This window comes from Budorcas taxicolor, chromosome 4, assembly GCF_023091745.1.
Source record: "Budorcas taxicolor isolate Tak-1 chromosome 4, Takin1.1, whole genome shotgun sequence".
In the NCBI taxonomy this organism is placed as follows: Eukaryota; Metazoa; Chordata; class Mammalia; order Artiodactyla; family Bovidae; genus Budorcas; species Budorcas taxicolor.
In genome coordinates, this window is record NC_068913.1 from 64,016,154 (window position 1) to 64,304,511 (window position 288,358).

The 288,358-nt window shown below is 41.3% G+C and overlaps 1 protein-coding gene and 1 non-coding gene across 2 annotated transcripts; both read right to left on the reverse strand.

Annotated features, from left to right (window-relative positions):
* Window positions 1-46,727: 46,727 nt before the first annotated feature.
* NPSR1 (neuropeptide S receptor 1) lies at window positions 46,728-204,574 on the reverse strand. Its single transcript, XM_052639135.1, has 9 exons — window positions 204,431-204,574; window positions 176,310-176,442; window positions 89,951-90,054; window positions 81,979-82,072; window positions 76,784-76,985; window positions 65,056-65,132; window positions 52,721-52,807; window positions 47,881-48,061; window positions 46,728-46,818 (listed from the first exon to the last, which is right to left on the reverse strand). Exons 1-9 carry the CDS (start codon window positions 204,572-204,574, stop codon window positions 46,728-46,730), a joined length of 1,113 nt encoding a protein of 370 aa, XP_052495095.1.
* On the reverse strand, window positions 68,078-68,188 carry LOC128047129 (U6 spliceosomal RNA). Its single transcript, XR_008199316.1, has one exon. It is a non-coding gene; the product is annotated as a U6 spliceosomal RNA (small nuclear RNA).
* Window positions 204,575-288,358: the final 83,784 nt, after the last annotated feature.

The window sequence follows — 288,358 nt, forward strand, 5'->3', positions numbered from 1 at the left end:
AGTTCATATAGAGAAAAGTTCAATAAAATGTAAAGTTAAACACATTTTTAAGGGACTAAAATGTAAAATATGAAGAAAAACAAGTAAATTTTAAGTAAAATTAGTAACTGTCTTTCAGAGGATGGGAGACACACAAGGGTCTTCACAGTTGAAGGTTATGTGTTCTTTCAAATTGGGTAGTGGGTATAAAGGTGTGACTTAACTATAACTATTTATACTTTATGCATATATTATAATTATTCTCCATTCAATATTGAAAAAACAAATAGACACTTTCAGATACTAAGACACATGTAAAGAAAGACCCACCATAGATGTGGCAGGTGGTTGAGAGAAAATCCTCAATTTCTCCAGTTATCATGATTTGTAAGTGGCACTTCCCTTGGTGCCTGGCACATGATGGGCCCTCAGTTCAGTGTGAAGGGAACAGAGGGAGCAGGGAGACAGGTGTCTCATTTCCAAGGCAGCAGCAGCCACTTAGGTTGATAAAATCCGTTACCGATCCCAGGTCTAGATGCTCACCACTCAGAACTCAATATCCCAGAGGCAGTTGTTGGAGGAAAGGAAAGCTGCTTTTAATCAGAGAGTCAGTGATCTTGGGCGAAGGCGGACTTACGTTCCCCTAAAACCAACTTTGAAGACTTTACTTGGTCATGAACCTTTTAAGGGGAAAGGAAGAAGTCATCTCAGTTAGTCTTTGAGAAAGGTGGCTAGGATCATTCCCGCCACCAACCCAATGCATGCACGGTCCTCAGCTTTTGTGATCTTCCTCTAGACATTATGTTGTTCACACAGTTTGTTCACAAGATTACTGAAGGGAAAGCTAGGGAAGAGATCTGGTCATCTGTTAATTACTTAGTCTTCATTTCTGTTTCTTTGATCTACAGAAAGAACCAACAGGTTAGGCAAAGTATTGTGTGATCAAAAGATTTGGAAAGCGTACTGGGGCAGAGATGAGCAGAGCGCGGGAGTGTCTGAAACCACGTTTAGTTACAGTGAAGCTTTGCTAAAGTGACAAGCCAAAAGGGGTTCTGTGCGGGGGACTGCCCGTAAAGGGTTAAGTCTTGGGAGCTGCTCGGCAGATATGCAGAGCCTTAGGCACGTTCCTAAGCTCCCTGTCCCGCCACCCTCAAGAATTTTTATAGCCCTTAAAGCCCCAAGATGTCTTGTTTCTGCAACATGTAAGATAGATAATCTTATAGTGCTCTGTACACAATGGTAAGGGTCTGGTGATTGTATCCTGAGGTTAAAAAAATAATCCTGTGCATGTCTTAAGTCACGTATTTTATCCTATAAATATTGTAGCCTAATAAAGAAAGGCATCAGCCATTTGTGGTCTGATCCTCTCAACCCCATCTTTTGTCTCTATCTCTTATTTTTCTTAGCGGGGACACTCCGTTCTCTCCCTGTGCAGGTGCAACTCTTGCTTGTGCTGGCCGCGGCAGGTGGTGCCCAACGTGGGGCAGATCGACAGTTTTCCTCGCCACTACTCTTATTAAGCTGAAAAGAGTGAGTATATAAGTATACAAGTGATTTAAATTAAGGAGGAGTAGTAAGGTATATAGTTGAGAGTATAAATATGGGACAGACGCATAGTCGTCAATTGTTTGCACATATGTTATCTGTAATGTTAAAACACCGGGGAATTACTATTTCCAAACCTAAATTAATCAATTTTCTTTCATTTATTGAAGAAGTCTGCCCTTGGTTCCCCAGAAAAGGCACAGTAAGTTTAGAGACGTGGAAAAAGGTAGGGGAACAAATTCGGACTCATTATACTTTACATGGCCCTGAAAAGGTTCCTGTAGAAACTTTATCTTTTTGGACACTAATTCGTGATTGCTTGGACTTTGATAATGATGAATTAAAACGTTTAGGAAATTTTTTAAAACAGGAAGAAAATCCTCTTCATGTTCCTGATTCGGAGCCCAAGTATGCTGTTCCCGAGGGAATTGAAGGTGACCCTCCATTTTGTAACTTATCGCGTCCTTCGGATAATGATGATTCACTTTCCTCCACAGATGAGGTGGAATTAGACGAAGGGGCTGCTAAATACCATCAAGAAGACTGGGGTTTTTTAGCACAAGAAAAGGGGGCGTTAACATCTAAAGATGAATTGGTTGAATGTTTAAAAAATCTCACTGTTGCTTTACAGAACTCAGGAATTAAGTTTCCTAATAACAATTTAAAATTCGCTTCTGCTCCGCCTCTTCCCCCTGCCTATGCTCCTTCTGTTGTTTCGGGTCTCGATCCCCCTCCGGGGCCTCCTCCTCCTCCGCCATCTGAAATTGTGTCTCCGCTACAAAAGGCATTAAGACAAGCACAACGACTTGGTGAGGTTGTCTCCGATTTTTCTCTTGCTTTTCCTGTCTTTGAACATAACAACCAGCGTTTCTATGAAGCGCTGCCTTTCAAACAATTAAAAGAGTTAAAGATTGCTTGCTCACAATACGGTCCTACCGCTCCATTCACTGTTGCTATGATAGAAAATTTGGGTACTCAGAATCTACCCCCAAATGATTAAAAACAAATAGCTAGAGCTTGTCTTTCGGGGGGAAATTATTTATTATAGAAATCTAAAAATGTTAAACAGTGTGCTCATATAGCCGATGTTAATCGGCAGCAAGGTATACAAACCTCCAGTGACACCTACAAATATATTGATCATGTTATTATTATTGTTACAGCGGATACAAAACGGAGAGGCTACGGCTTTTTGGGCATACATTCCTGACCCGCCTATGATTCAATCATTAGGATGGGATAAAAAAATAGTACCTGTCTATGTCAACGACACAAGTCTTTTAGGAGGAAAATCAGACACTCATATTTCCCCTCAGCAAGCCAATATCTCCTTTTATGGTCTTACTACGCAATATCCTATGTGCTTTTCTTATCAATTACAACATCCTCACTGTATACAGGTGTCAGCTAATATATCCTATCCTCGAGTGACTATTTCTGGCATTGATGAAAAAACCGGAAAAAGATCGCACCGTGACGGAACTGGACCTCTCGACATTCCGTTTTGTGACAAACATCTAAGCATCCGCATAGGAATAGACACTCCTTGGACTTTATGTCGAGCCCGGGTTGCATCGGTGTACAACATCAACAATGCAAATACCACCTTTTTGTGGGATTGGACACCTGGGGGAAAACCTGATTTTCCTAAAAATCGAGGACAGCATCCACCCATTCTCTCTGTAAACACTGCTAATGTATATCAAACAGAACTGTGGAAACTTTTGGCTGCCTTTGGTCATGGTAATAGTCTATATTTGCAACCCAATATCAGTGAGAGTAAATATGGTAATGTAGGAGTTACGGGGTATTTATATCCCCGAGCTTGTGTCCCTTACCCATTCATGTTGATACAAGGCCATATAAAAATAACATTGTCATTGAATATTTATCATTTAAATTGTTCTAATTGCATACTTACCAATTGCATAAGAGGTGTTAAAAAAGGAGAACAAGTTATAATAGTAAAACAACCTGCTTTTGTAATGTTACCAGTTAAAATAACTGAAGCTTGGTATGACGAGACTGCTTTAGAATTGCTACAACGCATTAACACGGCTCTTAGCCGCACTAAAAAAAGTGTAAGCCTGATTGTTCTGGGTATAGTATCTTTAATCACCCTTATAGCAACTGCTGTTACCGCTTCTGTATCTCTAGCACAATCCATTCAAGCTGCTCATACTGTAGATTCCTTGTCATATAACGTTACTAAAGTAATGAAAACACAAAAAGATATAGATAAAAAAAATAGAAGATAGATTATCAGCTTTATATGATGTGGTTAGAGTTCTAGGGGAACAAGTTCAGAGCATTAACTTTCGTATGAAAATTCAATGTCATGCTAATTATAAATGGATTTGTGTTACTAAAAAGGCCTATAATGCATCTGACTTTCCGTGAGATAAGGTAAAGAAACATCTACAAAAAATTTGGTTTAATACTAATGTTTCTCTAGATCTATTGCAATTACATAATAAAATCCTTAATATTAAAAATTCTCCTAAGGCTACTTTAAATATAGCTGATACTGTCAACAATTTTTTACAAAATTTATTTTCTAACTTCCCTAGCCTGCATTCACTGTGACAAGGCATAATTGCTGTGGGCGTGGTTTTGACTGTTGTACTTATCGTGATTTGTTTGGCTCCTTGTTTTATTCGTAGTATTGTTAAAGAATTTTTACATGTAAAAATTCTGATACATAAAAACATGTTGCAACACCGACATCTTATGGAACTTTTAAATAATAAAGAGAGGGGAGCTGCGGGGGACTGCCCGTAAAGGGTTAAGTCTTGGGAGCTGCTCGGCAGATATGCAGAGCCTTAGGCACGTTCCTAAGCTCCCTGTCCCGCCACCCTCAAGAATTTTTATAGCCCTTAAAGCCCCAAGATGTCTTGTTTCTGCAACATGTAAGATAGATAATCTTATAGTGCTCTGTACACAATGGTAAGGGTCTGGTGATTGTATCCTGAGGTTAAAAAATAATCCTATGCATGTCTTAAGTCACGTATTTTATCCTATAAATATTGTAGCCTAATAAAGAAAGGCATCAGCCATTTGTGGTCTGATCCTCTCAACCCCATCTTTTGTCTCTATCTCTTATTTTTCTTAGCGGGGACACTCCGTTCTCTCCCTGTGCAGGTGCAACTCTTGCTTGTGCTGGCCGCGGCAGTTCTGCTGAAGGCAGTTATAGTATCTGTAAAACAACTGCATCAGACAGTGAGTCTGTGACTCTATTGTCCTAATCCTTAACTGCTTAAGGCTGTTCTATTTTGACTCAAGGAGGCCTGGGAGATTGCAGCTTTTCTACAAACAAGAGGCAGGAAACATAGAGGGGTCTTTGCACTTACTTGCAGAGGGTTGGAGCACAGGGTTCTGCTGGGTTCCAAAACCACAGGCTATTAGAAGAAAGGGTTTGCTAACAAGGCTGAAATCAACATTTTTTTTTTAATATATAAATGGAGAAACAGGCTTTGAAAGGGGAAGTAACTTGCCCAAGTTCATGCTAGTACTCCAGGTATGCGTGTGCATGCAAAGTCGCTTCAGTCCTGTCCAACTGTTAGTGACCCTATGGACTGTAGCCTGCCAGGCTCCTCTGTCCATGGGAGTCTCAGGCGAGAATATTGGAGTGGGTTGCCATGCCTTCCTCCAGGGGATCTTCCCGACCCAGGGATCGAAGTCCAGTGTCTGATGTCTCCTGCATTGGTAGGCAGGTTCTTTATCACTAGTGCCACCTAGGAAGCCCAGTACTCAGTAGTAAAGCTGAAATTAGAAAGTTGCTCTCCAGGTCCTAGCCCTAGCCACCCCATTCACCTTGTGATGGAAAGAACACGGCCTCGGGAACAGTTAATCAGTTTGGAAGCCAGACTCGGACACCCAGCTCCTACAAGCACAAGCCAGTTACATCTGGAAAGCCCAGTTTCCCCTGGGTAAAATGGGATAAAAGACAGTGCCAGCCTCACAGGGCTCCTATGTAGATGACATGAGGTATTGTACGTAAAGGTTTTCAGCCTCCAGTGTCCTTGGCCCTGCTCGCTCCAGGCCTCGGCCCTGCTCTCCCTCACTCTCCTCCTCCTCCGGTCAACCGCCTCCAGCTCGCAACCACTAGTGACCCTAGATTTGACCCTGTGGTCAAATCCTAAATTCCCTTTCATTATGCAGAACAGTTTATCTCCTCATTGTCTTACCACCTCCCCCCCTTTTTTAAAATAAAAGAAAACTTGTGGTAAGAACCTGTGATCTACCTTCCTATCAGATTTTAAGAGAACAATCAATATATTGTTAGTTGTAGCACAATGTTATACAGCAGTTCTCTAGAACTTTTCATCTTGTTTAACTGAAACTTTGTTCCTCTTGGTTAGTAATTCCCCACCTCCCCCTTCCACAAGCCCATTGCAACCACCATTCTATTCTTTGTTTTTTTTCAATTCAACAATTTTTTTAAATTCAACTATTTGGATACCTTACGTTAAGTGGAGTCTTGCGATATTCAGCCTATGACGGGCTTGTTTCACTCAGTGTAATGTCTTCAAGGTTCATGCGTTTGTCACGTATAGCAGGATTTCCCTCTTTGAAAAAGAGGCAAATAATTTTCTGTTGTATGTATATACCACCTTTCCTAAAACCTCTCATTTGTTGGTAGACATTTAGTTTGTTTTCCCAAGTTGGTTATTATGAATGCAGTGAACACGGCAGTGCTAGGATCTCTTTGAAAAAAACCTGATTTCAGTTCTTTTCTGTAACCTTCTTATCTAGGTTATCTATTCCCAGGGGGCTTCACATTCATAATCAAAATTTCTGTTATTTTTCCCATCCAGAGGATCAGGAATCTCTTTGAAATGAATTCTGTATCAAGATATCTTTAAAAAAATAATAATAATAATAACGTCTCCCTTCCTTTCTCTTCCCGTAATCATACCACCAGGCACAGACAAGCAAATCAGGGTGGACCTATCCCTAACCATTGTTAATACTGAAAATCTCTGAGGTTTTCTTTCTGTGCTTTTCCTCCCAGGTGTCTCCCCAACCCTTCCAGAATAATTTTCTTGCTGTTCCTCTTTGCTTTTCGTTGAAAGTAGAAATAATCCATAAAGAAAGAGAAAAAGCTTGGGGGTGGGGGCAGGGCAGAGAGGAGAAAATCAATCTCCTGTCAAAATAGTCTGGCTCCACATCTGCCCCTTTCACTCAGCCGTTGCTGAAGTGGGCCTGGCTGTTGAGATGGGCTGGGCTGGGCGCTCTGCTCAGCATAGCATCTGTCACTCCTAGCGGAGCCAGGGCTGCCTTCTGAGCTGAACAGGAAAATGACTTAAGTGATGACAGAAAAATGGCTGCCAATTCCAAGCAGAACTGCCACCTCAGAATACACAGCACTGTCTTTCACCTGACAGTTCATAGTGAGCTTGCAGAGGCTTATGATCTGAAGATTTTTGTTTCTGTTGTTTTGTCTCATTCCCGTCCAAATGCCCAGGCATTCACTGACTCTTAGAGTTGTAGAGTTTGTGCTGAAAGAAAACCTTGAGTGTGAAAGGCAATGTTATAGACTGTGAAATTGGTTTTGGAAGTGTTACCAAACCAAACCTGGGTCTGCTTGCCCTTGCAGTACAGCCAATCTACTGACATCAGGTTGTGGTGAAGGAAAGTGTGGCATTTATTGAAAGGTGTCAGACAAGGAGTCCAGGACAGCTAATGCTTAAAAAACCTGAACTCCTTGATGGGTTTCAGGGAAGCATTTTTAAAGGGAAGGGAAGGGAGGGGAATTGCAGGGCATGTGTTCAGCTCATGCACAGTTGTCTGATTGGTTGATGGTGAGGGAAGAGGGTGGTGTCCCAGGGGGTTACATTATCCGTCCTCAGGCACCAGCAGGTCTGGGGTTTGGGTACTCTATGATCATCAAGTGGGTACTTGATCATCATTAGCTTCCTCCATTTGGTAGAGGTTATAGCATCTGTAAAATAACTCAGAAAATGTGCATCAGATACTGTTATCTGGGTATTTCAGAGGAGAACTAAATCAGAGGATATGGGCAGAGGGGCCTGTCCCTGAAAGGCCCCATAGGTTCCTGCTCAGTTATAGAAAGCTAGCACGTTCCTAAGAAGGTTTCAAGAATGACAAGTTTTCTGGCTGAATGTTGAGGAAAAAACAGTGGACTTTGATGCTAACATTCTGTATGTTACTGGGCAAATTACTTCTCTGAAATTTAGTTTCCTTATCTATACAATGAGGACATTGAATGGGAACAGTAATTTTTAAATGATGTTCCTAGGACTCTATTGGAGAAGGCAATGGCACCCCACTCCAGTACTCTTGCCTGGAAAATCCCATGGGTAGAGGAGCCTCGTGGGCTGCAGTCCATGGGGTTGCAAAGAGTTGGACACAACTGAGCGACTTCACTTTCACTTTTCACTTTCATGCAATGGAGAAGGAAATGGCAACCCACTCCAGTGTTGTTGCCTGGAGAATCCCAGGGACGGGGGAGCCTGGTAGGCTGCCATCAATGGGGTCGCACAGAGTCGGACATGACTGAAGCGACTTAGCAGCAGCAGCAGCAGGACTCTATGGTCAATAAATTTAGCAGTTTGACTGGGATGGGTTGTGATATAGTTTTCATGTTTCTTAGCCTTGGGCTTCCTTGAGCTTTTTTTGATCCATGAGTTTATTCAGTTCAGTTCAGTTGCTCAGTCATGTCTGACTCTTACAACCCCATGAACTGCAGCATGCCAGGCCTCCCTGTCCATCACCAACTCCCAGAGTCCACCCAAACCCATGTCCATTGTGTCAGTGATACCATCCAGCCATCTCATCCTCTGTCATCCCCTTCTCCTCCTGCCCTCAATCTTTCCCAGCATCAGGGTCTTTTTAAATGAGTCAGATCTTCCCATCAGGTGGCCAAAGTATTGGAGTTTTAGCTTCAACATCAGTCCCTCCAATGAACATCCAAGACTGATCTCCTTTAGGATGGACTGGTCGGATCTCCTTGCAGTCCAAGGGACTCTGAAGAGTCTTCTCCAACACCGCCGTTCAAAAGCATCAATTCTTTGGCGCTCAGCTTTCTTTACCATGAGTTTATATATATATATACCTGCATATATATATGCAGGTAAGGAAGTAACAGTTAGACCTGGACATGGAACAACAGACTGGTTCCAAATAGGAAAAGGAGTACGTCAAGGCTGTATATTGTCACCCTGCTTATTTAACTTCTATGCAGAGTACATCATGAGAAACGCTGGGCTGGAAGAAGCACAAACTGGAATCAAGATAGCCAGGAGAAATATCAATAACTTCAGATATGCAGATGACACCACCCTTATGGCAGAAAGTGAAGAGGAACTAAAAAGCCTCTTGAGGAAAGTGAAAGAGGAGAGTAAAAAAGTTGGCTTAAAGCTCAACATTCAGAAAACGAAGATCATGGCATCTGGTCCCATCACTTCATGGCAAATACATGGAGAAACAGTGTAAGACTTTATTTTTGGGGGCTCCAAAATCACTGCAGATGGTGACTGCAGCCATGAAATTAAAAGACGCTTACTCCTTGGAAGGAAAGTTATGGCCAACCTAGATAGCATATTAAAAAGCAGAGACATTACTTTGCCAGCAAAGTTCTGTTTAGTCAAGGCTATGGTTTTTCCAATAGTCATGTAAGGATGTGAGAGTTGGACTAAAAAGAAAGCTGAGCACTGAGAATTGATGCTTTTGAACTGTGGTGTTGGAGAAGACTCTTGAGAGTCCTTTGGACTGCAAGGAGATCCAACCAGTCCATTCTGAAGGAAATCAGTCCTAGGTGTTCATTGGAGGGACTGATGCTAAAGCTGCAATTCCAATACTTTGGCCATCTCATGTGAAAAGTTGATTCATTGGAGAAGACTCTGATGGTGTGAGGTAGTGGGGGCAGGAGGAGAAGGGGACGACAGAGGATGAGATGGCTGGATGGCATCACCAACTCGATGGACATGAGTTTGAGTGAACTCTGGGAGTTGGTGATTGACAGGGAGGCCTGGCGTACTGCGATTCATGGGGTCTCAAAGGGTTGGACACGACTGAGCGACTGAACTGAATATATATATATATATAAAATAAACCGTGAGTTTATAATAGTTGTCAAATTTGGAAAATTTTAAGCCATTATTTCTTCAAATATATTTTCTGTCCATATCCATTTATCTGTTGTCTCTTTTAGAGACCCCAACTGCATACATTTTAGGCTCCCTGTAATTGACCTGCAACTCACTGTTTTTGGTGTAGGTTGGGCAAGAGAAAGGGATTCTTTTTACTCTCTGGTTTTCATTTTGTGTGTGTGTGCTAAGTCACTTCAGTCATGTCCTACTCTTTGTGACCCTATGGACTGTAGCCCTCCAGGGTCTTCAGTCCATGGGATTCTCCAGACAAGAATACTGGAGTGGGTTGCCATGCCCTCCTCCAGGGGATCTTCCTGACTGAAGGATTAAACCCACATCTCCTGTGTCTCCTGTACTGGCAGGTGGATTCTTTACCACTTAGTGCCACATGGGATATTGGATAATTTCTGTTGCTGTGCCTTTAAGTTCACTGATCTTACCCCCTGAAATATCTAATCTCCTCTGAATGCCATCCAGTGTATTTTATATCTTAGACATGATAGTTTTCATGCCCTGAAGTTCTAAGTGAAGTGAAGTCACTCAGTCGTGTCTGACTCTGCGACCCGTGGACTGTAGCCCACCAAGCTCCTCTGTCCATGGGATTCTCCAGGCAAGAATACTGGAGTGGGTTGCCATTTCAAATTTCTGTGTCTCCATAATTTTTGGACATACTGGATAAAAAAACAGTTCTAACAAATGATTTAATGTCCTCTCTGCTTATTCTATGGAGAAGACAATGGCACCCCACTCCAGTACTCTTGCCTGGAGAATCCCATGGACGGAGGAGCCTGGTGGGCTGCAGTCCATGGGGTCACGAAGAGTCGGACACCACTGAGCGACTTCACTTTCACTTTTCACTTTCATGCATTGGAGAAGGAAATGGCAACCCACTCCAGTGTTCTTGCCTGGAGAATCCCAGGGACGGGGGAGCCTGGTAGGCTGCCGTCTATGGGGTCGCACAGAGTCAGACATGACTGAAGTGACTTAGCAGCTGCCGCTTATTCTACTATCTGTGTTAGTTTGGGATCAGTTTCTATTAATAGATTCATCTTCTCATTATGGGTCATGATTTCTTTCTTCTTTGCATATCTGATAGTCTTTGATTATGCCAAATGTGAATTTTATCCTTTTGGGTGCTGAGCATTTTTATATTCCTATAAATATCCTTGAACTTTGTTCTGGGATGGAATTAAGTTACTTTGAAACAGATCTTAATATGTTTGCTTTTATGATATTTTTTAGGTGGGTTCAGAACTGTGCTCGGCTGAGACCACTTATTCTCTACTATATAATTTTACTGGGCACTACCCAATGTGTATGAACTATGTGTTTTTCTCTCTGACTGGCAGAAACAGGCACGATTCACTACCCTGTGTGAGCACTGGACACTGTTCTCTAATCCTTCAAGGTAGTTTGCACCCAGAATTGGGTAGTTTCCTTAAGTGCATATGCTGATCAGTACTATGCTGAGTACCCAAGGAACCTCTTCAGATCACCCTCTGAGAAGTTGTCTCCTTGTTGGTACTCAGCCTTGCAAACTCAAGCTCCTTTCATCTCCCTAGACTCTCAATTCAGGGAGTCCATCAGGGTCTATCTGGTTCCCCCTGTATAGGCTGCAGACTATAAATGCTCTCAAGGCAATCATCAGAGGCAGTGCTAGGGGTCACCTAGTTAGTTAGCTCGCTCCAGGATCACTACCCTTCATTGCCTAATATCCAGTAACTTGAAAATCTTTTTTCACGTTTTTTTTGTTGTTATTTCAATAGGAAAGTAAATTCAGTTCTTGTTATTCTATCTCCAGTAGAAGCAAAAGTCTCTAACTGAAAATTATAGCAGAAAGTTTAACTTGAACATAAATAGTTATCTTTTTCTATTACTACTAGAAAAAAAAATCATAGAGATAGGAGACTCAGGGATATCTTGGAGTCCTCATCTTTGAGACCTTAACAAAGAAGACAGCATGTGAGGGCTATCTGACCGCAGCGAGGGTGATCTGACTGTGACATCTGTCACCCCACTGATCACTAGGGTTGATCTCACTGATCTGGCTGGCTAGGCAGGTGTCCCTTTCCTCCCTCACTGCTCCTATGCGCATCCCTCCCAAAGCTACACACTTGGTTGAAGAGGACAGCTTTCACTTGTAGAGTAGAACCAGCCTTTAGTCAAGCCTACATGAGTAGCTGCACCCCCTGCCATGATCTTCAGTCAATCTCTTCAGGTCCATTTGCAGGACAGTGTAGGGTAGTCAGGCTTACAGAATTGCAGACACACTCAAATGAGGTGCTGCATATGGCAGTCTGCCTTTCTTTTAAAAACTAAACAAAAGGGACAAATGGCATTAGTAATGGGTGGTTATTTATTAAGATTTCTCTCTGATGTATGTGACAGAAAATAAATTCCAACCTTCAGCAAAAGAAAAAATTTATTGGCTTAATACGTTTCCGGGAAATCCAAGGAGTTGGGCCAAGCACATGTCATTCAAGGTTTGAATGCCATTCCAGGCCCACATCTTTCCTTAACTTGAGGGCCAACCACAAGAAGAATAAACCTCTCCCCAGCGGAAATAATCAGGGTGGCCATCTGAGTCATGTGAACACTGCCGGATTATTTATTGTTTCTAGAGAAATTATTTAAATTACTCTCTGGTGGTTTAGTTTGGATCTTGTTTCTTAGCCTCTCCACATTCCCCCCACCCTACTCATCCTCATGATTGATAGTTTTATTAGAATTACATGCAATGGAAAAAGGATACTGGGTAGTCAAATTTTACCTGTGAAATATGAGAAAGTTATATGAGATGATCTTATAAGATTTCCACCTACTCTAAAAATTCATGATTGTGAGGATCAAAACAGGTATAGAAAGGATTTGAAAAATATCAATTATAGGGCTTCAGACAACACACAATAAACTGATTCCCTTCTTAGAAAGCATTTCTTAAGGTTTTGTTGCCTTTCTGAAATTTTTTATTGAAATATAGTTGATTTACAATTTTGTGTTGATTTCTGCTGTATAGCAAAGTGATTCAGTTATACATATTTATGCATTCTCTTTCATATTCCTTTCCATTGTGGTTTATCAGAGGATATTGAGTATTGCTCTGCTATACAGTAGGACCTTGTTGTTTATCCTGTTTTTTTAATTTCTAAAGTAATACATATTTATTACTGAAAATATAGAAAACTGAGAAAATCTAACTGCCCAAAGAAGACCTCTGATAATGTTTCAGTGAATATCCAAATTTTTAAAGAATTTGATCAATTTGAATTAAAAGAAGGCACACCTGACTAAAGTCTGTTGCAAATTCTCTTTGTCTTTCATGTTTATAGACCAAGTTGAATACCAAATCTTGGCATTTATGCTCCTAGTAACAGTGAGCAGACTTTTCAGTTAATTATGGTATGTATGCACTTTTGAAGGTCTTATTCCTCTAATCACTTACTACTGGCTGCTCTGCATTGTGCTTTAGTCAATAAAAATGCATGTCATTAACATCCAGTCACTGCTGCTCTATCCTTCATTACAAAACTTCATCAAAATGCACAGCTTGTCCTGACATAGTTCTGAAAGGTCTTTATATAAACGAGAATGGTGAGGTGTGGGTTGAATGGAACCCATGGTTAATTTTGTGTTCATTCTACTCATTCATTCCTGCATGCATCATTCATTTACTCATTTATTCAACAACTTTTAATTGAATTCCTATGATATGCCAGACACTTACAGGGTAGTAGAGAAATAAATGTGAACAAAACATATATGGTTTCTTTCCTTTCATAGTCTTGAGTTAAATGGGAAATTTGGAAAAAGTAAACAAGTCAGTGAAATAATTACAAACTATAATACGTGCTATGAATGAAGCAAACAACATTGAAAAGTAGAAAATTTAGACCAGAGTTTCATCTCTGCTTCAAACCATCCATAGCTCTGCACCGCTTATGTAATGGAGCCAACTCCTCAGCATGGCATTCAAGGTTCTTTATAATATGGCCCCTACCTGATAGTTCCAGCTTCCCATTGTGCCAAGCACTCAGACTCATGCAAATATTCAGTGCTGTCTGGACATGTATGTAATGCCAAGGAGCTCAGGTTTTGACTTGCCAATAGTGGTGTAAAATCATTGAGTGGTTCCAAAGTGAAGTAATGACCCAAGCTCGTAAGATGTATGCTTTGGATGGGTACTTTTCAGAGTGAAGTGTGCAGGAGGACCTGCTCAGGTGGATGCATGAGGACCTGTTAGGAAGCATCAGCAGGGTTTCACAATAGGATAGCACCGCCTGAAGTGTCAGTGGGTATAGCAGGTCTATGAAATACTGAGTTCAGTTCAGTCACTCAGTCATGCCCGACTCTTTGTGACCCCATGGACTGCAGCTCTCCAGGCCTTCCTGTCCATCACCAACTCCCAGAGTTTACCCAAACTCATGTCCATGGAGTCGGTGGTGCCATCCAACCATCTCATCCTCATCCCCACAGGAGACTGACCCAGACTTGCCTGTGAGTGTCCAGGAGTCTCCAGTGGAGGCGTGGGTTGGTGGTGGCCTGCTGCAGGGTTGGGGGCACTGAGTGTAGCAGTGCATGCATGGGACCTTTTGAACGAGGTGCCAGTATCTTCATTACCTCTGCCATAGTTTGCCCCAGGTAAATAGCAGGGAAAGAACACAGCTCCACCCATCAACAGAAAATTGGATTAAAGATTTACTGAGCATGGCCCCGCCCATCAGAACAAGACCCAGTTTCCCCCTCAGTCAGTCTCTCCCATCAGGAAGCTTCCATAAGCCTCTTATCCTTCTCCATCAGAGGGCAGACAGACTGAAAACCACAGTCACAGAAAACTAACCAATCTGATCACATGGACCACAGCCTTGTCTAACTCAATGAAACTATGAGCCGTGCCATGTAGGGCCACCCAAGACAGACGGGTCATGGTGGAGAGTTCTGACAGAATGTGGTCCACTGGAGAAGGGAGTGGCAAACCACTTCAGTATTCTTGCCTTGAGAACCCCATGAAAGTATGAGATACTGAAGAGATCCATTTTATAGGACCTGGCTGTGGGGGCCAGGAGACAGAGATAGCAAATGATTCCTACCCTCCTGACCTTGAAGAGCTTGGTAAGCTGCCAGCTCAGGCAGTAAAAGTAGCAATAAAGCGGTGTTAAGGTAATAACACTACTTTAATCAATATATAGATTCTTCCAGAGAAACTTGGAAATAATTTCTTCCTCTGGGGCTCATCAGAATCTTTCAAGAAAAGTACCCAGACTTCTTGCTGATGGTGTTCTCACATCAAAAGACACGGCAGAAAAGGTTATTTTATAAGCCTCTAACCTGGTGTCTCACAAGGTTGGTCTGTAGGCTGAATCTGCTTACAGACCAATGAGCTGTCTTCTTAAAACATGGGAAGTTCCCCATGACATTTCTGATTTCCAGCTTCTCATTTAAAAATGAGATCTGCTAACATTTTCATGACAACTATTGACTGGAAATAAGGGGTGACCCTCTCATTCCAAAGACTCCAGTTCACCAGGGGCCTCACCACTGCCTAATGTCCATCTGGAAAGTTGGAAAGTTCTCAGTGACTGCTCTGCACATGGCCTCTTGTGCAGTACGTGCAGGGATTTCTCAGTCTGAGACCCCGGGGCACGTGTGTGAGGCTGTAAACACAGTCATCCTTCTCTGTTCTAGGAAGCTTGGACTTTCTCCCCACACCCCCTTCTCTGCTCCTCTGCTGGCCCTGGAGTGTCCCATGCCATGGCTGCTTTCCCCACTCCTAGGTCTCTCCCCCAGAATCGTGTGCCAGTGCCTTCATGGGGTCAAACCCAACACTCCGCCCTGTAGCAAGGAGTCCTACAGATGAACTGTAGTCCATCCATTATTTAAGCTCTGTTGGCAATAACACTTCTAGTGATTTTCATAGGAACGATTATAAAGCACTTAGTCTGGATACACGACTCCTTCAGTGACCCTCAGGGTAGACATTATTATTTCCATGTTACACGTGTGGAAACAGAGGTTCAGAGAAGCGCCTTGCACAAGGTTGCACCATGGGTGATTAGGAAGACAGAAGAATCTAGGTTAAATCCTTAGCATGTACTCTTCAAGAATTTCTTGACTGATAATATATTTTTAAATAAAGATCATTCCTATGTCATCTAATTTTTAAAAACTTGAGTATGATGCATATTTGGAATTACCTTTAAGAAGCCACATCTATTTGGAGTTGCTGATTGACTCTAGATATGTGCCATATGCTTTCCTGTCCTGCCTCTTTGTGCATGGATTTCTCCTGTGTGGGTTGTGGGTCATTCCTCCTTCTTTTTTGCCCACGTGAATCCATGCTCTGGAAGCTTCCAGTTGCAATCTGCATATACTTCTTTTAAATATTTTAAAATTTAATTTAATTTTTAAAGTTGAAGTATAGTTGATTTAGAATGTTGCATTACTTTCAGGTCTAAAGCAAAGTGATTCAGATATATATTTATACATATATATTGTTGTTCTGTCACCAAGTCATGTCTGACTCTGCAACCCAGATGGACTGCAGTACACCAGGCCTCTCTGTCCCTCACCATCTCCTAGAGTTTGCCCAAGTCCATATTTTGTCAGAACTCTGCACTATGACCCATCTATCTTGGGTGGCCTTGCATGGCATGGCTCATAGTTTCATTGAGTTATGCAAGCCCCTTTGCCATGACAAGGCAGTGATCCATGAAGGGGATACACGTATACGTATATGTCTATATATATATGTTCTTTTCACATTATTTTCCTTTGTAGGTTATTATAAAATATTGAGTATTGTTCCCTTTGCTATATCAGTTCAGTTCAGTTCAGTCGCTCAGTCATGTCCGACTCTTTACAACCACGTGAATCGCAGCACGCGAGGCCTCGCTGTCCATCACCAACTCCCAGAGTTTACCCAAACTCATGTCCATAGAGTCGGAGATGCCATCCAGCCATCTCATCCTCTGTCATCCCCTTCTCCTCCTGCCCCCAATCCCTCCCAGGGACTGGTCTTTTCCAATGAGTCTGCTCTTCGCATGTGGTGGCCAAAGTATTGGAGCTTCAGCTTTAGCATCAGTCCTAAGGAACACCCAGGACTGATCTCCTTTAGGATGACTGGTTGGATCTCCTTGCAGTCCAAAGGACTCTCAAGGGTCTTCTCCAACACCACAGTTCAAAAACATCAATTCTTCGGCACTCAGCTTTCTTTATAGTACAACTCTTGCATCCATACATGACCACTGGAAAAACCATAGCCTTGACTAGATGGAGCATTGTTGACAAAGTAATGTCTCTGCTTTTTAATATGCTATCTAGGTTGGTCATAAATTTTCTTCCAAAGAATAAGTGTCTTTTTAATTTCATGGCTGCAATCACCATCTGCAGTGATTTTGGAGCCCAAAAATATAAAGTCTGACACTGTTTCCACTGTTTCCTCATCTATTTCCCATCAAGTGATGGGACCAGATGCCATGATCTTATTTTCTGAACGTTGAGCTTTAAGCCAACTTTTTCACTCTCCTCTTTCACTCTCATCAAGAAGCTTTTTAGTTTCTCTTCACTTTCTGCCATAAGGGTGGTGTCATCTGCATATCTGAGGTGATTGATATTTCTTCTGGCAATCTTGATTCCAGTTTGTGCTTCTTCCAGCCCAGCGTTTCTCATGATGTACTCTGCATATAAGTTAAATAAGCAGGGTGACAACATACAGCCTTGACGTACTCCTTTTCCTGTTTGGAACCAGTCTGTTGTTCTATGTCCAGTTCTAACTGTTGCTTCCTGACGTGCATACAGGTTTCTCAAGAGGCATGTCAGGTGGTCTGGTATTCCCATCTCCTTCAGAATTTTCCACAGTTGATTGTGATCCCCACAGTCAAAGGCTTTGGCATAGTCAAGAAAGCAGAAATAGATGTTTTTCTGGAACTCTCTTGCTTTTACGATGATCCAATGGATGTTGGCAATTTGATCTCTGGTTCCTCTGCCTTTTCTAAAACCAGCTTGAACATTTGGAAGTTCATGGCTCATGTATTGCTGAAGCCTGGCTTGGAGAATTTTGAGCATTACTTTACTAGCATGTGAGATGAGTGCAATTGTGTGGTAGTTTGAGCATTCTTTGGCATTGCCTTTCTTTGGGATTGGAATGAAAACTGCCCTTTTCCAGTCCTGTGGCCACTGCTGAGTTTTCCAAATTTGCTGGCATATTGAGTGCAGCACTTTCACAGCATCATCTTTCAGGATTTGAAATAGCTCAACTGAAATTCTATCACGTCCTTTAGCTTTGTTCATAGTGATGGTTTCTAAGGCCCACTTGACTTCACATTCCAGGATGTCTGGCTCTATGTGAGTGATCACACCATCGTGATTATCTGGGTCGTGAAGATCTTTTTTGTACAGTTCTTCTGTGTATTCTTCGCAATATAGTAGGTCCTTATTGGTTACCTGTTTTAGTAGTGTGTATATATTAATCCTGATCTCCTAATTTATCCCTCTCCTTTTCTTTCCCCTTCGGTTACCAAAAGTTTATTTTCTATGTCTGGGTCTATTTCTGTTTTGCATTTAAGTCATTTGTATCATTTTTTTAGATTCCACATGTGAGCAATATTGTATGATGTTTGTCTTTTTCTTTCTAACTTATTTCACTTAGTATGATATTTTCTAGGTCCATACACGTTGCTGAATATACCTCTTATGGGTGAAATGGACATACTTTCTGAGACAGTCTTGATTTAAATATTTGTTTCTATTGTTATACTTTCTCAGAGCTTGTGTCCAGGCCATAGACTCTTAATTCAAAATATATGACCATGGTGTGTATACAGTCCTTCTAATCTCTACTGAAAGTTTTTTTTTAATTGCCTGTGAGTCTCCCTTATGAGACAGTGAGATCCTAAGGGTAGAAATCACGTCTTACTCATGTGCATGCTCCAGTCTGGCTTAATTGATAAAGAGCATTGCATGGAATGAGAAGACTTTGCCTTGTATCCATCTAGATATCAGTTTTTATGTCCTTTTATTTTACTTAATAGTGTGTTCAGATTCCTTTTTCTCTCTCCTTATCAAACCAGCTTGTTTGGAGAAGGAAATGGCAACCCACTCCAGTATTCTTGCCTGGGAAATCCCATGAGCAGAGGAGCCTGGCAGGCTACAGTCCATAGAGCTGCAAAAGAGTCAGACACGACTTATCGACTAAACAACAAAGTCATTAGCTACTCCAAACCAGCTTGGTCGAAATGATAGAAACTCACTCTGAGACATCAGAGACTAATACTAGTTTTGTGTGGTAGTTCGTTTTCAGTTGGCATCAAAGACTTTGTCCAGAAGCATCCACAAAGAAAAGGTCAGTGACCAAAATCCCATGTGTGTGAGGGCAAGTACATATTGAAATGGACAGGATGGTAGGTTTAGAGCAGAGGTTCTGAACCAGGGATGATTTTCCCCTTCTTCTCCCCACTCAAAGAAATGTCTGGAGACATTCTTGGTTGTCTTAACCTGGGGAGGGAGGCTCAACTGGCATCTAATGGGTAGAAGTGAGGGATCCTACAGTTCACAAGATAGCCCCCAGAACAAAGAATTTTCCAGCCCTATATGTCAATAGTACTAAAGATGAAAAATTCAGATTGAGAGGGTTTCCTATTGCAGCTGTAACAAATTTTCCTGAACACAGTGGCTTAAAACAGCACAAATTTATTACAGTTCTGGAGGCCAGAAGTCTGAATGGGTCTCACTGGGCTAAAACTCAAGGTGTCAGCAGGGCTATGTTCCTTCTGGAGTTTCTAAGGGAGAATACATGTCCTTGCTTTTTCCAGCTTCTAGAGGCCACTCAGATTTGTTGACTTGCTCCTCCTGCGCTTCTTCAAAGCCAACTATGTCAGGCCAAGTTCTCTGGGGCCATACCTTGACCCTTTTCCACTTTCACTTAAGACCCCTGATTATGCTGGGTCTATCCATATAAGCCGGGATAATTTCCCTGTTTTCGAGTCATGTGATCAGCAATCCTAATTGCATCTGCGACCTTAATTCCCCTTTGCTCTATAATCTAACACACTCCTAAATTTGGAGGTTAGGATGTGGGCATTCTTGGAGGCCATTATTCTGCCTACCACAGAGGTCTGTCCTTGTCCTACAAGTGTTGGTACAACACAATCCTAAATCAAATTCATTTACTGCCTTTATCAGAACTAGTTTGCAAGTCATTTAAGTAATGCCCAAATACGATGATATGGTTTTAAAATAATGAAGTGTCAACTGATCAAGATATATAATTGATCTCATTCCCCTTCAATTATAGTTACTTACTGACCAAGGCCTGCAAAATGACCTCCTATGGCTTTGTTTCCTGAACTATAGGACTTGTTACGGGCTCTGGACTCAACCACACTGGCCTCCCAGTGTCATTACCTGATAAGAGGTTGATACACGAGGATCAATAGCCAAATGGAAATCAATATGCCTTTTCATTAAGTGCCAGAGGCAACAACTCCTAGTATAAAGAGAGGAATCCAAGCAACTTCACTCCCCTTCCCTGAAAATGTAAGATATCAGCCTAAATCTCCTACCCAGTTATAGGCAGAGTGCAGGTGGATAAGAAAGAGCCCAAGGTGGGCCTGCCCAGAGGTGGAGGTCCTGCTGAAGGGAGCAAGACAGTGTGCATGAGGACCAATCATCGTCTGCTCCCACAAGCCAACCTGAAAAGTGAGGTTAAAGAAAAAGCTAACATGAGTTTAGGTGGACTATTGGAGAGTTGCACTACCCTTAGGAGGCATATTGGAATTCAGAGGGCTTCAGCAAAAAGATTGGGGTTACCAATAGTGAACAGAATGGGCAGTGGAAAGAGTACTGGTATTGGAATCAGAAGTTTCAGTGTGTTGATACTGACTCAACTCTGCCTGGAAAGTCTGCCTTGCATAGCCTTCCAGGGCTTAGGCCACTGCCTGCTGCTGTCCTACATCCTGGTGTTCCAGCCCCCTTCAGGCAGGGCTGCTGCTGCTGCTGCTAAATCGCTTCAGTCGTGTCCGACTCTGTGCGACCCCAGAGACGGCAGCCCACCAGGCTCCCCCGTCCCTGGGATTCTCCAGGCAAGAACACTGGAGTGGGTTCAGGCAGGGCAGGTGCATGCAAATTGTTACTATTCTATTATTACTGTTACTTTCTCTACAGAAAAAGCACCAGTAGATCAGTGGTCATTACTTTAAGAACACAGTAGGAACATAGCTCTAATTTCAGGCACTCTCTAGCTTTTGATAGTCAGACCTGAATGCCTGGCATGTCACAGAGACTGTGGTCCTGTTGTTTCCTGAGTTGCACATGAGCCCAGAGGAACATTCTATTTTGGAGCCAGCAATATGATTTATTTGAAAGTCTATAATGAACACGTGCTTCAAATGAAAGAACCAGGATGGTACTGCCAGGGCTCAGCCTATTACGCTAATGCTTTGCAGGGAGGTAGCTTGAAATTGCTTGTATGAAGAGAATGGAACACAGAGTGGAGAAAGGGAGCCTGCAGGCAGCCAGAGGTCCCCTGTTTCTTCACCTTCAATTTGCAAGCGTCTGGGATGCCAGCTGCAGTTGGCAGAGTGGTGATGCTGGTGCTGGCCTGGCAGGCTGGCTGGGCTGGAGAAGTGCCTTCCTTGCATCCCACAGTCTTCCAAAACTCACTTTTGCTGGCTCCCTTTCCTCTCTTTGGGTGAGAATCAGGAAAGAACAGAACCCAGTGTCCCCACAGTGCCAGGGTGAAGCAGGTCACAGTTCTGGTGACAGATGGAATGGCTGTGCCCCGCTGGCACTAGCACATACATGCCGTCAACCTGGAGAAGGATCCAGGGGCTCTGGGTGGACACTGGCCTCACCAGCTAGATGGATGACCTTTTGGGCAACATAAAAAGCTTTCTTTCAAGTGAGTGAATGACCCGGAGATGATGGCATTGTATATGCTAGTGCCAGCGGGGCACAGCCATTCCATCTGTCACCAGAAGTGTGCCTTGCTTCACTCTGGCACTGGGGGATGCTGGGTTCTGTTCTTCTTTCCTAACTCTCAACTGGGGACCTCAGACGGTGCTGATCCTGCCATTTGCAGCAGATCTTGCTCCTTGAGGTCTCAGCAAAAATCCAAAGCCTCATGTGCGCCCATCAGCCCTCCCTGGACTATATGGGGGTATATTCATCTCTTACAGCCACTGTGACAAATTACTACAAACCTAGTGACTGAAAACTACACAGTTCTAGAAGTCAGAAATCTAAAACCAAGATGTCAGCAGGCCTGTGTTCCTTCTGGAGGCTTCAGGAAGAGTCTATTACCTTCCTTTTTTCAAAATCTAGAAGCCACCTCTACTCCACTCCATTCCACTTCTGCTTCTGTCATCACACCTCCTGCTACAGACTCTGAGTCTCCTGCGTCTCTCTTGTCAGAATCTTGTGATTACATTGGGCATAATCTCCCCATCCTGAGACCCTTAACTTAACCATGTCTGCAAAGTTCCCTCCACTGTCAGGTAAACGATTCTGAGACTGAGAGCTGAACGTCTTTTGGGAGGGGGGCTGGCTATTTCTCAACCTACTAGTATAGGAGCACCACAGTTGGCTGTGTGGGATAGGGAGACCACATCCAACCTTTGCCCCGTCCAGCCTGGCAATGCCTCTTTCAGTGTGGTGGCACCAGACCCCAGGTCAAAGGGCAGCTCTGGACTCCACCTGCCAGGATAGGCGTGCCCCAGCCACTGCCCATAACCTCGCTCCTGATGCCACTCATCTTCCCGCCACCTGCAAGTGACCTTGCAACTCCTTCCCTCCTTGCTCACTTTTTCTTCATCACTAGAGCAATCAGGTTGTGCCATTTCCCTCGTTCTGTCCTTGGATTCTCTTATTCATGTCCTTGCTTTTGCACCTTGTGACCCTACTCAATTGACCATTTTCCCCAGAAAGCTTGCCACGGCCTAACACGTCCTGTGAAGTCTGAGCACATTAGTGTTACAGCGGAAGTGCAGAGGTATGCTCTCTCTTGAAGCCAAAGACAAGAGTCTGAGGGTAGCATATGGGAACAGGGATGAGGTCTCAGTGCTTCCTTGTCTCTTGTGAGCAGAACACCAGGCATGATGAGCAGGGGCAGAGAAGAAGTAGAACCAGTGGGACAACTTGGGGGCAGGAAGCGGAGAGATTTGTCATAGATGAGGGCGCCTCACGAGGAGACCTGCTTAGAGGACACAGTCACTGCCGAGGGTAGCTGTGGCGGGGGCTGGGGCAGTTGTTCCCAAGAGGACAGACTAAGAACCCAAGACAAGACCTAGACCAACAAGAGAAAATCAGGAACTTCAGAGGGTGTGTTTTCTCACTTACTAGTGGAATGCATATTTTTCCATAGGTATTAGTTTCCTGCATTTCAGACTCTATTGTTGACTGTGAGGTCTATTCCATTTCTTCTAAGGGATTCTTGCCCACAGTAGTAGATAGAGCAGTCATCTGAATTAAATTTGCCCATTCATGTCCATTTTAGTTCACTGATTCCTCAAGATGTCGATATTCACTTTTGCCATCTCCTGCTTGACCACATCCAATTTACCTTGATTCATGGACCTAACATTCCAATTTCCTATGCCATATTGTTCTTTACAACATTGGACTTTACTTTCACCACCAGACACACCCACAACTGAGAGTCATTTCCGCTTTGGCCCAGCCGCTGCTATAACAAATTCCCCAAAATTTGGTATCTTAAAATAGAAGAAATTTATTCTTCCACTGTTCTGGAGATCTGAAATCAGTATCAGTGGGCTGAAATCAAGGTGTAGGATGGCACTCCTTTTGGGTGCTCTGGGGAAAATCTGTTCCTTGCCTCTTTCAGCTTCTGATGGCAGCTGGCTTTCCTTGACTTGTGGCTACTTCAGTCTCTGCTTCTGCAGTCACATTACCTTTCTTCCCTGTGTGAATTGTCACTGTGCTCTTTTATAAGGGCCCTTGTAATCACATTATAGACCATCCTGATATTCCAGGATAATCTCCCCATGTCAAGATCCTTAATTTAGTCATACCTACAATGATTCTTCTTTATAACATTTACAAGATTCAGTAGTTCCAACCTGTTATATTTGAGTGACCGGTTTTCAACCCATGACACCATCTTTACACCAGCCTTGTCTATGGCCATGGATGAAGGAGGGAGATGAGTGACCGCAGTGACATTTCAGGTCTCCTATCATAGCTCTGACCTTTGTAAAATCAATCACACGGTGAGCGCCAATGACGATGGGCCTGACATTCTTGGAGAAAAGTGCGCCTGCAAGATGCTCCAGCCTCAACTTGTATTTCCTGCCCCAGCAGTGGAGTCAGCTCTAGAGAAACCATGACGTCTTGCATTAGAGAATGGTAATAGAATCACTAAGTGCTCATTGCTCCTGCAGGGTCACTGCTTTTAGTCCCTCTCAGCTGAAAGAGCAAGAAAATAGATGTGTGTTTACTAACCTATGTTCTTCTAAGTGGCTGTTCACCTTAGATTGGTTATTTCTTGGATTCTTCCCCTTTATATTCCTAATAGGAATAGAACTGTTGGGTCCCAACAACAAGGTCCATCAGCAGGACAAGTCTATTAAAATTCACATAATGAATGAGTCTGAATGGACTTTCTTTATCCTAATGATCCATATTTGTCAAGCTGTATCCTCATAGTCTCCCTTCTATACTTCATAAGGTCTTATCCTGGGACTTAGACTCATGTTTTTTCCTTTTACATACCATGCCTGGCTGGTTCTTTAACTTCTACTTATCCAAATTTCTCCAGTTTTTTCTGGGTCCAACCTGGATGATTGCATGCATGTGTTTCCATTATCATAGTTCATCAAACTGTGTATCTAGGATTTGTACAAATTTTTAAATCCCTGTAGTTCAGTGGCCCAGTCCTGTCCAACTGTTTGCGACCCTGTGGACTGCAGCACAAGCTTCCCTGTCCTTCCCAGAGTTTACTCAAACTCATGTCCATAGAGTTGATGATGCCATCCAGCCATCTCATCCTTTGTCATCCCCTTCTCCTCCAACCCTCAATCTTTCCCAGCATCCCAGTGAGTCAGCTTTTTGTATCAGGTAGCTATATTTCAATAAAACATTTACTTAAAAAGATACCTTTGATCTAGGTAGAAGACATCAATGACTTTGCTCCCATGAAGTTGAAAGTAAACTTCATGACACTAAAAATAAAACAGTTTTAATGCATCAGTTAAAATATATTTGTCTTGAAGAAACTCCATCTCAAATTGGTTTAAACAAGGATTTTATTATCTTGGGTTTTAGGAAGTTCTGAGGTAGGAGGACTTCAGGCACAGCTGCTTTGGTGGCCCAGTGATGGCACCGAGGACCAAGATCTGACAGTCTGCTCAGGCCCCCTGGGCACTGTGTCCTCGGTGTCAGCAGCCACATTGAAGCATCTCTGTCAGACCTCTCAGTACTCAGAGTGTCTCTTCCTGTGGCTCCCCCTAAAGAGCAGGGGAACCTTCCCAACAGCTTCTCCCTCTCAAAAAAATCTTCCCTTCAACACACCCTGAGTCAGAATTCTAAAAGAAAAGGGAGGAGTCTTGGTATCTTTATGTAGGTAACAAATGCTTCTGAAGAAGAAAGCTCTTTCAGGCAGACTCACATTTCTGGGATTTTTCCTAACCACCCTTAAAAACGTATTTCTTGGCTTTCTCTACCTTGTCTTCTGATACTGTTGAAATCTGCTTTGACTGGCCATCACTCTCCTGACCTGCTAGAGGAAAAAATGGGCAGTGAAGGGTCAGGCAGTACCTGTTATGTAGGAGATGCCTTGGCAGTTATCATGGACCAGGAAAGAGCTACAGTGCCCTGAGCAGGGCTGCTGCTGGTAAGCTGCTAGGTCACTTCAGTCATGTCCGACTCTGTGTGACCCCAGAGATGGCAGCCCACCAGGCTCCCCCATCCCTGGGATTCTCCAGGCAAGAACGCTGGAGTGGGTTGCCATGTCCTTCTCCAATGCATGAAAGTGAAGAGTGAAAGTGAAGTCGCTCAGTCGTGTCCGACTCTTAGCGACCCCATGGACTGCAGCCTACCAGGCTCCTCCATCCATGGGATTTTCCAGGCAAGAGGACTGGAGTGGGGTGCCATGAGCTGCAGGGTTGGTAAAACAGGTCCTAGACCCAGCTCCTGGGCCAGGATTTTGGAGGTGGGCTCAGTGCTTCACAAGTGTTCCTTCAAATTTTTAAGCACCATTCTCATTTTATATTTGGATGATAAATTTATTAATATCTTTCTCTCTACTCTTCTGTAAACTGCTCAAGACTAGGGAGTGTGCCATCTATTTTGCTCAGCTTTGTATATCCAGCTTTGTACGACATCCAGAAAAGCATCTGGGACATATGGGGGTTTGCCACTACTGCTTGAATCAGTGAATATAGTGGAAAGGGTATTGGTTTTGAGAACAAGCCAATGTGGGTTCATTGCCTAACCCAGGGAGACATTTCAGCTTCTGGCTTTCACCTAGGGTCACTTAACTTCTCTGAACCTATGGAGAACACTACCTTTCAGTCATGTCCGACTCCTTGGGACTCCATGGACTGTAGCTCACTAGACTCCTCTGTCCACGGAATTCTCCAGGCAAGAATACTGAAATAGGTAGCCATTCCCTTCTCCAGGGAATATTCCCAACTCAGGAAACAAAGAGATCTCCCACACTGCAGGCAGATTCTTTACCATCTGAGCCACCAGGGAATCCTTTAGGAGAGCTTAATATGTGTTAGTGTGTCCCCTTAGGAGAACTTAATACATGCTAATGTGTCCCTTGTTTTTCACTCCCCTGACCCCAAACCCTACCAGACTGCTTCTTTATGAATCAAATAGGAACCAAATGCTCATCTCTTAGAGTGGTTATGGAAATTAAATAAAGTAAAATGTGTGAAAGAAAGTGCTTTGTAAAAGCTGATGCTAAAATTCTGAGGATCATCATTTAAACAGGAGAGTGGAAGAGCCTTGAAGTCTGTGTCCAGCTCACAAGATTCTAAAAAGTACACAAAACTTCTTACCCTGCAATTGATTTAGCACTGTGTCATTTAAAGACCTCAGTGACATTTTTGAAGGTTGATTATGCAGAGCAAAATGGACTATATTTTTAAACATTTTTGTATTATTGATACTCTGACATTTACAGCCCTGATCCTGGAGAGACTGCCCCTCCCAGGGCCAGCTAATTTCTAAAGGTAGTGAATGACTTTCCCAAGAGTGCTCCTGTGATATACAAACCAACCAACCCAGAGCCCACACCTACATCATCTCCTTTATTAAACTCACACAGAACAAGCCAGTATTCCTCCTCCCCTCAATGAGCCCAGAGCCAGGTCTCAAACACCCAGAGACCACCCGCACAGCCCAGAGCCTGTTGAAATCCTTCAAACTTTCCTACCCTAAGTTTATGATTATACCTAGTTTGTCTGGCCCATCCTTTCTGGGGAAAACCCCCAAAAAGCTCTGGGGGTGAAGTGAAGAAGGACTGGGGTCTTCCTGTGTGTGACTTCATTTTGGAAATTCCTCACATCACATATCGTCCAACCCCGACCCTGTATCTCATCTTCCAATAAGACCACCACGGATATCTATCCCCCACTTTTTTTTTCTGTGAGCGTCTCTGATCATTACTTTCATGTTCAACTCTTCCCTGAGGGCTGGTCCCTGCTGCTGCGTCTGGGTGTCTGCTCAGGGGCCGATGGCATCACAGCTGACTCCAGCTGAGCAGCTGCCTCACAGCCTCACAGACACCGCTCAGATCTCAGCTCTAGTCCCACCCTGGGGCTGAGAGAGCCTCTAAGCCCTTGTGAGTGAAAACATAGTCCCAGAGCATAGTCCCAGAGATTACTGTTGGGGGCAACAGTAATCTCACCTGGAAGCTTGTTAGAAACACAGAATCTCAGGCTGAATCCAAACCTGCATTTCCCCCAGATCCCAGGGGATTCCCATACACATGGAAGCCCTGCTCTAAGGGGTAACACCTTCCAAAGAGCACAGCTGCTTCCAGTGCCCTACCTCAAGGACCTGGTTCAAGGGATGACATCAGAGGATGCATGTTCAGGCAAGCCACCAAGAGGCTCAGGAAGGAACCTGGCTCTGCAGCTTCGTCACTGGATTGGCCAGAAGCTCCCCAAGTTTAAGGTGAGGATTCAAGCCATTCTCCAAGAGGGTGTCAAGCCCCGGCACTTTATGGAGACCTGCAGCTGTGCTGGTTCGTGATCCTGGTGACACCTGGCTGCTATTGTTCGGGGAGAATAAAGACCAGCAGGGACAGAATCGCTGCAAAAACTGACTAAAGAGACCAGGCTCCTTTCTGTGTCTGGAGTGACAGGCCCAATTCTGTTTGGGAAAAAACACAATGGCTCTTTATTCACTGGATGTTGCAGGATTTCAATGTCAGACACCAGCCAGATAGACCAGGGGATGATTAAGAGACAAAACACAAGGCACTGTGTGCATGTCACCCTGAAAGCACTATTGTAACAGCCTTTGTCCACAAGCCCCTGCCTGGGCCCCTCCACCTTCCTCAGAAATACTGTAGACCTTGCACCTGCTCAGGTCTGTTCAGCTCTTCTCAGGAAAATGAGAGTGAAGCTACAGCAAATTCTGATGGAGTCTTCCAAGGGTGAGTGGGGAGGGGGAGACGCAGGGGTGAAGGACAGGTGGACAGAAGGTGACAGTGAGGCTTGGTTAAGTCAGACCGCTGTGGCTCAAGGAAGAGATGTTGGTAGGCAGACCAATAAATGTCGTACTGGGCTCTGAGGAGAAGAAAGATGAGGACAGAGAAAGGTTACCAGTGGTTCACACTATGAGACATAATGTCAGGAAGCCCAAGTTCAAGTCCCACACCCCATTTAGGGCTACGTGGCTTGGGCATTTTGCGTGTCCTTTCTGAGTCTCATTTTCCTCATCTGCGAAGTGCAGATACTGACATTTGCCTCGCGAGGGGGTGCGACAATGAAATGGAATGGAGCGTGAAAAAGTAGCTAGCCTACTTGGCACAAAAATCATAAATTCTAGTTCAGAAAATGTCACTTTCTGTTGCCTGTCACCTAATACAGACCACCGCCCCTAGCCCTGCCAGTTCCACACCCTAAGAAAGAGTCAAGGCCTGATCCTCAAAAGCAGTGTGGGGGGAGGGGACGAGGCAAGTCGGTGGCAGTGAGAACTGTGACAAGTGTCCCGGGGATCATTCATGATGGTCTGAGCTAAGGTGAGGCGTGTGGGAATGGCGAAAAGGCAGCAATTTAAACAGGATCTGATGTCATCACATTTGCATGTTAGAATAATCACGTTCAGGCCCTCTGAGTGACCCGGCCTGCGTTGTTACCCTTGGAATTATTTGACTGTCACACGAATTGCCCTATTGTCCAATCCCTGTTCCACTCATTCTTGTCCTCACCTGGTAATGAAGGCCCACTCCTTGCTCTCAGTTTCCAGAGGTTGCTGCTTAGGAACAGTCCTGCCCGCTACCATACTGTGGCAGCCCGGTCTAGGAGGCCGGTCTTCTTTCTTTGGTCTTTATGGGATTCTCTTCCTCAGAACCCTGGCCCTAATGCTACATCAAGTGAGCTTCCCTGTGAAGTCATCCCAATTCCTCGGGAGAGGTTGGTCCGCACTCCCCCTGGTGCCACTGCTTCTTTCAAGCAGGCGTGGTGTTGCAGCCAGGGCCCCTCCTCGTCCTGGCCACCTTACCCAGCCCTTTGGCAGGCTGAGGGCTGACAGCGCCTCTCTCCCCGTGCATATTCTACTTTAACACAGGGGCACAAAGCAGCCCTGATGTGTCTAAGCTGGAGTTGCCAAGGTGGCCAACACAGTGACGGATACCACAGGACACCAAGTTGCCCTCTCCTCTGAAGAACCAGGCCTGTCTTCCTGGGCTGTGCTGGGCACCCAGCTCTTCCCTTTAGGGCAAGTTCACTCTGTCTCATGCCAAGAGCAGGCTCACCCCCACCCATCCTCTGGACAAGTGCAAGTGCTGCTGTGTACCAGAGGTGGGTTCTGCTGGGGTTTACACTGGATGTCGAGTGCAGCTGTATGTTCATATTTCATTCCCTTCCTTTGACTTGGGGGATTACTCTCTGCTAAGGGACCTTCAGCTCTCATTGGTCAGGATGCTAAAATTCCCGGTCTTGACGTTCTCCCCAGCTAGATCAGAGCTACCTGGAGATGGGTAGGCTGGACAGGCATAAGGGCATGCTGGGGGTGCTGGCCAGGGAGCATTAAAGGGTGCTGCAGGAAGATAAGGGGGTCTAGACTCCTCCTCACTTTTACTTCTGGCAGGTCGAGAAACTTCCTTTCTGAGGACTCCTTGCTCTTTAATAAAGGCAATTCACCAGGGGCTTATTTAATAGCATTTTAACATACCCCAGATATTATGGCTATTTGGCCTATTTGAACTGTCAGTCTTAGATTCATCTCACTTGGTTTCCTTAATAACTTCTGTGTTTGGGGGCAGAGGATTGAGATAATTCAATATATTACCAGCTTCTCATGTTATAAATTTTAAGGGCTGGAAAATTTTAATAAAACTGATAGGCTTTCTCCATCTGGGGTAGATGTGCCTCATTAGTTTACTCATTCTGCCAATTTCAGAACACCTCCTTTTCCTAACTGAGCTCCCTACTGAATGCAAGGCTATGCACACACACAATGCCCAGCACCACAATGTCCTTGAAGAAACCACCTTTATTTCCTCCTATGGCCTGGAGAATTCTTCAGTTTGGCATGAGTTTTGCTGTGGATATCTTCTCCTTTACCTTAACCTCTGAACCTCATACTAACCTAAAAAATAAAGCAAAGATTTACTCTCTTACTCTCCTTTCTTCCCAAAGTGCCAATCTTGCCAAACTCTCTCTTATTTATTCACACCTTATTCCCAAACTTAGTTGCTCAAGCCATCTGACAGGTAGGCAAGAAGAAGCTCACATGTTTGTGGTTTTCTAGGGAATGACATTCTGATAACAATTATGGAAATGAGTTGTTCTAGTCACACAAGGCACAGTGAAAACTGGGGCTAGAAGGAATTGAACAACATGACTGAAGTGACTTAGCAGCAGCAGCAGGGTCCAAGATACCTCCGTGGATGAGTTCCTCTGAACTGTCTGTCTCTCTCTGGTCTCTCTCCCACCTCCTCTCTCCACTTCTGTTTCTCTGTACAGATGCACCATTGTCCTTTCTCTATCAGTTAATTTTCTCTGCATACTCATGGGTCCTACTATCTTACAAGCTTGAAATGGTCCATTGTGACCTCTCCCATTTGATCGTATAAAATTTGGGTTTCAGTTCCCACTAAATGACTCATTCTCTTGGCCACGGTCTGCTGACGAGTCTGTGGATGAACCCCCAGGGGTTGGTGGTCTACCTTGGTCTAATCTGCTTTAGCCAGAAGGTACTAGGCCACATCAGACTGAGCACTGGCCTGAGTATTAAAGGCAGGACAGTGTCCTTCAGAAAAGACTGTGGGTGTGAAAAGCACACTAAAGGGAGCCCATGCCAGCATTATTCCTGCTGTGCTGAGAATCTGAGCTCATCTCTCTATTTCAAGAAAAGGAAGGTGGTCTCCATGGCAGGTGAACTCTGAGGCAGGGAGTTGCTGAGGGTATCAACTTCCTTCAGAAAGAGCCTGGTAATTTGTAAGTAAATACCACGAATCTTCAAAGAACAATAAAAGAATGTGCTAAGGATCCCCTGTTATGTCTACTAAGAATGAACTTTTCTGGACTCTGCAGTCAGGAGTAGGTGGAGAGGGAGGTCAAGAAGGGCTGTTTCTCCTCTTTCACTCAACTTTGTCAAGGGACTTTCCTGGTGGCTCAGCTGGTAAAGAATCCACCTGCAATGTGGGAGGCATGGATTTGATCCCTGGGTTGGGGAAAATCCCTTGGAGAAGGGAACAGGTACTCCCTCCAGTATTCTGGCCTGGAGAATTCCATGGACTGTATAGCCCGTGGGGTCTCAAGGAGTTGGACGTGACTGAGAAACTTTCACTTTGTCCAGGGAAGCCTATTTGTCTGGCCTTCCACAGACTAGTCACAAGAGAGAAGCAAAGGTGATTTTCCTCTGTTTTATACCACGGAAATTAGGAGTGGGTATGTCTTGAGAAAGAGCTAATACAATCTGGATGAAAAAAAGGAAAGATTGTTAAAAGTCAAAACAGGGGGTGCACAAAAAAGAAAACATTCTTTTGATGGGGAGAAATTTTCCCTGGGGAGGTGTGATCATCTTTCTCTAGAAAGAGGCTCCCTCAGTCCTACCTGGTGAGGTTTAATCTGAGTGATTTGAAGGCAGGAGGATGATACTGAGCATGCTCAGCTCAGCTCCACTCACTTTCTCTTGGGCTTGAGCTGTCCACTGGGTATAGAAGTTTTCTTCTGTTCCTTGATGTCTCCCCTGAGTTGCTAACTCACTGCTGTAGGAGAACCTGTCCTGGGTCAGTTCCAGGAAATTGGAGGGTAGAGAAGGCAGGGTGGCCTGAGGGCTTCAAGAAACAACTTCCAGAAATTCTTTAGATTCACCCTTTTCTAAGTCCTCAGAGTTTTTCCCATTCAGCTTGCAGATGAGGTTGAGGGTAGCATGAGAAATACTCAAGGGAAGTTTTTATGGATTATGCTATAAAAGAGAACACACGACTTTTCTTATGATCCATTGCCTAAAATTCATATGGCCAAAGTTACCTGTAAGAGAGGCTGAGAAATGCATAATGCAGCTGTGCCCAAGAGAAAGGGTAAATGCAGATATTAGTGAGCAGTAGCTCTATGTGCCACAGTGCTTGCATGCATGCTTAGTCGCTCGGTCATGTCTGACTCTTTGCGACCCCATGGACTGCAACCTGCCAGGCTCCCCTGTCCATGGGGATTCTCCAGGCAAGATTACTGGAGTGGGTTGCCATGCCCTCCTCCAGGGGATCCTCCCAACCCAGGGATTGAACCCAGGTTCTCCTGCATTGCAGGTGAACTTTTTACCATCTGAGCCACCAGGTAATTCCAAAAAACTGGAATAGGTAGCCTATCCCTTCTCCAGGGGATCTTCCCAATCCAGGAATCGAACTGGGGTCTCCTGCATTATAGGCAGGTTCTTTACCAGCTGAGCTACCAGGGAAGCCTGTTTACCACAGTGGGGAAGCCTAATTCTAGAGTTCATTGTTAGCAGGCTCTCTTGACTGCAGGTGGAGAAGGCAATGGCACCCCACTCCAGTACTCTTGTCTGGAAAATCCCATGGATGGAGGAGCCTGGTAGGCTGCAGTCCATGGGGTGGCTAAGAGTCGGACATGACTGAGCGATTTCACTTTCACTTTTCACTTTCATGCATTGGAGAAGGGAATGGCAACCCACTCCAGTGTTCTTGCCTGGAGAATTCCAGGGACGGTGGAGCCTGGTGGGCTGCCATCTATGGGGTCGCAAAGAGTCAGACATGACCGAGTGACTAAGCATGCATGCTTAGTCGGACATGACTGAAGCAACTTAGCAGCAGCAGCAGCTTGACTGCAAGTACAAGGCACATTTGTTAGTAATAACGGTGTTGTTCTAATCTCTCTCCTGTCACCCTTTGTTTGATTTTATAATCTATTCAAAGCTCTCATGGGGAACAGAGGCTATTTTTGGACCCCTCAACTACAACATTTGGTGCATTGAGAAATAAAACACAGGAGTTGAATAACAAATTGGAGGGAATTGGACTCTAATTTTCTTCAAACCAGATGCGTAAAGAATATGATTTTGGACCTTAAATCCTTTAGACTTTAATATATTTGAACTTTGACTTAATCATTGACTTCAATCATTGAAATTTAATTTCTTCCTAGAAAATTCATGATGAGAAAGGGTTGATATTCAAACTTGGAACATCTTGTAATTGGTATTTTATTGCTGGAATATCTTAACATGATTTAATTTATTTGTAGAGAATATAATGATTAGAGTGACAATATAATTTATCACCCAAACTAGGATAGTTCTGAAAGAAAAAGGAGGCTCTATTAATAATTATGCTGGGACAACAGTCATAAACCTATACTGTTTGGGTTGAGCTGGACTGTATGATCACTCTAGCTATATCGGATAGCATGGAAGGACAATGTTAAGAAAGAGAAATGGAATAGGGAATTAATTAACAGCAATATAGAGATTTAATTGAGATTTTCTGACTCACATAAGAGCCCTATGGGGATCAATTCTAACGTGGTGCCAGGAGGGTCCACATGGGAGCTGTACCAGTCAGGGGCCATACAAGGGAAAGAGGAACCGTGGTAGATATTTCAGAAAGAAGGGGCTTAGTGCAGAATTGGGAGCACGGGTGCTGCTGCTAAATCGCTTCAGTCATGTCCGACTCTGTGCTACCCCATAGGTGGCAGCCCACCAGTGCTAGAGAGCTGAATAGCAAAGAAGAATGGTAGCCTAGGGATTAATAACTGCAGACAGCAGCTACCACCCCTAAGACTGGAGAACAAAAGGAAGGAGGCATTACCCTAGGAGTTCAGAGGAGGGCCCCCAGGACAGGTGCTGAGGTCTCTGGGGCAAGCTCCAGGCCCCTGAGGAGAGGTGTGGTCTGAATCCTGCTAGTAACCCTGAGGAGATGATGGGGAAGCTGATGATTGAAATACAGAAAGGAAGCCCTCTATATTCCCCAAATTGTGTTTTTTTCCATATCCTGCCCATCTCCCTTTGGCAGACCTTACCTAACAAAAAACAACTAACAAAGGAATTGGGAAATGTGGTTTGCAGAGTCCCAGCCCCAGCTTCAGCATCAAATGGAGTGGAAGGTGGGCTTGGAGCAAAGAAACAGTAGGGGCATAAAGGGTCCAAATGAAGTGGGTGGCATTGGGGGAGTACCTGATGAAAGAGGAATAGAAAGGTCTTGATAGAATTTATGATCTCCTCTTCGGAGGATCACCACACCCCTGGCTGACCATAGGCTTAATATTTAATCACAGAGAGTTAAGAACAAATAATTGTGGAAAGTCAGCGGTTGATGATGCTTCTTTATTTCTGATGTGTCCTTTCATGGAGAGATGTCACATTTTCAACTTTTATTTGCTCTTTAGTTGTTTGAAGAGAAAGGAATGGCCTTATCTGTGTCATGAATTTAGAGAGAATAAACTGGGCATGCTCAGCTCAGCCTTCCTCCTCTCCTGGGTGCAAACTGCTTACAGGATGCTAGTGTTCTCCTCTTCCCCTTTATCCATAAACTTATTAGTTCACTAACATTCATCAACATGTACTCTATCCCGGGCACTGTTCTGGTCCAGGGGATACAGCAGTGAACAAAATAGGCAAAGATCCTTGTCTCATGGGAGATGTGGGCAATAAGCTGTAAACATAATTGTAATCACATTATACAGGGCATTGGAAGATGATAGATGCTGGTGCAAAAACACAAAACAGTGCAGGAGATCAGGATTGCTGGGTTGGCAGCCACAGTGTTAAAGAAAGTGGTCTGGGTAGGCTGACTTAGCAAGTCCATTTGAGCATATGAGGAGAGTCGTTTGTCTGCTCTCATTCAGAACCCTGTAAACGCCATAGTTTTAGAGATGAATATTGACCATTCTTGGAGAAGGAAATGGCAACCCACTCCAGTTTCTTGCCTGGAGAATTCCATGGAAAGAGGGGCCTGGTAGGCTGCAGTCCATGGGGTTGCAAAGTCAGACTTGACTGAGCAACTAAGCCTACATACATGCATTGATTACTCTCTTTCTCAGTCCAACCACCACTTGCCCCCAATCCTGGACATGCCCTGAGTGTCTTGTTTGAGTAGGACTGTGGGCTATGGCCCACAGCAGAGATAGGTTTAATCACTAGGTTTACCTGTTGAGGTGTCATCTTGGAGCAAAGTGTAAATCATAATTGCCTATAATTAGTGCTTTACCCTGCTTTGCAAACAGATACACATGGTCAGTTAGCCTACCCACCTCATCCTGCCTCCACTTTGCAGTCAGGACAGCAGTATTAAAGCAATAGCTATTGCTGTAGGCAAACAAATGTGCACACTGTTTTTCTTTAAGGCAGCAATCCTTAAAGTGTGGTCCAGATCCTGGTGAGTGGAGAGGACCTTTCAGGGAGGGTCTGTGAGATCAAAACTATTTTCATAGTAGAACTAGAATATTTCTGGGGCCTTTTTCATTTTCTTTTTCTCTTGTGTACAGGGGAATTTTCCAGAGGTCACATGGCATGGAATAGTACAACAGATTGAGTGCAGAAGCAGATTAAAATACTCCTTTTTTCCCCTAACTACATATTTGTGTGAAGCCTGATTTTCTTTACATATTTCTATCAAAACAACATATTGCCACAGATTGAATGCAGAAGATCTGAAAATCCAGCTGTCTTCTATTAAGCCAAACTTAAAGAGATTTACAAAAAGTTAAAACAAGTTGATCTTCCTGCAAATTTTTTTTGAAGAGGGAAATAGTTACTTTCCGTATAGAAGATATTTATGTTACTAAGTACTGAGTTTATTATTGTGATTTATAAAGGAATTCATAGGTAAATATTAAACAGTTTCTCACATTTAATTTTTAATGCAGTAAATATCTATGGGTATAATCCACATAAACAAGCATGTGAAAGTCAGTCAGTTGTGTCTGACTCTTTGTGACCTCATGGACTATAAACTGCTAGGCTCCTCTGTCCATGGAATTCTCCAGGCAAGAATACTGGAATGGGTTGCCATTTCCTACTCCAGGGGAATCTTCTCAACCCAGAGACTGAACCCAAGTCTCCTTTGCAAGTGGATTCTTTACCATCTAAGCCTCCAGGGAACTCTATAAACAAGCATAAAGGGGTCCCGAGTCTGAAAAGGTTAAGAAAGATTGCTCTCAAGGGCTTCAGTGTAATACCCTATCTGCATGTTTTTACAGCCCGCAGACATCCCTTCAGAGGCATCCTTCCTTGTTCTCAGACATCACATAAACTCATGGCCATGCTTCCCCACTTGATTTCATTTGGGTACCTATCTGCATGTAGAACACTGTATAGTAGGGTCTATCTTCTTGTGGTGAAAGAGCATTTAGTCCAGAGTGGAGAGAAGAAACAACATTTAGTCCTGGGTTTACCTAACCATTATCTGGAGAGTTGCAAGGTGATGAAGTTGGACTCTTAGAAGAACATTTGTCCTCAGGTTGGACCTAGGGCAACTGGACAGAGGTAAGTCAAGATGGCCCACACCCTTCCTGGCCATGAGAAACTTGGCCTTTAAAGACCTGGCATGCTGTTAAGCACTGGTTCCTAAGTACTGGCGCCTCAAAGAGCTGCAGGAACCCCTGCACAAGAATCACCTGAGTTGCTTGCTGTATGTACAGACTTCCAGGCTGTACTCAGAGACCAATGAATCAGAATGCAGTCGGAGATCTCAAGATCTGTACTTCTTTCCTAAGCCTGTGAGTGATTCTGTGATGCAGCAAGATTTGGGACCCTTTGATCAGCCTGCTTAAACCCTGTCAAATCATCATGGAGATGAGTCAACATGCTTTTGACCCAAATATTTCTCCTGGCCACCTCCTGCAGGCTCAAAGTATCTACTGTTTTTGGCAGTTAGTTCTTTGGCAATAGGGCAGCAATGCCTCAAATGTTCCCTCTTTACATGAAATCCTCTCTGGAGGAATGCTGATGTTGCTGTACTTGGGAAGTAACACAGCAGGTGTGTTATCTACCTGCTACACATGAGGGATGAGAAAGGGCAGAAAGGAGGAGGAGACTCTTTGGAAGGACATGGAGATTGGAGTTATGAGTAGGAACTTCAGGACTCCAGGATCCCTCAGTAGGCAACAAGAGAACAGAAGCTAGATATTGATTTCCACTGGACTGACACTCAAGACTCTATGGAGGAGCCAAGATATTTCTGCAGATTTTGAAAAATGTTGGCATCAATATTCCTGTTACTGGATGTGAATGATACATTGCTGGCTCAGAATGCAGAGAAGGAACCCAGAAGCATCTTTGGGCCATCTCATCTCAGCTGTTTCTTGTGTGTAATCGAGACCCAATTGATCACCTTCCTGTTTCCAATCTGGCTGCCTTCTCTGCAATACTTCCAGAATAATGGTTCTAAAAGGCTTTGGAAAGCTACAGTTTTAGAAACTTTTTATTGTGAAATATAACACACATTCATAAAAGCACACCAAATGTAAATATATAGTTTAATGAGTAATTAGAAAGTGAACACCTGGAGCAAGAAATAGAACCTTACCAGCCCCTCTTCTGCAGGCTCCCTCCCAAACACAGCTCTTTCCCATCCCACAGAGGAGCCCCACTCTTGGCTTTTATAAATTACTTTATAAAAGTAATTTCCTTGCCTTGCTTTCAATTTTATCGACTGTGCATGCATCCTTAAATACAATAGTAAAAATTGGGTGGTTGTGAATTTTACATAATTGAAATCATATAGTACTTTTAGTATTAATCTTCTTTACTTTTATGTTTTTAAAGATTTTTTTTATGATGTGACAAGCAGCTGGGGTGGGGTTTTTTTTCGGTTATTTTTGGTGCTATAAAGTACTTTATTGTATGAATATATCATAATTTTTTAAATCTGTTGTCCTGGTGGGCATTTGTTTCACCTCCAATTATGGTTCTTATAAATCAGTATTATCATGATTGTTGTTAAGTTGCTGAGTTGTGTCTGACTCTTTTGCGACCCCATGAACTGTAGCCCACGTGTCTCCTCTTGTCCTTGAGATTTTCTAGGGAAGAATACTGGAGTGGGTTGCCATTCCCTTCTCTAATTATTATGAATATTCTTTCACATATATTAAGACTCACATAATTATACTCTTCTGTAGTATCTTTACTCAGGAACAGAACTGCAAAGTCACAGGGTATATACATCCTTAATTTTATTAGTTAAAGGCTAGAATAGTCATAGGAGCTTTCCTGGTGGCTGAGATGATAAAGAATCTGCCTGCAATGTGAGAGACTCTGGTTTGATCCTTAGGTTGTACTAAATATTTACCACCAGAAAACAATGAAAATTTCTGATGCTTCACATCCTTACCAACACTTGATATTGTCAAAGTTTAAAATTTTTGCCAATCTGGTGGGTGCATATTAGTATCTCATTGTGATTTAATTTACTTTTCCCTGACTTCAGTGAGATTTAACATCTTTTCATGTGGTGTTTAATTGGCCTTTTGGAAAATTTCTTTTCTGAAATCAAGTCCTGATCACTTTCTATCTGTTTTAAATTGTCTTTTCTTAGTGATTTATGTGAGTTTTACATATTCTAAATTCTAGATCTTGGTCATCTGCAAATATTTCCCATTCTGTCACTTGCTTTTTCACCCTTTTTTATGATGTCTTTTGATTTTCTAATTTTTTGGTAATCAAATTTATTAATCTTTTCCTTTAAAAGCAGCAGTTTTTGTGTTTTGTTTAAAGAGCTCTTGTCCTATTCAGCGATCTTAAAGATATTCTCTTACATTATTTCTTCAAGGTATTTTATTTCATGCAGTTAATTTATTTACTCTGACACAATACTATAACTTTCATTATTATGGCTTTGTGATAAGATCAAGTATCAAGCTGATCAAATATTCCCACTATTTTTTCTTGATCTAAAATGTCTTGGCTAATTTTGGCCTTCTGCATTTCTCTATAAATTTTTAGAGGCCACTTGTAAAGTTCCACAGAATTCCAGCTGGAGCTTTGATTGGTACTATATTAATCTTACTGATTGATTGGAGAAGAATGGATGATTTTATGATAAATCATGGTGTATTTATTTCTACATTGAATTAGTTCCTCTTTAATACCTTTCAATAGTACTATGATTCCTCCATAGAGATTTATACACCATTTATGAATTTATTCCTAGGAATTTGATCTTTGAAGGCTATTGTAAATTGCAATTGAAAAATAATTTTCTATTTGTTGCTCTTGTGTGGAAATGATATTGACTTTTGTATATTGATTTTGTATCCTGCAACCATACTAAACTTTATGATTACTTTTAATTATTTGCAATTATAATTATTAATTCTAATAATTATATCTTATTTTGATATTCTATTCATTTATATCAATAATAAATTGATTTTTATTATACATTGCCCATCCTTTTACCTTTATCTTTTTGTTTTTGTTGCTTTACTTTTGTTGCTAGGATCTTAGTACAATGTTGAATAAAGTGATGATAATAGCATTTTTTTACTCATTCATTCTTTATTTCAAAGGGACTATCCCCAAGTTTTATCATTAGGATTTTTGTTACATAATCTTTAGAGTTAGGGATTTCTTTTTAACTCAAATTTGTGAAAATCTTTTATTGTGCCTTAATGCCCAATAATTTTATTGAACATTTCCCCTGTATCTGTTACACTGATAATGTGTTATTTTTTAACTCTTGTAATCTATTAGTATAATGAGTTATTTGAGTAATTTTCTAATATTAAGCCAACTTTGCATTCCTGAAATGAATACAACTTGGTCACGTGTTTTAGTCTTTTTATATTTTGCTGGATTTGGTTTGCTAAAATTTAATTTGGAACTTTTGTTTTTATTTTCATGACGAAATTTCACTTGTAATTTTCCATTTGGTAATATCTTTGTAGGTATTTGACATTATGGCATTTTTAGTCTAATAAATAGTTTCAAGTCTCCTGAATAGCATAAGTATATAGAATTGGAGTTGCTTTTTATTTAAATTGTGATAGAACTCTCCAATGAAGGCATATTTTTTCTTTAGTAGTTATGATATTTACTACGCAACTTTTCTGTTTATTCTTATGTCAGTTATAGTAAGGTGGCTGTTCATCTATATTTTCAGTTTGCTTTAGTATAAACTTGATCATCCATTCAGTTCAGTTCAGTCGCTCAGTCGTGTCTGACTCTTTGCGACCCCATGAATCGCAGCATGCCAGGCCTCCCTGTCCATCACCAACTCCCGGAGTTCACTCAGACTCGCGTCCATCGAGTCAGTGATGCCATCCAGCCACCTCATCTTCGGTCGTCCCCTTTTCCTCCTGCCCCCAACCCCTCCCAGCATCAAAGTCTTTTCCAATGAGTCATAATATCCCTTTATTATCTCTTTATTGACTTCAAGACCTGCAGAGATATCCTTAAAATAAATAATACTGCTTATTTGAGCCTTCTCTCTCTTTTCCCTTTGACCAGTCTCACAAGAGGTTTATTGCTTTTATTATTTTTTCAAAAAACAGAATTTTGTCTTGAGCTTCTAAAATTACATGTTTGTTTTCTATTTTATTAAATTTACTCCTGCTCACTATTTTCTTGCTTGTATTTCCTGTGGCTTTGTTTTGGTGAATTTCCCTAACTTCATGAACTAGATGATTTATTCATTAACTTCAAGGAAAAGAAAAATTCTTCTTTTTAGTCCCTTGTTTGTATCCCACACTTTTGGTATAATTTCATTATCATTCAATATGATTGTTTTCTACTTTCCATGTACTTTTTACTTTGATTATAAGTACTAAGAAGTATAGTTTCTGATTTCTAAACCTGGTAATCTTCTAGTTAAGCTCCTGCTCTTGAGTTCTAGCATAATTGCATTGTGATCAGAGAAACCAGTCTGTTTGAACTCAATCTTTTGAATGTTTTCAAGCTTATTTTATTTATGGCTGACATATGGTCAAGTTTTGTAACTACTTCACATGTGCCTGAAAACCATTTATTTTGGAGTGATAGGATAATGTGCTCTACCTGTGTTATTCATGTTGTTCCAGTTATGCAGATCATTCCTAGTTTTTGTCTCCTTCAATTACTGAAATTAAGTGTGACAAAATTCCCCACTATGGCTGCGGACTTGTCTATTTGTTTGATAGTTCTGAAAACTTCTGAAAATACATATTTTGAGGCCATCTTGCAAATGCTTAGAAATTTAGAGTTATATCATCTTACTGAACTAAAACATTTATCACTTGAAATGTCCCTGTTTACTGCCACTAATGCTTTTTTTCCCCTTAAAATGTACTTAGTCTTTATTAATAGAGTCTCACCAGCTTTTAGTACTGTTTCCAAGGAATACCTTTGTCCATTCTTTTATTTCCAAACTTTCTATGTCCTTGTGTTTTAGGCATGTCTCTTGCAAATAACATATAGTTGTTTAAAAGTCTAATCTAACAAAAACTGGAGTATATAATCTGCTTACATTATTACAGTTACTAATATATTTGAAAAATCCACCATTTTTCTGTGTGCTTTCTATTTGTCCCAGCTATTCATATTTCTACTTCTTTCTTTTCTTGCCTTTTTTAGACTGCTTGAGTCCTTTTATCATGTTTTTCTTCTCTTTAGCTTCAAAGTTATATAGTTCTTTATTTCTGTTATTTTAGTGATTACAAACTACATTCTTGAAATGAAAACATGCATCTTGGTGTATCAATGTCTAATCTATATTCTACCCACATTCCAGGTAATGCAAGGACTGTAAGAAATTTAGCTATCTTAATTTTGTCTAGACTTTATATATACACTATTGTTGTATATGTGAGTATGAATACTGAGTCACTTCTTTGGGACCTCTTAGGGGGTCCCCAAATAGTCAGAAAACCATGAGACTACATGACTCAAGCCTCTGTCCATCTTAACATTCTCTATGCATTATTGCACTTTAAAAATGTTAATCAAACCAGCCCTGCTGAGGATAATGCAGTCTTAAAATGAAGCTGCAGAGAAATGAGGCATGTGTTTTTCAGGTTTCCAAAAGTGAGGAGATTGGCCCCTCAACAGGACCATCTACTTTCAATCAAATGGAACTGAAAAAATGCAAGAAACACTGTTCATTTCAGTTCAGTAGCTCAGTTGTGTCCAACTCTTTGTGACCCCATGAATTGCAGCACTCCAGGCCTCCCTGTCCATCACCAACAGAGTTTTACCCAAACTCAGGTCGATCGAGTCAGGGATGCCATCCAGCCATCTCATCCTCTGTCGTCCCCTTCTCCTCCTGCCCCCAATCCCTCCCAGCATCAGAGCCTTTTCCAATGAGTCAACTCTTCGCATGAGGTGGCCAAAGTACTGAAGTTTCAGCTTTAGCATCAGTCCTTCCAAAGAATACCCAGGACTGATCTCCTTTAGGATGGACTGGTTGGATCTCCTTACAGTCCAAGGGACTCTCAAGAGTCTTCTCCAACACCACAGTTCAAAAGCATCAATTCTTCGGTGCTCAGCTTTCTTCATAGTCCAACTCTCACATCCATACATGACCAATGGAAAAACCATAGCCTTGACTAGATAGACCTTTGTTGGCAAAGTAATGTCTCTGCTTTTTAATATGCTGTCTAGGTTGGTCATAACTTTCCTTCCAAGGAGTAAGCGTCTTTTAATATCATGGCTGCAGTCACCATCTGCAGTGATTTTGGAGGCCCCCAAAATAAAGTCTGACACTGTTTCCACTGTTTCCCCATCTATTTCCCATGAAGTGATGGGACCAGATGCCATGATCTTCGTTTTCTGAATGTTGAGCTTTAAGCCAACTTTTTTACTCTCCTCTTTCACTTTCCTCAAGAGGCTTTTTAGTTCCTCTTCACTTTCTGCCATAAGGGTGGTGTCATCTGCATATCTGAGGTTATTGATATTTCTCCTGGCAATCTTGATTCCAGCTTGTGCTTCTTCCAGCCCAGTGTTTCTCATGATGTACTCTGCATATAAGTTAAATAAGCAGGGTGACAATATACAGCTTTGATGTACTCCTTTTCCTATTTGGAACCAGTCTGTTGTTCCATGTCCAGTTCTAACTGTTGCTTCCTGACCTGCATATAGGTTTCTCAAGAGGCAGGTCAGGTGGTCTGGTATTCCCATCTCTTTCAGAATTTTCCACAGTTTATTGTGATCCACACAGTCAAAGGCTATGGCGTAGTCAATAAGGCAGAAATTGATGTTTTTCTGGAACTCTCTTGCTTTTTCCATGATCCAGCAGATGTTGGCATTTGATCTCTGGTTCCTCTGCCTTTTCTAAAACCAGCTTGAACATCTGGAAGTTCATGGTTCACATACTGCTGAAGCCTGGCTTGGAGAATTTTGAGCATTAATTTACTAGCGTGTGAGGTGAGTGCAATTGTGTCGTAGTTTGAGCATTCTTTGGCATTGCCTTTCTTTGGGATTGGAATGAAAACTGACCTTTTCCAGTCCTGTAGCCACTACTGAGTTTTCCAAATTTGCTGGCTGTAGTGAGCTATATTCATATGACCGTAAAAAAAGTATAGTTGCCAGAAGGCCTGTAGCTCACTTAAGATGACTCTAGAAGAGCAGAACTACTTTATTTCCTGCTAAACATAATTTTGTTTTCCTGTTTCCCCACCAGATGCAGGCTTGTGGTCCCTTCTGACACTGTGGATGCAGAAGGAAGAGGCAAAGTCCTTTCTGTATATGGATGTCTAGAGTTGTCATAGTGATGTGGGGAAGCAAGTTGAAGCTGTGTGTTTGGTTGAGAACAGATACTTTTTTCTCATCATTAATCACAAATTAAAGCCATTGAAAAGGTATGGGAAATGTTGCTTGGCAAAATTAAACTTCCGTTAAATTATGCTCAACACAATCCCTGGAAGCAAAGTTTTTACCATTCATATTTAATTTAGTTCAGTGAAGCAGAGACACTTATTTTCTCTAGCATGGCTAAATATATTAAATACATCTATCCTTATTATCCTAAATTTTTGCCTATGCCTGAAACTAAGTGATAATGTAATCATAGGTGTCTGTGACATCTTGGTGTAGGAAGTAAGCATCTTAATTTTATATATCAGTCTGCTGGCTTCTCTGGCCCCACTTGGGCTGCTCCAAGGCTATAAACATGACATCACAACACTAAGCTGCTCATTTTCTCCAAGAGTTCAAACTGTATTTCCTGATTGGGAAATGATGTTTCTCTGACTTCATGGTGATAGATGGAGAAATTACACCTTCTAAAGAGCAAATAACTCGGCTATGAGTCATATAGTCATTGCTCCCCTGGGGAAGAAATTCCAGAAGCTATGACTCTATGGATTTAATTTAAGCCGTTATAATCTCAGAACCTGTATCTGTAAAGAACCCACAAGACTCTCTGCTCCATCCTTATTTTGTTCCCATCTTACAGATGAGACAGTTGATGCTCAGAAACATTAAATAATTTGTTCCAAGGTCATAAGACTATGGAACTATTACCAGCATTCCTTAGTGTTTAAATCATGTTTCCTCAAGCTCAGAAAATACATGAAAATGAGGATCCCAAAGTCCTCACCAATATGAAGCAAGTTTTATTGCACTGGCAGCTTCTCCTGCAGCAGCCTGCACCATTATCTTACTGATTTCCAGTCTTCACTGGGAATAGGAGTCTCAGCACTACAATAACTACAAAGTCACATTCACAGTTTTTAAAGCCCACAAAGACCCTCACTTGACTATCTCCTTAACTTTCAGGGTCTATTGATAGATGAGGTAGGCATGTAATGCCTTTCTCAAACCAGAGCTTGACAGAGGTTGAAAGCATCTGTCAAAAGAACCCAGGCTTCCCATTTTGCCATGTAGGAAGGGCAGCCACCAGATTTTGCACTGTTAATTGGCTCCCATGCAGACAGTTATTTTAGCAATGATTATGTGGGTCTTCTGTAGCACATCTTGATTTAAAGTGAAATGTCAAAAAGCACTTCTCAACCACTCAAAGCTTCCAGGTTTACTCACATTTATCTGGTTGGACAGGAAGGCAGCCTTCAATACTGTTCTGTAGATGTACAACTAGATTATTCAGTCATCTCCTCAAATTCAGAAAGTAATTCTAAGAGAGATGGTAACTGAGGAGTCTGATTTCTACCTAAGAGATACTTTTCTTAAGGTCAGATGGAATTGAAAAGAGAGTTTATGGGAAAAATGCCACTGTGACCTTAAGCATGAAGTCTTTGTGTTGACACTGTAATGAGGAATGGAGTGCTATTAAAATAATAACTCCACTAGCAGTAGACGAAAAAAGACTTAAGCTCAGGATAATTTTGGGAAGGAGGATTTTGCCAAGGAGATTTTAATGTCAAGAATGTATGTGAGGCTAAAAATAAGGAGCTCACGCACATCCTAGAGCTGTGGGTGGGGATGTATATATAATCAAATTAAATTATTCCACTTCCACTTATGGAAAAATCTGATGGCAAAAATTGATTAGAAAACATTTAGTCATATTTCACTTGGATTATGCTTATATATATCAAACTCCAGACTTGTCAAAATAAGGCCCACAAGCGCTTCCCAGCCAAGGTGTTAGATAGACAATGGCTAAAATGTGCAAAAATGATAAAGATATTACAGAAACATCATGCCTGGAAAAGCCACAGGCATTCAGCTCCCAGCTATAGAGAGAGAAGTGTACCTGAGGAATGAGACATGGAACCCAGAGTGGCCTAAATGTGGAATGCAAAGGGAGGAGCCTTCAGAGAGCTGGAAAGACATGTGTGAGCCCCAGGTGCCAACTCAGAGCCTGGAGGTCAGAGCCCCATGACTTTTTGCGCTGTTTCTTTTCCTACCAGATAAAGTACCCCTCAATTTCGATTTTGCTCTGGAGGGCCAGCACTTATGTTCTTTCTGCAAATCATCTGTCGATACAATGGGACTGTGAGGTTGGCTGCTGCCAACACATCCATCTGCCAACCATGGCCATCTGCAGAGGAGACACAAAGCCTCAATGCCTGGAAATGAATTTATTATTTGTTGACATTTCAAGGACAAACATCTCTTTGGCCACAGCTACTGAAACTTGAATCCAAAAATGGGAGGAAAATCTAGGCCCAGGTAAGCCTTTTATTTACTTCTTAAATTGTAATTATAAGAATATGTACAAACATGCTTTGTTAGTCAATCCTCTCTGCTTGCCCAAGCCTGGGCCCTGGGCCAGCAATGTCTCTATCCATTGATTCTGGTGCTGACCAGTGAGAAGGGCAGCTAGGAGTGGTAGGGAAAGAAGGGGTATCTTTCCTGGCTGGTGGAAATAGTTTGTAACTTCCTACTGGCCACTACTTGCTGAGGCAGGTGACACACACTCTTTAGGATGTTTGCCTTGTGCATCCCCCAGGTGATAAAGGTACAGGGCAGAGAAGTTGGCTCAGGCTTTATACGCAGGCCCAAGGTGCTAATGGGAACCCAGGAGAGCTGATAGGGCTCAGCTCAGTGCTACCACTGCCCCATGATCTACATGAATTCCGGCTTGGACAGAACCTGCATCTCATGCTTCTCAGTTCTCTCCCGACATGTCATTCTGGAATCCCGTGATCTCTGCTCCCTAAAGAAAGAACAAAGAGGAAAAATCATTTGTCCTGAATAATTTAACTGTTAGGAGCTAACACTTGGTGGAAAACTTATTAAGGATCAGGCATTGTGCTAAGCACTTTTAATGTACTAGCCCCCACCGTACTTCCCCACCACACACAGCCCTCCTTCCTACTGATCAGCGCCAGAGCCCAGTGACAGAGACAGCACTGGCTAAGATGTAGGCACTGCTACTGCTATTAGCCCCTTTTTACATGTGAGGAAATGGAGGTTTATGGAAGTTAAATCACTTTCCCTAGGTCACATGTAGCTATGAATCAACAATGGCAGCATCAAACCCAAGCCTGTAACCATTCTTGCAGTTCTATCATGGAGACAAGAGGAAAGGGGAGGGCAGGGAGAGGCTGATGGGTGAGAGGCCAGAGGCAAAGCAGGTGAGGCATGGCAGCCATTCTAACATATCAATGATGTTTAGGATCACTGAGAAATGCTACCATCCATCCATAATTCTAGAAGGACTTGAAAGATCTTGTCAACTGATGGAAGAGAGATTCAATGGAGGGCATCAAACCCAAGCCTGAAACAATTCTACTACGAGTCCATCCCCTGCGGATTTTTCCACCTGCCCCCTGTAGATTGTGCAGTAAAACAGCTGAAAACCAGCAGGCTGAGTCATTGTGGGAGGGATCTCATTTCAGCTCTGTAACTAGTTATTCACATAATCTCAATAATGTCCCTTAACCTGTGAGCCTTAATTTGTTTATCTGTAAAATGATCATTCCTTGTGTCCGGCTATCTCCATGGCATTGTATTGAGCCAACGCATGGGGAGAAGCTTTGAACTAAAATAAGGATCGTCTATATGTGACTCGATTAGGATGATTGCTATAGGAGGTGATGTGGTATAGGAGAAAGCATGAGCCATGGCTGGGGGGCCTGGATTTGAATCTGTCACACTAGCGGAAACTTTTTGACTCTCAGTTTCTCATCTATAACCCACCAGGGAGCTCTAGCATGAGGAAGACACAGGTTGGAGGTGAGTGCAGTGGGCTTCCCCATGTCTGAATGCCTCTTACCTGCAGGGGAAGCATATGGAGTTGCTGAAAACACAGTAGATAAGGGGGTTGATGGCACTGTTCAAGGCAGGCAGGTTCTGAATGATCACAGAGGCGTAGAAACGCTCCTTAGTATTTGGAAGGAGGCTGAAATTGTCTAAAATGTTGAAGAGGAAGTAGGGACTCCAACAGCAGATGAAGGCTGGGGAGAAGAGAACCATTAGCACTGTAGCAGCCCACAGCCCAGAGGGCCCTCTGTGTTGGGCCCTGAGTGGAGCTTCAGTGAGGAGGTTCCTTAGCACCTGGGATCTCAGAAATATTTAAAACAGTTGTGTGTGTTCATATTAATGTCATGTTTACTTAAACACACACACATACACACTCACATCTACACATACATACATTACATCCCACAGACGCATTTCTAAAGTTGAGTAAATTTGCTGGAGCTTCTCTATCTGTAAAGGGAAGGTCTGATTTAACTACTGCAGTGATCCTTGAAAGGCTGGGAGCTGTTCAGCATGGCCTTAGCCTCTCATTCTACACTGTGCGAAAGAAAATTCAGCAGATCCCTTTGGAGACTCTATGGTAAAAGACAGCAAGGAACACTTCACAGTGACTCCTGTTTTGGGGTAGGCGAGGGAAAGGGGTGGTAGCTAATGTTTCAAAACAGCCTGGCTAAGTCACAAGATTCTCAATTTTATTTTCCATTTCCAAGTCAGCCTCTCCAGGCAACACCCACACTATATACCCCTTACCGAGTCCATTAGTGTGCATGAGACCCTGATTCTGCTTGGATCCAAATCCTCAGAGGAAGGAGATGAGAAATGGAGACCCAGAGTGCAACGGGCCAATTTTATGTGCCACCTTGACTAGGTCATAGGATGCCCAGATTTTTTTGTTAATCATTACTTCTGATTATTTCTGTGTTCTCAGAGTATTTCTGAATGAGATTAACATTTGAATTTGTAGATTAAGAAAAGTAAACTGTCCTCCCTAGTGCGGGTGGGCAGTGATCTATCCATAGGTTTGAATACAATAAGAAGGGTGAGTGAGAGAGGAGTCACTCTGTTTGCTTGACTGTCTTCTGGCTAAGACTTGGATCCTCTTTGGCCTTCATACTTTGACTCAGACTGAGACGACACCATTAGCTCTCCTGGATCTGGAGATCTGGGGACTTTTCAGCTTCACAGTCAAATGAGCCAATTGTTTACAATAAATATCTATATCTATATGTATCTATCTATCTATCTATCTATCTATATATATATATATATATATAATTTCTCTGGAGAATGCAAATTAATACCATAGAGATAAACCTTCTTGGGATTGACTGGAACCCACATGTGCTCTCTCTTACTTTCTTGCCCCATCCTGTCCACTCTCTTTCTTCCCTTTCTCAGTCATAGCATTTTTCCTCAGGGAAGTCAGGCTTCCTTTGCCATCTGACTGTAGGAATCAGCTTGTCACCATAACTCTTTGACTGACACATGTATTTTTTCCCTCCTTGACCTTGACAATCTGTTAAAAGGGAACAGTTCTAACACAAAGACCACTGAACATTCTAGGCTCTGGAGGTAAAGCCTGGCATTGGCGCAGATAGTAGTTCTGGTGCATGGAGGGGCAAAGCTTCTGTTTGGGGGAATTTTGAAAATGCGTGTGTGTATATTTGTGTGTGTTGTGTGGGTCCTGGTTTTCCTGGGGATACCTGTCCTGCATCATGCAGCCAGTCCCATCCATGTCTCATACATCCTTCAAATGCCCATTTGGACATTTATGGAGCAGAGAATCTGTTTATAATGACCCCAGTCTAAAAACCTGATTCTCTTTTATATATGACCACAAGATTTTAAATAAATACTGAGTTTTCCAGAAGTCCAATTCCCTTGCAAATAGAGGAAAGATTACTTTGTTTAATTTGGAACTTTAGCAGGATTTGTTCACCTATTGGGAAAATAAAGTCACTGACAGCAATACTGCTTTATTTTTTATGTCTCCATGAAAACACACCTGCATTGGTTTGCATTTGTAATTATTATTACTTCATTATTCTACTAAGGACTGTATCCAAGTATTTATATATTGAAATCTGTATTATTTTATTATCAATTATTTTCTTCCTAGTCTCCCTTTATGTTATACACTGATCTTTTAAGAATTATGTTAGCTACATAGGTTTTTGTATACATTTCATTTCAGAATGGTAAAGGGGCATTACAAAATATTTGTTATAGGAAGGGGCATTTTGGTCTGATTGCATTGTTGACATGGCTGACCTCCTGTGGACTTTCTTGTTCTCTGACTAAAGGGAATCCAATGCCTATGTATGTGGCTCCTGATTATAAAAGGTTGTACTGGCTCTGAAACACATATATAAGGTATGCTTCGTGCCTCAACATCCAGGGAATGTGTGTCATGTTTCTGATTGTCTGGGAAAGCAAGATAATCTCCGATCTACTGCAGAAGCTTCTGGAAAGGGCTTTGAGCCCCAGTGGGTGGTATATGCTCTATCCCTGGGTCTGCCTGCAATGTTGTCTTGTGATTGTATTCTCCTGGCTGAGTCACACGGCATGCGGTCTGTTTGGCATTTTGCAGATGCACTTTAGAAAGGTGAGAGGGACAGTTCTGGTGACAATGTACTCGCAGAGCTAACATGAGAGCTATGCTCCCAGAGGTCTTAAGAACCACAAGATGGGTAGGGAGGGGTAGTATTTTGAGCTAAGTAAAAAAAGGAAATGACACAAATCTTTTCCTTCATGCATATCCCCATTTGTTCTTTCAACAGATATTAATTAAGCACAGTGTGCAAGGACCCTATGAGCCCTTGGTGATAATGTAAGGAAAACAAAAGCGAAAGTCATTGCTTGTGGGGATTTTGCCCCACAAATAGACAATAAACAGATCAACATAAATCCTATACTGTCAAGTGGAAGTAGAAATATGAAGAAAAAATAAAGTAGGGTAAAGACTATAGGAGAGACTTGCCAAGGAGGCCTTTCTGAAGAGGTGGTGTTGTTGGAAAGCAAGATGATGTTAAGCCATGGCATGGATAAGCCGTGCCACCATCTGAAGGCAGGGCATTTCAGGTGGGAAATATTGCAAGGTATGAACAAGTTGACATTTGAAGAAACAGCAAGAAAACCAGTGTGACTTATATATAGAATGGGCAAGGAAGAGAACTGGGGCATGGGGATGGATACTTGGCTGGAGGACAGATCACACACACTGTAAGACATGGGAAAAAGTACGATTTTATTCCAGTGTAATGGGAATCCATAGGTGAGTTTGCAGGCTAGTGATAGTGTTTGATTAACATTTTTGAAAAGATAACATTATCTGTTTTACAGAGAAGGATTAAAAGAAGATCAGTTGCAGTTCCAGTGTTCCAAGGAGAAGTTGGTAGGAGCTTAGATCAAGGAAGTAATTGTACAGATGCTGAGAAATGGTTGAATTTGAGAACTCTTTTGCAGGTAAAGCTTCTGTGCCTTACTGATAGACTACATATGTGGCGTGGAAGAGAAATAGTATAATGACAGACAGATGACCGACCCTTAGGTTTTTGGTATGGATGAAAGATCAAGTCATTTACTAAACTCGGGAACACAGGAGGACGAGTAAACTTGCAGGAGATAAGAAAGCATGCTGAGACTTCTGGTTTTTCATGTTGAGTATGCTAAGCTTATCATAAATAAAAATTTCAAGTAGAATTATAAAAAAATTTCAAGTAGAAATCATAGATATAATTTCTAAGCAAAGGAAGTGTTCCAAAGAAGAACTGAGCAAATGTTGTTTAGAAATCTGGCATTTTGTTGGCTGTGGTTACCTTGATAAGTATGCCTGTACTAGGGTAATAGGAAAGAAAGCTAATAGAAATAGGCTCCAGAGAATGAGAGATGCTAGAAAGGAGAGTGTTAAAGGAGAGGGTCTGTTACTGGGGAGTTTGTAGAGGGAGATGTTACAGTATGTGTATGTGCATATGATCCAGTCTAGGGGGATATCTGTGGGGGAGAGGAGATGATTGCAGGAAGAGAATTCTTGAGTTAGCAGGGAGGAATGGGATAGCTCAAGTGCGTTTTGGATTAAGGAGCAGAGACAGTTTATCCATAGTAATAGGAGAAAAGGCAGAGATGCAGGTAGGTCCATGGATATGAAGGCAGGTGAATGAGGAAGTTCTATTCTGACAGGAGTGTTTTCCTTGTGAAATAAGAATCAGGGCCATTAACTGAGGGGACGAAAGGGGGAGGAAGTTTTGAAGGTTTGAAAATGACGAAGAATATAACACCAATCTGGCATATATTAGGTGCTCTAGAAATACCTTTTTTTCTTGGATGAGGTGACTTCGTGGGTCTTAAGAGTAGAGAGACCAAAAAAACAAAAGGAAAGGGAAAACAACAGGAGCGAGCAGGGAAGATAAGGCATCCATTAGGGAAGAATTTATGGTGACCTTGAAATTAAATATCCAGAAGAAATGGAATGCTGCTTCTGTCTTCCTTGGTTGTTGAACTTCAGCTCTGGGGAGTGTATGCCTTCAGAAAAGCAACTGGGTCAACTAGATGGTGGTGAGCATCAGCTTCAGCTAGTAATGTCTTAATTGGATTTTTTTCCACATTATCCATCCCATGGCTGTGTTGGACAACAATATTCATAAAGATAGATGTAGGAAACCAAATGTTGGCCCGTGAGGGAGCTACAGTGACAATGATAAGCTCCACACACACATTCATTTCTAATTGGGAAAAGGCAGAAGTTCCCATAGACAAATTTTTTCCTTGTGTGCACTTTGTGTCACCGGGTCCCAGGTACAAATTTGTTTTTGGAATGTCAACAGTTTTACAACACGAGGAGGGATGTTGCTTACCGAGAATGATGACAATACTATACTTGATGGCCTTGATCTTTGCCTTTGAGATGAGCCCTCGGTTGTAACTGGTGCACAGCTTTCCATCTGCAGATGCAAAAAGCGAACCATAAAGTGAAGTGCTGCTTCTGCCAATAGGAACATTGTAGGTTAGACCCACAGTTGTCATGGGACCACTTACATCCTCCTCACCTATGCCCAGGAGGATCCCCCCTCCCCCGCCCTGCCCTTTGACATATCCAGAGTAAATGGGCTGGATGCTAGAAACTGCTCAGTTTGCAGCTTAATGTAAAATGCAAATGCGTTGGGACATCCAGATACTCAAGAGACTTGGCTGGATGCCCTGAATCAACTGAATCTGGAATGGGCCAGGTGACCACAGGGGGCGATGCTGAGACATTGGTCTTGTCCCTGCAGCAACCTAGGACAAAGCAGTTTTCCTAGAAATCTTACCCCAGATGAACTTACTCATCTAACTCAGAAATTCCACTCTCAACAAAAGCTCAAGCCAGAGATATAATAAAACCTGTTCCAAATAAGAACCTCGTTATAACTTTAATCTTATGTGGGTTGTTTGATACTAAACATGTGAGGATTAAATTTAGGAATCCACTAGAATGTAAGCTTGATGGAGACAGAGACTTTGTTTTCCTCACTCCTGTATCCTTTAAACTAGTGAATGATTAATTAATATTTATTGAATGAATTAATATAAACCCGTCTCTGAAGCTGTGAGAGATTATTTTTGCTATCATGGCTTCTACCGGCCCTCATGGTGCCTTTGTGAAAACTGGGAAAAGATGCCCTCCCTCTGGACAAAAGCAGACCCTCAGTGAGGGAGAGGCATGGACAGAAGGCCAGCCCCACACACCCTCAGCTGAGTGCCACTGATTAAGGCTCAAGGGACACAAGCCTAGTGGTGGCCAAGGTCAGAGGCCCACCCACGGCACACCTGAGTCATACGACTACCCTACAGCCCAGCTCCCATGCTCACTGGTCCTCACTACACCTTCAGATGTCACGTTTGAAATGTATTTAAATCCTCATGGAAACTGGTGTGAAATTTACCTTTGCGCTATTTATTCTACCTTGTCTGCAATCCAATCCAGCCCAACCCATCAAGAGATAAGGACTGAACAAAATAGGCTAAAATAGAGTTCCTCTTCTCTGGGAACTTTCACTCCAGCAGGAAAGATCACTCAGCATGAGGCTGGGTGAGATGAGAGAGACTAAAACCAAAAACCAAGTATGAACGAAGAAGGAAGCCATTCCCCCACTGTAATGCAGAGGTGGCCACAAGGCAGAGGCGGAAATCCCCATGGCCAAGCTGGGGGTGGGGGCGTAGGATTGGGAAAGATGCCTGAAGCAGAGGGGAAGTCCTCAGCCAAGACGGGGAAATGAGAAAATGTAGGAAGTGTTAGAATCTTGGTGAGTCATCTCGCTTGGCTGGAGCCTGAAAGGACGCTGGTTTGAGGGTGGGGAGAAGGACTGAGGCCAAAGTGGGAAGACCTTGAATGTCTCCCTGAGGAGTTTGGGCTGAATTTCTGAGGCAGCTGCAAGTCATCGAAGCTTCTGTCTGTTTTCACAGTTTGAACGCTTACTCATTGGAGAAGACAAGCTGTTAGCAGGAATAATAGAAATAAGGGGTTTTTCTGTGCAGTGAACTGAAATACTATATTTAATTATATAATTGATTTTTATTCCTTGATGTCTACCCTGAAAGGCCACTCTTAGGCACTATTATGGCCTTCAGATTGTTCCGTGCATTTCACAGAAGCACAAAATTTCAGTGGTATAAGGGAGAAAATGTTTCAAGAGTATTTACAGCAGTAGTTTTTAGGTGGGGAAATATTGCCCCCGGGGTTATGACTGGACACATTTTTGATTGTCACAGTGGTTGGGGTGGGTGTTCCAGGCATCTAGTGGGCAAAGACAAGGAGTGCTGCTAAATATCCTTCAATGCACAGGACAGTTCCCCACAAAAGAAGAATTACCTAGTTCAAACTACTGACAGTGCCAAGGTTGAAGCCCTGATTTCCAAAGTAGTAACTTGGAAAGGATACAGACTTCAAGATCAAACCTGAATACACACTCCAGCTCCACAACTTACTAGTGGTGTCATCTCATGCAAATTGCCTACTATTCCCAGCCTGAGTTTCCCATTTTCAAAAATGAAGCATGAAACACCTAATTCACAGAGTTGTCTTGAAGACTAAAATAAAATAATATATTCAAGGTGCCAATCCCCATAGCAGGAATGTCAGTTTCCTTATGAGTTGGGATGAATGAGATTTTAACAGTATTTCAGAAGGATGAGTTGCCTTTATGGAAGTGAACAGAAAATATTACTACATTTGTTGCTGTTGTTGTTTGGTCACTCTGTCATATCCAACTCTTCTGTGACCCCATGGATTGTAGCCCACCAGTCTCCTCTGTCCATGGGATTCTCCAGGCAAGAATACTGGAGAGGGTTGCCAACTCCTCCAGGGGATCTTCCCAAGCCTCCTGCTTGACAGGGAGATTCTTTACCTCTGAATCACCTGGGAAGACTCATTACTATATTTAGATAGGCTACTATTCAATATTATCTGTATTAGAATTTATATACATCAGATAATTATCAGGATGGGACTATAGCCATGGGGGCAAGTGAAAAAGACAGCAGATCAAATCATATCTTTTCAAAGTATCTCCATTTGCTGGTATAACAGCTGGCTCCTAAACAGCATGGCTCTGAAGACTTACTTTTTCAGAAAACTTTTTGAGAATGACATTTGTGCTCTGAAATCTGTTTAAAATGGAAACTTGCAGTACTTTCCACAGGGCAACTGGGTGACAATATAATCAACTCCTACCATTCCATCTCCCAATGAGATCAGTAAAAACATCTTTAATCTGACCACTCTAGGAAATGCAAAACCTCCAGCTCCTGAAGATGGCTCTTCAAAGTGAGCTGAACTGCAAAATCCCAGTAATTCTCCTTTATTGGGAGATAAAAGGATTATTTCCCCTCAGGCCTTGGGGCTGAGCAGGAGTGAAAAGCAGTTAAATTCAGCTGTCACTGTGCATTAATAGGGGGTAGCCTAGAGGCAGGGGGTGGACTAGATTTTGGACTGGAAGCAGGATGCTGCCTTGGGCTGTTTTAGTTCAAGGATGAATCCTAAGTGGCCAGTTGCTGCTCCTTTCCTTCCCCATGCTTCATGCCCCTTGCAGAGCCACTGGGAACCTTTTATTTTTTTTTTTTTTGTGGGCTGAGCCTCTGAGGGGGGAGCTACTGATGTCCCGAGATTTTAAATGAAGCAGAATTTACTCCTGTCTGGTTGGGGCCGGGGGTAGGCATACGCGGATCTACAAGAGTCCGGGTGATTTGTTTGTTAACAAGGAAGTCTACCTGATAATATTTTACATTCATTATTTTTTCATATGTTGGTAACTTCATGTATTTCAGATCAATTAAAAAAATTGAACATTTTAACAATTATGCCTGTTTTCTAAAAATTTTGAATTTAAAATTTATTTTTAATTTCTGATAATTGATGACCTCTTTATGAATATAACCTTAATGTGGACTATTTTTGACGCATTATGTCTCATCTACTTAGTTCAGGACTTTGGCCACCTCCACTTCCTTTCCTTGTGTGTGTACAGAAGGTCATAGATACAAGGAAGTATGACCTCACTCACCTAACTCACAGCCTTGTCTATTCCTCAGCTCCTCAGTTCAGGTGGAACCAGGAACCCCGGCAGACCCAAAATAATTGTGACAGACAGGTTAGCTATCCACCAAATTCTTTCCTTTGCCCCCAGGGCCCACAGAGAAATGACATTTTCCAGCCTCCTTTTCGGCAGGGGTTGTTCATTTCAGTTCACTCACTTAGTCGTGTCCAACTCTTTGCAACCCCATGAACTGCATGTTCATCAAACTCATGTCCATCAAGCTGGTGATGCCATCCAACCGTCTCATCCTCTGTGGGCCCCTTCTCTTCCTGCCTTCAGTCTTTCCCAGCATCAGGGTCTTTTCTAATGAGTCAGGTCTTTGCATCAGGTGGCCAAAGTATTGAAGCTTCAGCTCAGCATCAGTCTTTCCAATGAACTTCTTCAGGACTGATTTCCTTTAGGATTAACTGGTTTGATCTCCTTGCAGTCCAAGGGACTCTCAAAGAGCCTTCTCCAACACCACAGTTCAAAAGCATCAATTCCTTGGTGCTCAGTTTTCTTTATGATCCAGCTCTCACATCCATACATGACTACTGGAAAAACTATGGCTTTGACTAGATGGACCTTTGTCGGCAAAGTAATGTCTCTGCTTTTTAATATCAATAACCTCATATATGCAGATGACACCACCCTTATGGCAGAAAGTGAAGAGAAGCTAAAAAGCCTCTTGATGAAAGTGAAAGAGGAGAGTGAAAAAGTTGGCTTAAAGCTCAACATTCAGAAAACTAAGATCATGGCATCCGGTCCCATCACTTCATGGCAAATACACGGGGAAACAGTGGAAAAAACAGTGTTAGACCTTATTTTTTTGGGCTCCAAAATCACTGCAGATGGTGACTGCAGCCATGAAATTAAAAGACGCTTACTCCTTGGAAGAAAAGTTATGACCAGCCTAGACAGTATATTCAAAAGCAGAGACATTACTTAGCCGACTAAGGTCCATCTAGTCAAGGCTATGGTTTTTCCTGTGGTCATGTATGGATGTGAGAGTTGGACTGTGAAGAAAGCTGAGCACCGAAGAATTGATGCTTTTGAACTGTGGTGTTGGAGAAGACTCTTGAGAGTCCCTTGGACTGCAAGGAGATCCAACCAGTCCATTCTGAAGGAGATCAGCCCTGGGATTTCTTTGGAAGGAATGATACTAAAGCTGAAACTCCAGTACTTTGGCCACCTCATGCGAAGAGTTGACTCATTGGAAAAGACTCTGATGCTGGGAGGGATTGGGGGCAGGAGAAGAAGGGGACAACAGAGGATGAGATGGCTGCATGGCATCACGGACTTGATGGATCTGAGTCTGAGTGAACTCTGGGAGTTGGTGATGGACAGGGAGGCCTGGCGTGCTGCGATTCATGGGGTCGCAAAGAGTCGGACACGACCGAGCGACTGAACTGAACTGAATTGAGGTTGGTCATAGCTTTTCTTCCAAGGAGCAAGTGTCTTTTAATTTCATGGCTGCAGTCACCATCCACAGTGATTTTGGAGCCCAAGAAAATAAAATCTATCACTGTTTCCATTGTTTCCCCATCTATTTGCCATGAAGTGATGGGACCGGATGCCATGATCTTAGTTTTCTTTTCAGCTGGGGGTAGTCACGTGATTAAGTTCTGCCTATAGGAACATGGAGAGAACTCAGGCCTGGCTCAGATACACTCCCTGAGTAATCCTTCATGCTGTCTTCCCTCATCCTCAGTCTGCTGGATACTGATGCTAAGCCATACCTTAGTAGCCATTTGTTAAAGAGTGGCAGCATCGTCATCTACTTGAGTTTCTGAATGACAGTGTGTCTTTCTCTTTGACCTTTACTGTCAATTCAACTTTAACTGAAGAAGAAACAAATTTCTGTTTTGTTAAGGTTACTATATTTGCGGGTTTCTCTGATATAGCTGCTAGTGCTTCCTTGACTAAAGCAGAGATTGAAGCTTCACATGCAGTGCTGTCATAATGCAAAGCTACAGCAAGCAGCATTGGCCTATAGGCAGGGAGCACGTAGTGAGGAGACTGATAGGGAAAGCTGGGACAGTAGAGATGCACCGGATAGAACTGTTATCAAGGGAAGGCAGGTTGTGTGCTTACTGAGACTGGACCCCCAGGGAGAGTACAAAGGTGGTATAGAGTTAGGATTCTCCAGAGAAAGAGAACATACATGTCTGTATCGGTAGCTATATCCATGTATATATGGAAATTTATTATAGAAATTGACTCATGCAGTTATGGAGGCTAAATTCCTTAATCTGCTGTCTGTAGAACCAAGAGGTCTGATGGTCTAATTCAGCCCAAATCCAAAAACATGAAAACCAGGAGAGACGATGATGTACATCTAAGTCAAAACGCTGGAGAATCAGGCAACCAGTAGTGTAAATCTTTGTCCTAGTCTTAGGTCCCAAGAAGCGAGTAGGACAAGATGGATGTCCCAGCTCGAGCAAATGTGCCCTTCTTTTGCTTTTAGTTCTATTCTGGCCTTCAGCGGATTGGATGATTCTCACTGTCATTGGTGAGGCCTGTCTTCTTTACTTAGTGTGCAGATTCACACGCTTCCAGGAATGCCCTCTAGACACACTTAGAAATAATGTTTTACCAGCTATCTGGCTAGCACAATCAAGTTGACATAGGAAATTAACTATCTCAGTTGGTAAACAGAATGTTAATAGTGTGTGTTGATTGCCACCAGCTGTGTTTAGCAAAGGATTAGGAAAAAAGAGATGAACTCAGACAAGAGTTGGTTGGAGTATGAACAAAAATGAAAGAAATTAGGGAAAGTCCTAAAATTTGGAAACCTTTAAAAATTTTTATTTCTTTTTTTCGCTAAACTGGGTCTTCATCGCTGGACTTGGGCTTTTTCTAGTGGCGTGGAGTAAAGGATACTCTGCAGTTGTGGCGCCTGGGCTTTGCATTGCAGTCGCTTCTCTTATAGCAGAGCATGGTCTCTGGGGCACTGGGCTTCAGTAGTTGCAGCATGTGGGCGCAATAGTTGTGGCCTCTGCACTTTAGAGCAGGGGCTCAATAGTTGGGGCACACAGGGTTAGCCGCCACATGGCATGTGGGATCTTCCTGGACCAGAGATCAAACCCATTTCATGGATTCTTTACCACTGAGCCACCAAGGAAGCCCCTTAAAATTTGGAATCTTACAGAGTTGCATGGCTTGATTGTTCCTTGTCTTCATAGCACCAAGTACATACTTTGTATGGCCCAATGCAAATTGAAAATGCAAACGGACTGCTAAAGCAAATGTGCATACCTTTTGACTGTGCACATTTTATGCCAATGAAGCCAGTATCCAAATTCAATTGTAACAGAAGTGTACACCAGCAATGACCCATTCAGAATCATTCCTGAGAAGAAAGGCAGACTAAGGATGTGGCCTCCCACCTATTGTTTCAGATGACCTCAAGCTAGCTTCTATTCTAGGGGATTAAATGAGAAAGCAAAGAAACTAGTCAGACCTGAGAATTATTTTCAGAAAGACTGTTTGGATATGGTTGCTGGTGAAGCTGACTGGAAGCAAATAAGTCAGAAGTCTACTAAGATTTTTAGGAATGATATTAGATAAACATGATAGATTAGATAAATTAGATGTTAGATAAACATGAGGTTTATATCTTTGTTAATACTTAGAAATACCAGATTTAAAACTTTACCAATCCTGTGACTGACAAATTTTACCTAGTTGAAGTTTAAATGTATACTTTCCTTGTGTATCAGTGAGGTTGAGAATCTTGTTTTTGGCTATTTCTCTTTCCCCTCTTATGAAATGTGTTTGTGTCTTCCTCATTTTTCTTCTATTTATCTTTTTAAAAAATATTTTTATTGATTCTGAAGAATTCTTCATACATTCTAGATACTAATCTTTTCCTAGATAATGTATTGCAAATAGCTTCTCCCACTTTTTGGCTTGACTTTTAAATATAAATAGAGTCAAATTTATTTATCACTTTTTTGGTTTAATGCATCTTGTCTATCTTTTAAGAAATCCTTTCTTATTCCAGTGTCATAAAGATAACATCCTTCATTGTCTTTAAAAAAATTTTAAAGTCTTACATTTCACATCTAAGTTTCAAATTTCCCTGGAATTTAATTATGCCTATGAATTGAGGTGGAGATCCAATTAATTGCTTACCCTATAATCTTCTGACGTATATCAAGTGCTTATATTATATGTGTGGGTCTCTTTGGGAGCTGTTTTTTTTTTTTTCTTATTGAAGTGTCTATACCACACTCTATTAGTCACTCTAACTTTGTGATAAATCACTGTTTATACATTAAACCTTTACTACCTTGGGCTTCCCTTGTAGCTCAGTCGGTAAAGAATCTGCCTGCAGTGCAGGAGACCTGGGTTTGATCCTTGGGTTGGGAAAATCCCCTGGAGAAGGAAATGGCAACCCACTCCAGTGTCCTTGCCTGGAAAATCTCATGGACAGAGGAGCTTTGTGGGCTGCAGTCCATGGGGTCGCAAAGTGTCGGGCATGACTGAGCTACTAACACTTTTACTACCTTGTTGTAATTCTCCAGAACTGTCTTCCTGGCTTTTCTTGACTCTTGAAATTTCCATGTATGTTTTTAAATTGGCTTATCAAGCTTAAGAAAACATCCCATTTGAATTTTGATTTTAACTCTATCAATCTGTGAATCATTTGAGGAGAATTGACATCTTTATAGTACTGAATCTTGCTATCCACAAACAGGCTATATATATATGTTTCATTTATTTTATATTTGTTTTTTTTTTTTCACATGGAAAAGGAAATGGCAACCCACTCCAGTATTCTTGCTTGGGAAATCCCATGGGCAGAGGAGCCTGGCAGGCTCCAGTACATACATAGGAGTTAGTGACTAAACAACTTTTTTTTTCATAAAGTTCCTTATGCCTTTTGTTGAAGGTAGTTGTTTGCAGAAAAGCCATTTCACTTTCGTGTACTGATAAAGAAAAGTACTTAATGAGCTTATTTTAAGTTTATTTAGCTGGAAGTGATTAGGACTTTAACCCAACTGCTCCTAATCAGAAACTTTTTTCTTCAGCTTGTTCTGCCCCATTTAATTGGAAACACGTACTTTGGCTATAGCATGGGTCACATCATATCTTCCAAGTCATATTGGCCAGATGCAGTTAGATCCAGATATGTTACACTTTGTCCATTTCATGGGTACACCTCTTCCATCTCCTGCCCACAGGCAGTAAATGTCCTGTTTTATAGGAGTAAACATCCCTGGGCATCAAAAGCAAGCTCATTTATAAAGGATAACCTACAGGATTGGAAACCTCATATTCTCTACCTTTCGCCTGCCAAGCACTTGTTTTGGGGAAAGTCTGTAGATCATTTATTAGTTATTTCTTTTCCTTTCTGTCAGACTTGAGGGGGAGAAAATAGACATACTTGCCAGGAAGAAGAATGATTCTGAAACTTGAATTTTGCAGCCGTGTTTACAAAGTTAGCTTCTGTTCACACTAATCATTGCTTATTTCCCCTTGTTGATGGGCAGTAATCTTGGAATACTAAAACCAGTGGAAACCTTTTTCCCAGCCAACTCTAGAGTTACTTGGCTGTAATGAGATTGAAAATCGAGCTGCTTATGAATAAGATACAGAAAGTACACAGGCTTTTTGGAACTACTCTCTGCTCCTCATTCCAGAAAAGGGTCAGTGACACTGATACAAAGATATAGACAAATAAAAAATTGGTATGATGGACATATAAACATGTGCTAGAGATTAAAAACTGATTGTAGCCATTTCCACCTTTGGAAAGGAGAGGCATACTGTATATCAGTGGAAAATGGATCTCTTTGCAGCTTTATAAAATCTCAGGGACTGGAGGATGGGGGAATCCAAGAGTGCAGGAACTAGAAAATTGAGTAGCAGGGAGATTTGGGGGACTCTGGAGAGAGACAGGGTAATCACAGATGTAAAAGGCCTGCTGAGATAAAAGTGGGAGATCCCCAAGGCGGCGGGGTAGCTGACAGAATGTGGAAACTCTTTTTATCACTTCAAGCCTAAGGAAATGAGATGGATTCCATGATTCACTGGATCAAGAGCAGAGGGAACAGACAAGCTGTTGGAGGTGAGACCGTGGGGTGAGAGCTCAGAGGGACAGTGAGAGAGGACACACCAGTCTCCTGGAACTGGCAGAAATCACAGACAAGGGTTTAAACCAATCTGATTTAAATCTGAAAGTGCAGGAAGACCTCAGTCTACTTAAGCAAAATTAGGTCACCTTTTAGATTTTTAAATACATCAAAACACTTCGGGAGATGATTCTGGAAGAGTGCATTGAAGGCAGAGCTCAGCAAAGAGGCTGGTGGGTGACAGCCATGCCAACAATCCTGAGCTTGAGCTTTATAATTTTTTAAAAAAAAAATTAAAAATTGAGCTTTTTTCAGTCATTCACCACCTTCTTTTCTGTAATGTTCTTTCTTCTGAGAGGCAGCCTGATGTGGAAGAGAAGATATAGGCTTTCTAGCCAGTCATATGTGCATTTGAATCCTGCTATATCATGACCTATGAAAACAAGCAAATTGCTTAACCTTCGAGCCTGTCTTCCATTTGTAAGAGAGAGATGATGATACCACCGTACAGAGTTGTGTAAGGATTCAGGGAGGTAAAGTATGGAAAGGATCCAGAAGTGGCTGACAGCAGATGCACTGTGTCATCTCTGTCTTGTCAGTCTGTGTTGACAGACTCAGCAAACAAATGGACAGTAGCCAGATCATATTTAAGATGGAACTTTGACCCACACTCTGCAGCAACCAACCCAGGAAACCAACCCATTATCTACGGTAACCAGTCAAGGAAACCAACCTACTCTATGCGAGTCAGACTTGCAGAAAGTCAGACCACTGTTTCTAACCCAGAGTCCATAAACTGAATAATACCTCCTGGAACAGTCTACCACAAAATACCCAAGACTTGACTACTGACTGATAGCTCATTAATTTTTGCCCCTATTGTCCACTTAAAACCAACCAGAGAAAGCCAAATATGCATGCCTAACCCATCACACAGGATGCTGTGCTTTTAATCAGCACACTTACAGCTTCCCCATGGCAACAGCCCCCAGTCAGGGCACGTCTGAGGCTTTACCATTCCTCTGACTGCTTTTGTGTTTCTGTCCAAAGACAAGTGATGGTGGCTGATTCCCTTGCTATAGCAAGCTTTGAATAAATAGCCTTTGTCTATTCTTGTTTGGTTGGTGTATATTTATTTCCACTCTCTCTCTCCTCACTTTTTTCCCCTGACTCTTCCCCTGTTATGCACTGTATATTTGTGTCATGACAAAATTCATAAGTTGAAGACTTAATCCCCTCAATGTGATGGCATTAATATTTGCAGATGGGGCCTTTGGGAAATAGATTTAGATGAGAACAAGAATCTTATGATGGAATTAGTGCCCTTATAAGAAGAGACAGTAGAAGGATTTCTGTCTCTCCTCTCTGCTTTGTGAGTAGATAGCAAGAAGCCAGCAAGGCCATCTGCAATCCAAGAAGAGAGCTCTTACCAGGAACAGAATTGACTGGTTCCTCGATCTTGGGTTTCCAGTCTCTAGAACTGTGATAAAATTAATTTATTGTTTAAGCCACTTGCTGTGGTATATTGTTACAGCAGTCTGAGCACACTAAAACACCCTCCTTTTCCCCGTGTTTCCCCTCCAACCTAGAGCTCTGGGCTTTCCAAAGCCCTCTGGTCCTACCTCACTTGAGCTGTCAAACTAGGATCATGAACACTGTTAAGTGACAACTCAATCAAAAACCTACCCAGGCAATGCAATGATATATCTATATAGATAGGTATAATTTAAAATTAATACGATTTCCATTTGTAAAAGATGGATGATAATTTTTGCAAAATGAATATATATGTATGGTCTTGGCCCATGGAAACTCCACGGTCTCCTTTTTCAGATCTAGCCGTTTTATAGTAACTAGACACCCAGGAGACCTTCTCTTCTCTCTCGGGCATGTTTGTGTGCTGTGTTCTCTCCAGCTCGTTCTCAGAGGCCCAGCGGTGTCTGCCTGGGAAGCAGATGGGCCTCCAAGTCTCAGCACCTATTGTGTAGGTGGTGCTCAGCAGTAAGGTTGCTGAAATGGGATTTGGGGAAGGGCTGTAGCAGGCAGTCTTGGGCTTGTTCTGCTGTGTGGGGTATGCCCAAGCCATGGGGAGGGCATGTATTCTGCCTTGACTGTCCTAGGGTCCAGGACTGTTCTGTGGTTAGATGACAGTTTTTCTGTAAGTTTGAGCGAAGCAGAAATGTCTGTCCTCATGTTTTGCTGAATGTGTGGCCTCCTCCCTACACGGTCCTCTCTTTTCATACCAGAGTCCTCTTGGGTGCCTCTCTGCAAACCCACCAGGATAGGGTTACCCTCAGACCCTGGCTTAGAGCTGTTTCAAGGGGCTCTGCTGGCACAGCTCAGCCAGACCCAAAGTCCTCCTTCCTCAGATTTTGGGAGAGCCATGTGGAGAAGGCAAAGCCTGCCTGAAACAGCTTTTGGGGGTCTGACCTGCTAGCTGGGCCCTGATATAACAGCAGGCTTGTTATAACTGTAAAACCCCAGCTCATGTTTGCTAGAGAAAAACCTGTGCAGAAGCAAAATTAGCTAAGGATTTGGTAATGCAGATGAAAGACTTACCTGAGCAGTTGGAAATCACTGTCTCATAGGCTTTGCTTTTGACCCAAATAGTTTTGATCACAATGGCATAGATGACACTGTGGAAAGGACCAAAGATAGTATTAAAGTGGCTGGTGGGTCCCCACTCTGAGGACCACTCCAGTTCCCCAAGTGTGAGATATGGAGGCAAGGGTCTCTCAACCATGGTCTGCCCCCCATCCTTCCTGATTACAGAGTCACAATAGATGGCAGCCGCTTCTTTTTTTAAGTCAGGAGGCTTGGACTGGGTGAAATTAAGTGATTTCTCCAAGATAATTCAGATGGTCAGAAGTACAACTGAGACTGGAATCCAAACACAGGGTTTGGGGTCAGAAAAATTTAGATTTGTAACTAGCCCTATTATTTGCTGGTTGTATGGCCTTGACAGCCTTTCCTTGGCTCCATAATTCCTGCCTCAGGTGTTCACATCACTGTGTCATCCTCTCCCCTTGAGTATGGCCAGACCTGTGACTTGCTTATCAGTGCATTGGGGTGAAAGTGATGGGATGTCTATGATTACATAAGTGTGTGGGATCTGTCTTGCTAGTGTCTCTAATGCATTGCTAGCTCTGAAGAAGCAAGCTTTTGTGAGTCCTTTAGCCCCAAGAAATCAATTCTGCCAGAAGTCCAGGGAAACTTGGAGGAAAATCCTTCCTTACTTGAGCCTCTGATAACACCCCAGCCCTGGTAGACACCGAAGCAGAGGACCCAGTTAAACCATGTCCAGACTCTGACCCCCAGAAACTGTGAGATAATAAGTTATAGCAACCCGAACCCATTAAGAGATTATCATGAACCTGGTGACTTAATAATGTTACCCAAAAATAGACAACTGAAACACTGAGTGAAACAGGAAGAATGTTGTGTCCCTCCTCCCCAAATTTACATGTTGAAATCCTCCTGTCCAATGTGGTGTTATAAGGATATGGGACTTTGGGGAGGTGCTTAGGTCATATGGAGGGTTGCATCTTCATGAGTGGGATTAATGCCCTTGTAAGAGGATATTCCCGCAGAAGTCTTGTGACATTTTGTCGTGTGAGGCTACAGGGAGAAGTCTGCAACCTGGAAGAGAGCCCTCACCCAACCGTGCTCCTGCTCGTGCTCAGCTGCTAATTCATGTCCTACTCCTTTGTGACCCCATGGACTGTAGCCCGTCAAGTCCTCTGTCCATGGGCTTTCCCAGGCAAGAATACTGGAGTGGATTGCCATTTCCTTCTCCAGGGGATCTTCCCAACCTAGGGGTCAAACCCACATCTCTTGCATTGCAGGTGGATTCTTTACCACTGAGCCACCAGGGAGCCCCACCCAACTGAACTGGCAACCTAATTTCAGACTTTTAGCCTCCAGTACTATGAGAAATATATTTCTGTTGTTTGCAAGTCACCTGCTCTGTGGTGTTCTATCATAGCAGCCAGAACCCACTAAAAGACTGGGTCTTAGTTTAGACCATCAAATCAAGTTAATAATGCAAACTTCAGAGTTTTTTAGGGATCAAATGTGACAACCTCTAAGTGCTATACACAGTGTTTTAAAATGATCAGAGGCTAAATGAATGTCATTTTCTTTCCCTTCCTTCTTCATTTTTCACATGATATCACACCTAATATTACATGGTGTAATCTGCACCTAGGGGCTCCCTTGGTGACCCAGTAGTAAAGAATCCGCCTGCAATAAAGGAGACGTGGGTTTGATTCCTGGGTTAGGAAGATCCCCTGGAGGAGGAAATGGCAACCCAGTCCAGTATTCTTGCCTGGGAAATTCCATGGACAGAGGAGCCTGGTGGGCTACAGTCCATGGGTTCGCGAAGAGTCAAACATGACTGAGCGACTCAACAACAACAACAGCAAAATATGCACCTAACAGGAAAAAAGGACTAATGACTCAAAAGCATTAGCAAATTTTGTATCCTTTATCCCCTTTGATAAACATAAACATACCCTTCTTTAATTAGTTATTTGACATTTCTAATATACTGAGAACCTTGACTAAAAACTTTGAGACAAAGCACTGCTTCATTTTAAAACTGCACTAACATCCCTCTTGAGAATCACTTGGTTAAAAAAAAAATCAGAGTTCTAGTTCACAGTAGCTGACAAAGCACTAATTGCTTTTAATGATCTCTGTAATATAACTCAATTAATGACTGTGGGGTAAAACCCTCCTTATTGCTTTTCCCTGCTCAGAGAACCTCCTCTGAGTCTGCCAGGAAAGCTCAGCGTCTTTGAGGAGCATCCTCACCCTTCCTATACCTACCCAGGGACTTTTCTGGAAATTGTTTGTCTACATGAAAGAAAAAATGAGAATACAAATTGCTAGTGAGACTATTCTTTTCCCTAAGTTGAATACTTGTTAGATCAGGAAAACTTTTTCGCAGATAAATGAAATACAAGGAAAGGTTACAATATCATTAAGTGTAATTGATTACCACAGTTGCAACCCCGCTGCTTAATTGAACAATAATTCAAGTATTTGTTGACTATCAACCATATACGCAGTGGAAAATTAAAAATTTCATGTGTTAGGGGTTTGAGCCTTAGTCACTCCCACCTTGTCTCGCTAGGATCAGTCAGGCAAGTAGAAAGCCAGGAGCAGCTTTACTGTTAGCCAGGAAAACTAATAAGTAGGATGCCCCTTTATTTCCCAAATCCGGCCACTTCTCAGGATGTAACAGTCATACATCAGAGAGAACTGTGAATGCATTTATTTCCTTCTTGCTGCTTCCTTTCATCTAATTAATCAGCAAAATTCTGTGAACTGTCCCTTCAAAATGTCTCCATCATCTGTACCTTCCTCTCCACTTCTGCTCTTCAGCATCACTTCATACCCTTACAGTCTCTTCTTGTTTACTATCTGGAACCTTCTGTATTGTGATGAAATAAATATAACATAAAATTTACCATTTTATCCATTTTTAAGTGTACAGTTTGGCAGCATTAAGTACACTGACATTGCTGTACTACTATTACTGTCATCCATCTCCAAAACTTTCTCATCTTTCCCAGCTGAAACTTTGTATCTGTTAAACACAGAAATAATGTGTCATCCTTAGGCAGGGGCCATGAAAATTTTCTTTGTATCCTTCTAATTTTAATATATGTGCTGCCAGAACAAACACTCCTTATCATCTCTTGCCTGATTTGTTGCCATAGTCTTATAAACATCTCCACTTTGCTACCATCTGGAATGTCCATACTGCTTGCCATCAGAATTGGAGCTTTGGGACAGAGAATCATTCTTTGGCTTAACAACCCTCCAGTGCCTCCACTTTCCTACATGATGCTATCTAGTCTCTTGAGCAGGGCATCCAAAGCCTCCCACAATCTATCTCTGCCTTCTTCACCTCTATCGTCATCATCCTGCCTCCCTCTACTCCACTGTCTCTCAATATACCTTCTTCCATGTCAGCAAGAGGAGTAGCCAACTAAGCTAACCCCAATTCCATGCTTAATATGTAGGTGACTTTGGGTGAACATAAGGTCCAATGTCTTCCATTTCTCTGTGTCTCCTTTGCTTCCTAAAGATACATTTTTTAAGCCCATTCTCCACGCATCACATTGATATGAAGCCTTTCTCTTCCTCGGTGGCAGCTGGCTCCCTCCTCCTTGGGGCCTCTGGGTTGGTATAACACTTGGTATGTTGAGTCTTGTCTGTGCCGTGCATGTGTGCACAGTCACTGTCACGGCCAACTTTTTGTGACCCATGGACTGTATCCCACCAGGTTCCTCTGCCCATAGGACTTTACAGGCAAGAATACTGGAGTGGGTTGCCCTTTCCTGCTGCAGGGGATCTTCCTGACCCAGAGACTGAATCCATGTCTGCTATATCCTCTATGTTTGGTAGGTGGTTCTTTACCATTGAGCCACCTGGGACGTCCCTTGTCTATGGCAGTCATATCTTAAAGATCAAGCAGATCCAGAAATGGCCTGTTCTCAGAAACAGCTGAGGAATAGCATCTCCATCCTTTCGGGTCAACTTCTTCCATGTCTTTTATTTATCTCCATTCTCTCAGCAGGCATAGCTTGACCTCAAGCTTCTTAGAAACCTGAGAACCTAAGGGGCACCAAGATTGAGTAAAGTATCGCTTTCCTGGCTGGTTTATTTCTTGATTTTATGGAAGGTGATCCAAACACAGACCCATTTTCTTCCGTTGCCTTCCGAAGGCAGCTCCTGGCCATGGAAGAGTGTGAGAGTGCAAACCAGAGGAAGACTTTTCAAGTGGCATTAAGTACTTAAGAGGATGCCTGAGGCTACTTCCTGAGTCTTGCTTCTAGATCGTGTACGAGTGTCAGGAAATGGAATGAAAAGTTCCCTCTGTCCTCAAGATACAGGGAGAACATTCCACTCAGACCAAAAGTGCCCCTTTCATGACTCCTACTCAGCACAGGTCAGGGACTTGATGGACGCCCATCACAGTCTACAGCCACGGGTTCCATCTCTGTCTCCACCTTTGCCTCATTTTGGGGCCTGAGTATGAGGTCCAGTTGTGCTCTGTAGATCTAACTAGAAGCTAAGCGTGAGTGGGAGTAGAAGCGGGAGTAGGGGGGAGCTGATGCTTCACTCAGCATGCTTCACGTGGTCCTTTTCACTCTTCTGCTACTAGTGGCTTAAGGACGCTCCCTGATCAAAAGTGTCTCTCTCCTCATTAATTAGTTTCACTAACACTAATGCCATGAAGATAAGATAGAGGGGATATAAGAGTATGTAACAGAGGCTTGGCTTGAAAGGCTTCAGGGAAGCCTTTCCAGAAGGGGTGTAGTTTCAGCTAAGATCTGAAGAATAAAATGGTTTTTTTAAATGCAAGAAAGTGAGGTGGTCACTCAAGCAGAGGGAATAGCATGTGCAAAGTCTCTGAGACAGGAGGGATCAGGCCCATTTGGAGAACTTAGAGAAGGCCAGTGTGGTTGGAGCATGGTGAGTAAGGCAGCTTGTGTGGCCTAAGGAAAGGGTGGAGAGTGAGGCATGGACCAGGTCACACATGGCCTTGAGTACAGGGTTTGAGGTCTTGGACTTTTTGTCCCGAAACAATAGAAATCCACTGAATGGCTCTAAACAGGAAAGTGAAGTGATTGATCAACTTTTTTTTTTTCTTTTTCAAAGATCAGCTGTCCTTCAGTATGTTTGTTTCTGTACATATGTATATCCTGGTATGTGAATTGAACAGTCCTGGAAGGGTGTATAACAAGATCTTAACACTGCTGCTTCTGAGGAGGGAAGCAGGGGAAGGAAGAATTTTATTTTTCATTTCATACTGTTTTGTTTGCTTAAAATGGGGAAATCTTTCCAAAAGCTCTTGAAAAGACACTGCCTCACATTTCATTGCCTAGAATTAGATCTGAAGCATTCACATGCTGAGGGGAGGGGTTGCCATGAGTAGCTTAGAGTGGAATGGATATGGGGAACTCAAATATAAGCATCTACCATAACCTAGCAGGCTAGTAATGATGGCTTTTTCAAAAGACCTAACTCTTGCCATCCCTCAGACAATATACTTTGGCCTTGGACATCTTGTACCATGGACAGTGCTGGCTAGGACCTTGGGCCCTTTTATCTACCATGACCTTGTAGTCCACAGACCTGTCCTGACCTCTGTATGGGGCTTTCCCCACAGCATGACCCCCTTTCCCCAAACAAAATAAATGGATTTTTTTTCTGCATAATATAAATCAGTGCTCCATGACCAATGTGCATTTTTCCACTTATTGCTTTGCAGTTGCCAACTATGGATCTTTTATGCCTCTACCTTCATCTCCTAGAGTAAAAATGATAGGAGAATGAGAAATCAATTAGGTAGCAAGAAGATAACCATAGCTAGAGTAAATCAATTACAGTAGGGCTAAAAACCTTTCCCAGCCACAGTCAGACAAGTCAAATAAATTTTGAAGCAACAGGAATTCTGGTGACCCAGAAAAACAATGCATTGCCTTTATTGTCAGTCACTGTGGTTTCAGGTCCTGGGAGTCTGATTTAATTAGTCATGGAACAGCTAAATCTTTATCCACACACAGCTCTCAGGAGAGTTTGCCGCTGACAATATGACTCCTTCCTTCCTCTTTCCCTTCCTCTCTGCCTTTCTTCCTCTCTCTCTTCTTTCCTTTCACATATATTTATGGAGTATCTGCCATATGCCAGAAACTGATCTAGGCATTAAATAACCAGAAATTTCCATACTAGATGTGTGCGCACGCTTGCACGTGTGTGTGTGTGTGACAGAGAGAGAGAGATGGAGTGACATAATACTTCTGTCTAATTGATGAAGTTCAGCAGTCAGGTCTGCATTGTTTATTTAATCTAACATTTACAAAGTGTTCATTATGTGCTGAGTTTGGAGTCTAGAGATTGAGATAAGAGTCACATGCTCAAGAGATACAGTTGCAGAAGCAGGCAATGACACTCCCATGAAGCCTTAATGGCAGCTTGGACAAGTTGAGGTCGGATGTGGCCTAGGATTGGCAGAGACAGCTCCGTCAGTCTTTGAAATAAGACAGAAAGAATGTGAATCATTTTGCCAGAAGTGAGGCAGAATGAGTCTGGAGGAGTGCCCAGACATAAGGAATGATGTGCACAAAGGCCCAGGGATGAGAGGAGTGTGGGGTGTTCAGATGGCGTGTTCTGGCTGGAGTAGTGGGTGCAAGGAGAGTATGTGAGCAGTTTCCCCAGGAATAGCCTTAGAATCTAAAAAAGGCATAGATCTTGTCTTAGCAGATATTAAATGTATATAAAACTACAGTCATTAAAACAATATAATATTAGTAGCAGAAAGTGAAATCACTCAGTTGTGTTCGACTCTTTGTGACCCCATGGACTGTAGCCTACCAGGCTCCTTCGTCCATGGGATTTTCCAGGCAAGGATACTGGAGTGGGTTGCCATTTCCTTCTCCCAGGGGATCTTCCCAACCCAGGGATTGAACCCAGGTCTCCCGCATTCCAGGCAGAAGCTTTAACCTCTAAGCCACTACTTAATTATTTGTGTGGTCTCTTCTTTTCTTAATTGTGTCAGTCTCTACTAACTGGAAACAAAATGAAAGCATATTCAACCACGTTGTGGAATATTATGCATGCATTCTATTTCATATTCCCAGAGACTTTTTAATGAGAAGGGGATACCTTCAGAAGGTAGTACTTTTTAATCAGGACCATGTAATTTCCTCTTCTGCTTGGACATTTTTGATTGATTTCTTTTCTATTTAAAAAATTTTTACTTTTTAAAAATTTTGTTGAAGTGTGTTGATTTATAGTGTTATGTTGATTTCTGCTGTACAGAAAAGTAATTCAGTTATACATATATACTCTTTTTCATATTATTTTCCATTACGGTTTATTACAGGATACTGACTATAGTTCCCTGTGCTATACAGTAGGACCTTGTTGTTTATCCGTATGTGTAATAATTTGCATCTGCTAATCTGAAATTCTCCATTGATTTTTTTTGCTGTATAAACTTTTGAAGGATTCTCATTGTATTTTATTAAATTGTTTTTTAAGAAAGTTTGTTAAAAATTTCACTCTCTGCCTCCCGCTGTGTCCCTCACTCCCAAGTCTTTTTAAAAATGTTGCCAGTTTGATATGAGAAAAATGCTATTAAGCATATTTTCATATGAGAAAAAGGAAATCATATTCAAAATGAAGAAACAAATGAAAAACTGGGGAAATATTTACAACATATTAAAGAAGAAAAAAATTATTGTACAACGGTTTCTCTAAAGATAAAGAATAGAGAAAACAAAAACAAAATAAAGTGAAGAGATTAGAAAGCTCCTAAACACTAAGAACATTTATAATATAAATATGCCTATGATGGAATTACCATTTCACACCATAGAGAAAAGGTAAATTATTCAGTAAGTAATGTTGGAGTGAATGACCAACATTCACTCCAAAAAAAAAAAAAAAAATAAATAAATTTAACTTACATTTTAAATTTATATTACATAAAAATCAAGTAAAACCTCCAAATCAGACATCACAATAAAATAAAACAATTTTAAAGTGATATTTTTAACATGCTCCCATTATTTTCAAATAAGTAAAATAATAAATCATTTACAAGTTAAATTAAAATAAGGTAAGTTTGTGAAATGAACTTATTCTTTCCTAAGAGAGAATAGAAATAAAAAATGTAAAGTTTGAGTGGATGTGAGTACACTTAAATATAAAATATTTATATATTACAAAAAAGCCATTTACATTTCATTCATTTTTTCATATGAATTTATATAAACTTTTGCCAAGTACTTTCCTATAATTTGATTCATTTGACTTTCTAATTTTAGTTATTCATAATTTCTCTCTGTCTCTTGATTATGTCAGTCTTATTAACTGAAAGCAAAATAAAATCATATTCAAAATGAAAAGGCAAACTAGGGACAAACTAGGGAAATATCCTAATCATATAAAAATAGGTAAAGTTTTTATATAAAAATATCTCTAAAGAGAGAGAATAAGATAAATGGAGAAAAAGAATATGAATAGGTAAGTTACTTAAAAAACAGAAATAGGCCTTCCCTGGTGGCTCAGTGGTAAAGAATCTGCCTGCCAATGCAGGAGACATGGGTTTAGTCCTTGACCTGGGAAGACCCCACGTGCTGCTGAGCAACTAAGCCCATGTGCTGCAACCAAGGAGCCTGTGCTCTAGCCCAGGAGTCACAGCTACTGAGCCCGCACGCAACAACTACAGCAGGGCCCTGTGCCCAGAGGCCGTGCTCCACAAGAGAAGCCCCCGCAGTGAGAAGCCCACAAACCGCAACTAGAGAGTGGTTTCTGCTGTATGGCAACTGGAGGAAGCCTGCACTCAGCAACGGAGACCCAACACAGCCAGAAGTAAATGAATAAATAAAAAGCAAAGAAAACAAAAATAATAATGAACATATAAAATGTGTTCCCCTTTATGTGTAACAGCCTTGTCATGGCAAAGGGGCTTGCATAACTCAATGAAGTGGTATTCAATATGTTCAACCTCATTTGTGATGAAAGAAATGCAAATTAAAACAGCAACAAGATATATATATTTGCCAAAATTTCTTACCAAAATGATTGGCAAGAATATACACTTATATGTGTGTATATATATATCTGTATATAAATGTATCATGCATGAGGGACAATAAAGCATGAGACATGGTTAATAAAACTAGTGAACACTTGAGTTGTTTCTTCTACTCACTCTTGGAATTAAGAGTTTAAACTTATCTGAACGAATCACTAGCAACAGAATCAAGCTCAGGGTGCCAAAGCATGGTTAAGAAAAAAAGAAAACAATAAAAAAGAGTTGCTCTTTACCTCTGAGACAGATGAAATTATAGCAACTTATCCCTCAAACTAGAAAAAAATGCCTCAGAAAACTTTGTTCATGCCTGGTCCTCGTTCAAGAACAGGTGATTTGCTCTGGTGCATCCTCCCAGAGAGAAGCTCTTTCTCCCTCACAAGGCTGACCACAGGAGGCAGAAGAGGGAAGATAATGACTGAGTAGGTAGGAAATGCTTCAGGGGAGCTAAAGTACAGAACAAGGTCACTCTGCATTTTCATGGTTCTGCCCTGGCTGGAAGCAAGCATCAAGGAGCAGGATTTACTGATACCTTAAGTCTGACAAGGGCTGAGTGAAAAGGACTTTTGAAATCACCCCCTTTAATCATTAAGTTAGACTTTGCGTTTTCCAAGGACACTACAAAAATGCACAAGCTGGACTGTAAGTAAGTTGGAGAAGAGGCAGCTAGAATGAATGGGGAAAATTTCAGACCGTGAAAGCCCTGAGTGAGAGATCTGGCCAGACAGCATGTTGTGAGCCTGTATTTCAGGGTTGCATCTACCCTGTGGAACAGAGGTTTGAACTGATTTCAGGAGCTGATGGGAAATCAATCAGGAGAGAAGCAGGGATATTCGCTGCTGCTGAAATCAATGTGTCAGCTGCCTGTGATGACATGATTCGCTTCCTTCCAAATACTTTCTTACCATTGCAGCTGGCCTCTTTCTGTGCTTCTTTTAACGTGGCTGTTACCTAGTTTTGATCGACTGTCTAAATAACTTTCATCTTCCCTTCCAGCTTCCTTCCATATTCAGCTTGGTGAAGAGGAGAGCAGAAAGTTGAAATACATTATAGATATTAACTTGTGGATTCAGCAGAGATGACTGGACAATATCCAGTCTCAGAAAGGCTGAGAGGCTGACCATGGGAATCACTCTGCTCTTGTCTACCTTTGTTGGAAAGCAAGTCATTTCACTTCTTTTAGCTCTAGGTCTACTTGTGAAAAGTTTAGAGGCTGGACCATGTGATGGGTAACATTTTTCCAGCTTTAGCATCTTATGAGACAAAGATGAACAAAGAGCAAGAAAAAGTAATTCCTATAACATCAGAAAACACTTGAAAATATCCAATCACTTAATCCAAGAAATGCATATGGAAACAATGAGATACTTTTTGAAACCTTTGTGATCAGGAAAGATTTAATAAAGAAACGATATCACCTTTCTCTGGGTCAGGGGAAGAAAAATCAGAGCTCTTGTTTGCTGTTGGCAGGAATACACATTTTTATTAATAGGGCAGGTTATGAATATGCATCAAAAGTCTTAAAATGAACATCATCTATGATCTAGCAATTCCATTAGAATGAGTTCTGAGGAAATAATCAGGGACTCATGAATAATTTTAAGTACCAAGATTTTGATCACAGCATTATTTATATTATTAATATTGAAACACAAAGGCTGATCTTCATTTGCCCAGGACAACTTATGCGGCACTTGATAGTAGACTTAGGAACACTCAAGAGGTGCAGAATCAGCAAGTTCCACGTTCGTACTTAACAAGCCAGTTGTTTCCCTGCTGTTCCCAATCCCACCAACCTGTGCTGAGCCACCCTTTCAGAGAGGATCCTGTGATGTGACTAAGGGAGACCCTGCCTTGTCCAGGAGGTTGTGATCTTCTCTACTTAAAGACCATCTTTGGTCCACCATTGGCTGCAGGGCAAAGGGAACATCCTATGGCTTGTTTCCTAAGGCCCTTCACAATGAGCCTCACCTTATCCAGAAAGAGCTTATTGCCAACTTCTCTTCCATTGGCACTGCCTGCCTGTCCTTTCCAGTCACCATATACACTCTTATCCCCAGTCACCAGGTAGCCTGTTCTCCCTACCTTCCCCTTCTCCTATCTGAAGGCTTCCCTCATTTAAAGGATGCTTCCAAGGAGTGCTCCCTGCCATTGTTTGACTTCATGGAATACACATGCTAGCATATTTTTGTGTGTACTGTGTTTTCATTTTTGTTTCAAGTTTGTCTGTCTTTTCAGTTATAAGGTTTCTGAAACTGGTACTAGGTCTTATATTTGAAAAGTTGCATGATATAGGAGAGAGAACAGGATATGAAATCAGACAAACCTGGGGTTAAATCCCATGTTATATTGAGTAAGTTACTTGACTTCTTTGTGCTTGAGTTTTGTCATTTATAAAATGGGGATAAGAGTAGTTATTTCATAGAGTTGTGTTGGATGGGATAATTGTTAGCCACTTTTCACAAGGCCTGCCCCATAACACATAATCAGAAAATGTTAGTTCCCTCCTTCTTGGAGTTGAGCTTAGCATATGGTAGCTTTACATAAGATCTTGTCTCCTAGCCAGTTCCCCAAAGGACACTAGGAGCAATGAGTGCCTTGGAAGGAAAGAGAACAGCAGTTGGTGAACTGGGAAAGCCCCTGTGTGTGTCTGGCCTGCTGGCCTCTTACCTGATGATTGTCAGGGGGATGAAGTACACCAGGAAGGCCACGATGGTCATGTACGGGGTCCAGTAGGAGTCGTCGGGCCACAGGGCCCAGCACTGCACTTCACCATTGGAGAGTTTCCTTTTCCCAAATATGATAAGGGTAGGAATGGAGAACAGGAAAGAGAGGCTCCAGGCAATCATGATGAGGACCTTGGCCTGCTTTTCTGCTCAAAGAAAAGAGAGGGATGCCTGGGCATCTGGAAGCAGCCTCTGGGAGCACACTTGGTATCTGGTGTGGAAAAAGATCGTGGTGGGAGAGGAATTCTAGAACTCTCAGAGCCTCAGTTTCCTTATGCATAAAATGGGGATAATAGGACCTGCATCTAGGGCTGATGCAAGGATTAAAGGGAGAATTTAATCACAGAAGCTAGAGCACTGCTTGGCCCAATCTCTCCTCTTCGTCTTCCCTGATTTACCTGTTTGACTTGAGATGCTGACACATTCCTACAGTACTATGGAGCTCAGTTTGTATCACGTACATTTGATAGGTTGATGTGCAAATGCTTGTCTCTGGTGCCTTGCTCATCCTGAAAGGCAGAGATGGGGCCTTTGATCTGGTTATTATTCTCCTCACATACCTAGCAATATGAAGCACTGTGACAGTGTTTGAAAGCTGTTTGGCAAACATTCAATAGCCTTCTTTTGTTTGAAGGAACAAGGGAGGAGTGGTATGGCAGAGAAAGAGCAGTGGGCTTGGTTCTGGAGAGCAGAGTTCTTTTAACCAAGCTCTGAAGTCTGGTAGCTCTGACCCCACACACTAGATTTGGGTTCTTTCAGGTGTGATGTCTTGACCTTGGGCAAACCACTCAGTCTCAAACTTAGTTCTTGAAAGTGGAATTTAAAAAAATATACACTCTGCTCATCTAACCATGATGGTATCAGATGGAGACAATTAATACACATGAGAGTGTTCTTTTGAAACAGTTCTTATGATGCTTTCTTTTAAGCTGGTGTTGAAGCTCTTCATCTTCATCTCCACTGTAGCTGTGCTGTCTGTGTTGACTGACCCTGGTGGGCCCCTTCATCCAGGGACAGGACACCTCCCTCCACCTCCCAACTTTCAAATTGGAAAGCCAGTTCATGTCTTGGGGTGAGGGAGGGAAATGTAGAATCAAGAGGTATTGTAGAGAGGTGAGTAGGGTGTGATCAGGAAGACTATAAGAAGTGAGAACAATTCTAGAAGAAACTAGGGACTCTATTAGAATCTTGAATCCCAAGTATTTGGGACAATAATATCTGGGATTCTGTTCTTGTTGAACTGTCACTCTGAAAAGAGCTATTGGAAAGATTTAGAAAACAGATATAACTGGCACAGTGAACAAGCAGGAACCTTGGGGTAGAATTATAATACGGTCTTTTTAGGTCTTCCCATCATTCCTTTCTCCCTTGCGTTTTGCTTTTCTTCCTTCCTCAGCTATTTGTAAAGCCTCCTCAGATAACCCCTTTGCCTCTTGCATTTCTTTTTCTTGATATGGTTTTGTTCGCTGCCTCCTGTGCAATGTTATGAACCTCTGACCATAGTTCTTCAGGCACTCTGTTTACTAGATCTAATCCCTTGAATCTATTTGTCAACTCCACTGTATATTCATAGGGGGTTTGATTTAAGTCATGCTTGACTGGCCTAGTGGTTTTCCCCACTTTCTTTAGTTTAAAGCCCGAATTTTGCTATCAGGAGCTGATGATCTGAGCCACAGTCAGCTCCAGGTCTTGCTTTTACTAACTGTACACAGCTTCTCCATCTTCACCTACAAAGAAGGTACATGTATCCAGAGACCCAGTAGGGGTGGGGACTCTCCACCTGCTTGAAAACTCAGGAAAGCTCTTTGATATCAGTGACTTAAAGTAGTAAACAGTTATAATTAACAGAGTTGTATATTTTAATATCTGGCACTATCTCTCTCTCTTCATTATTGGTTGATGCTTTCCTAAATATTCTCACATTTAATTTTACTGAAGAGCTTTAAAACCGATGACTCCTCTGGAGTTGCTGGCTAGGGAAACTACCACGTAAGTAAAAAGCAGTAAAGCATCAGTAAAATGTGTGCACTCCCCCATTGCTGCTCTCTTTCCCTTGGTTGTGTTGCCATTGCCATGTGCTTACTCAGGCACACGAGAGTCCCTGCCGGCCTCCACTGGCCCCATTCTCTGTACTGCTCTGTGGGGAATCTCCTGCCTGCCTTCTCAATCCTGCCCCTCGCCCCTTATATTCCAACGAGCTGGAGCACCAAGAAGGCTCTAGCACATGGTTCCCTCCACCCTGTGCCACCGACTACCTCATCCTATAACCCTGAGGACCTGTTCATCTTCCTGCCAGGCCATGCAGCTTTCCTAGGGGGCTTGGCATCCATGTTATGTTTAATCTGATCCCCATGTGCTGGGAATTCATTGAAGTTTCTGGTCTTTGGATGGCGTCTTTCCTCGGCTTCCTTCCCGGCTGCAGGTGTCCTCCTATCTGTATGCATCTTGCAGGACTTCAGTTGGAATTGGGCGGAGGAAGGGAAAATGGCTAATTTCTGTTTCCAAACTTGCATCTTTCCCTGGAGTTATTAGAGGTGATTATTTTCCAAGTGCCCTACATGAAGCCTCTATTAATTTTATAGTAAGGAAATAAATTGCTTTCCATATTTTAAAGAACACTATAATATTCATTGCTGTCTTTCCTGTAATTTAGAGACCAATCCATAATATTGGGCAGTATCTCCCAGAACCAGTCGTATTTTCCATAACCTAAATAGTTGATTTGTTTTTTAGCTAATGAATATGGTTAGACATGTAACTCACCATGTTGCCCCCTTGGCTATGCATCCCAAAACCTCTACCTCTAGCAAATGTCCTGGGACACCCCCTCACACATTTTCTTATACTTATGTTTTCTTTTCCAATTTCTTCACCTTGAAATACTCTGGTATAGATGTCTTTTTGTACATTGTCTGCAATCCTCCCCAGAGCTTGCTGGGTGTTTATAAGTAGATGGATGAGTAAATGTATCATACTTCTGCATACACATATAGTAAAATGTCTCTCCCATTTATGCCATTTCCTCCCCTACTTCTTTCTCTGCCATAATCACTAGACCATAACAGTGTCCAGAAAGCTTAGTACAGATTGCACATCTTCACATACACACTTACATGCAACCTACAAAAAGCCTTAGAAATAGATATCAATTTTATCTTAAAATTAGTTTCACATCACACTGATGTGTTGCTGGTGTAAAAATTACCTAATGGCATGTAAGTTCCTGTGGTCACTATGGAGATTCCAACTCTTACCCCCAGAGGTAAGTACTAGTTGGTGTGCATTTTTGTGGGCAATTGTTTATTATTCTGAAACCTCCCTATTTCTTGCATTCTTTCCTGCTCTTCTCTCTCTCTCCACACAATATCTAGTGTTGTTTTGAGTTTTTCTTTGTATTAATATTATACTTTAAACATACTGCATGTATATTGTTTTTATTACTCAAAATATGATGCAGACATTTTCATGGTGATGCATATCTTTCTCCGTGGCTGTCCTACCTCTTCATTGAGAGACAGGATATATAGTACTTGAGTGCACCTGAGCTGAACCCAGACCACCTGGGTTCAAATCCTGCCCCTGCAACTACTAACTGTGATCTTGGGCAAACTTCTTTAACCCTTTGAATTGCAATTGCCCAGACTAAGATGCAAATAGTAATAGAACCTATATCATAGAGCTGTTGTGAGGATTAAAGTATTTAACATATACAAAGAATTTAGAATCATGACTAGTACATAGTATGCAATCAATGAACCTAAGCTATTAAAACTTCTACCTAGGGTGCTATCCATTCCTCCATGGAGGGACACTAAGGTGAGCATTGAATTCCTGATATTCTGAGTAATCCTACAATACACAACACATGTGTATATATGCACACATGTCAGCATTTGTCCAGAGAAAATACCAAGAAGTAGAACTTCTATATCAAAGGGCTGCACATTTTACATTTTAATTAGGTATTGCTACGTTGCCATCCAAAGTATCTGTGTCAGTACTGCCTGATATATTTAATAGTATCTAATGACATTATTGCTACTTATTCTAAAATTCTGCTTGCTCTGTTAATTTTGTTTCCTTAGGTGTAAATTCTGCAGAACGGTATTTTAAACATATTATCTATTTTGTACAGTTTGGCTTTTGTCATACTTTTTCATGATATTTGATTGCACCTCATTTTTGTAGACAAGATTTCATGTTAGGTTCTTCATTTTAACAGTTTCACAGCCTGCTTGGAAAAGTGAAGTACTTTGGACTCTTATTTGCTTTTGGAGGTCAGAGATGTAAGTGGCCTCTGCCTGTGGGCAGAGCAATGGACAATTAGTCCTGTGACTAGGTATCCACCATCCCTCCAAGGTGTCATTGCTCCCCAGGGCCCCACCCTGTCTCTTGAAATCCAGTGTCCCCACTACTTGGAAGCAGAGATGTTCATCCTTGCTGCAAATCTGGGAAGGGGAAGGACAGCAGGAAGGGAGATGTGCTGTGATAAAAGGTCCTCATTGTACTCCAAGAATCACCCTGCCAGTTTCCCTGAGTCCATCTTGCTCCAGGCATTTCCACGATCTATTTAGGAAGACCTCTGCCTCATTGCTGTAGCATCATCTGTGTGTACTGTGGGTTCTGTGCCTTCAGCCTTCCCGCTGACCCATCTGCTTCCTTCTTTCAGGGATTTTTCACTGTCTCTGGATCAAAGAGGGTTTTCCTTGTTTCCATTATAATTATCAATTTGAAACATTTTTCCAATTATTTCCATGGTTTTGGGGTAAGGAAGGCAAATGCTTCTTTCTGGAAAATAAGCAAGTTGAAGCGGGAGTGTTCCTTGGTTTGGATAGTTATGTGTGTCACCACTACTCTAAAAAAAAAAAAGAAAAGCTGGAAGCATCAGTGTCAAGGGAAATGGTCACAGAGTGGGCTCAGCAAAGCATCTTTCCTCACAGTTCTTGGCCGTCCAGGCCAACTGTCAGCATTTTCCCAGGAAGCCAAGTTTCTTTTCTACGTCTTTTTCGACAATCAGACTCAAGAAGTGGGGAAGGAAGGGAAAGAAGAGGAGAAAGGGGGAGGAAAAGAGCCATTACTAAGAGGATAATATTAGCAAAACCCCTCACCCAAGGATAGTACTTGGTTGAGCCTTCTCACCTCCTTGCGGGAACTTCATGGGGTAGACGATGGCATGGTATCTGCCTGTGCCGAGGGGCACCAGGACATAGGTAGACGCATAGAGCAGCACAACCTGAAGACAGAAACGAGAGGAGGTGAGTGGTTTCACAAAGGTGAGGAAATGCACATCATGGGAAGAAGAGCATGTTGTGGTATTTAGAAACCTAGGCACCAAACCAAGGGCTGGATGAGGTTTGGAGTATGGACAGGAATGCCTGACTCCCGCCCAGGCAGAAGATGGCTCTTCTTGGTGCTGGACTTTGCACTGCTGGCTGTGACAGGTGAGAGTGCCTCCAGTTCTCACTTGCTCACTCTTTTGCTTGGCTTCTTGGAGACTCCACATTTCTCCAAGGATCAGTCCCCCTTGACATTTGCGCGGTACATTTGTTTGTAATTGACTTTTAAAGCTAAACTAATTTTCTCTGCTACAGTTGACATTCCAGAATAATTAGAAACAAACGTTCATTTGCCTTTTATCAACATGAGTTGTTGAAAGATGATAGGAGAGAATCTGGCTTCAAGGAGCCTGGGTGCTGTTTTGAATCATTTATCACCATCTGGGCTGACACTCTTAGAGCTCCCCTTCTTCATCCACTTCTGCAGCAGAGCTGCCCACTAGGGTCAGCCCTTGGGTCCCCTCTTCTGCCTTCCCACCCTCTTTTATTAAGCTTACCCATGTCCTTTAATTATCCCATATACAGTGGTATTTGCTTACTTTGCAGAGAAGAATATTTTGATTTAAGAGGTTAATATCTCTTCTGTGAAGAGCATACTCAAAAGGTAATTAAATGAAATATATCTGAAAGGATTATCAAGATGGAAAATTTTCAAATAACTTTGAGCCTCATTTCTACCAGGAGTCTAGCCATATCACTACTTTGTAAACTTTTGGTCAAATTCATAGTGAATAGAAAGTAGAAATTAACTCAAAGACTGAAGTCTAAGTGTGAGTGTCTGAATTTCTTCTAAGATGAAATAGGGATAACATGAATTTGTTAAGAACCTTTGTCTGAATTTGTACCATTTTGTTAATTCCCTGCCTCAGAAAAATAATCAGCTACATCAATATTCTTTATTATTTTTATTTCTGTAATGCTGCCATATATACATCCCAGAACCTGTGTTGCAGAAGGTGCCATGGAGAGGGTGTTCTGAAAACTGACCAGAGACTGAAGCCTTCCCTGCGGGATATAGGAAGAAATTCTCATCTTGCTGAGAATCTGATGAGTGATCAGAGAGAAAAACGGCATTCAGGTTTTACAACAGCAACAAAAATAAGACGGCTGTCTCCTTAGAGAAAACTGGGATTTCTTTGTGGGATCCATGGATTAAGAATTGTTAATGCTGGCCGCACTGAGTTGAGGAGAAGGATGGGAAAGAGAACTCTCACTGGGAGAACTGCATGGGTTAGAATATTGTGATGAGACAGTCATGGGAATCGTGGCATCTGCAACTGTGCTGAGTGAGATGACTGGCTCACACAAATTCAGGACCTGGGGCAAGAGAAAAGCTCACAACAGACTGGCCAGAGAAGCAGGAAGAGTTAATAAAAAGATACCTACTTTTGAGACATGGTCAAAAAGAATATTTAACTTCAGGAATCTTCAAACATCTAGACAGGGTTTTGTTTTTTTTTTAAATGTTAAGGATTATCTGAAAGAAATACACCTCAAATTGTCATGCCTCCTCCCCACAAAAATAAATGCCAGAAAACAGAACAAAAAGATTAATGAGTATTGAAAGAAAAATTGTGATTCAAAAATTTGGTAAATATTTTTGTACCAAGGCACAGAATAATTTTCTTACATATAAGTAGAAGGAAAACATCACCTACTTTTGGAAAAAAATCTTTATTGAAGAAACATTTCTGCTGACTGAGAATTGTTTAGAAATTAAGTACTCAAGAAGAGGAACGGGGATAGACTACGAAAGCCATAGTAAGCAATGAGTCAGAAATGTTTAAAATAGCTATGAATATCATTACATAATATTTCAGAGAAAATTTGGTGAGTTGGATGAGGGCAGAAAGGAGAAGGAAAGCAATCGCATCAAATTTCTCTTTAGATATTTTAGACATCTTTTTTGTTGTTTTTATTTTGATAGAGATGTATTGCACTTTAAAGATAAGCTATGATAGAGTAAAATAGAAATAGAGAAAAAAGATCTATTAGAGTCCTATGGCCACCATAACAAATTGCCACAAACACTGTGGCTTAAACCAACATAAATATATTCTTTTATATTTTTGGAGACCAGAAGTCAGAATCAGTTGTACGGGGTCAAAATCAAGGTGTTGGTAGGGCCACTCTCCCTCTCGAGGCTCTGGGGGAGAATTCTTTCCTAGTCTTTTCCAGCTTTAGGCGACTACCAGAGAACTCTGAATTGTGGTCACACCAATACCATCTTTGAGCCCATGGTTATTTCTGTCTGCATGTCAGATCTTCCTCTGCTTCCCTCTTACAAGGATGTGTATGTTTGCCTTTGGACTCAATAGTAATAATTATTGAGAGAATTCAGAATAGTCTTCTCATTTCAAAATCATTAAATTAATCACATTTGCAAAGTCTTTTTTGCTGTATAAGGTAACATACATAGGTTTCATGTATTAGGATTTAGAAATGTTTGGGGGGCCATTTTTCAGCCTACCACAGTTATAACCAAATATATAGAAAGGGAAAAAAATGAGTGAATAAAAAATTAACACAGAAAGATTAAAATGGTATGATTGAAATAGTACCAAACACTATTTGTCAAAATTAAAATGAATGGCTTGAGCTCCTCCACTGAAACAAAGATTGTTTACACAACTCTTGCCCAAATCCAACTGTATACTACTTAGAAGGGAAACTTCTAAAACCAAAAGATTATCAAAGTTTAAAAATAGAGTGATGGCCAATGGTATAATGAGCAACTGAAAACTAAAAGAAAGCATTCATTGCAAAGCAATTAGTACTACATGGATTGAAGGGATCATTTATATTATAATAGATACAATACCACAATGGCAACAGAATGTCAATAAACCTAAATGTAACATCGAACCCGGGTCTCCCACATTGCAGGCAGACACTTTATGGTCTGAGCCACCATGGAAGCCCAAATGTAACAATAGCATAACACTAAATATAGAGATACACTGGGTTGGAGGAAGCACAAGCTGGAATCAAGATTGCCAGGAGAAATATCAATAACCTCAGATATGCAGATATTACCATCCTTATGGCAGAAAGTGAAGAGGAACTAAAAAGCCTCTTGAAGAAAGAGAAAGAGGAGAGTGAAAAAGTTGGCTTAAAGCTCAACATTCAGAAAACGAAGATCATGGCATCTGGTCCCATCACTTCATGGCAAATAGATGGGGAAACAGTGGAAACAGTGTCAGACTTATTTTGGGGGGCTCCAAAATCACTGCAGATGGTGATTGCAGCCATGAAATTAAAAGACGCTTACTCCTTGGAAGGAAAGTTATGACCAACCTAGATAACATATTCAAAAGCAGAGATGTTACTTTGCCAACAAAGGTCTGTCTAGTCAAGGCTATAGTTTGTCTAGTAGTCATGTATAGATGTGAGAGTTGGACTGTGAAGAAGGCTGAGCGCCGAAGAATTGATGCTTTTGAATTGCGGTGTTGGAGAAGACTCTTGAGAGTCCCTTGGACTGCAGGGAGATCCAACCAGTCCATTCTAAAGGAAATCAGTCCTGGGTGTTCTTTGGAAGGAATGATGCTAAAGCTGAAACTCCAGTACTTTGGCCACCTCATGCAAAGAGTTGACTCATTGGAAAAGACTCTGATGCTGGGAGGGATTGGGGGCAGGAGGAGAAGGGGACGACAGAGGATGAGATGGCTGGATGGCATCACTGACTCGATGGACGTGAGTTTGAATGAACTCTGGGAGTTGTTGTTGGACAGGGAGGCCTGGTGAGCTGCAATTCATGGGGTCGCAAAGAGTCGGACATGACTGAGAGATGAACTGAACTGAAATATATGTAACTAAAATGTTCAAAGTTCTACAGAGAAAACAAGTACAACAATACATAGGTAGAAATAATTAAACAAACTCTAAGAATGATACACATTATTATAAAATATCTAAGCAGTATTTCAAAAATTAATCATAAACTAAGCTATCAAGGAAAAAAAACCCTCAATATATTCCAAAAAGTGAAATTTATACAATTCACAAATTTAAAACAACAAGCAATGAAAGCTGAAATTAGTATCATGAATTTTTTTTAAAATACCGCTTGGAAATTTAAACACCCTTATAATTAACTTGAGTCAAGAAGGAAATTAAAGTACAATTATAGTCAATTCATAAATGTCAACAATAAAATTTCTACACGTCAACAACATATGGGATACCATTTGGAGAACAGATGGAAGCTTGAGGACATATGTCTAAATTCTCACCATCCCACCCTCAATTCTGACAAAAATGACCTAGGAAACATGAAACCCCCAAAAAAAAAAATTCTTGTAGAAAAATGAGACTTAAATGCAGAAAACTTTAATTTTTTTATTTAGAAAAATGCCAGATTGGATTCATTTACAGTAGAATCTCTGGACTGACTTTAAAAAATCAATATACTTTATCTTTTAGAACAGTTTTAGTTTTACAGAAAAAATTGAGCAGATAAGACAAAGAGTACCCATATTAGCCATCCCGTGCCCCAACCCCCACCACCCCCCACCCCCCCGCCCCGGCCACACACATACTTTCTCTTCTTATTAAACCTTACATTAGTGTGGTCAATTTTTTAAAATTAACAGACTGATATTGATACATTATGATTAACTGAAGTCCATGGCTTGTATTGAGAATCACTATTTGTGTTGTACAGTTCCATGGGTTTTGATAAATGCATAAGGCCATGTATCCTTTATTACAGTGTTATACAGAAGAGATTTACTGTCCTAAAAATCCCTTGTGCCTTTATCTATTTAATCCCTGCCAATCCCTGGCAACCACTGATCTTTTTACTGTCTGCATGGTTTTTCCTTTTCCAATGTCATGTAGTTATAATCACACAAACATAGTCTTTTTAGACTTGCTTCTTTCAGTTAGCAATGTGCTTTTAAGATTCCTCCCCGAATTTTCATGGCTTGATAGCTCATTTAGTTTATTTATCCATTCAGCTTCTGGGAGTATCTTGCTTTCAATTTCTTGCAATTGTGAATAAAACTGCTATAAACATTCTTGTGCAGACTTTCATGTGGATATAAGTTGTCAACTCAACTGAGTAAATACCTAGGAGCACAATTGCTAGATCTTATGGTAAGAGTATGTTCAAGTTTATAAGAAATTGCCGAACTGTCTTCTAAAGTATACCATTTTGCATTTCCACAAAAGATGAATGAGACTTCCTATAGCTACATATTCTTAGTCCCATTTGGTATCGTCAGTTTAAAAAATATTGTTTTAGCCATTCTAATAGGTGTGTAGTGGTATCTCATTGTTTTAATTTGGAATTTCCTAATGCCTAAGTAATGAATGTTGAAATTCTTTCTATATGCTTGCTTGCCATCTGTAGATCTTCTTTGGTGAAGTATCTGTTCAGGTCTTTTGACCACTTTGATGAGGGTTGTTTATTTTCTTATTGTTATTTGAGGATTTCTTTGTTTCTTTGACTTCCCTGGTGGCTCAGATGGTAAAGCGTCTGCCTACAATGTGGGACACCTGGGTTCAATCCCTGGGTCAGGAAGATCTCCTGGAGAAGGAAATGGCAACCCACTCCAATATTCTTGCCTGGAAAATCCCATGGACAGAGGAACCTGGTAGGCTACAGTCCATGGGGTTGCAAAGAGTTGGACACGACTGAGCAACTTCATTTTCTTTCTTTCACTTTTGTTTCTTTATCAAATATATGTTTTTTATATTTTTCCCAATTCTGTGCCCTATTTTTCCAGTTTCTTGACAGTGTCTTTTGCAGAAAATAAATTTTAAATTTTCATAAAACCCCAACTTTCAATTGTTTCTTTCATGGATTGTGCTTTTGATGTTATATCTAAAAAAATCACAGAAATATCCAAAGTCCCCTGATTTTCTCCTATGTTATTTTCTAGTAGTTTTATAGTACTTCATATTTTTCATTCCAATCTGTGATCCATGTTGAGTTAGTTCTTGTGAAAGGGGCAAAGTCTGTGATTGGATTCTTACTAATTTTTTTTGCAAATGGATATCTAGTGACTCCAGCAGCATTTCTTGAGCAGGCTATCCTTTCTCCATTGAACTGCCTTTGATCCTTTGTTAAAGATCCATTAGACTTTTTGTGTGTATCTCTTTCTGCACTGTCTATTCTGCTCCATTGATCTATTTGTTGATTCTTTTCCAGTATCATGCTGTTTTGATTTTTGGAGCATTTTGTAATTCTTGAAATCAGATAGGGTCAATCTTCCTTCCATATTCTTCTTTTTCCATATTGTATTGACTGTTCTGTGTTTTTTACTTAAACTTTAGAGTTTGTCCATATATATAAAATAACCTGGTGGGATTTTGATTGGAATCACATTGAATTTATAAGTTGTATTGGCAGAATTATCATCTTGACAATAGTGAGTCTTCCTATCTATGAACATGGAATATCTATACATTTCAAGATATTGTTTGATTTTTTTTCAGAGTTTTTCCAGTTTTCTTCATATTGATCTTGCACATATTTTGTTATATTTATACCTAAATATTTCATATTTTGGGTGCTAACATAAATGGTACTGTGTTTTAAATTTTAGCTTCAAATTGTTGATTGCTGGTATATGAAAAAACATCTGAACTTTTGTATGTTCAGTTCAGTTCAGTTGCTCAGTCATGTCCTACTCTTTGCAACCCCATGGACTGTAGCATGCCAGGCTTCCCTGTCCATCACCAACTCCTGGAGCCTACTCAAACTCATATCTATTGAGTTGATGATGCCATCCAGCCAGCTCATCCTCTGTCATCCCCTAACCTTGTATTCTGCGACCTTGCTGGTTTTCACTTTATTGTCTATATAGACAAAGTTATTTGTAAACACAGATGTTTTTAATTTCATCTTTCTGTACCAATCTGTGTAACCTTTTATTTTTTTTTCTTGTCATTTTGAATTAGTTGGAACTTCCAGCACGATGCTGAATGTAAGTGTGAAAGGAGACATCTTTGTGCTATTTCCAGTCTCAAGAGGAAAGCTTCTAGCTTCTCACCATTAAGCCTGAGGTAGTTGTAGGTTTTTTTTAATAGATTTTTGTTATCAAGGTGAGGAAGTTTCTCTCTGAGAAACTTTGCTGAGAGTTTTTATCATGAGTGGGTATAGGATTTTCTCAAATGCTTTTTCTGTATTTACTGATAGGATCATATAATCTTCTCTTACCTTTTTATGTTATGAATTACATCAATTGAGTTTTGAATGTTGAACCAGCCTTGCATACCTGGAATAAATCCCATTTGGTCATGGTGTGTGAGGAAATAATGAGATGTCTGCAGTCGGGAGGAAGGCCGTCACCTGACCAGGCTGGTACACTAATTTTCGACTTCCAGCCTCCAGAACTGTGAGAAATAAATTGTTGTTTATAAGCCACCTACTCTGTGAAAGTTGCTCAGTCGTGTCTGACTCTTTGTGACCCCCATGGACTATATAGTCCATGGAATTCTCCAGGTCAGAACAGTATTTTTATATCAGCATCCTTGGGCTAAGACAGCCAGAATATGTCAAAAAGAATAATAACCCAGAAATTTTACCTAATGCTTAAACTAGGAATGCTTATGTTCTTATTATTGCTTACTTGTGTTTTCTTTATACATTATTATTTTTAACAAACAAAAAACATGAAAAATATAAATTTTTCTTGTCCTTTCAACTATGAAGAAGTAAGCAATTTGTTGCAGCAAAGTATAGGGTTTTATACTATTTTCCTTATGAAGAATCCAAGAGGTAATTTTGGTGTCAGTTTGCCTCATCATATTTGGAAGGTGCTACATACCTGCAAATAGCGGACCACGCGGCAAACCAGGTCAGATGCCATGAAGTCTCCAGTGAATCTCCAAATGATATCTGTCAAGATGTTAACCAGTCCTGTGAAAGAATCTAACAAAACACATAAAAGTGGTTGATTTCAGTCTCTTTCAAATTTGCAGCTATGCTACAGTAGAAAATGAATTTCTGGAGCCTTTTTGTTTTTTTTCTGATTTATTAGGTGGCAAATGGCTTCCCTGATAGCTCAGCTGGTAAAGAATCTGCCTGCATGGGGGAGACCTGGGTTCTATCCCTAGGTCAGGAAGATACCCTGGAGAAGGGAAAGGCTACCCACTCCAGTATTCTGGCCTGGAGAATTCCATGGACTGTAGTCCATGGGGACGCAAAGAGTCAGACATGACTGAGTGACTTTCACTTTCACTTTCAATAGAGAAAATGTAAGGCAAAGTAAGAGTTAAATTTTATTATTAGAGTCTGTCGCCACTCAGACGCAGCCACTTAGGAAGGATTTATGTAATGACTGATAAGAAATATTATCATAGAGTTGACCTTTTAAGTCATAGAAGAGGAGTTTTAAAGATGTTTGCTGCTGCTGTTGCTAAGTCGCTTCAGTCATGTCCGACTCTGTGCAACCCCATAGATGGCAGCCCACTAGGCTCCTCTGAAAAAGTTGGCTTAAAGCTCAACATTCAGAAAACGAAGATCATGGCATCCAGTCCCATCATTTCATGGGAAATAGATGGGGAAACAGTAGAAACAGTGTCAGACTTTATTTTGAGGGGCTCCAAAATTACTGCAGATGGTGACTGCAGCCATGAAATTAAAAGACGCTTACTCCTTGGAAGAAAAGTTATGACCAACCTAGACAGTATATTCAAAAGCAGAGACATTACTTTGCCGACTAAGGTCCGTCTAGTCAAGGCTATGGTTTTTCCTGTGGTCATGTATGGATGTGAGAGTTGGACTGTGAAGAAGGGTGAGCGCCAAAGAATTCATGCGTTTGAACTGTGGTGTTGGAGAAGGCTCTTGAGGGTCCCTTGGACTGCAAGGAGTTCCAACCAGTCCATTCTGAAGGAGATCAACCCTGGAATTTCATTGGAAGGAATGATGCTAAAGCTGAAGCTCCAGTACTTTGGACATCTCATGCGAAGAGTTGACTCATTGGAGAAGACTTTGATGCTGGGAGAGATTGGGGGCAGGAGGAGAAGGGGACGACAGAGGATGAGATGGCTGGATGGCATCACGGACTTGATGGACGTGAGTCTGAGTGAAATCCAGGAGATGGTGATGGACAAGGAGGCCTGGCGTGCTGCGATTCATGGGGTCGCAGAGTCGGACACGACTGAGCAACTGAACTGAACTGAACTGAACTGAGGCTCCTCTGTCCCTGGGATTCTCCAGGCAAGAATACTGGAGTGGGTCGCCAGTTCCTTCTCCAACGCATGAAAGTGAAAAGTGAAAGTGAAATCGCTCAGTCGAGCCGGACCCTTAGCAACCCCATGGACTGCAGCCTACCAAGCTCCTCCGTCCATGGGATTTTCCAGGCAAGAGTACTGGAGTGGGTTGCCATTGCCCAGGGACAGTGTGAGGACCAATATAAGGCAAAACTGAGAAAAGGCAAATATTTATTCCCATGAAGCCTTTCAAAATTTTCCTTTCTGCACCCATCATTTTACAACTTGGACTTCTTGTTACCGCCCTACATGAACTGTGGTCCTCTTCCTCTACTTTCTTCTTCTTTCCTCTTTGGAAAAAATCAAGTGCATGATCAATTGACTTAGTTTTTTAAACTACTGAGGAACTGAGGCCAAAATCTGAGACCAACGTTAGAGACTTTGTGCTCAGTTCTAAAATTGCAGACTATGTAAGTTGTATAGATGTCCAGAGCTATGGCATAATATGCTGTGTGTAGAGAAGTTCCTTCTCCCCGTACCTCTATACAGATATTTCTCATTAATTATGTGATCCAGAATCATTCTCAAATCAGTGCTTCAGGGATTTTCTGCTGATCAATAGGTAGGACTAGAACTTAAGATGGATTCATTGACTTAGGGCCACTTTCTTGAGACATGGGATATAACACTCTGTCAAGGACCTGAAAACCTTCTTTATCTGAATCTTCACCATTAATAAAGTCTGAGCCCTGAGTTTAGCATCAAAGCCTTCCACAATCTGGTCTTGCCTGCCCCTTGCCAAGTCCCCAGCTGGCATTTTTCTATTGAACATCAGTGTTCGGCCTGTTTCTTCCCTTTTGTTTCCCTATAGGTAACAACAATTAGAAGCATTGGCAAGCACATAGAAACTACCACACAACTGTCTAAAAAGTTGGAGAAGAGAAATCTCACAGCAATTCTGTGTAGTCAGAGATGTTCTAGCTGAGAAGGTCAGATGAGAGCAGGGTCTTCAGAGTTGTGGGGTTGTGATTTGATCAGATAGGAATTTCATGAAGCTTTTACTGGCAGGAATAGATTTGAATGAGTGGAATGGACTCTGGAGTTACTTAGATATGCTCTTTTGGTTTATTCATTACTTAATTCTGTAAAAAATTAAGGGAAAAAAACCCCAATCTCTAGATCTAAGTGGTTATGTGAACAATTATAATGTACTCCAGTAAAAAAAAAAAAAAAAAGCAATTTCCCTCTGGAGCGCAAACTTAAATAAGGCCATCTCTGGAAGGAGACTATCAATGGACTGTGCCACTGCATTTGTTATTTGCTATTAAGCAAATGCTGCTCTTTCTGATCGGTAAATGCTATTTAGTTGCCTAAGTAATTGAGGACATTGCAAATAAGCCTTCCCTAAATGGCAATTAATGGAACCTTGGGAACAAAGGGCATATTTGAAAGGCTTAATCACTTCTATGTATTACTCTTGCTTTTTAAAATCTCTTCTGTGAACAATTCTAGGAAACTGTCATACTCAGAAAAGCCAAAACCAGGCTCACAGCAGTCTTTAGTGCTCCTTTGACAGATTCTTACAAACATGAAAGTGGGTTCCCAGTTAGAGCAGGAGAATGGGTATTTTAGGGAGAAGTCAAAATGAGGTGACCCCTGAACTGAACCCTAAAGGTTTGGACAGGTCAGTGGAAGAGGGAGGGAAGGATGTTAACTCTGGCACAGATGACAGCATGAATGAAGTCACGGAGGCGAGACAGAGTGAGATGAGAAACTCAGTTGCTTTTGCATATTAAACAACATCTATTTGTTGTTGCTGAAGCCTAAAATAGGTGCTTGAAAGTGGCAAGAAATGGACCTGGAGAGTCAAGAACCAAGGATTTTTAAGATCTTATGTGCCAATTAAAGGAGCTTTCTTCCCCCTCCCCCCACCCCACCATATACTGGGGGGAAAATTAAATGTTTATGTATCCAAACATGTGTTTTACATGGGTGAGGGGAGGGGGTAGATCCATTTGGTAGGTCTAATACTGAATTTGGGCTTTCCTGATAGCTCAGATGGTAAAGAATTGGCCTGCAATGCAGGCGAGCCGATTTCAATCTCTGGGTCAGGAAGATCTCCTGGAGGAGGGAATTGGTACCCACTCCAGTATTCTTGCCTAGAGAATTCCATGGACAGAGAAGCCTGGCAGGCTACAGTCCGTGGGATTGCAAAGACTCAGACATGACTGAGTGACTAACACACAATACTGGAATTGCCATTTATATTTGTTAGGGAACTGTGCAGAAGTTCAAGAAAGAGATCGTTGGTACCTAGCATATGTCAAATAGGAGCAAAAATAGAGAAGAAAATGAAGATATGACATATATTTTGAAGGTAAAATAAGGAGGACTTTGGTGTTTTAAAAGTGAGGTAGAGGGAGGAGTCAACACTATATTAGGGTCCTGGAATGGGTAGATGGTGGTGCTTCCTGCAAATACAGGAAGATCAGCTCATTCTGTTTGGGTTGCTTCCAGGTTTCAGCTGTCCCAAATAAAACTGCTATGAACATTCCTATATAAGATTTTATGTGAACATAAGTTTTCATTTTCTTAGGGTAACTACCCAGGAGTAGACTGTTGGGCCCTAGGGTAAGTATAGCTTTTCATAAGAAACTGCTCAACTGTTTTCCAGAGTTGCTGCACCAGAGTGCTCCTTACCAATAGAGTATGAGAAACACTTCTGCATCCTTGGTGCCACTTGATATTCTCAATGTGTTTTATTTACTCAGCCGTGAGTGTACCATGCTGTGCTCAGTTGCTCAGTCATGTCCGACTCTTTGCAACGCGTTGGACTGTAGCCCGCCAGGCTCCTCTGTCCATGGGATTTTCCAGGTAAGAATACTGGAATGGGTTGCCATTTCCTACTCCAGAGATCGAACCTGCATCTCCTGTGTCTCCTGCATTGCAGGCAGAGTCTTTACCCGCTGAGCCACTGGGGAAGCCCAGCCTGTGGCCTTTCATTATGACTTCAGTGTGCATTTCCCTAATGGTTAATGATGTTGCTGTGGACATCCTCAGTCCCTAGAGGCTTCAGATTCCTTTTGGATGCTCTATTAGCACGGGAGTTGGGGTATTGGAGGGTTTTAATACTCCACTCTTGGCTTTCAGATGCATTTGTAGTCCTGTAGCATTGTTACTATTTGCTGCTCAGTGCTTACTAAGCAGGTAGTTGTAATGCTCTATTTTTTCCTGGCCAAGCCTCAGTCTCACATAGACCTGTACACCTGGGCCCTGGGGCTGGGACATTCTCAGTGTTCCAGTTCCTCCCTGGAAATCAAAGTGGTGGGTCTTGTGTGGGAGAGATTTTCAATGTCTTTCCCTAGTGGTAGGAGACTTCTAATTAGTATTAGTTTAATATCCTGGACCAGCCATTTTATACCTCCATCCCCAAGAGTTGAGGGATTTTTATTTCTGTGCCTTTCCTTGTTCTCTAGGGCATTTGGTCCTGCAGTGGCCGAGGGCTTTTGTTGAAAGAAGTGACTGGCAAGAAGGAAGTATTTCATGCTTTTCCTGTAGGCATAGCCTAAACCTTCTTGTATACCTGCACACCATCTCTATAACAACTCTTCAGCTCTGCCATTCTAGTGTGAAGGCAGCCATAGGTACTCCTCTAACTGAATGGACATGGCTATGTCCCAAGAAAACTTTATTTATAAAAATGGATTTGGGCTGAGATTGACCTGTGAGCTATAGTTTGCCACTCCCTGATCTATAGAATAAAGTCCAAATGCCCTATTGTGACTTTTGGAGCCTTCCTGCCTCTTTCTTCTGTTTGATCTTTTCTCATCCTCTCCTAAATTCATGGTACAAGAGAAACTCTTTCAACCAGTACATTAATAGTAACACCAGTTTGATGGTCAAAACATTGGTTAAAGAAAGAAAGCACACCCAAAAAACCACCTTAAAATATCTTAACATAAAACTTGAGTGTACATTTGTCTTATCTTTCACATAGGGGCAAGACTTTGATTTTATGAATCATCTTTTTTAGTGCATAAAATGCCTCCATAATGCATCTTTCATGATTTCCAGGCCTGGTTTCTTTAGAGTGAGAACTTGAGATATCAGCAAAGCAATTTGAGGCAGAATCTCATCATAGGGAATTTTATAATCCTCCTTTATTCTTTTATAGTTCCATTTCCTGGGCTTGCTTCTATTGTAGCTTCTCTTAGTGACTCAGTAAAAATAAAAGTCAAGTTTTTTCAAAATATCCAACTTAATTTTCACAGAAACAACAACTCTCCAGTGTTGTTAATGTTAATTATATAATTTCAGTAATGAGTACAACTGCCACAAACTCATTGAGAACAATCAGTTCCCAAACTCCTGTGACTCACATAATACAGGAAGTGGAAGCAGAAAGGGGACAGGCTCATTAGTGTCCATCCGACTTGCCACAGATGCTGGTAGGGTATTTTCTGCTAGTTTGCAGAAAGAGTGGAAGTGCTGCTTAATCAAGTGAGGCACTTAAGATGTAGTTAAGAGAGAAGACCTTACTGTTCCTTGACCATCCCCAGCGTTTTCATCTGCCAGCCCTTTTCTTTATGTCAGTCCCTTGACTTGGCAAGTTCTTTATGTACCTCTACCTGAAGGATATCTCTTAACTTTTTAAAGTTTAGTTCAAGATTAGCTCCTTTATGATGCATGTTCTTCTTCCTGAAGACCACTGAGATTGGCTGATTCCCACTTCTGGGCTTCTCCCTACCCTACTATCGAAGTACCTGTAACACATTAACGTTTTTAATATTTCTTTTCAATTACACTATAGTTTGGGAAGATAGAGATTTTTTAAAAATTCACCTTTATGTCTCTGGACCCTGACATTGTTTTATTATGTGGTAAAAGCTTGGTAACGTCCTACTAAATAAATGACTACATTATTACTGCTGTTGCTTATTTGGCTGGCTGCAGACCCCTGCAGAGGTTGCTAGAGAGGTGATGCCTCAGAGCAGATGGAGCCACATTAACCATCTTCTTCAATGTAGATTACTTCTTTCCTGGTTGCTCAGACAGTAAAGCGTCTGTCTACAATGTGGGAGACCCGGGTTCGATCCCTGGGTCGGGAAGATCCCCTGGAGAAGGAAGGGCAATCCAATCCAGTACTATTGCCTGGAAAATCCCATGGACAGAGGAGCCTGGTAGGCTACAGCCCATGGGGTCGCAAAGAGTCGGACATGACTGAGCGACTTCACTCAATGTAGATTAAGATAATGGATTAGAAATCCAGATGCTGGAAGGACGAATATGATTGGAAGTTTTGCTCCCTCAACAGGTTTCCAAAAGAGCTCTCTCTACAAATGACCCAATTTCACTCCTTTTAATGGCTGAGTAATATTCCATGTGTATATGTAAAATAGATAGCTAGTGGGAACCTGCTGTATAGCATAGGGAACTCAGCTTGGTGCTCTGTGATGACCTTGATTGTGGGGTTGGGATGGGGGGTGTTGGGGGTGGTGGTGGGAGGGAGGTCCAAGACAGAGGGGATATATATATATGTATAGCTGATTCACTTCGTTGTACACAATATTGTAAAGCAACTATACCCCAATTTTTCTTTTTAAAAGAGCTCTCTTGATTCTAAGGTCTCTGCTAGGTTGCAGTACCATGGTGGCTGTGCCTTATTCCTGTTTTTATTCTCATCCCTTTTTATATTGTCTTGCAAAATATTCAGTGTTTGCTAGAGAAAGAAGGAAATGTTGGCTTACAAAATATATTTGCAAATACCTTGAAAATGCAAGGCCACCAGTGTAGGATTCACTCTGCATAGAGAGAAAGTTGAAGCACCATTTCTACTTGCTTTAAGTTGATGTTTGAACTTTCTCATGCGGAGCAGAATTATAGGCATAGTGAACACCTAGAAAGCTGAGTGGAGAAGGAGATGGCACCTCACTCCAGTACTCTTGCCTGGAAAATCCCATGGACGGAGGAGCCTGGTAGGCTGCAGTCCATGGGGTCGTGAAGAGTCGGACACGACTGAGCGACTTCACTTTCACTTTTCACTTTCATGTATCAGAGAAGGAAATGGCAACCCACTCCAGTGTTCTTGCCTGGAGAATCCCAGGGACAGGGGAGCCTGATGGGCTGCCGTCCATGGGGTCGCACAGAGTTTAACACAACTGAAGCGACTTAGCAGCAGTAGCAGAGAGCTGAGTAACTCTTTTTCTTGGCAAATGAGTAGTACATGAACATTTGTTGCACTGGATAGGGGGCTATTGAATACAAACACAATTTCTATAAGATTGAGATTTCTGATAATGTAAGATATGTTTAGTGCCAACTAGGGATTATGGAGTAGTGTTGCTTGGTTTTACTGTAGGAACACTCTGAGTAACAGTTTCAACCATGAATCTCCAGAGTTTGTGATGCTTCTAGTTCAACTCAGTGTCATTGTGTTGTTTGTTTTGTTTTAAAAGCAAGGGAGGTGATAATGGCTTGTTTGCTTGCAGTTGTGCAGGAAACTATTTTTGATATTACTAACGATCCCACTCTCTCCCACTTTGCTTTTATAACAACCATATGCTTGAGAACACTCTAAATGGAATAAGATTTCAAGACCTTATGTGAAAGTTAGTTTAATGAGAGAACTTGCATTGCCCAAACTGATGTCAGATGATTAACTGCCAAGTAAAATTATTTCTCAGAAAAGTAAGTTCTCGTGTCTCTAAGTTTTGGGCTCATTTTACAATACTAATATAATTCTGGCACCATGCCCTTCACCAAGATTGAGTACTAGCTGAGCTTAATGGCCTAAACTGTCAACTCCCGGGTTCTTTATTAATCCCGGGAAAAGTGGCCTGCACCTCCGTCATTATTGCTCAATTAGGTAAATAATCATCACATCCATTCCCATTAGGGCACTCTCTTCACGGAAAGCTTCATTCCTCAGATTTTTCAATTAGTCTTAACAAGTCATAAAATGCCACTAATGTCTCTCTTTCTCCATTGGTCCACCAAACAAATAAAAATCATATGTCCAATTAAAGAAACCCAAGTCCTCCTAAAACATATTCCGTTTGCTTCTGTGGTACTCAAAAGCCAAGAATCTCATTTAATGAGGCCAACTGGTCAGCCTGGGTCATTGGTCATTGCTGAGTGGTGAAGAATTCTTACACTCATATGTACAAACATCAAGTTCAGCAAGAGCAAACGTTTCCTTAAGATAAGGGAAAATAAGGCACTGAGTCACTACTACTTCTCCTCCATTTTACGTGGAAATGTCTTGAGGCAGGGTCATGCACAATCATCACTGCACAACATGGGACTCAAACTGACTCAGTATAAATGTAAGAAATGGACAATTTAATTCCTCTTGTAATGAGATTGTGTTTTCGTTTTAAAAAGAACTGACATCAGTGCATCAATTTATTATAGGATGTTTAGAAATCTAAGTGTGGGGGTGGGCAAATTCATTTGTAGTTATCCAAGAGACAAGTTCTTTGAATATCTTTTTTTCCCTTTGTCCTCTTGCCCAAGGACAAATGAGTTGTAGCAGGTTGGGATGGATGTGGTAGATTGTATCAAGAAATATTTGGACCATCATTGTCTTGGATGGTCTTTATGGCTGCCCTTTAGTATAATTTATGATCTCAGTAACTATCTTATTTCACTGACACTGCCCAGGACTGTACTGTGCACCTCTCTGTCATCAAGGGTTTTGTAGTTAACATATGTTGTTTAATAGACATAGAGATCAAATTACCAACATCCATTGGATCATAGAAAAGACAAGAGAATTCCAGAAAAACATTTATTTCTGCTTCATTGACTATGCTAAAGCCTTTGCCTGTGTGGATCATAACAAACTGTGGAAAATTCTTAAAAGAGATGGGACTACCAGACAACCTTACCTACCTCCTGCAAAACCTGCATGCAAGTCAAGAAGCAACAATTAGAACTGGACATGGAACAATGGACTGGTTCCAAATCAGGAAAGGGGTACATCGAGGCTGTATATTGTCATCCTGCTGATTCAACTTAAATACAGAGTACGTCATGCAAAATGCTGGGCCTATCTGGTCTCATCAGTTCAGCTCAGTTCAGTCACTCAGTTGTGTCCAGCTCTTTGTGACCCCATGAACCAGGGCATGCTAGTCCTCCCTGTCCATCACAAACTCCTGGAGTTTACACAAACTCATGTCCATTGCGTCAGTGATGCCATCCAATCATCTCATCCTCTGTCATCTTCTCCTTCTGCCCTCAATCTTTCCAGGTATCAGGGTCTTTCAAATAAGTCAGCTCTTTACATCAGGTGGCCAAAGTATTGGAGTTTCAGCTTCAACATCAGTCCTTCCAGTGAGCACCCAGGACTGATCTCCTTTAGGATGGACTGGTTGGATCTCCTTGCAGTCCAAGGGACTCTCAAGAGTCTTCTCCAACACCACAGAACAAAAGCATCAATTCTTCTGTGCTCAGCTTTCTTTATAGTCCAACTCTCACATCCATACATAACTACTGGAAAAACTATAGCCTTGACTAGATGGACCTTTGTTGGCAAAGTAATGTCTCTGCTTTTGAATATGCTGTCTAAGTTGGTCATAACTTTCCTTCCAAGGAGTGAGCGTTTTTTAATTTCATGGCTGCAATCACCATCTGCAGTGATTTTGGAGACCAGAAAAATAAAGTCAGCCACTGTTTCCACTGTTTCCCCATCTATTTGCCATGAAGTGATGGGACCAGATGCCATGATCTTCGTTTTCTGAATGTTGAGCTTTAAGCCAACTATTTCACTCTCCTCTTTCACTTTCTTCAAGAGGCTTTTTAGTTCCTCTTCACTTTCTGCCATAAGGGTGGTGTCATCTGCATATCTGAGATTATTGATATTTCTCCCAACAATCTTGATTCCAGCTTGTTCTTCCTCCAGCCCAGCATTTCTCATGATGTACTCTGCATATAAGTTAAATGAGCAGGGTGACAATATACAGCCTTGATGTACGCCTTTTCCTATTTGGAACCAGTCTGTTGTTCCATGTCCAGTTCTAACTGTTGCTTCCTGACCTGGATATAGGTTTCTCAAGAGGCAGGTCAGGTGGTCTGGTATTCCCATCTCTTTCAGAATTTTCCACAGTTTATTGTGATCCACACAGTCAAAGGCTTTGGCATAGTTAATAGAGCAGAAATAGATGTTTTTCTGGAACTCCCTTGCTTTTTTGATGATCCAGCAGATGTTAGCAATTTGATCTCTGGTTCCTCTGCCTTTCCTAAAACCAGCTTGAACACCTGGAAGTCCATGGTTCATGTATTGCTCCAAGGCTGGCTTGGAGAATTTTGAGCATTACTTTACTAGCGTGTGAGATGAGTGCACTTGTGTGGTAGTTTGAGCATTCTTTGGCATTGCCTTTTTTGGGATTGGAATGAAAACTGACCTTTTCCATTCCTGTGGCCACTGCTGACTTTTCCAAATTTGCTGACACACTGAGTGCAGCACTTTCACAGCATCATCTTTCAGGATTTGAAATAGCTCCACTGGAATTCCATCACCTCCACTAGCTTTGTAGTGATGCTTTCTAAAGGCCACTTGACTTCACATTCCAGGATGTCTGGCTCAAGATGAGTGATCACACCATCGTGATTAACTGGGTCGTGAAAATCCTTTTTGTATAGTTCTTTTGTGTATTCTTGCCTGTCTCATCACTTCATGGCAAATAGATGTGCAAACAATGTATAAACAGTGACAAACTTTATTTTCTTGGGATCCACAATCACTGCGGACAGTGACTGCAGCCATGAAATTAAAAGATGCTCCTTGGAAAAAAAGCTATAATAAACCTGGACAGCATATTTTAAAAAAAGCAGAAACATTACTTGGCCAACAAAGGACCGAATAGTCAAAGCTATGGGTTTTCCAGTAGTCATGTACAGATGTGAGAGTGGACTATCAAAAAGGCTAAGCACCAAAGAATTGATGCTTTTAAACTGTGGTGTTGGAGAAGATTTTTGAGAGTCCCTTGGACTGCAAGGAGATCCAACCAGTCCATCCTAAAGGAAATCAGTCCTGAATATTCATTGGAAGGACTGATGCTGAAGCTGAATATCCAACACTTTGGCCATCTGATGCGAAGAGCTGACTCATTAGAAAAGACCTTGATGCTGGGAAAGATTGAAGGCAGGAGGAGAAGTGGATAGCAGAGGATGGGATGGTTGGATGGCATCACTGACTCAATGGACATGAGTTTGAGCAAGTTCCAGGAGATGGTGAAGGACAGGGAAGCCTGGCATGCTGTAGTCCATGGGGTCACAGAGAGTCAGATATGACTGAGCTACCAAACAACAACAACAACAAATAGTCATAGAGAACTAGGTAGCCTCTGCTGCTGCTAAGTCGCTTCAGTCGTGTCTGACTCTGTGCAACCCCACAGACAGCAGCCCACCAGGCTCCGCCGTCCCTGAGATTTTCCAGGCAAGAATAGTGGAGTGGGTTGCCATTTCCTTCTCCAATGCATGAAAGTGAAAAGTGAAAGTGAAGTCGCTCAGTTGTGTCCGACTCTTCGCGACCCCATGAACTGCAGCCCACCAGGCTCCTCCATCCATGGGATTTTCCAGGCAAGAGTACTGGAGTGGGGTGCCATTGCCTTCTCCATGGTAGCCTCTATGCTCTATTAATCCTCAAACAATGAAAACCTTCACTGATATATTCCTGACACCCATGAGATAAGTTACCCATTCATAAATCTTAGGTTAGGAGCATACATCCTGTTTCCTAGTACCTACCTCCATACCCTAGGTTAACTATAAAATTGTCCCAGTGGCTCCTCACCAATGTGGGTGCAGCTGTGAATGCTTCCAGATCATTGTTTGCCCCCAACCTAATCCAACCCTGTAAGTAAGTGACCCTGTGATAAACTGACTCACTGAGTATATGAAGCTACCTGCCTTGTTTTATGGTCTCAAGATGCCTTCTCAGTTCAATGAATACTTTTCATTCCCTCTGTCCTGAAACAGTCTTCATGCACTCGTCTCCTATTGAAGGTCTATGAGAATCACTTACGCAAGGATGTTTTTGGGCTTCCCCAGTGGCTCAGCAGTAAAGAATCTGCTTGCAATTCATGGAATTCAGGAGATGTGGGTTTGATCCCTGGGTCAGGAAGATCCCTTGGAGGAGGGCATGGCAACTCACTCCAGTATTTTGGCCTGCAGAATCTCATGGACAGAGGAGCCTGTCTGGTTACAGGTTACCTGTAACCTGGCAGGTTATAGTCCATAGGGATGTGAAGAGTCAGACATGACTGAAGCAACTGTGCATGCACACACACACACAAGGACGTTGGAGGGAATGTTTTACTGAAGTCTTATCAAAGTCCTGCATACAAGACTCCACAGGATCAATGTTCATGATCCAGAACTTCTTGAGATGCATTTCCCTCAAGGCAGGAAGGAATCATATCTGAGGAGTTTTGCCCTTAGTTTTGGCTACTAGGAAACACAGAGTGAAATACAGTCAGCCACAATAACTTTGTAGTACCTCGAAACTTAAATTTGTTTTTGATTTTGTTGTCCCCATAGTCTAACATTTTCCATGGCTCTTGTATTTTATTTTGTATTTTCTATTTTATTGGGTGTGTCTTACATGTTACAGGCAATGCATGCAGCATGGCTCCTGAGGTCTGACTGCAGGGTTTGGAATGTTGGTTCTGCCACATAATAGCTGCACCATCTTGGGTATATTACTAACCATGCTGAGTATCAGATTCTTTGTAAAAAATGATAATAAGAGTACATGATTTATAGGGATATTGTGAAGGTTAAATAGCTTGTAAAATGCTTGGTAAAATGCATGGTGTAAGTCCTGGATACCTCTAATTGGTGTTGATGCAACAAACAGGGCTGAATGACTAGATGGAGCACTTGCATAGACTAGAAATGAATGGGACTTCACCATAAGTTCTGAGTTCATAACCAATAATCTGGAAGATAGTTTTCTAAAAAGAAATGATAAGTAAGAGGTTGAGGCTCTGTTTAAATCAGATCAACAGTCAAGGCTTGCTGTTTTATCTACTATAAGGCATGGTAGTTAATTCAATACATTTGGCACCTACTAAGGAAAGGGTGGTGATTAAGTTAACTGAGTGCCTGCCAACTGAGCCAATACTTGAGGAAACAGAACTCAAGAAAGACAAGCTGTGATGACTGATTCAGGGATCGGATAGCTATTTGTTAGCAGGGATGCTATTTGTTAGCAGGGATGCTGTTTGTGGGGCTATTCTTTATCAGTCTAGTCTGCTCTATGCATTATAGGAAATTTCACATCCCTGGACACTCTGATGACTTCAAATACCCCTAAATTGCTTCCATTTGAGAATCACTGAAATATGAAAGGATATTGAGGCTTGGACCGAGAAAATAAACTGGTGTGCAGTTCCTATAGCCCTTTCACTCAAATATATCCTGGTCTCCATGATTCCTTGAAGATGGTTGTTTCCAGGCCTGGGGCTGGGAAGAGTACAAGGTGAGTATGGAAGTAAGGTGTCATCTTGGCTTTATCTCTCCAGGTGACACTTTTTCCAAGAAAAAGCTCTCTGAGTCTGACCCTTGTCTTTAAGCAGGATGGGGACAACTATTGTCAGACTACCCTTGTGCCAGGCATTGTACTAGACAATTCACAGACATTCTCTTATTTAATGCAGTGTTTTATATGAGCGTATCTGAGCCAGACTCTGTGCACATAAATAGAAATAGTGACCATTCATTCAGAATGTGCATTCAACTTTGCTTCAGTGATATTTGGAGTATAAATTGGACTTTTATATACTCCTAACTGAATAGAATAATTAGATGAAACAATTCACTCTAAAGAGCAGTACAACAACAGATACTAAAAAAAAAATCACAGAATCTTAGAAGAAGCAAGAAAACTATCATTGAACCAATATAGAAACTTCTGCATATAATAAGGATTGACCTCAATAAACAAAGAAGGCCAAGTCAGGCAAAATTATATACAAAAACTCTTCCCAACACTATAACTGTTCAAAAAGAGGCAATAGTATAATTTCTGCTCCTTTTGGTCATTATGAGGGTTAAGTTCAGTAAAGCACAGACTTAGTGCCAGTCACAAAAGAGGACCTGCATGCATGGAGCCTCCTCTGCTCATTTCTCCAAGAGAGAAAGGAAGCTGGGAGAATTCAAGTAATGCTTCTAAAGCCATGTAAATAATAAATGATGAGTCAGGATGAAACCCAGATTTCCAGACCCTGTTATGCCCAGTGTCTGAGTCCCCAAAACTGAGAGAATAAGACATCCACAGCAATGCAAAAGCATAAAGGGGTTTATTGCTAGCTCGAGCTAGGGCTCAAGTCTCATCCAGCACAGTGGAGTCTTGACGAGAGCCCCGAGCTCTGAATCACATCTACTTTTATACAGACGATTCTTTGTTCCTGTAACAGCATAGCTGATTGGTTAAACCGTACGTGCACACTGGACTTTTAAACCTCACATCCCTATCCGGATTGGCTCAGGTCTGGCGCGGGCGGGGGGCTACGGGGATTTTTTCTGATTGGTTGAGCTACACTGCCTGCAGGAGTTCCCAGTGCCTCAGCTTTCCTAGAGACTAAACCTCAGGCCTAGCCTGCCTCTTAGAGCCTGTTCTGGCTTCAGTTTGGTCCTAACATTCCTCCCTGTCTTCAGCTGCATAGAGGAATCTTCCTCTTTATTTTGGGGCAGGGCCTGATACTGTTGCCTCAGTACCATCAGCTGGACGGTATTGACGTGATCTTTTACAAAGGCAATAAGCTTAGTTATTATGCATGGACCAAAAGTAAGTATTAATAGTAGCATTATTAGAGGGCCCACCAGGGTGGAAATTAGCGTTGTTAACCACAGGGACTGTTGGAACCAGGACTCAAATAAATTTTGAGACATTTTTCTTTTTTTCTTTTTCTTTCTTTTTTTCTGATTTAGCCCTTCTCTTATCTTGGCCAGGGACTCCCTGATTACCCCTGAGTGATTCACATAAAAACAACGTTCTTTTCCTAACACAGCACATAGGCCCCCTGAGAGACTTCATACTCAAGATACTTTTTGGGAATTGGGGCGGAGGTCTCTTTCTTCTGTAACTTCTTCCTGCTGTGCATGGGCGTAGGCCTGCCTAGCAGAGCAGAAGTCTCTCTACCTGATCTAAGTTGGGGTTTTCCACATCTGAAGCCAGCTTCTACCCTTGTAGTTGCAGCAATTTAGTTGGCCCCTCTCAGAGATGAAATAGACAAGGGCCAAACAAGAGACCTAACAGGATGGTCATCTCTGGTCCCTGGAAACAGAAGGCAACATTTGGGGTGAGGGTTACAGGGTTTGTGACCCCTTCTGATTGGTTGGTGATGAGGCAACAGAGCAGTGCTCCAAGAATCTTGTGTTCAGTCTGAAGTTACCATCTTCCACCCGGGTTGGGGCTCAAAGACATTGTTATGCATATTTCTTTGAGTAGGAACCAGAACTCTGTCTGGAGGCTGTACCAACCTTTGATTGTTTCTGTTTTTGTATCCCCTCTCTTCCCTGATTAGCAATTGTTTGAATCCATGTTTTGGAATTCAGGGAAGGCCAAGGAGGCTGAACAAAGTCTATATCCTACAGATAAGAAATGGAGAACACAGAGCAGATCTGTACTCCAGAGCCCCACAGAGTCCCACTCAGTTTTAATTTTAGGGAACTAGGCAACAATGACTATGATAACTTCCTGTCAAAATGGGGCATAGGACTGCCCCAGCTTGGAGCAATACAAGCTCTAATCTGAAAGTACACCCATAGCATCACCTAGTTATTTTCCAGGATATCTGAACCATAGCTACTCTATTTTGACTTTTAATTGTAAACTATTTCTTAATAGCCAAAGCAGATTTCACTGTTAATGACGTCAGTGTTTCTCTAGATATGAGAAGATGCAAGAATTGGGACTCATAAAATCTTCTGAAAAGATCTAATTTTGAAGGCCTGTTCTGCCAGTTTTTCCCAGAGCACAGAGTGCCTCATTCCTGATTTTCACCCTGAACTCCTTTCAGGGGCGTTGAAAGTCAGCAGTTGCAGCGGCCATGATTTAATCTTTGTAGATGCAGATGGCGAGTGTCAGTCTTCAGTTGGCAGAGCCCCTTTTTGCTCATAAACTTGACCAGGATTATGAGGGGGGCCACTTCATGACCATTTTATCCCATGGTGCTGAGAATGTCCATTCTCAGGTTTGGCAAAGATTCTGTTGACAGGCCACTCAATGTGCTGTTACTGGATTAGGCCATAAAACAATATCCAAAATTCTTTGGACCACCTGTCTTATTAGCTTCTTGGTCCAGGAAAATATTCCCTCTTGTTGCTTCTTGCCATATCTAGAGTTACACTGTTACCATCATTGATCTCATATGGGACTATATATTATTCTATTAGAGGCCTCATATACACATTTGACAGTGTAAGAAACAGCAATTTTGTAAGACAGGGGAAATACAAATAACATAGCCAGCAGTATTAGTAAAGTCACAAGTAAGACTTATGTTAAGAACTTCCATTAGATGTAGCCCAGTATATCTTCAGGTCATCTGACTTAGTCTGTCCTGTAGAATCTTTATCTTCCAGGGAAATTATATATTGGCACCATCTATAAGGCACATAGCCCAGTTTTCTAGTGTTACTAGACTGATTATCTTTAGTATGATTTACTTATTTATTTATTTTTTCCAACAGAGGAGACTTTAAACCTAAATTATTGTAGCCTGGTATTATCTATATAAATCCATCCCATAATTGTGGGAGATTTTTCCCTTCTTTGTGGAAACTTTTCTTGTTCTGATTGAGCTTGGGTAGTAGAAAAAAGCTCGAATTTATAGCCAGAGTCAGAGCAGGCATTATCAATTGGCCTGGTGAGGGGATCCTATCTAGTAATACCATAGTGACCTGAATATGACTATAATTTTTAAGTAAATTTTCTCAGGGCCAACCAGTTAGAGTCTGGTAGTAGAGAAATTTACCAAGGTAACCCAGAACTAGACACAGGTAATTGGCCACAAACCCAACAATCGGATTGATTTTTAAAACTAGTATAGGATCAGGCCTATGATAGAAAAGCATTTGACTTATATGCAAAGGTCTAAGAAGCCAAGAAAACATAAATGATCATACGAATCAGGTCCAGCATCTTGGGGAAGCTGTCTCCCTCTGATGTCGTCGTCTTCTCATCCTGGTGTAGTGTAGTTTCTCCTGATAAAAAAGTCCTTCCATCCATGTTGGAGACAGTCCCTTAAATTATGTCTTTTTCCAGTCCTGGTTGCAGGTCATGAGGCATCTGATCTTCATCCAAAGATAGATTACTGAGATAAGCTTCAGAAACAAACTTAGGGTGTTTTTCAAGAATTCAATTAAATTTTTCATCAACATCACATAACAGCAAAGAACTATCTAAGAGATGAGTCTTACTAGATGCAAACCTCCATTAACAAACTGGGATTTAGCGTTTTGAAATATCTTTTTTTCCTTATAGTTACCCTTATTTTTATTAAATATAACCAAATTAAAGCTAGTTTATTTGCAAACTAGGTCTGTTCTCACTGATTTTGGTCTGATGATTTTTATAACCATAATCAATTATAGGCTTTTTATTTTGTTGAAACATTTATAGAGTCTCAGACTGAATTTTTAAGATAAAACAGGGCTGGGAAACTCACACCAAAGGCTTATCACAGATTCTGCCTAACAAATCTAGGTGAATTTTTTCCTTTTTAAGGTCTCAAAAATTTCTTGAGATTTTTGTATCCGTGAGATAACCTTCTTAACTCATTTGATGAACTTACTGGAAACCTAAGAACTCCCAATTTCTAGAAGAGTCAGAAAATATAATTGTTTTGTTTATAACGTTTAATTTTACCAAAGTATTATCATAATTAGGTTGAGAGGAAGATTTTCCCTACTCCCTGAAAACATAAGATTCAAACCCATAATTTTTCAGATAGAAACCATAAAAGTTATAAGCATATTCGCTGGTTCATTCAGTCCTTTTGTTAACTTTTGTGAAGTCATCAGGTTTTCCATTAAAATACCAGGACATTTCAGAATGCTAAAAACTCCATATAATTTCTAGGATATCTGTATTAGTTAATTTACCAGACATTATAACATGAGTGGATTTATTACTCATTTGATAATCTTTTCCATGTAATTTAACCAACCAAATAAACACAGTTTAATATCTCTCCTTGGCATGTTCCAGGGGACCTCTGAAGCACCCCAAATTAGCTAGAGATATAAAACCTCATATCTCATTTACATTTTTAGAAGTTTCTTCACTTGAGGTAATTTCTTTGTTGACAAACTTATAACAGATATAATACTTAACTTATATTAATCCTAGGTAAAATGAAAATATTTTACTTAACATTAATTATTTTAAGACATGTCTATATTAGATAGGTCAACAAACAAACATTAATATCAGGTATTTGACATTGAATATTTCCCAGTTCACATGAACCTGGAATTTATTGTTTAATTTAGAATTACTTGATTTGTAAGCGCTTACCCCCCCTTTTTTTAAGCCAAATAAATAGAGCTCATATACATATTAACCAAAAAAATATTACCAAGACATATCTAGACAGACACAGTGCAAGATCTAGCTTTAAGCCTTTTTCTTTTTTCCCTCAGTGTCAGGAGTTAGAGATGGTCTAGATAAGTGTTCCTGAGAGCCCTGGTCTCAAGGCACAGGGAAAGAAAATCAAGTTCCAACAAAATGGCGGCAGGTCTAAACCACATGGTGGCCAGACAAAGCAAAATTTCTTTCTCCAGGGGATCTTCTTGACCCAGGGATCGAACCCAGGTCTCCCATATCGCAGGCAGATGCTTTAACCTCGGCTCCACTATGGAAGCCCTTAAATACAAAAATATAGTCTCTCAGGAAACCTCCTATAGAGACACAGAACTTCAAATCTAAGTACTAACATCAAAGATTTCGAGGGAGGAAAGGAAGCCAGGTTGAAAGAAGAAGGGGGAGGAGGCAGGAGAGGGGGGCAAAAGGGGTGGCCTTACAGACGTCTCCTGCCACCTACAGATACCCAGGTGTTACGGGACTTTTCCCTGGGCCTCCAGAGAAGGGAGGACTGGAACTTGGCCCTACCAGAAATCAGAACCAGAATTCGAGTTCTCTGCCAAGAGGAGGTGATCAATCTCCAATCCTCAGCTCAGGCTGAGGGCCCTTCGACTAGATTCCTGCGTCCAGGACCGGGGGAGGGACTAGAAAAACAGGGAAGGATAGGAACGGTTAAGGAGAGGAAAGAGAGAGGGAAGGGGAGAGAGGTCAATAAAGTCTCTTGTTCCTTACCAGTCGGGGCACTCTGGCCAGTTGTCCACGTCAGGAGGAGACCAGGGACAAAAGGGTCCCGATTGCGGCCACTGGGTCAGGTCCATTGGCAGGCAAGCTGGCCCCTGAGTACCCCGAATGGTCAGGATGTCAGTCTCGGCTTTTTCACCAATAACAATACAATTTGCACCCTATATTTGAAATCATAAAAATGATCAGTCATAAGGGACAAAGGAGTAGAAGTCACTTGCCCCATGATTACAGAGAAGAACACAGGAGACAAAATGAACACACAAAGAGCGGAGACAATGCCAGCACTCACACAGACACGACAAACAGATAACAGATACACATCGGCCAAGAACACAGCACTTGGTCTTCCTGGGCCCCCTTTTTAACACTTTTCCCCCTTGAGAGTATCTTACCGGCAGGACGTCCACAGAGCCAGCCGCCTCCCCGGCACGATGCCAGGCCTCGGCCTTACGCTGGACTTAACCAGAAAACAGAGCCAGCCGCCTCCCCAGCATGATGCTGGGCCTCGGCCTTACGCTGGACTTTACCAGAATTAACACCGGTGTTCAGAGATCTCTCCTCCTAGTGAGAAAACTCCTTCTGCCGGGAGAGTGTTGTTCTTCCCAGTTGAAGGGATCCCGGACGAGCCCCCAGATGTTATGCCCAGTGTCCAAGTCCCCAAAACTGAGGGAATAAGACATCCACAGCAATGCAAAAGCATAAAGGGGTTTATTGCTAGCTCGAGCTAGGGCTCAATTCTCATCCAGTGCAGTGGAGTCTTGACGAGAGCCCCGAGCTCTGAATCACATCTACTTTTATACAGACGGTTCTTTGTTCCTGTAACAGCATAGCTGATTGGTTAAACCGTATGTGCACGCTGGACTTTTAAACCTCGCATCCCTATCCAGATTGGCTCAGGTCTGGCGCAGGCGGGGGGCTATGGGGATTTTTTCTGATTGATCGAGCTACACTGCCTGCGGGAGTTCCCAGTGCCTCAGCTTTCCTAGAGACTAAACCTCAGGCCTAGCCTGCCCCTTAGAGCCTGTCCTGGCTTCAGTTTGGTCCTAACAGACCCCACCACTTAATTTTGTACAGTTGTCAAACTAAGAATCTTTTTTATCTTCAAGAATTTTAAAAACATTTTTCTCTACTCAGTAATTTCTCTAATAAACTAAAAAGACCTATCTCAGACTAAGAATATTTAAAAACATGTTTTAATTTTTGAAAAAATCAAGAGAAGAAAAATATTTTTGTGGTACATGAAAATAATGTGAAATTCAAATTTCAGCATCCATTGGTAAAGTTCTGTTGGAACACAGCCACTCCCATTCCGTTACATACTTTCCATGCCTGCTTTCGTGCCACAACGGCAGAGTTGGGTGGTTGTGACAGAGATAATATGGCCTTCAAAACCTAAAATGTTTATTGTCTGGCTCTTAATAGAAAAAGCTGGCTGATTTCTGCTCTAGAGCTTAAGATGCCTGCTCTTTCCATTATGCCCAAGTGCTGGTGGATCCAGATTGCTTGTGACTTTGCCAAATCTTCTTGTATTCTTGGGGAATTATTAAATTGCCACTTCATTGCACTGAAGTGCTTTCTGCTAGCTTACACTGGAAAGCTTTGAAGATACCAGGTGGGGCCAGATTCCTTTCTTTCATCTTAGCAAAAATCCAATCTCACTCTTTTTCGTGTTCAAAATGATTTGATTCATTAGGACGTAAAGGGGGCAAAGAGCAAACCATGCTGTAGGGCTAGGCTGAGCGGGTGTTTGGGTCTGCTGTATCTGAGCTCCTCCTTCTCCATTCTGACTGGCTCCCTGGATGCCCAGCCCTGTCTAATGGAGACTGTGCACAGAGGTCAAAGCACAGCTTTAGAGTTGGGGACCTGTGTTTGAACTGTGTTTGAACTCCATTTGCTAACTATGACTCTGGGGAAATTATTTAAACTCCCCAGTTTCAGTTTCCGCAAGTCAAACATGAGAGTAACAAGAGTATCTATAGCTCAGGTAACATGGAGCAATAAATGAGAAAATGAAAAGGTTTTCTGTTTGTTTTGCAAACAATTGATTCAGTAAGCATCAGGCCAGAATACTGGAGTGGGTAGACTTTCCCTTCTCCAGGGGATCTTCCCAACCCGGGGATTGAACCCAGGTCTTCCACATTGAAGGCAGATTTTTTATCAGTTGAGCCACAAGGGAAGCCCAAGAATACTGGAGTGGGTAGCTTATCCCTTCTCCTGCGGATATTCCTGACCCAGGAATCGAACCAGGGTCTCCTGCACTGCAGGCAGATTCTTTACCAACTGAGCTATCAGGGAAGTCCCATTAAATATTAGCTATTGTTATTAAGTTTTCTGCTTACTTATAGGCAGGGAAGGAGAGAAATCTCTGATCCAAATTAAAATACCCTAGAAGGTGCTTTTAAATATGGTTTCTGTGTTCTTTATAAATAATGCAAGCATATAATACAAAATTCAAGTAGTACAAATAATAAAAAATAACTGCCTCACAAAACAATGTGTCTGAAATGTTCAAGGTAGTAATAGTCATAATAGCTGTAAACTGGAAATTACCTAAATGCCCATCACCAGTAAAACAGAGAAATCGATTGTGGTATATTTATACAATGAAATGCCATTCAATAGAGTGAATGGTCTGTAACTACCGGCTACAATGATGATGAATCTCTTGAACAAATGCTAAGCAAAAGAAGCCAGACAGAAAAGCACACATCTAGATTCCATCTAGATAAGGTAGAGAATCAGGCGAAATTTCACCTTTGCCTCAGGGAATTACCCTGAGTGGAGGTGGTGATGGGAGACTGGAGGGAGGCGGCTTAGCAGGCAGCTAATAATGCTGTGTTTCTTGATTTGGGTGCTGGTTACTCAGCTGTGTTCAGTTTGTGGAACGACATCAACAGATTCTTACAAATACTTCATGGGATTCAATTTCATATTTCAATAAAAATAATAAAATCTAAAAATAAAAATATAATTTCCTCCTATTTTTGACTCCTAGTCACTTAGTCCCCCACTCAGAAGCAGCCACTGTTACCAGCAAAGAGAATATACAGTCATTGAGTATATAATAACATGTCTACCTGTATATAAGGTGTGCATTCTTCTTCTTCTTCTTTCTTGAAAGCAAGTTTTTACCTTATTTTATGAGGACTTTATTTTTTAGGGCAGTTTTAGGATTACAGAAAAATCAAGTAAAAGTACAGAGCTCTCGTATACTCCCTGCCCCAACAGCCTCCCTCGCTACCCACCCTGCAGAAGAGGGTTGCATTTGTTACGAGAGATGAGCTACTGTGAGATTTCCCAGGTGGCTCAGTGGGTGAAGAATCCATGAGACATTGGTTTGGTCACTGGTTTGGGAAGGCCCCCTGAAGGAGAGCATGACAACCCACTCCAGTATTCTTGCCTGGAGAATTCCCAGAGACAAAGGAGCCTGGCGGGTTACAGTCTGTAGGACTGCCAAGAGGCAGACACGACTGAAGCTACTGAGCAAGCATTCAAGCATGTATGAACTACGGTGATACATTATAATCATCCTAAGTTTGTAGCTTGCATTAGGGTTCACTCCTGGGGTGGTACATCCTGGAGGATGGACAAAAGTATAATAACATGTATCTATCATTATAGCATCCTTCGCTGCCCTGAAAACCCTCTGTCTGAGAGCAAGTTTTGATGTAGCTGGCCTTTTGACGAGTCAACCGTCTGCTGCAAAGAGGACAGTAGATCTCAGGAGGTCAGGTAGAGAAGAGGAGATGAGAAAGGGTCCTGATGCTGGGTGACCCTCTTGGAGCTGGCAGTTTCGTTGACAACAGTCAAAGAGAATTTAGGGGCTTCAAGATGGCTGGACCTTCTTCTTGGTGTTGGATTGGGCCCCATATAAGGTCATCCTATGTCTTTGTGTTTAAAACTCTAGGTGTCCTGTTGGGCAGTTCTGCTCCTCAGGTCTTCTGTTCATGATGAACATTCAACATGATATGTGGTTTAGAGTAACACCCATTCTTCTCTGTGGAACAATATTTCTCATTCTGAACCTGACAACATGTAACAATAGGGTGGGATATGTGAAAGCAGAGCTACCGTGAAACACCTGGGAAGATATTCTTTTATTCTATCTTATCCTTCTAGCTGATAACTTTCTCCTACACTATTTGCAGCATCAACAACTCCAGATATTACTCATCGTCTAAGACACAATGCAAACTCAACCCCCATCCATCAAGATCCCACCATGTTTCCCTGGAGGTCCTCAATTTGTATAACTTCATTTAGCACTTGATCACCAGCCTATAATTGTTGATTTCTGTTTACTAGGCTTCAGATACCATGCCATATGCTGGGAATTCAAGAAAGAAAACATTATTTCTGTCCTCAGCTTCCTCACATTCCAGTGTCAAAGGGAGGCATGTAAAATATCAGACAGTATTGCATGGTATCTGTATAAAAGATGTGGTAATTGATCAAATCTGGTAAAGTACGAACCAGGAAGACAAGGCATTCTTCACAGAGGTATCCCTTGAGTTTTGAATGAGCCAGGCTTTGCTAGACAGACCCAAGCGAGAGAAGGGCACTCAGGTAGCAAGAGCAGCATCTGTGAAGGTGTCGAACTATGAAGCATATACTGTCATTCACCATTTAATAAGTTTATGTCATTTAATTTACTAGGCTTTCCCCCTGGACTATGAGAGACTCCTGGATAAGACTCATAACTTAGGCTTCTCTATCCCCGACTCTTTCAAATACCTAGTAAAATTCTGGATACTAAAATTAGATAGACACAAGAGTAAGGGCAAACACAGTAAGAGTCTTCTTAAAAGATTTAATTGAAGACCTGAATTTTAAATATTCAACGGATCTCCATTTTTAGAATGTGAACTTCTCATCAGATTTGAAATATAAAAGAAACTGAAAGTAATAAAATTGAACTTTAATTGGAGTACTTGTTATAATCATGGCCAAACTGTGATGCCTTTTCATACTGTTCATAGGGTTCTCAAGGCAAGAATACTGAAGTGGTTTGCCATTCCCTTCTCCAGGTTTTATATTCCAGGAGAAATACCAATAATCTCAGATATGCAGATGACACCACCCTTATGGCAGAAAGTGAAGAGGAACTAAAAAGCCTCTTGAGGAAAGTGAAAGAGGAGAGTGAAAAAGTTGGCTTAAGTCTCAACATTCAGATAACGAAGATCATGGCATCTGGTCCCATCACTTCATGGCAAATAGATGGGGAAACAGTGGAAACAGTGGCTGACTTTATTTTTCTGGGCTCCAAAATCACTGTAGATGGTGATTGCAGCCATGAAATTAAAAGACGCTTACTCCTTGGAAGGAAAGTTATGACCAATCTAGTCAGCATATTCAAAACCAGAGACATTACTTGTCAACAAAGGTCCGTCTAGTCAAGGCTATGGTTTTTCCAGTAGTCATGTATGGATGTGAGAGTTGGACTATAAAGAAAGCTGAGCACCAAAGAATTGATGCTTTTGAACTGTGGTGTTGGAGAAGACTCTTGAGAGTCCCTTGGACTGCAAGGAGATCCAACCAGTCCATCCTAAAGGAGATCAGTCCTGGGTGTTCATTGGAAAGACTGATGTTGAAGCTGAAACTCCAATACTTTGGCCAGCTGATGCAAAGAGCTGACTCATTTGAAAAGACCCTGATGCTGGGGAAGATTGAGGGCAGGAAGAGAAAGGGATGACAGAGGATAAGATGGTTGGATGACATCGCTGACTCAATGGACATGGGTTTAGGTGGACTCTAGGAGTTGGTGATGGACAGGAGGCCTAGCGTGCTGCGGTTCATGGGGCTGCAAAGAGTTGGACATGACTGAATGACTGAATTGAAGTGAAACTGTGATGAGCAGCTGATATCCTCCTCACTTTCTGCCCGATTCAATCCCCACCCTGGGATCCCTGGGGCTTGGCTCTCAGGTTCTCAGGAGGATAGGAATTATTTTGGGTATAATTGGGCCTGGCCTTTGACACAGGCATTATTTGAATCCATCGTTTGCCACTTAATTGCTCTGTGACCTTGGGCAACTTACTTAGACATCTTACAAAACTGAAGAAAGTATACTTACTTTGTCAAGATTAAATGTCAAAGTGTTCGGAACTAGTAGGCTCTCAATAATGTGAGTTTCCCTTCCTTCCTTCTCTTTCCCCTTTCTACCCTCTTCCCCTTTTCCTTGGAATGTTTAGGAAGAAATCTTGGAGAAGACAGCGCCTAGGAGGCAGAGAAAGAAGCGATTCTGAGCAGCTGATGGAGACTTTGAAGGTAAATGAATGGACCCAGAGGAAATTTAAGATACTTTACCATGTTTCATGTGATTTACCACCAGAGATAAATACCATTGCCTCTGAGAGGTTTCTTTTAGACTGAAGTTGGAGATTTCTTCAGGAACATCAAGCTGAGAGTGGCTTCAAGGGGGCTCAGTTCTGTTGGGGTTGTACAGATTGCAGAGAGGGAATAGGGTATCATTTATCTGGAAGAAGAGGAGATTCAGGGTCACATGCTTGACTTCAGTGTGTGCCTGTTACACCTTCTCTTAAGGATTGCCACCTGGGAGGAGCATTAGGCCTCAGGCTTGTATAAGGCTAGGCTCAGGGTCTTTTCTCAGCATTACCTTGGAGCTTCCAAGTAGCTTACTTAGGAGGAGGGGATTACTCCAGATCCTCAGTCCCCTAGTCAGGGATTCAGGCACTGTGAGGAGATGGATGCACTTGCATCTCTGAGCCTTTCATGACTCACCAGGATACTTCCCCATGTCACCCACCTGACTCCCAGGCAGGAGATTCCCAACACTCCACTTAGCCTTCTCCCACCTGCTCCTGCCTCATGTCAGTCCACCAAAACTGAAAGCTCTCAGATGTAAACAAATGAATCTGACAAACTAATTCTTGGGAGCCAATGGCTAAAGAGGCTAAAGAAAGTTTATTTTCCTGAGCTGCAAAATCACTGCAGATGGTGACTGCAGCCATGAAATTAAAAGACGCTTACTCCTTGGAAGAAAAGCTATGACCATCCTAGACAGTATATTAAAAAGCAGAGACCTAACTTTGCTGACAAAAATCCATCTAGTCAAAGCTATGGTTTTCCAGTACTCATGTATGGATGTGAGAGTTGGAGAAAAGTGAGCACCAAGGAACTGGTGCTTTTGAACTGGGGTGCTGGAGAAGACTCTTGAGAGTCCCTTGGACTGCAAGGAGATCCAACCAGTCCATCCTAAAGGAAATCAGTCCTGAATATTCATTGGAAGGACTGATGCTGAAGCTGAAGATCCAATACTTTGGCCACCTGATACAAAGAACTGACTCATTTGAAAAGACCCTGATGCTGGGAAAGATTAAAGGCAGGAGGAGAAAGGGATGACAGAGGATGAGATGGTTGGATGGCCTCACCGACTCAATGGACATGAGGTTGAGCAAACTCTGGGAGTTGGTGATAGACAGGGAAGCCTGGTGTGCTGCAGGTCATGGGTCGCAGAGAGTTGGACATGACTGAATGACTGAACTGAACTGAATGGCTGAAGGCATTTAATTCTCTCAACATTTTCATTTTAATAGGGGTGTCAAACCTTGGCCCAGGAGGGATCTCTAATGGAGGGATTCCAGGCAGTGTGGAATGCAGAGAGGAACAGAATGGACTGGCAGCTTGCCCAGGGTCACACAACTAGGTGGTCGCCAGAGCTGTGAATAAAACCCGACTATGTCGACTTCCTGTCTCATACTGATGAAGTCTGCCTCTGGTTTGGACACTGGGGACTCTCTGCCCCATTCTTGAGCCATGTCGGGGACTGTGGTCCACCCTGAGTGTGCAGAGGCTGTGATGTGAGCCTAAGCCATCCACCCACACTGCCAGACCTCACAGGAAGAATAGTAGCATTGAGGAGGCTTGATCAATAGATATTATGCAAATGCCTAGAGCAATAACATTCCCTTCCATTACCAAGCTAACAGTCCCCGTCAAGAGCCTGCCTGCATTCTGACAGTTTTATTTTTCCTGGTTTGTCAGCCTGAAATCAGGGTCTGACTGATGCCCACGTGAAGCATAAAACGTATATGACTGGCAGAGGCCCAACTCCTTTTCCTCTGAATTAGAGGCCCTTTCTCTATGAGCTGGCAAGAGTTCTGTGTACATCAATTATATTTTCTGACTGAGAGCCTTGCTGAGCAGAACCAGGCAGTAAGCGTTCCTGGAGCCACGATGAGCCTCATTTGTGATGCAGTTCCCATCGAAAGCAAACTGCGAGGCAGGGGTACCCAGATCCCTACCCACTATCCCCTCTTCATCTCCTCCCAGCTGTCACCTAGCTAAGGAATTCTGGAATCTGAGCATTCATTACACTTCTGATTGTAGTTGTACAAGAAAGATAACATTCTTCATCTTCTAAACCTGAAATTAATTTCATCTCTGAACTCTACTGGATGTCAAAATTTAATTGCAGTCATTTAAGTGTTTACCCTTCTCTTGTCTCTGTAGTCCTTTTAAAGTTCTAGAAAGCTTATTCAGTATCAAGTCGTGTGTGTGTGTTGTGTCTGGTCCTTGGCATCATTCCTTATCCTCGCTGACATCTACTGAAATGATGTCCCCAGCCCCATCTTGCATTTTGTTGTCAGTAGATTAAAGTGGTCTGTCCCTTTTTTCCAACTGCAGGACTTCTTTAAGACACGGACTCTTTCTGCTCTGGGTTCCTTAGAAAGCGTTCTCTGTCCCCACAACAGAATTCAGGAGCAGAGACCATATAAAGTCGTTTCAAGCTCTCTGCCTGGGTACCCACATACCCATTTCTCCTCACTGTCAGTGCTACATGGGAGGCGGAGCCCAGTGCCTCACTCATTCCCTGGACTGTCTCTTGAGAAAGTGGGTAGAGTGAGTTACATGTCTTCTTGCTCTCGAATTTCTCCAACTTGTTATCGCCCCTTCCATATCCTCCTCAATATTTGTCCTTTTGTGGCTCAGGGCTCAGGGTCTGCTTCCCAGCAAGGCCCTGATGTTGAAGCGCTTGTCTCCCGCACATGCTCTTCTCATCCTTTCCCATTGTTAGATCCACATAACCAGGCATTTCATTTTTCCTCCCAAATCATTTGAAACTCAAAGTCGAGAAGTAGACTATTTTGTTTTCATATTCCTTTTATAAACCTTCATTGTAGCAGAAAAAACTTCTAAGTGGAGGATTATTAGCGCTAGAAATTCTGAAGAGGAGGTGGAAAGAACACAATGCTTAAGAAGCAAAAACATTATACAGTTACATTAGATACAATTTTCAATAACTTCTAATAACTCCTAAAACTGAAATTAATTTCATCTCTGAACTCTTACTCTACTGGATGTCAAAACTCAGTCTTTCTTGACCAAGTTCCAGAGAAAATGACTGGTGCTTTCATTTTCTCAATGTTCCCAGTGTTCACACCTTCCTAAAAGTGCCCAGGACAATTCCCAAGGGTATTCTCCATCCACAGGAGAGAAGGAATTCATTTAAGTTAATGGATGCTGTGGGGAGGTGATTTTCAAGTGATCTGAGGACCCCTAAGTGTTCCTGAGACCCTCAATCTATCAGGTCAAAATTGTTTTCATAATAATACTAAGACTTTGCCTTTTTTCCTTTCATCCCTCATGAGTGTACTATGACCTTTGAAAAGCTCCACTGTGCAAACATCAACATCTGTGTACACACAGAAACCAAGTGTTCAGAGATTTCATATAGTGAAAACATCAGAAAAACAATATTATGTAGCATCTAAAAATATATTAAAAGAAATAAAGCAGGGGATTATAAATTTGATAATATTTAAAAAGTGACTCTCTAATTGACCAGGTATACTAAAAGAAGAGCAAAATAAAACTTTTAGAAATGACAAAAAGTTATGTAAGAATTAAAATTGGTATCTTAATAAGCATGATAAGTAGAAGATTGGAAACAGATGAAAAGAGAATCAGTAAGCTTAAAGAGAGATCTGAAGAAATCACATTGAAGGCAATAGATAGAGACAAAGAAGGAAATCAAATTTAAGAGATACAGTGAATAGAATGAGAATGTGTAATAAAAATCTCATTGGAGTACCAGGAGATGATAAAGAAAATGGAAGAGAGGCATTATTCAAAAAGATAGTGCCTAGGAGCTTTATATACTTAATGAAGGATGTCAGTCTCAGGTACAGCAAACCTGAGAAAGTCCCAGTTTTAAATATCTTATACTATTTTCAGACACTGTCACAGCTTTTGGAAGAGGAAATGGTTTCACAGAGATAATGACTGTTGTTTTCAATGACAAACTAAATAGAATATTTATCATAAACACAACACCTGCGGATCATGGTACACCTAGAGTTTCAAACACAAAGAGCTCATAGGGATAATTTATCTGAGTCCAAGGCCAACACTAGGGAGAAGGCCTGGCAATTTAATTCACTTTGATGCCAGATGAAAGATCAGAGCTTCTTCCCATATCCTCTGATTTCCCTGTTCCTCTTACCCTGAGGTGTGCCTCCCACCCCTTGGGAGCAGATGGTTAAACTGGACACAGGACTAGACATATGAGTACTTGTTCTCAGGAAGGCAGAAGAAGGAAGGAAGCATCTAAAACATAAAAACCACATGCTATTAAAATAAAAAATGATATAGACAAATGCTGACTAAAAGAAAGATGCTATAGCTAAACCAATATAAGGTCAAATCCTTAAAAACATTACTAGAGATGATGAGAGTCACTGAACAGTGGTTGAAAACGTTCAGTTCACCAGTAAGATGTATCCATTCTAAACCTGTCAGAATAAATCAGGTAAAAACTTAATAAACTACAGGGAGAGACAGACAAATTCCCCACCATAACTGCAGATTTTAGCAACTTATTTTAATTATTTATACATCAAGTAGATTTTAAAAATCACCAAGGACAGAGGAAATTTGAATCACACAGGAAACAACCTTGACCTGATGTAAATAATTAATAATACTTCTCAAATCTGGAGAACACTGTTTTTAAAGGCACATGGCACATTATAAAAATGTTGGGCATTACACCATATGTCAGGTTTCATTCAATTTCAAAAAGTCTAAAAGCAGATATTAAGCTAGGAAATAATCACAAAGACAAGTCCAGTACTTTTGAAAATTAAAGTTATAAATAACAATTTGTGAAAATTGTTGAGAAAGAAATAATAGAAATTAAAGATTAATTAATCATAATGAGATAGAAATGAAAATAATATCTATCAGAACTTGTGAGATGAGATTAAAGCACTTTTGACAAATACTTATAGTGCCTAAATGCCTATAACAGAAAAGAAAAAAACATGAAGACAAATGATCTAAGAATCTAACTTAAGAACTTAAAAAAGCTAGAGGTGACGTTGTTGAAAATGACCGAGTGGGGAGCTCCAGTGCTCCATCATTCTAGCAGCTAATGCACTAGTGAAAACTGTCAGGATCAACTTGCAGAGAACTCTGGGATACAGTCAGCAACTTACAACAACCAGGAGAAAGCCTAGTGAAGAAAGTTAATGCGCTATGGTAAGAGAGTGCTATGAAATTTTAAATTGCTCGCTTGCCATCCTCCACCCCCAGGTCAACAGGGGGCACAAAGATACTGCACATCTGGTGCAGGTTGCTAGTGCCACAGGGAATAACACAAACCTTACTCTCAAAGTGCTGTAATTGTGTGTTTTCAGCTGTCTGTCTACTTCTAGGGGACTCCTCTCCATGGAAGAGAAGAATCTAGGAACCACATGTTCTAGATTCTCCTTCCCCATGTGGTTCCAGGTTAGAGTTTTTCAATGAGAAATTTTAAAGGAAAAGTGAAGAGAGGCCATTACTGTTAGCAGCCATAGAAGGCAGATTTATGAGCAACCGCAAGGCATATAGCTTCTCAGAATTCTGAAAGAGCCTGCTTTGCTGCTGCAGTTGAGGCAATTGAGAGCTTTGCCACAGATCTTGAGAAAAGCTGCAGTTCCCCAAAGAACATTTAAGACCCATAAACTTTGGGGATGTTTCTGTGATCTTCTGGCTTCAGCCTTCTTGATCCTCCCTTTTCAAACTCTGCTCACACTTAGGAAAGCACCAGTTTATCTCCTCAGTCCCCTGTTGTTGTTTAGTCACTCAGTTGTGTCTGACTCTTTTGTGACCCCATGGATTATAGTCCACAGAGATCCTCTGCCCATGGGATTTTCCAGGCAAGAATACTGGAGTGGGTTGCCATTTCCTCCTCCAGGGCATCTTCCCAACCCAAGGATCAAACCAGCGTCTCCTGCATCTCCTGTTTGGCAGGCAGATTCTTTACTGCTAAGCCACAGGGAAAGCCCCTTCAGTCCCTTGATTCATATAATAATTAGAGTAACTCTGATTTCCAGACCAAATCCTGACTGATACAGATGGGAAAGAATCCAAATGGAATAGATTTGGGAAGTGAAGATCAAGATTTAGTTTTGGACATGAATTGTTTGAGATATCATTTTGCACTGATGTATAGTAGAGTTGCATATTCTTATTTAGAGGTCAGGAGCAAGGTCTAGCGTGAAGATATAAATGGGAGAGTTGTTGGCACATGGATAATATATACAGGTATGCCTCTGTGTGACGTCATTAGGGAAGTTGATGTGGACAGAGAAGAGTAAAGTTCTGTGGACCAACTTCTGGGACACCCAACACTAAAAGATCAGGTCAAAGATGAGGAACAAGAAAAGGAGACAAGGAAAGATAGACCAAGGGGTGAGTGATAAACCAGGAGAGTATGGTGTTTTAGAAGGCAAGTTTGGAAACTGTTTTTTGGGAGGAGGGAGCGAATAACTATGTCAAATTCTGCTGACAGGTCAATCGAGATGATTGAGAGATGAACATCAGTTATGCTTACCAAAAGTATGGAAACTGAAGAAAAGTATAAAGTTGGGAGAGAAGGAGGATCATACTTTCTATCATCACCAAAATCAACAGTTATTTATGTTCATTTTTCTATGTAAGTCTTTAATTTTTATATAGCTGGAATTTATGTAGCTATATAATTTTCTATCTTGCTTTTCATTTACTTGGAAGATTTTTCATTGTTATTACAAATTTATTGCTAAAATTATTTTAATGGTACATTATATTCTTTGAGGAATGTAACATATGTTAACTGTTTTTTCAGTGTTGGACATTTAATTTGTTTACAATTTTCTATTTTATAAATAGCTCTGCAAAATTTCTTTGCAAAAAGCTTTATCAGCAGTTTTATATGACTTCCTCAGGGTAGATTATGAAAATCTTAGCTACTATTTCAAATAAATGAATATTTTTAGAGCTCTGTTTTGGGCTTTTGGAAATTAACTCATTAAGCATTACTTTTCACAGGACCCATGCCCTTTTCCCTGGATCTGAAGTTGAGAGCTTTCCCTTTTCCTGCTATTCAGTTCAGTTCAGTTCAGTCACACAGTCATGTCTGACTCTTTGCAACCCCATGGATTGCAGCAGGCCAGGCTTCCCTGTCCATCACCAGCTCCCAGAGCTTGCACAAACTTATGTCCATTGAGTCGGTGATGCCTTCCAACCATCTCATCCTCTGTTGTCCCCTTCTCCTCCAGCCTTCAATCTTTCCCGGCATCAAGGTCTTTTCCAATGAGTCAGTTCTTCGCATCAGGTGGCCAAAGTTTCAGCTTCAGCATCAGTCCTTCCAATGAATATTCAGGACTGATCTCCTTTAGAATGGACTGGTTGGATGTCCTTGCAGTCCAAGGGACTCTCAAGCGTCTTCCCCAACACCACAGTTCAAAAGCATCAATTCTTCTGTGCTCAGCTTTCTTCACAGTCCAACTTCACATCCATACATGACTATGGGAAAAACCAGAGCCTCGACTAGATGGACCTTTGTTGGCAAAGTAATGTGTCTGCTTTTTAATATGCTGTTTAGGTTGGTCATAGCTTTTCTTCCAAGGAGCAAATATCTTATAAATTTATGGCTGCAGATTTTGGAGCCCAAGAAAATAAAGTCTGTCACTGCTTCCATTGTTTCCCTATCTATTTGCCATAAAGTGATGCCATGATCTTAGTTTTCTGGATATTGAGTTTTAAGCCAACTTTTTTTTTTCCATTTCCTGCTATTAAATTCTAATAGTTGCTCAGTTTATTTTTCAAAAGAAAGAAAGGTTGGCATGGATTTTATAGGGATCATAGGTATGGGATCCAAATATACATTCATTTATTTACCAAAACAATGAAAAAGAGGAAAGGGACAGGGTCGTGGGCTAAGAAACAAGAGGAATGACCTGCCATGAATGGCACAACAAGTTGGGGTTGATTTTAGCTTTGATCTCCAGAGTAGTCTTTTTTCTGAAACCTCCAGGGCCTCCCCATGAAGCATGGCCATCTCTGCCTCCAGACATGGCTATGAGTGGAGACTTGGGAGGGAACCCATGGATTATTCCTGTGAATCATCGAACCATGGTGAGGCTCATTCGCTGAGGTTTTACTGTTGATTTTGAGGTCATCTGTTGGTTTTGCTTACCCTACATATATTAATATTTCTTCTCATGATAATAGTATCTCAATTATCTTTTCCTGAACCAGTTTTAATCCACATGATTTACGTGGTGTTGACTCCCTGCCCCCCAGCCTGTTAGGGACTCATGACCCCATGAGGGTTATCTACCCCATGGTCACAGTGATTGTTTCGTAGTGTTGGGAAGCCCAGTGTTGAGGATAATGCAAGCCTAAAGCTTCAAGCCTTTGACTGTGTGGATCACAATAAACTGTGGAAAATTCTGAAAGAGATGGGAATACCAGACCACCTGACCTGCCTCTTGAGCAACCTATACGCATGTCAGGAAGCAACAGTTAGAACTGGACGTGGAACAACAGACTAGTTCCAAATAGGAAAAGGAGTACATCAAGGCTGTATATTGTCACCCTGCTTATTTAACTTCTATGCAGAGTACATCATGAGAAATGCTGGGCTGGAAGAAGCCCAAGCTGAAATGAAGATTGCTGGGAGAAATATCAAGAACCTCATATATGCAGATGACACCACCCTTATGGCAGAAAGTGAAGAGGAACTAAAAAGCCTCTTGATGAAAGTGAAAGAGGAGAGTGAAAAAGTTGGCTTAAAGCTCAACATTCAGAAAACGAAGATCATGGCATCCAGTCCCATCACTTCATGGGAAATAGATGGGGAAACACTGGAAACAATGTCAGACTTAATTTTTTGGGGCTCCAAAATCACTGCAGATGGTGACTGCAGCCATGAAATTAAAAGACGCTTACTCCTTGGAAGAAAAGTTATGACCAACCTAGATAGTATATTCAAAAGCAGAGACACTACTTTGTCAACAAAGGTCCATCTAGTCAAGGCTAATGTTTTTTCAGTAGTCATGTATGGATGTGAGAGTTGGACTGTGAAGAAAGCTGAGCGCTGAAGAATTGATGCTTTTGAACTGTGGTGTTGGAGAAGACTCTTGAGAGTCCCTTGGACTGCAGGGAGATCCAATCAGTCCATTCTGAAGGAGATCAGCCCTGGGTGTTCTTTGGAAGGAATGATGCTAAAGCTGAAACTCCAGTACTTTTGCCACCTCATGCGAAGGGTTGACTCATTGGAGAAGACTTTGATGCTGGGCGGGATTGGGGGCAGGAGGAGAAGGGGACGACAGAGGATGAGATGGCTGGATGGCATCACGGACTCGATGGACGTGAGTCTGAGTGAACTCTGGGAGTTGGTGATGGACAGGGAGGCCTGGCGTGCTGCAATTCATGGGTTCGCAAAGAGTCAGACATGATTGAGTGAGTGAACTGAATGCTTCTGGGGTTCCTTGTGGAGAGATCTTGCCTGGAAGAAACATCTTCTCAGAGAAAAATACAGAGAAGCACCTTCTCAGAGAAAAATAACAACCATTAAATGAGAGAACAAGCAAGAGAAAAACAGATAAGGCCAAAAGGAGATGACAGATAAGACATTTGCAGGTGGACATGAGTTTTCAAGACTGAAATCTAAGAACTTCATAGCCATATAGACCAGTTTGCTGAGAAACAGTGTCCTCTGGTGAACTATTCCATCTCAGTCTTAAAAAAAGGAAATGATAAATCTAATCGCAGGTAGGAGCAAAATTTTCATACTGAGATGTTGCTATTTCAATATCTAGATTCCCCTTGAGAACAGGCACCTATAGTCAGGTTTTCTTGTAACTTTTGAAAGAATATAATTTCCCTGAAACTACCAAAGAATTATTTTTCAAATTATATAAGCTTTCATTGCTAATTGCCACCCCAAGTTTGTGGATTTGTAGGACATGTTAGGTTTTGAAGAGACTACATGTTGCAGTGTGTTCAAAGTTTGAAATGTGTTCAAGAAGTTCTCTATATTTTCTGTCTTAACAAGTGCCACCCAACCCTCCAAGCTGTCCATGTATAACCACAAGTTTAGACGTTTCCTATTCTTCCATTTTCATCTGTCAGCCATCATGGAGGTCTATCTCCTAAATGTTTTTTTAGTATTTCCATGTCAGTTGCCACTGTGTAGTTCAGAGCAGCATTCTCAGTTCTCATCTTACATCAGAACCACCTGGGGAACTTAAAAGTATAGTAATGCCCAGAGACCACCCGCAGATATTCTCAACATATTTTCAGCATCTACTATTTAAAGCCTCAGTGTTACATTTGTTGTGCATGTGTTCCTGTACAAATACCTACTAACACTCTTAAGTTAACCACCATTTTATCATCTATTTATTTTATCTTTACCAAGATGAGCAGTTTTTGAATGGGGCAATCATTAAAACATGAATCTGTAGTTTCCAAAGCTCTCCAGCTGACCCTGTGATTCGACTAGAGTTGAGGACCCCTGGGTTTGGGATCCTTATCATCTTTTTAGGCTATGAAAATAGTCTCCTAAGTTGCCACCTTGACTCTTCCAGTCTGGTTTCTTACCGATCTGTCCTCCACCAATCTGTCTGTCCATTTCCATAGGGATCATCCAGTGAAATTGGTGTCAGGAGAACCAATCTGATTTCATCGCTCCTATGATTGTGAGCCTTCTGGCTCTAACCCCCAGGCATGGCTTGAAACTCAACCTCATGGTCGGCTTCCCATCTCCCATCTCCTCAGTATCATCTCCTGTGACTTTGCCCTCCCAGTTTGCTCTATAGCAGTACCAAACTACTGCTATTTGATACTCCAAAGGAGAAATATCTCAACTCAGTTGTGAAACTCCATTTTCTTGAATGTCAGATGATTTCGTTCTATAACTGAAAAATTTGTGACTTCCATGACTCTATAAATGCAGGACTAAGGTAATTTAAATAGCAATTATATAGTATATTTTGTCATGAAAATAATCTCCACACAATATTGTATTACATCTCTACAGTAACACTAACCAAGAATGATGAATGATGTTAATTATTCCCATAGAAACCACATTTTTACAGAGGTGTGTGATTAAGGAGCCCTCTCCTCACAAAGGCCTATTATCCACAGTCTTCAAATAAAAAATATATATTTTAAAATTTCCAACCAACTTCTATTTTTCAGCATATACTCTTTAAAGCCTTAAGAATACTTTTGCTGTGCGTGGGTTCCTGTATAGTCAAACACCTTCTAACACTGTTAAGTTAACCGCAATTTTATCTTCCATTTATTTTATCTCTAGCCGGATGAGCGGTTTTTAAATTGGGTGATCATTAAAAGTATTATGAATCATCTTACCTCTTTCTAAATGTTGTACTTATTATCATTCATACTTTAACAAATACATGAGTTAATATTTCTCTTCTTTGTCATTTATCCAAGAACTGTTAATCCCTCACTCTTTATTGTCACCTTTATTAGCAGTTAGTACAAAAAAAGTAGTTTGTAGCTACTTTTCACAAAACAACAGCCTCATATTATAAGCGTGCATGTGTACGTACTGACAGACAAAAAAATGTCTAACAGAGATGTGACTGCTGGGCTTGTAGCTAACCTCAGGCCACGGGTTTAGTGATGTTTCAGTACACTACCCTTACAGGAGGGGTGAGCCCAGTCCAGCCTCAGTGAAATTAAAGTCCATAAAATGCCATAGATCTCTGGCATGGACACCAGAATGGCCCAGAAGTGACCCTAAGATTCTGTTACAGATAAACTGGATAGAGTCACCTGGGGACTCTCACTGAGCTGCCTGGATGTGATGCGCCACTGTGACGACAGTGGGTTTCCTCCGGTCAAGAGGCGGGGCTGCACCTGGCAACTGGCTTTCCTAAGCAACAGACCTCTACACCGTACTGGCCCGTACTCAAGTGGTCCTTTTCCTGCTACTGACCATGCCCTTCCTCCAACCGATAACCTTGCCTATCTCTTGATAAATAAATTCAGTTCAGTTCAGTCGCTCAGTCGTGTCCGACTTTGCGACCCCATGAACCGCAGCACGCCAGGCTTCCCTGTCCATCACCAACTCCCGGAGTTCACTCAGACTCACGTCCATCAAGTCAGTGATGCCATCCAGCCATCTTATCCTCTGTCGTCCCCTTCTCCTCCTGCCCCCAATCTTTCCCAGCATCAGGGTCTTTTCAAATGAGTCAGCTCTTTGCATCAGGTGGAAGAAGTATTGGAGTTTCAGCTTCAACATCAGTCCTTCCAATGAACACCCAGGGCTGATCTCCTTTAGGATGGACTGGTTGGATCTCCTTGTAGTCCAAGGGACTCTCAAGAGTCTTCTCCAACACCACAGTTCAAAAGCATCAATTCTTCGGTGTTCAGCTTTCTTTATAGTCCAACTCTCACATCCATACATGACCACTGAAAAAACCATAGCCTTGACTAAACAGACCTTTGTTGGCAAAGTAATGTCTCTGATTTTTAACATGCTGTCTAGTTTGGTCATAACTTTCCTTCCAAGGAGTAAGCATCTTTTAATTTCATGGCTGCAATCACCATCTGCAGTGATTTTGGAGCCAGAAAAATAAAGTCAGCCACTGATAAATAAGAAAGGTGAGCAACTGGGAAAGCTGGGTCCCTCCCCTGGAATGTACCCTGTGGCCTGTCCCAGCACTCCCTAGGGTAAGACATTAGAGAAATGTGCTCTTTTTCCTAACCCTTGCTATGCAAGTTGCATTAAAAACTCTTTCTTTTACCCACAACCAGTGAGATGAACTCTGTCCTGAGCCCAATAATATGATAGGCTTTCAGTGTCAACTGTGAATTCTGGAAACTGAGAATCCAAAGTGTTACCTGTTTTTATTATGACACTACGGTGCCCCCATGTTATCCTATACCCATTCCTTGCCCATTCTATTCCCTCTACAATCCCTGCCTCCGTTGGCCACCTGGAAAACTTCTGCTGGGACTTCAAGATCTGTCTGTGCGGAACTTACTCTTATCCCCTGGCCTACATACAAAGCAGAGAGAAACATCACCCGCTCCTCTGTGTAATCAAAATAGCAACAAACCTAGGGAGTTCTCAGTACCAGGGCATTGGACTGACCCACCGTGGGAGCCAGAGATTTACAAGTATTTATTTTCTGTGTACAGTTACTTTTTTAAATTACATAAGTAATATGCAATGATAAAAATGTGAAAGTGTCAAAAAGGAAAATATGACCCACACACAAACACTTTCTAACATTTTATTGGTACTTTTTTAGATTTTAATAGAAATGGCCCGATGTAGTATCAGTTTCTTGAAACCTACTTTAAAATAGGCAGACATGGTATACAGGAATCAAGACCATCCCCAAGAAAAAGAAATGCAAAAAAGCAAAATGGCTATCTGAGGAGGCCTTACAAATAGCTGTGAAAAGAAGGGAAGCAAAAAGCAAAGGAGAAAAGGAAAGATATACCCATTTGAATGCAGAGTTCCAAAGAATAGCAAGGAGAGATAAAAAAGCCTTCCTAAGCAATCAATGCAAAGAGATAGAGGAAAACAATAGAATGGGAAAGACTAGAGATCTCTTCAAGAAAGTTAGAGATACCAAGGGAACATTTCATGCAAAGATGGGCTCAATAAGGACAGAAATGGTAAGGACCTAACAGAAGGAGAAGATATTAAAAAGAGGTGGCAAGAATACACAGAAGAACTGTACAAAAAAGATCTTCATGACCCGAATAATCATGATGGTATGATCACTCACCTAGAGCCAGACATCCTGGAATGTGAAGTCAAGTTGCCCTTAGGAAGCATCACTATGAACAAAGTTGGTGGAGGTGATGGAATTCCAGTTGAGCTATTTCAAATCCTAAAAGATGATGCTGTGAAACTGCTGCACTCAATATGCCAGCAAATTTGGAAAACTCAGTGGCCAAGGACTGGAAAACGTCAGTTTTCATTCCAACCACAAAGAAAGGCAATGCCAAAGAATGCTCAAACTACTGCACAATTGCACTCATCTCACATGCTAGTAAAAGTGATGCTCAAAATTCTCCAAGCCAGGCTTCAGCAATATGTGAACCGTGAACTTCCAGATGTTCAAGCTGGTTTTAGAAAAGGCAGAGGAACCAGATCAAATTGCCAACATGTGCTGGATCATCGAAAAAGCAAGAGAGTTCCAAAAAAACATCTATTTCTGCTTTATTGACTATGCCAAAGCCTTTGACTGTGTGGATCACAACAAACTGTGGAAAATTCTTCAAGAGATGGGAATACCAGACCACCTGACCTGCCTCTTGAGAAACCTGTATGCATGTCAGGAAGCAACAGTTAGAACTGGACATGGAACAACAGACTAGTTCCAAATAGGAAAAGGAGTACATCAAGGCTGTATATTGTCACCCTGCTTATTTAACTTCTATGCAGAGTACATCATGAGAAACTCTGGGCTGGAGGAAGCACAAGCTAGAATCAAGATTGCTGGGAGAGATATCAATAACCTCAGATATGCAGATGACACCACCCTTATGGCAGAAAGTGAAGAGGAACTAAAAAGCCTCTTGATGAAAGTGGAAGAAGAGAGTGAAAAAGTTGGCTTAAAACTCAACATTCAGAAAATGAAGATCATGGCATCCAGTCCCATCACTTCATGGCAAATAGATGGGGAAACAGTGGCTGACTTTATTTTTCTGGGCTCCAAAATCACTACAGATTGTGACTGTAGCCATGAAATTAAAAGATGCTTACCCCTTGGAAGGAAAGTTATGACCCACCTAGACAGCATATTCAAAAGCAGAGACATTACTTCGTCAACCAAGGTCTGTCTAGTCAAGGCTATGGTTTTTCCAGTGGTCATGTATGGATGTGAGAGTTGGACTATAAAGAAATTGAGTGCCGAAGAATTGATGCTTTTGAACTGTGGTGTTGGAGAAGACTCTTGAGAGTCCCTTGGACTGCAAGGAGATCCAACCAGTCCATCCTAAAGGAGATCAGTCCTGGGTGTTCATTGGAAGGACTGATGTTGAAGCTGAAACTCCAATACTCTGGCCACCTCATGCGAAGAGCTGACTCATTTGAAAAGACCCTGATGCTGGGAAAGATTGAAGGCAGAAGGAGAAGGGGACGACAGAGGATGAAATGGTTGGATGGCATCACTGACTCAATGGACATGGGTTTGGGTCGACTCTGGGAGCTGGTGGACAGGGAAGCCTGGTGTGCTGTGATTCATGGGGTTGCAAGAGTCAGACATGACTGAGTGACTGAACTGAACTGATGGTGGAAGTGAAAGTGAAAGTGAAAGTGAAGTCGCTCAGGCGTGTCCGACTCTTTGCGACCCTGTGGACTGTTGCCCACCAGGCTCCTCCATCCATGGCATTTTCCAGGCAGGAATACTGGAGTGGGTTTCCATTTCCTTCTCCAGGGGATCTTCCCAACCCAGGGACTGAACCCAGGTCTCCCGCGTTGCAGGCAGACGCTTTAGCCTCTGAGCCACTAGGTTTTTTTTACCAACTGAGCTACAAGGGAAGTCGAACTGATGGTAGCTCACTGTTATTATTTTTTCATTTACTTAATTCACAACATTAAAGATTTAAAATAGGTGTAGTAGTGAACATCATTTTCTTTTTGTGTCTTTCCTATTCACATATTCATGTTTATTTTTCTATGAAGTACATTTCTCTTAATAATTTGTAGGAAGTCCTTATTTAGTGAGTATATCAACTCTTTATCAGCTATGTAAATACTACTTAAATTGTAAATATTTAAATTGATTTATAATTTTATTTTTTAAAATTTAACTTTATAATTTAAATTTTAAGTTTTATAAGTTTAAATTCAAAAATTGTATTTTTAAATTTAAAAATTCAAAGTTTTAAATTTCTTAATAATTTCTACCTTGATATCATACTTAAGAAAAATCTTTCTCTATCCCAATTTTTGACACTTTTTCCTAAAAATAATTCCATGTTTATATTGGAATTAAACTTATTTTAATCTTTATCTTAGTATGGTTTCCTCCTTTCTTCCTTTCCTCTCTTCATTCCTCTAGCAGATGTCTTTCAGGCACCCATTCTGTTCAGGCAGTCAATTTCTTGGTGCTAAGGAAGTAGCGATATACAAAGATGAGATAGTTCCTATCTATCTTCATGGAGTTAACATTCTAATAAGAAAAATAGATATAAATGCAAAATCCAAATAATATAGATTACAATGTCACAGAGGGGTAAGTTCTATAAAAAATATTAGGAAGCGTATTGATATTGAATGGAGTGGGGGGTGTATCATATAAATAAGCCAAAGAGAGTCGCTGTGTATTAGCTCTTAGGTTGCTTGTTTCTTCATTGCAGGATGAGATCTATTAGCTCAAAAGCCCACTGGCACCAAACTCAAGTTTTTATTACACTCAATTATTTTAAATATAGCCCAAAGAAACAGATTTTTAGCCACTGACAGCCATTGACAGACTGTGCCCAACATCTGTTAGCTTTACAGCCGTAGCTATAGGCATAGGCTATAAAGACCTCAAGCAGATGTCAGCTTCACAACTCCCTGACCCAGACTCCCGCCTATGCTGCAGAATGACATCATGTGGACTCGTAAACCCCGATCTGATCCCACTCTCCCCTACTTTCCTCCCCTTCTGAGCAGTGATCCCTGTACTACAGCCACTGGACAGTTTATGACCGTGAAGGACTTCCTCATGAGGCACTCTTGTCAAAGGGGTATCTATTAACTAAGGCTTTTGTGTGTGATTGGCACCTTGTGCTCACATCTTTTTCATTGATTAGCCCCCAGATCCCTGAAACCCTCTGTAGAGTGCTATTTTATTAACAGTTAGGGAGACCAAGGAAGATCTCACCATGGAGGGAGCATTAAACAGAGACCAGGGATAGCTTTGGGGGAAGGTTTCAGGTTAGAGTGCAGAGTAAGTCAAGAGGGCCACAGGCAGCACAGAGTAAGTGCCAATATGCTGGAACACACATCCTATTCTGTTTATTAAGCCAGGTTTCTTTCCTCCTGTGCATTTCAAAAGCATTTTTATTATTTCCTAAAGTCCTAAGTATCTTTGATTTGTTTCTGGTCTTTCATTCTGTTCCTTCACTTTTGAGTCTTAAGCCAATGCAGCCTCATTCCAAGATGAGCAGTTACATATTACTTATTGTTTTCCTTCTGATGAATGTCTTGGAAAATATCAAGAATGTGTGTTTCCAGATGTGCTTTAAAATAGTATCTGCTAGTTTTAAAATTAGAAATTCAGTTGGAGTCTTCATCTGAATTGCATGAAACTGCAATTTTAATTGCCATCTTTACATTGTGGGGTTTCTGACCAGAAACATTGAATGGATTTTAAATTTTAAAAATGTCACTAAGTAAAATTCTGTAATTTTCTTCATATAAGTAAGTCACTACATTTATTTTAAAGTGTATTCATATGCATTTTGTGTTACAACTGCTATTGAAAATTTAAATTTTAGGTTTTTATTATATTTTTAATAGGTTATTGCTAGTATATAGAAAAGCTAATTGCTTTTTATATTTGTTGATTTTATAATCAGCCACTTTAATTAAATCGCTTACTAAAACCAATGATTTTTTTGTGTTTCCTTCTAAAACAGTCACATCATTTGCAAATTGATAATTTCACTCATTTTTTCACTTACACCATTTATTCTGTTGTTTTCTTATTGGGTTGCGTTAGCTAAATTAGAGGGTTTCCTTTTAAATTATAGAGTCTTTGTATGTATTCACTGATTTTTCTATCAAAGGTTGGTATATATTTTTTAAGATGTTTAGATTTTGTAAAGTTCAGGGATATACCTTTTCAGTGGGATAAGATATAGTCTGTTTCTTTTATTTACAAGGAGATGGAAATTTTAGGACACACAGAGGCAAACAGAGTTCAGTCAGTGGGTTTTGTTCCTCTGTTCCCTCTCAAGTAGGAGTCTCCAGAAACCCCTGCACTGCCACAACTCCTAGGCAGGTGAGACACTTGAATAGTCTGAACCCTGGGGCTAATAAGGCCCATGGGGAGAAGATGATGTGCTCAGAGGGTTTTACTCAGACCTGAGCCTCCAGTGGGGGAAATAGGTAATGGTTCTTGCAAAGGGTAGGGGTTAAGACACCTACCTTACTTGGCGTTTGTTACAATCAATGAACCTACATTGACACACCATTCTCATCCAAAGTCTGTGGTTTACATTAAGGTTCATTCTTGATGTACATTCTATGGGTTTTGATAATTGTATATAATGATGTCTACCACTGCAGTATCATACAGAGTAGTTTCACTGCCCTAAAACTCCCTACCCTCTGCCTGTTCATCCCTCCCTCTCTCCTAACCCCTGGCAACCACTGATCTTTTTACTCTTCCTAGTTTAATTTTAGAATAGAATAATTTTAGAATGGTTTTATCTTTTCCAACATGTCATATCATTGAATTCATGCAATATGTAGCCTTTTCAGGTCATCTTCTTTCACTTGGTAATATACATTTAAGTTTCTTCCATGTCTTTTTATAGCTTGATAGCGCATTTCTTTTAGCACCAAGTGGTATGCCATTGTATAGGTGTTCCATGGTTTGCTTATTCATTCACCTGCTGAGGGACATCTTGCTTGCTTTCAAGTTTTGACAATTATGAATCAAGCTATTATAAAAATCCATGTGCTATTTATTGGTATGGACATAAATTTTCAGCTCTCTTGGGTAAATACCAAGGAGTTCAGTTGCTGGACTGTGTGGTAAGAGAATGTTTAGTTTTGTAAGAAATTACTATAGTGTCATCAAAGTGGCTGTATCATTTTGCATTCCCACCAGTAATGAATGAGAGTTCCTGTTATTCCACATCCTCACTAACATTTGATATTGTCTATGTTCTGGATTTTGGCCATCCTAATAAGTGTGTAGCAGTATCTCATTGTTGTTTCAATTTACAATTCCATAATGACAAATGGAGAACATGTTTTTTTTTCCCATCTGTATATCTTCCTGAGTGAAGTGTCTATTCAGGTCTTTTGTCCATTTTTAAAATCAGATTGTTTGTTTTATTACTGTTAAGTTTTAAGAGTTCTTTGTATTTTGGTTAGCAGTCTTTTATAAGATCTTGTGGCCTGTCTGTAGCTTGTCTTCCCATTCTCTTGACTGACTTCCTTTTTATTAACATGCTGGTGCCAACAATTAGCTAGCATAGTACACTGAACAATCTCTTCACTGGGTTTTGCCTACATTCTGGGGATAACTGTTCTCTTGACTGCATAAACAGTTCTGTATGAGGGTTCTGATTACGAGTACAGGTTTGGGGATGTGTTATTGGGCTTCCCAGGTGGCCACTAGTAGTAAAGAACCTGCCTGCCAATGCAGGAAACATAAGAGACACGCGTTTGATCCCTGGGTGGGGAGAAGGGCATGGCAACCCACTCCAGTATTCTTGCCTGAGAATCCCATGGAGGGCTACAGTCCATAGGTTCACAAAGAGTTGAATACAACTGAAGCAACTTAGCATTAACACAGGCATCCTGAGTTTAACTTGGTTCTACAGTCATGTCTGACTCAGTCCATGGGGTCGCAAAGAGTCAGATACAACTGAACTACTGAACAACAGCTCATGCATGAGGTGTGTTCCTCGATAAATTACTTAATCCCTCTGTTCTCATAACCCTCCGTAGCAAATGGAGATCAAACCAACACTCATCCTAGGGTGGCTGTCAGGATGTGTTTTGCTGTGCTCAGTTGTGTCTGACTCTGTGTGACCCCATGAACTGTAATCCACCAGGCTCCTCTGTCCATGGGATTTTTCCAGACTGTCAGGATAGAATGAGCCAATTCCAGTTGGGAATTTGGCACAGTTGATGGGACATAGAAAATTCTCCAAAAGTGTTATTATGGGTGTTATGTATTGTGATGTCTTTTTTTTTTTTTTTTTTTTTTTGCCTTTAGTGTCTTAATTACTAAGTTTTACTCTTAGAAATATGTTCTCTTTTTAGAATATGAGTGATTTCAGGAATGGTTATGAAAGTTGTATCTACAGTCACCTTGGTGGCAGTCAGCATTCTACTGTTCTGAGAGCTCTGTTCAAAGGTTTTGGAGGTCCCTTCTTTTTTTTGTTCCTTTTTAAAGTGAAATTTAAAGGGGCTTCCCTTACGGCGGAGGTGGTAAAAATCTGCCTGCAGTGCAGGAGACTTGGGTTCCATCCCTGGGTCAGGAGGATCCCATGGAGAAGGGAATGGTAACCCACTCCAGTATTCTTGCCTGGAAAATTCCATGGACAGAGGAGCCTGGCAGGCTATGGTCTATAGGGTTGCAAAGAGTCAGACACGACTCTCACTAACTGAGCTAAAGTGAAATTTAAATGGATTATTAATTTGGGCAGCTTGATAACACATGTTGTTTGTTACCACTAGACATTTCTCTCACTTAACCCCATGGGCAACACATACAGTGATTTGTGCTTGATTAGTTCTGCCCAATAAAATAAGGGCTTCACTGTATTGCTATCTAACTTTTCATATAATGATAATAATTACTTCCATTTATTCATTATTTACTGAAATGCTGACGCTGTGCTAAGCACTTTGCATATATATATTATCTCATTAATGTATGTATATTGTTATCACATCCACTTGATAAACAGAAAAATTGAGACTTAGTTAATTGGCTTGCCACCTTCATCCAGTTGCTGACACAAAGAGTTGGGATTTGACGATTTGACAGTGACCCTATGATGCGGCTCAGACGGTAAAGCGTCAGCCTGCAATGCAGAGACCTGGGTTTGATCCCTGGGTTGGGAAGATCCCCTGGAGAAGGAAATGGCAACCCACTCCAGTACTCTTGCCTAGAAAATGTCATGGATGGAGGAGCCTAGTGGGCTACAGTCCATGGGGTCACAAAGAGTCGGACACGACTGAGCTACTTCACTATGATGCCACTATGTGCATATCACCACCAGATACCGACCTGAGATTTCAAATCGTTGCTCCAAAACCAGGTGGATAAGGAAAACTTCAGAAAGCGAAAGTGAAAGTCACTCAGTCATGTCCGACTCTTTGTGACCCCACGGACTACAGTGCATGGAATTCTCCAGGCCAGAATACTGGAGTGAGCAGCCTTTCCTTTCTCTAGAGCATCTTCCCAACCCAGGAATCGAACAGGGGTCTCCTGCATTGCAGGCGATTCTTTACCAACCGAGCTATCAGGGAAGCCTGAGGAAAACTTTGGGCGGTGGTTTAAAGAAATCCAGCTTTCTGGGTGCCCCACCCCCACCCTAGACCTGCTGAATCAGGCAGTCGACTTTCTGCCCCTTACTGAACTAATCGTATCCCCACAAACGTTTTACACTTATCAGAGGAAAGAAACCTTCCAGATCCTGGAAGGAGAGAACAGATGTCAGGAAGTAAAGTTGTGTGGGCTTATTGGTAGAACTAAATGAGTTTATATCCAACTATGAACAAAGGCTGCCAAACTCTAAGGGAAAACTTACATAATATGTTTTCTTTCCCCGGAGGTCTCTGGTTTGTTTTTTCTGAATCTGTTTCTGTGGCAATACGGCTATACTTTTTAGAGGTTTTCCTTTATGCTAGTTATGCCTCTTTCCCAGATCTAGTTATAGAAGGGAGTGAAAAGAAAGTCAACATTAACTATTGTTTTTGAGAAACCAGCCAGTAACTCAGGTTTTGATGACTTTGAGGGCAAAGGTCAAAGTAAGTGTTTAATAGGTCTTTCTTGATAACAGCATATTCTTTAAAATAAAAGCCTAACACCTCAGTGTGGGAGGTAGATGGGTTTTGGTTCAACCAGACAAGACGGATAATCTCTCTGACATCTGTAGAAATTAAGTTACCTTCATCATGTTGTTATAAAGTTGTTAGTTCATCAGTTATTATAAAAATAAAACAAGATAGGTTTAGGGTTTGGCAAACTAAGAACAGTTCATGTTATTTCCTATGGTTATCATTATTATTGTTATAAATTATAACTAGTAAGAAATGTTGAATAGAATAAGTGAAAAACAAGTCTTTTTTTTTTTTTCTCTTTGAGGAAACTGCAGTGCAGATTTGGAATGGAAATCCCAGTGACCTATTCCTACTTCAAATGTCTGCTAAAGATAGATAATTACAATCCACTTTATTTTGTGCCATTTAGATATTTGCACCTCCTTCACCCTGCATATAAAAGGATGAATTTGTTCAAATCCTGGGGCGCTTGGAGTCTTCAGGGAGAGCCTGTCAGTGTGATGGATCTTTCTATTCTGAAAGGAGCTCCTATCTGCTGGACGATATTTTGGATCAGGTCCTTGGGGAAAGGACCCTTCGTTCCCAATGAAGGTCACAGTGATTATTACTGGGCAGTGGGACATCATTCTTATTGTAAGTCATTGGAGTCAAATGAAAATTTCCTAGAAACAGTAACTGTGCTGTGCTTGGCTGATCCAGAATTCCCATGAGTTCTCCATTCAGGTGTAAATGAGGCACTCAGCAGAGAATAACCCTTTTCTGCAAAGCAGCCTTGGGCAGCCTGTCTGGAGATTGCTATAGCGAGGATGGATGGATTCACTTTGACATAATGTGCTCTGAGTTTCCAGAGGGAACTGTGCTTTCTGCTCCCTTTGAAAATATTAATTCAGCTTCGGTGGGTGTGTTTGCAATTTGGCTGGGAAAGGCCACTGGAAGACAGGTCAAATAATGGAATAAACACTTTTGGCTAAAATGCCCTTCCTTTCCTTTCCATCTGGCTGACTCTTCCTTACTTTAAACTCCAAGGAAGCATGATTTCTTACTGCACTGTAATTATCTGCAGCACCACTCCTGTATCTAACCAATCTCGAGCCCCATCAGTTCTTGTCTTTGGAATCACTCAGTTCTTCCCACTTTTGCCCATTCCCACTGTCTGGCTTCTAACTGCCATTATCTCTCATCTGATTTGTTTCAATTACCTTGTCCCTTATACTTGTCCTGCAACCCCGTCTCTTTCCTTGAAAATCTAATTATATCACAACCTTATTTAAGTCTCTGACATGCAGCTTGGGCTTCTCAGGAGGGACGGTGGTAAAGAATCTGCCGGCCAATGCAGAAGACACAAGAGACACAGCTTTTATCCCTGAATCAGGAAGAGCCCCTGGAGTAGAAAATGGCATACACTCCAGTATTCTTGCCTGGAAAATTCCATGGACAGAGGAGCCTGGCAGGCTACAGTCCATGGGGTTGTAAAGAACTGGACATGATGGAACACACACACATACACGCACCTTGCAAAAAACTGGAAAATCCAGATGAACCCAACAAACTAAGATAAAACAGAAAATAACAAGCATGCAGAATCTTGCCATCTAGATATAACAACTATTAACATTTAACTGCAGAAATTACTGGAGTTTATTTTCTATTTACACACATATAATTTTTTCTAAAGTAGAATTAGACTGTAAATACTGGGTTTTAACATGCTTTTTTTTTTTTTTTTTTTCAACATGGCAACATATTGTAAACAAATAGGACAGGAGGAAGAGAACCAAGCATGGCTTTCTTGACATAAGAGAAACCATTTTTGGCTTAAACCAGTTTTCAATCTAAGCCTAGCCACAAGGGTTGCCTTTGAACAGTTCTCAAGGTTAACATTTCTCAAGATTAAGCATCTTAAGGGAACAAACAACTACTGTCGGGCAAAAGAAGTTACAACAGCAAAGATAATCTCTTACTCCTGCTCAATTGCTCAGTGGCATCTGACTCTGTGAGACCCCACGGTTTGTAGCCCACCAGGAGAAGTCCATGGAATTCTCTAGGCAAGAATACTGGAGTGGGTTGCCATTCCCTTCTCCAGAGGAGTTTCTCAACCCAGGGACTGAACCCCAGTATCTGATCATTTGTTAAAGACTCCCAGTTCTGATTAGCAGTAAAGATTAACCTGAAGTGCTCAACCACCAGATCAACTGAAACCTAATACATGGTGATGTCAACATTTTCTGACCCTAGTGACCTCAATCCACTAAAGTTTGAACTCAGTGGACCAACTAAGCCCCTTCATGAATATGCATGTACGCTTAGCTTCAAACTTCCCCTATTTTGCTGTTGGAGAGACACTGCTTTGGAAAAGAGCCCTGGTGTCCTCTTTACTTGCTGCAAGTAATAATAAATCCTTCCTTCTCCTGATCTTAGTTGTGTCTTTGGGTTTGACACCTACCAACAGGCAAATCCATTTTTTGGGTAAAAATGCGACAGCTTATTACCCTATAAATGGACTTGATCTACATTGTTCTATTTTGTTTCATCATAAGTATAAATTATTGTTTATATAAGCAATGCCACCATTGTTTTATTCTTATTCTATTTTTTCACTTTGTAACTAACATTGTAAATTACATCCTTATTTAGAAATCATTGCTGCTGCTGTTGCTGCTAAGTCGCTTCAGTCGTGTCCTACTCTGTGCAACCCCATAGACGGCAGCCCACCAGGCTCTGCCGTCCCTGGGATTCTCCAGGCAAGAATACTGGAGTGGGTTGCCATTTCCTTCTCCAGTGCATGAAAGTGAAAAGTGAAAGTGAAGTTGCTCAGTTATGTCGGAATCTTCATGATCCCATGGACTGCAGCCCACCAGGCTCCTCCGTCCATGGGATTTTCCAGGCAAGAGTACTGGAGTGGGGTGCCATTGCCTATTACACATTCTTAAATAATTCTTTGGCACAAATATTTCTACTCATAGAATTGTTGAGGTAAGGATATGTATGTTTATACATATTATTTTTCTGGTATAATATGTGATGCATATTTTCAGTTTACAACCACAAGTATAAATTATTTATGAAAGTGTATATTTTAATAATTTTAGGACTTCCATGCATGACTTCTTCAATTTTAGGCCTTTGATTCTGCTCCAACTCTCCACTAGTTGTCAAACATCTTTATATATATTTTTAAACATTCAATACTAATGCCATGGCTTCACACCACTGTGAAACCAAGCAGAATCCTGTGGGACTCTCCCAGGTACAAATTCCCCATGTCCCCCATTTCTTGTTTGTAGAAAAAAAAAGATTTAGTCTCCTAGGTCTTCTCTGAGTTCCAAAGAGCAGAGTCAACTAGTTACTAATAAGGGAAAGGAGGAAAAAGAGAAATGAAGGAAAAGCAGTCAAGAAACAACAGTTCAATGATGAAAGAGTCTTAGTTCCTCCTGAAGGATATACATAATAATCTGACATGTATCTTCAAGTTGTTCTGCAGGAACAAAGACTTTCCTACCCAGGAGGAGGATGGTGGTATATCCCCAACTGGTTGGAACCAGAAGATTGCTGGTTAGGATTCCTGAAACACCACCCTGTTACCTCACCAGTAACAAATCAGAAGAAGGTCCATAAGCTGATCACCTATAATCCCCTCCCCTAACAACGTCTTTAAAACCCTTGCTGAAAGTCATGGAGACTTTGGGTCTTTTGAGCATGAGCTGTTTGTTCTCCTTGCTTGGTGCCTGCCATAAACACTGTACTTTACTTGGTTCCTTGCTAAGTCACTTCAGTTGTGTCCGACTCTGTGTGACCCCAGAGACGGCAGCCCACCAGGCTCCCCTGTCCCTGGGATTCTCCAGGCAAGAACGCTGAGTGGGTTGCCATTTCCTTCTCCAATGCATGAAAGTGAAAAGTGAAAGTGAAGTCGCTCAGTCGTGTCCAACTCTTAGCGACCCCATGGACTGCAGCCCACCAGGCTCCTCCATCCATGGGATTTCCCAGGCAAGAGTACTGGAGTGGGGTGCTTCACCACAACGTGGTGGCAGTAAATTGGCCTGGCTGTGAGGTAGGCAAGTGGATCCAAGTTCAGTTGGTAATAACGATATATCTGCATTTGTCATTTTGTTATATTCATACAAAAAAGGCAACTTGGCAGCCTATGAAATCCCTGAGCCTCGAAACAACCCCTTAAGATGATGAATGTCTTCTAATGATCTGATATTTGGTTTACTGTGGTTATTATAACTAAACAATTTTGTCCTGCCTGAATCTTTGAGGGCTTTTCCTTTGATCTTTATAATTTTAGTGCCTGGTGCATAAAATAAATATTTGTTGAGTGAATGAATAAAAATGCTTTGCTAGGATGTTGAGTAGATGATGGTGGAGGTGGCGATACTCCAGGTATGCTTTCAATTACTGTATCTAAAAATGATAAGCTCTTGAACCTGCTTCCACAAGACTTTCTTGCCCTCCTTTGCAAGCGCAGGAAAGATTTCTTTTAAGTTTGATTCTGCTTTTCTCTCATTGTTTCCCCCTTGTTTCTCTTCCAGGAACACCCTTGGATGTCTTTCATTCCTATCTCCTCTTACTTTGTTTTGACTTCTTATCCTTTCTTTTGGCATTCTAGAGGCTTCTCAAACCTGCCCTTCCAGTAACTGATGGGATTTTTCTGCACCATGAATGGGTCTTTTTTTGATTGTCAGTGCCGCAAATGTTGTCTTAACAGCTCCTTTCCCCACGATGGCTCCTTTCATGACATCTTCTTCCTTCCCTCTCCCTGCCTGTTTGTTTATGATGCTGCTTATGCTGTCTTATATCTTTGCATGACACTAAAACATTTCCTTGAAATATCTTTTTTCTATTCATTGAGGAGTATTTTTTTTAGAGACATCTTTTTCTTCTGAGCCTTCCAGATGTTTTTTTTTTTTTCTTGGTATAAATTGTGCTTCTGCAGTTCCAAATTACTTGATGGATTTCTTCTTTTGCTCAAAAAAATAGCCAGATTTCTTTTCAGATTTGATGCTTAGAATCAGATACAGTAAATGAATGACTCTTATTCCTGCTCCCTGCTCAGCATATGATGAACCGATAATGCACGTGTGCTAAGTCACTTCAGTTGTGTCCGACTCTTTGTTACTCTATGGACTATAGCCTGCCAGGCTTCTCTGTTCATGGGATTCTCCAGGCAACAATACTGGAGTGAGTTGCCATGCCCTCCTCCAGGGGATCTTCCCAGCCCAGGGATTGACCCCACATCTCTATGTCTCCTGCATTGGCAGGCAGATTCTTTACCACTAGCATCACCTGGGAAGCACAGACCAATAATCAACACCCTTTATTTCATTTGCAGGCCGGGTCAACATGCACAAATAGCTCCAGGCCAACTCCAAATTTCTGATGGGTCTTTATCCAAGGGAAGTCATCCCTCTCTTTCAATTGCCTGATTCTTTAGGAGTCTTAATTATGGTAGTTAGCACATACACCCCCCACACATACCACATCCACATACATGCATATGCCAAATGCATACCACATACACACACACATATATATATCACATATACACACTGCATATCACACATGCATATTCACTCATTATATCAAACACATACCATACAACACATCGCACATGCCACTCATTAGACAGACTACATACTCACACATGCTGCACACATATACTGCACACCTCACATGCCACACACATACACACACACACCACACAACTCCCACCCACTCCCAACATGGTCCATTATGAGGGGACTTCTCTCTGCTCATACAACCAGCTCCTCACTCATGGGACCGCACATGGCATTATACCTTGAGTCTTCTCCTACCTCCTGCCCAGTTTTTCCCTTAGACTTGTATTCTTTCTAGAGAGTAGTTAATGGGGTAAAGAGTCCATTCCCTGTTTGTCTAAGCCCAGCAGCATATAAGGATGAGCTTAGCTCAGGCCACAGGCAATACCTCTGTCTCACATTTGTTGACAGTCTGTGTTTTATGTGGAGCAGAGAGCTCTTAGGCTTGGTGTGTCTCAATGCAGCTCCATTTGCTTCATAAGTAGTGTCTTTTCCTCTTTGATTCTGATATTAGACTGTCTGTCAGTGATGGTTTTCAATAATAATGAGAGTTTTCATTTTTTTCCCACATTTTTAAAGTGAGAAATGGGACAGGTTGTATTGAAGACTGTTGTCCAGGCATAATCTCAAGTTGAAAGTCCATCTAGATTTTTGCATAAGAAAAGATAGACAAAATCTGTCTGGCAGCAGTGTGAGAATGCATTTGGAATCCTCACTAAAGAATCAGGTATGGAATATACATTTATTTAGCAAGGTCCCAGCTGTATGAAAAAACCTTTTCTTGTTTCCCATAATATTTCTGAAACTTCTTAACAGTGCATACAGACAAAATATCATTATCCAAGGATAATGTGTTATCACTTTTTTCTTAGGGCAAATCTTTTCTAGGTCACCTGCTGCTTAACATAGCTATGAACAGTCAGCATGCTAACCATCCGACTCCATTCTCCTAAGTCATGAGAGAGAAAATGGATTTGCAGCAAATTATGCCAGGCATCAGCATCTAAATAAAATGGAGAGTCCCCTCTCCTGCCCTCCCCTGAGATATGCAGGGGTGGGGAGGGTGTTTGCTTACCCAGCACGTCTGCTCTGAGGGCCTTTCTTCTCACTCTAGCACTCTGACAACCAGCGAAATTACCTTCCCATTTTCCACTCATTGTGCAAACATCCTCTTCAGTTATTGGGTTTTGAGCACTCATTCACTCCTGGCATTGTCACCACATGCCACGAGCTCTGGTTAAACTTACAGAACAAACCCCATCCCCCCACCATTCTCTGCTCTGTGCTGACCCCTTTTCTCCAAGCCAGTAGGATGAGGAAAAGCATGGGATTCAAGGTCAAACAAACCTAGATTCCAATTAAGCACCTTGCATCTACTGAGCACTTTGTTGAGCATGTGACTTCCCATTGCTAAAAGAGAGGTAACTGTGTCCCCTTGACTTTGCATGTCTCATGGCATTATAGACAGAATGTGTGTAGAATGTGTGTAGAATGTGCATGTGAGTGAAGTAAGGTCACATCTGCAATGTGCCTGGATATTATCTCCATTTTGCAAAAGAGGAAATCTCAGAAGGATGCAATGACTTTTCCCAAGGTTGTAAGGCTGTGAAGTGGCAGAGTTGGGTACTTTGCCCTCTGGATTCATTAGGCTACAGCTACTTCCCCTCTGGTTCCCAGATTCACAAACACGGAGGTTCAGCCAAGATACCTACAAACACTCTATTCTATCCCAGTCTATAGTCATTCTACAAACTTCAGAACTCCCCAGAGTCTTCATCTTAGATCTAGGAGTGTCCTTAACTATGGAAAAGCTATTTCTAACTTTTTTTGAACCTCTGAGACTTGCATGAGGTATTCAGGGACTAAGGAATGGATAATTTCAGATCAGCCCAATCCCAGAAAACAATCCTCTAACACAGAAGTCTTCAGGTGGGGTCTAGGGACACCTGAGGTCCCTTGAAACATTTTTGGGAGGGGGTCCTGCAAAGTCAAAACTGTTTTTACAACAGTGCTGAAATGTTATTTGCTTTTTCACCCTTCTTCTTTCATGCGGTGTTTTCCAGACGTTACATGATACCTGCCTCTGATTCTCTGACACCAGCCAGGTATCCAACAACTGAACTCAGTTCTGACACTGACTGCCAGAGTTGGTATGGACATCACAGATTAAGAATTCAGTTCCACAAGACTGCCCATTTCAGACGCTTACCGCAAATGGGAGCCAGGTGACCCACACTTCTGCTCGGCTGGCTACAGATTTGGGAGTTCCTACAACCTTCCCTGCCCCTTTTGACAATTCATTAGAACAACTCAAAAAACACAAGATAACCCTTTACTTACGTCCACCAGTTTATTACAGAGCCTACAACTCAGGAAACAGAAGAGATGCACAGGGCAGTGTGAAGTGTGCACACCTGGGCTTGATACCCTCTTTAGGAACATGCCCTTCACCACTTTGATACGTTCACCAACCATTTACATTCTTAAACCCCATTTAGGAGATTCGATGGATGTTTCATTACATTAATTATATTACATTAAATCATTGGTCATTGTTGATTGAACTCAATCTCCAGTCCCTCCAGAACTCAGGGGTGGAGCTGAAAGTTCCCACCCTCTAATCACAGGTTTGGTTCCTCTGGCAACCAGCTCCCATCCTGAAGCTATCTGGGGCCCTCCAAGAGTCACCTCATTAGTATAAACACAGGTACAGTTGGAAGGGGCTTCTTAGGAATAACAAAAAGTGCTTCTCTCACCTCTATCACTCAGGAAATTTCAGGAAGTTTAGGAACTCTGAGCAAAGGTGGGACAAAGGTCAATATATCTATTTCCTACAATACTACACATGTATAGCTGATGGATGAAGAAACCAAGCACTCGTTTTTATGTTTTGCAAAAAATAGTTACTTTCCATAATGTATGTAATTTCTGTTTATATTTTATTATTTTTATTTAAAATAAATGGATAAAAATATTTTTTAATTTCTCAGTTTTATTTTCTAAAATGGTAAATACTTCTAGAGATAAATTAACTCACGTAGACACAAGCTTTTTTGGAGCCTCAATATTATTTTAAAGTGTGTAAACTAAAAAATTTAAAACTTCTGCTCTAAAATGTGATGCCTGAATAATTCCCAGCTAGATTTGCTCATCCATTGTGTTTATTCCTATGTTTATACTCTCCTAAAAGGCCACAGTGGCACATTTAGAAGGCCAGGGGGTTCCAGAGCCTTTAACCAAGTGGGAGGGCAGGCATTTGACATGTTTGATGGGGAAGTCCAAGTTCTCCATGCAGGATGTGTCCTGATAAAAATGTCTTTGGTTCCAAAGCCCACACTTTCTGGATGAGCACTCTGATTACTCTCTGTTCCCTGATGAATAATTGCTCAGATAACCATTATAGACTCTGCAGTCCCAGGATTTGAAAGTAATTTCTTCCTAAGATGAGACCCTGAGAACCCTATGGGGCCTCTGGGGATACATCTCATTTGGGGACATGACTCATTCAGAGCAGCCTTGGTCCAAATGGTTCCTATACAATGACTGTCTCTGAGGTTTCCAGGACTCTCATTTGGATTCTTCTTCTCTTCAGCTGCTTCTCAAATCCTCAGGCTTTTCATACTGTCTTATATCTCCCCGTTGTCTAACTTGCTTTCAGAAAAGAAATCTGAGAAATTCATTTATACTGAAGTATATGAAAAATGAAAGTGTTAGTCGCTTAGTCATGTCCAACTCTTTGTGACCCCATGGACTGTAGCCCACCAGGCTACAGTCTGTCTGTGGGATTCCCCAGGCAATAATACTGGAGTGGGTTGCCATTCCCTTCTCCAGGGGCTCTTCCCAACCCAGGGACTGAACTCTAGTCTCCTGCATCTCCTGCACTGGCAGGAAGATTCTTTACCACTGAGCTACCTGAGAATCCCATGTGACTGATAAGTATTGCTATATATCTTCTCCCTGGAATTTTTATATTTTAACTAAATGAATGTGTCCTGACTTATAGGATTTTAGACATTAGAATGCGATAAAATGTTCTTGGTGGTGGGGATTTTCTGATATCTAGTAAAGCACACCAAGAAGGGCATCATCTGGTCACTCTCCCTCTAAGAGAAGCAGCTGCAGGCTCCTGAACACCCCGGTCTAGGCAGAAAGCAGATAAGAATAGTGTCAAGTTAGAGGGAGAGAGGGCTTCCCTGGCAGCTCAGCTGGTGAAGAATTGCCTGCAATGCAGGAGACCCTGGTTCAATTCCTGGGTTGCAAAGATCCCCTGGAGAAGGGATAGGCTACCCACTCCAGTATTCTTGGGCTTCCATGGTGGCTCAGATGGTAAAGAATGTGCCTGCAATGTGGGAGACCCTGGTTCGATTCCTGGGTTAGGAAGACCCCTGGAAGAGGGCGTGGCTAACCACTCCAGTATTCTTGCCTGGAGAATCGCCTTGGACAGGGAAGTCTGGAGGGGTACAGTCCTTGGGGTCGCAAAGAGTTGGATATGACTAAGCAACTAAGCACACACACACAGAGGGAGAGAAGGGAATTAGGACCTTAAGCTGTGATGCCCTCCTCCTAGAGCAAGACCCCCCAGTACTGCTCTGTGTTCCCAGGAATTGTGTGGCAAGTGTGGAGAGGGAAGAAGTGAACTGACTTAAGCATTTCAGTGGGAAAGGGAGGAAAAGGGTTGGGTAGGGATACCTGTGCAGTACTTTTAATGGATCCTGGTTAAATCATGACATCTAACATTTGTTTAAGACTCATGTATGAGACACAGCACTTAGCACTTTTCTTCCTGATCCAGTATAATTCATGTGCTGACCTCATGACAGAGAAGCTTCTTTCATCTTCATTTAACAGTTGAGGATATTGGAACAGAAAGAAGTCAAGTAACCAGCTTGTAAGGTATCGCAACAGAAAACAGGTGAGCCAAGATTTGAACCAGAAACCCTGTCTCTGCAACCTGCTGTCAATAGATATGCTCATTTGCTCTTCTCAGATAAGGGTTAATGTGGGGAGATAGCGTTTTGTGGCAATGATCAACTTCCCCAATAATCAAGTAAGGTGCCTACAGTGTTGGGAACCGTGTTAGGCATTACTGGCAAAATGCAGGCACAGACCCAGCCCCCTCTCCTCATTCCACAGGCACGGACCCGGGATGAAGAAGTTAGGCCTTGTAATTCTGACTTTTTTTTCCTCTCCTCGGCCGAGTTGACTGAAAAGGAATATTAAGGTGCTTATTGTTCTTGAGAGGAGCATGAGAAGGCACAAAGCCTTCTGCAGCTGTGGTCAGAGAATAATTCATAAAGTTAATCATTGACATTTGTTCAAGGACTTTTACAAAAGAGTGTTCCAGGATGAGCACATAGGCCGCAGCTTGAGGCCATGGGAGGGATTGCTATCTGAAGCCTATTTGTGAGGAAAATGTATATGGCAAAGGAGTTTACTGAATTTAGGGCTTAGAAATAATTAAAATAGTTATAAGTTAAAGATTTAAGAAATGTTGTAAAGTTAGCATATTTTACTATAGCTTATAGAAGTCAGGAATTTTTAAAGACACTATAGCTAGAAGCCTTTTTAAGAGATAGTGAGCTCAGGATGTTAAGGGCAAACAGGATTTAGGAAGATAAGTAGTAAACTGAGGAATGTAGCATAAGTTACAATGTAATCACAAGTTACCTATAGGACACATTAAAGGAAGTAGATAATAGATGGTAAGGCTGATTCTGAGAGAATCACTGAAGCACGAACTCTGTTTGAAGAGCAACAATGATTTATGGACAGTAATAAATCTGGGTGAGGGGGAATTGAAAATGTCAAACTTCTGACCTAATGCTTTTGTAAAAGTATAAAAGAAAATCTTGAAATAAATAGGCAGTCCAAGAAAACTGAGAGGCTGCCTCATTTTTCTCACCAACACCGTCCATCTCTTTAGGTTGATCCCCTGGCTACTGGAGCTGGACTCCGGCACTACAGGGTGTGTTGTTTGCCATCGTTTTATATGTTGGTAAATACCATACAATCGCTTGTTTCCTCCCTGGTGGGTAAACAGCAGTGCTTTTGTTATACTCATCTCATGGTTCAAGTAACAATACTCTCCACTGATAGAATTTAGAGCACGGTCTTCAGTCTCAGGCACGTTCTCTGCTGAATGAGGACTGAAGCACGTGTTGTGCTGTGCTGTGCTTAGTTGCTCAGTCATATCCGATTCTTTGCGACCCCATGGACTGTAGACTGCCAGGTTCCTCTGTCCACGGCGATTCTCCAGGCAAGAACACTGGAATAGGTTGCCATGCCCTCCTCCGGGGTATCTTCCCAACCCAGGAATTGAACTGGGGTCTCCTGCATTGTGGGTGGATTCTTTACCAGCTGAGCTCCCAGGGAAGCAGAAGCATATGCTACATTTGTAAACTAACACCTGAACAGCTCAATCCTGAATGCAATTTACCCACATCTAGCACCTCGGCTCTGGAGGCCACCCACACCATCCCTCCTTCTCCGGGTTTTCTCCCTCATTCTGACTGTGGCTTCACTCAATTTTCTCTTGGAGGTATGTTCTAGGATCGCTTCCACTAATGCCACTCCAAGCTGAGTAACAAGATTTCCCATCCCAGTGCTGCCCCTACCAGTGGTCTTCCCACGTGGCTGCTCCAGCATCAGGGCACGGCTGGGGCTACAAAGATGAGCCCACCAGAGCTCTGGAGTAACAGCATAGATGAGGCTACCTGCAGTAGCAGACGACCTCCAAACACAGAGTCATTCAGGCAGCTTCGCTTTAAAGACCCTGCTGTGTCAACACAGCCTCCACACTCATTACTGAAAGTGGAGGAGAGACAGACAGGGTAATCTTAAGGGGACATTTTCATGACTTCAGCTTGGAGGTGACACAATCACTTCTGCTCACATTTCATTGAATTGAACAAATTATACTACATGACCCCATCCTGAGGGAAGAATTATTTCTGCTACACATTTAAGATAAGGTCACACAGAATATTCTATAAGGCTGCCTGACAACTCCTTGGTAGAGGCTCCAATAATTTTCTGACCCCTTTAAATGCTTCATGGCATGAGCTGCTTGTAACCCACTTGTGCTGGATTGGCTGTCAAAAGTGGGATTTTCTTGGGAGAAGGACTTTCTGGACTCACATTCCCATGTGCTTATCCCATGAGAAATGTTGACCTGGGACAGCATTGCCTTTACATGCTTGTGCTTCTCGATTTTACTAAAGTAGGTATTTTTTCTTTGCTGTCTTTCCAGCAGTCTGAATTATGAGGCCAACATATACCTCTGCTCTATTCTGAAGCATCAGCCAGAGAGGAACTTGCCACAACTGTGATAGCCAGGCTCCTCTCATTTGTTTCCCCCATCAGTTTTCCTCAATTAATCTGCCTCCAGACAGAGGAAAATGACAATAAGACTTGTCATTTGTGTTCATCTGTACACACATCACCCCATTCCAGTACTCTTGCCTGGGAAATCCCATGGACGGAGGAGCCTGATAGGCTACAGTCCATGGGGTCGATAAGAGTTGGACACAACTGAGCAACTTCACTTTCACTTTTAACTTTCATGCATTGGAGAAGGAAATGGCAACCCACTCCAGTGTTCTTGACAGGAGAATCCCAGGGACGGGGGAGCCTGGTGGGCTTCCATCTATGGGGTCGCACAGAGTCGGACACGACTGACGCGGCTTAGCAGCAGCAGCAGCAGTACACACACCTCTGCTGTGAATTGTGCTGTACAATTTCTATGAACATGCAAGTGGTCTTACATCCTTCAAATAATGGTATGTCCTCGTTCTTTTGGCCCCTGGTCTCTGTGGCGCTTCTTGATGCATGGTTAGAGTCACTGGCTAGCCTACCTCCCATCTAGTCCCGACCCCAGCTCTGCTTTACTCCTGAGGCTGGTCAGAACAGCTCACTGGATCTTGGATGGGGGACAACCCGGAGGAGCCCCACTTAGTCAGTTTTGGAGCTCATGTGTCAGTTAAGAGGCACCTACTTCTCTTGGAGTTCATCTTCTAGGGAACCTATCACCTGTGGGAATTCTGAGGCAGTCGTGTGGATGCTGTAACATGCAGAGGTCCTATGGGAGGAGTTTCATGACCACTTCTAAAGGGCGCCATTCGGAGAAGGCACTGGTACCCCACTCCAGTACTCTTGCCTGGAAAGTCCCACGGACGGAGGAGCCTGGTAGGCTGTAGTCCATGGGGTCGCTGGAAGTCGGACACGACTGAGTGACTTCACTTTCACTTTTAACTTTCATGCATTGGAGAAGGAAATGGCAACCCACTCCAGTGTTCTTGACAGGAGAATCCCAGGGACGGGGGAGCCTGGTGGGCTGCTGTCCATGGGGTCGCACAGAGTCGGACACGACTGAAGCGACTCAGCAGAGCAGAAAGGGTGCCATTGGATTGAATCCATTTCTATTAGGCCTTTACACCAGGATTTCTACAACTGCAGCCAAGCCCTGACACATAGTCCAATTCCAGCAGCATTATCACTAGTCTCTTAAGAACCCACTCCTGCTAAGAACCATGTTTCATGTTATCGCTCTTGTGTGGTTGTGTCTTGAATCCTGGCTGGTTCTGTGGCCCATACCTGAGCAATGAAATGTGGCAGAAGTGAGACATCAAGCCTGGGCCATAGGAATCCTTCCAGCTTCTACCTGTCCTCATGGAACCCAGCTGCCACTCTCCAAGGTAGCTCTGAAAACACCCTTGTGAAGAGGAGGTGAAGACACTGTCTTACAGTCCTTGAAAAGCTCCCAGTGGTCCGTCTGCCTCAACACGTCAGTCACGCCAATCAAGACATTCCTAGCTGAGTCCCAGACTTTATGGAGTCCACACTGTGGACCTTGTTGTGTCATGCTTGGTTTCTTGACTGTCAGAAACATGAGGGATGTTTTAAGTCACTATCATTTGGTATTATTTGCCACCTAGGAATCAGTGACAGAACAGAGGACCCTTGTTTATGTGAGCCATGTCCTTTGGAGTGTCCAGTGGTTTGGTGCCTGGTGTGTGGTGCACAGTGGGTTTGAGATCCCATTTCCCGAGGCTCTCATATCTGGAGGGACCTGGAACAAGGCCTGGGAGAGAGGATTGGCTTCCCAGTCAGTGGAGAAAATTTTCATTTCCCAGTCACAGACGCTGCAGTCTCCTCAGTTCCCAGAGTCATTCAGGGAGCCCAGTTCTGTGCTCTAGTCCTGAAGCCTTGACCTCCTCAGAGATGTGAAAACACAGCACCTACAATTTTGCATCTTTGTTCTCCCTATATTCTGCAGAGCTTCCCAGGTAGCTCAGTGGTAAAGAATCCCCCTGCCAATGTGGGAGACCTGGGTTTGATCCCCGGGTTAGGAAGATCTCCTGAAGAAGGAAGCAACAACACACTCTAGTATTCTTGCCTGGAAAATCCCATGGACACAGGAGCCTGGTGGGCTATAGTCCATGCCACTGAAAAGAATCAGACATAACTGAGCAACTAAGAAACAACAATAATAACAGACATTCTACAGGACTTTGGCTCCCATAGCCTTCCAGTCTAAGGATTTTCCTTTTGTTTTTGACACCTGAAAGTTTCACCTTCTGCCTTTAAGATAAGTTAGTAATTTTCTAAAATATGTCTTTTCTCTTCCGTAAGTTTTAATTTGGAGTGGGGGTAAAGGTGGGTTACAAAGGAGGAATTCCAGAGGTTGCTCCATCTGATGTTTTAATCTCACTTCCTTATCTCCTCTCTAGAATATTTTTGGGCATTTGCTCCCTACATCACAGGACTGTGTTAGCAAAACTGTGAATGTGCTAGCTCTTTTAAAAGATGTAAATTCATTCAGAAAAGTGAGACTATATCCTTGGTTTCTAGATGATTAAATTCATAGTTGTGTTCTATTGATCCACTAGGATGGTTCTGACAATGGAAATTCTGTTTCCTGTGGGGACCAGTGATGGTAGTTACTGATCAGGGAGGTACCTTTCTTGCCCAGTCTGGTCTTCTTTTTAACAGCCACCGAAGAGCTGTGTCCTTAAGATCATGACCACTCATAATCCATCTCCGCTACAGATAACAGCTAATGGAGTCAGGCTGCTCATATGGATATGCTCCTAGATAATGTAGAGGTTTATTTCCCCCCTCATTTATATTTTAATAAAACTAGCAGATAGGACTTCAAGCTGTAACATTTAGTAAAAGGATTAATATACTGAAATGTGGCCCTTTGACAGATGCTCAAATGAGTATAAGGCTATCAAAAAGAAAAAATAATTATCAATCAGTCAGTTCAGTCGCTCAGTCGTGTCCAACTCTTTGTGACCCCATTAACTGCAGCACGCTAGGCCTCCCTGTCCATCACCAACTCCCGGAGTTTACTTAAACTCATCGAGTTGGTGATGCCATCCACCCATCTCATCCTCTGTCATCCCCTTCTCCTCCTGCCCCCAATCCCTCCCAGCATTAGGGCCTTTTCCAATGAGTCGGCTCTTCGCATGAGGTGACCAAAGTACTGGAGTTTCAGCTTTAGCATCAGTCTTTCCAGTGAACACCCAAGACTGGTCTCCTTTACAATAGACTGGTTGGATCTCCTTGCAGTCCAAGGGACTCTCAAGAGTCTTCTCCGACACCACAGTTCAAAAACATGGAAACAGAACTTAGATGATTACATAAGTCCTTTGAGAAATGAATAAAGGACCCAATCAGAACTAATTAATTCTCCTTCTTATATCCATATGCTGTCTTCTGGCTTATACACTTAAAAACATCTCTGGTTCAGTTGTACCTCTGCTCAAAGACTTCAGTGATGACCCAGTGCCTTAATTGATTTCACTCCAACTTCTAGAGCTGGTCTTGGGTCTCAGATGCTTCTGCAATCTGGTCTTAACCTACTCTTAGAACAGTGATACTTAACCTTGGGTGCATTTTTGAATCACTGGAGAGATCTATAAATTGTGGGTGCCTTCTCACATATACAACATTATAATGAACATGCATGCTAATTATAACATTATGTATATGCTATCATACCCATCAACCAACTTCACGGATGGAGTTGAATTTTGAAGAGATCATTTTAGCTACAGGGTGAAACAAGACATTATAAGACAACAGAAAAAAATACGGCAAGGAATGTAAGTGAAAAAGTAGATTGGAGAAGTTGGAGGATTTCAGATGGGTATTCTTGGCCTCAGACAATTAATTAAATTAGTGTTACTTAAATATATACAATATGTTAGAACTCTGGTGGTTCTGAGTGAAAGGAGAAAAAGGATGTATAAAAACTATGAAACAAAACACCCACCTTGACCTTGGGTACACAGTACAGTGGGTTAGATAATATAAATAAGCAGTTGTAACTGAAGTGGCATAAAGAATGACACAAAAATTCTAATGGGGAAATAGAGATCATATCATGCGGCAAATGTTTGTGGAAAAATTAATAATAATACTGAGGTGTGGGTCCCAGCTCAGAGGTGCTGATTTAACTGGTCAGGATAGAACTAGGCATCAATGCTTTTGCAAAGTCCCCATAAACTGGAATGTTCAGCCAGTGACAAAGAGTGTGCCGTATAGTCATATCCACACTTCTGGGCTGATGTGGGGCAATGGAAGCAACACTGCCAGGAAGCCTGGGCTCAAGTCTCAGATTTCCTGAGAAAAAAGCTAATATTTCTTGAGCAGGATCTGTGTTGGGCATTTCATGGACATCTTCTTAGTGTTTCTCAACCCTGACTGTGTATTAAAATCATCTGAGAACTTTGAAAAGCTACTAATTCCTTGGTTTGAAGCCAGATCAATTAAATCAAAACTTTGGTATGAGTCAGGACATGATTTTTTTTCTTTTTGTAAATGCTCTTGCAGTTGATTATCTGCAGGATGTTGAGAACCACTAGTTTTGGAGCCCATGAGGTGATTCTAGTGCATATATTTTTAAACTTACTCACTCTTCTATGGAGTTCCTATTCCCTAGCCAAGCAAGCCTATTTGCCTGAAAACACAACTGAGAAGACCCACAGGCCAAGGAGAGCTTCTCAATTATCCAGCATCAGGCCAGATACAAAGATCTTTCTCTTATTGGCTAGAGGACTTACTTTCAAGCTTCGAATTAGTCTTTGAGGCTCCAATCTAGGAAGTACAAAGAGCACATTAGTCACTAATAGGTAATTCACGGTGGTTTTCTCTCCTCTCTGTAAAGGCAAGCCATTGTATATTTTGTTTAAGGATCTTGAGGAGAGGGCCAAAATAACTAGGAATAGTTCTTTCCACACAAACTCACTAAAATTTTCAGATTTGGTCAGAAAATAGCCTTTCTAGGTATTTCAAGTAGGAAAGGTTTTAGATACAGGGAATGAGACTTAAGAGGGCTCAGGGAAGTTTTGGCTTGAGTTCATTAAGCCAAAAAGCACCTGAGTAGCTACCAAGCTAGTACAGATGATCTTAGTTTCCCTTGGCACCAAAGCAGGCAGTTTGCAGGAGCTCACCAGGACTCGGCAAACTTCAAGAATCTTTGGAAACACCAGGAAACTTTCTAAGAACTTGCTTAGAAGCTACTGCTGATAATCTCCTGTTTGACTTCTTATGTTTTTGCCAAACTGCCACTGGAGAAAGCGGTTTCTCTTTCTCAGTTCTCTTTCAGACCTCATGTCTGTACCCCTCAGTGGCAGAATGTGATCTGGAAGCAAATGGGAAAAACAATTCTGGGAAATGAAGGCTTCTCCCCTGTGATACAAAGCAAAATCTGGAGAGAGGGAGAGATGACATGGAATTAACAACAGACAATCTGGCAAAATGAACTCAAGGTAAGTCAAGACAAGCTTATTTGGGGGAAGACTTAGAGGAGAAAAAATGCAAATACATAAAAAAGAAAGACCAAGAAAACATTTTTCTTGAAAGCAGAGGTATGTAGCCAGCAGGAAAGTGCCTCCATGTGCTTGCCCCGGCAAGGCTCACAGAATGACTTTGTTGTGGCGAATTTGCCAGGGTCTGTGGTTTAGTTCTTAGCATAGCAGGTCTACAAATTAGGCTTCCAATCTGCAGCCATCTCCCCCAGACCTCACAGTTCTCTGATAACAGTCTCTCTGAGAGACTTAAGTAGTCATTAGAAGGTAGTTTCATGATCATATAATCAGAACAAGAATTAGTGGCTGCTCTTGGAGACCCATTCAAACCCTCCTAGACAAGTGTGTGTTTAATATCTGCACCCACACTAGACTTCTGTTCCACAGGGCCTGGGGCACTCTTTTGTTCACCGTTCAATCCCTGGCACTTAACGTAAGCCTGATGCATGGTAGCTGTTCAATGAACTTTGATCGATTGAATGGATATATAATCGTGGTGACACCTGAGGACATATCCTTGATTCAAAGGACAGAACACCATGCTAGTGACCTGATTTAGCATGTCTCTCTTTTGACCAGTAGTACATTCCTAGTTCTATAGTTTCTCTCTTTGTATTAAAATATTTCAGATTGTCAGTCTCTTTAAATCTATATATCTATATGAATACATGTGATATGATATGTGATATATAGACAAGTAGATATAATATATATGTATATATAACATATATTATAATGTATCTTCATGCATTATAAACTATATTTCTGAGTATAGTAGAATATAACAATTACTATGAAAATTATATTATATAATTTATGTATATATTACATATAGTTATAAATATATATAATATAATGTATATAGCTAATATATATACATGTATTATTACATATTATATTATCATATTACATATTTAGGGGATTGCATACCACTGAATAAACTATAGCAAAGTAACTATTTCAGTGGTTCTAGAAGACTCCGCCTTTTCCCATTGTGGACTGGTTACATAAATTTAACTTTTAAAAGGAAACCTTCTTTCCCTCTCTTTCATGTCTGGGGCTTGGGGCTTTGTGAATGCCCATCAGGATTTCCTATGTGCAGATGCCGAGACGCTCTATTAAAGGCATGCTCCTCACCTGCGCTCTTCCAGCACAACCTGGGCAGGTGTCTTCCAGAAAGTTCCATGTTCCCTTCTGTAGCTTGCCTTCCCTGCACTGACCTGCAGGCAGATGAAACCAAGCTCCTCAATGTCCCATTGATTAATTCATGGGTTGATGATTAATGGAGGAAGATCAAAACTTCAGCTCTAGATTGTTAAGCTGCTGCTGCTGCTGCTAAGTCACTTCAGTTGTGTCCGACTCTGTGTGACCCCATAGACAGCAGCCCACCAGGCTCTGCCATCCCTGGGATTCTCCAGGCAAGAACACTGGAGTGGGTTGCCATTTCCTTCTCCAATGCATGAAAGTGAGAAGTGAAAGTGAAGTCGCTTAGTCATGTCCGACCCTCAGCGACCCCATGGATTGCAGCCTACCAGGCTCCTCTGTCCATGGGATTTTCCAGGCAGGAGTACCGGAGTGGGGTGCCATTGCCTTCTCCAGATTGTTAAGCTAGGCTGACTAATAATTTTCTGAAGAGCGGGTATGGTGAAGAGTATTCTTTCCCACTTCCCTGGCTTTGCTTATGCTGTGCTCTTTATATGGAATTCTGTGAGTTCCTCCTGCTACCCACTGCTTAATTCAGTTTAATTCTCTCTACTTTTCTGGGAGAGGTTCATGATGTTCCAAGAAGCCTTCCTAAACAACTCTGTCCTACTTTGTTCTCTTATTCTAATATACTATGTACATTTGGCTATACTAGTCAGTCATTTTAGTGCTAATAATTGGTGTATTCCATTATATTTTCCTGAATTCCTTCAACATTGTATGTGATAATAAATTCTTGAGATAAAGGAATATGTCATATGTTGGGGAGTGTGAGTATGCATTTCTCCACAGTGCTTAGCAGAGTGTTAGGACCTATAAATATTTTATATACAGTTTTCATTTATTCATTTGTTCATCCTTGAACAAATATGTATCAAATGACTGATGTTGAAGCTGAAGCTTCAATACTTTGGCCACCTGATGGGAAGAACTAACTCATTGGAAAAGACCCTGATGTTGGGAAACATTGAAGGCAGGAGGAGAAGGGGATGACAGAGGATGAGATGGTTGGACGGTATCACCGACTCGATGGAAATGAGTTTGAGCAAGCTCTGAGAGTTGGTGATGGACAAGGAAGCCTGGTATACTGCAGTCCATGGGGTCACAAAAAATCGGACATGACTGAGTGACAGAACTGAATTGAAACCGATCAGATGACTACTCTGCATCTAGTTCCTTTTCTGAGTTCTTATAGAACATAAATTTTTGCCTTATATTTCAGGGAGTATACAATAAACAATAAATAATAAACTCAATACATAAGGGAATTATAGTATAGTAGAATATAACAATTGCTGTGCAAAAGAAGGAAAAATAGAACAGCATAAAGGAAGTCTCAGGAATTCTGGTATTTAGGGCTGATTTGTTGTTGTTGTTCAGTTGCCAAGTCATGTCTGACTCTTTGCGACCCCATGGACTGCAGCAGGCCAGGCTTCCCTCACTACCTCCCAGAGTTTGCCCAAGTTCATGTCCAATGAATTGGTGATGTCATCCAACCATCTTGTTCTCTCTTACTCCCTTCTTCTGCCTTCAACGTAGGGCTGATGGGTTGTATTAATTAGAAGCCCACAAGAAACTGGTATTTGAGGAAAGATCTGAAGAACATGAGGGAGTGAGCCACGCAGACATCTGGGGAAAGAGCTCTGTAAGCTGAAGGTATAGCATATGCAAGGGCCCTGAGGTAGGATTGTGTGGGGCATTTTTCAAGAATAACTCTGCTCATTTGTGCTGGAGCAGAGTGAATGAGGGAGATAGCAGTAGAAGAAGCCAGAGAGCTAATGTTACCTTAAAGGCCTTTGTAAAGCATTTTGGATTTTACTGCTGCTGCTAAGTCGCTTGTCATGTCCGACTCTGTGTGACCCCATAGACGGCACCCCACCAGGCACCCCATCCCTGGGATTCTCCAGGCAAGAATACTGGAGTGGGTTGCCATTTCCTCCTCCAATGCATGAAAGTGAAAGGGAAGTCATTTAGTCGTGTCTGACTCGTAGCAACCCCCTGGACTGCAGCCCACCAGGCTCCTCCGTCCATGGGATTTTCCAGGCAAGAGTACTGGAGTGGGGTGCCATTGCCTTCTCCTTTGGATTTTACTCCTGGTAAAAACGGAAATCGTAGGAGGGATGTGAACGAAAGCATTGCTTAATCTTATTTTTATTTCAAAAGGACCTTCAAGATTGCAAAGTCAAGAGTACTCCAGAGACCAGGAAACTTTCTCTTTAAAGGGTCAGATAGTAAATACTTCAGGCTTCGTGGGCCATACAACCTGTCAAATCTGTTCATTTCTGTGCCATTTTAGCACATAAGTAGCCATAGACAATATGTAGACCAATGGACTGTGTTGTAATAAAACTTTGTTTACAAAAACAAATGGTTGACAGAGTTTGACTTATGAAATGTAGTTTGCCACCCTTGGCATGAACTAAAAGGAGACAGCTATAGAAACAGGAAGACCTGTCGGGAGGCTACTGAAGTAATCTCTGCAGGAGGTATTGAAAGCTCAGAACAGAGTGGAAGCAATAGAGATGGCAAGAAGTGGTTGAATTATAAGGGTTTCCCAGGTGGCTCAGTGGTAAACAATATGCCAGTGTAGGAGACAAAGGAAACACTGTTTTGATCCCTGGGTCAGGAATATCCCCTGGAGGAGGAAATGGCACCCCATTCCAATATTCTTGCCTGGAAAATCCCACGGACAGAGGAGCCTGGAGGGTTACAGTCCATGTGGTTGCAAAGAGTCAGATACAGCTGAATACACACACACACACACACACACACACACACACACACACACACACACACACATTTATATATTACAGCAGGTGATATTCTGATGAATCGGATGTATGGTGTAAGAAAAAGAGAGATGTCTAGGATGACTTCTTATTTGTTCTAAACGACTGCAAAGATGTGCTGGCATCAACTGAGGCGTGGAAAGCAGTGCTTGGAGAAGAGCATTTTTAGACATGTCAGGTGAGTGGTTGGCAATACAAGTCAGAGCATTGGGAACTGGATTGGCCCAAAAAGTATGCTACAAAGACTCATTTTAAATCCAAGTAGTGATTGCTTGAATTTTGAGACAATGACCCAATTGTACGTAAAGCTAGGGAATTCAGAAGCATTCAATGACATTATTATGGAGGGAAAAGTTAATCGTAGATCATGTCCAGTCTTTGTGTAACAATGATCACCCTGTAACTGCTCAAGAAACAATAAGCCAAAGAAAGTTGAGTTTAAAGTCACTGAAAGTTGTAAAACTTCCATTAATTATTAAAATTAGAGACAGGCAACAATTCTTAATGGTAAAATCTTTGGCTGAGTTCCTGTAGAATGGAGCCAACGATATCTGAGCCGAAGACAGGGTTGCACAGGGCAGAGCTGCAGCGCCTGTCTGAACACTGGGTCACTCTGCTCTGGGGCTCCTCTGTGCACGGCCCCTTGAACAGATGCTTGGTGACTCTCTAAGCCCCTTTAGCAGAAAACGACTACCTGCAACTCCAGGTTCCTGGTTCTTGAGTTCTTAACTGTGGAGTTACTATGGGGGAGGGCATGCAAAGACTTTCCCGGGACACTTACCCTCTCTGAGCCTTGTTATCCTCATCTGGAAAATGGGAATATTTATCTCACAAGGCTGGTATAAGGTTGAAAGAAATATTTTTAGACCTCCTGAAGGTTTATGCTCAGACTCACCCTTCTATTTGAATATCAGGGAAACAAATACAATGGCAGTTCATTTGATCTAAGTACCCCTAAGTTGAATGGAATAGGCTGACTTATGAGTTCATAAATTTTACTTTTGCCAGGCAGTGTTTTAATGTTTTTAATCTTCAAAGATATTCAGAAGGCTCCTAACTCTAGGACAGAGATATATTCTGCCTACTGTGATTCCAGGCATTAACCCCCCAGCGTCCTAGTCCTGAGAAAAACATCTCCCACTCCAAATAGAAGTTCCTGAGGATTAGAGACTCTGTCTCCCCGCCTCCCCCCACCCCCCCCCCATCCCACCCCCCGCCCACTACCATTTGTTGTGAGGTTATCTCTCCAACATCTGCTTCTTTTAGTAAGAACTCAGCTTTTGGTTCCAATATCACATGCTTTGGGGAACACTGAATTCCTAGGAGTGGGGCGTGTGACTCCAGACTGAGCTCGTCAGTAATTGCGTATCTTGCTCATACTGATTAGTTCATGTGTGAGCATATAGATTGTTAGGTTGGTAAGGGGCATGTAGGGGTTTCCTAAGCACTGCTGGGAAGGGTGGCTTCCTGCATTTCTTATCTCCTCAACCAGGAATTGAACCCACACTCCCTGCATTGGAAAGCGAAGTGTTAACCACTGGACTTTCAGGGAAGTCCCTCTTTCCCCTCTTTAAAAGAGTTTTCCTCTCCTTCCTGTGAGAGGACTTGCACATGGCTTGCCATGCTTGCACATCTTGAATGGCAGTTCTTTGCTGATTCTGAATAAATCCATTTTTTTCCTGGAGAAATGACTAGCTGTCTATTTGTTTTAGGTCAACAAAAGACAAAAGAAAATGGCCACCAATTCAAGGAGAGAGGCCTCAGAAGAATCTAAACTTGCCAGTATCTTCATCCAGGACCTGTAGCATTCAGAACTGTGAGAAAAAAAATTCTGTTAAGCCACCCAGTCTGTGGTCATCGTTATGGCAGCCCAAGCAAACGAATACAGCATCCTATAACGAAGATGAAGAACAAGGCTGAAGGAAATGACTTCTATAATGCCAGAGATAGCATCCTTGGTGGCATTCCTGAATTGCTAAAGCAAAATCAAGCCCAGGGCTTATTCTGCTGCTGAAATTTGCTTGATGAAAGCAAAATTGTCCCCTTTTTTGCTTTATTGTTTCAAATGTAACTTAAACAGTTGAACCAAATACATCACTGTGTCTTTGGTATCTGCAACTAACTGTGATGACATAATTAGTGCTTAATAATATTTGTTGAAAGACTAGAGGAAGGAATGAAAGAATAAGCCACAAACGGAACTGTAGTGTGTTGATCAGGGAAGCCTGGTGAGGCAGCAAGCAACAGAGGAGGGACTCAATCTTAGTATCACTATTATTACTACATTCCATTCGCCATTTTCCTTCCATATGGACGAGGAGCCAGATAGTACCATTATTAAGCAACAGAGCTAATTGAGAAGGTGACCTGTACTCATTATGACAAAAGTTGCTTAATCAGCAGACATCTGAAGGTGTAAAAAAATCCCCTCAATTTCTACAACTGCAAATTTCTAATTAGAAGCACAAGACTGCTAGAACCAGATCACTTCTGATCTCTTAAGCCTATCTGGATAGCTTCTTCATTTTAGAGTTGAGAAAACAGAAGGCTTAGTGAGGTGAAGTGCCTTTCCCAGTGATGATGCCTGATCAGTGTAATAATGATCAGGAGCAAAGGGAGAGAACAAAAAGAAACCCAATTTCTCTGAAGAAGAAAAAGATTTTCTGGGATAAGTGTTCATTCCTTTTAGTTAGATTATTCCCAGAGTGATAAGGCAGTGCCTTCTTTTCCTGCTCAAGAGAAACCAGTTTTCTTTACAAACATAGACCACCTCTTCTCAGAGTAGGGAACAATGATGGCATAGTGTAGCCACTGTAGGAATAATCTAAATGAAGGACATGCACTTATTCAGATGTTAGCCAATCAAACAACTTTTAGTGGAATCAGTGAGTCATAAAGTAGTGAAATTTTATAACATTAAGTAGAAAAGAACACACAAATGTCAGAAAAAAATCCTTAAACAAAACTGTTTAGTTCAGGAAACATACTTAAATCTTAGGCAGTGTTTTATGTTCTTATTACATTTTAGAAAAACTTTGACGTTGTGGCAAGATGAAAGATGAGGTAGTAAGACATGCTCTGATGCTCAGTTGAGTCCAACTCTTTCGATCCCATAGACTGTACACCACCAGGCTCCTCTGTCTGTGGATTTCTCCAGGAAAAAATGCTGGAGTGGAGTGCCATTTCCTCCTCCAGGGGATCTTCCCAACCCAGGGATTGAACCCACATCTTTTACGACCTGTGTCTCTTACATCTCCTGCATTGGCAGGCAGCTTCTTTACCACTAGCGCCACCTAAGAAGACATTGCGTGCCAAGTTGCTGCAGTCGTGTCCAACTCTGCCATCCCATGGACTGTAGCCTGTCAGGCTCCTCTGTCCACGGGTTTCACTGGGCAAGACTACTGGAGTGGGTTGCCATGCCCTCCTCCACAGGATCTGCTCACTCCAGAGATCAAACCCGAGTCTCTCATGTTTTCTGCATCAGGAGGCGGGTTCTTTACCACTAGAACCAGCACCTGGGAAGTAGGAAGTCATTAAGTAAGTTTTAAAAAGAGGAATCCTGAGACGTTGACAGCAATAAAAAGGCACTAGATAATATAAAGAATGAATGCTTTGAAACTGCTCAAAGAAAAGCAACTTTTAAGAGACTTTAGAAACATTTAAAAGTAGAGTTTTACACTGCTAATCAAAATCAAATCAATCATTAGAAAAAGTTTTCATAGTTCTTCCAAATACGGAAGAATAGTACCAAGATATATAATTGGTGAGAGAAAAGGACCATAGTTCCTAACATATGGATAGTGTTCCTGAACATAAGATCAGAACTAATGGAAGGTAATCAATATTCAGACACAAACAAAATGAACTTAGAAATCACTTTAATCTGCAAATCAAAAGAGCTTACTTGGCAAAAAGCAGAACTGATACAACAGATTAATAAATAGATATAACCAGGTAAAAGCATGAATATTCGAAAGAAAAAAAATCTGATAAGCTATAAGGGAAGAAATTCCAGACTGACTTTATACTTCTCTGTAACATGAAATGCCAGGAGTCAATAGAGCAACATCTTTGGCGATTTGAGTTGTGAATTCAACATTTCCTCACCTCTATTTTTATTTTTGGGAGGCAAGAGAAAGTCTTTTTCACTAATGCCAGGTTCTTGAGAATCCTTTCCTGAAGTGGGAAAAAAATAAGCACTCAAAGTACTCCAGATTGGGAGCTCTACCAAAATAAAGGAACCAGGAATGGGGAAGCCAACTATTGATAATCTTTGAAATATTCAAATATAGAAATACTTGTTGATAATTATTGCAAGCATAGTCACAAAGCAGAGGCATTTATGATAAATATATAGTTTTTAAATGAGGTTTTATTAAAATGCTTAGTCCAGTGTGTGAAAAATGAATCCAATAAAAATTAAATAGATGCATTTAATATTAGTATCATGTAAATAAAATTTAAGCAAGTTAATAAATGAAAGTAGAAGGATTGTGTTTGTGTATGTAATATTAAGCACTCAAACCTGTATTAAAGATATATTAAGAGACTTTAAGAACCAAGTAACAGAATGCTAAAATTTATAAAATAAATAATGATTAAAAGATACTGGGAGAAAATGAGAGAAAGTATGAAAGTTTTTAACAGCGCTTTTAGTTACTCATGACATAGTGAATAAGCAAGAAGTACATATATGGAAATACAGAAAATCTGAAGATGCTAACCAGAGAAAATTCAGAAAGTTAAGTACAAAGAATATAAAAACTAAATATACATATGGACAATGACCAGACTATATAAAAATGGAACTTTGGCCCACAACCTGCAGGGATCAACTCAGGAAGCCAACCTACTATCTATAGCAGCCTGTCTGGAAAACCAAACGATAACTGCTATAGTGATCTGCCCCAAACAGCCAGCTTGTGATTGAAAACTGACAGCTTCCCTAATGAATAACCACCTCTGCTTCCAACTTAGAACCAATTGAACAAAGCCAAATATGCAATGTTAACCAATCACATAGATGCCATGCTTCTAGTTAGCCTGCCTACCATTTCCTGTGCCAGCAGCCTCCAATCAAGGCATACCTGAAGTCTTTTTTTTTCCATTACAAAGCACTCCCACTGTTTTGCTTATCTTTGAGTGTCTGCCAACACAAATGACAATGATTGACTCCCTTGCTATTGTTAGCTCTTAATAAACAACCATTGCTTTTTCTCATTTAGGTGATTTTTTTTTAATTTCCACAACTTTAATTATTATTAAATGATGAAATGAAAAATATAAGTCTGAGAAATGAAATATTTCCTGCCATATCAATAAACAAGGATGTCACAATCATCAGCAATTCCAGCCCTCCAGTGTGAAGTGTTGAGTCCTAAGGGCATTCAGGAAGAAGAATACCTGCTATCTGCGTGCATCTCAGTCATTAAGTCATGTCCAACTCTTTGTGAACCCATGGACTGTAGCCTGCCAGGCTCCTCTGTCCAAGGGATTTTCCAGGCAAGAACACTGGAATGGGTTGCCATTTCCTTCTCCAACCTGCTATCTAATAGCAGCCAGTCCCTATGGTGAGCCCCAAGGGAGCTCAGAATGTGGAAAACACAGGATACTGGCCCCAGGATAACTGAGAGGAATATGAAAGGAATGATTTCAACAAGCTCAGACTCTTGCATCTTCCCCTACATAGAAAAGTGCTAAATTCCTTAACCTGGGATATCTGATTTTCTTTAACAATAATCTTTTGATGGTAAGACTACCTGCTCTTTGTTGTAAAACTTTTATATAACCTGACTCTCCCCTTCACCTCCTCAGAGCAGTTCTCTCAGGATTGCTTGAGATGCTGTCTCTGTGCTTGAAGTCCTAAAAACTCCCACCAAATCAAACATAACTCTAAACTTAGGTTGTGACTACTCTTTTTAAGTTGACATGTCCTAATTTTTAGTATGTATTAAATATTTTTCAAAAGAGCAGGAATTCTTCTAAAAATATTCTCTGACTGCAAGGCAATACAATTAATTGTGAATTACAAAATGTCATAGAAAATAGTCATCTGAAAATTAAAGATAAAAATAATCAAAACCTATAAAATGGTTATTTCATAGTGAAAGAGGAAATAAAAAAGCACTAAATATTTGAAAAATAAAGCAGAATTAATTCATGAAATATATGAATTTAGGGAAAAATTATACATCAGTTCAGTCACTCAGTCGTGTCTGACTCTTTGTGACACCATGAATCGAAGCACACCAGGCCTCTCTGTCCATCACCAACTCCCGGAGTTCACTCAGACTCATGTCCATTGAGTCAGTGATGCCATCCAGCCATCTCATCCTCTGTTGTCCCCTTCTCCTCCTGCCCCCAATCCCTCCCAGCATCAGAGTCTTTTCCAATGAGTCAACTCTTCTCATGAGGTGGCCAAAGTACTGGAGTTTCAGCTTTAGCATCATTCTTTCCAAAGAACACCCAGGGCTGATCTCCTTTAGAATGGACTGGTTGGATCTCCTTGCAGTCCAAGGGACTCTCAAGAGTCTTCTCCAACACCACAGTTGAAAAGCATCAATTCTTCAGCGCTCAGCTTTCTTCACAGTCCAACTCTCACATCCATACATAACCACTGGAAGAACCATAGCCTTGAGTAGACAGACCTTTGTTGGCAAAATAATGTCTCTGGCTTTTCAATATGCTATCTAGGTTGCTCATAAATTTTCTTCCATGGAGTAAGTGTCTTTTAATTTCATGGCTGCAGTCACCATCTGCAGTGATTTTGGAGCCCCCCAAAATAAAGTCTGACACTGTTTCCACTGTTTCCCCATCTACTTGCCATGAAGTGATGGGACCACATGCCATGATCTTTGTTTTCTGAATGTTGAGCTTTAAGCCAACTTTTTCACTCTCCACTTTCACTTTCATCAAGAGGCTTTTTAGTTCCTCTTCACTTTCTGCCATACGGGTGGTGTCATCTGCATATCTGAGGTTATTGATATTTCTCCTGGCAATCTTGATTCCAGCTTATGCTTCTCCCAGCCCAGCATTTCTCATGATATACTTTTGCATATAGCTTAAATAAGCAGGGTGACAATATACAGCCTTGACGTACTCCTTTTCCTATTTGGAACCAGTCTGTTGTTCCATGTTCAGTTCTAACTGTTGCTTCCTGATGTGCATATAGGTTTCTCAAGAGGCAGGTCAAGTGGTCTGGTATTCCCATCTCTTTCAGAATTTTCCACAGTTTATTGTGATCCACACAGTCAAAGGCTTTGGCATAGACAACAAAGCAGAAATAGATGTTTTTCTGGAACTCTCTTGCTTTTTCCATGATCCAGCGGATGTTGGCAAGAATGGGTGAATTTAACTCAGATGACCATTATATCTACTACTGTGGACAAGAATCCCTTAGAAGAAAATTATCCATAGTCTTAAGTATTTGCATTACAGAAGGGAAGGATTACAAATAATGTCATCAAGATGGCAACACAGATCGTTCCTAACTATAGTCTCCCTCACAAGAAGACCAACTAGCCACTGTCCATAGACAGGACATGATTATGAAAATGCCTGAACAAAGAGGTGAGGTGAAATAGCCTCTTGAACCACAGAGATCAAGAAGGACTCTAATATAAGGGTAATGGGAAGAACTACACTCTGACTGCATTGCCCCTCCCCCAGGCAAGCACAAGGCCACACCTGAGAGGGCCCTCCTTGGCCTACAGTTTCTCCAGTGGGGAAGAAATATACCAAAGTGAGCATCCACTTCCCCCGATGTTGCAGGATGCTTGCTCACTCCTCAAGGATCACTGGGGAACCATGCAGGGTTTGACTCCTGTGGATCAGAAACAAACAGAGAAGGAGGGTGGAGCCAGAGCAACCAGTGCTCAGGTCTTGGCAGAGCACATTTCTCTTCACACACGCATGAGAGCAAAGATCACAGATGGTGACCCCATTTGGCTAGGGAGCTTAGTCATTATTTTTGCCTGATTTGGGTTGCAGGATATAAAAGCAACATACAGAAGCCAATTCCTTTTCTATGCACTAACAATTATCTGAAAAAGATATAAGGAAATAACCCCATTTCAATAACATTCAAAACAATAAAATGCTTATGAGTAAATTTAATGAAGGAGGTGAAAGATCTGCACACAGAAAGCTGTAAGATATTGATTAAAGAAGTTCAATAAGACACAAATGAATGGAAAGATAACCTCTTTCATGGATTGGAAGATTTAATATTATTAAAGTGTCCATACTGCCCCAAACAATCAGTAGGTTTAATGCAATCTGTGTCAATATTTCAAGGATATTTTTTCACAGAAATAGAAAAAAATTCCTAAAATTCACATCAAACCACAAAAGACCTCAGCCAAAAATAAAGAAATATTATAAAGAAGAATACATGGTTTATATACACAATGGAATATTATTCAACCATAAAGAGGAGATCCTCCCATTTATGACAATGCATAGATGAATCTTGAAGGCAATATGCTAAGTGAAAGGGCAGAGAAAGACAAATGCTGTGTGTGGAAACCAAGAGAAAAAAAAAACATGAACTCACAGAAACAGAGGACAGATAGGTGATTGTCAGAGGTGAGGACTGGGGGAAATGGGTGAAGATGGTCAAAGGGAACCAACTTCTACTTAGAAGAAGAAGTCGTTCTGGGGATATAATGTACAACATGGTGATTGTCGTTAACAATACTGTATTGTATATTTGAAAGTTGCTTAGAGAGTAGATTTTAAAATTTCTTGACATTCTTCCCCCCAAAATTGTAACTATGTGAGGTGATGGTTGTTAACTGAACTTATTGTTATATATACGTATCACGTATCATTATTTTGAACGTGTTAAGCTTATTGAAAACAATAAAAAAAAGTAAATGAATAAGCAGAATTCAAATAATGAACTGAGTATAAATGAAATGAACTGAATATGCAACTCAGTGAGTGAAATCAGCTTTGTAAGTGGTAGTGAACTCTATGTATGACCTTGAACACCTCACTCTTCCTGGTCTCACCTCCCTTGCTAAAGCTCTCAGTTTTCTCTGTCAGATAATTAACAGGGAGCCTTTGAGGATGGTACATTCCTTAGTTTATTAGTAAGTTGCTCTCCAGAAAGTGCTTTGAGGCAGAGCTAATTTCCACCAATGTGAGATGACTTGGTCTTATCAGAAGAAAGTTATTTGAATATATGCCAAAAAATATGTTTTCTATCTTTCCTTGGTTGAACACTCAATGGGAGTTACTCTCATTAGCTCCCGTTCTTTATGGCATTTGAATAAAACAGACGTCAGTCCTAAAGATGATAAATGAATAATAAATTTTAATTGGCACTTTAGCTCATAAAATATAAACAGTCATTAAATTCATCCAGAAAATTGTTAAAATGGATGTGCTAAAAATTGCAGAATATGCCAAAATAGCAGCTTTAAGATCTGGTTTTCTTATATTCTCAAGGCTAAATCCTACAATCAAAATTTCTAATGGAAGATATAGAGAATTAAGTGTTTTTTGAAGGGATCAGAAATGTGGAGAAGAAGGAAGTGAATTGAAGTATATGCGTGTAAAACTAAAACTAAAACAATTCTTCCATTCAAATGTAAATGATGTGTTCTCTGTTTTCACAAATACATGAGCGCTGCTATAGGAACTGTGGGGGAAAGAAGGGCAAGTAGATGTGGCTTCTTCTCTGATACACTAGCTAGGAGGGGAGAAAATGTTCCTTTTTATTTTTGAAATGATTTTTCAACATTTATTTATTTTTGGCTGTGCTGGGTCTTCTCTGCCACTGGGGCTTTCCTTTGTTGTGGAGAGTTGGGGCTACTTCTCCAGTTGCGGTGGGCTTGTCATTGCTGTGGCTTCCCTTGCCTCAGGGCACGGACTCTCTCTAGGTCATGTGGACTTCAGTAGTAGTGGAGGCACGTGGGCTCAGGAGTTGTGGCTCCTGGCTTCAGAGCACAGGCTCAATAGCTGTGAACTTAGTTGCTCCACAGCATGTGGGATCTTCCTGGACCAGGGATCAAACCTGTGTCTTCTGCATTGGCAGGCAGATTCTTTACTACTGAGCCACCAGGGAAGCCCTGCTCCTTTTTACAATAAGTAAATTAGATTTGAGTAGGTGTGGACTGAATGTTAACAGATGAACAGAGAGGATCTACGCCTTCAAGGAACTAATCATGCCCTAATGTTATTGCAAATAAATAAGGCTTCCGTTTGGAGGATCTTTGGAAAATATGACTCAGTAGATCTGTGCTGGTGGCTTCTAAAAGGTTTGTCGCATGACATTTTTCATCATCTTTTAGCCTGGGTGACCTAAAAATTGCCAGAGATCAAATTGCCAATAGCAGTTGGATCACAGAAAAAGCAAGAGAGTTCCAGAAAAACATCTACTTCTGCTTTATTGACTATGCCAAAGCCTTTGACTGTATGGACCACAACAAACTGTGGAAAATTCTTAAAAACATGGGAATACCAGACCACCTGACCTGCCCCCTGAGAAATTTGTATGCAGGTCAGGAAGCAACAGTTAGAATAGGACGTGGAACAATGGATTGGTTCCAAATTGGGAAAGGAGTATGTCAAGGCTGTATACTGTCACCCTGTTTATTTAGCTTATATGCAGAGTACATCATGGGAAATGCCGGGCTGGATGAAGCACAAGCTGGAATCAAGATTGCCAGGAGAAATATCAATAACCTCAGATATGCAGATGACACCACACTTATGGAAGAAAGAGAAGAAGAACTAAAGAGCCTCTTGATGAAATTGAAAGAGGAGAGTAGAAAAGTCAGCTTAAAACTCAACATTCAGAAAACTAAGATCATGGCATCTTAGTCCGATCATTTCAAGGCAAATAGATGGGGAAACAATGGAAACAGTGACAGATTTTATTTTGGGCGGCTCCAAAATCACTGCAGATGATGACTGCACTCATGAAATTAAAAGACACTTGCTCCTTGGAAGAAAAGCCATGACCAACCTAGATAGCATATTGAAAAGCAGAGACATTACTTTGCCAACAAAGGTCTGTCTAGTCAAAGCTATGGTTTTTCCAGTGGTTATGTATGGATGTGAGAGTTGGACTATAAAGCAAGCTGAGCACTGAAGAATTGATGCTTTTGAACTGTGGTGTTGGAGAAGACTCTTGAGAGTCCCTTGGACTGCAAGGAGATCCAACCAGTCCATCCTAAAGGAGATCAGTCCTGAATATTCATTGGAAGGACTGATGTTGAAGCTGAAACTCCAATACTTTGGCCACCTGATGTGAAGAACTGACTCATTAGAAAAGACCCTGATGCTGGGAGAGATTGTAAGCAGAGGAGAAGGGGACGACAGAGGATGAAAGGGTTGCATGGCATCACTGACACAATGGACATGAGTTTGAGCAAGTTCTAGGAACTGGTGGTGGACAGGGAAGCTTGGCGTGCTGCAGTCCACGGGGTCACAAAGAGTCAGGCATGACTGAGTGACTGAATTGAACTGAACTGAAGGCTTCTGTTTTTAGGATCTTTTAAAAATAAGACTCAGTGTGAATCTGTGCTGGTGGCTTCCGGAAGGTTTGTTGCATGCCATTTTTCATCATCGTTTAGCCTGGGTGACCCAAAAGGACATTGGCCAATTAGAAAGTCATGAAAGTGTCTTCCTTTGATGCACTAAGTTCATGTCTATAAATTTTCTTAAGTGAATAATAAAGGATGCTTGTCAGATTTAATTGTGAGAATATTCATTGCAGAATTGATGATAGTAGCCAAAAATTGAAGACAGGCTTCTTTTATAACTCCACTGGTAAAGAATCTGTCTACAAGATTCTTTACAGAGACCCGGGTTCGATCCCTGGATCAGGAAGATCCCCTGGAGAAAGAAATGGCCGGTATTCTTGCCTGGAGAATTTCATGGACAGAGGAGCCTGGTAGGTTATACAGTCCATGGTTCGCAAAGTGTCAGACATGACTGACTAACACTTTCACTTCTTTCATGTAAATAGTCAGCAATAGGAATTTATCTACTTAATGTACAGTCATTCAATGGATCACTGCAGTGTTTGGACAACATGAAAAGTGCTACCTGCCAAGATGTGAGGTCTGAAGAAGAAAGCACAGCATCTGGTAGAAGTATCTTCAAAGCAGGGAAATGGGTGGTCAAACAGAGATTCACTGTCTAAACTTCTCTTTCTTGAAGGAAACTAAAGTACAGAAGACAAGCTATGCTTGAGACTGCTAATTACTTCTGTTCTCTCTTAGGAAGAGAAACGATTTGTTTCTGGCCAGTGGGTTACCAATGAACCAAAAAACCAAAAACATTTACTTCTTTATATTTTAGCTTCTCTTTAGTTGGACATGGCAAATAAAATACAAGCAAAAATTAATGAGTGGGAATCCTAGGAATGCCAGCTAAGAGGTGGTGGGGCGTGAGTGCCTTTTGTCCTTTCCCCTCTCTGCCTTTTTGTTGACTGGAATCTGGGAATGACGGCAGGAGTTCCAGTAGCCATCTTGAACCAACAACTGACCATGAGCCATATACCACGAGCTGACCTTGAGGTTGAACACTCTTTAATAGAGTAGAAATATGAGAAGCCTGAGTTGCCAGTGATGGGGAAATACAATATGAGCCCTGGACCGCCTACCTCCAGAATTCTTTACATAATATGAAAATAAATCCTTATAGACTTAAGCCACCTTTATCTGGATTTTATAGATATTCAGCTGAATCCAATTCCAACTGATTCACCAACTAAGTATATCAGAGACCAAGTGGAAATCAAAAGGTTCCTCAAAGAATCACTGTAAGTAGGAGGCTTTTGTCAGGAGAGTCATGATGGATGATATTATTTAATGAAGAGTATTAATATTGCTTTCAGTTCAGTCGCTCAGTCGTGTCTGATTCTTTGTCTTCCAGAGCCTACTTAAACTCATGTCCATTGAGTTGGTGATGCCATCCAACCTTCTCATCCTCTGTCATCCCCTTCTCCTCCTGCCTTCAATCTTTCTCAGAATCAGGATCTTTTCTAATGAGTCAGTTCTTTGCATCAGGTGGCCAAAGTATCGGAGCTTCAGCTTCAGCATCAGTCCCCCCAGTGAATATTCAGGACTGATTTCCTTTAGGATGGACTGGTTGGATCTCCTTGCTGTCCAAGGGACCTTCAAGAGTCTTCTCCAACAGCATCTTCAAAAGCATCAATTCTTCAGTGCTCAGCTTGCTTTAAAATCCAACTCTCACATCCATACATGACTACAGGAAAAACCATAGCTTTGACTAGACAGACCTTTGTTGGCAAAGTACTGTCTCTGATTTTGAATATGCTGTCTAGGTTGGTGATAGCTTTTCTTCCAAGGAGCAAGTGTCTTTTAATTTCATGGCTGCAGTCACCATTTCCAGTGATTTTGGAGCCCAGAAAAATAGTCAGCTACTGTTTCCATTGTTTCCGCATCTATTTGCCATGAAGTGATGGGACCAGATGCCATGATCTTAGCTTTCTGAATGTTGAGTTTTAAGCTGACTTTTCTACTCTCCTCTTTCACTTTCATCAAGAGGTTCTTTAGTTCACTTTCTTCCATAAGGGTCGTTTCATCTGCATATCTGAGGTTACTGATATTTCTCCTGGCAATCTTGATTCCAGCTTGTGCTTCATCCAGCCCAGCATTTCACATGATGTACTCTGCATTTGAGTTTAAAAAGCAAGGTGACAAAATACAGCCTTGACGTACTCCTTTCCTGATTTGCAACCAGTCTGTTGTTCCATGTCCAGTTCTAACTATTAATTCTTGACCTGCATACAGATTTCTCAGGAGGCAGGTCAGGTGGTCTGGTATTCCCATCTCTAAGAATTTTGAATATTTAAGAATATTGCCTTACCCAATAACAATTGTTAGCATTTACTTTTCTCTATTAGAAGAGCCAGGTATAAAAATGTCTCTGAATTTTGTTTTCCAAATATGTCTGTCACTGATGATGTCAGTTGAATCTGATGATTTAAGAATATGTTTATGTGAAAAAATTTGGTCATCCTATGAACAACATTGGAGAGTCAAAGACACCTGGTGGTAGCTGAAAGTTTTAAAAATATATTCAACTTTAATATATTTGCTTTGTTATAATGCAGTCTCTCTCTGTTGCCAGAAACATTTGGCAAAGTCTTTTAAACATAGAAAGTTATGTTTCTGTGGATAATTTTTAAAGAAAATAAAAGAAAAGAGAGCTGAGTGCCTTGTTAGGGTCAGTCTGGCTTCCCCACTAATGAGGGAAGGTGAGATGCTTATAAAACAGAGCAAGAGTTCAGCAGAGATAGCAACTGAGAACCAGAAGTGACAAGTAAAAATACAAAGTCCAGGAAATTTGAAGAAATCTTGGGGAGGCCATTAACATAGGATAGGAGATTCAAATCAAATTTATATAAATCTCAAAGTGTAAGATCCTTCAGCTGATACTGGAGCAACATTTTCATATGTGCTACTGAAGACTCTGATTTGTATTCTCAGATCCCTTACTACAGGATCTGAGATCATGGTGAAATGTGAGTGAAGAAAATTTTAACATCTTACATAAGAAGTTAGCCCATTCTCAGACCCTAGGCAAAGTTGCTCTCTCCAAGAATTCTTCACTTGAAATCCTCCTGATCTGACTCCTTGAGTTTTTCCATAGGGACTTAACAAATAAAAACCAGACTATCTAGAACACTCGAGGGAAATTAAGCCCAGGTTAACGCAGCAGACTATGGATTTCAGTAGAACACACAACTCTTCTTTTTGAAAACAGATGGTGAGATTTTAGCTGTTCATTTATTATTATTTTTGACAAAGCTTAAATTCTAAGCTGATATCCTTAACACCTCCTAAATTCTTACACTCTAAAAGAATATATGGTTTCATAGAATGTTGGTTACAGCACTGTAACTGACAAAAATATGGTGAAAGTAAGTTATTATAACCTCATCTAAGAATTTTACATTTACTATCAACAGATGATTCTAATTACCCTTTACTCCTACCCTTTGCATGCATGCTATGTCACTCCAGTCATGTCTGACTTTTTGCAACCCTGTGGACTATAGCCTGCCCAGCTCCTCTGTCCTTGGGATTCTCCAGGCAAGAACACTGGAGTGGGTTGCCATGCCCTTCTCCAGAGGATCTTCCTGACCCAGGGGTTGAAACTGCATCTCTTATGTCTCCTGGCAGGCAGTTTCTTTACCACTAGTGCTACCTGGGAAGCCACCTCCTACTCTCTACTCCTAGTGAAAAATGGGGCTTCTCTTTATAGGAAAGATTGAAGGAGTCTCTTTCATCACAAGTCCCACTTTTGTAACTCGGGGGGCTCCTCGTCCATCTTCATATTTTTCAGTAGTGCCCTTGTTTTTCGCCCTGGTCACTGTAGCCTGACCTAAGCAGATGGGCCTCCTACACTTTGTTAAAGAGGAAGAGGGGAATTTCAGGATATCAACAAGGTATGGCTAAGGTTTTCTTATAAGTTACAATGTTATATGTTTCATATATTGGAGTTTAAGACCAAATTCCCAGGAACTCTCAAGGCCTTTACTGCAACTCAGAGCACAAAACAGGTTGAAATGTACCTAACAGCCCTTCCTAACAGTCATCTACCATTGCTCCTTGTTAGCACTTAACACTTATAAAACTTTTTTTTTTTTTTGCATTTGCCCTCAGTAAGATTCAAATTAAAAGCATATTACAGCTATCTGGTTCCCATAGCTCAGGACTCCACAGCCTTTCAACAGTACTACCCAGTTCCTAAATCCACCCTTAAGCATCTAAATCTAAGATATGATCCTTGTACTATGCCCAGCAGTGGTGTTACATGTCACTTACATTTCAAAAGCAATGCCCACAGATTTAAATCAGCAAAGTCCTTGAGACTTAACATTTATTACTGAGTGAAGATAATTCTGGTCCATTTTCTGGGGTATATTCTTTAAGCTCATCATATAGTATGATATGATAATATTACCTTAGTGAACCATAGAGGCTGCTGTGTATAGGGAAAGTAGAACCCTTTGGTAGCACTGACAATGGTATACTCAACTTGGTTGTTTAGAGAGTTATTTTTATAATGGAATCTTATAAATATTTAAATATGTTAAATTTGTTGGAAGAAAAATTCAAATTTGAGTTTTCTATCCCTACAGAAATTATTCCCAAATCTGCAGCTGTGTTTTAGGCTGGTAATACACCAGTTCTGTTGGTAAAATACTTCACAGTGAGGAGCCATTGGAATTCTCTACTCAGCTCATTCCTCTTCTGCAATTGCTTACCTGTGATGGCAACCTGAGTCACAAAAAAGGTCATTCTCGACTTCCTCTTCCTCCTCCACGTAGAGAACAGCACAATGGCATTTCCAACAATGGTGAAAACAAAGAGGACCCACAGAGTTATCAGCTGCTCAGTCTGTGAAAAGCAAAGCAACACAAAACCAGTGTGAGAACCCTAGTACTTTCCAGAAAGCAAGGCTCAGGCTTTGTTGTCGAAATGTCTTCCTCCTGGTCTCCTATACCCCACCTGTCAAAGCTCTGCTCTCAAGAGAACAAAAATGCAATGGTCCTTATTTACACTGGCAGCAGTGTAAATTGACACAACCATTAAAAAGATCTATTTGGAAATATATGTCAGCAGAGAAAAACATAGGCACAATATTCTTTGGCTGAGCAATTTTAAGCCTATGTGAAAGAATTCTAGGTGTTAAAAAGAGCATTACAATCACAAAGATGTATCTCTTTATTGTAAGAAGAAATTTGAAATTGTTTAAAGATAACAGTATAGTTAAGTAAATAAAGCACTTCAATTCAGTGAACTATTATGTAGCTATTAACAATGACAGACCTGAAGATTATGTGGCAACATTAAAAATGCTTATAATATAATGGTAAGTGGAAAACATAATAAAATTATATATTGGGTATGATTACAACTCTGCAAAATTATACATGTAAGAAAAGAACTGAAGTGTACTAAAATGTTACGAGTGGTTATTTTAGGGTAGTATGATTATGGGTTTTCTTACTCTTTTTCCTTTGACCGAATTGTATAATATAGGAATATTAAAATTCCACTGAGAAAATGTATAATTAGTAAAAGTGAAAAAAAAGTAGGAATGCTCCTCATTCAAAATGTCAAGTTCTTTATAAAAAGCTTTCCATTCTCCCTTTAATGGAACTTTCCAGCTATCTTAAGTCCAAAGCCCAGAAAAACAGAGGCAACAGAATGGGCTGGACCCAGGGACTGGGGAGGACTGGGCTGTGGGTGAGAACAGGGAGCCAAGGGGACCCAGAGGTAAATCAGAGATCAGAAGCCGAGAGACTTCAGTGCAAAATGTCTGGGTGGAATCCTGATAAGAATGTGCACATCTAAGACCAGGATGCAAAGTGTTTCTCTTGTTTGGAGAAGACAGTAAGAAGAGCCTGAAGAAGGGACTTCCCTGGCAGCAGAGTTGTTGAGACTTTGCCTTCCTGTGTGTGGGGTGCAGGTTTGATCCCTGGTTAGTGGGGCTAAGATCCTCTATGCCTCGAGGCCAATAAACCAAAACATGAAACAGAAGTGATATTGTAATAAATTCCATAAAAATTTTTAAAATGATCTACATTAAAAAAATCTTATAAAAAGAGAAGTCCCTGAAGAAACCCCTTACAATGATAAAACTGTATCCTGGCCAGGTGAGAGGACCCAGCTATTTGGTCAGACTTTAGTGTAAGGTGGTTGTTGTGAAGGTCTACAATCACTTGACTTTAAATAAAGCAGATTACCCTACCTAATATGGGTGGACTTCATCCAATAAGTTGAAAGCTCTAAGAGAAAAAACTGAAGTTTCCCAGAGAAGAAGGAAGATTCCCTGAAGAATTCCTTGTAGAACATAAATATCAACCCTCAGTTTCCAGCCCATTACCTCCTTTAAGGATTTCAGACTTAGAGTCCCTACAATCATGTGAGCAAATTTCTTAAAGTAAGTCTCCTCCTTTCTCTCTTTCTCTCAATATAATATATTTAATATTTATCTAGGCTTTCCTGGTGGTTCAGCAGTAAAGAATCCGCCTGCCAGTGCAGGAGATGTTAGTGTGTTCCCTGAGTCAGGAAGATCCCCTGGAGGAGGAAATGGCAACCCACTCCAGTATTCTTGCCTAGGAAATCTCATGGACAGAGGAGCCTGGCATGCTACTGTCCATGGGATCGCAAAAGAATCGGACACGACTTAGCAACTAAACAACATATCTCTCTCTCTATCTTCTGTTTAATCTATCTATCTTTCTACTGGTTCTATTTTCTGTGGAGAACTCTGACTGAAACACTCCCTGAAAATCTGAGGCATCACAGCAGCACTTTCTGTTATACTATATTAATTTTAAATTACACAATAACAGACAAATCAATTATTTAAAAACTATAATGAACCAGATAAAGCTCAGATCCCATTTGTCCACCACTTTCAATCATGATCAAGTCCCCTCTCTCAGAAGGTAAATATCCTTTCAATTACACTGTACATTCTTCTTATCCTTTGAAAAATACATCATAAACTTGTACACACACACACACCCCCATGATAATTAAATATCAAACTGATATTAAAGTTCTCCATCTCACATGTGCAGAGGAGTTCTGAGGCCCTGGTGGAGGTCTGGGCCACAGAATGGTGGAAGTCAGGGAATGTTCCTCGGGGTGGCGCTGGGGGAAGGGTGGATGCACAAGTGCAGTGAGAGGACCAGAGGCTGGACAATCTTTGCTGCCCTGAAGGGCACAGGTGACAATGCCTCACCTCCAACATGCTTACATCATCTCTCATTTGGAAGACAGTGTCTTTGCTCAGCACCAGGCTTCCTGATTTTTCTCTGGTCCTTTTCTGACCAGAAGGGATACCTTTTTCTGGATGACTCATTTCTCTACCAGCCTAAAAATAGGTTGCACTGAGAAAGCATTAGGAATGGAAACTAATTGTTATGAAAAGGTTATTTCTGAGTCTTTGTAAGAGAATTCTCTCCTTTGAGATGCATGGACAGCTGTGCTGTCAGGAACAGATACAGCAGGGGAAGCCTTGATGGGCCAGGCTGACCTTCCCCATTCAGCAGCTCATGTGTAGGTAGTGAACATAAATAAGTGGTTTGAACTTTGGAAGACCTGCTTTTTAAAACTGTAGAGCAACCTGGGGACCAATGCAAGAAAATAGGTGGCTTGGAAGTCTGAGCAGATCTTGTGGACACTATGATGTTGGCAGATGACACAGGGGATGCATCAGGCATCTATGTCCCCAATATGGTCCTAATGTCATTTGCTCTCTGGGAAGATGATGGCATCCGGGTAATGTACATGGTTCAGGAAAGATCAAGGAGCCTTTAGAGCAGGTAGTGTGGCAGGCGGGGCCTGAAAAGTCCTTTCCAGCCCCACTGAGAACACAAATGAGAGCTTTTCAAAGAATTTCTCCTATTTCTCTTAGGAGATCTTTTTCACCTGGAGAAATGTTTCAATGCCTTAAAAAGTTCCTTGCTTTGAATTATAAAACACTGTACTATATCCAGAAAATTTTCTCCATTTAGGTGGAGGTGGAGGGTAGTTTATTTCTGTACTTGTCCAGTACTAAGTCAATCTCTGTTGAACTCTTTCAACCTCGGATGAAGAAGAAAAGGAATGTTAGAATGCTTGTGATTCTTTTTCATTAGATCAGAAATCCAGCTCTCCACAGTGAATGGGGAGAGAGTACATCTGGAAGCAGACAAAGAAGGAGGCCTGGCTCTCTATAGAGGACAGAGTGTCAGGAAGGCAGTGAATACAGGCTGTTTTCCTCACCAAGTCCCTGTCTTCACCAGCACCACTCCTGGCCCTGCCCAGCTCCAGCCTCCCTTTAGCTAGGAGAAGGCAGCTGGCCATCATTCTCCTCCCTGGAGTCTGAGGCAGTCAGTGAACTCCCCACAGAAATCCGCCCTAGCCTCAGCCTCTGGACTGAGCCTTCCTGGGTGGGAGTCCCTGAGGGGCTGGGCTCCCTCCCTGATTCAACAGGATGACCCTTCACGGGAGAGAGAGTGAACAAGCCTGCGCTCTATGCTCCGGCATCTTCGCGCCTCCACATCTTACAGAGACAGCCTCCAACTTTCCAGCCAGTCGGCACCAACCTTCCCCATTTTCTACTTCTGACACCGAATTTTTTCCAATTAAAATTACACTCTGAAGGACTTTTGGATGAGAATTAGAAAGAGGAGAATTAAGTGAACCCAGGGTAATTTTGAACTAGAAGCCAAGGTTTTTGCCAGAATCTACCTCTCTTCACACTCCCTTTTCCTGACATAACTAAGTGCCTATGGGAAGTACAATTAGGCCACATCTCCAGAAAGGTAACACTGAAGTGGGCAAATGATTTGCTGGTCACCAAGCATGCTGGGGATTATGCTGCTGACGCCAAGATTCAGATTTCCAGAAATCACTTTTCTCTAGTAGAGCAGCCACTGGACTCCCAGCGGACATGGGAGGGCTGCTTTTTCCATCTTTGTACTTCAGGATCCTGCCCCAGGCAACCAATCTCTTCAAAGTAGGCTTGGGGCTCAGAACTGCCCTGCTGGGAGCAGAGAGTGACAAATACTGCAAATCAAATTATCCCATTTTGGCGTATCAGTGAATTGGAGGTCAGGTCTCAGGAGGGCTTGGAGCAGTGAGTGCTGGCTCTGCAGCTGAGCCTCTTGTGAAGAACCTGCAGTAACCATGGTTTGGGCTGGCTGGCCCAGGGTGCTCTGTGAACAGGCCCAGGTCTATAGTACTCTCCTTGGGATTAGATGACATCTGGGGGGGGGTGGGGGGGGGTGGGTGTTGAGCAAATTCTGTGAAATCAAGTCTACTCCTTCTGCTTTGCAGTTTTCTATTGAAAGACAGTCTCACCTTAATTCATTGGCTTCAGGAAATTTCTAGATGGAAGAAGCTCCCTACTGCAATTTTCTAAGAGCCATGTGTGTTTATTTGTTAATTCATCCAATATTGATGAATTGTGTATAGTACAAAGTGTTGACACTACAAAGCAGACTAAAGCACGTAGACTGTATAAGTTATACTGTTAAAATTAAATCCCGTGTGTGTCATCAATCGTCCAAAGGTCATTAAGTATAAAAACAATCACCTAGCTGTAGGATCCTTTTATTCATAGCATTCTTAGCCTATGCATGCACATACACCAAAATGTACACACACGTCCCAAGGTAATATGAAGATTTGGAAAACTACGATGATGGGGATCGGGGAAACAAGTTTAGAGGCATTTGAGCATCACAGTCCCATGAGCTGTTTAGTAGAAAAGTGAGTAGGTTTTCAAACCCGCCTGATCTGGGATCAGATTCTTTACTGATTGCTGGATGCGTGATGCATCAGTAAGTGATAACCTCTTTGAGCCTGTTTTCTCACTTATAAAAGGATGACAGAAATGCAATCTGTCTCAGGGTACTTGTGATGGATAGAGATGATGATGAAAACGAGTATTTCTAGCTCAGTGTCTGATGCATAGTACACACAACATAAAAATTGGTTTATCTCTTTTTTAGGTTCATGGACTATATTTAGGTTTGGGCAGTGATTTATAAACAATTGACTACTTTTTAAGAATGATGCTTGAATTTACCCTCTTCATCCCACTTTCCGTGCCAGTCTGTTGAAATTTCCCCCGAACCTAATCTGCACTCCTTCCTGCAAACGTAGAGTTTGTGAACTATTTCAGAATATAGTTGGGGATTAAATGCCCCCTAGTGGCCTAGTGAGGCAAAAATTCAAGCCAGAGGCTCAATACAGAACAGAGGTAGTAAGTGAATTTGGAATTTTTCAATGACTATAGAGTCTTGAAAGTCCCTTGGACTGCAAGGAGATCCAACCAGTCCATTCTAAAGGAGATCAGCCCTGGGTGTTCTTTGGAAAGAATGATGGTAAAGCTGAAACTCCAGTACTTTGGCCACCTCATGAGAAGAGTTGACTCATTGGAAAAGACTCTGATGCTGGGAGGGATTGGGGGCAGGAGGAGAAGGGGACGACACAGGATGAGGTGGCTGGATGGCATCACTGACTCAATGGACGTGAGTTTGAGTGAACTCTGGGAGTTGGTGATGGACAGGGAGGCCTGGCATGCTGCGATTCATGGGGTCGCAAAGAGTCGGACACGACTGAGCGACTGAGCTGAACTGAGTGTGTTTTCAACTCGGTTACATAGTTGTGGGCTTATGACTAATTAATTTGCTTTTAACCTAAAGTTAATGAAACCATGAAATGATGCCAGCTCCCAGCAGATCAGAAAATTACGACGTTGGTTTAAGAGGGATGAATTGTAGCGTTCTCTTGATGATGCTGGTGCTGGGACAGGGCTGATACTTGGAATTTGACCCCATGGGATATGCTTCCAGAGTCAAAAGGATTTCCATGAGATCAGGCATTAAGTCTGGGTCACCATTCCAGACTGGCATTTTATCTTCCCTATGCTGCTGCTGCTGCTAAGTCTCTTCAGTCGTATCTGACTGTGTGCAACTCCATAGATGGCAGCCCACCAGGCTCCCCTGTCCCTGGGATTCTCCAGGAAAGAACACTGGAGTGGGTTGCCATTTCCTTCTCCAATGCATGAAAGTGAAAAGTGAAAAGTGAAAGTGAAGTCGCTCGATTGTGTCCAACTCTTCCCGACCCCATGGACTGCAGCCTTCTTGGCTACTCAATCCATGGGATTTTCCAGGCAAGAGTACTGGAGTGGGGTGCCATCGCCTTCTCCGATCTTTCCTATAGAAAGAACTTAATAATACGGTTGATGACAATGCCAAAGGTACTTATAAACATCACAAGAATGAACATTATCCCAGGAAATACAGGACATTTAGCTAAATGACTCTAGTTGAAACTAGATATGTCAGATTTGTCTGAAGAGGAAGACATGATTTATCCAAACCCAAAGAATGATAATCTTCTTTTCCAGTGAAGCCCTGGAAACTGAAAGTAAACAAAACATCCCTAAGGTATCTTTAACAATCACAGGGTGAATGGGAACTAACATTATTTGAGTGAATCCCATTGTTGGTCTGGCACCTGACTGACTGAGTTTGTAGCGTATGATAGGTGCTCAGTAAACCCTTGTTGGTGATTGTCATGTGCAGTTGTTGCAGCCTGACTGATGAGATGACTCTGTCCTCAATCTTACAGGTAAGGAAGTAAGAAGAAGTTGCTACCTAGAGTGCCTGGCTTCTAAGCAATGCAGCCGGAACTTGAACATGGCTTCGCTTGACAGAAAAGTCCATACCATGTTTACTGGTAGTGATTTTCTGCTTGAATTTTGGGCCAGAGATGGTAAAGTTGCCTCATTTATTTTCAATTTTCAGGTGGGAAGCAGATCTTCATTTTCCTTCTGACCCAAACTTGTCTGAAGCTGGGTTTCTGAAGCTGAATCAGCTTCACAACTGCCTCCCCGAGGACTGAGTAAGGTCAGTGCTCAATATGTGTCTGTATGGATGAACCCTGGACTGACATGTGGCTTCTATGCAACAGAAGCTGTAAATATCACACAAGCTGCAGCTGCATCGTCTGCCCCAGGGAGTACAGGGCTTTCTGTACCCTTTACATTTTCATGGTTCATTTTATGGTTCTTGTTATTTCTATGATGTTGAGGATGAATATCTCAAACACAGGAAGTAGCAAATACATCGTACTTCCCAAGACAGGAAATGAAGTCTCAGAAAGGTTATGATTCAGACTCAGTTCTCAATCAGCAAACCAATAAGCTCTACAGTCCTGTCACTGAGACCTGTGTGGCCCCTGTCATTCATAGCACACAGGTTCTAAATCCTACTCCAAGCCTCAGAAATTTTGCTTAGGTGGGTTGGAAATACCAAAAGCAGAGCTCTGAAAACATCCTGTTCCACTGAGGCTGAATCACTATGTAACACAGGGAGCACACAGTTTAAAGTGAGACAGGCAGGACCCGACTACAAAGCTTAGGATTCCCAAAGCTGCTTCATTAGACTTGGGGAATGAGATGCATTAAGAGGATCTGTAGATCCTTGGGTAATGACCATTTCTGAACAGTTGGAAACCTGTCACTCAGTAGCTTGTCCCAATTTTTCCCCAAGCCTCACCCCACCTGCTGCTAAGGAAGCACTGCCAAGTGGTCAACAACCAGTAAGGCAGTCAACCAGGAGGCACAGGGTAGGACTCAGCTTGCTCACAAGTGCTTACCTTGGCTTCTTCCCCACAACCACTTCCTACTGATGCCCCTTTTGAAAATCTGCATTTTCACCATCCTGCCAGTAACCCAGCTTGGAGACACCCTCTGTGGAATTATTGTCATCACAACCACTTATCTACACTCACCTTTTCTAGCTGTTTTACCTAGACCACTGAGGATTCTGTCTTGGATAACTTCCAGGATAACTTTCATTGGTAATACTCAATTATGAAAAAAAATAGCTATGAGAGTTTTTAATTAGTTGCTATTACAAAAAGCTACATGTACATGTAGATGTTAATTTCAGCTATTTGTTTTTATAAGCCTTTTCATATCATTTTAACAGGGGTCTAGAACAGAAATGTACATTGCATCCTCTTACTAACGCCTGGTGGGACCTGCTGGCAGGGGTCCTCCTGCATGAAGAATAGAGAACATGAATGGGTTAGGAGGTATTGTCACAGCCCAAGTCTGTTGAGGTTGACAGTAGGGCTATCAGCCAAAATGGTCCCAAATAGTTGGGCGCTAAGAATTGTCCTGTGATCTCTCATGTGGTATATAAAGGGGCAAGGCATTTAGCCTGAGAGGAAAGCCTTGATATACCTATAGATGGGGTACAAGTGATACTCAGGCCGGAACTGGGAAACTGTCCTTGAAATCGTGTTGTGATTATGGTTATGTTGGTTCTCATTCTGTATAATCAAGCTCAACAAACATTTATTGAGAATCTAGCAGCAAAGTTCAGCATAATTTTGCATCTTTACTACAGGTCCACAGAAGTTCCATAATACCATAGAGGGAAGGTTAGGATAAGGAACTCCTAGTCTGATGGTAGAGGCATATATGTAAACAAAAAAAGTCCAATGTGAGCTACTGGGATGGAGGTGCTGTAGAATCCCCAGTAAGGGGCATTTTGGAAGAAACTGAGGAGGGACTGGGATGGTTGATCAAAAGGTATATCCTGGAGAGATTAAGGTGCAAGCTGGGTCTGAAAAATGAGTAGATGTAATCAAGCAAACAAGTCGGTTGCCTGGGAATAGTATGAAGAAAGGCAGACTGAAAGATTTTAGGTTAGTGAAGACAGACAGGGCCCATCCACAAACATTAGGTGTGGTCATGGAGCAGAGAAAGGCTTATAAGAAGACAGTAGATTTGTGTCCTAAAAACTATTTCAAAAGTGGAGAAAGGTCCACTCTGGGTCTTTGTCCTGAGTTAAAAGAACTTGCTACCAAAAGAAAAAATTCCTCTCTATCTGGACTCTTCTCCTCTTATCTTCTCCACTATCTCTTAATACCACTATCATGGGTGGGAGAATTCAACTTTAGCTTCTTCAAACTGGGCTGAACAGAGAAGCAATTCTCTGCTTAACATTTATTTCTTAGGTTAGCTTCCAGGACGTATTGTTTAAGCTCTTTCTACTCTGACCAGAAAGGGTTAGATATTGATCTGGAGTATTTGATCATTACTGCCATGGGTCATATTTTATGTTTAGTTAGCAATGTTAGCTGCTCACTGCCTAATTGTTCTCATTTCTATCAGGCTTTGGTGCAGATCAGGACTGCCTTTGCATGACTGAGTGATGCAGTTTCCTGGTTACTAGTGAATTCTTGGATTTCACCAGAAGCAGAAATGCCCATGTCCCACATTCATTTCAGCGTGAGTTCCTTCTTGTGAGTCATTCTTGGATCTCAAAAGAACCTCCAGATTAATCACAAATAGGGTGTGTTGGAAGCTTTGAGGCATTTAAATTCTGGTATTCCATCCGAATTCTCATAGTATATCAGACTGCGCATGCTAGAAATCATCTTAAAATCCACTGGGCTCCAAGTCCAGGTAGAAATTAACATTTGTTGAACAAACGAATGAAGTATCTGCTATGTACCAAGAACTGAGATTAACATTTAAATTGCTATTTGAGCTCCAGACCCTTGAAATACAGAAAACTAACATTTGGGTAAATTGGATCCAAATCTCTGCAATGTAGTAGAAATCAAAGGATTACTGTGTGATAAAAAATACCAAGAAACTATTCTTCTGCATGATTCACAGATTAAAAAATAAGCCTGGGGGAATTTCTTTTCTGTCTTGGAGGTGCTACTAAGTAGGGAAAAGTGTCTGAGGAGCCTTCCCCCTGAGGGTTTATCACAGCTCAGACCTTCAATCTGTGATACATTTAATCTGTCGCTTCCATAGTTTACAGTCCATCCAGGAGGCTCAAACTCAAGTAGCCAGAAGGAATCTGGCAAAGTGAGCAAGTGAAAGAGCACAGGCAGGTATGAGGATAATGCATGGAGCTGAACATCCTGGTAAATGAGAATGGGTTGGGGAAAGAGGGCTGAGAAGGCCTGAATGACGATTCCAGGGAGACTGTCCTATATTACTATTATTTTCTGTGCATCTAAATTGAGTGGTTGGTCAACAGAGTTTAAAAAGCTAGTGAGTTAGTGTACACCTAGTGACAGCTGGTATTCTGCCTTGGTTTCTGTTGTCCTTGCAGTCCCTTGCCTGTCTCTTTGGCTTCCTGTGTCCTATCTGGTTCCCTACATGCAGGCTGCCCCAGCCCAGGGTTGAACGCTGGTCCCTCCACCTCTCATCAGTCACTTTATAGGCTTCCTGGGAGCCTAGCCAAGGTTGACAGATGCAGGCACCTGCCTGACTCCAAGCATCGCTCCCACTCCACCTGAGCCTCTTGGATTTTGACGGAGTTGGGCACATCACCTTGGGCCTATGCTCAGAAGCCCTAGTTCCCAGCAGTGGTCAGTGCCCTAGGTGGGCTTGGTCCTCTGACCCTGATGTTTGCTTCTGTCTAATCCACCTTCCTGCAGTTCTCAACATGGAAACCAAGTGCACTTCATAGGTCAGCCCTTCCCAGTGAGAGTAGAAAAACAACACAATTGGAAAATGGAGTTTTAAAGAAATAGATAATTCAAAGGTTGCATGCTTAATCCAGAAATCACTATTAAAATATCTATTGGGGTCACAGTGGAAAAATATTCTAAGAGGAGCAATATGGGAGAGGGAAAAAAGAAATGAAATAGGAGAATCACTGCATTTCCCCCCACTAAATTCCTGAATTCTGCTTTAGCTTTGAAAGTGTATAACCTTCATTATTAAAAGAGCAAATCGCACCTGCATCCACAGAGTTAATTACTAGGGAGACACTGGCAGTCCTCAGGCCCCTCAGTGTGTGATCCTTGGGGGCCAGTTCATTACCTGGTACCTCCCCTCCCCCCATTTTGGCCAACTTCTCTACCACAAAGGTGTTTGCTTTCAGATGCCTTTTTCAGCCTCCCTTGTCATTTGTCTCCAAAGGAAACTGATTCTTTCACTTGCTTTCATGGAAATACAATGTGCAAAATATATTTGAGACATTGCATGGTGATATTATATGAGATTATTTTGTCTTTTCTGGTAATAAAAGTAATATGCACTAATGGTCAAAACTTAGTGAAATATTTTAAAAGTACAAAGACAAATGCCCACCTTCCAGAGAGAATTTCTCACTCACTTTCCCACTTTGGATATATTCCTTTCCATATTTTCTGGTTATGTATCTAAATATCTGGATATATGTAGATATTTAAATATCTGTACAACCTGGGTGTTCATTGGAAGGACTGAGGTTGAAGCTGAAACTCCAATATTTTGGCCACCTGATGCGAAGAGCTGACTCATTGGAAAAGACCCTGATGCTGGGAAAGATTGAGGGCAGGAGGAGAGGGAGATGACAGAGGAAGAGATGGTTGGATGGCATCACTGACTCAATGGACATGAGTTGGACTCCGGGAGTTGGTGAGGGACAGGGAGGCCTGGCATGCTGCGGTTCATGGGGTCACAAAGAGTCGGACATGACTGAGCGACTGAACTGAACTGAACTGAACTGGAATATTTTATATATGCAGTTTATTGTGCTTAAAAATCTTTAGCATTGAATGAGGAACAATGATTATTATAGGTGCATAATATTCCTTAATATTCCATCTTATGGTTGCATTACAATTTTAATTTTCTATTGTCAGATGTGTACTACGTGAAATAGTCTAACACATAAGACCATGTCAAAACTTTTCTTGAATATTTCTTTACTATTCTTAAGGTTTAATCCTGCAAGCAAACCTTCCAAGTCAATATGTAAATATATTGTTTAGGCTTGCCGTGTATTACCAAAGACACAGCAAATTGTGTGCATTCACCTGGTTGTCCATATCTACTCTCCCACCAGTCTACAAGACTGTCATATGCTTTTGTAACATTTATCTTTAATTTTTACCGGTTTGATATATTTCATACTGTGTTTCATGGTTAAATTTGTATTATTCAGGACACTAGCAAATGAAACTTTTTATGCATTCTTTTAACTCTACATTTAATCTAAAATGCTTTCCATTTTCTTTGCCTGTTTTTTTCTAGTAGAAATACCATTTTTTTCTAAGAGCTTTTTATATATTAAGACCTTTAATCATGTTGTATTTGTAGTATTATTACATAAGACATAATATGTAATATTATAAATATTTATACATATATAAATATTATATATTTATTTTATTGAAAATACTTTCCTTAGTTTTTTGTTTCTGTGTAAATGTTTTGTTAGGCTTAGAAAGTTCTTGCTCATCTGAAATCAGTCTAATAAGTATGCTTTTTTCCTATCTATTTTGTAAAAACTTAGTTACAAAATCCAACTGAAATTGATCTTACAACTTTACATGAGGTAAAACTCACCACCCATTCACCCAATGCTCTAACTGCCAAAATATTCATTCCTTCTTACTATTTTTTGTAGTTTCTTTGTAGTGTTAAGTTCATATATGACTAAGGTTTTATTTTTAAAGAAAGCTATTTGTTATTATGAACCTGTCTATTACTGTGCTAATTCTAAAATGTTTTGCTTAATGCAGGTTTATATTTTTTAGTAACTGATGGAGAAAAATCCCTCTTCCTCATTAACATTTATGTTCAAATCTTTTAGCTTTACTTACCTTTTTAAAATTGAGCTTTTAAGTTATTTTGTCAAATTAAAACAATCACATTAAAGCTTTGATTAAAGTTTTTTAACACTATAAAGAAACTGGGGAGAACTGACATCTTCACAAAATTTAGTTTTCCTGTCCTGGAGCACCACATGCCTTTTCATTTATTCAAATTTTGTTTTTTACATTTCACTAATGGTTAGCATGGGCTTTCCTGGTGGTGCAGCAGTCAAGAATCCACCTGCTAATGCAGGAGACACAAGAGACCAGGGTTTGATCTCACTCTTGCCTGGAAAATCCCGTGGACAGAGGAGCCTGGTGGGCTACAAGCCATGGCGTCTCAAAGAGTCAGACCCGACTGAGCATGCACACAGAACAGTGTGGTACAAGAAGTTCTAATGCTTAGCACTGTGAATTATTGCTATCCTAAATTTGACTAGTGCTTCCCAGTTTATAAAGTCTTCTCATAGTTTCTGTATGCTTGAACACCTTTTGCATTTTTGCATTTTTATCCCAACCTGTGCCAAAAAAAAAGAAAAAAAAATCTCAAAAGGGACTGAGTACATTGGAAAGGTAATCAAATTTATTCTTAATCAAAAGAACATCTTCTATAGGTATGGATTACCAAGGGCAATGGTGCACAATACCGGATAAAAGAAAGGAAACTTCCACTTGGGCACTAACAGTGTTCCCTTTCATTTTTTATTAAATTAAGAGCTGTGAATAATTGTTCTTAAGCAAACACTTGGGTTCAATACTTTTATGCAAATGGAATTCTGAGTGCTGTGGGGAAATCGTTCGTCCAGTGCAGAGCCTGGAATACCGCGGGCCTGGGTGAATCACAGCTCCTGTCCAGCAGAAGAGCAAGGCAAGGAGACTTCAAGAGCTGGAAGAAGCGGAATCAAGGGGAATCTTATTCCCTGCTGCTGCTGCTTTTTCAAGAAGTTCCAACAATCCTCTAGATCCTAAGTAACCTTTGCTATCTCATGCCCAGTATGCTCAGGAGAGTAGGGGTTTATTTAAATGAAGCAAAGTTCTTTTAAAAAATGCAAATAACCTTGGAAGATCAGGAAGGCTGTGGGAGAGACACCTGAGGGAAGGAATTTGTTTACTCAGAATGGCTTTCATGCAAATACTTGAAATCGATTTATTGAGGGAAAAAAAAATGGGGGATGACAGGAGGACTAAGCAAAAGATGGAGAAAAATTTTTTAAAAGCAGAGCATGCAAATTCCATGTAGTGATAAAGAACCTGCCTGCCAACATGGAAACGTAAAAGACACGGGTTTGATCCCTGGGTTGGGAAGATCCCCTGGAGAAGGGAATGGCAACCATCTCCGGTATTCTTGCCTGGAGTATTCCATGGACACAGGAGCCTGGCGGGCCACAGCCCGTAGCGTTGCAAAGAGTCTGACATGACTAAAGCCACTTAGCACACACTGCATGTATGCAAAGTCCACACTGAATGCTGTGGTAGGGATGAGGGCAGGCAGAGGAGGTTGGGGAGTGTGAGAGAATGGGAAAGCTTAGTCTGGGTTCTTGTGAATCATGTCAAAGTTATGCTTGCTTGTTATTTCTCTACAACCACCTATTTCTTTCCACAGGAGAAATATCAATGGAACTAAAAAGGAGAGATGTCCCGGGAAGTTTTGGCTTTATTTATCTTTAAGAAGGGAGAATAGTTTGGATGGGGGGAAAGTATGGGAGGATGGAGAATCTGAGTGGGTGGGGAGTTTGGGAGGATAAATCTGAGCTGAAGGATCTGTGAGGCTGGTCTTTGAGGAGAAGGGCATTAGCCCACCCTCACCCCTGAACCCCTTTGGGTTGGTAGGACCCTCCCAGGAAATTATTGAGTAGAATTCCATGATTACCCTCCTCCAGCTCCCACCCAAAATGTCACTTCTCACCTAAGACTTGGCTCCTTCCCTTCTTCACCATCCTGAAGGGACATCGTTATTGTTTTGCTCTCACGGCTGAGCTTCCTGGATCCAGAGAAGCCGTGTGATGTGCTCAGGGTAGCATGATATAGGATTGGTTTGAGGCCCAAAGCCCATTTCTTGCACTTCCCTTGCTTGTTTAAACTGTAAGGAAGGGGTGGGATTCCTTGTGCATCAGGGAAGAGAACAAAAATCTTCTTATTGAGCTGTCATGAAAAAAATGAGCTAATGTTTTGGGTAGTTTTTTGAAATAATGTTTCTAAAAGTGCCTTCAGATTGTTTTTTCCCCATAAAATTACCTAAGTGAATAGCACTGTCATTATCTGAAATGTGAAGAATCATTCTGAAAAATTTAGGGCTCTTTTCTTTGGGAAGGAGAAACCATCTCTTTCTTGGTTACTCGGAAACATACAGTCCTGTATGAATCAATGTTTATAAAACTCTATTCAATCCTTTTGTAATCTAGATAACAGTAATCTAAATAATAGATAATAGTAGGATGAAAAACATGAGCAGAGCCAGCTTCTGCCCTGCCCAAATGTAGAATAAATGAAATGTCTTTGATTCTCTGTGGTCCACTTTCAAGGGCTTGGCTTTGGTAACCTGGATATATAGTTTTGCACTTGGTATTTTTATCACTTGGGCAAGTCTATGACTCAAAATAAAAGAAAGTCCACTTTACAGTGGCTTGAACAAAGATATTTTTCATACAATAAGAAATCTGAAGATACACAGCTGCTGTCCTGCACTCTTTGAAATTGCCTTAGCTTTTCTTTTGTGGCTGCAAAATGGCTGCTGAAGTGCCATGCATTGTGTCTGAATTCACGAGAGGAAAGAAAATTCAAGCCATGTCTTTCTCCTTCTATCAAAGAAAAGTGGAATCTTTGTCAGAAATCTCATAGACTTCCAATTAAGTTTCTCAAACTGTGCTGCAAGGGAGCACTAGGCTGTTTATTGCAAGGGAGACTAGGCTAGTGAGTATTTGGCTGGGAAAACGAGAAGAGGGTTGAGAATAACTATGGGGTCAACCAAATAGCATTGCTATCTTCAGGAGCCTATATAGGACCTCCTCCTTTCACCTCTGCTGTTGATTTGTCCGAAATTTTGTAGCGTCATCAATATTTCTCACTAGTAGTAAATATTATATAGTCAAGTTGTTTTTTGGTCACTAAGTCATGTCTGACTCTTTGCAATCCTGTGGACTGTAGCCTGCTAGGCTCCTCTTTCCATGAGATTTCCTACACAAGAATACTGGAGTGGGTTGCCGTTTCCTTCTCCAGGGGATCTTCCTGGACCAGGGATCAAATCTGCATCTCCTGCATTGGCAGATGGAGTTTAAACCACTGAGCTACCAGGGAAGCTTGCATAGTAAAGACTCATACTAAATGGCTAATGGTTAATGTCTACTTGTAAAGTAGAAATAAGGAGGACCCTTGGAAAACATTCATAGAGCCATATTCTGGATTACTTGCCTATATTTATGCCAAGCAAAGTGCTAAGTCTATGATAGGGTTCATTCACTCTTTGAGACTCTCTGAGTGTCTTATTGAGGTGGCATGGCTATTGACATTGGAGAAACTCTCTATAGAATAATTTTTTATTAAGTAGTACTTTATACAGAGGAAAAGTCATCCTTTGAATGTTAGTTTTGTAGTTTTGACAAACTTAACCATCATTGCAATCAAGATATAGAATATTTCTGTCATCTAAAGGGGGTCTCCAGTGCCGTTTTGTAGCCAGTCTCTTCACAGCAACCACTGATTTGCTTTCTGTCCTTAGAGTTTTGCTTTCTCAACATCATGTAAATGAAGTCATTACAGCATTTTGAATCCGGCTCCTTTCACTTAGCATAATGCATTTGAAATTCATCCATTCTGTTCTGTATATCTATAAGCTTATTCCTTTTTATTGCCAAGTAACATTCCATTGCACAGATATACTACAGCTTATCCATTTTCTAGCCACTGGACATTAGAGTTGCTTCCAATTTTTAGCAATTTAAGATAAAGCCACTGTAAGTATTGACATAGAGGCTTTTACATTATTTGTCTTGAACAAATACTCAGGAGTAGGATTTTGGACTTGTGTAATAAATGTATGTTTAACTTTATAAGAAAATGGCAAAAAGTTTTCCCAACTGTCTTTATCATTTTCTTTGCTGTCAGTAATGTATGATGGTTCTAGTTGGTTGCTTCATATCTTCGCCAGTTCTTGATATCTTCAGTATATTTTTATTTTAGTCATTCTAATGAGTGTGTGATGGTATTTCATTGAGGTTTTAATTTGCATTTCACCAGTGACAAATGAGGTTAAGAATTTTTTCATGTGTTTAGTCGCCATTTGGTGATATGTCTGTTTGAAACTTTGCTATTGTTTCAAGTTGGGGTCTTTTTCTTTGTATTGAGCTTTAAGAATTTTCTGTATCTTCTGGATGAAAATTATTTGTGATTTATAGACATTTTCTCCTAGTATGTGGTTAGCCTTTTTATTCTCTTCATAGCATCTTTTAAATTATAGAAGTTCTTAATGAAGTCCAGTTTATCAGATTTTTCTTTTATGGACTGTGCCACTAGTGTTGTACATAAGAAATCATTGCCTAATCTAAGGTGACAAAGTTTGCCTTCTATGTTTTCTTTTTCTTTTATTTTAGGTTTTACACTTAGATATATGATCCATTTGACGTTAATTTCTATGGGGTGTGAGGTTTGGGCAGGGGTTCCCTTTTTACATGTAGTTATCTATTTATTCCAGCAACAATTTTGATTTTCTCTATTGAGATGCCTTTATATTTTTCTCAAAAATTAATTGACCAGATATGACTGTGTCTATTTCTGGACTCTTTATCCTGTTCCATTTCTGGATGTGTATCCTTTTCCTAGTACCACACTATTGCTTTAGAGAAGGTCATAACCAGCCAGTGTGAGTTCCCTAACTTTATTGTTTTTGAGAGCTATTGTGGCTAGTCAATTTCCTTTGCCTTTCCACATACACTTTAGAATCAGCTTATCAATTTGAGCCCCTATATCATCGTCATTCCTTGCCTCTGCCAATCTTCTCCGATTCCCCAAGCCCTGCATATGATCTGACAGAAAGTCCCACTGCTTCTGCCTGCCCACTCTCAGGAAACCTTATCTTGCTGAGCACTGACGCCTCTCATTGGGTCACCATAACGGACTCTCTTTCCTCAGTGTTCCCTCCCTACACCCCACTCCCTACTCTGCGGCCTGATTAACCTCTTTCGGCACAGTTTTTGCTGTTAGCGTTTGTGCTAAAAAAACTCTTAAGATTTCTTATGGCCTATAAGGACAAAAAAAAAAAAAAAAATCCATATTGTTTAGTCTGAAGGTCCACCTGGGTCTTTTTTAATCTCTTTAACTCTTTTATCTAAACTGAAAGCTTCCATTTACCTCTCTTCAATGAAGATCAACTTGATTTTCTATGCAGAAATCCTTCTTTTTAATTTGTTTTACCTCCTTCTGTCATCCCCTCACTGTCTTTTCTTCTAAGTGACTGTCTTTTCTTCTAAGTGACTGCCTTCTCGTCCCTTGCATCATAACTATTGGCTGAGTATACCTTTCCCCTGTTAGACAGAATTGTCTGACAATATGATACCTGTTTTGTGCATCTTTGAAACCCCACTGCCTAAAGTAATACTCAGTCAAGCCCATCTGTGATTCTCAACTTCATAAAGGAGTACCTGACATGGGAAGGAAAAGAATATAGTTTAAAAGATTATATTCTGAATTATATCTTGATTTGGGGGTTTCTTAGGTGGCCCTAGTGATAAAGAACTCATCTGCCAACACAGGAAACATAAGATACATGAGTTTGATCCCTGCGTCAGGAAGATCCCTTGGAGAAGGGCATGAAAACCCACTCCAGTATTCTTGCCTGGAGAACTGCCACGGACAAAGCAGCCTGGTGGGCTACAGTCCATAGGGTCACAAAGAGTTGGACAGAATTGAAGCAATTTAGTATGCATGCATGACTTATTTTTAAATATGATATTTAATTTATTTTCAAATTTAAATTAAATTGAGAAAAACTATTTATGTTTATCTATCAATTCAGTTCAGTTCAGTTCAGTTGCTCAGTCATGTCTGACTCTTTGCTACCCCCTGAACTGCAGCTCACCAGGCCACCCTGTCCATCACCAACTCCCGGAGTTCACTCAGACTCATGTCCATCGAGTCAGTGATGCCATCCAGCTGTCTCATCCTCTGTCATCCCCTTCTCCTCCTACCCCAATCCCTCCCAGCATCAGAGTCTTTTCCAATGAGTCAACTCTTTGCATGAGGTGGCCAAAGTACTGGAGTTTCAGCTTTAGTATCATTCCTTCCAAAGAAATCCCAGGGCTGATCTCCTTCAGAATGGACTGGTTGGATCTCCTTGCAGTCCAAGGGACTCTCAAGAGTCTTCTCCAACACCACAGCTCAAAAGCATCAATTCTTCGGCGCTCAGCTTTCTTCACAGTCCAACTCTCACATCCATACATGACCACAGGAAAAACCATAGCCTTGACTAGACAGACGTTTGTTGGCAAAGTAATGTCTCTGCTTTTCAACATGCTATCTAGGTTGGTCATAACTTTTCTTCCAAGGAGTAAGTGTCTTTTAATTTCTATAGGTGTTAAGAATTTAAAAGGTTAAATAATCTTAGTAATATTTGTTGAATGAAAACATTAGTTTCCCAGCCCCTTAGGACAATGATAAATCCTCTTTGACTCCCTAGTCCCTAGAATAGGGCCCTACACAGTGAAAGCAGCTGTAGTCTCAGTGTTCACAGGATAAACACCTTTTCTGCTTGAAGTGTCCAGAGGCAGCAGACAGGAACCATGCATGACCACCTGATTGACATTCTAGTAGACAAGGCTGATCCATTCACCCCACTGGAGCCGATTCTTCCTGTTGTCCACAGATGGTACTCTCTGCCCTCTGCACTTTGCAGAAGATCTCTGTGACTGAGCTTCTATAATCAGGCATCAGAACACATAAACAGAGAGCAGGGATGTGAATGCTAACACACTTTCCCAATACCCACTTGGTGTCTTAGGGCTCAGAGGTGTATGGCTTTCCAGCCTCAGATATGGAAGCTGAGCTGGCAGCAAGGGAAGGGGAGCAAGGGAAGGGGATATTGTTTGCTATAGGTCTAATGATCTGGACTTCCCTGGTGACTCAGATGGCAAAGAGTCTGCCTGCAATGTGGGAGACGTGGGTTTGATCGCTGGATTGGGAACTGGCAACCCTCTCCAGTGTTCTTGCCGGGAGAATCCCAGGGTGAGAAGAGCCTGGCGGGCTACAATCCTTGGGGTCGCAAAGAGTTGGACGTGACCAAGAGACTAAAACACACATACACACACAACCCGCCCCCCCCCACCCCCCCGCCGCCAATAAGGCTTGCTATAGTGTCAGTGAAAAAAAGTGAAGTCACTCAGTCGTGTCCAACTCTTTGCGACCCCATGGACTGTAGCCTACTACGCTTCTCCGTCTGTGTCAGGAATTCCCCCAAATCATGGTGCCTTTAAGTTTAACCCAATGGCTTGGAGAATAAGGATTAAGACTCCATCTACTTTAATGTTTTCACATGAATTTGCTGAGACCTCAGAAATAAACTTGTTACACAGATTGTTTCTCAATATGCTCTTTCATTCGATAAAACATGTTTTGACCATTTGTCTACCATGTTGTCAGGCACTACCCCAGGGGTAGTGGGATCTCGAGCTCCCTTAAAATGACTGACATCATGTATGTGTGTATGTATCTGTATGTGTGTCAGTCTATGTTTATGTGCACACGTGTGTGTGTGTGCATGTGTGTGTAGGCGGACATGCACGTCAAGAGATGAATCTTGTCACACAAAGACTTGAAGTGCTTTGGAAACAAGAATAGTGGCAGTGCTGATCTACTAAACAAATCTGAATTATTCACAGATGAAGGGGCAATTGAGCTTAGATGTGATATCAGAAGAAAAAGGCATGGTGAGAAATGCTATGAAAAAGGCATTTCTGCCAAAGATAATATTTCCCTGGAATACAGTATCCAGTGAGGCATGGTGCAGGAGAGGAGAGAAATGAGGGAGGAGGGGAAGTCAGATTGTGAAAAGCTAGAAGGCTAGTTTGGAGAGTTTGGGTTTTATTGTGCAGAAGGTGAAGGTCAAACCATGCTTGGTACTATGTTCCCTGCACTGGGGGCATTCAGTTAAGCTACATTTCCTATGCCCAACAACTAACTAATTCTTGCCAGCGGAACTGGAGTCAGTCATGCATCATTTCAGGCCAAAGCAGACAGGGTAAGTTTTGCCATCTCCCTTGGAAACTGCTTATTCTAGAAGGCAGAGATATAAGTTGACCTGTTTGCAACTGGGATGTGGGAGAAAAATAAACTTTTAATGTGTTAAACCACTGAGATTCAAGGTGTAGACTTTTTTGGTTTTGTTTTTTAAATTAATGGGACTTTGTTATTATTATTATTATTGTCAAGCTGTATGAGGCTTGTGAGATTTTACTTCTTTGACCAGGGATCTAACCCTCTTCCCCCAACCCCCTGCCCTCCGCCAAAGTGGATGTACAGATTCCCAATCACCAGTCCTCTAGGGAAACCCTGGGGTTTAGTTTTTTGCTATTACAGAGACCTATCCTATCCAACTAAAATCGGCAGTAGAACCATGTTTATTTTTCCTTTTTTTCTTCCTTTCTTTGTTTGTTTCTGGCTTTCTTTCATTTATTTTTTAGAAAATTCACACCCTTAACTTCTATCAGGCCTTGTGTTCACATCAGGTTAAAAAAAGGAATGCTACTTTTAAATCCTCCGAGAGCTGATGGTGAGTCAGATGAAATCATATGATATCAAGTTGTTAATTGTAAGGTGCTGCCAACTATAAGAGACCCATCATTTTTAGGCAGATGTCAATATTGCCTCTACAAAAAGATAAGAACCCTGGTTATTCCTTAATGACTTCATCATGACCTTGGTGGTTTTGCCATCTTGTGGCCCAGAAAATCTTTCTACCATGGTAGAAATTCATCCCTTCTGGATGGGGTATAATTTCCTATCTCTGTAAAAAGCCCTTCTTATAGTAAGCCATTAAGCTTGCATAGGTAAAAATTAGATGCGGCATCTGGATGATAAAGAAGGAAGGGGAATCATCTCTAGATCCCTTATCCTACATTTTCCATGGTCTAATTGAGAGAAATGAAACAGTTCAGCACCACTGTTTGGGGGCCTAAAGCATACTGAAGCGGTCTTGGAGATCTGCCAGTACACGGATCTCTCTTAGCATCTTCAGAAGTTTCTTCTGTGTTGGTAACGGTGGAGCCTCATCTCTCAGGAGCTTCAGAAAGGAGTGTAACAATTCACCCCTGGGGCTATAACCGCTAACATTTCTGAAACACTGTACTCAAGGCCATCACTGTCCTTAACGGCCCCACAAACATTTAATCACTTAACTTGTCACAACAATCCTCTGAAGGAAGATTCAGTTATTAGCACCATTTGTCAGACGAATAAACCAATGCATAGGTAGGCGTGAACTCCCTCAAGTTCTCAGCCAGATGGTGGAAACACTGGGAGCTGACGTCAGCAGTCCTATTTTACAGCCTGTGCCTCGCTACAGTGATGGGGAGGATTCAAGAGCCTGAGTATACCTGGGCATGACTAGGCTACTTCTTCTGCCATCAGCTGAGCTGAGAGGTCCAGGAGAAGCCAAGTTCAGTTACAGAAAATAAAATTACATTTCTCGTCTACTTCAGTACATAGCTCGAAATGTTCTTACCCACTATCAACAGGAAATTACTTCAAGGATGACAGGGTGAGATAGATATATATATATATATATATAAAATTTTTTTTCTTTTTGAAGCATTAATGAATATGCTCTTTTCCACTGTCTTGAGAAAACCTCTCAGAGCTTAGGCAGCCAGAGAGCTCTACTCCGTCTGGCCTCTGGGTACAGTCTTTACTCTAGCAATGCAGACAAAGAGAAATAAGTCAGCTCCTGGCTCTCAAAATACCTCTTGAAGGATATCATAAACAGCTTGAAGAGACATGTCTTTTTCCTTTGCAAGAGGATGTGTCTTTTGAGCCTTCAGCTCATAAGAGTCTGGAATAATTCATTTGGTGGCCAGCAGTCTAGTCATTTTCCCCCCACAGAGAAAGCAGGCAGCGGGAGACAGGAGTGTCGGGCGGGGCAACAGTGGTGCGGAGTGTGAGGAGACAACGACGAGAGGGTTTGTACGGCTCCTCCCCCGCCCCGCCCCCCGCCCCAAGGCTACCACAGGAAAAGAGAAGAGGAGAACCAGGTTGGGAGCACAGGATTCGAGAGCAGCGAGCTCCATTGACTGTACAGGAACCAGGGGATGGCAGACCCCGGGGATTCACCCAGCTCTCGTGAGGTGGCGATTGGATAGTTAATTGCCTCGTGGGGAGACAGAGGACCAGACCAAAGCTGGGAGGCAAGCAGTCAAACTTTTCTTTCCCAGGAAGGATGCAGAATTTCAGAGGGTTGAGAGAGGGGAGGAGGGAGGTGTGAACACCCGTGCACCTGAAGGGAGATGGGACAAACGGATGCTCCCGCAGAAGGCAGCACAGCCTGACCCGAGCCTGATGTAGATCCTGACAAGAATCTGGAACAAGCACGATCACTTCTGAAAGCCAGACAGGACTCTTCATCTCAGTCAATGCCTAGTGGCCCAGGTTCCTCCCCAGGTCAGACTTGCTCCCTCACTCCAACCACACATATATGGACACACACACTCTAGAAGCATCATTCCTAGAACTTAGATGCCTTTCCTGAGTCAGACCCTTCACAGGCTGAAAAACTGCAATTCTGCACTTGCTCTGAATTAACGATGATTGTTACCTGCCATCAGATGATGTGATACAAAGAGATCAGTGATACAAAGAGAAAGTTGGTTGAGAGAGTTTTCCCTTTTCACACACGAGAGTGCATAACTTGGGAATTGCACGACAGGCTTGTAAATAAAGCCAGCCAATGAAATGTGCGCCTCTCTCAGGGGCATGGGGTGAAGTTGGATGTGATACAGTGCTGGTCCAGGGCAGGGGATTGGAGAGTAGCGTGCTAGGTGTGCCCAGCAGGATTAGACAGTGATAGCAGACCTTTAATAATTATTTAACTTTGCAAAACTAGTAGTAATTCCCTATGAACAGTCACAGTATTCAGCTCTAGAAACTCAGTATGAACAGAAGAGGACAGAAAGATGAATGATAAAATGCGAGAATCATTGTTATAACTTTCAGGAAGTACCTTGACAGGACAGGAACCAAGGGCTCCTGGACTCCGGGAAGGGTATCCCTGACATTGTTCTGAGGCGCAAGGTGGGAAAGGAGACAGGCAAGTCCTATAGGGCCAAGGTGGGGCTAAAGGAGTGTGCTGAGAAGCAGGCAGGTGGGCACAGAGAGAGCTGAGGTGGCAGCCACTGAAAGTGACAGTGCTGGTCCACAGTAGGTAGAGGGTGTTAGTATAAAGGAATTGTCAATCTAAATATAATAAAAGAACAGTATACTTCAGATTCTTTATATCGTTAAACGTTTCTTTAAGTCTAGTGTGAGATAATTGAGACGTGGGTTGAACTGGAATTTGCTTTTGTTATATTAATGGAGGAGGAATGTTTTAAGAAAATTAAGAGACAGCAGGCAGAGGGAGCAAAACAAAGGGAACAAACTGTGTCCAATCACTCTCAAGCACTTAGAAGCAATCATTTACATATAAATAATAGTTAGACTAATTGCATATCATTGGCAATGACCCACTAAAGGAGATTCAAAAAAAGATCATTGTCAAGTAATATCTTTGCAATCTTGGTTCCTGTTTCTCCCCTCACCTGAGAGTAATAAAACTGAGTTGTTTTGCATTATTTTATAATTTCAGCAATTTACTAATTCAAGTAGGTTTCCCTCCCAGTACTTTGAATTAATTTTCTCATCATTAGGAATCAGGGATTCAGGAAATTTTGCAAGTGAATTTACCAGCAAAATTAAGGCTATTAAGAAGAGTTTCATCTTTGCCTTCCACTGAACAGTCTTATATTCAGGCCCTCCATTCACTTTCTTATGAGCCAGGGCCCATCTTCCTTAAAGATGTTCGTTAGATTCTTGAAGCCCATAGGGGTCCTTGGTGCTGGGGACTAGAAATGGATGAGGTGAACTAGATGGAAACTTGAACATATGAGACACTGAAAACTGTGAAAGAAACCAGGGCCTGAGCTGAGAACCTTGAACCCAGGACCATAGAGCTTTAGTCATGTGAAACCCACGATGGAAGAAGAAAGTGGTGAACTCACTTCTGCCCTTCCTGCTGGTATCCAAGAATATACAAAGGATGGCAGAGTGGGTTAGAGCAGTGGGGAGCAGGGGCAAGAATTTGGAGATAGAGATGGGAAGAAAGAAAAGCCTCCAAGCTTGTGAAGAAAGGGCTGGTAAGATTTAGACATGGATATCTTATCTTCTGCCAAGAGAGCTTTGGGTTCGGAGCAGAACTTGAGGGCTACATAAGTAAGTAGGTTAGAAGCCCAGGCATGTAGACTGAGAAAAGCAGCTAGGACTAGGGCAGACAGCAATGGGTGGGTGTGGGTTCGCTAGGGCGAAACCAGTATGAGCTACAGTGTATGACGATACATTTACTTTTGTATTCCACCCACTGGAAACTATTACTTACCTTCATCACATTGGCTTAGAAATGGAATAAGGATGAGCTAAATGTGCCTACAGAGAAAGACCTCAGTGAATACAGTTGATAAAGACCTCGCAGGGCAGGGGCTGACCTGTGGAGTAGCAGTGAATAAGACCCTCACCTCTGTCACTGAGAAAGCAAAGTTTCTGTTGCCCAGTCTGACAACACGTAGATGGCAGACAGAAACAGAACACAGACCCACAGTTCATTTATGCAGTAAATGTTTATTGAGTAGGACATGCAGGGTGCTGGGTTTTGGAGGAAACATGAAACAAACATTAGTCATTACTTTCACTTGAGGCACTTAATGACTGTTGCACATTGACCTGACACATTATTGGAATAGCAGTTGAGCACAGAGTTGGATTAAGTGGCAAAGAGAGGGGGTGTCCTCCAGACACTACCGGAACTCGGAGGAGGGATGAGTTTGGGGGTCTTCAGGGAGGAAGCAACCCAAGAGGAGCCTTAAAGACCGGGTTGAATTTAGATAAACTCAGATGAAGATGAAAGGCATTCGAAATGAAACGTACACCATGGGTTGAGGATTAAATGAGACACTTCACAAAAGTCATTCAGAAAGATTCACGTCACCGAGAAAGCCTGCAGCCAGTGAAATGTACGGCTTTTGCTATTGTTATTATTCTCCTACTTTTACTGCTGTTACCACTTTGTTTTTGATGATGTTTCTACTGCTTTTGGAAAAGGCGATGGAGAGTAAAAGGACATGGTTGGGAGACAATTCACAAACACAGTTCTGACTTTCTTCTTGAGACACGTGTGGGGTAAAAGGATCACAAGGAACAAGAGCCTGCATCAAAACTGCTTGTGCTCAAAGGGGGTGGTGGAAAAAGTTACACATTAGCTTAAGACACTTAAGCTAGTTCTTTACCAACACTACTACTGACTGTTGTGTAGCTAAAAATCACTGCTTTAATGAATGATTATATTTTTCAAAAAATGAAACAGAACATTCTAAGTTCCTGATTAGACGTATTTCCTTTCTTTCTGTTTCTCTCCTTGTCTAGTGGTTCAATTGCTGGAGGGCAAACTTACTAATAGAAATGAGATGAAAATGATGTGATTTTCCGTAGTGCCTGGAGATGATGTTGCTAGGACAGAGTTCAAACACCAGAAGAGAGAGAGTAGGGGTTTGTTTGTCCAAACACTCAAAACTTCCCCTTCGGAGCTGTATTAAAAAAAAAAATGGCAAATGAGATTTCAGCTGATTATTGCCTGACTCTCAGAACAACTGTCTTATTGCTGATTATTGTCCTTTCTGCAGTGGCCACTCTTTCTTCATTCTGTTTGCTGTCATGTGCTATAAATATCAAAAAGGCTGCAGAGGCAGCATCTCTGAGAGGAGCAGTATGCTTCCTGGGTGCAGAAAGCGTGCCTCTCCAAGATAGAATCTCTGGATCTGAAGGCTGATTTCAGAGGGGATTATTCAGTCAATGGTAAATGGCACCCCACTCCAATTTCAGTTTCTATTTTCTGTTGTAGATCTGGGCAGCTGGGCTGTGTGTGTGCACGAATGCATTAGGAAGTGGTGCCTAGGGATGAGTCCATGCAATCCGCCTAAGTGACTTGTTCCACTCTGCTTTGCTACATTTTCTCTAGGGCTCTTGAACACCAGTGAGGCTGGCTTCCAGGGCAGCTCCCTGCTGAAAGTTTTATTCTGAGTGTTGGCAAAGAAGCAAAGCTCCAAGGTAGATATTACAGCAAATTCTACCTTGTCAATAAAAACCAAATCATTTCAAGAACATCCAGAGGATTAAAAAAAAAAAGAAAAAACTGCTAGAATTTTTCTTGAAGTATGAAAGACCAGTTTGAGTCCTGGGAATTAGTGTAACAGCTGAATGCACCGTCAGGCAGCCTGTGAAATAACCTGACATCCCTGCATTCCATGCAAGAAGCAGGAAACTATTTTCTGGATGCCCGGTTTATTCCTGACCACAATTTTGTGGAAGAGGAAACATTATCAGCCCAACAATGGCCTCTTCCTCAATGTGGCCCTCGGATATTTTGAAAGTGAAACTTACTAAACTCTGATTTCCTCATTTCTTTTAGGAAGGAACTTGTTGTGAACAGTAACATCACCGACTACAGTTAAGGACCTTATTTCCCTCTGATGTTCACAGCAAAGGATCAGCACAGAAAGTGCGGTCCTTCTTTCCTTACTCAGCGCTATATCCCTCATTGCAACAGGTACTGTCCTGGGTGATGCGGGCTTTACAAACCTCTGATGCTCCTAACAAAAAACTCACAACAATAACCCTTACGAGGAACAGACATTTCAAGCACTACTATAAGATTAACTGAAAGTACTTTCATCTAAGGACAGGGGAAAATTAAAAAGTCATCCACTTACAAATGTTACTCATGACTCTTACATTTGTAGCAGCAGCAGGGAAAAAAACAAAACACAACAAATATTCTTAAGAAATGATGATATAGATCCTAGCACAATATGAAAAACTTACTTTCATAGCTCATCAGTTTTTTTTAAAACTCTTTTTAGTAAAGAAAATAAGCTACACTCATTCATAATATTGGCTGTGATCTTTTAACTTAAAATTCTACTTTGTCTTATTATTTAAAATCAGTGTTCAGAGTGTAAGGCAGGAAACTTACCTTGAAGGAGTAGTAGAAGGAGCCCCATTCCTCTCCTTCCACCTCTGCAGTGAAAGTCACTGTTTCAGTACAAAGGACAGGAGAATTCAGTGCCTGCCCAGTCCCCCTGGACTTGGCGCTGCCCTCTGTGAGGTTGGCCGGCATGGCTCAGGTGGAGTGGAGTCCCACTGTCCTTGAGCCTGCAGCTGATGGAGAGAGTCCAGCCCTCTTCTTGAGAGCCAGGCAGCAGCTGCGGCTCTGCCCTCCTCTGCCTCCCTGAGCTTCTTCTGAAGCTCAGCTGAGAACAGGCTCAGAGCCCTCCCGGAACCCACCTCACTAAAGAGCTCTGCCTGCCTGCTCAATCCACGTGGTGCTTACTCCTCGGCAGTTATGATCCAGTAGCCGGGCAGCCTCAACACTCCATGTACCTGCCCAGAGGTGGGGGTGGTCTTGCCCCAAAAAGCTGGCAGGAGCCCCTCACAGCAATCCACATGGCTCCCCAGGCAGTCCTTCCTGCTCAGTTGCACTTTTCCTCACTTCTGGAACAGACCTCCCTGCCCCCAACATCTGCTCCAGCTTCAACAAGACAGGAATTTGGATTCCACAGCCCTTTGATTTATTCAGGTCATGTTTGCCTTTCTGAAATCAAATCAAAATGATGCATTTTTTTCAACTGAGGTTACCTTCTGACTTATGATCCTCACTCAAGCATTTGCTTAGTAGCCAGCACGTTATTTCAGTAAATGTGAGCAAAGAGCACGCTTGAGTCTCACACCCCTGATTCTACTCTAGGTTTTCAGAGGGCAATGCTTCAGAAAAGCCTGGGGTTTGTGCTTGTCAGTCAACCACCACCTCTCATGATGTGACTGGGACTGGTATTTTGTAGATATTCTTATCATCTTGATGTTCTTTTATTTGATGTCCAAAACAACTCTGAGAGGTAGGCAGGGAATGTATCTTTATATTCTCATTTGACACTAGAAGAGGCTGCTGCTCAGTGGTGAAACGACTTGCCCAAGATCCCACAGCCGGTGATGGAAATGAGATGATAACTCAGTTCTTCAGAAATTCCTAGACAGTGGTGCTTTTACTGTAACATACTATAATTTGCATCAAATCTCAGGAGCCTGTTAAGATATGAAGCTAAAGGAATAAGGAGAGCAGGCCAGGTATAAAACAAAAGTACTAAGCTGCTTGTATTGCAATCAAGCGTGATACCTGATAACTTACACTGAAGATGCTCCGTGAGCCAAACTTGCACAGCCACTTGTTAACAACACCTAGTATAAGAGGTAGCAATGTCATAAAAGACTATAGCCCCCATGATACTTCCTGGGAAAGTTGTAGCGTAATCCATCCAGCCTAAGAGGAGTGCAGTGTCCTAGAGATGAGAAGGTATTATCTATGCTGAAGGGACAGCAAATAGGAGGGAGCTGTCAGAAAATACCAGCTGAGCCACGAAGGAAGCCCCAGGGTGAGCTGTAGACTCTTAGGGAAAAGGTCAAAACAAGATGACAACCAAATAGTAAAATGAGCAAAGAGTGTTCTACCTGGCACATAAGCATGAACAAAGTGCTCAACCATTGGTGAAACAAAAGCAACTTAAAACAAGGCAGAATTTTTATTTGTTGGCATAGCATAACTAGGATCTGGCTACCCCAAGTACTGACAAAGATGAGAAGAAACGGTGTGAGAATTAGCTGATATGCTCACCTTGAAGAGCTATTTGGCAGTATCCAGTAAAGCTAAGATTAAGTAGTCTATAAATTTCCCTCTCCTTCTCTGGGTTACTTGCATGTATTTAATTTAGGGAAATCCACTGCACTACACACATAAAATGCATGCATCTTTTCATAGGTCTGTTTTACTTCAATGAGAATTTATAAAGCAGTATCTGTGAGAAACTTCTAGGAGAGAACAGAAGCCAGTTAAGTCATAGTGTGGTGAGGATAGAGAGAGGAAATGGTAGATGCCACGAACAGGTGGAGAGAAAACTTCTGTTTGTGCTGTTTTCTCTCCACTCACGGTCCAGCTGGATTAGTTTTTGACCTGTGGCTACCCAAGAGAATACTTATGTATGTGTACAAGGAAACATGCAAGAGATGCCTATGCAATGCTCCTTAGAAACAAATTAGAAGTAACCTCAATATTTACAGTGACAAAATCAATGAGAAGCTCCAAACCAGAAATTACCCACATGCCTATCAACAGTAGACTGGATAAATAAATTTCTATGTAATCATATAATGAAATACTTTATATCAATAAGATGAGTAATCTATAGCAAATGTAAAATTATAGATGAAATATACAAACATAAAGCTAAACACAATATTTTTAAATTTATATGAAGTGTGACTACATATGAGCTTCCCTGATGGCTCAGCAGTAAAGAATCCACCTGCAGGATTCATGTCAATGTATGGTAAAACCAATACAGTATTGTAAAGTAAAATAAAATAAAGTAAAATAATTAAAAAAAAAAAAAAAAGAATCCACCTGCAATGCAGGAGACATGGGTTCGACACACAGGTTCAGTCCCTGGGTTGGGAAGATTCCCTGGAGAAGAAAATGGCAACCTACTCCAGTATTCTTACATGAGAAATTCCATGGACAGAGGAGCCTGGCAGACTGCAGTCCATGGGGTTGCAAGAGTTGGACACAACATAGTGACTAAACCACCACCACCATGACAATGTATGTGTGCACATATGTATAATATACATATACATACATATGTATGTATTTTACAATAGAATACTACACACTATTTGAAAGGAATGGTTGCAGATAAGATGGCAAACTAGTATGGTGTGATGGTTAATTTTATATGTCAACTGGGGAGGTTGGTGCCCAGATATTTGGTGAAACATTCTCAATGTGTCTGTGAGGATGTTTTGGGATAACATTAACTTTTGAATCATTAGACTGAGTAAGAGATGGCAATGGCACCCCACTCCAGAACTCTTGGAAAATCCCATGGATGGAGGAGCCTGGTGGGCTGCAGTTCATGGGGTCACGAAGAGTCAGACACAACTGAGCAACTTCACTTTCACTTTTCACTTTCATGCATTGGAGAAGGAAATGGCAACCCACTCCAGTGTTCTTGCGTGAAGAATCCCATGGACAGAGAAGCCTGGTGGGCTGCCGTCTATGGGGTCGCACAGAGTCGGACATGACTGAAGTGACTTAGCAGCAGCAGCAGACTGAGTAAAGCATGTTGGTGGCTTTCATTCAATCTATTGAAAACCTGAATAGAACAATGCTGATCCTGCCTCAAACAAGAGGGAACTCCTCCCACCAGCCTGCTTTGAGCTGGGGCATCGGTTTCTTTCAAGCCTTTAGATTTGAACAGAAGCCTTAGCTTTTCTTGGTTCTCAAGGCTGCAAGCTTTTAGACTGAAAACACACATTAGCTCACCTGGCTAGCTGACTACCGGTCGTAGGACTACAAGGCCTTTATGATCACAGGAGCCATTTCCCTAGAGTAAATCAGTTTCTCCCTCGATATATCTCTCATTGGTTTTGTTTCCTTTGGAGAAACCCCAGTATTAGACATGGCCTCTGGCTCTTCACCTGAATTCATTCCTGCTGCTGCTGCTAAGTCGCTTCAGTCGTGTCCCACTCTGTGCGACCCCATAGACAGCAGCCCACCAGGCTCTTCTGTCCCTGGGATTCTCCAGGCAAGAACACTGGAGTGGGTTGCCATTTCCTTCTCCAATGCATGCATGCATGCTAAGTTGCTTCAGTCGCATTTGACTCTGTGCGACTCTATGGACAACAGCCCACCAGGCTCCTCTGTCCACGGGATTCTCTAGGCAAGAATACTGGAGTGGGTTGCCATTTCCTTCTCCGTTCATTCCTACAGGTTTCACAAAAATAGGAAGAGAATTAATGAATTATAGAACTTAGAGTAAAACCGTATGATACCTGCTAGAAAGGCTTAAATGATAAAGATGGGAACCATGTGTTTGTAAGGATTTGCAGGATGAAGAACCATCATACACTACTGAAGTGATTTGAATTGATACAAAACATTTTCAATAAATTCTTGGCATTGTTATCTAAAGTTTGGCATATTCTCTGACCCAATAGTTTCCTCGCTTAGGAAAATACCTGACACAAATGAATACCTAATCAAAACAAGTAAAGACAAATAGAACAATTCTGTTTGAAATTGCCCCTAATTGGAAACTACCCACATAATAAGAGCCCAAAACTACAAAGGTTCCAGGTGATCAATGAAAGAATGGGTAAACAAAGTAGGGTATATTCTTATTATGGAATATTTTGTTTAATATCTCTGTTCTCTGATAGATGATAAGCTCCATGAGGGAGGGTACAATAGCTATTGTATTGACTGCTGTGTCTTTAGGGTCTAACACAGTGCTTGGCACACATACGATAGGCACAAAATAATTTTGTTGAATGAATAAAGTCATCAGAATGCAAGTGGTTCCATGTGAGTGTGGTACTGTTACAAGGATGATCTTGAAACTTTTCTAATTTAACAAAAAAATGTGAATCATTAGGAAATGTCAGTACTTTGACTTTATTATTAATAATTCACTAATAACAATAGCCACAAACCCAGCATATTGTGACGGTGCAGTAGAGAATCTTTGCTTTGAATATCCAGTAGTTCTGGGGGCTGGCTCATGGCAGAATGTGACAGGTATGCTCACAGGTACTCTATTTTGAGAGCACTGCTGCTGCTGCTAAGTCGCTTCAGTCGTGTCCGACTCTGTGTGACCCCAGAGATGGCAGCCCACCAGGCTCCCCTGGGATTCTCCAGGCAAGAGTACTGGAGTGGCTTGCCATTGCCTTCTCTGTTTGAGAGCACTGGTCTCTACTAAATGTATCACTAGAGACAGCCCACCCTTCCCCGTCATGCCACCTCCCTAACACAAGACGTAGTTAATGGTGTACTGACAGATTGCAATGAAGTAAGCCTCAAAACTGTATGTTTCCTGTAGAAACTGGGAGTCCCTGTATTTTACGTGCTCACTGCTTCCCAGGGCAGAGTTTCTCAGTCCTGGCTGCACATTGGAATAACCAGGAGTGCTTTAGAAACTCTTAATGCTTGGGTAGCCTCCCCAAAGTTTCTGATTAGATTTTTCTAGGGTGCCGCCTGGGCATTAGGATATTTAAAGTCTCCCCAGGTGATTTTAATGTGCTTCCAGGAATGTGAAACCCTGTCCTATAAGGACAGCAAGCCACCTGGCTAGCATTTCTGTGATTTTTGGTACCTGCCCACAGAGTTCATTCTGGCGCCGCTGTCCTGGTTGTCTGCTCTTGTCTCGTCTTCAGCCCTGCGGGCTGTTCCTGGGGCTCATAGAACCCATAGCGAGCCTGATCTCATTTCTGGGCTCTGCTTTCTCAAGACCTAGTTTGAGCCACTGAACACCTGTCATCTCAGAGGAGTACGAGAGGGAGGGGAATTTTCTTTTTCTTTGGACCACCAATTTTATACTTCTTCAACACCAGAAGTCATGGTTAACTTCCGTTTTGGAGACCCTCAGATAAATAATTTGTGTCACATTTCTAGAACTAAGTATTACCTTTCTTAAAAATTATCCAACTAGAGCCTGAAAGAGATATGTTCCTGATGCAAAGAGCCAATTCACTGGAAAAGACCCTGATGCTGGAAAAGATTGAAGGCAGAAGAAGAAGAGGGTGACAGAGGATAAGATGGTTGGATGGCATCACTGATTCAATGGACATGAATTTGGGCAAACTCTGGGATATGGTGAGGGATAGAAAAGCCTGGTTTGCTGCAGTCCATGGGGTGGAAAAGAGTTGGACATGACTTGGCAAGTGAACAGCAATAGCAAGAATCTGAAAGAAGATGTTGCAGGTAAGGAGGGGACAACAACACTCTCAGCTGTCTGTCCCTTAGATTTTCTCTGTCTTTGGTGTGGTTCAGTAATTCATTCTGCCTTTCTGATCTCAGGGTAGTGGGTCTCTCAGGTTAGTTCTTATATCTAAGAATGTAATAGATCCTGGACTAGGGCATCTCAATAAGACATCAATAAGGCTTGGTTGGAGACAGGGAGAAACTGCTTTACCAGGTGCTTCTGGAGCACACTTTTTACCGTTCCTGCTTTTGGGGCACATTTAGGCTGTGGGACTTTGGGGAAAATGTGGTGTCTGGGGAGCTGGGGAGTTTCATCTTTTATTTTTTGTCCACTTTTGTCCCGGGTACATGCCCTGTTATCCTCTCCTCAGACTTCCCTACCCCTTCCCAATTTATCCATCAAACATTTAGTTTGGAGGAAGTCACTTTACGTGGCCCAGGCAGGCAGTGAGACTGCCCCTTGTCCCTCACTGTCTTGGTTACTCTTCAATCTCTGGTAGCCCTTGAGATACGAGCAGTGTTCCTGCCCTGATGGAGAACCTAAAAATATCAGCTGAAACAAAAATAACCTTGGTAACCAATGTCAGGGACCACATGAAATCAGACTGACTCTGCTCCCAGCTGGTCTCCCAGAATGGTTTGAAACTGGGCCTGGTCACTGAAAGTGGTTCAGTCGGGTCTGACTCTTTGCGACCCCATGGACTGTAACCTGCCAGGCTCTGCTGTCCACGGGATTCTCCAGGCAAGAATACTGGAGTGTGTATTCCATTTGCTTCTCCAGAAGATCTTCCCAACTCAGGGATTGAACCCAGGTCTCCTGCATTGCAGGTGGATTCTTTACCATCTGAGTCACCAGAGAGTTTCCCCAAGTCCCAGGGCATCAATAAGCGTGACACTGAATGGGCAGTCTATAGGGACATGCCCACCACTGTTGACTATGAACTATTAGTAGATGTCAGTAAAAGGACAGCTGGGTGCTAACTTGGTTCCCATAAAGTCCTCTGCCACTGGCTCACAAATGACTTTCCCTGCGGTAACTCTTTTCCTCCAAAGCAGTGGCTGGTGTCAGTCTCTTTAGGCTTGACAGGCAGATGCCCTTGAGCTAAAAGTAATGGGATTTTACAAGGACAGAAGAAAAGGAATACATGAGTTTTATTTTGAAATAGTATTGACATATTTTGATCATTATGAAGAGACAAGATTTTCTTTTTTCTTCCTGAGGCCTCTCTATGTTCTTTACTCCCTATTCTCAGCTTCTTCCCCTTCTAGATGAAGGTTACCTTCCCCAGGTTACTGGCTCCCTTCTTCATCTCTACTATAATCCCCTTTGCTCAAAATCAGTCTCATATCAGATACCTACCCCTTGGAGCTTTCTTGTAGCAGTACTTAAGTCTTAACCTTCTAAGGATGAAAAGCTCTACCCTGGGACAAGAATTTCAACTTCAGCAAATAAAATAATGGAGAGGTTTGGAAGAGAGATGCTCGCCGTCCCATGAATGCCCCTCAGCTTCCTGTTTCATACATTTATTTATGGGAGCCTTGGCCACAGTATTTATCCTTGAACACATATATTGTTTTCCTGAAAGGCTAAATGGAAAGAGTTCATAGGCTTTGTAATAAAAATTATGGGCAAAATATTTAAACTTGTTTCTTATACATGTATTTTTAATGATTATTAGGGTCCAACTCAATAGAAATTGCCATTCTGCCTCATTGCAGTCTGAAAGCCCAAGGTTTTTCATTAGTTGTATGTAAATGAAAGGGAGCGTTCTGGGCCTCTGATGCATCTCCTGAAATTCCCAGCACTCATTCGTTATTTGAAATCTTGGCATTTTCATGTATTAACCGTGACCTGGGTTATCAGCACCATCTGGATCCTAAGTTGGCTCTTCTGCTTTCTTTGTCCATGGACACCCGCAAGGCTCTTTCCTTGTCTGTTAACTGGGATGACAATAGCACCTGCATCATGAGGGTGTTGCAGAATTAAATGGGAAAATGCTTATCCCTTAATGTTAATTGTCTTCCACTGTTCCTTCATGTTTTTATGACTATTATTTTTTACATGTATAAGTTTTTTGGGGGCTCTCCATTTAGTATTCAAGTTCCTAAAGGGCAGACGCTGCCCCTTTTCTTTTTGTGTCTTCTGGCAACACTGACCTTCATCTGAACCCTGTGATCTTCATTTCACTGTGGTCCCGAAATGGCTTATTGCAAGTAACCATCATTCCCCATGTGACTGAGATTATATTCACAGGTGCCTCCTTGACTTTTGCAACAAGGCTAGACACAGACACTCCAATTCTCTTTGTCTCCTAAATGGTTAGCTAAGCTGTTTAGTCCCCCTGGTCAACTGGAATAAAATGCTGGTAAAAACAAACTTTGTTATGAATCTGTCCTTCTCACAGGCTAAACTTGGGTAGCCCTCAGCCTAAGTTGGCTTACAACCCCTCCTTAACAGCTACTGGAATAGGATGATGGTGCTCTTATCAAATTGCGCCCATCTGTCCATCCCCCTTATTCATGCTTGCTTCTTTCCAGACTCATCACTTCTTTTTGCCTAACCCTGGTGGCTCAGAGGGTAAAGCGTCTGCCTGCAATGCAGGAGACCTGGGTTCGATTCCTGGGTCAGGAAGATCCCCTGGAGAAGGAAATGGCAACCCACTCCAGTACCCTTGCCTGGAAAATCCCATGGACAGAGAAGCCTGGTAGGCTACAGTCCATGGAGTCGCAAAGAGTCGGACATGACTGATTGACTTCACTTCACTTCAGACATACCTGCAGATCTCCTGGGGGCAGGGGGACCCTCTCTTCACTGCAGTGGTCCTACTTTCCCTATTTGCAAGTGGTCCCTTTCCCCTCTTGCCACAATCCTTTCAAGTAAAATCACTTCTTACCAAAGTCCCAAATTGTTCTTTGACAGCTCCAAACTGCTAAAAAATGCATGTTGTACTGAATTGAATTTGTTATTGGTCATAAATATGTTTAAGCAATTGTTATGTGAGGGATGCATAATTCAGATGTGGGAAAGTTCATGGTTCTGTTGGAGACAAAAGATATGACCCTCCAGGTTACATCACAGAAAGAGTGTGAAATAACATCAAAGCAGGAAATGACACAGGCAGTGTGTGATTCATCTCCAAGTGAATAGTAAAGAGAATGAATATTTTGACATCCAAGGAAGCTATGATCATAGTTTTGAGGTTTAAATTTGGGTTTAGCTGTTTTTAATTACTTTGGATGAAGCAAATAACTTTTTTTTTCTTACCAGTGTGGAGACTGGTTGAATAAGGGTGGGTTTAAGACAAAGGAAATTAGCTTCCTCTGGTGGGATTTTGATTCTCTGAAGCCAAAATGCTCCACTGCCTGCAGAGGCCAAATTTCTCATGGTTAAAGTGCTAATAGACACTCCATCATCTGTGATTTTTCTCTCAAAGGGAAGAGCTGATAGCTGATACTGGCGGTAGCCATGATGTTGCATACATGATCTAAGTTAGATACATTACAGCTGTTGCGCTGGAACTTTTAATCTCTAAGTGCCTATTGTAGAATCTACGTAAATACCTGTTGGTTAGAGGAATTTTAATTATGTGCTAAGAGTAGGAAAGGATTTGGGGGGAAGAAATAGGAAATTCCACCTAATCTCTGTGCTGAGGTCTTACATTTGTCCCTTTTAATTCCCAGAATATTACTTTACAGTGTGTACAAGTTCCTTAGTAAAGTACAGAGAGATTTGGGTAAAGGAGATCTTTTTAAGTAGGAAAAAAGAATTAGAAACAATTACTGACTCCTTGTTGGTTAACTTTTCCTAGTCCCTCAATTTTTCCATTGTATTCTGATATGGTCGTGAGGGCTCTGAATCATTAGTATGAAATAATAGTGGCCTCTGAGAGAAAATTGCTTTGAAGGCGGAGATAAACCCTTGGGATCCTGGAGAAAAGATAAATGCAGAGTATTACATCTGGTAATTGCTTGCTGTAATAGGTATAGAAGTTATTCATGTTACAGTGTTTAAGAGATACACTCTCATAAAGAAATGGAATGCAATGTTCTTCTTTAAAGAGGATGCTGGGAGAAATATGAAATAGCAAACTTGCCTACTTTAAATAAATACCTGAACATGCAAAAACACAAGTTGTATTAACTGCTAATCTATTCCTCAGTCCTCAGGTGAGATCCTGCCATACACTCGGCTTTGCGTTCTACTTTGTAACTTTACACATTGTAGGCTTTTAAATCAATAAATATGATGGTTATTTTTAGTGTCTCTCTGTAATACAAATGTGATGTTCCCATGATCTATTCAGTCATCTTAACAATAACTGAGAGTTTAAGTTGTCTGAATTTTCAGAAATTGCGCACTGAACACAACAAGTCTTTGAGTATTTGTCTGATAAATTTCTCAAAATATTTTCTTGACGTGTAATTTCTGATTTTTCTTTATTCCTTCTTCTGTCTCTATTTTGCTGTTTTTAAAATCTGAACCCTTGGATTAAATAATTAATATTTATTTTCATTCCTTCATGCTTAAGGCAATGAATTTTCCTCTGATTATGCTTTTAGCTATGTCATGTAGATTCTCATCTGTCCTAGTCTTATTTTTATTATTTCCTACAATCTATGTAATAGATGCTTTGATTTCTTCTTATAGCAAAGAATTACTTGAATGACTTCTAAATGTTGCTATCTTTATTCAGTCCAATGTAAATTACTATTTTTATTTCTTGAATTTTGTTTTAAAAAGCCAAAAATCTACATTTTGAAATGTTTAAAAATTTTTATATGATCAATTTTGAAAAATAATCCATGGAATTCTATTTATGAGAAAATTACACGCAAAAAAACTTTTGTATGCGTTATCTGTCAGGGCACCCATATTAGTTTTACTGTCTTCTTTAGAACCTCTATTTCCTTACCTTTTGATTTTTATCTAATGATTTTTCAAAGACCCAGAGAAGTTTGGTTATGTTTTCTATTGTAAATGAAATTCTGTAAATGCCATCTTGCATTTCTTGTAGGTTTTTACCTGTACTGTTTAGTGTTGTAGAAAAATTTATGTTATAGAAAAATTTATGATGTGTACTTATGTTGGACTATATCATTTTACTCTAAGGACCCTCTGTAACGTGGACATAATTATAGTCTGTGCTTCCTAGGATTGTTGTAACGGTCAAACAAGTTGCTGTATATGAAGGGTTCAGTGCAGTGGCTAGAGTGTTGTTCTTCTTGTTAATGGTAGTTTAATTTATATTTAGAACTGTCTTCAACTAAAACAAAAATTTAACTAATATCTTTAATTAAAAAATATTTATTTATTGGCTGCATTGGGCCTTAGTTGTGGCACGCAGGGTCTTTGTTGTGTCGTGTGGGATCGTTCGTCGTGGAGAATTGGACTCTCTAGTTGTGGTGCACAGGCTTCGGGAGGTGCAGCGCACGGGCTCAGTGTATCTGCGGGTGTGGGACCTTAGTTCCCTGACCAGGGATTGAACCCATGTTCCCTGCATTGCAAGGCTGCTTCTCAACCACTGGAGCACCAGGGAAGTCCCTCTTTACTTTTTTAACGTTGACTCTCTCCTGAAGTCCCCAGAACACTATTACCCTTTCCTTGGCTCTCGGTTTATGTCATCCATATCTACTTCTGGTCACATTCATCGCTTTCTCCGTTTCCTCTGCATTGTGATTTTTTCAATCCCTTTTTGATCAGGACTAAACTAGTTTTGAGTTTTTATTCTTTTTTTTATTTGTTTGAACACCACTTATAATTATTACAATGATGGCATTATTAATTTCTTGAATTGTTTCTTTCGCACTACCAGACTTTTTAAATATAATTTTGTCTTTTTATACTATCATCTCATCTTTTGTTTCCAGTTAAGCTCAGTTTTGATAGCTGAAAAAAGGGATATAATATCAACCTCATAAGATCATTTATATGGTAAAATGATATAACACACTTATTAATAGAACAATAGCTGATGTATAGTAAATGTTAAATATATAACCCAAGGGTTTTAACAATTCCTTAAAAAAGACTAAATTTTCCATTTCTTAAAGTAATTTTTCAAGTAATAATCTTTATCTATGTTATGTTTTTTCACCTTTCCTTTCTCAGAACTTTAAAACTAATTCCATATTTTGTCTTTCTAAATAGTTTTATTATGATATATTAAATAATTTACATACTGTACAATTTGCCAACTTGAAGTATATAATTCAATTTACTGAGTAAATTTATGAAGTTGTAGAACCATCGTCGCCACAGTCCAATTTTAGAACATTTTCATTATCCAAAAAGAACCTCTTACCTCGATTTGCAGTTGTTCCTCTTATTCACCTCAGCCCCAGAAACCACTAATTAACTTTCTATCTCTATATATTTGTCTTTTCTGGACATTTTATGTAAAGGGATCATAAAATATGTTGACTTTTGTGTCTGGGTTCTTTCACACTGCATAATACTTTTGAAGCACATACATATTGTAGGGTACATCAGTGTTCTTTTGTTTTAATGCTGAAAGTGTTTCATTGTACAGATATTCCCACTTTTACTTATCCATTCACCAGTTGATTGACTTTGGGGTCATTTCCACTTCTGGTGAGTTTGAATAATGCTGCTATAAACATTCACAGATAAACCTTGTGTTTGTCTTTGCAAACAAATGTTTTCATCTCTCTTGAATAGATTACTAGTAGTGGAATTTTTGAGTTGTATGGTAAATATATGTTTAAATTTTGCTTATTTAGTTTAATTTTTGAAACATTTAAGAGTATCTCATACTCAGAAATGGAAACAAATAAAACATCAAAATTTCCACTTTATTCTATATTTTACATTTTTGCTTTTTTTAAGGAGTTGTTTTAGATTCACAGCAAAATTAAGGGAAGGCAGAGATTTTCCATGTACTCCCTGCTTTCAAATATACATCAGTTCAGTTCAGTTCAATTCAGTCGCTCAGTTGTGTCCGACCCTTTGCGACCCCTTGAATTGCAGCACGCCAGGCCTCCCTGTCCATCACCAACTCCTGGAGTTGACTCAGATTCACGTCCATCGAGTCAGTGATGCCATCCAGCCATCTCATCCTCTGTCGTCCCCTTCTCCTCCTGCCCCCAATCCCTCCCAGCATCAGAGTCTTTTCCAATGAGTCAGCTCTTCACATGAGGTGGTCAAAGTACTGGAGCTTCAGCTTTAGCATCATTCTTTCCAAAGAACACCCAGGGCTGATCTCCTTTAGGATGAACTGGTTGGATCTCCTTGCAGCTCAAGGGACTCTCAAGAGTCTTCTCCAACACCACACTTCAAAAGCATCAATTCTTTGGTGCTCAGCTTTCTTCACAGTCCAACTCTCACATCCATACATGACCACTGGAAAAACCATAGCCTTGACTAAACGGACCTTAGTCGGCAAAGTAATATCTCTGCTTTTTAATATACTATCTAGGTTGGTCATAACTTTCCTTCCAAGGAGTAAGCGTCTTTTAATTTCATGGCTGCAGTCACTATCTGCAGTGATTTTGGAGCCCCCCAAAATAGTCTGACACTGTTTCCACTGTTTCCCCATCTGTTTCCCATGGAGTGCTTGAATGTCTTTTCATGTTCTTATCAGTCATTTGTATACCTTCTCTGGTGCAAATATTTTGCCCATATAAAATGTGTTATTTGTCTTTCTATTGAGTTTAAAGACTTCATTTTATATTCTGGGTTCTCTATGTGTTATTGTTGTTTATTGCTTTATCCTCTTAGAAAGGGAGTTAGCCTTTCCATTTCCATATATTGGTGTGGCAGATGCTTTCTTAGTGAAATGAGCACATTTATATCAACAATGTGTCATGTAGACTGAGGACCACAAGGAGAGGGCAGAAATTCAGAAAGTCGGATCTCTGGGACTTTTCTTTCTGCACATTCTCTCATATTTTAAACTATTTAATGTGATATCAGATTAAAAGAGTATCATAATAGAAAAAGTATCATTGGAGTTACAGATTTTTCTCTTAATTCAGGATGGGTCAACCTCATTTGTGAGAATTTGTGTTAGTGGTTTTCAACTTTGGATAGACTTTGAATCATCTGGTGAGCCTTATATATAATCATTGCCTATGATCAACCACCAGATTTTGTTGTAAACACCCTGAGGTACAGCTCGGGTAATGGGGAGTTTAAACCAATACAGTATTGTAAAGTAAAAAAAAAAAAAAAAGTTCTCCAGGTGATTCTAATGTGCTGTCAAGGTTGAGAAGTACTGAGCTAAACAAAGCAGTTGTGCCTGGAGTTTTCGGTCTGTTGACAATAGATAACTCACCGCTACACGCTTAGCTGGCAAGTAAATCGGTTCTTATTTCACCGGCGATGTGAGTCCATGGCGTGGCCGCATAACCTTCACGTTGGTCATGTGTACGTGAGCATGTGGTTTCCACTCCAATCAGAGGGAGAAGGCACTGCAATTAAGGCACTATTCAGAAACTATCTGAGAAATGTGGAAAACAGGGACTCAGCCTTCGGCTAAACCTTTCCTCAAATGTTTCCTACAGGCAGTGGGTAGACAGGCAGGAAAAATGTTGCCATCTGACCTACATTCTGCAATTCACTCACTTTCCATAACACTGTGTCAGTGATTCTCAGCCATTAATGTGCTTCAGAATCACCTGGAGACCGAATGAAGAACAGAGATACAGACACATTAAATATTAATGGTTGGTGCAAGTATTAACGATTAATAGGTAAAAACCTGGGCCTCTGTATTTTAATCAAGTTTCTCAGGTTCTGGCCTATCAAAGTCTGAAAATCGTTACACTGAGGCATTTTCTTGAGAGCTTTCGTTAGAAGGTTCTTGTAAAGGAGGTTTGTGGTCTCTTTTGATATATGCTCTGCTGTAATTCAAACTTGGATATACATAGAGATTTCTTGAGCTGCTGTCATTCTAGTTTACTTGATTTTTGTGTTTGGAATGCATTATATGTATCAAACACTGAGCATAGTCAAAAGCATAACAATACGGAATAGCAGTTTGTAAATGTGTTTAATCCCATAATTTGTTCTTGCCTGAAAGTCTGGCAGCAGCAGCAGCAAAAGTCGGGAGATGTTCTGATTGCATATTGTTGTGTAACAAACCACTGAAAAATTTAGTGGCACAAATCAACAGCTATTTTATTGGGCTTACAGATTCTGTGAATCAAGAATTTGGACAGGACATTGCAGAAATCATTTGTCATTACTCCATGATGGCTGGGGCCTCCATAGGAGAACTTGAAAACTAGGTAATTTAAATGACAGCAGGTTAGAATATTTTTGAGAATTTTAAACTCATATGTTGGCACTTGAGCTGCGATGTCTCCATGCTGAACTTAGTGGGGACTGTTGACCTGAGTGCCTACACATAGTCTTTCCAAGCTTGAGCTTCCTCATAGCATGGCAAACCCAGGGTAATTGAATATCTTGCATGGTGGCTGAGGGATCCAACGTGAGTATTCCTACAAATAATGTCAAACTAAATGCGCTGTGACTTTGGATGGAATGATGCCAGGCATATCTGGGTAATTTCAGTTTCAGAGGAAAGGGTTTTCAAAGTCCACAGTTCATGTCAATGATTTCAATTTCTACTTTTATATCTTTCTCAAGTAAAAGAGCTTCTCAGTCAATTATTTTTTCTTATCTGAATTGCCAGCTTTTCTTCTTGTCTCTTCACACTTAGGTGACAAATTTGTACCAGAATCATAACATCATGCTCCATATTGTTACACTGAAGTCTGTTTTAAATTAGAACGCTATAAAGAATCTTAGACATAGCAATGTTGAGGTGATTTTGTTGAAAATGAAATTAGTAAGCCCAATCTCCTGTCACTCAAATAAAGGAAAATTCATTGCTCTAACCCAAATGCAGGATGATATCAGGTCTCCTGGGTACGTCAGCTGAAGAGGAGGTTTTGTCTGGTTTAGGAGACCACCTAGGCCTCCCCAAGAATGTCTTCATTTTTCACCATTTCAGAGAATGCATCAGCCATTTGATCTATGGAATGTATCTAAGGCAGGGAAAAGAGAAATTAAAATTCTTAAGGTAGGATGACAAGGGAATGAACAGTCCCTGATCTCAGTAAGTCTAGCCAGTTACAGAGTTTCTGCAGAGCTAGTGAAACAATACCAAAATGTCTCTTGGCAACAATACCCACTGGATCATATAAGAAAGGGATCAAATTGATGCCGCAGTTTCTAGCAAACAAGGCAGTGAAGTCAGCTGTTAGCTGGATGTGGGGTGTATCTGGGGAAGACTTGGTTAGTTATTATGTTTCTGGTTAGTACAAAATCAGAGAGAGAACGTTATAGTGAGCTAGAATTTTATCTTGCCTGAGGAATAAGTTTAGAATAACAAGATTCCCGTTCTCTATATTCTGACATACTTCTGGTTATCTGAGAACCAGAGTTATTATCCTACTTTCAAAAAACATCTCCCCAAGGTAAATGCCATAGTCAGTGTACCATCCCAGTGATTCAGAAGGCAAGGTACCAGTGCCCATGTGCGTTTGACTGGAGTGGCAATGATGGAAGCAGCCCTTAAGGCTTCCTTACTGCCTGCTTACTGCCTCCTCCCTCGCTCAACGTGCTCTTCCGTGACTTTTTCTAACTTCATCTCAGACTTACATTCTCAGAACTGACACCTCCGTCCTATACTCTCATGCTTACTCCTGCTTGATCTGCCTTCTCCAACTTCCCCTTTATTTCCTGACTTTGTTACAGCAGTCTTGGCTTTAGGTCTATGAATTCGATTTTAGAAACCCACCTACACTCTTTCTTGCGATGCTCTCTGGAGCAGCTTCTCTGAGTGAGACCATGATTGATGATGAATCCACAGTGAAACAGAAACTGGAGCAATAGCATGGTTATTCAGGTTGCCTTTTTCCTTTATTCCCCATCAACTATAATATAAACATGCTCTACAGTGGATTTGGCCTCTCTGTCTGAAAATGGTGGACAGAATTAGGGTCCCCCAGGTGGCAGGGGCAAAGCACACCTGGTGAAGAAGAGTAAAAGAAGAGTTTGCCCACAGCTTAAGGTGTGGGCCATTCAGATATGACAAGGAGATTGCGGGGTGTGACTTGGGGTTTAGGGAAGCATCATCACACTTGTTTTCTATCTAGATCAGAAATGTAGGGCCCATACTGACACCTAACAGCAAATTTCTCTTACTTTCTTTGGGGCATTGATAGGATAATTTCTTATATATATACATGATGCTGCTGCTAAGTTGCTTCAGTCGTGTTCGACTCTGTGTGACCCCATAGATGGCAGCCCACCAGGCTCCCCCGTCCCTGGGATTCTCCAGGCAAGAACACTGGAGTGGGTTGCCATTTCCTTCTCCAATGCATGAAAGTGAAAAGTGAAAGTGAAGTCGCTCAGTCGTGTCCAACTCCCAGCGACCCCATGGACTGCAGCCTACCAGGCTCCTCCATCCATGGGATTTTCCAGGCAAGAGTACTGGAGTGGGGTGCCATTGCCTTCTCTGATATATATACATACACATATATAAATATCAAAAGATATGTAATATTAAGCAATATGGATTTTAAATGAAAACGTTTGACTCAATATAATTCTCAAAGAGCAATTTTCAAAGAAATGCTTTCAGATACTACAGTTTCCCTTCCTCTTTGTAGGAATCAAACTAGGGACACTTGGGCTTTGGGGTACCTGGCTCAAAAATAAATGACACAACCTGTTCTTTTTATCCACTCTCTCTGTAAAACTAAAATAATTATGTGGAGCTTTCATTGGGATTTTCCTCAAAGCCTCTTCCCCGATGCCCCACCCGTTTTCATTTTCACTGCTTTTCTGTTTATTGAATAGGGCTCTTTAAAAAATAAAATAATAAATTAGGGGAGAATGGAAAAGGGTGTTATATCTTATTTCCTTAAGTATATTACATATTTTCTAGAAGGCAGGAATGTGCCTTCTCCTCTTTGTATCACCCAAGTCACCCAGATAAGTGTCTCTCCCACTCAGGCTCTCAACTGGAATTAATAGACTCTGTCATGTGGTCATGTCTGCCCCAACTATTCCACCTGCTATTTACATCTGTTTGATGGTCAAAGTCTGCCTGTGTTCCTCTTCAGTGCTTTTTTTGGAATATCTATTTCTTTTCATCTCCAGCATTCTAATCTTACTTCAGGCCACCATCATTCCCTCATTGGAATTACTGAAACAGTCTGATACAGTTCTCCTTGCTTCAAGGTCTTGGTTTTGAGTTTGATCTCTTTCATCGTAGTCCCATATCACTCTGTTTTATCTTTGCCATGTGTTACAGAGCATGTTATTATCCCCCTTCCTGTTCTCTGACCTTGTGGGTGAGATTAACACACATTTGGCACAGGGTGAACATCTGTGGAATAAGTATCGGTGGAGCCATCCCTAGCTGTTTCAGTGGATTACAGGTGGGTACCTGAGAGTTTCATGTTTAGTGGCCCTGTTATTATCTACAGTGGCTACTGGATACAGTCAATGCTGAAATTAATTAGACTGAGTAAAGGATGAAGTCACCATGGCTGTTAAACCTTAAACACATTGTTTTTAAACTCAGAATAATGTAAAATTTAGAGCAAAAAATAACAAGAGAAAGGTGAAAAAGAAACTGATATTTGTTACATTTCTGAGTCAGTGAAATTGAGTGCTTTATCTGTGTTACTCCTTTCATTCTTCAGAAAAATATGCTGAGATAGATTTTTGCCTTCACATTTCACAAACAAGAAAATTGAGGAAACAGTAATATGCCCAGCAGGTTATGGAACTGGGATTTGTTTCAGGTAGTCTGACACCACATCCACAATCATTCTAATATTCTGTAGTGGTCTAAGCAGATGCTATAAACTCCGATGTTATAGCTGATGTAGCCTGTAATTTAAATGTTCTTTTTCTGGGTTCTTTAGAACATTGAATAGCATAAAAAGTCATTCACAGTGAACCAAAAAGCCTATTTGTCAACCATGAAGTATCACTCACAACAGGCAGGTCCCCCTAGGAACCTGGGGGATGGCAAACCTAGTTGAGTGATGCTTCTTGGGAACAAGGTCCATTCTTGACCATGGACATGCTCTGTGATGAGAGATGGAAAATGTTGATCAAGCTATTTTCATTTGGTGGGCTTGTGCCTCCTCTTTGCAACTGTGAAATAACAGCCATGCTTCAAAATTCTTAACATGTAGGATTTCTGCACCTGGGGATCCTCAGCTTGGCTCTTTCCCCCAGGTCAGATGAAAACACAAGTCAGTAGTCCTCTGATCCAGACAAATCAGTCAGACGTGATGGCAACAGGGCAGCCTGCTGTTGGTGAGTCTGGGAAAATTGTTGTTAGCTCAGGTAAATGAGTGCTAGTACATTGTGTCCTAGGAATGTCAAATTGTCTGCTACAACTTTAATTTTTTAAATACCAACTCAGATGGGAAAACTGAAACTATTGTAGAAATCACCCTTAGTTCATAAAATACCATTTCTGTTCTATAGTAGAAAAAACCCCTTTGTTTTCACAATCTTTTCATTTTCACGTAACTCATTTTAAACTTAATCCCTGAATTTTATTTCTACTTTTTCTTCCCATTTCTCTCATGTCATCACTTTCTTTGTCTCTACTATGGGCTTGTGAATCCCTGATGGCACTCCAGCTTCTAATTCTCAGTTATCTTCTGGGGCTCTTCTAGGAGAAGGTTGGGAACTTTTAAAAACCTCTTCCAAGGTCTGAGATGGGTTGGTCTCGCTATGCCCTTACTAATCCATAGCAGTCTACCTATGCTGAAGTGAGCCAATTTGCATGGCTGTCTTCTCTCTGAGTTTCAAACCAGGAGTGCAGTGCAAGCCCTTTTGGCATTCAGATCTCCAAGATAATTTTATCTCAGTTCAGTTCAGTTCAGTCGCTTAGTCATGTCCAACCTATGCAACGCCATGAATCCTAGCATGCCAGTCCTCCCTGTCCATCACCACTCCTGGAGTTCACCCAACTCATGTGCATAGAGTTGGTGATGCCATCCAGCCATCTCATCCTCTGTCATCCCCTTCTCCTGCCCCCAGTCCTTCCCAGCATCAGGGTCTTTTCCAATGAGTCAACTCTTCACATCATCAGGTGGCCAAAGTACTGGAGTTTCAGCCTCCACATCAGTCCTTCCAATGAACATCCAGGACTGATATCCTTTAGGATGGTCTGGTTGGATCTCCTTGCACTCCAAGGGACTCTCAAGAGTCTTCTCCAACACCACGGTTCAAAAGCATCAATTCTTCGGCACTCAGCTTTCTTCACAGTCCAACTCACACATCCATACATGACCACAGGAAAAACCATAGCCTTGACTAGACGGACCTTTGTTGGCAAAGTAATGTCTCTGCTTTTGAATATGTTATCTAGGTTGGTCATAACTTTCCTTCCAAGGAATAAGCGTCTTTTAATTTCATGGCTGCAACCAACATCTGCAATGATTTTGGAGCCTCCAAAAATAAAGTCTGAGAGTGTTTCCACTGTTTCCCCATCTATTTCCCATGAAGTGATGGGACCAGATGCCATGATCTTCGTTTTCTGAATGTTGAGCTTTAAGCCAACTCTTTCACTCTCCACTTTCGCTTTCATCAAGAGGCTTTTTAGTTCCTCTTCACTTTCTGCCATAAGGGTGGTGTCATCTGCATATCTGAGGTTATTGATATTTCTCCCGGGAATCTTGATTCCAGCTTGTGTTTCTTCCAGCCCAGCGTTTCTCATGATGTACTCTGCATATAAGTTAAATAAGCAGGGTGACAATATACACCCTTGACGTACTCCTTTTCCTATTTGGAACCAGTCTGTTGTTCCATGTCCAGGTCTAACTGTTGCTTCCTGACCTGCATATAGGTTTCTCAAGAGGCTGGTCAGGTGGTCTGGTATTCCCACCTCTTTCAGAATTTTCCACAGTTGATTGTGATCCACACAGTCAAAGGCTTTGGTATAATCAATAAAGCAGAAATAGATGTTTTTCTGGAACTCTCTTGCTTTTTCCCTGATCCAGCAGATGTTGGCAATTTGATCTCTGGTTCCTCTGCCTTTTCTAAAACCAGCTTGAACATCAGGAAGTTCACGGTTCACATATTGCTGAAGCCTGGCTTGGAGAATTTTGAGCATCACTTTACTAGCATGTGAGATGAGTGCAATTGTGTAGTAGTTTGAGCATTCTTTGGCATTGCCTTTCTTCGGGATTGGAATGAAAACTGACCTTTCCCAGTCCTGTGGCCACTGTTGCGTTTTCCAAATTTGCTGGCATATTGAGTGCAACACTTTCACAACATCATCTTTCAGGATTTGAAATAGCTCAACTGGAATTCCATCACCTCCACTAACTTTGTTTGTAGTGATGCATTGTATGGTCCACTTGAGTTCACATTCCAGGATGTCTGGCTCTAGGTGAGTGATCACACCATTGTGATTATCTGGGTCATGAAGATCTTTTTTGTACACTTCTTCTGTGTATTCTTGCCATCTCTTCTTAATATCTTCTGCTTCTGTTAAGTCCATACCACTTCTGTCCTTTATTGAGCCCGTCTTTGCGTGAAATATTCCCTTGCTATCTCTAATTTTCTTGAAGAGATCTCTCGTCTTTCCCATTCTGTTCTTTTCCTTTATGTCTTTGCATTGATCGCTGAGGAAGGCTTTCTTATCTCTTCTTGCTATTCTTTGGAACTCTGCATTCAGATGCTTATACTTTTCCTTTTCTCCTCTGCTTTTCGCTTCTCTTCTTTTCACAGCTATTTGTAAATCCTCCTCAGACAGCCTATTTGCTTTTTTGTATTTCTTTTCCATGGGGATGGTCTTGATCCTTGTTTCCTGTACAATGTCACGACTCCATCCACAGTTCATCAGGCACTCTGTCTATCAGATCTAATCCCTTAAATCTATTTCTCACTTCCACTGTATAATCATAAGGAATTTGATTTAGGTCATACTTGAATGGTCTAGTGGTTTTCCCTACTTTCTTCAGTTTAAGTCTGAATTTGGTAATCAGGAGTTAATGATCTGAGCCACAAGTCAGCACCCGGTCTTGTTTTTGCTGACTATATAGAGCTTTTCCATCTTTGGCTGCAAAGAATATAATCAATTTGATTTCGGTGTTGACCATCTGGTGATGTCCATGTGTAGAGTCTTCTCTTGTGTTTTTGGAAGAGGGTATTTGCTATGACCAGTTTGTTCTCTTGGCAAAACTCTATTGGCCTTTTGCCCTGCTTCATTCCGTACCCCAAGGCCAAATTTGCCTGTTACCCCAGGTGTTTCTTGACTTCCTACTTTTGCATTCCAGTCCCCTATAATGAAAAGGACATCTTTTTTTGGGTGTTAGTTCTAAACGGTGTTGTAGGTCTTCATAGAACCATTCAACTTCAGCTTCTTCAGCGTTACTGGTTGGGGCATAGGCTTGCATCACTGTGATATTGAGTGGTTTGCCTTGGAAATAAACAGAGATCATTCTGTCATTTTTGAGATTGCATCCAAGTACTGCATTTTGGACTCTTTTGTTGACCATGATGGCTACTCCATTTCTTCTAAGGGATTCCTGCCCACAGTAGTAGATATAATGGTCATCTGAGTTAAATTCACCCATTCCAGTCCATTTTAGTTTGCTGATTCCTAGAATGTCAGTGTTCACTCTTGCCATCTCCTGTTTGACCACTTCCAATTTGCCTTGATTCATGGACCTAACATTCCAGGTTCCTATGCAATATTGCTCTTTATAGCATCAGACCTTGCTTCTATCACCACTCACATCCACAGCTGGGTATTGTTTTTGCTTTGGCTCCATCCCTTCATTCTTTCTGGAGTTATTTCTCCACTGATCTCCAGTAGCATATTGGGCACCTACCGACCTGGGGAGTTCCTCTTTCAGTATTCTATCATTTTGCCTTTTCATACTGTTCATGGCATCCTCAAGGCAAGAATACTGAAGTGGCTTGCCATTCCCTTCTCCAGTGGACCACATTCTGTCAGACCTCTCCACCATGACCCATCAGTCTTGGGTGGCCCCACAGGGCATGGCTTAGTTTCACTGAGTTAGACAAGGCTGTGGTCCAGTGTGAACAGATTGGCTAGTTTTCTGTGATTTTGGTTTCAGTGTGTCTGCCCTCTGATGCCCTCTCTCAACACCTACCATCTTACTTGGGTTTCTCTTACCTTGGACTTGAGGTGTCTCTTCATGGTTGCTCCAGCAAAGGGCAGCTGCTGCTCCTTACCTTGGACGAGGTCGCTCCACTTGACCTTGAACGTGGAGTAGCTCCAGGCCAATATTGCTGACTCACCTCCTCAAGGAAGGGCATGTGAGGAGCCACCTTCCACTAAACTGTGAGAGATCCAGGCCAGGAGAGGCGGGATCAGGAGGAAATCCGAGCCAAGGCTGCGGTGTCAGTGCAGCAGGGGAGCTGTGGGGGTTGGCGGCTGCCGATCTAGTGAAACCCCTATTAAAGGATTAAATCTGCAGGAACAAGGATTAAGTGAGGTAATAAGTGATGGTAATATAAGAACACTAACGCATGAGACAATTGAATGACATCTGGGTGAAGGAAATAGAACATATCCTCTTTCTCCTCCTCGTCATCATTGCTAAAGTTAAGGAATAATTTGGAAATTTTCAAAAGAGAATGGAAATCAAGTATGAGCCTTGTACTGGGGTATGTCCCATCTCAGCTCCACAGTACCTTTGGGAAGTTAAAATATGGAGGAATTAATGTGTAATGTAGATTGGGACCTAAAGAGAATTGTGTGAAAAGTAAGATAGGCAAGACTTTGGAAAGAAATAAACATCATTGACTTAGAAAATAATTTATCCATAATTTGGATGAAATTATTTTCTTTATACAATTAACATCTGATTATCCACGTCAGTTAAAACTTCAAGTGAAAAAAATTGATTTTATTTTGTGAATCAAAAGGTGGAATGTGTTTTAAGAAGTAACACATGTCAGCAATTCATTTGAGCTGCTTGGAATCTTTTGAAATGTTATAAACATTACACACTCATGTATCTGTTGTAGTTAAAGACCTTATGTTGCCTGGATAAGAATTCATTCTCCTCATTGTTTTTCTGTTATTTGCTTATAATGGGACTCTAATTATTAACTCAGCTGTGGCCACAGGACTGGAAAAGGGCAGTTTTCAATCCAATCCCAAAGAAAGGCAATGCCAAAGAATGCTCAAACTACTACACAATTGCACTCATCTCACATGCTAGTAAAGTAATGCTCAAAATTCTCCAAGCCAGGCTTCAGCAATATGTGAACCGTGAACTTCCTGATGTTCAAGCTGGTTTTAGAAAAGGCAGAGGAACCAGAGATCAAATTGCCAACATCTGCTGGATCAGGGAAAAAGCAAGAGAGTTCCAGAAAAACATCTATTTCTGCTTTCTTGACTCTGCCAAAGCCTTTGACTGTGTGGATCACAATAAGCTGTGGAAAATTCTGAAAGAGATGGGCATACCAGACCACCTAACCTGCCTCTTGAGAAATCTGTATGCAGGTCAGGAAGCAACAGTTAGACCTGGACATGGAACAATAGACTGGCTCCAAATAGGAAAAATATGTCAAGTCTGTATATTGTCACCCTGCTTATTTAACTTCTATGCAGAGTACATCATGAGAGATGCTGGGCTGGAAGAAACACAAGCTGGAATCAAGATTGCTGGGAGAAATATCAATAACCTCAGATATGCAGATGACTCCACACTTATGGCAGAAAGTGAAGAGGAACTAAAAAGCCTCTTGAGGAAAGTGAAAGTGGAGAGTGAAAAAGTTGGCTTAAAGCTCAGCATTCAGAAAACGAAGATCATGGCATCTGGTCCCATCACTTCATGGGAAATAGATGGGGAAACAGTGGAAACGGTGTCAGACTTTATTTTTTTGGGCTCCAAAATCACTGCAGATGGTGATTGCAGCCATGAAATTAAAAGACGCTTATTCCTTGGAAGAAAAGTCATGACCAATGTATATTCAAAAGCAGAGACATTACTTTGCCAACAAAGGTCCGTCTAGTCAAGGCTATGGTTTTTCCATTAGTCATGTATGGATGTGAGAGTTGGACTATGAAGAAGGCTGAGTGCCGAAGAATTGATTTTGAAGTGTGGTGTTGGAGAAGACTCTTGAGAGTCCCTTGGACTGCAAGGAGATCCAACCAGTCCATCCTAAAGGAGATCAGCCCTGGGATTTCTTTGGAAGGAAAGATGCTAAAGCTGAAACTCCAGTACTTTGGCCACCTCATGAGAAGAGTTGACTCATTGGAAAAGACTTTGATGCTGGGAGGCATTGGGGGCAGGAGGAGAAGGGGATGACCGAGGATGAGACGACTGGATGGCATGACTGACTCGATGGACATGAGTTTGAGTGAACTCTGGGAGTTGGTGATGGACAGGGAGGCCTGGCATGCTGCGATTCATGGGGTCGCAAAGAGTCGGACTCGACTGAGTCACTGAACTGAACTGAACTGAAGTGAACTGAATCATTAACCATTTGTTACCGCTCTAGATTCATATTGCCTCAAGTTGCTCATTACAAAGAAAATATCTTTTGAAAGAGAATGAATCAAGTAGTACCTATATATTTATTATTTATTTAAGAACATTTAGGAATTGAAGGGGCACCTTATGCTCTGGTAACTATACTGGAACCATGGAATCTTTTATTTTATCTTTTATCAGACAATTGTACATCAGTACATCTTTTATCAGACAGTTGTACTGTCTGATTTTAGGACCCTTTCTGCTTTGTAACAGAAAGGGTTAGCAGGGAGCAGAGAACCTCTTTAATTCACATGGAAATAGTGCTGATCATACACGCACTATGCTAATGTATTAATAGAGGATATGTAAAAAAAGATACATATTTTCCAATTCATAACTCCATTTTTTTTTTTTTAATTCTCCCAGCTGAGCCAGATGGCAAATGAGGTCTCTAATCAGGTCTAGAATTTAAAAGAGAAAGAGATTGTAACTACGTCTTGGAGATAGATTATCCTCTTTGCTTCTAAGAAGCTCCTGCCAAGAAAACTTCAGCCAAGAAACAATTTATATCATTTAAGGTTTAAAGGAAAGAAACAGTTGCAGTTGTGTTTTCTTTGTCTACACAAGGCTTTGTGAAGTGCCAGTAAGCAGTGTCTGATCAAAGCTTTAAATATTTGGCCAGGAAGATGACCAGACCATCGATACCTTAAGTTCTGTTAGAATGATGATTACAATAGAGTATCCTAAAGTGTATTATAATGACTGCCATCGGCCTCCTGGCTGTAAGGCTAAGGGGTCTTTCACAAGGAACTCCATAGATCTACAGAGAACTGCTCATTATACTTACTCACACAACAGCTGAGAAAACAACGGCGACTCCTGAATGGCGCCAGCTTACTATTTCCTTTAACTTTGGTCGACCTGTTTAGATGCAAAAATCTGACACCTTTCTTTGATCCTGCACTCCAATCACTTTCTTTTCAGTCCTGCAATTTTTACCTCTGCCAAATAAAAGGAGTGGCAAATAATAACAATTTTCTTTATACCATTAGAGGCAAAATATATTCTTTCTCTGAGATTTTATGAGTTGGGGGAAGGAGAAACAAGATGTCAACTCAATGCATAATTGTAAGAAGACCCAATAGCCACATGTTTTTGTAATTCATTATGTGTAGCGTATTTGGAAGATTCCTAAAAGTTTACAGAAAGAAGGAATAAGCACAGAGGCAAGAGTAATCTGAGGCGTCATGGGCACATGAATTATTCTGAGAAGCATATAAGACATATTTAAATACAAAAATATATATGCTCTAATTCCATAATTAGAATCAATACTCAGCTAAGGGAATTACATTATTTTACCTTAAGAACAACTCTATGAGGTTGATATTAGAAGGAAACTGATGACTAGGGAGATTAAATAATAGTTTCAAGGATGCAAAGATACAGTTTTGATAGTACATGGAGAGACAGTTTTCAATCCCAGCTTTGTCTGACATTAAAGTTCCCTTTGTGGACTATGTCTTATGGTGATAGAACATTTGCAGAAATGTTGCTTTCTCCTCTGTTTACTGCCCTTCCCTTTCCTTGCTTTTTGTTATCTGCTGGACTGTAAGCTTGAAGCCATGGATTACATCTGGCATATTTTCCAATGCCTCCCGAAGCCGAGACTAGTGCTTACCACAGAGCAAGTGCTTGGTTGACTTTGTTGAATGAATGAAGGAACCAGTAAGCATCTGAGCTTCCTTGCTGACTCTGAATTGAAAAGTATTTCAGAAGGGTTGAGCTCTGCATGTAAAGACAAACTTTTCAACTAATGAATTTCATGTATATTTTCCTTCTCTGTACGTGCAAGAGTGATATATGATTTAAAAAGTCTATGTTTGAATAAACTTAAAACAACTTTTTTAACAACTGTTTTTCCTGGTTCACTAGAAAGCTCCATGTATGGTTTTATAGGCAGTATTCTTTTTTAAATTTCTTGGCAGTACATACAATGGAGTCTCTTCTAATCAACTGATTCTTAGAGTCTATGACTTCTCACCCACACAGTTGCCAGGAGAATTTTTTTAAGATTTTCGCTCTCCTGTTTATTTCACTTGGAGTGTACTACAGAGTCCTTACCGTGGCTGATACAGCCTGTGTGACCTGCTCCCTCCCTCTCTAGCCTCATCCTCATGTTTGACCCTAAACCAGAACCTCTCCAGCATCACTGACTTTTTCCCTTTTCTCTGCCAACATGCCGGACATGCTTCTACCTCAGCATCTTTGCACTTTCTCTTCCTTCTACCTGGTGTTGCTTTGTTCATAGATATTCCTAAAATGCATATCTGTCCAACTGGTATATTTCAGAGTCCTTCTTGATCACTCTCTAGATCCCTGCTTCTCTCTCTTTTCATGCTGCGGTATTGTTCTCTGTAGGACTTATTATTCCCTGACCTCTATCAGGAATTTGTGCATTCTCTGCCTTGTTCCTGCCTCTCCCTCTCAGCCCCCACTGGAATGCAAGTTTCAGCAGAGACTTGAGCTACTTTGATCACACTGTATCTCTAGTGTGTTGAACAATGTCTAACACAAAAAGTTATAAGCAGACACTTGCTGAATTAGTGAATGCATGAACACATGGATGAATAAGGCTCCCTAAGATCAACATAGGCTTCTCTGCTGGCTCAGATGGTAAAGAATCTGCCTGCAATGCAGGAGACCCAGGTTCAATTCCTGGGTCAGGAAGATCCCCTGGAGAAGGGAATGGCAATCCTCTCTAGTATTCTTGCTTGGAGAATTCTATGGATGGAGGAACCTGGCGGGAGATGGTCCACGGAGTTACAAAGAGTCAGACCTGACTGAGCAACTAACATTCACTTTCACTTTCAAGACCAACACAGATCTGTGGAAGTACGTGATACAAGGGTTTGATACAATGGGCTGCTGTACTGTTAGAGGGGAGGGCATATCATTTAGAAGGTTGGAGGGTGATTATATCAATGCTTTGTACCTGAGGGAGGCTCTTGAGGTCCAAATTCAGACATTCAACCTAGTTATCTGGTTCAATGGACACAGGAATATTAAAAAGCAGAGACATTACTTTGCCAACAAAGGTCCGTCTAGTCAAGGCTATGGTTTTTCCTGTGGTCATGTATGGATGTGAGAGTTGGACTGTAAAGAAAGCTAAGCACTGAAGAATTGATTCTTTTGAACTGTTGTGTTGGAGAAGACTTGAGAATCCCTTGGACTGCAAGGAGCTCCAACCAGTCCATCCTAAAGGAGATCATCCTGGGTGTTCATTGGAAGGACTGATGCTGAAGCTGAACCTCCAATACTTTGGCCACCTGATGCAAAGAGCTGACTAATTGGAAAAGACCCTGATGCTGGGAAAGATTGAGGGCAGGAGGAGAAGGGGACGACAGAGGATGAGATGGTTGGATGGCATCACCGACTCAATGGACATGGGTTTGGGTGGACTCCGGGAGTTGGTGATGAACAGGGAGGCCTGGCATGCTGCGGTTGATGGGGGTCACAAAGAGTCAGACACGACTGAGCGACTGAACTGAACTGAAAAACAGGAAATGAGATAGAAAATACCAGGAGGTGCAGAGAGCTGAATAAACATGATTAGGTATGAGGGCCTCAGCATCAGGAAGCACAAAGCTTGTGCCTCTTGAGCACTGACTGAGCCGGGGGAAGATGGTTCTGTCTTGCTATTTTACTAACGAAGTTAAATAACTCGCCCATTTTTTATTACAAGCCTGTTTTATTCTGCTTTGGTCCCCAGTCCTGCTTTTTACTCTCAGAAATAGGCATGGGGTCCTATTCTTTGCAGACATTCTGGACATGGGTGTGTGTGACAATGGACCTCTGCTGATATCGCTCAGCTTCAGAACACTGTTCTGGACTCAGCTTCTAACCAGGTCTCTGCAAACCCTATTCGTTTTGTCAGCCTGTTACTTGGTATCTCTGCCAACAGGGGGAGCTAGAGGGAGAGTGGCCGGCTGGAAGGATGAGAAGGGACAGCTTCTTCAAGTCTGTTTCCTTTTGATCTCAGAAACACTACTGCAATGGATGTTTACCCTGGCAGTAGCAGTCGTTATCCTGTTTGTTGCTAGAATTAGCCTCCTGTATCCCTTCAGGAATAACGGGGCCAGCCGGTCAGGGCCCAGTTCCTCAGGAAGCTTTCCATAACGCTATACCAAGCAGGCGGTGCTCTCTCCCCAGAGGTCTGCATCCAGGCCCCTCTTGGAAGCATCTACATTTTAGTAATCCCAATTCCTTCTCTTTGTCCTGCCAGCCCTCAGGATAGTTGCTAATACTTGCAGTTACAATCCGAATAGTCCCTCAGATTCCCTTATTTGCATGTTCAGTTCTACAAAACCTAATTAGCTTACTTTATATTAAATTATTTTTGTAAAATAATTGGTATGAGTGCTACCTTCAGACTGGATGCTGACTGAGAAAAGCCTAAAGGAAGGATAACTGGTTTTTGGTGGAGAAGTAAGGAGTTCTTATTTTACTGTTTCGGGTTGGCATCGAAATTATCCTCCCAAACAAGATCCACATTCTAATACTATTTAAATAATATGGATGGTGTTTCAAAAGGGAAGAGAAACAAAATTAAAATCTGAGGGAGAGAGAATGCATGCTATAAAATAAATGTTACTAACTATGAGAACCATAAAATGGAACTATCTGAATTGTAGAGGTTAGCTTGGTAATAAAAGAAACAAATGTGAAAGGGATTCTTAAAGGAGATGATTCATAATGTATTGTTGAAAGAGATAAAAAGGAATCAGGTGTAACATACCTTATTATCTCAACTGTATGTGGAGGTAGAAAAGGGCAAGCAGCAGTAAAAATACATCGAGTATTTTTTCTGATGGTCAATGTCAAGAGAGACGCAGTTGTGTATTTCATTTTGGTAGATGAATTTAGCCCTTTTCCCCTCTAATATAAAGGCTCTAAACATGATAAAGATAGCTCATCTTAGTATCCAATATTCAAGGAGCCAATAATCTAATTGCTCTTAAACACAGAAACACAATTATCCTTTTATTATTTTAAGTCATTAGTGCTATATATTTACTTGAGAATGCCTAGACAGTACAGAGCAGCCAAAAACAGTATCATCCAGATGATGATAACATTAATATCTTGGTGTGGTTCTCTAGATTTTTTTCTATGCTTAAGTATTTATGTATGCATTTATATGCCTGTTTGGAAATATACCAAATGTATATAGCCCATTTCTTTCCTTAAAATATATCAGGAATATGTTTTCCTCACCAGTAAGTATCATGGAATAGTTATGTTGGCTTATTTCCTATTGCCTCTTGGATTCATTCCCCATCTTTTCCTAGCCTTTTCTAAATTGCAGGGAATTACATACCCCAGATGTCATTGCCTCACTAATTTGCAGGTAGATTCGCCAAAAATAGGAACTGGTGGAAGACTGAAAAGCAAAAGCCAGGGTATTTCTCTTTCTCTTTGCATCGAGTGTTATTTTTGACAGCCATGAGTCTCTTCCTTGGTTCCAGCAAGAATGGAACAGCCCTTTCCTCTGTGGCCCCTGACTCCCCTGGCACCTTGCTGTGGTTCCCCCTGGGACCATACCTTCCACAGGAAGGCTTCAACTTCGGTTCCAGTGACACCACTTCTTTCCCATCATTAGTCCAGGTCTGGGGGTGTGAGCAGCTTCCTGCTCTCGTTAAACACTGTACTGCCTCATCATCCCATTTGCCTTCTCAGTTTTTCTGTCACCTGTATAACCGATTTCCTGATTGCGCTGTGACTGGCAGCGACTCCACTGATGAAACATTTTCCTTTTTGTGCTTATGCTATAAAACATTTATAATTTAATCTCACTTCATTACTTAACACTTGGAATGTGTCAGTTTCATACCATTATAAACAAAACTACAGTAAACATCTTTGCCCTTTAGTCTACATTTTTATGGCTTTTTTAAAACCAAGTTTTGCCCAAAAACTTTCCCTCACTACAGGTTAAAACATTTATAGTATTCCAAAAGTGAGCAATAATGATAAGGAGGATGATGGAAACAATAATTAACGTTTTACGAACACTTCCTACCTGCCAGCCTCTCTTTTACTGTAGCCATGTGGTCTACATGTTAGTGCATGCTAGTGTCGCATGTATTTTTTCTTTCTATTTATTTGAGGGAAAAAAAAATATTTCTCAAATTAAATCTTAAGGGGCTTGTAGGGGTACCAAAGTTAAGTTTTCAAAAACAGTTAATTGACATTTTGATTGAAATGATTTCAATTTACAGATTAATTTGAGAACTGAAACTTTTATGGCATGGCATATTTGTCTGTGTAGGTGGCCGTAACAAAATTCCACAGACCAGATGGCTTAAACAACAGATATTTATTTCCTCATAATTCTAGAGGCTGGGTGTCCATTACTGCTAAGTCATTCCAGTCACGTCCGGCTCTGGGCAACCCCATAGACGGCAGCCCACCAGGCTCCCCCGTCCCTGGGATTCTCCAGGCAAGAACACTGGAGTAGGTTGCCATTTCCTTCTCCAATTAAGTCCATTATTAAGTTGCAGAGAAATTTGGTTTTTGTTGAGGGTTCTCTTCCTTGCTTGTAGATGGATGTCTTTTTGTATGGCTTTTAGTACGTGTAGAGAAAGAGAGACAGACAGACAGACAGAGAGAATGAGAGAGTGAGGGAGAAGACGAGCTCTTTGAAGTCTCTTTTCTAAGAACACTTCTGTGGGGTTGCAGCTCTACTCTTACGGCTTCAATTAACTTCACTTGCTTTCTTGCTCCACATATAGCCACACTGGGGGTTAGAAATAATCTACTAGAAGGGGAATATACACAAATATATACTTTGCAGTACTACTTACATAAGGAAAAAAAGGAGGAGGCAGAGACCTAAATGTTTATGGTTTAATGAACCATGGTACATAAAGCATAATGAAACATGAAGCAATTTGAATACATTTTTATCGATATGGAAAATACTTGACATAATACATAGTTAAACTTGACTATAAAATAGCAAGCATGGCAATATTAATAAACATGAGTGCAGAATGATGGATGGTTTATTATCATTATCACTTTCAAAGGCCCTTTAATATTACTGTGATATTGTCTTTTCTGCTAAAAATCAATGATCCAGTACTTGATTAAGCTATTCAACTCATTTCCTTCTTTCTGCTTCTGACTCTCCGGAGTGAGTGAGCTTCTCAGACTACATTGCTCCTTTCCAAACCCTCTCTATTCTGATTTCTATCCCTACCATACAAGCCCAGCACCTTTTCAAATGTCTCCAGTCACCATCCCCACCTTTGTGCTAAACCTTTTCTCAGACATTGGTTATCTTGAACTTTATATAAACTTGAACCCCATGGACTTCAATACTATATCCTAAACTCTTTATTTTCCCCTAATGCATTATTGTAAAACATTCCAACCATGGGGAACATTTGAAAGGATGGTACAACTACAAGTAGGTTAAAAATTGCTCGTGCTTTAATCACGCTTGCTCGCCTTTCTTTCTCACGTGCGTGTGTGTGCACTCTCTCAGTCTGCTGACTCGCCCAGTCGTGTCCAACTCTTTGTGACCTCATGGACTGTAGCCCGCCAGGCTCCTCTGTCCATGGGATTTTTGAGGCAAAAATGCTGCGGTGGATTGCCATTTCCTACTCCAGGGGATCTTCCCGATCCAGGGATCAACCCATGTCTCTTGCAAATCCTGCATTGGCAGGCAGATTCTTTACCACTACACCACCTGGGAAGCACATATTTCTCATTTTATACACATATATGTTGTTTTTGCTGAATTATTTGAAAGTATGTTCCAGTTTTGAAATCTCACTGCTAGATACTTCTTCATGCAGTGCCCCAGAGTAGGACACTCTTCCATTTAGCTACAGTGTCACACTTAGGAAAACTAATAGTTCCCTCGGTTCAGTTCAGTCACTCAGTCGTGTCTGACTCTACTTCCCCATGGGCTGCAGCACGCCAGGCTTCCCTGTCCATCAACAACTCCCGAAGCATGTCCACCGAGTCTGTGATGCCATCCAACCATAATAGTTCCCTAATATTATCTAATATTCTGTGTACTTAAATGTATTCAGTTGGCCCCAAATCTTTTGTTACTGTTTACTTTTAACCAGGTTCCAATCAAAGTTGACATATTGAACTTGACTATAGAGTCTCTTACTTTCTTTAAAACTAAGTCTCCATTCTTCATTTCACTATGATATTTTCATCTTTTGAAAATCACATATGTGTATATGTATTTGAGTTCATTTGTTTCCACTCATGTTCAGGTTTATAATTTTCTCTTTTTTCCTTGAGTTAAATTCTGAAGAATGAGTAGAAATTAGACGAGGAAGACAGAATTACATTTCAGACAGAAAACAATACACAGGAAGAATGAAGTCATGACTCAGCATGCCCTCTCTCCCACCCTCAGAGCAGTTCACGATTGGCTGGAGCCAGATCATGGAGCTCTTTTTTTTTTTTCCTTCCCATAAGTACTGGTGATGGTGTTTCTTATAGAATAAAATAAGAATATTAAGTTTATGATGCTCTCAGTCTGTGGACCAGGAGAAGGGGTAGCTTCAGAGAGAGCAGGAGGCAGCTTTATCATAAATTACATTACAGGGTGAAGGCAGACAGTAAATTTTAATGGAGACATGTGAGCTCTGATAGTGGAATCAAGTCTAAATGTGTCTGAAACCCAGATCTCCTTGAGGTTAATTTCTCCAAGCACTGGGACACTTGTCTTTTATCCCTTGAAGTGGGTATCAAGGAGTGGAGCAAAGTGCTAAATAAGATATTCTCCAAATATGTGCAGGAGCAAGAAATACTAGAAAAGCCAACTTAATTTGTGTGTTAGTGATGATGTGGACACATCATACCAATCTTTGCTGATTAACTGTATTATTCTTGGCAGTAACATATGGTTCCCTGGCCACCTCAGCCTTGGGCTGAGTCCTATGGGCTAGCATGCCACCTCCCCATTTTCCACGCTTCACCCTTGGTGTCAGACGTGTCACAGTTCTGGCTGTAGCCATCAGCATCTGTGAGAGCAGCGCTATTGTGCAGATCCCTCTGCTCTTGGGTTTTGCCTCATGATGACAGATGCTTTCCTGCTGCTGCTGCTGCTGTGTGCTGCTCTGCCCACCACAGCTTCTGAGGGGCAACCTTGGTGGTGACTCAAATTCTGCATTTCCTTAGAAGTCGCTTTCCGACCTTGACCTGGTCCAGGTTCTGTATGAGTTTTCTATCACTGTCGTAACAAGTGACTACAAATTAAGTGGCTTAAAGCAATACCAGTGTATTGTTTTACAGTTGTGTGGGCTGGTGGTTTGGGCATAGAGTGGTTCAGCTGAGCCCTCAGCTTTGGGTCTCTCAAGGCTGGAATTGGGGAGCTGGAAAAACTGTGTTCCTGTCCTGAGGCTCAATCTGCGTCCTGGCTCATTCAGGCTGCTGGATGAATTCACTTCCTTATGGATGTGAGCCTGAAGTCTCCATTTCCTTATCGACTGTCATCTGGGGACAAATCTTTGCTCCTAGAAGTTACCTGAGCTCCTTCTCATATTCTCCATGTGGGCCCTCCAGGAATGGCAAGTTAGGCCCTCTAATGCTTCAGATCTCTCCCACTTCCCTTCTGCCACAACTTTCTGACTCCAGCTGGAGCATTCTCTCTGCTGTTAAGGCATCACATGATTGGATTGGCCTGTCTGGATAATGCATGGTAATCTCCCTATCTTATGGTTCATAACCTTAACTACACTTGCAAAATCCCTTTTGTTATATAATGGAACATCATCACAGGTCCAGGGATAAGTGTGTACAGTTGTGGAGGGCCTTTGTGGAATCCCATACCCACTGCTTGAGCAGCTAATATGCACCTTGTCACTGATATGAATTGAAGCATTCCCTTGGGATATCCCCAGGGATGCTATGAAAATATTAGGGTAAACCAATTTCCTAAATATTTATGGGGAAATGTAAAAAATAATATAAACAAACACACCTCCCTCAAGGCAGCTTGTTTTTTTTAAAAAGTACTTTTTATGTTGGAGTACAGTTGATTAACAATGCTATGATAGTTTTGGGTGGACAGCTAAAGGATTCAGCCATAATATACAGGTATCCATTCCCCCCAAACTTCCCTCCCATCCAATCTTCAAGGTAGCTTCTTGAAACAGTCAGAAGCATTGTGTCTGAAATCTGGGTTGGGAAGATCCCCTGGAGAAGGAAATGGCAATCCATTTCAGTATTCTTGTCTAGAGAGTCCCATATACAGAGGAGCCTGGAGGGCTATGGGAGAAGGCAGTGGCACTCCACTCCAGTGTTCTTGCCTGGAGAATCCCAGGGACGGCGGAGCCTGGTGGGCTGCCGTCTATGGGGTCGGACAGAGTCGGACACGACTGAGGCAACTTAGCAGCAGCAGCAGCTGGAGAGCTATGCTCCATGGAGTTGCAAAGAGCTGTACTCTATTGAGCTACTAACTCTAGAAGCATATCTGTATCAGATGAAATCTTTTCTTCACATTTTCCCTTGCTTCTTAGGATAAACAGAACAAGGTCCTCTGACCAAAGTGGCCAAGCTACTACGTCTCCTCTTTGTTGGCACCCCAGACCAGGTCTCAGAAGAATCCAATCATGTTCCTAAAAAGCAACAGAAAGATCCCATCTCCACAGGGCATGAATCTCCCAGAGGTAAAAGTAGCAGATGGGAATCTGAGTCCTAGAATTCTGTGTGGGGAGCTTACTTTGAGCCTTCTCAGTTAGAGAGGAAAATTAATGCATGTTTCTAATCAGTTGAATGATGCTCATTAGAACTGTTAAATAAGACTTTCAAATGAATTGATAATTAAAGGAAGGAAGAGATGCAACTCCCCCCATCCTCAGGGGATACTGTGGGGAGCAAAAATAATTTTATCTGTTGTAACACATTTTTCTTGTTTTGTGTCATTTTCTTTCTTTTTTTTTTTCTTTTGGAGAAACATCCTGGTTCAGGGAAGCAAGTGGCCTGTGGAAGTTCCAGCAGTACACAGGTGAGCTAGGTGATCTGGGATGAGTCACACGCCAGTCTTAAGCTCATCTCTTCAGCTGTAAAAGCTGGTTCCTCTCTCCCGACCTGGCTGGGCAGTTTGCAGACATACACATCAGCTCTGTTACTCATATGGAACTGACAGAACTTAATATGAGACTCAGTAAAGCATGGGGGTTGATGAGAACACTGTGACTAGCCATATGAAATTGTTCCAAGTCAGTTCCAAACGTTCTCACTTTATGGCATTTGAAGTGACAATAATTTTTTTTTTCATGGCACATCTGGGACCAAAAAAAATATCCATTTACTAAGTAGTTAGGTCTCAACAACAATGTTATTTATAGTATTATATATTATAATATTATTTATAATATGTTATTTATAGAATTATATATTATAATATTTATGTCCTGACAACTTATGCAGCCATTTGAAAAAAACTGACATACACATATAAAGAAAAGATAATTTTATTTCATTTTAAAATAACACAGTTACTTATAATGGGACTTGTGTGGCTTTTGGGTGCTGCACAACTTTGCAAATGGGATCAGTTTGACAGTGGCATGCTTAACCCTGCTCTGCATTGATTTTTGGGTGGCATTTGCCTTCTTTTTATAGTATTTATTGAAAATCCAACTTTGTGAAGATCTATCATCATCAAAAGGAATGCAGTGTGACCTAATATTGTAACTGTGAACTACTTCCAGCTAGAAGTCTGCTCAATGTCTAACAGATGTCAAGTATCACCACATGTCCCTTGAAAACTTCAATAGTCCCAACCACCCCCTAGGCCCTGACGCACCTTGGCACACAGATAGGAATCACAGATCTAAGAACTTCCTATGTATTAAGTCATTTAATCTTCAAGACAGCTCTCTGATTTACTGTCTCTATCACTATTCCCTGCTTTGGAGATAAAGGCATTGATAGATTAGAAATCATTCCCAAGGTTAAACAGCTAGTGAAGCCAGAATTTGAATCCAAGTATTTCGGATCTAAAGTCCTTAATTGCACAAGTACTCAGGTCAGGGGTCAGAGAAACCTGGCTGGACCTCTCAGGATCTGCTTGACCTTGCACAAGCTAACCAACGCCTCCAGGCCTCTGTGTCCTTTTTTGATAAAAGCGGATCATAACAATGGTTTTAAGGATTAAATGAGATGATAGATGTGAGAGCTGAACTTCAGTTCACTTCACTTCAGTGGCTCAGTCATGTCCGACTCTTTGTGACCCCATGAATCGCAGCATGCCAGGCCTACCTGTCCATCACCAACTCCAGGAGGTCACTCAGACTCACGTCCATCGAGTCTGTGATACCATCCAGCCATCTCATCCTCGGTCGTCCCCTTCTCCTCCTGCCCCCAATGCCTCTCAGCGTCAGTCTTTTCCAATGAGTCAACTCTTCGCATGAGGTGGCCAAAGTACTGGAGTTTCAGCTTCAGCATCATTCCTTCCAAAGAAATCCCCAGGTTCATCTCCTTCAGAATGGACTGGTTGGATCTCCTTGCAGTCCAAGGGACTCTCAAGAGTCTTCTCCAACACCACAGTTCAAAAGCATCAATTCTTCGGCACTCAGCCTTCTTCACAGTCCAACTCTCACATCCATACATGACCACTGGAAAAACCATAGCCTTGACTAGATGGGCCTTAGTCGGCAAAGTAATGTCTCTGCTTTTGAATATGCTGTCTAGGTTGGTCATAACTTTTCTTCCAAGGAGTAAGTGTCTTTTAATTTCATGGCTGCAATCACCATCTGCAGTGATTTTGGAGCCCCCCAAAATAAAGTCTGACACTGTTTCCACTGTTTCCCCATCTATTTGCCATGAAGTGATGGGACCAGATGCCATGATCTTCGTTTTCTGAATGTTGACCTTTATGTCAACTTTTTCACTCTCCTCTTTCACTTTCATCAAGAGGCTTTTTAGTTCCTCTTCACTTTCTGCCATAAGGGTGGTGTCATCTGCATTTCTGAGGTTATTGATATTTCTCCCGGCAACCTTGATTCCAGCTTGTGTTTCTTCCAGTCCAGCGTTTCTCATGATGTACTCTGCATATAAGTTAAATAAGCAGAGTGACAATACACAGCCTTGACGTACTCCTTTTCCTATTTGGAACCAGTCTGTTGTTCCATGTCCAGTTCTAACTGTTGCTTCCTGACCTGCATACAGATTTCTCAAGAGGCAGGTTAGGTGGTCTTTTATTCCCATCTCTTTCATAATTTTCCACAGTTTATTGTGACCCACACAGTCAAAGGCTTTGGCATAGTCAATAAAGCAGAAATAGATGTTTTTCTGGAACTCTCTTGCTTTTTCCCTGATCCAGCAGATGTTGGCAATTTGATCTCTGGTTCCTCTGCCTTTTCTAAAACCAGCTTGAACATCAGGAAGTTCACGGTTCACATATTGCTGAAGCCTGGCTTGGAGAATTTTGAGCACTACTTTACTAGCATGTGAGATGAGTGCAATTGTGTAGTAGTTTGAGCATTCTTTGGCATTGCCTTTCTTTGGAATTGGAATAAAAAACTGCCCTTTTCCAGTCCTGTGGCCACTGCTGAGTTTTCCAAATTTGCTGGCATATTGAGTGCAGCACTTTCACAGCATCATCTTTCAGGATTTGAAACAGCTCAACTGGAATTCCATCACCTCCACTAGCTTTGTTCGTAGTGATGCTTTCTAAGGCCCACTTGACTTCACATTCCAGGATGTCTGGCTCTAGATTAGTGATCATATTATCATGATTATCTGGGTTGTAAAGATCTTTTTGTACAGTTCTTCTGTGTATTCTTGCCACCTCTTCTTAATATCTTCTGCTTCTGTTAGGTCCATACCATTTCTGTCCTTTATCAAGCCCATCTTTGCATGAAATGTTCCCTTGGTATATCTAATTTTCTTGAAGAGATCTCTAGTCTTTCCCATTCTGTTCTTTTCCTCTATTTCTTTGCATTGATCGCTGAAGAAGGCTTTCTTAACTCTCCTTGCTATTCTTTGGAACTCTGCATTCAGATGCTTATATCATTCCTTTTCTCCTTTGCTTTTCATTTGTCTTCTTTTCACAGCTATTTGTAAGGCCTCCCCAGACAGCCATTTTGCTTTTTTGCATTTCTTTTCCATGGGGATGGTCTTGATTCCTGTCTCCTGTACAATGTCACAAACCTCATTCCATAGTTCATCAGGCACTCTATCTATCAGATCTAGGCCCTTAAATCTATTTCTCACTTCCACTGTATAATCATAAGGGATTTGATTTAGGTCATACCTGAATGGTCTAGCGGTTTTCCCTACTTTCTTCAATTTCAGTCTGAATTTGGTAATAAGGAGTTCATGATCTGAGCCACACAGTCAGCTCCCGTTCTTGTTTTTGTTGACTGTATAGAGCTTCTCCATCGTTGGCTGCAAAGAATATAATCAATCTGATTTTGGTGTTGACCATCTGGTGATGTCCATGTGTAGAGTCTTCTCTTGTGTTTTTGGAAGAGGGTGTTTGCTATGACCAGTTCATTTTCTTGGCAAAACTCTATTAGTCTTTACCCTGCTTCATTCCGCATTCCAAGGCCAAATTTGCCTGTTACTCCAGGTGTTTCTTGACTTCCTACTTTTGCATTCCAGTCCCCTATAATGAAAAGGACATCTTTTTTGGGTGTTAGTTCTAAAAGGTCTTGTAGGTCTTCATAAAACTGTTCAACTTCAGTTTCTTCAGCATTACTGGTTGGGACATAGACTTGGATAACTGTGATATTGAATGGTTTGCCTTGGAGATGAACAGAGATCATTCTGTCATTTTTGAGACTGCATCCAAGTACTGCATTTCAGACTCTTTTGTTGACCATGATGGCTACTCCATTTCTTCTGAGGGATCCCTGCCCGCAGTAGTAGATATAATGGTCATCTGAGTTAAATTCACCCATTCCAGTCCATTTTAGTTCGCTGATTCCTAGAATGTCGACGTTCACCCTTGCCATCTCTTGTTTGACCACTTCCAATTTGCCTTGATTCATGGACCTGACATTCCAGGTTCCTATGCAATATTGCTCTTTACAGCATCGGATCTTGCTTCTATCACCAGTCACATCTACAAATGGGTATTGTTTTTGCTTTGGCTCCATCCCTTCATTCTTTCTGGAGTTATTTCTCCACTGATCTCCAGTAGCATATTGGGCACCTAATGACCTGGGGAGTTCCTCTTTCAGTATCCTATCATTTTGCCTTTTCATACTGTTCATGGGGTTCTCAAGGCAAGAATACTGAAGTGGCTTGCCATTCCCTTCTCCAGTGGACCACATTCTGTCAGACCTCTCCACCATGACCTGCCGGTCTTGGGTTGCCCCGTGGACATGGCTTGGTTTCCTTGAGTTAGACGAGGCTGTGGTCCTAGTGTGATTAGACTGACTAGTTTTCAGTGAGTATGGTTTCAGTGTTTCTGTCCTCTGATGCCCTCTTGCAACACCTACCATCTTACCCGGGTTTGTCTTACCTTGGGCATGGGGTATCTCTTCACAGCTGCTCCAGCAAGGCACGGCTGCTGCTCCTTACCTTGGACCTGAACTTAGCACCATCACTTAATACTGGTAAAATTTTGCAAAGTGGTTCATTTGTCAATCATTTTTTCTTTTTCCCAAAATAACTTTGTGAGATAGAAGTCAGTTTTAGAACACAAAGCTCAGAGATAATTCAAGGACACTGCAGTAAGCCTGTGGTAATTGCTTCAAACCTAGCTGGACAGGTAGGGGTCTCCCTGAGTGTCATCTTTTTATTACCCTCTTTCCCACTCAGGCCTTTGTAAGAGAGAACAAATGAGCCTTAATGTGGAGGTGTCTCCAGTCAATGTAGGGTAAAGATTTTGAGGAACTGATAGAAAAACATCAAGTATCTTGAGTAACCTCTTTGTTTTTCTGTTCGTATAAACGGAGGGAGAGTGAAAAAAAATGTAGAGTCCTACTTATCTGACAAAGTAGGAAAAAAAATGTCAGTGTGGTCCTGAGGTTCACTTTTCTTTTTCATGAAAGTGAAAGTCGCTCAGTCATGTCTTTGCGATACAATGGATTATAGAGTCCATGGAATTCTCCAGGCCAGAATACTGGAGTGGGTAGCCTTTCCCTTCTCCAGGGGATGTTCCCAACCCAGGAATCAAACCCAGGTCTTCCCCATTGCAGGCAGATTCCTTACCAGCTGAGCCACAAGGGAAGCCCAAGAATGCTGGAGAGGGTAGCCTATCCCTTCTCCAGAAGATCTTCCTGACCCAGGAATGAAACCGGGGTCTCCTGCATTGCAGGCAGATTCTTTAGCAACTGAGCTATTAGGGAATATGTTAAGAAAAATTCTCCAAATTAAATTATGAAGACCCAAGGGAGAAAATATCGTTCCCTACATCCTGACCAATTTCTTTCTGCTCCAAAGTCTACAATTGTTTTGTTCATGTCCTGCAAGTGTGTGAAAACCATTCTGACCTGTTTGTCTTCTGCAGCCCAGGGTAGCCTCCCATGAGGCAAACTCTTCCCTCAGAGCCTTGAGTTCATTTCCGGAGCTTTTCTTACAGATCAATTACAGTTTTCTGTTATAGTCAGCAGCGTTCTTTGGTAGTTTTAGGCTTCTTCTCTGTACCACACAGGACAGTTTAATAGAGAGAGGATGAACCGTGAAATGGAGCAAGCCATGCATTGAGTCTCACTCCATTTTGCCACTAACAGTTATATGGACTCACCTTTACGTGTCTGCATTTCCTCATCTCTAATACTGGGATAACAGCATTGCCCTTTCATTGTCACTGGAAAGATTACTTCTGATAATAAATGTGAAGATGGAGTATATAATAGACATTATATTAATCTTGCAGGCTTCCCAGGTGGCTCAGTGGTAAAGAATCCACCTGCTAAGCAGGAGGTGCGAGTTTCATCTCTGGGTCAGGAAGATCCTGAAGAAGAAAATGGCAACCCCCTCTAGTGTTCTTGCCTGGGAAATCCCACGGACAGAGAACGCTGGTGGCTACAGTCCATGGGGTCCCAAAATAGTCGGACATGACTTAGCCACTAAACAACGACTGACCTTGTCTCTAACGGTAGACCTTCTATCCATGGTTTCTCAACTCCAGAACTCTGTTTCCCTGTCCCCTCCACTCTCTTAACATAGGAATTCCTGGGCCATTTTCATCAAGGAAAATTTTTTTCTACTTGAAACATTCATTTTCCGTATTCGTATTTACCTTGTTTTCCATAAGGGTATTAGATTAATTGTTATCTGAATTTATAAAGAGTTTGCATCTGCTGCAATTTGCATAGTATGTGCTAATTTGGCTCCTTTTCAATGGAAATAAACATCAGAGGCTTGCCAGAACTATAAGGACTTTAGAGAGATAAGAGAGGAAATGAATGTATAAATCCAAATTATCTGTCAAAACAGTTTCCCACAAAGCAGATTTTTCTCAAGCCATCTTTTTTACTCTTTGGGGATAGATAATAGTTAGGAGTTGTTGTCCCAGAGCATTTTCTCTGTTGCTATTTCCAGTAGAAGTAACCTCAAGTCTGAATAAAACTTGCATAATTTAATTCTTAGGAATAATTGAAGAAATTTAGGGCCTTCATAGCAGAGATTAGTAGAAGAGAGGATGGTTGGAATATTTATGAACTAACTTCCCTCTTAATTGATGAGTTAGGACTAGCAAGTGGGTTCAGTTTCAATTATTTAAACACAAAGCATGAGAACCTGCATGCTGGCTCATGACTGGCAGAGTGACACATGCTCTGATATTGAAAATTATACTGCTAATAAAATAATGAAAACTGTTTGTTCCATGCATCTAACATTTTAGGTGCTGCATTTAATACTTTTTATGGGATTGTTTTCATTTAAACGTTGCTCAACTTAAAAAGAGAGGCATGATAATTGTCTTTATTTTATGGATGAGGATACTGGGGTTTTGAGAAATTAAAGCTTGCTCAAGTCTGGCTAGTTAGAGGGCCAGCATGATTCTCAACCCCGGTTTCACATTAATCTTGGAAATCAGTTCAGTTCAGTTCAGTCGCTCAGTCACTCAGTCATGTCCAACTCTTTGCGACCCCATGAACTGCAGCATGCCAGACCTCCCTGTCTATCACCAACTCCTGGAGTTTACTCAAACTCACGTTGATTGAGTCAGTGATGCCATCCAATCATCTCATCATCTGTCATCCCCTTTTCGTCCCGCCTTCAATCTTTCCAAGCATCAGTCTTTTCAAATGAGTCAGCGTTTCGCATCAGGTGGCCAAAGTATTGGAGTTTCAGCTTCAACATCAGTCCTTCCAATGAATATTCAGGCCCGATTTCTTTTAGGATGAACTGGTTGGATCTCCTTGCTGTCCAAGGGACTCTCAAGAGTCTTCTCCAACACCATAGAACAAAAGCATCAATTCTTCAGTGCTCAGCTTTCTTTATAGTCCAACTCTCACATCCATACATGACTACTGGAAAAACCATAGCTTTGACTAGACGGACCTTTGTGGGCAAAGTAATGTCTCTGCTTTTTAATATGCTGTCTAGGCTGGTCATAACTTTTCTTCCAAGGAGCAAGTGTCTTTTAATTTCATGGCTGCAGTCACCATCTGCAGTGATTTTTGAGTCCCCCAAAATACAGTCAGCCACTGTTTCCACTGTTTCCCCATCTATTTGCCATGAAGTGATGGGACCAGATGCCATGATCTTAGTTCTTTGAATGTTGAGTTTTAAGCCAACTTTTTCACTCTTCTCTTTTACTTTCATCAAGAGGCTCTTTAGTTCTTCACTTTCTGCCATAAGTGTGGTGTCATCTGCATTCTGAGATGATTGATATTTCTCCTGGCAATCATGATTCCAGTGTGTGCTTCATCCAGTCCAGCATTTCTCCAGAAATCTTGGAGATATTTGGGAAAAAACCCCCGAAACATCTGTCTATGCTCCATTTTAGATACTTTGACTCAATAAATTGGAGTGGAACTTAAGAACTGAAACTAAAACTCAGTGAGAGTGATCCACTGCCATAATTTGCCAAAGGAGCAAGGGTTAGAATTTTTGGACAACTGCTGATTTGTTACATCAAGTAAACATTCTACTTAACAGATGCTACCTTAATCTTGATTAAATTATATGGCTTCCCTTTACTTTTATTAAGTTATATTATTTATCGAAAATTATCCATTTATTTTATACTCTATTAAAAGGCTTATATTCAAAAGGTATTGGTTTGCAAATTCACCTTTTTGTTTATTCCATAAATGATTATTAAGCCCCTCTTTTGTACTTGGCTATCCTGGAGCTGTATCCCCTTTATAGCTCATTGGTAAAGAATCTGCCTCCCATGTAGGAGACCCGGGTTCGATCCCTGGGTTAGGAAGATCCTCTGAAGGGAAAGACTACCCACTCCAGTATTCTGGCCTGGAGAAATCCGTGGACTGTATAGTCCATGGGGTTGCAAAGAGTCGGACACAACTGAGAGAATTTCACGTATCCTGGGGCTACAGAGATTTTAAAAGTCCACTATCCTTGCACTAAAGGACCTTTCAGGCTTGTGGGGGAGTTTGGAACAATCTGAGAACACCATGGACTTTTATGCATACTTTGTGGCAGCCTCAGGAAAGCTTGGGGAAGCAGAGATGAACAGAACAATCACTACCCTGGAGCTCACATTTTAGCTGGAAAAATGCCATGTAATAAATCTTGTAATAATTATGAGCAAGAGCCAGGAAACCCAGAGGAGGCAAGGTCTACCTCCAACTGAGGGAGTCACTGAGGAGGTAACTGCCAAAGCTGGATTTTGAGTAGGAATGTGCCAGGTGAATGAGCAGGGGACAGGAAAGTCATGACCTTGAGGAATCTGATATGCAGGGCTCCAGGAGCATGAACTGTTCAGGACTGTTCAGAATTTTTAAAGAAGTGGTGATTGCCATTGCTAGTAGGAGAACCCAGTGAGATATCAGTGAGATATCCCATTGACAAGAGGGGACAAAAACAACCACCTAGAATCAGCCCAAGTAAGCCACTATCTTTAATTTCCAATCCAACCATAAATTAGTCTGGGTGGGAAATACTGGTGCTGATCCCTATACACCTAGAGGGGAAGGGGGTGGGGGCGGAAACAAGTCTCTCTCCTCAACTGGGTAGTAGCAATTAATAGCTAACACTGTGTGTGTGCTCAGCCGCTTCAGTCTTCAGTCATGTCTGGTTCTTTTGCAACCCCATGGACTGTAGTTCTCAGGCTCCTCTGTCCTTGGGATTCTCCTGGCAAGAATACTGGAGGGGCCTGCCATTTCCTCCTCCAGGGGATCTTCCAGATCCAAGGATTGAACCTGCACCTCCTGCATCTCTGGCAGATTTTTTACCTTCTGAGCCATCGGGGAAACCCAGTAGTTAACATTATGAGAAGTCTATTTTATAAGCTTTTTGTGATTATATCATTTACTATTCGTAGCAACCCTATAAAGTAGTTACTACCTTTATCCCTTTTCACAGATGTGGAAATTGAGGCACAGAAAATCAAGTAACCTGCTCAATGTCACCTGAAGAACTAAAGCTAGGATTTGAAACCAGACTGACTTCAGAATCCATGTGTTTTGCCAACATGATTATCATTTCTGTTAACAGTTACATACCAACTGACCTAAGGGGCTTGCTTATCGCATGTCAGGAACTGTACTTACATACAGCATCTCCTTTTAAAAATCAATGATATAATATCTTTACTCCTGTTTAACAGATGGGAAAGCTGAAGACCGAGATGACACGGCTGATAAACAAGCTGGCCATGACGTGCAACGCGTCAGTCCTACGCCTAAGTCTTTGCCTTTGTTTTACTGCACAGTCTGCCTCACTTGAAAAATAACCAAGCAACCCAAGTAGGTGCAGCTGTTACCAAACAGAGCTTGAGTCGACTCACTCAGTGCTTAGCATTGACGTCCTTGGGAAGGAAAGCGTTTACTTCAGGGCACCAAGCAAGGGAGTGGGAGACGAGCCTTAGATCCTCCCCAACTTGGTCTCTCAGTTAGAAGTATTTTTCATAAGGAAGAACAGAAAGGCTGGGATTCATCATCTTCTTGTGACATTTCTCTTTTTTTCTGAATTAATTAATTAAAAAAATTTTTTGGCTGCACTTGGTCTTTGTTGCAATATGTAATTTTCTCATTGCAGTGGATTCTCTCATTGCAGAGCACATGCTCTAGGCTCAGGATCAGTTGCTGTGGGGCACCTTAGTTGCCTGTGGTATATGGGATCTTATTTCCTGGACCAGAAACTAATCCCACGTCCCCTGCATTGACAGGTGAATTCTTGGACCACCAGGGAAGTCCCTTTGTGACATTTCTTAATCATAGTTTCCGGAATCAGGATGTCTTTGGTTTACAATCCTCAGGCCAGGTGATCCATGGCTTAGGGGGAGGTCTATTAACTTATCTTGCCTGGGAGCAATCTGACTTTGTACATTAATGATGATATCTATGATAGTAATTTTAGTACGTTAAAGATATTATCAACAACAGAAATTTTAATAATCTGATTCTGGTTGGTTGGTATTCAGTTAGCTCAGGATTGAGGTCAGAGGGGACAAGAAAGGGAATAAAGTTTTGGATAAAGAAGTTCATCATAAATTCAATAAGGGAACTCAGTTTTAAGGTGACTGGGTTTCAGAACTAACTGATTTTCTGGGTTTTATCTTGTGCTGTAATAACCTGGTCCTTCAGTTTCCGGAAAAGTTTGTGGGAAAGAAAAAAAAAAAAGATAGTGCCTTTATCACACATTAACTGGATATATTCGTAATAATCCCATGCAAATATTAAGACATTTCTCTCCTTCCTGAAATGACAGAATGATAAAGAAGAGAGAGAGGGAGGGAGAGAAAAACTCCTAATTTTCCTTCTCTGTCTCCATGTCCCTGTCCATCCCCTCTCTCACTTATTCCTGGATTAAGGTCCTGCTCTTGTACATCCAGGACCAGAGGGAAATCAGCAAGGAGAATGGGCCCTGGATGTGAGCATGTTTGCACAGCTAGAGAAAATGGAATTCTCAGAAGAGTGCATCAGGTCCCAGAACACACTATCCCTACTGCAGACACAGCGGTATGCTGTGATGAATAGTGAGGGGGATTGCTGGTACTTCAGTGCTGAGGTATGCAAATACTTTAACTTTATCAGCAATTAGAGATTATGATACAGATGAGAGATCAGTCTGTTGTTAGTACTTGAACTCTGAGCAAGAGAGAAAGAGGAGTTCTGACAGGTAATTCAGTCGTAACTGATACAGTCCTCCATTAATCTTATCTCAGCTGAGCCCTACTGGAGTTCTACTCATTTTTTAATTCCAAAAATTTTAAAAATGAGCTTAGTTACATTTAATATTCTTCCTTTTTAATGACAACTTTTTTAAAGACAAGTCCTTGATTTCTTTATTATCATTATTACTAAATACTTCAAAAATGCCATGACAAATAATTTGGGGGCAGAGGGCTGGTTTGTTTGCCTAAGTTGGGATTATATTTATGTACTTTATGTTGTTGTTTATGTTGTTCAAGTGAAAATCATCCAACCTGTGTAGCCCAATAGAGAAACACTGAGAACTGGGGCCTTATAGGAATCTATATAATGATGTCTTTGATGCACCCAGTTGGCCTCCTTGGGTCCTGCCCTGATGGTCACCAGCTTTTGTCATCCTCCTGCCACAGAGAGTTTCTGTTGAGGTGTCCCCTGATCCCAACTGGTCTCCTGCCATGAACAGTCAGACGAGCCGGAAGCATGGCACAACTTAGCCATGCAGGATTCGGGAGCCTGGGTTCTCTTGCTCTGATAGCCTGACCTATGATTTGACATCTGTTCTCTAATCTTTGCCTAGACCCCGCAGTCAGGATGCCCAGACACAATCACAGAAGACTGCTTGTATCTCCCGGCCCTCTCAGCATGGGCACTTTAAAGGAGGAGAACTCACTATCAGTTCTTCTGGCTTCTCTTCTGCCCCTTATTCCCAACACTAATCTGTATTAAAGCCCAGTGCTGTGTGCGCAAGTGCTCGGTCACATCTGCCTCTTGGCGGCCCCATGGACTGCAGCCCACCAGGCTCCTCGCTCGACGGGCTTTTCCAGACAAACATGTTGGAGTGGAGTGCCATTTCCTCTTCCAGGGGATCTTCCCAACCCAGGGATAGAACCAGCGTCTCTCACATCTCCTGCACTAGCAGGAAGATTCTTTACCACTACTGTCAACTGGGAAGCCCGTTAAACTCCAGACTTACACCCCAAAGGGCTCTCCCCCTGAGGCCACAGATTCCTTATTTTTGCTTGCTTTAAGCCCCTAGTCTGTGTAATGTGATGCTGCTGCTAAGTTGCTTCAGTCATGTCCGACTGTGCGACCCCATAGACGGCAGCCCACCAGGTTCCCCCGAGAGAACACTGGAGTGGGTTGCCATTTCCTTCTCCAATGCAAGTAAGTGAAAAGTGAAAGTGAAGTCGCTCAGTGTCCGACTCCTAGTGACCGCCTGGACTGCAGCCTACTAGGCTCCTCTGTCCATGGGATTTTCCAGGCAAGAGTACTGGAGTGGGTTGTCATTGCCTTCTCCTAATGTGATGCTACTGAGTAGTAAAGTAGTAAATACATGAACAAATGTTGATGCAAATCATTTAAAAATTAAAGTGAATTCCAAACAATGACATGGAGGCATATTCTAATTCTGACATTACGAGAAACTTTTCTGAAATTTTACTTTTGACTGCTTCCAATATATTGGTCTCAAGTATATCTGTTCTTGCTTAACATGAACATGTTTGCTTTGCTCCCAGCCACTATAATCATGAGGGCGAGGCTGGCAGCTCCCTAGGCTATATCCACAGTACAGCCCGCCCAGGGATTGAAGAAACCCATCCCGCAATTTCTCCCCACAGAGTGAAGGCCACGCACTCACAAGCCAACTCTGGGCCTCAGGTACACCTAAGTAGAACCCCATACAGAGGTCGCACATCCAGAAGATGGCTGGATAAAATTTTCCACTTGATTCTCAAAACTGACCATTGTTGTCTCGGGTTTGGTGGTCCAGCATGTGAGACCTGTAATCAGAACACTGGGCTTCCCACAATGTTCTAAGGAGCTCCTACTCTGTGTTTCTAAGTTCCTGATTTTTATTCTTTTCATTTCTAATCAGTGGTACGGTTGACCTCAGAAAACACTAGTTTCCTCAGTATGTGAAAGAGATTTCCCAGTTCAGAAGAAAAGATTTTTTACGTAAGTAAAATGTTATTTGATTACATAATGGAACATTTGTGCTTTGACTTGTCTTAAAGTTTTCATCCTTTATTAAAAGTATTAAAAGTCTCTCATTAACCAATCCCTTACCCCCACCTTTCTCAAAGCAGATTCTTCTATTTTCTGAGTTGTTTATGTAAATATTTACAAAGATACACAAATTCTCTTCTGACAAGAAGCTTTATGCAAAGGGCATGTACTGGACAGGGAGTGCAAGCCTTCTCCTAACATGTCAGAACTCACAGTTGGATGGGGAGAAAGATGGGACAGATAAACGAGCAGTGTGGTACAGAACAGAATGTACAAGTACTGTTAGGGGGTCTTAAAAATCAAGAAGAAAAAGTGCTCTATGTCTGATGTCCCCGAAGAAGGCAGCACACATAAGAGGGAGTGTCAGGCAACAGTGAGAGGAGGTAAGGAGACTTCAGAGGAAACCCCACTGACATCTGTAACTTGTAGAATTTTGCAGAGGCTTCCCAGGCCAGTCTTCCAATCCTGTAGCCACCACTATTTCTAAAGCCAAGAATCCCTGCAAATATCTCTAAGAGATGCTGGTCTGTTTGCACTCCTCCACGTTGGGCATTCACTTCCTGCTCAGGCAGCTTATGTATTTTTTCCCCTGCTCTGCCTCCCACAGACCTGCAGCCAGCCTCTCTGCAGCAGCAGTCACTCTGGTCCTTTCACTGGATAACAGCGCTTCAAGTATCTGAGGACATACCATGTCTTCCATAAATCTTCTCTTCTTCTGTCTCAACAGCTCCCCATGTAAGAATACTTTTGTGTCTTCACCATCTCAGCTGTGCTCTGAACTGGATCCAGTTTTTCTGAGTAACTGTTCATAAGTGGAATCTATAATTAAACCCTGTCCCAGAGTTAGACTCTATGATGGGCTCAGCACACATGTTGGTGATGACCTTCCTTTTTCTGCTTACCATGCAAACCTAAGACTTAACATCAACTATACTGGAAAACATCCAGAACTGTAGATTTCTACTGAACTTGCAACCAAACAAACCATAACCCTTGTGGACAGAGAATGGCTCCCAGTCAATATGATGATACATACTGGACCCACATTCCACCTTCTGATATATCAGTGATTTCTGCTTTTCATGCTGGCGTAGTCAGGCTGATCTCCTTGCTCTTTGGCCAGGGTTATCAGATCAGCATACCTTTGCTATCCATGCCCCAGTCCATAATAAAAGTATTGACCAGAACAAAAATGAGCACACAGCACACCAATAAACCAGTTTTCTTTAAAGTTTTATTTCCATAAGACAAATTGTCAGGTTGACAACAAAAAAATTATTTTGAACATGTCCTTTTTATGAATTATGACCTTTATGATAGATGGTGTTCATATAATCTTTTAGAACAGTTTATTTTGATCTACACTTTCATTCAGCTACTGTTTCAATTTTTATTGCAAGAAAATAAAGAAGATAGGGATCTGGAAACTGGGATATTTTTGAAATGAATATTTATTAAGGTTATCTCTGGCTCTCTTTCATCTGGAGCTCTCTTATTATGGTATTTTCTACTGTAACCTTTCATATAAACGAAACATAAACCTTTAATGGATTTTTGCATTTTATTCCATAATGAGACAAGAGAATGTTTTAAAATTTCATTAAAAATGTGATTATTTCCTTTCATAAGGAGGGAGAGAATAGAATTGTTTTACCAAACTAAAATTTTCCATAAGCTTAGGTATGAGATATTTATTTTTCATAGTAGATGAAGAGCTGGCTTCCTAGACTATTCCAGTGCTCGAATGGAAGGGACAAGGTGGTTGGCCACACACTCGCCAGAGGGATCTCAGGCTGCCACCTGCTCAAGAACCATTTGAAAGGAAGTGATTAGCAATTTGCTGAGAACAGCCCTGCATCCTTCTCTTAAGTACATCAGTCTCCTTACAGCTCTGTAATCATCTCTCTCTGAAGTTGAGAGATCAAGGGTAAACATGAGGAAGCAGGAAGAACAGGGGCCAGTTCTGTGGCTCATGTTACTTTGCCCTGTTTTCTAGGTTGGACCCGTTCCTGTCCATCCCAGGACTTCTTGAGTATCCCTAAGGCTTACATTCCAGGGAAGAGCTTCTGAAGGGGCTTCTTTCTCTCCTTTTCCATCCACTTCAGAGAAGACTGAAGCCCTCTTGTCATCTTTCTCTAGAACTTTCTCTAGACTCTTAGGAAAGTATCTTACCATGTATTCCTTCCTGGTCTGATGGTTTCAGGAAGAGAGAAGATAGTCACTGTATGCATTCAACTTTCCAGGTCACAAAATCCTGTTCTTTTCTGTATCATTAATTTTTGACAATGTTCTCTGTCCTCCAAGTAAGCCTCCTAAAGGGTGTAATTCTTGGGAAAAGGGCAATAGTGACTGATAGAAATACCACCATGGAAAACACATTCAACAAGAGATGTTTATAACTGAGAATGGTGCTAACCTACCTGCACTGGAATCCTGACTTGGTATCAACACTCTCAGAGCAAGAAAGCTCACGAGTGATGGAACCAGTGCCCAGGACGTGGTCCTCTCACAGATGAAGTGCTAGGTCCTCTACAGTGTGTGCTGAACTGGCCTGCCTAGGATTTTTAGAGAGTTGAGATCTATAAATGAAGAGAGACAGGGAGGAGTTTGCCATCTTGGTAAGTTTGTCCTTCTGTACTCTGAGACGACTCCATAATTTGCACCCAAAAGTGGCAACCACTTTTCCTAATCCATCTCTAGGTTTGCACAAAGAATCAGTTTTTAAAAATCTCTCTCATTATTTTTAATAGTTCTCCATAGTGTGGCTGTACCATAGATTATTCATACACTTTCTTTTATAGGGACTTAGATTATTAACAAGATTTTTGCAATCACAAAGCTGCCCAGAATAAATTTATGGATATGTATTTTCATGCTGCTTGAGATGTAAACTCTTAGAAGTGAGAAGCCTGACACAATATAAATGCATGCATAATTTTGCTAGTAATTGCCTTCCTTGAGGGCTGTAACAGTTTACATTCACATCATCAGTACAGGGGAGTGCGTGCTTCCCCACAGCCTGACCAATAGAATTTGTTGCCAGGGTTTTTAATATTTGCCACACTGTGTGGTGAGAAATGGTATCTCAGTGTACATTTCGTTTATTATGTGTGAGAAAAAAGTTAAACATTGTTTCATATGTTTAAGCCATTTATATATCTTTTATATGTGAATTTTCTGTTCAGGTCATTTATCCATTTTTTCTATCAGAATTTTGAGTTCTTTGTATATTAGAGATATAAAATCTTTACTTATGATAATTGTCCTAGTATTTTCTACAACCTTGCAATTTATCTTTTGGCTTTGCTCTCTCTTTTTCTCCTTCTCTCATACACACACACACACACACACACACACACACACACACATGCCATGCAGAAGCTTTTAAAAATTTATTAAAACTTTAAAAGAACTTAGGAATTCTGTTTCTTTTGTGTCTTAGACTGCCTGTTCCTACATCTAGGTTATAGGAGATTTTAGTCATGAACACTGTGTGTTATGGACTGAATATTTGTTCCCCTCCAAGTTCATATGTTGAAGCCTGACTTCTTGTATGACCTCTAAAGAAGTAATTAAGGTAGGATGAGGTCATAAGGGTAACCCTGACCCTGTAGGATTACTATCCTTATAAGAAGAGACACCAGAGAGACTGCTCTCTTTCTGCCATGTGATGACACAAACAGAAGACAGTCATCTGTAAGCTAGAAATAGAGCTTTCATCAGAAACTGAATTAACTGGAACCTTGATCTTGGACTTCCTAACCTCCAGACTGTGAGAAAGCAAATTGCTGTTGTTAAAGTCACCTGGTATGGTGTTTTGTTATGGTAGCCGGAGCAAGAGAATGCAAACATGGAAGATGTCTCCATTTATTTTAATCTTCCTTAGTTTCACTTAGGAATGTTTTGTAGCTTTGAAACTAGAGGTCACACATATCTTTGTTAGATTTATTCTTGACTAGTTGGTGTTTTGTGATGCTATTCTATATAGACTCTTAAAAATTTTTTTTTCCTATTTATTGCTGGCATATAGCAATACAATCATTGTTTGCATACTGACTTTGATTTCAGCAAACTTGATAAATTCATGAATTAAATCTAAAACATAATTGTCTTGTCTTTTGGATTTTCTTTGTATACAATCATGCTACCTGTAAATAATGATAGTTTTATATTTTTCATCGTAATGTATTTCTTTTTTCTTGTTTTACTGTTCTGAATAGAGACTCCTATAAAACATTGAATAAAAAAGTCATAAACATCTTCACAAAACTAACTCAAAATGAAACACAGACCTAAATGTAAAATGAAAATCTATAAAAGTTGTAGAAGATGATATAGAAGAAGACCTAGATGACTTTGAGTACAGCATGTCTTAGATATAACCAGAGACATAACACATAAAAGAAATCATTGATAACCCAGACTTCATTAAAATTAAGAACTTCCATTCTGCAAAAGACAATGTCAAAAGAATTAGAAGACAAGCTACAGACTAGGAGAAAATATTTGCAAAAGACACATCTGATCAAGGACTGTTATACAAAGGACTCTTAAAACTCAGTGGTAAGGAAGCAAACAACCCACATAAAGAAAGGCTGAGACCTTAACTGACACTTCATCGAAGAAGATACATAGATGGCAAATAAGCATACAAAAAGGTGTTCCATATCATATGTCACTAGGGAACTACAAATTAAAACAACAATGAGATACTACACACACATGCACACATACATATATTAGAATAGCCCAAACCCCGAACACTGACAACACCTAATGCTGGTGAGCATCTGGGGCAAGAGAAACACTCATAGAATAAATACAGAAGGTTATTTTTCTGACATCAGGTCAGAGGAATACTCCTAAAGGAGACTCAAAGATGTATAATCCACATATAAAATGTTAAGATTGGATTACAATCAAATATATTAAGATTGGATTTCTGTTAAATTAAAACCATCATGGACAAAATTAATAGATGCAAAATGTACTAAACAAAGATATTTGCCAAATCTAAGACTGGCTAGATATTAAAATCTAGAATAGTTAGGGAATTTCTTGTAAAACATTAGGAAAAAGTCAGGACACTGAAAAGAAACAGTGGACAAAGAACATGATGTATATGTGAATCTCAGATGTGAGAAATCTGAGTGTATGAAATGATAGTCAAAGTTATTAGTTAATTGGGTACATGTGAAATGAAACAACTGTGAACTGCTACTTTATTCCCATTACATTGACAAAAGTTGGTAACAAGAATTGGCAAGAATGAGAGGGTTAACTTCATGGACCACTGGTGAGAATAAAATAGATACAAGCAATATGAAAAGCAATTCAGAAGTACTTTACAAAAGTAAGTCTCTCTTCCCTGCCTCCTACATGCCAGCTAAATTTGTACATAGATTCATAAGGAAAAGTGCCTGGGGATGTTCATTGCCGCATTGTTTGTGATAAAAAGGGTCTAAGGGCAATGAAATGTCATTCCTAAAAGACTGGATTATTGTAATGTGATGTGTGGTTACTAGGGAAGGAGGAAATGGGGGAGAGATGAGGACTGAAGATCAAAAGGAACCAAACTAATAGGAAAAGGGAAAACAAGAGGCCTTTGTTCCTTCCCTGTGTGGATAATATGTTAATGTTCCATGAACTGGGAAGTGTGATGAATTCAATGCTCTGTACCCGAAGGTCCAAAGCAAAACAAATAATCCACTCCAAAATACACACAAGTGTTATACTTTTTCAAGAAAGTTTCTTAAAATAAGATGGTTAGGCCAAAGGGTATATGCATTTTGAATTTTAATATAGATTATCAGACTCCCTTTTTTGCTGTTTCAGAAGATTTTCTTACATAGTCTCATCCATTTATACTGTAGGTTGAATTTAAAATGAATCAAGTTCTAGGAGAAACCTACAGGGATTTTTACTATACAATCACATTCTAATTAAGAATCGCAATTTAGAGTTACATTAACTGCATAGCTTAATTTATGGGTCATTGACTTATTTTCAACCTGAGGAAATATAAGCATAAAATCTAAGGGGAAATCATAAATGAAAACACTGGAGTGCTATCAATGATTTTTTTCTTGGGTAATGGGGCTAAGTATGGTTTTTCCTTCTGTGTACTTTTTGGATTTTCCAAATGTTGGCTAATATGTGTGTTCTCCTTTTATACTGAAAGCATTTATTTAAAAAGCAATTCATCCAGTAATAAAGCCAGGAGGGATGGCTATTTCCTAAACTTCTTTTCTTTCTTTTTTTTCTTTTAATGAGAAGGGAGATTCAAGAGCTGCATTTTAAATGTCAAAAGTTATTTATCAAAGTTAGTTGCAATGATTAGAGGAGAAAAATAGATACTCTAATTTTAGGTAAGTAAAACCACTTTCCTTATTTATGAAGCAGTGTTCCAAAACCAAGAAGGTCTCATTATGAGGCATGGTCCTTGAGGACACTTAAGGTTCTCCTAATGAAGTATGGCACACAAGTGGACAGTTATTTTGTCCTAGGGTATTTAATGCTTAGAAATTCGCAGAAGGCAGGAGGAGTAGATCCTTGCTAGGCAACATCAGCACATCTTGACTTACACTATATGTCTGTTTTCTCCATCAGTGAGAATATACTTATTTTCTCCTGAGTCAACTAAAGAAAAACACATTAACTACTATAATTATGTACCTTCTTCCAAACAGAAACCAGGGTTGACTTGCTTGAGGAACTCACATTTGGATATTAGCAATGACATTGACCCTACCTTGGTCTTCTGCTGAAGATACAGTAGCATCCTTTCTGGACCTATCTTCATTACAAAGGCCCATGTTAGCAGATGATCATAGATGGAGGCCCCATCACCAAGGAGATATCCTTTACATGCTTCATTTCAGTCATTTGTTTTCTTGATGTCTTATTATGCTTTACTCTTATGATTTTGGGGCTCTGAGACAAACGTGGCAGGGAGAGACAGTTCTCTTTAATGTTTGCAGAGAAAATATACAGACATTGTAGGTTTTAGGACTCTGATTGAGTTACTTTAGGTTTAAGTCCCCATGAAAGGGATTACCCCCACATAATAGCCATTGCAACCTCATGTTTACAGCACTGAGTGCAGCTTCTGTTCAAACAGATTCTCTAAAGCTGGAGGAAGTCTGTTGGAAAGGGATTCTACCGTAGTCCCAAATCTACTCATTTGCCATTCTGCTAATGCAGAGAGTGCAATGAAAATGTAACCTTGTCTGTAAGACTCACTTTAGCTTATCCCTCCAAATTTTTAGGAGGCATCCACTTGCTAAAGATTAATACTCTGCATGAAGAGGATTAAATACTTACACAATTCCAGCAGTCAAGAAGAGATTAGGAAAATCATTCTACCTTTTGATTGTTGGCTCCCAGTTACCCCTGGAACATTGCTTAAGGTTGTTGATTTACTTTTCAGTTTCTACAATGTCAAGAAATGTTTTTAGAGGAACATTTTACTTTTAACACTGCAGCAGAGTGTAATAAGTAAGAACAAGAACTTTGGAGTCAGTTACCTGGGTTTGAATTCCAACTTTTTTACTTATTAGCTGTGTGATCTTGAGAAAATGACTTAACCTCTATATGTCTCTGTTTTCTTCTCTATAAAGTGGGAAAACTTTTTGCCTTATAGAGTTGAACATTAAATAAGTTCATGTTCGTAGAGCTTTGAAAAATAGTCCCTACAAATAGGAGGGCTTTCCGGGTGGTGCTAGTGGTAAAGAATCCTTCTGCCAAAGCAAGAGATGCAATAGACCTGGGTTCAGTCTCTGGGTTGGGAAGATCCCTGGGGAAGGGAATGGCTACCCACTACAGCATTCTTGTCTGGAAAATTCCACAGGCAGAGGAGCCTGGTGGGCTACAGTCCATAGGGTTGCAAAGAATTGGACATGACTGAGGAACTGAACACACACACATACATATATTCAGTTCAGTTCAGTCGCTCAGTCGTGTCCGACTCTTTGTGACCCCATGAATCGCAGCACGCCAGGCCTCCCTGTCCATCACCAACTCCCGGAGGTCACTCAGACTCATGTCCATCGAGTCAGTGATGCCATCCAGCCATCTCATCCTCGGTTGTCCCCTTCACCTCCTGCCCCCAATCCCTCCCAATATCAAAGTCTTTTCCAATGAGTCAACTCTTCGCATGAGGTGGCCAAAGTACTGGAACTTCAGCTTTAGCATCATTCCTTCCAAAGAACACCCAGGGCTGATCTCCTTCAGAATGGACTGGTTGGATCTCCTTGCAGTCCAAGGGACTCTCAAGAGTCTTCTCCAACACCACAGTTCAAAAGCATCAATTCTTCAGCGCTCAGCTTTCTTCACAGTCCAACGCTCACATCCATACATGACCACTGGAAAAACCATAGCTTTGACTAGATGGACCTTAGTCGGCAAAGTAATGTCTCTGCTTTTGAATATGCTGTCTAGGTTGGTTACAACTTTTCTTCCAAGGAGTAAGTGTCTTTTAATTTCATGGCTGCATCACCATCTGCAGTGATTTTGGAGCCCCCCAAAATAAAGTCTGACACTGTTTCTACTGTTTCCCCATCTATTTCCCATGAAGTGATGGGACCGGATGCCATGATCTTCGTTTTCTGAATGTTGAACTTTGAGCCAACTTTTTCACTCTCCTCTTTCACTTTCATCAAGAGGCTTTTTAGCTCCTCTTCACTTTCTGCCATAAAGGTGGTGTCATCTGCATATCTGAGGTTATTGATATTTCTCCCAGCAATCTTCATTCCAGCTTGTGCTTCTTCCAGTCCAGCGTAACTCATGATGTACTCTGCATAGAAGTTAAATAAGCAGGGTGACAATATACAGCCTTGACGTACTCCTTTTCCTATTTGGAACCAGTCTGTTGTTCCATGTCCAGGTCTAACTGTTGCTTCCTGATCTGCATACAGATTTCTCAAGAGGCAGGTCAGGTGGTCTGGTATTTCCATCTCTTTCAGAATTTTTCCAAAGTTTATTGTGCCACACAGTCAAAGGCTTTGGCAGAGTCAATAAAGCAGGAATAGATGTTTTTCTGGAACTCTCTTGCTTTTTCCCTGATCCAGCAGATGTTGGCAATTTGATCTCTGGTTCCTCTGCCTTTTCGAAAACCAGCTTGAACATCAGGAAATTCACGGTTCACGTATTGCTGAAGCCTGGCTTGGAGAATTTTGAGCATTACTTTACTAGCATGTGAGATGAGTGCAATTGTGCGGTAGTTTGAGCATTCTTTGGCATTGCCCTTCTCTGGGATTGGAATGAAAACTGACCTTTTCCAGTCCTGTGGCCACTGTTGCATTTTCCAAATTTGCTGGCATATTGAGTGCAGCACTTTCACAGCATCATCTTCAGGATTTGAAACAGCTCAACTGGAATTCCATCACCTCCACTAGCTTTGTTCGTAGTGATGCTTTCTAAGGCCCACTTGACTTCACATTCCAGGATGTCTGGCTCTAGATTAGTGATCACATCATCGTGATTATCTGGGTCGTGAAGATCTTTTTTGGACTGTTCCTTGTGTATTCTTGCCACCTCTCCTTAATATCTTCTGCTTCTGTTAAGTCCATACCATTTCTGCCCTTTATCAAGCCCATCTTTGCATGAAATGTTCCCTTGGTATCTCTAATTTTCTTGAAGAGATCTATAGTTCTTCCCATTCTGTTCTTTTCCTCTATTTCTTTGCATTGATCACTGAAGAAGGCTTTCTTATCTCTTCTTGCTATTCTCTGGAACTCTGAATTCAGAAGCTTGCATCTTTCCTTTTCTCCTTTGCTTCTCGCCTCTCTTCTTTTCACAGCTCTTTGTAAGGCCTCCCCACACAGCCATTTTGCTTTTTTGCATTTCTTTTGCATGGGGATGGTCTTGATCCCTGTCTCCTGTACAATGTCACAAACCTCATTCCATAGTTCATCAGGCACTCTATCTATCAGATCTAGGCCCTTAAATCTATTTCTCACTTCCACTATATAATCATAAGGAATTTGATTTAGGTCATACCTGAATGGTCTAGCGGTTTTCCCTACTTTCTTCAATTTTCAGTCTGAATTTGGTAATAAGGAGTTCATGATCTGAGCCACAGTCAGCTCCTGGTCTTGTTTTTGTTGACTGTAAAGAGCTTCTCCATCTTTGGCTGCAAAGAATATAATCAATCTGATTTTGGTGTTGACCATCTGGTGATGTCCATGTGTAGAGTCATCTCTTATGTTGTTGGAAGAGGGTGTTTGCTATGACCAGTGCATTTTCTTGAAACCATACTCACAGAAAACTAGTCAATCTAATCACACTAGGACCACAGCCTTGTCTAATTCAAGGAAACCAAGCCATACCTGCGGGGCAACCCAAGATGGGCGGGTCATGGTGGAGAGGTCTAACAGAATGTGGTCCACTGGAGAAGGGAATGGCAAGCCTCTTCAGTATTCTTGCCTTGAAAACCCCCATGAACAGTATGAAAAGGCAAAATGATAGGATACCAAAAGAGGAACTCCCCAGGTCATTAGGTGCCCAATATGCTACTGGAGATCAGTGGAGAAATAACTCCAGAAAGAATGAAGGGATGGAGCCAAAGCAAAAACAATACCCATTTGTGGATGTGACTGGTGAAGAAGCAAGATCCGATGCTGTAAAGAGCAATATTGCATAGGAACCTGGAATGTCAGGTCCATGAATCAAGGCAAATTGGAAGTGGTCAAACAAGAGATGGCAAGGGTGAACGTCGACATTCTACGAATCAGCAAACTAAAATGGACTGGAATGGGTGAATTTAGCTCAGATGACCATTTATCTACTACTGCGGGCAGGGTTCCCTCAGAAGAAATGGAGTAGCCATCATGGTCAACAAAACAGTCCAAAATGCAGTACTTGGATGCAATCTCAAAAACGACAGAATGATCTCTGTTCGTCTCCAAGGCAAACCATTCAATATCACAGTTATCCAAGTCTATGTCCCAACCAGAAATGCTGAAGAAACTGAAGTTCAACAGTTTTATGAAGACCTACAAGACCTTTTAGAACTAACACCCCAAAAAGATGTCCTTTTCATTATAGGGGACTGGAATGCAAAAGTAGGAAGTCAAGAAACACCTGGAGTAACAGGCAAATTTGGCCTTGGAATGCGGAATGAAGCAGGGCAAAGACTAATAGAGTTTTGCCAAGAAAATGAACTGGTCATAGCAAACAACCTCTTCCAACATACATATATAGTAAGGGGTATATATGTCCATTAAATAAAATACATTTAAACATGAAATATTAACAATAGCACTTAATTTATAATCCCCGGCTATTACATTAGCAACAAAGTGAATGCAAATCTTTCATGACATTTAACAGATAAGGAAAGTGAGGCTTCTAAAAATTAAGGATTTCCTAGATTCAGGAGAGAAATGTAATCCAACAGAGTCTGGATTCCCACTTGTGGTCTCATGGCTTGTCCTCTGTGTCATAAGCTCAGCTGGAAGAAAAACGTCAGACCTGCTGGGTGACACTGACTCTGAGGTACACAGGATGGACACCCCAGGACAGAAACGAAGGAACACACAAGTGGAAAATTTTAGAATTTCAAACCTATTTTCTTGTCATTTTTAAGATATGCTAAACTTTCATGCCTATATTTACCCTCCCAGCTAAGAGAAAATACGGTTTTGATGTGAGCAAAAATAACATTGATTCAGCCTCTTCGTTCTTTCCATCTGCCAAGTGATGGAGAGGTGTCTTGGGATTTTGTGTGTGTATTTAAATGCTTTTGTGTGTGTATTTAAATGCACTTAAACAAGCATTTTGCAATTGCCATGTTACTTTTCAGATCTACCTATACATATGCAGACACACACACACACACGGACATATTTATTTCTTTTTTTATCATATTTATTTCATATATGAATTTTAAAAATATATAAACTTTTAAGTTTTTTCAAATGTCTGCCATTTTCTGTGGAATGCTGACAATTTCTGCTCTCCCACTGTGTAGAATATTGGTGAAGTTATTATTCTCCACACTGAGTTTATTCTGCCTAGCTGAAGTAGTCTCAGTGCAGTTCAGTTCAGTCACTCAGTCCTGTCTGACTTTTTGCAACTCTATGAACCGCAGCACATCAGGCTTCCCTGTCGATCACCAACTCCCAGAGTTTATCTAGCTCAATGTCCATTGAGACAGTGATGCCATCCAACCATCTCATCCTCTGTTGTCCCCTTCTCCTCGATCCTTCAATCTTTCCCAGCATCAGGGTCTCTTCAAATGAGTCCGCTCTTTGCATCAGGTGGCCAAAGTATTGGACTTTCAGCTTCAACATCAGTCCTTCCAACGAACACCAAGGACTGATCTCCTTTAGGATGGACTGGTTGGATCTCCTTGCAGTCCAAGGGACTCTCAAGAGTCTTCTCCAACACCACAATTCAAAAACATCAATTATTCGGCGCTCAGCTTTCTTTATAGTCCAACTCTCACATCCATACATGACCACTGGAAAAACCATAGCCTTGACTAGATGGACCTTTGTTGGCAAAGTAATGTCTCTGCTTTTGAATATGCTATCTAGGTTGGTCATAATTTTCCTTCCAAGGAGTAAGCGTCTTTTAATTTCATGGCTGCATCACCATCTGCAGGGATTTTGGAGCGCCAAAAAATAAAGTGACACTGTTTCCGCTGTTTCCCCATCTATTTCCCATGAAGTGATGGGACCAGATGCCGTGATCTTAGTCTTCTGAGTGTTGAGTTTTAAGCCAACTTTTTCACTCTTCTCTTTCATTTTCATCAAGAGGCTTTTTAGCTCCTCTTCACTTTCTGCCATAAAGGTGGTGTCATCTGCATATCTGAGGTTATTGAAATTTCTTCCGGCAATCTTGATTCCAGCTTGTGCTTCTTCCAGCCCAGTGTTGTTCATGATGTGTTCTGCATATAGGTTAAATAAGCAGGATGACAATATACAGCCTTAATGAATTCATCTTCCTGTTTGGAACCAGTCTGTTGTTCCATGTCCAGTTCTAACTGTTGCTTCCTGAACTGCATACAGGTTTCTCAAGAGGTAGGTCAGGTGGTCTGGCATTCCCATCTCTTTCAGAATTTTCCACAGTTTATTGTGATCCACACAGTCAAAGGTTTTGGCATAGTCAAGAAAGCAGAAATAGATTTTTTTTGGAACTCTCTTGCTTTTTCCATGATCCAGCAGATGTTGGCAATTTGATCTCTGGTTCCTCTGCCTTTTCTAAAACCAGCTTGAACATCTGGAAGTTCACAGTTCATGTATTGCTGAAGCCTGGCTTGGAGAGTTTTGAGCATTACTTTACTAGCGTGTGAGGTGAGTGCAATTGTGTGGTAGTTTGAGCATTCTTTGGCATTGCCTTTCTTTGTGGTTGGAATGAAAACTGCCCTTTTCCAGTCCTGTGGCCACTGCTGAGTTTTCCAAATTTGCTGACATATTGAGTGCCGCGCTTTCACAGCATCGTCTTTTAGGATTTGAAACAGCTCAACTGGAATTCCATCACCTCCCCTAGCTTTGTTTATAGTGATGCTTTCTAAGGTCCACTTGACTTCACATTCCAGGATGTCTGGCTCTAGGTGAGTGATCACTCTATCATGATTATCTGGGTCGTGGAGATCTTTTTTGTACAGTTCTTCTTTGTATTCTTGCCACCTCTTCTTAATATCTTCTGCTTCTGTCCTTTATTGAGCTCATCTTTGCATGAAATATTCCCTTCGTATCTCTAGTTTTCTTGAAGAGATCTCTAGTCTTTCTCATTCTATTGTCTTCCTCTATTTCTTTGCATTGATTGCTAAGGGAAGCTTTCTTATCTCCCCTTGGCTATTCTTTGGAACTCTTCATTCAAATGGGTATATCTTTCCTTTTCTTCTTTGCTTTTTGCTTCTCTTCTTTTCACAGCTATTTGTAAGGCCTTCCCAGACAGCCATTTTGCTTTTTTGCATTTCTTTTTCTTGAGGATGATCTTGATCCCTGTCCCCTGTACAATGTCGTGAACCTCCATCCATAGTTTATCAGGTACTCTGTCTATCAGATGTAGTCCCTTAAATCTATTTCTCACTTTCACAGTATAATCATAAGGGATTTGATTTAGGTTATACCTGAATTGTCTAGTGGTTTTACCTACTTTCTTCAATTTAAGTTTGAATTTATCAATAATGTATTCATGATCTGGGCCACAGTCAGCTCCCGGTCTTATTTTTGCTGACTGTATAGAGCTTCTCTATTTTGGCTGCAAATAATTTAATCAATCTGATTTCAATGTTGACCATCTGGTGATGTCCATTTGTAGAGTCTTCTCTTGTGTTGTGGAAGAGGGTGTTTGCTATGACTAATGTGTTCTCTTGGTAAAATTCTATTAGCCTTTGCTTTGCTTCTTTCCGTACTCCAAGGCCAAATTTGCCTGTTACTCCATGTGTTTCTTGACTTCCTACTTTTGCATTCCAGTCCCCTATAATGAAAAAGATCTATTTTCAGTGTTAGTTCTAAAAGGTCTTGTAGGTCTTCATAGAACCGTTCAACTTCAGCTTCTTCAGCATTACTGGTACTAACTTTAACTCTGTATATAGTTTCTTTCAGGAGAAGTTGACACTGTAACTCATCAGTAACCAGGCAATGTTGTAAAGTCCAATTTCTAGAAATTTCTGGTTGGTGTTAAACTGGATGGCTAATTTTTTTCTGCCTGCAGCCCTATGAACATGGTTAGTGCAGTGGTTTACAAACTGTGCTGATGGACTCCTGGAGGCAGCAGTGGTGATCAGCGAGTGCACATGTGAGTGGCTGACAGGGGTGACTGATGCATCTCTTTTGATTGTTTTGTGACTTTGCCTTACCACGTTATTAAAAGTTCCTATTATCACCTTCCCCAGAGGTCTTATGGCCATGCCTCAAGGAAAGATACGGAGAAGGCCCACCAGGTGTGTCTCCAGGCCCCACTCTTGCTTTGAATTTATCATCTTTGTATTGCTTTCCCCCTCTTATTTCATCTGCAGAAAGATTCCAGTGGCTAAAGATATTCTGAACGAGTGGTGTGTGAGTAAAGAGTGAAGTGGTGAGTCAGAAGACCAGGATCGATCTTCTGTCAAAGCATACAGTGACACTGAAAAATTGCTTAACTCTCTGAGCTTGGTTTCTTCATTTTAAAAAGGAAAAAGTTTCACTAGGTGACCTTTAAAAAAATTTCACCACTCTAACTTTGTGTGATTTGCCAGGGCTAATTACAACACATTTAGGCCAGCAGCACAACCTTTATTAAAATAAAAATGTAAACAGCAATGTGAGAGGAGAAGGTTAGTGTGTGCAGAAGTCAGGAAGACAGAGAAAGCAAAGGAAGCACATTATAGGAAGCACAATAATTGATACCACAGGCTTATCTTACAGCTAAGGAAACAAGGCAATATGCCCACATGATCCCAAAGCGGCCATATCACCCCATGAAGTATTACTAGATTTTGTCTCAATTTTCCATGTTGACTAGGGTTTCAAGCAGATTAAGAGCCTGAGGCTGTAGATTTGAAATGGAAGCCTGGAACTGAATGAAGGAGGAAGTTTGGTAGGTGCTTATGTTTAGTCTTCAAGGGAAATCATGCTAATTGCTTACCCTGATTTGCTGCAGACATTCCTGTGGGTGAGACTGTTGAACTCCTGGAATTTCTGTCTTTAGATAATGGCACTGGCCTGGGAGTCTCAAGTGCTTCCTTAATTAAGATCAGAGGAAATAAATAGTGAGATCTAATTGTACTAGAGTAGGATTATGAAAAAAAAGCTGCTGACACCTGAGTTTTCATGTTTGTTTCATTTGAGGAAAAGCATACTTTTTCAGAATTTCCACTTTTCTGTCTCTATATTTTTTCACTCACTGGGAGGAATGATTACAGACTGCCAGTGGCTCTGGTATGAGCTTTTAATCTTTCGAAAGCCAATTAATATCCAAATCACTGAGGTCCAACACTGTGGAGAGAATGCATACATCAACAGTTAAAGGAAAATGATTTAATTTATCTGGCTAAATACGTCAGCATCCTCCCAGGAAAAAGTCCATAGAACTCTTTTCATGAGAGAACTCATCACAGCCAAATGACAGATTGCTGTGAGTATAAATCAGGAAGTCAGGTTAACTGATCTGTGTAAGAGAAGAGACAGCACTCTGGAAATTCCGTGATTTAGTCCTTTCCTTTGATAGGAACACTTTCTGGGAGGAGGGGAAAAAAAGGCATTTCCTATTCGTTGCACAGAACTCATTTACTTCACTTCCAGGCAGTGATTTTTCATTTTTATGACTATAAAGTATTAAGGTTCTTTTGTGGCTTATAGGCTGAGGAGGTGGTCCTCTGAGACCAGGAACCAGACTGGGGTAAACAAATGCCCAGTCGATTAATGGGCCCATCTCTGTTACTTACTGTCTGAAGTTTCTCAGGTGGGCAGTTGCCTCATAATTTTATTTTAGCAGAATGAGAGGTAAGGGACCTTGTTGCAAGCACATGGCTGCCTTCAATCATTTCATCAGAATAGTTTTCAATTTTCAGGGACTTACATGAGAAAAAGGAGGAAGATTGAACCTCTTAAAATCCTTGAAGGCCATGCACATTTTATAGGCACCATATTGTACAAGCAGGAGAGCTGTCAAGTGAGTGGTTTTTTAAAAAAATTGCTTTGCCCAATGTTTTATTCAGTCTTTTGTGTTGATCAGTTTTCTCTTTGCTTTTGAGGAGAGGTAAGTGAGAGTAGAAGGCAATGGCACCCCACTCCAGTACTCTTGCCTGGAAAGTACCATGGATGGAGGAGCCTGGTGGGCTGCAGTCCATGGAGTCGCTACGAGTTGGACACGACTAAGCGACTTGACTTTCGCTTTTCACTTTCATGCATTGGAGGAGTCCCAGGGACGGCGGAGCCTGGTGGGCTGCCATCTATGGGGTCTCACAGAGTCGGACATGACTGAAGTGACTTAGCAGCAGCAGCAGCAGCAAGTGAGAGTAGAGGTGTGGAAGGAGCTGTCAGTTAGGAGTCAAGAGACCTAGGTTTGAACACCTGTCTGAGCCCTTGAGTCCTGCTCTCCAGCATGAGAGAAAGTGATTATACATTCCCTTACTTCATCTGTGTGTGCCGAGTCGCTTCAGTTCAGTTGTGTCCAGCTCTTTGCAACCCTGTGGACTGTAGCATCCCAAGCTCCCCTGTCCATGGGACTCTCCAGGCAAGAATACTGGAAAGGGTCGCCATGCCCTCCTCCTCTAGGGGATCTTCCTGACTCAGGGATCAAACCCAAGTCTCTTCTGTCTCCTGCACTACACAAAGGTAGTGGAAACAAATTATTGAAAGTTTGTAGTTATCACTTGTTTTTCTCAAGGAAAAGCTTAAAGCTGGTTTCTATTAGACTTCACTACACTGTTGAGAAAGGGTTATTGAGGGGAAGAGGTCAAGATCGAAGTCATTCTGTTGCTCAGTGAGAGTGGAATCTAGTCCCCTGATGAACAGCAGAGCTCTTTCTGAAGTTCCATCTGCAGAAAGTGAACTCTAGGGAAGCCACTCAGCGGTATCCATCTCTTTGCAGATTTTTGGGTACCAGTTAGACCAGGCACGAGGCAGTTCCAAAAAGAATTTGAGTGCAGGATTTTTTCCCTAACTCCTATATCTGTTTTATAGACGGTGTGTTTTGTTGTTGCCGTTGTTATAAAAGTCTGTGCTTTCTTAGAGGATCGTTGTATTCTCAAATAGCAAGGGGATTAGGGGTTTCTAGACTATATGCAATGCGGGAGACCTGCGTTCGATCCCTGGGTTTGGAAGATCCCCTGGAGGAGGGCATGGCAACCCACTCCAGTATTCTTGCCTGGAGAATTCCCTATGGACAGAGGAGCCTAGATGGCTACAGTCCATGGGGCCTCAAAGAGTCGGACACGACTGAGCAACTAAGCACAGCACAGCACAGACTACATGAATAGGATTAAAAGACCAATATCAACCATTTTCAAGCACAAAAATGAAGTTTCTTTGCGGTACAATAAATACCAGTCAACGTAGAAATGACTGCCTCACACTGACAGTACTAGAACCAGAAATTGTTTCCTCTTCAACCACCTTAAGAAAGTTGAAGAGCTATACACACGTGAGAGAAAGGCTTCCGAGAACTGTTATGAGTAGAATGTTGACCATGGGCTATATAGGCAGACATGACTTCTTTCTGCAGCTAACTTTGTCAGTGTCCTGCCTACAGACCCTCACCCACTCCAGTGTCACTGGAAGAAAGGTCCTGAACTTTCTGGGGGTATTTGTCTGTAGGAGAGGGTGCTGCACCCACCCATCTCCACTGCCCAGCAGGTCAGGAGTGCTGGTGGGAGTCCCAGGAACACTCTTCACTGAAGAGTAATGGGAACTGGCGTCATCCATGATAGAACCTGGGTGGTGGTGTATGGGTACACAGGGCACAATCTTCACATTTTTCTGAAAGCTTGAAAATTTTCAGAGTAACATATTGGTTGGGATGGTAAAAACCAGAGATGGGAAAATATTTACCATACACTGTTCAGTAAAAGTGAAGTTTACAAAGCAGTGTACACTATAATCATATTTTTGTAAACATAAAATGCATATGTATATTTATATATGCCAAGTATATGCACATATATAGAGATAGATATATATGTTGTGTCCGACTCTTTGTGACCCCGTGGACTATAACCTACTAGGCTTCTCCGTCCATGGGATTCTCCAGGCAAGAATACTGGAGTGGATTGCCATTTCCTTCTCCAATAGAGATAGATAGAGATAGGTATGTATATAGCACTTTTAATATCTTTACCTGTATTAAAATACTTCTGGAAGGAAAAATAGCAAAAAGATAGCAATTGTTTGCTGTGAGTAATAAGCATATAAAAATCTTTTAAATTAATTTTTATTGTGTCTCTTGAACTTCTAAATATTATACAATGTTCAGTTTAGTTCAGTCACTCAGTTGTATCCAACTCTTTGTGACCCCATGGACTGCAGCACACCAGGCCTCCCTGTCCATCACCAACTCCCGGAACTTGCTCAAACTCATGTCCATCAACTCAGTGATGCCATTCAACCATCTTATCCTCTGTTATCCCCTTCTCCTCCTGCTTTCAATCTTTCCTAGCATCAGGGTCTTTTCCAATGAGTCAGCTCCTCTGCCCATGGGGATTCTGCAGGCAAGAATACTGGCGTGGGTTGCCATGCCTTCTTCCACGGAATCTTCCCAACCCAGGGATGGGACCCAGGGCTCTCACACTGCAGGCAGGTTCTTTATCAGTTGAACCATCAGAGAAGCCCAAGAATATTGGAGTGGGTAGCCTGTCCCTTCTCCAGTGAATCTTCTCAACCCAGGAATTGAACCGGGGTCTCCTGCATTGCAGGAGGATTCTTTACCATCTGAGCTACCAGGGAAGCCCATTACACAATGTATCCATCTATATAGGCAGGTTAAAAAACATATCACTTACAAATTGTATTTTAAGGAGTCTTTAATAACTGGGGGAAATAAGAATATACCTAGTCATTGTTTTATGATATGATTACAGTTGGAAAACTACATATGTGATTATGAAGTTTGTAAGACCTTTCAATTGGGCTTCCCTGGTGGCTCAGATGGTAAAGCGTCTGCCTGCAATGTGGGAGATCCGGGTTCAATCCCTGGGTTGTGAAGATCCCCTGGGAGAAGGAAATGGCAACCCACTCCAGTACTCTTGCCTGGAAAATTCCATGGACTGAGGAGCCTGGTAAACTACAGTCCATGGAGTCGCAAAGAGTCAGACACGACTGAGCGATTTCACTTTCCATTGGTGGTAGCTAAGGGGAAACAAATAAGAGTATATTAGAAGTTAAATCACAAGGGTAATAATGCTCATCTCTGAGATGTGCTTTTATGGGGAATTTGTTTTCCTAAATTCTTAAAGCATTTTGTATATCCAGACTTTCTACAAGAACATTTGTTATTTTTATGAACACACAAAACACTTTATTTTAAAGGAAGAGGCCCAAGTTCTTAATCCATGTCCAACGCTTTTTCATGTATGCTTGTCTCATAGGACTGTCAAGAGTTTCAAATGTATGAGAAAACAATTTTATAAAGGAAAAAATGAGGAAATGATAACATATATTAAGGTAGTTTTCTTACAGCTTTTCAAATTGAAGAGGTGATTTTAAGCATTAAGAATGTGAGACTCTTAGTATGAATAAAATCTTCAGGCACTACTGATCCACATTTCATGAGACTCATTTTTCACTGAATAGTCAGAGCATAACAAGCTTCATATGTCATTCTCTCAGTTGAAGAGTGGTAAGCCTCCATAGCTGGGGAGAATTTTATTAATCCTGTGCATGCCAGGGCTCTCTTTATTCTGCTCTCAGAGCCCAGACCAACACTGCTCACTGGGACTATGTACACTGTGTGGATGGGCTTGACACTGATGAAAATCAAAGTGTTAGTTGTTCAGTTGTGTCTGACTCTCTGCAACCCCATGGACTGTAGCCCACTGGGCTCCTCTGTCCATGGAATTCTCCAGGCAAGGATATGGAGAGGATTGCCATTCCCTTCTCCAGATCTTCTCAACTCAGGGATTGAACCCAAGTGTCCCGCACTGCAGGCAGATTCTGCACACAGAGGCAACTGTGAGGCATTCTCCCTCCATCCTTTAGAGTGTGGGATTTCTTGACTGCTGTCAGTTCTTTCCCTTCCTGTTACCCTCTCACCAGTTCTGCGCCAAGCAGAGAAGTTTATCCCTCCACTCACTTGATTCTTGGCTGGCCTAAATGTTTTCACCAGTAAAATATGGTAGAAGTGACACTGTGCCAACTATGGGGCTAGTTTTTAGGAGGACTAGCAGTTTTTGCTTCTTCCCTGCTAAGTCCTGAGCTATATAGAAGAATCCTAGGCTAGTCTTCTGGAAGAGAGGTCATGTGCTGGAGCTCTGAAGTTCCCCGTGTGTGACTTTCCCCCACTAGAACATTTGGTCTCTCTTCCTCTGCCACGTGTAAGGTGTCTACCTCTCTAAGGGAACCATGAGGTTATCCACTCTATTAGCAATCAGGATGGCAGGTTTAATGTCTGTTTTGAGAGTGGCATTGAGAGCAATAGATGGTTAAGGATGTCCCTTGGGCACCAGCTCTAAGTTTCATTCCGCAACTAGCTTTATCAGTGATAAGGCTCTTCTTGTGTTCTTCATCTGTCTATGTTGTCTGGTTTTTCAACCTTGAAGCGGGGATTGGGAAAGAGGTCTGATACATTAGCAACCACTCAAAACCTCAACACTTGAAAAGTTTCCTTTGTCTACGTAATTAGAAAAATTGCTAGGATGTGGACCCTAATAAGGATCTCTTGTCACTGATCTTGTCTCCATTGCAAGGAGCCATTTCAATTATGTACAGATGTCCCTGGGTCATCAGAGTATTTTGATACAATTAATCCCTGCCGCACAAGCATAATTCGCTCCAAAATTTTAGCTAGTGGGCAAAAACACATTTATTTTTAACATTAATGTGATAACTGCTGTGCTTCTATTAATGAAAAGAAATGTTCAAGCGTTAAACTGTTAATATCACTAATGTGTTGGTAATTACATACTGCAGATAATCACAATCTCTATTATTATGCAAATAAATTAAAAAAACTAAAGTAACAGGGATTTTGACAATGGTGGTAACATTAGTGTTTGCATTTTTCCAGTTTATTGTTCTGTTTCTGTTGTGCAAACAAGAGGTGGTTGAAATGTAACTAGGACACACTTTTGAAACAAATTAAAATATTATTAAAGAGGCCTCATGGCTCAGAAGGGCTTCCCTGGTGGCTCAGATGATAAAGAATCTACCTTCAATGCAAAAGACCGAGGTTAGATCCCTGAGTCAGGAAGACGCCCTGGAGGAGAGCATAGCAACCCACTCCAATATTTTTCCCTGGAAAATCCCATGTACAGAGGAGCCTGATAGGCTACAGTCCAAAGGGTTACAAAGAGTTGGACATGACTAAGTGACTAAGCACACAGGCTCTAAAAACTGAGAAGAACATGAGCGAAAATTTATGCCATATGCCTCTGAGCTGACTAAAACCAGCTTCAACATTGCAGAAGTGAAAGAAATCCTCTTTGGTATAGCAAAAGAGGGTGGTTTATAAATTTATGGGTATACAGTGTGGAGACTCACAAAGGCGGCAAATGAATGGATGTCTGTCTTTGATTAAAGCTTCTGTTATTCTTTGATCTTTCATTCTGAACATCGATTACTCATATCAGGCCTCCATATTCATCAACTCTCTTATTGTTTACATCTGTTTATTTTTTGAGTATTCTGGGAAGCTATCCCATTTGCCTCTTCATCATTACCTATAACCCCTGCATTTTTTTTTTGCTTGTTTCATGAAGATCAGAATTTCTTAAACACTTTTGACAAATAATAATGATGTCAAAAGAATTTTGAGTAATAATGTGTTACCCCAAATGGTCATTGCTTTGTGTACATAATCCCACTGAAGGTATTAGGAGTTGGAGTTTTAAGAAGGTCAGGCAAACTGCACAAGATCGTGAAGTCATTAAATAATGAAACTGGAATACAAAACATTGTTTCACTGATTTCAAAGCCCACATTTTCAACCATTAGTTTATATGGTCACACAGTTTCTAAAATTTTACTGTGAGTCCTGCCTAGCTCATTTTCAGTTGTGTTTCTCGTCTGAACCACCCTTATGTAGGGCCATTTTGCATTCCCTTCAATGAACAGAAATTCTAATAGGCTTAATAGATAGTTTCTCTTTCATTTTCTGCCAATACATTGTTTCCATTAACCATTTATGTTAAATCTACCGAACAAAAATTGCTTCCATTTGTACCTTTTTTTTTTTTTTTTTGCTGTTTCTGTTTATCATAAAAGGTGTTCCTCATCCTGCCAACAGTTAATTTTTCTATCTACCCTGCTTCCCATACTCCCCACAGCTCTCTCATCAGGGACTTGCTCCATTGATTATTCTCTCCTCTCTGCATGCTCCCTCCCAATGGCATTTCGAAAATTCTCTCATGTTTAAAACAAATGTAACACACACGTGCACACGCAATTCCTTTGACTCATGTTTTCCTCTGACTACTTCCTTACTTCTCCTGGTCGGTCGCCACAGCCAACCCTCCTGAAAAAGTTTTCTAAATTTTCTGTCTCTATATTCTCATGCATTATTCATTTCTCAGGCCACAGTAATGTGAGTTAGTGACCCCCACTTGGCCCCACTGCCCCATGGTGTGGTTATTTGTTGAATCAGATGGGCACCCTTTTGTGCCTGGCTTAGTTGCCCTGCATCATTTTCTGTCTCTGTGTATAACCCACTCCTGGAAAGTCTCTTCCTGGGCTCCCTTCCTTGGGCAAAACATCTTTGTGTTTTCTTGCTTCTCAAGATGCTTTCCCTGAGTCTCCTTAGCAGGCTTCCTGAGTCTCTCCTTATCTCTTAAATATTCACACCACTCATTCTTTAGTGTTCTTCCCCCTTCTCCCTCCTAGATGTGTTTTGAATACATCTGCTACTTGCTGTCAGTACTGCCAGGAACCTAGATTCCAGCAACAGGGTTCAACCTAGTTTCCCTGCTTTGGGTCTTGCTCTATTGGTCATTCAAAAATGTGAATTTAATCTTGCTGCCTCCCGACTTAATATACTTCAATTGTTTCTTTGTGAACTTGGGTGAAATTCAAAACTACTTCCCCTGCCTTGAACTTTTAAACTGGGCCAAATTAATTATTGGTTAATTTAAACAAGGCCAAATTAACCCATTAATGTGCAATATATGTAGAATTCCAGCTGTGTGGCAGGATCTCATGTTGGTATATGAAAGAATACCACTTGTCACAAATTTAACATGCAACCCATGTTCCTATTGTTTGAGTTTGAGTAGACTGGGTTACCTTTGCAAATAGGCACCAAATTTAAAAAAAAATTATTTCTTTACTCTAGGGTTTGAGATGAATCATTCTGTATGATGGGCAGCTCTCCCCTATTTAGGATTCAAGGACCTCCTAAGGCCTCTGCGTTATATGTCTCAGCTGACAGAAAGGTATAGAGAGCATGGGGAAGGAGTCAGAAACTGAAGCACACAATCTCCTCTTTCCTTCCCTTCACAGCAACTATTTACACAGTCAGACCAAGAAGAAATGGGTTAGCTCCATAACTGATATAAAAGGAAAAAATTTAACAGAATGACTGGGAACTTGCTATGTGTCAGACAGGCATGTGGATAGAGATTGTGGTTGGATCCTGCTGCTGCTCTTTTGGGGATACGGGCAGAATGCTGTGGAAACATGAGGGAGTAGTGGCTGCAGGGATTGTGAGGGACGAGATGTGTGAGCTTATTCTTTGTCATTTTCCTTCTCTCAGGGGAGAGACTCTCTGGCCCGTCTTGTCATTCCATATTCAACATCATATAATATTTGGGTCCATCCTGCTGTCCCCACTTTTTATCAGGCAATTGAAAGAATAAAACCTTTTCAAAGAGAAACATGTCATTCTCTAAAAGAGTCCACTAAGAATAATTGATTGAGTTTTTAGGAGCCAGTATCCTCTGCTCTCAGAGAAATTTCACTGAAACTCTGACTCCAGCCAGAGTGAATTCTCAAACCAGGAAATGAGTCCAAATTCTACTGGGGATTTTCTCTCCTTTGCAGCAATTGCTTCTGAATAGTGAAAAGCTCTCAACATTTTCCTTGAGCATATTTATCAACAGGGAACTGGTCCTGGAAATGTTTCTCTTGCAATCTTGCATTTTAAGACAATGGGATATTAGCATTTAATAATTACCACTGGAAAACAAGAAAATGCAAACCTACCTCTTATAACACGATTGGAAATGATGACTGAAATTGTGTCTATCTGGGGCCCACTGTTTTAGCAGACATCTAGCCAGGAGAAGCAAATCCTTGTGTGATACTGCACATGTAATTAACCTGGTTTGCACATGTATAGGGGGCTTCCCTGGTGGCTCAGACGGTAAAGCGTCTGCCTGCAATGTGGGAGACCCAGGTTTGATTCCTGGGTTGGGAAGATCCCCTGGAGAAGGAAATGGCAATCCACTCCAACACTCTTGCCTGGAAAATCCCATGGACGGAGGAGCCTGATAGAGTGTTGCTAGTATTAATAACAGCTATCTCATAAACTTGTCATGAGGATTGAACAAAATGCCTTCTAGGAAAACATTCTGCCCAGAATAGATGCCTGATAAATGTTCATTCCTCACATCCTTGCTCTCTCTTTCCCTCCCTCCCTCCCTTCTTTCTTTCTCCTCTCCCTTCCTTTTTCATCATCCCCTCCCCTTTCCTCCCTTCTTTCTGTGGTAGAGCTGATATTTACAGGAAAGGACCATGCAGATCTAGACAGAGAGGAGACTGACTCCGGGCACTATGAGGGAAGGAGAGAAAAGTCAGAGAACAGGGCAAAGTGCAGGCAGCAAGGGAGAGGAATGGGCTTGGAGAGCTGATAAAAGAAAAGGTTTTGCAGTTAGGAAGTGCATTGGCACTGGCAGTATCTGAGGCTTGAGGAGGTCAAAGAGGTATAGATCACATGCCTCCTATAGTCAGCCCCTATGGCTGAACGCTGGAAGAGGATATGGCAACCCACTCCAGTGTTCTTGCCTGGAGAAACCCCATGGACAAAGGAGCTTGGTGGACTAGAGTCAACAGGGTTGCAGAGAGTCGGACACAACTGAGTGACTAATACATGGCTGAACCCAGGTGCTCTCCTGGCTAAGTTGACCTCGCCTATTTTTGTGCCTAATGAGAAATAGCAGGGCTGAGTAACCCCAAAGCCCACTCGCATCTCCTGCCCCTACCTTCTTCCATATCCCTTCTTTGTAAACATTTCTTATTTGGGAAGTTCTTTATCCTCCACCTCAAATTCGCCTGCCACTCTTCTGCTTATCTTTTGATACTCTTCTTAAAATCCCTTAGTCAGTGCAACTGATTCTTGCAAGTGTTCCCCAAAGCATCTTGACTGCACTTCAGATGTGCATTTATTAATTCAGTTCAGGACAGAAAGCACTTGTGGGGTCACCCATGTTCTATGCAGGATGTCAGGGGCTGAGTGAGAGAACGTGACTGAGACAGGATCTCAGTCCCAAGGCCTTCCCAGTAGGCACAGTGGTTCCCCAAACCCAGTTCTCACTGGACAATTAATTTCAGAATGCATGGGGACCAGGTGTTCAAAATTATACTTCTAGGCCCTACTCATAGGTACCCAGGTAAAGATAAGGCTTGAGAATCTGTAGCTTAAGAAACTCTCTCAGGTAATTCTGATGTGTAGTCAGGTTTGGTAACTTCTGAAAAGGTAAAAGAAAAGTAATTCAATTTAGAATATTCTCTCTGACAAGGTTTGGATTGATGGTGTACTATATTACCACCTATGAAGCGAAGCGAAGTTGCTCAGTCGTGTCTGACTCTTTGCGACCCCGTGGACTGTAGCCTACCAGGCTCCTCCATCCATGGAATTCTCCCGGCAAGAACACTGGAGTGGGTTGCCATTTCTGGGCCCAAAAACTTCAGAGAGCTATTAGATGAGCTTATATTTTTACTGTGGGGCTTCCCAGCTGGTGCTAGTGACAAAGGATTCACTTCCCAATGCAGGAAATGTAGGTTTGATTCCTGGGTCAGGAAGATCCCCTGGAGGAGGAAATGGCAACCCACTCCAGTGTTGTTTGCCTGGGAAATCCCATGGACAGAGGAGCCTGTGGGGCTACAGTTTATGGGATTTCAAAGAGTCATGCACAACTGAATACCCCCACACACACTTACCTTACTGTATTGTCTTAAAGGTTGCATTCTGTTTAAGGTTCTAAAATTTGGTCTGATTGAGGCTTAGCCTGCAGAGAAGGTAGGTAAGCAAGCTCCCTGCCGTTAGACACGAGTGCCAATAGCCTAGGTGAGAGGACAGAAGAGCTTAGGCTTCTCTGGTCTTCTGGTCTGGCGTCTGGACTCTAGCTGGCTTAGCAATGTGATAAGGAGGTTGGCACCAAGGACTGGTCTGTGGACAAGAGCCTTCCTCCATGTTGTCTGTGGAGTCCTTTTTGACTGCAGATTCCTCCGTTCTCTTGCTCTTTCTCTCTTTTTCACTCCTCCCAACTTGGAGTTCTGGCTTCACAGCCCGGGCCACACCTAGTGTTTCACCCTTTCTTTACCTGGTGTTGGCTCTGTGCGCAGCACCATTCTTGGTGAGAACTGGGCACTGCTGGAGGAGGTGTCTTGCTGTCTATCTGACCACCTTCACCATGTTCCACAGAAGGCAGTTCTGTCCCTGGGTCACATGAGACCACCCTGAGGAGCTGAGAAGGTGTGTCTGATGTCCCTTTCATGGCTCTATGGAAGTATTCCTTATGGATTCCCAGAGGAGCACAGAGTCCTGGCAAAACAGGCAGCAGGAACAAGAAGATTTCACAGAGAATGGTCCATAGCTGCACTGAAACTCATTATTAGTTCCTTTGCAGAGGTTGATGTTGCTTAAGAGAACTGGAGTTCAAAATTCTGCCCCAAGATTCTGGAGCCAAAATCTTTCTTCCTGAAAGATTCTTCCTGGTCTGGATGGTCTAAAGATGGACACCATCCTGAAAACGATGGAAGGATGTATAAAATAAAATAAAATAAAACAATGTAAAAACAAAATCCATTTTACTGAGAGATTTCACAGAAATTGTTTAAAATAAATGATAGCAAAAAGAGAATATGACTGGGGCTTGGGGAGTGGGGATGGGTAAAATGGGCAAATGTGGTCAAAAACTACAAACTTCTAGTTATAAAATAAATATCATGCAGATGTAATGTACAGCATTGTAACTATAGTTAATAAAATTGTATAGCATATTTGAAATTGCTAAGAGAATAAGTCTTTAAAGTTCTTATCACAAGGAAAAAATATAACTCTGTGTGATGCTGAATACTAACTAGACTTACTATGGTGATTGTTTTGCTCTATACACAAATATCAAGTAATTATATTGTATACCTGAAACTAATAATGTTAGATGTTAATTTTGTTTTGATAACAGAAAGAAAAAAATGAAGAAGGAAAATTTTCAAAATTTCTCAAATATATCAGCTATGCATATATTTGTATTAAGATCATTTAATTTTTAATGTAAAACAGCAACAAAAACAACAAAAAACCCACTATGAACACTCTTATAAAAAAGACTTTCTGTGCACAAATGTTTTTATCTCTTTTAAGCAAGTTCCTATGTGTGAATATTCCAGTCATAGAGAAGATGTAGAGTTAACTTTGTTAGAAATTTCCAAACACTTTTATAAAATTATTTCAATTTTACACTTCTACCAGCAATGTATATTTCCAGTACCTTGTGTTTTTATTGTAGTACTGGATACATAGTGATATGTTTGTGGTTTTAATTTGCATTTCCATGATGTTAAAAAATTTTAGCATCTTTTCCTATGCTTAACATTGGCCATTTATATGTCTTCTTTTGTGAAATATCTGTTTAAATGTTTGTCCCTTTAAAGGATGTTTTTAGTTATTTTTTTAGATGTAGAACATTTTTAAACTAAGTATTTTCTGGTTACAAATCCTTTTCCATATATACACACTTGAAATATTTTCTACCCATGTTTCATTGCCTATTCAGTTCTTAATAGTGGTTTTTAACAATTTTATTGCAGTGTAATTATCATACAATAAACTACACATGTTTCAAGTGTGCATTTTGATAAATTTTGATATATATATATATACACCCATAAAGCCATCACTACAGTATAGTTAATATACTTATCACTGCAAAAGCTTTTCTTTGTCCTCCGTTGAAATCCACCCATTCTGGCTATACTAAGGCAAACCTATTCCTCAAGAAACAATGACCGAGTTTCTGTCATTGTAGATCCCTACATTGTATTTCCTAGAATTTTATAAAAGTAGAATCATATAGTCTGAAAAAATCTTTGTATGGATATATACTTTTATTTCTCTTAGGAAGGCAACTTTTTTATGTCTTTGTCCTCTCTCCCTCCCTTCCTTCCTTCCTAACTTCTCTCTCCCTCTCTCTTTACCATATGGTTCTACAATTGTTCTGGTACGATTTGTTGAAGAAGCAAATCACACTTTCAATTTTGTCAAAAATGTTTGACACTCTTCCCTTGATTGATTTATCTGTCATGACACTATACCAGGCTGTATTCATTACTTGAGCAATAATAAAAACTCTTCTTGACATCAGATAATTTGTGTTCTCCAACTTTGTACTTATACAAATTGTAGAGATGAGGGACTTCCCTGGAGGTCCAGTGATTAGGATTTCATGTTTCCAATGCAGGGACTGAAGATTAGATCCTTGGTCCCTGAACCAAGCTCCCATATGCTGCAGGGGATAGCCAAAAAAAAAAAAAAACATCATGGAAAATATATCAGTTCAGTTTAGTTCAGTCTCTCAGTCGTGTCTGACTCCTTGTGACACCGTGGACTGTAGCACACCAGGCCTCCCTGTCCATCACCAACTTCCAGAGCTTACTCAAACTCATATCCATCAAGTCGGTGATGCTATCCAACCATTTCATCCTCTGTCATCCCTTTCTCATCTTGCCTTCAATCTTTACCAGCATCAGGGTCTTTTCCAGTGAGTCAGTGCTTCACATCAGGTGGGCAAAGTATTGGAGCTTCAGCTTCAGCATCAGTCCTTCCAGTGAATATTCAGGACTGATTTTCTTTAGGATGGACTAGTTAGATCTGCTTGCAGTCCAAGGGACTCTCAAGAGTCTTCTCCAACACCACAGTTCAAAAGCATCAATTCTTCGGCACTCAGCTTTCTTTATAGTCCAACTTCACATCCATACATGACTATTGGAAAAACCATAGCCTTGACTAGACAGACCTTTGTTGACAAAGTAATGTCTCTGTTTTCAATATGCTATCTAGGTTGGTCATAACTTTCCTTCCAAGGAGTAAGTGTCTTTAATTTCACCATCTGCAGTGATGGTGTAGCCACTATTTCCACTGTTTCCCCATCTATTTGCCATGAAGTGATGGGACCAGATGCCATGATCTTAGTTTCTTGAATGTTGAGCTTTAAGCCAACTTTTTCACTCTCTTCTTTCACTTTCATCAACAGACCTTTTAGATCTTCTTCACTTTCTGCCATAAGGGTGGTGTCATCTGCATATCTGAGGTTGTTGATGTTTCTCCTGGCAGTCTTGATTCCAGCTTGTGCTTCCTCCAGCCCAGCGTTTCTCATGATGTACTCTGCATATAAGTTAAATAAGCAGGGTGACAATATACAGCCTTGATGTACTACTTTCCCAATTTGTAACCAGTCCATTGTTCCACATCAGGTTCTAACTGTTGCTTCTTGACCTGCATACAGATTTCTCAGCAGGTGGTAATGTGGTCTGATATTCCCATCTCTTGAAGAATTTCCCACAGTTTATTGTGATACACACAGTTAGAGAAAGGCTTTTGCAAACAGTAAAGCAGAAATAGATGTTTTTTCTGGAATTATGGTTGAGTTTATTTTTTAAAGTATGTAAATTTAACTTATATGCAGAGTACATCATGAGAAACACTGGACTGGAAAAAGCACAAGCTGGAATCAAGATTGCCGGGAGAAATATCAATAACCTCAGATATGCAGATGACACCACCATTATGGCAGAAAGTGAAGAGGAGCTAAAAAGCCTCTTGATGAAAGTGAAAGAGGAGAGTGAAAAAATTGGCTTAAAGCTCAACATTCAGAAAACGAAGATCATGGCATCTGGTCCCATCACTTCATGGCAAATAGATGGGGAAACAGTGGAAACAGTGTCAGACTTTATTTTTTGGATCTCCAAAATCACCACAGATGGTGACTGCAGCCATGAAATCAAAAGACGCTTACTCCTTGGAAGAAAAGTTATGACCAACCTAGATAGTATATTCAAAAGCAGAGACATTACTTTGCCAACAAACGTCCGTCTAGTCAAGGCTATGGTTTTTCCTGTGGTCATGTATGGATGAGAGTTGGACTGTGAAGAAGGCTGAGCACTGAAGAATTGATGCTTTTGAACTGTGGTGTTGGAGAAGACTCTTGAGAGTCCCTTGGACTGCAAGGAGATCCAACCAGTCCATTCTGAAGGAGATCAGCCCTGGGATTTCTTTGGAAGGAATGATGCTAAAGCTGAAACTCCAGTACTTTGGGCACCTCATGCAAAGAGTTGACTCATTGGAAAAGACTCTGATGCTGTGAGGGATTGGGGGCAGGAGGAGAAGGGGACGACAGAGGATAAGATGGCTGGATGGCATCACTGACTCGATGGACGTGAGTCTAATTGAACTCCAGGAGTTGGTGATGGACAGGGAGGCCTGGCGTGCTGCGATTCATGGGATCGGAAAGAGTTGGACACGACTGAGCGACTGAACTGAACTCAAAGATGTTCTATGTGCTTCACATTTCCAAGTGAACTTCATAATCAACTTGTCATCTTCTATAACATCCATATTGAAATTTTGAATGGGATTGTAATAAATATATAGATCAACTTGAAGAGATGATATCTTAAAAATATTGTGTGTTTTTAATCCATGAACATGAGCTATCTCCCCACATGTTAATGTCTTTAATTTTTCTCACCAATTTTTGTAGTTTTTTTGTGAACATATCTTTCACAATTTTTGTCATGTATATCCATAAAGATTTCTTGTGTTGATGGTATTGTTAAACAGTATTATGTTAATTCAGCATTCTGATGGTTCATTGTTGGTATATAATAATACAGTTGGTTTTTTATATAACTGATATCCTATAACCTTGCTAAAATTGCTTATTAAATCTAGAAACTTTTATTATAGATTCAACATATTATATATATAATATGATGTAATATGTAATAATATATTTAATATTTAGTATATATAAATATATATATTTTATGTATTCAATATATATTCAATCTTTGTATATCATCAGGTCTCCTACAAATAAGGTAGTTTTGTTTCCTCCTTTCCAGTCTGGATTCCTTTTACTTTATTTTCTTGTCCTTCTGAACAGCTAGAAACTCCAATGCAGTGTTGAATATTGACAGTTAAATCCTTTCTTTGCTCATAATTTCCAGAGGAAAATGTTTATTTTCTTTACTATTAAGTGTGATACTCATTATGCTTTTAGATGTTCTTAATATGGTTTAAGAAGATCCCTTCTATTTCCAGTGTGCTGAGTTTTAATCAGAAATGAATGTTGAATTCTGTCTAATAATTTTTCTGCATCTATCAAGGCCATCATATGTTTTTCTCCTTTTCAATTATTTTAACATAATATCTTTTATTAAAAAATTTTCAAGTGTGAAATTAATCTTGCATTTCAAGGATTATAGATTAGATTATAATGTGTTATAGATTATAATGTGTTATATTTATATATTCTTGGACTCAATTTGCTGATTTTTAAATGTGTTTTTTCATGATTGATGTTATCTTTTTATTTTTTTAATTAATTTTTTAATTGAAGGATAATTACTGTACAAAATTGTGTTGGTTTCTGCCAAACATCATCATGAATCAGCCATAAGTGTACATATGTCCCCTCCCTTTTGAATCCCTGTAATTTCCTTTTTATGTGTTTCGTTTTAGTATTAAAGTGAAGCTAGTCTATAGGTGGAGATGTCTTCTTCAATTTTTTGGAAGAATTGGTGTAGAGTTGTTATTTCTTTATTAAATGTTTGTAGAAATTTGTCAGTAGACTTTGGTATGTAGAGATTTTATTGTGGAAAAGTTTCACATACAATGTTATTTAAGAGTGTTAAGAAAAGATGGACTTGCCTTCCTTCCAATCTTATGGCTAAAATGGTCTATCTTTAGACTACAGAATCATATTTGCTAAAATTTTTTCATAGATTCTCATTAAAATTGAAAATATTTTATTGTTTGTTGAAGTCTTTAATTCAACAAATTTTGTATTTTGTTGAATTAAATTTTGGAAAAAGAAGAGTAAATTTAGATATTTATTGCCCCAGCTCCCTCAGTGTATTACTATTAAACTGGCCATGTCCTTCAACTGAGTTCACAGTTCTTCTCAAGTTGAGTTCAGTTCAGTTCAGTCGCTCACCTGTGTCCGACTCGTTGCGACCCCATGAATTGCAGCACGCCAGGCCTCCCTGTCCATCACTAGCTCCTGGAGTTCAATCAGACTCACGTCCATCGAGTCTGTGATGCCATCCAGCCATCTCATCCTCGGTTGTTCCCTTCTTCTCCTGCCCCCAATCCCTCCCAGCATTAAAGTCTTTTCCAATGAGTCAACTCTTCGCATCAGGTGGCCAAAGTACTGGAGTTTCAGCTTTAGCATCATTCCTTCCAAAGAAATCCCAGGGCTGATCTCCTTCAGAATGGACTGGTTGGATCTCCTTGCAGTCCAAGGGACTCTCAAGACTCTTCTCCAACACCACAGTTCAAAAGCATCAATTCTTCGGCACTCAGCCTTCTTCACAGTCCAACTCTCACATTCATACATGACCACTGGAAATACCACAGCCTTGACTAGACAGACCTTTGTTGGCAAAGTAATGTCTCTACTTTTCAATATGCTATCTAGGTTGGTCATAACTTTTCTTCCAAGAAGTAAGTGTCTTTTAATTTCATGGCTGCAGTCACCATCTGCAGTGATTTTGGAGCCATCAAAAATGAAGCCTGACACTGTTTCCACTGTTTTCCCATCTATTTCCCATGAAGTGATGGGACCTGATGCCATTATCTTCATTTTCTGAATGTTGAGCTTTAAGCCAACTTTTTCACTCTCCTCTTTCACTTTCATCAAGAGGCTTTTTAATTCCTCTTCACTTTCTGCCATAATGGTGGTGTCATCTGCATATCTGAGGTTATTGATATTTCTCCCGGCAATCTTGATTCCAGCTTGTGCTTCTTCCAGTCCAGCGTTTCTCATGATGTACTCCGTATAGAAGTTAAATAAGCAGGGTGACAATATACAGCCTTGACGTACTCCTTTTCCTATTTGGAACCAGTCTGTTGTTCCATGTCTAGTTCTGATTGTTGCTTCCTGACGTGCATACAGGTTTCTCAAGAGGCAGGTTAGGTGGTCTGGTATTCCCACCTCTTTCAGAATTTTCCACAGTTTGTTGTGATCCACACAGTCAAAAGCTTTGGCAGAGTCAATAAAGCAGAAATAGATGTTTTTCTGGAACTCTCTTGCTTTTTCCATGATCCAGCAGATGTTGGCAATTTGATCTCTGGTTTCTCTGCCTTTTTGAAAACCACCTTGAACATCTGGAAGTTCACAGTTCATGTATTGCTGAAGCCTGGCTTGGAGAATTTTGAGCACTACTTTACTAGCATGTGAGATGAGTGCAATTGTGTGGTAGTTTGAGCATTCTTTGGCATTGCCTTTCTTTGGGATTGGAATGAAAACTGCCCTTTT

Bases quoted from the DNA above. Each gene is read 5' to 3' on its own strand.
- NPSR1 (XM_052639135.1), bottom strand. From the start codon at position 204,574: ATGCCGGCCAACCTCACAGAGGGCAGCGCCAAGTCCAGGGGGACTGGG. The intron at 176,443-204,430 runs GTAAGTTTCCTG...TGCTTTTCACAG, and splicing joins CCTTCTACTACTCCTTCAAG to ACTGAGCAGCTGATAACTCT. The intron at 90,055-176,309 runs GTAAGCAATTGC...GTGTTTTGTTAG, and splicing joins GACTCAGGTTGCCATCACAG to ATTCTTTCACAGGACTGGTT.